General features: G+C 54.4%; 10 protein-coding genes across 17 annotated transcripts; 7 read left to right on the top strand and 3 right to left on the bottom strand.

The window, feature by feature from the left end:
• The first annotated feature begins 846 nt into the window (after window positions 1–846).
• EPS8L3 (EPS8 signaling adaptor L3) lies at window positions 847–9,025 on the top strand. Its single transcript, XM_034069864.1, has 18 exons — window positions 847–887; window positions 974–1,044; window positions 1,491–1,555; window positions 1,691–1,846; window positions 2,360–2,512; window positions 2,797–2,873; window positions 3,228–3,337; window positions 3,439–3,512; window positions 3,604–3,721; window positions 3,798–3,862; window positions 3,945–4,019; window positions 4,118–4,266; window positions 4,357–4,569; window positions 4,649–4,745; window positions 4,827–4,931; window positions 5,004–5,083; window positions 5,223–5,355; window positions 9,008–9,025. Exons 1-18 carry the CDS (start codon window positions 847–849, stop codon window positions 9,023–9,025), a joined length of 1,800 nt encoding a protein of 599 aa, XP_033925755.1.
• An 807-nt stretch (window positions 9,026–9,832) lies between these two features.
• On the bottom strand, window positions 9,833–12,723 carry LOC117437034 (glutathione S-transferase Mu 5-like). The gene is made up of 8 exons (XM_034069808.1): window positions 12,656–12,723; window positions 12,140–12,215; window positions 11,992–12,056; window positions 11,827–11,908; window positions 10,986–11,086; window positions 10,686–10,781; window positions 10,154–10,264; window positions 9,833–10,056 (listed from the first exon to the last, which is right to left on the bottom strand). Exons 1-8 carry the CDS (start codon window positions 12,686–12,688, stop codon window positions 9,961–9,963), a joined length of 660 nt encoding a protein of 219 aa, XP_033925699.1. The 5' UTR covers window positions 12,689–12,723; the 3' UTR covers window positions 9,833–9,960.
• A 4,160-nt stretch (window positions 12,724–16,883) lies between these two features.
• On the top strand, window positions 16,884–21,495 carry ELF3 (E74 like ETS transcription factor 3). 2 transcript variants are annotated; one of them, XM_031054782.2, is made up of 9 exons: window positions 16,884–17,083; window positions 17,794–17,962; window positions 18,556–18,777; window positions 18,932–19,033; window positions 19,131–19,250; window positions 19,436–19,525; window positions 20,026–20,142; window positions 20,286–20,481; window positions 20,561–21,495. In XM_031054782.2, exons 2-9 carry the CDS (start codon window positions 17,800–17,802, stop codon window positions 20,679–20,681), a joined length of 1,131 nt encoding a protein of 376 aa, XP_030910642.1. In that variant the 5' UTR covers window positions 16,884–17,083; window positions 17,794–17,799; the 3' UTR covers window positions 20,682–21,495. The 2 variants fall into 2 exon arrangements, with proteins under 2 accessions (XP_030910642.1, XP_005141046.1); XM_005140989.4 differs by having other exon boundaries at window positions 16,886–17,083; window positions 18,947–19,033.
• A 17,061-nt stretch (window positions 21,496–38,556) lies between these two features.
• On the top strand, window positions 38,557–53,800 carry GPR37L1 (G protein-coupled receptor 37 like 1). The gene is made up of 4 exons (XM_034069863.1): window positions 38,557–38,634; window positions 39,014–39,036; window positions 50,119–50,881; window positions 52,522–53,800. The coding sequence occupies exons 1-4, from the start codon at window positions 38,557–38,559 to the stop codon at window positions 53,332–53,334; spliced, it is 1,677 nt and encodes a 558-aa protein (XP_033925754.1). The 3' UTR covers window positions 53,335–53,800.
• Window positions 53,801–56,318: 2,518 nt separating this feature from the next.
• Window positions 56,319–66,760, bottom strand: ARL8A (ARF like GTPase 8A). The gene is made up of 7 exons (XM_034069822.1): window positions 66,478–66,760; window positions 61,878–61,958; window positions 61,333–61,406; window positions 59,337–59,430; window positions 58,139–58,206; window positions 56,715–56,785; window positions 56,319–56,622 (listed from the first exon to the last, which is right to left on the bottom strand). The coding sequence occupies exons 1-7, from the start codon at window positions 66,598–66,600 to the stop codon at window positions 56,573–56,575; spliced, it is 561 nt and encodes a 186-aa protein (XP_033925713.1). The 5' UTR covers window positions 66,601–66,760; the 3' UTR covers window positions 56,319–56,572.
• Window positions 66,761–71,074: 4,314 nt separating this feature from the next.
• Window positions 71,075–75,460, bottom strand: PTPN7 (protein tyrosine phosphatase non-receptor type 7). The gene is given in 10 exon segments (XM_005141003.4): window positions 71,075–71,168; window positions 71,645–71,758; window positions 71,993–72,150; window positions 72,425–72,535; window positions 72,752–72,889; window positions 73,446–73,522; window positions 73,784–73,868; window positions 74,246–74,429; window positions 75,341–75,403; window positions 75,405–75,460. Coding segments are annotated over 10 exon segments (1,080 nt in total).
• Window positions 75,461–84,692: 9,232 nt separating this feature from the next.
• On the top strand, window positions 84,693–119,793 carry LOC101876977 (receptor-type tyrosine-protein phosphatase V-like). Of its 5 annotated transcripts, none has more exons than XM_013130608.3 (40): window positions 84,693–84,810; window positions 88,434–88,513; window positions 89,457–89,520; window positions 91,486–91,752; window positions 92,658–92,927; window positions 93,585–93,851; window positions 94,712–94,984; window positions 95,363–95,623; window positions 96,116–96,388; window positions 96,764–97,033; window positions 97,548–97,820; window positions 97,989–98,261; window positions 98,471–98,743; window positions 99,105–99,374; window positions 99,622–99,894; window positions 100,943–101,215; window positions 102,198–102,470; window positions 103,277–103,546; window positions 103,986–104,264; window positions 104,473–104,607; window positions 105,403–105,613; window positions 107,398–107,465; window positions 107,642–107,768; window positions 108,083–108,130; window positions 108,976–109,069; window positions 109,748–109,838; window positions 110,035–110,111; window positions 110,902–111,036; window positions 111,587–111,709; window positions 112,144–112,304; window positions 112,646–112,781; window positions 113,260–113,339; window positions 113,777–113,864; window positions 114,134–114,224; window positions 114,831–114,907; window positions 115,209–115,343; window positions 115,802–115,924; window positions 116,396–116,553; window positions 117,358–117,493; window positions 119,207–119,266. In XM_013130608.3, the coding sequence occupies exons 1-40, from the start codon at window positions 84,795–84,797 to the stop codon at window positions 119,264–119,266; spliced, it is 6,852 nt and encodes a 2,283-aa protein (XP_012986062.3). In that variant the 5' UTR covers window positions 84,693–84,794. The 5 variants fall into 5 exon arrangements, 4 of the variants coding, with proteins under 4 accessions (XP_012986062.3, XP_030910634.2, XP_030910632.2 ...); XM_031054774.2 differs by lacking the exon at window positions 84,693–84,810 and adding an exon at window positions 86,660–86,828 and having other exon boundaries at window positions 99,622–99,817; window positions 101,139–101,215; window positions 119,207–119,793; XM_031054772.2 differs by lacking the exon at window positions 84,693–84,810 and adding an exon at window positions 86,660–86,828 and having other exon boundaries at window positions 119,207–119,793.
• Window positions 119,794–124,790: 4,997 nt separating this feature from the next.
• LGR6 (leucine rich repeat containing G protein-coupled receptor 6) lies at window positions 124,791–231,153 on the top strand. Of its 2 annotated transcripts, XM_005141001.4 has the most exons (18): window positions 124,791–125,148; window positions 166,300–166,371; window positions 175,579–175,650; window positions 181,325–181,396; window positions 194,341–194,556; window positions 202,218–202,289; window positions 213,609–213,677; window positions 214,426–214,497; window positions 215,122–215,193; window positions 216,295–216,363; window positions 217,312–217,383; window positions 218,687–218,752; window positions 219,343–219,414; window positions 220,912–220,983; window positions 221,835–221,960; window positions 224,059–224,219; window positions 227,984–228,064; window positions 228,646–231,153. In XM_005141001.4, exons 1-18 carry the CDS (start codon window positions 124,817–124,819, stop codon window positions 229,881–229,883), a joined length of 3,006 nt encoding a protein of 1,001 aa, XP_005141058.3. In that variant the 5' UTR covers window positions 124,791–124,816; the 3' UTR covers window positions 229,884–231,153. The 2 variants fall into 2 exon arrangements, with proteins under 2 accessions (XP_005141058.3, XP_030910628.1); XM_031054768.2 differs by lacking the exon at window positions 194,341–194,556 and having other exon boundaries at window positions 124,792–125,148.
• A 6,841-nt stretch (window positions 231,154–237,994) lies between these two features.
• KLHL12 (kelch like family member 12) lies at window positions 237,995–256,386 on the top strand. Of its 2 annotated transcripts, XM_034069818.1 has the most exons (12): window positions 237,995–238,089; window positions 238,331–238,528; window positions 242,033–242,186; window positions 242,942–243,159; window positions 245,581–245,730; window positions 247,879–247,993; window positions 249,475–249,581; window positions 250,450–250,645; window positions 251,352–251,510; window positions 252,771–252,869; window positions 254,355–254,541; window positions 254,876–256,386. In XM_034069818.1, exons 2-12 carry the CDS (start codon window positions 238,343–238,345, stop codon window positions 255,000–255,002), a joined length of 1,698 nt encoding a protein of 565 aa, XP_033925709.1. In that variant the 5' UTR covers window positions 237,995–238,089; window positions 238,331–238,342; the 3' UTR covers window positions 255,003–256,386. The 2 variants fall into 2 exon arrangements, with proteins under 2 accessions (XP_033925709.1, XP_033925708.1); XM_034069817.1 differs by lacking the exon at window positions 237,995–238,089 and having other exon boundaries at window positions 238,304–238,528.
• Window positions 256,387–257,343: 957 nt separating this feature from the next.
• On the top strand, window positions 257,344–259,772 carry RABIF (RAB interacting factor). Its single transcript, XM_034069933.1, has 2 exons — window positions 257,344–257,557; window positions 257,799–259,772. The coding sequence occupies exons 1-2, from the start codon at window positions 257,363–257,365 to the stop codon at window positions 258,039–258,041; spliced, it is 438 nt and encodes a 145-aa protein (XP_033925824.1). The 5' UTR covers window positions 257,344–257,362; the 3' UTR covers window positions 258,042–259,772.
• Window positions 259,773–265,885: the final 6,113 nt, after the last annotated feature.

Genomic DNA, 265,885 nt, shown 5'->3' with positions numbered 1-265,885 from the left:
TCAGGTGCTATGGGGCAGGGTCAGGGGCTATGGGGCAGGGTCAGGTGCTGTGGGGCAGGGTCAGGTGCTATGGGGCAGGGTCAGGTGCTGTGGGGCAGGGTCAGGTGCTATGGGGCAGGGTCAGGGGCTATGGGGCAGGGTCAGGTGCTGTGGGGCAGGGTCAGGTGCTGTGGGGCAGGGTCAGGTGCTGTGGGGCAGGGTCAGGTGCTATGGGGCAGGGTCAGGTGCTGTGGGGCAGGGTCAGGTGCTGTGGGGCAGGGTCAGGTGCTGTGGGGCAGGGTCAGGTGCTGTGGGGCAGGGTCAGGTGCTATGGGGCGGGGCTGCGGCTGCACCCCCCGGCTGTGCCCTCCCCCCGCCCTTTGCCTTGGGGCTGGTGCCGGGGGGCAAAGAGCGGCGGGTGCGGCGCTGACGTCAGAACCGGGCACGCTCCGGGGCCGATCCCGGGGGCACCGGGATTGGGGTGAGGGGGGGAAACGAGGGGCTCAGGGGGTGGGGATGGGGATGGGAATGGGGATGGGAATGGGGTTGGGGATGGGGATGGGGTTGGGAATGGGGATGGAGATGGGGATGGGGATGGGAATGGGGATGGAGATGGGAATGGGGATGGGAATGGGGTTGGGAATGGGGCTGGGAATGGGGTTGGGAATGGGGATGGGAATGGGGTTGGGAAGGGTGTTGGGAATGGGGATGGGAATGGGGATGGGAATGGGGTTGGGGTTGTGGCCATAGGGGTGCCTGGGGCGGTGCCACCACCCGGAGGGGGTGCAGGTGTTTGTGGACGTGCTCGGGGTGATTCAGGCCCGTGCACAGCTCAGGACCCGCGGCAGGATCGGGCCCCCCCGCAGGATGGGAGACCCCTTGGGCGGCCGGAGCAGCCCCGCGGGGCCGTGAGTACCCAGGGCTGCGGGGACCCCCCCACTGGGGACCCCCCCGGGGGATGTGGGGCACAAACTGCATCGGTCCCGTCCAGCAGGGACCAGGACGGGAGTTCCCCCGTGCGCATCTCCAACAGCTTCACCCGCCCCACCGGGAAAAGCATCTACAGTGAGTGCGGGCAGGGCTGGGTGCTATGGGGCAGGGCTGGGTGCTATGGGGCAGGGTTGGGTGCTATGGGGCAGGGCTGGGTGCTATGGGGCAGGGTTGGATGCTATGGGGCAGGGTTGGATGCTATGGGGCAGGGCTGGGTGCTATGGGGCAGGGCTGGGTGCTATGGGGCAGGGTTGGATGCTATGGAGCAGGGCTGGGTGCTATGGGGCAGCGCTGGGTGCTATGGGGCAGGGTTGGATGCTATGGGGCAGCGCTGGGTGCTATGGGGCAGGGCTGGGTGCTATGGGGCAGGGTTGGATGCTATGGGGCAGCGCTGGGTGCTATGGGGCAGCGCTGGGTGCTATGGGGCAGGGCTGGGTGCTATGGAGCAGGGTCGGATGTCACGTGCAGCACCCAAACCCCCCCCAAGCTGCCCCCATCGCTCACCCCACACCTCCCTGCAGACCAGCGCAAGGGCTACGGCCAGAGCCTGCTCCAGCCCCAGAGCCGCTTCCAGCACCGGGTGGAGGTGGGAGCCCCCAGACCCCCTCAAACGGGGCCTGGGGTGGTTGGGGGGTGTCCCCCCCCCGCTGCCCCCCATTGCCGTGTCCGTGCCCCCCATTGCCGTGTCCGTGCCCCCCATTGCCGTGTCCGTGCCCCCCAGCACCTGCTGACTGCGCGGCTGGAGCGGGACCTGCGCAGCGCTGGGGACTGCGTTGAGCGGCTGCGGGCGCTGGAGGCGCAGGGCAGGCTCTGGGCGCAGGACCTCATCCTGCTCGTCCGGGACCAGCGGCTGGTGCTGAGCGACGTGGAGAGCAAGGTGCCCCCTGCGCACCCCCATGGCCGCAGCACCTGCTGCTGCCATCGCACCCCATAACCCCGGTACCCTGCTGCACCCCCACCCAGCACCCACCTCGTGGGGGCCTTGACACCCACGCTGGAACATTCCCCCCCCCCCCCAAATCCGATGATCCCCCAGTTCTGGTACCCCTATATCTCTGATATCCCCATATCTGTGGTATCCCCATATCTGTTGTATCCCCATATCTCTGATATCCCCATATCTGTGGTATCCCCATATCTCTGGTACCCCCATATCCGAGGTACTCCCATATTTGCCCTCCAACATCCCCAACACCATATACAGTCCTTGCACCCCATAACCTTACCCCCCCTTCCCCTCGCACCGCTCCAACCCACACAGCCACCCCCAACACTCAGCACCCCAAAAGCCTCCCATCTCCCCAGTTATCCCCATTAACCCCCCATTATCGCACCCTTGGCCCCATTGGCCACTCTGGGGGTGCTGAGCCCCCCATTCCCCCCCCCCCAGGAGGAGCTGGATGCCTACGGCCTGGGCAGCATCCAGGGATGCGCTGTGGCCGCTCCGGGCATCGGCAGCGCCGGCTCCGTGCTCGCCATCACCGTGCGGGACCGGAGCCCCCCCGGCACCAGCGTCCTGCTCTTCCAATGCAGCCCCACGGGGGTGAGCGCTGGGACCCCCCCATGGGGTTGTGGGGGGCAGCCATGGGGTGATGGGGGTGTGGGGGGCAGCCATGGGGTGATGGGGATGTGGGGGGGCAGCCATGGGGTGATGGGGGTGTGGGGGGCAGCCATGGGGTGATGGGGGTGTGGGGGGCAGCCATGGGGTGATGGGGGTGTGGGGGGGCAGCCATGGGGTGATGGGGGTGTGGGGGGCAGCCATGGGGTGATGGGGATGTGGGGGGCAGCCATGGGGTGATGGGGGTGATGGTGCTGGGTCTGTGCTAGGCAGAGGCTCTGAGGAGCAGCCTGGAGGAGCTGGTGAAGCAGTGCAAGGAGGAGCAGAGCAGCCCCCATGGGCACAGGTAAGGGGGTGTGCACCCCCTCCCTGTGCCCCCAAAGCTGCCCCCCACAGGGGGGTCTCCATGGGGAGGGGGGATCAGCCCCAAGGGTGCTGAACCCCTCCACCCTCCTGGTACCGCAGCTCCTGGCTCAGATCCCTGCCCCACATCCAGCCCCCATGGACTCAGTCCCTTTCCCACCCCCTCCCCATGGGCACACCCCCCCCGTGACCCCCATGCCCTCTCACACCCCATATCCCATCCCTGGGCCCCATCTCCCCTCAGCCCCATGGACACAGCTCCCCCCCCCCTCCATATCCCATCCCTGGGCTCCATCTCCCCTCAGCCCCTGCTCAGCTCCCCCTTCCCACTGCCCAGGAGCAGCCAAACCCCCCCGTATGCACAGGGCCCCCCCCCGGCCCCAGAGCAATGGGCAGAGCCCCCTGAGCACGATGCTCTCATGTCCAAGCAGCACGGGCTGGACCACGGTGAGTCTGGGGGGGGGGGGGGGGCTCTGCAGTGCCTCAGCATCCCCATGGGGCAATGGAGGTGATGTGGGGCAGAGCTGGGACCCTCTGCTCTCCCTTAGGGCTGATGGGCACCCAGCCCCCCCCATGGACCAGCCCCTCGAGCCCGCTGATGTCCGAGGTGGACCGGGATGCTGTAAGTGCATCTCCCCCCTCCATCCCCTATCCCATGGGATACCCCCGTGCTCTCCGCACAGCACCCTCCGGATCCCATCCTGCTCCCATAGGAGGTTCTGAACCATGTGCTGAGCGACCTGGAGCTCTTCATAACGCGGGTGCAGGCGGCGCTGGGCATGGACGGCATCCCCGACCTGAGGAAGAGGAAGAAGAAGAAGAAGAACAAAGGTGATGAGGAAGGGTTTGGGGGGGGGCTCGGGGGGGTCCATCTCGGTTCCAGCCCCCCCCTTTCTTCCTCCTCCAGCCCTGCCCCCCGTGAGTGACTACAGAGACTTCTTCCAGAAGGTGAAATACGCCCTTAACCTCCTGGTAGGTGCCATAGGGTTAGATGTGACCCCATGGCTGGGGCCGTTCCTGATGCATCCTTAACGGGGGTTCTATGGGGCCACAGGCTCGGACCCGGCAGCACCTGCAGGAGCCGGACCCACAGGAGCTGCTCGGGCTCCTCTTCAGCGCCCTCTCCTTTGTGAGTGCGGACCCCGAACCCCACAGGGGTGCTCATGGGGGGCATCGGTGCCCGTCCCCCCCCATCCTGGGGGTGCTCCTCCAGCCCCATCCCCATAGGTCCTGGCCCATTGCCCTGATCCCGGCCTGGCCCCATCGGTGGAGGCTCCGCTGCTGCTGCCCGAAGCCATAGAGCTGCTGGAGGGGAGCCTGGATCGGGATAACTTCCACACCTGGAAGAGCCTGGGCACGGCCTGGACCAGCACCAGGTGGGGTCCAGCACCACCGAGGCTTGGGGGGCTCTGGGCACGGTGTGGGGCTCACAGCCCCCCCCGGGCTCCATCCTGTACCCGCTGCAGGGCTGAGCACCCCAACAGCGCCCTGGTGCCCCGCTACATCCCCGTGTTCTCGGACGGGTGGATGCCCCCCCCCATGGAGCAGGTGCAGCATGGACGGGACCAGGACACCCCATTGCCTGCATCCGAGGCCCCATCGCCCGCCCCACATGCGCCCTTCTCCCTGCTCAACGCAGAGCCACCGGGTGCCCCCCACAGGGACAATCCTGCCCCAGCGTAAGTGGTGCTGAGGGTGCTGAGGGCATCACCCAAGCCCCGCATGGATGCTCACGGTGCCCCCCCCATCCATCCGCAGGGCCCCCCCCGCCGGGCAGGGGTTGGTCCGAGCCCTGTATGGGTTCCAGGGCAGGAACCCGCAGGAGCTCAGCATCAGGATGGGGGACACGCTGCAGGTAGGAACCAATGGGGGGGGGGTCCCATCCTGCAGGGTGGGTGCTGGACGGGACCCCCCCCATTGGCTCCGTGCTCCGCAGGTCCTGGACCGGCAGAGGAGGTGGTGGTTGGTGCGGGACCACCGGGGGGGGCAGGGCTTTGTCCCCAGCAACATCCTGGAGCCCCTATGGGGGGGGCACGGGCAGGTGGGTGCCCCCCGCCCCCCTCCCAGTGCAGGGGGGGGCTCGGGGGTCTCACCCCGTGTCCCCCCGCTCCAGAGCAGCCCCCCCAGCCTGAACCCCGACTCCCCCCCCCCCGAGGTCACGGCCTGGCTGCAGGACAGGGGCTTCTCCCGGATGTAGGTGCAGGATGGACCCCCCCAATACACGGCAACCGGGGGGGCTCCAGTGGGGGGGGCCCAGATCTGAGCACCCCTCACTGAGCATCCCCCCCCCGTCCATGCGTTAATGCATCCATCCCTTTATCCCCCCCCCCAGCACCGTTCGCTGCCTGGGGACGCTGTCGGGGCAGCAGCTCCTGCGCATGCGCGCTGCCGACCTCCGCTCCGTCTGCCCCGAGGAGTGGCGGCGGCTCCACGTGAAGCTGTGCGCGGCGCGCGCGGGGCTGGGGGTGAGGAACAGCAGAGACCGGAGACCCCATAACCCTGCACCCCATAACCCTGCACCCCATAACCACTGCACCCCATAACCACTGCACCCCATAACCACTGCACCCCATAACCCTGCACCCCATAACCACTGCACCCCATAACCCTGCACCCCATAACCACTGCACCCCATAACCACTGCACCCCATAACCACTGCACCCCATAACCCTGCACCCCATAACCACTGCACCCCATAACCCTGCACCCCATAACCCTGCACCCCATAACCACTGCACCCCATAACCCTGCACCCCATAACCCTGCACCCCATAACCACTGCACCCCATAACCACTGCACCCCATAACCACTGCACCCATAACCCTGCACCCCATAACCCTGCACCCCATAACCACTGCACCCCATAACCCTGCACCCCATAACCCTGCACCCCATAACCACTGCACCCCATAACCACTGCACCCCATAACCCTGCACCCCATAACCACTGCACCCCATAACCAGTGCACCCCATAACCACTGCACCCCATAACCCTGCACCCCATAACCACTGCACCCCATAACCACTGCACCCCATAACCAGTGCACCCCATAACCAGTGCACCCCATAACCCTGCACCCCATAACCACTGCACCCCATAACCCTGCACCCCATAACCACTGCACCCCATAACCCTGCACCCCATAACCACTGCACCCCATAACCACTGCACCCATAACCCTGCACCCCATAACCCTGCACCCCATAACCACTGCACCCCATAACCCTGCACCCCATAACCACTGCACCCCATAACCACTGCACCCCATAACCCTGCACCCCATAACCACTGCACCCCATAACCACTGCACCCCATAACCCTGCACCCCATAACCCTGCACCCCATAACCACTGCACCCCATAACCCTGCACCCCATAACCACTGCACCCCATAACCACTGCACCCCATAACCCTGCACCCCATAACCCTGCACCCCATAACCACTGCACCCCATAACCCTGCACCCCATAACCACTGCACCCCATAACCCTGCACCCCATAACCAGTGCACCCCATAACCACTGCACCCCATAACCCTGCACCCCATAACCACTGCACCCCATAACCCTGCACCCCATAACCACTGCACCCCATAACCACTGCACCCCATAACCCTGCACCCCATAACCACTGCACCCCATAACCACTGCACCCCATAACCCTGCACCCCATAACCACTGCACCCCATAACCACTGCACCCCATAACCAGTGCACCCCATAACCCTGCACCCCATAACCACTGCACCCCATAACCACTGCACCCCATAACCACTGCACCCCATAACCCTGCACCCCATAACCAGTGCACCCCATAACCACTGCACCCCATAACCCTGCACCCCATAACCACTGCACCCCATAACCCTGCACCCCATAACCAGTGCACCCCATAACCACTGCACCCCATAACCCTGCACCCCATAACCACTGCACCCCATAACCCTGCACCCCATAACCACTGCACCCCATAACCACTGCACCCCATAACCCTGCACCCCATAACCACTGCACCCCATAACCACTGCACCCCATAACCCTGCACCCCATAACCACTGCACCCCATAACCACTGCACCCCATAACCAGTGCACCCCATAACCCTGCACCCCATAACCACTGCACCCCATAACCACTGCACCCCATAACCACTGCACCCCATAACCCTGCACCCCATAACCACTGCACCCCATAACCACTGCACCCCATAACCACTGCACCCCATAACCCTGCACCCCATAACCACTGCACCCCATAACCCTGCACCCCATAACCCTGCACCCCATAACCAGTGCACCACATAACCCTGCACCCCATAACCACTGCACCCCATAACCCTGCACCCCATAACCCTGCACCCCATAACCCTGCACCCCATAACCACTGCACCCCATAACCCTGCACGCCATAACCCTGCACCCCATAACCACTGCACCCCATAACCCTGCACCCCATAACCCTGCACCCCATAACCACTGCACCCCCATAACCCTGCACCCCATAACCCTGCACCCCATAACCACTGCACCCCATAACCCTGCACCCCATAACCCTGCATCCCATAACCACTGCACCCCATAACCCTGCACCCCATAACCACTGCACCCCATAACCACTGCACCCCATAACCCTGCACCCCATAACCACTGCACCCCATAACCCTGCACCCCATAACCACTGCACCCCATAACCACTGCACCCCATAACCAGAGCACCCCATAACCACTGCACCCCATAACCACTGCACCCCATAACCACTGCACCCCATAACCCTGCACCCCATAACCACTGCACCCCATAACCAGTGCACCACATAACCCTGCACCCCATAACCCTGCACCCCATAACCAGTGCACCCCAATAACCACTGCACCCCATAACCCTGCACCCCATAACCAGTGCACCACATAACCCTGCACCCCATAACCCTGCACCCCATAACCACTGCACCCCATAACCACTGCACCACATAACCCTGCACCCCATAACCCTGCACCCCATAACCAGTGCACCCCATAACCCTGCACCCCATAACCCCTGCACCCCATAATCAGTGCACCCCATAACCACTGCACCCCATAACCCTGCACCCCATAACCACTGCACCCCATAACCCTGCACCCCATAACCCTGCACCCCATAACCAGTGCACCACATAACCCTGCACCCCATAACCACTGCACCCCATAACCCTGCACCCCATAACCACTGCACCCCATAACCCTGCACCCCATAACCCTGCACCCCATAACCACTGCACCCCATAACCCTGCACCCCATAACCCTGCACCCCATAACCACTGCACCCCATAACCCTGCACCCCATAACCCTGCACCCCATAACCACTGCACCCCATAACCCTGCACCCCATAACCACTGCACCCCATAACCCTGCACCCCATAACCCTGCATCCCATAACCACTGCACCCCATAACCCTGCACCCCATAACCACTGCACCCCATAACCACTGCACCCCATAACCCTGCACCCCATAACCACTGCACCCCATAACCACTGCACCCCATAACCCTGCACCCCATAACCACTGCACCCCATAACCACTGCACCCCATAACCAGAGCACCCCATAACCACTGCACCCCATAACCACTGCACCCCATAACCCTGCACCCCATAACCCTGCACCCCATAACCACTGCACCCCATAACCAGTGCACCACATAACCCTGCACCCCATAACCCTGCACCCCATAACCAGTGCACCCCATAACCACTGCACCCCATAACCCTGCACCCCATAACCAGTGCACCACATAACCCTGCACCCCATAACCCTGCACCCCATAACCACTGCACCCCATAACCAGTGCACCACATAACCCTGCACCCCATAACCCTGCACCCCATAACCAGTGCACCCCATAACCCTGCACCCCATAACCCCTGCACCCCATAATCAGTGCACCCCATAACCTTGCACCCCATAACCTCTGCAACCATAGACCCCTGCACCCCCATAGACGCTGCACCCCATAACCCTGCACCCCATAACCAGTGCACCACATAACCCGTGCACCCCATAACTCCTGCACCCCCATAGCCCCTGCACCCCCATAGCCCCCAGCACACACCGACCCCTTCCCCTTCCTGCAGCTGGACCCCGTGGACTGACCCCACTGGACTCCGAGCACCCCCAGGATGGAACCCCCACGCACTGCAGGAATGGGAGCACCCGAACCCCCCTAATCCGAGATCCGACCCCCCCAGTGACACAAAGCTGCTGGGACCCCCTCCTGTGCCATTGGGTTCTTGGGGACCCCCCCCAAGGGCAGGAGGGGCTCTCCCCAAAGTGTAAAGTGGCTGCTATGAGGAATAAAGAGGGTGATGGCAATGCGGTTGTGCTGGGGGGGCACCGTGTGGGGCAGGGAGGAGGTGGGGGGCACACAGCAGCACCCAAGAGACACCCCTGGGTGCCCATCATGGGCAGCACCCCCCAAACATTGGGGGCACAAGGGCCCCCATGATGTGCATGGGAACCCTTATAGCCCCCCTGCAAGCCAATGGGGATGCCCACAGCCCCCCTCTCACTGCATAAGGATCGCCTTTAAGGATGGGGAACCCTAGAGCTCCCCAGGACCCCCCCAAACCCACCCATGCCATGGGGGGGTGACAATGGCCATGGGGCAGGGATGTCCCCGCTCACCCCCATGATGGGGGGCACAAGCCCGGTGCCATAACTGAGCACCGTAACAAGCCCATAACCCTGCACCCCATAACCGAGCACCCCATAACCAGTGCACCCCATAACCATGCACCCCATAACTGTGCAACCCATAACCACTGCACCCCATAACCCTGTACCCCATAACCACTGCACCCCATAACCAGACCACCCCATAACCCTGCACCCCATAAACGAGCACCCCATAACCAGTACACCCCATAACCACTGCACCCCATAACCTGACACCACAGCACTTGTGGGGCTCAGGGTGTCACAATGAAAGCACTTTATTGAGATGGAGAACCTCAAGGCAGCTCTGCCCCCCATGGGAGGGGGCAGGTCGAGTGAGGACCCCCCCCCCCCAGCCCCACACTGAGCCCCCCTACTCCTTCTTGTTGCCCCACTTGGCCATCTTGTTGTTGATGGGCATCTTCAGGAAGCGGTTGGACTTCATGTAGGCAGCCACCTTCTCCAGGGCCTATGGGGGGGGCAAGGGCAGCATCAGGAACACGTCCCAATGGGGCCCCCCAAAACCCAAGGGGGTAAAAGGGGATGCTGGGGTTGTCCCCGCTCACCCCAAAGCGGTCCATGAAATCCTTGAGGTTCTTGAAGGGCTCCAAGCACTTGGGCTCAAAGATGCGGTTCTGGTCCAGAACATCGAACATCAGGAAGTCCACGAAGGTGAGCTGAGGATACCGGGAATGGGATCAGGGACAATGCAGGGATGGGATCAGGGACAATGGGGATGGGATCAGGGACAATGGGGATGGGATCAGGGACAATGGGGATGGGATCAGGTACAATGCAGGGATGGGATCAGGGACAATGGGGATGGGATCAGGTACAATGGGGATGGGATCAGGTACAATGCAGGGATGGGATCAGGGACAATGGGAATGGGATCAGGTACAATGCAGGCATGGGATCAGGTACAATGTGGGGATGGGATCAGGGACAATGGGGATGGGATCAGGTACAATGCAGGGATGGGATCAGGTACAATGGGGATGGGATGAGGGACAATGGGGATGGGATCAGGTACAATGTGGGGATGGGATCAGGGACAATGGGGATGGGATCAGGTACAATGCAGGGTCCCGGTGGTACCTTCTCGCCCGCAAACCACTTCCTGTCACCCAGGAAGCTGGAGAAGAGCTTGAGCTTCCCCGGGAGCTGCTCCAGGTATCCTGGCTTGAGCTTCTCCTGCAGGAGATGGAGCTGGAGAGGAGCCCTGGGCACCGCGGCCCTGCCCCACAGCAGGGCCCTGCCCCACACCGCGGCCCTGCCCCACACGGGGGCCCTGCCCCACACCGCGGCCCTGCCCCACACCGCGGCCCTGCCCCACACGGGGGCCCTGCCCCACACCGCGGCCCTGCCCTAAACCCACCCACCCCATGGGACACGCACAAAGTCAGGGTTGTAGCAGACCATGACCAGGCTCATGCGGAAATCCATGACCTGGTTCTCCAGCACGTCCACGCGCAGCATCTCCTCCTCCGTGTCCCCACCTGGAGGTCAGGGGGTGTGAGGGGGCCCCAGGCCAACCCCAACCCAATCCAACCCCAACCAAACCCAACCCCAACCCAAACCCAACCCAATCCAACCCCAACCAAACCCAACCCCAACCAACCCCAACCCAATCCAACCCCAACCAACCCCAACCCAATCCAACCCCAACCAAACCCAACCCCAACCCAACCCCAACCCCAACCCCAAACCAACCCCGACCCAACCCCAACCCAAGTCAATCCCACTCCAAGCCCATCCCCAACCCCTCTCCCAATCAATCCCAACCCAAGCTCAACCCCACTCCAAGCCCAAACCAACCCAACGCCAAGCCCAACCCCTCACTATGTCAATCCCAACCCTGCTCCAAGTTCAAGCCAACCCATGCCCAACCCAATCCAAGCCCAACCCCAACCCCTCTCCCAATCAATCCCAACCCAAGCCCAATCCCACTGCAAGCCCAACCCAAGTCCAAGGCCAAGGCCAAGCCCAACCCCTCACCAAGACAATCCCAACCCCACTCCAAGTTCTCGGGTGCCATGGTTTAGTGTGAGGTGTCCCTGCCCATGGCAGGTGTTGGAACTGGATGAGCTTCAGGTCCTTTCCAACCCAAACCATTCCATGATTCTATGATTCTAAATTCAACCCATCCCAAACCCAACCCCTCTCTAAATCAATCCCAATCCAAGCCCAACCCAATCCAATCCCATCCCATCCCAATCCCCCCAATCCCTGCACTCACACATCTTGTGCTTGCGGGCGATGTAGCGCAGGATGGCGTTGCTCTGCGTCAGCTTCACCTTCCCATCGATGAAGTAGGGGAGCTGAGGGGGGGACACTGGGACATGAGGCCACGTCCCCCCAAAACACCCCCCAACCACCCCCCCCCCCGAGCAACACCACCTACATTGGGGAAGTCCAGGCCCAGTTTCTCCTTCTCATTGATCCATTGGCTCTTGTCATAGTCAGGAGCTGGAGGGACATGGAGGGGGTTGGGGTGCTGGGTAACCCCATGCACCCCCAAAGGCCTGAGGCTGACACGGGCCCCCCCTTACCTTCCCCGCAGCTGTAGATCTTCTCCTCATAGGGGGTCTCTGTGTACTCCAGCAGCAGGCGGATGGCATGGGCCAGCTGGGGGGGGGGGGGGGGGGAGCAGTGAGACCCCTCCACAGACACCCCCAGCATGGGGAAACTGAGGCACGGATGGGGGAGAGCTGCAACCCCCCCCCCCCAGAGCCCCCACTAAGTGCATGAGGAGCCCCAGAACCCACCCTGCAAACCAATGGGGACCCCCCCTCAAATGCATGGGAGCCCCCCCCCCCGCAAAACCAGGGGGCCCCCCAGAACCCCCTCCCAGAGCAAGGGGACTCCCACAATCCCCTCCGGGGGCAGAAGGGACCCCAGAGAACCCCTCCAAGGGGATGGGGACCCCTGCACCCCCCTCGTCAAGTGCGATGCTCCCACCACAGCCCCCCTCTAACCGCAGGGGGACCCCCGGAGCATCCCGTTAAGTGCATGGGGACCCTCCCCCCCCCTTTAAGGAGGCCCCCAGACCCCCCCATAGGGCTCACCCCACGGATATCCCAGTATCCCAGCACCGCCATGGCCGCACGTCCACGCCTCCCGTGCCCCCCCCCACTCCGCGGGAAAACGCCCCCTTCCCGCGCCGCCTGGCCACGCCCCTTCCGCGAGGGCAGAGCCCCGGGTGGTCTTAAAGGGGCAACGCCCGAAGTGGGCCCACCGCGGCTCCGCTGCTGGTCTGGCAGGGATGAGGCACCCACCAGGCTCCATGGGGGTCACCCGTGCCCTGAGGCGGAACGCCAAGTCTTCATGAGGGTTCCTCAGGCCTCCTAAGGGCATGGTCCATCCCCTTAACCTCGTGAGTCTGCATTGGGTCCCCCTTAATCATCCTGCTTCTGTATTGGGCTCCCCCTTGACTCCCTAACCCTAATTCCTACCTCTAAACTTCCCCTGTTTCAGTCTGAACCCATCACCCCTTGTCCTGTCACTGCAGTCCCTGATGAAGAGTCTCTCCCCAGCATCCTTATGGCCTCCTTCAGACACTGGAAGCTGCTCTGAGGTCTCCATCAGCTTCTCCAGGCTGAACAGCCCCAGTGTTCTCAGCCTGGCTCCATACAGGAGCTGCTCCAGTCCCTGAGCATCCTCGTGGCCTCCTCTGGACTTGTTCCGACAGCTCCATGTCCTTTTGATGCTGAGGACACCAGAACTGCACACAATGCTCCAAGTGGGGTATCACGAGAGCAGAGCAGAGGGGGTCCTGTCCCCTCAGCTGCTTTGGGGCCTCAGCTGCTGCCTTGGTGCCTCCTCCCCAGGGTGCTCTCCCAGTGCCCCTATCCCTGTCCCACGCTGGCTCACAGGAGCTTTGCTCTATTCTGCAGCACCCCCCTGAGCCCCCTTCCCTGTCCTGGAGAGGGCAGGGGAGCCCTGGCTCTCCTGGTACCCCAGCTGGAAATGGGAGGGAGATCCCCAAAGAAGCAATCCCTGCACCTTCCTTCTGCCCCTGCACCTTGGTCCCCTCACTTGGAACAGCTCTGCCCTGGTTCCTGCCATGGTCCACCTGTCCTGCGACCACCCAGCACCATCCAGCGCCGTGCTGGGGAGGGCTCAGGATCACATGAGCAGCTCCATCACCCCCTCTCATTGCCCTCTCATTGTGTTTGCAGACAGCAGGTGCCTCTCTCGCTCAGAGCTGTTTCCTAGAGGCCAGCTCTTGTGAAGGTGCGGGGTTTGCCTCTGTGGGTCCTGCAGCCCAGCCCAGCAGCCTGGGTATGTCAGAGGACGAGGCGCTCGATGTGTTCCTGCAGTGTAAGTGACCCGGGTCCCACGAGGGACACGGTTTGCTCAATGGCTCTGTTTGTCCCTTGCCTTTTCGGCCTCCACAAAGAAAACGTTGGGAGATGAAACGTCAAAGGTGGCTTTGAAGAGGGGCAGCGCCGGGAACTGCCGATCACATCCTGGGGGATGCGCTGGGAGAGGGTGACCTGCATCCTGCCGGAGGCTCCAGGCAGGCGGGGCAGATGCGATCGCACTGGGGGCACTGGGGGGCACTGGAGGGCTGGGGCGGAGGAAGCGCAGCACCAGCCGGGCACGGGGGCCGCTCCCTGCAGTTCCCAGCGCAGCCGGTAGGTGGCAGTGCCGACCGCGGGACCGCAGCGCTCGGCGGAGCGCCCGGACCGGAGCCTGCGGGGTGCGGAGCGGGGCAGGATCCGGCATCCAAGCGGATCAGCGGCCAGAAGGGAGCGGTGCTGGCACCCCAGGACCGCAGACACCCAACCTGCCCCAGGTGCTGCAGGGAGCTGAGCTGTTCCCCCGCTCCACAGCCCCAGCACTTTGCCGTACACCCGGTGGTGGCTGTGCTGGTTGGACACAGCAGCAGAGCCGGGAGCTGTGCCTGCATCGACCACCGAGGACGCGGTTCCTCCTGGCACAAGCCTCAGCTCCACATGGGGCACCTCACACCCTGCTGCCTCCATAGGGTGAAAGCTGGGGCTCAACACCCACCTTGTAGTGCTCATTCTGAGGATACTGCAGGCCTGGCCCTACCAGTGTCTCTGGCAGTGCCTGGCACAGGGTCCTGCAGCACCCTCAGCCTGTGTCATGGCTCACTTGCTGTGACCTGCAGCCACACCACGGTACTGCCTGGGCAAACAGGCTCCGTGGGGCAACAACTGTGCGGGTGTCACGGGGTAGGTGCCCTGAGCAGCATCCTGGTGAATCAGCCATTCACTGCACCGAAAGGTAACTTGTGTCACCAACTCACTCCAAACTCATGACCACCTCTGTCTTACTGCAGCAGGATGCCAGGCCGGGGCTGGCAGCACCCGGTGCTGTGTTCCCCCCATCCCTGAAGGTGCGCTGGGAGCTTGGCAAGGGGACAGCAGGGACACATCCTTGGGAGCCACTGGCTCTGGCAATAACGCGATGGCAGCCCCTGTCACCCATCCTCTGGCTCACTTGGCCCCTCAGTGCAGTGGGTGCTCCATGGCAGTGGAGCATCCCATGGGCACCGTCCACCAGCTTGCTGCGGCTCTGTGACTCTGGGAACACACCAGGAGAGGCTTCTGCTCCCCCATGCTCTCAGCATATTGAGGGAGGGTCCCCCACCATCATCTTCTCCCCATGGCCTATGATCGGGCCTGGGTTGTGGCATCCCAACAGGCACATGGGCAGGAAAGCTGTTTCTCCAGGTCAGTGGAGTGCTGGGGGGGATTGCTCAGGTCCACTGAGCTCCTGGCTCCCAAGCGCAAGGGGAAGGAAGAGGATGGGCTGAGCCCCAGGGAGACCCAGAGGGCTTCCAGCACATCAGGCACAAGTAAGGGGTTAGGAGACATCACCCACCCAGGGCACCTCTCCCTCTGCTGGCACAGCCCAAGTGCAGGGAATGACTGCAGCACTTCCCAGGGGCTGCAGGGAAGGGAGACGGGGCAAAGGGAATGCTTGATGCAGGCCATGCTAGAGGCACCCGATCAGATCCCCGCGGCTGCAGGGGGAGTTATGGGTGCTTGGGCAGGAGACCCCTCAATGCCACACAGCCTCCCCATCACCTGCAGCTCAGGGGCTGCTGTGCCCCATTCTGCTCCAGAGACACAGTGCATGGAAAAGCTTCCCCAGGGGCAGGTTTCTAATCCCAAGCACTGGAAGCCTCAGGCTCCGTGGAGCCCTGGGCTCAGCTCCTGGCTGAACTCAGCCTTAAGGCTCTGTGTCTGCCCGGTGCAGGTGCTTTCCATGGTGGTCTTGGCTTGCCCCATGGCAGCGGCTGCTCATGGGCATGGGGATGTCCCTGTGTGCTGTGGGATGCTGTGCCCAGGAAACAAAAGGGCCTGGCAGCACCCAGCACTCGTGACTGTGCCACAGAGGAATGAAGCTGGGGCAGGTGATGAGCTGGCGTGACCCGGTGCCTCCTGGCTGGTACACTGGCCCTGCCAGCCCGGGGCCAGGGCACGCATGGCAGGCCAGGGTGACACGGGGCACACAGAACCATCCTGCCCTGGCTGACCCATGGGCCAAAGTGGAGCATTGGTGGTGCCTTGTCAACACAAGCAGGTTTGCTTCCAGGCACTGGTTTGAATCATACAATCCACTAGGCTGGAAAAGACCCTAAAGCGATGAGGATGGGTGGCTGTGTGATGCCGGGGTCTGCCCTGCTCCCCTAGGTTTGCACCAGCCTCTGTGTGTGGCATGGATGTAGCTGGTTTGGCAAAGCACTAGCACCAGGCCAATAGGGCTTGGATTGGCCTCGGGCTCTGCCAGCACGGCGCTGAACCCAGCATGAACACAGCCCAGGGCTCAGAGGGGCAAGAGCCGCCGGAGGATGATTCCCCAAATGCATCCCACAGTCCTGCCTTGGCCCGTGCCCCGTGTCTGGAACGGCAGGGAATGCACCGGCAAACCTGACCCATGCTAACGCAGGGAGCAGCAACATCCCAGCACCTGCCTGCTCTGCGCTCCATTCCCGTGCCCCCCATCCCCACCGGAGCCGGGATCCCGGGATGTGCCCGGCTCTGTCCCGGAGTCCTCCCCTTTGGTGTCAATCTGCGACTGTGCCAAGGCCCCCCTGCGAGCTCTGCGCACCCAGGGGCCCCATCGCTGCCTTTGTGCGCAGCCCCCAGGGCTTGGCACCTGGTGCTGCAGGGAAAGAGCCGGGAGCGGAGCCAGGCAGAGCCCGTGTGGGTGCAGCCCTGGGCAGCGGCTCTGGCAATGATTAAACTGGCCAGCCCAGATTTCCCGGCAAGGCAGCGCTGGGCTGGGACCCGGCGCTTCGTGTTATGCAAATCACCTGGATCCGGCAGCACGAACGTTTCGGGCTGGAATTCCCCTCAGGCCGCCGGATCCTTACGCCACCCGTGCTATAAAAGAGGAGATGAGGGCAGGGCTTGCCCATCGGCACCAGGCTCCCCCGGCCCAGGAGCAGTGCCTGGCGGCCGGGCTCGCTTCGCCCTCTGGATTACCTGCTGCTCCCGGGATTGCCATCGCTGAAGGTACCAAAGCTCCTCCGTGCGGGGGCTACCGATGTCCCGAACCTGGGATGGGGTTTGCTTCCCCTCCCTGCGCATCTTTGTTCTCGTCGGGGATGCACTTGGTGCTGTCTCAATGCACGCCTCTTGTCCCACCGCGGCTGCCGGCCCTTCGGGGGGGGGCTGGCAAGAAGGCAAACTGGAGGCTCCCCCCCCCCCCCCCGGCCCCTCCGGTCTGACAAGCAAACAGCAAGATTTGGCTCTTCCAACGAGGGCTTAGGCAGGGGCTCGGTCCCCTTCTGACTGCAGAGATACTGGGATGTGCTGCTTGTTGAGGACTGGAGCTGCTGGCACAGGAGCCCCTGCAGGGTGCTGGGCGCTCCCAGAGGCTGCGTGCCCCACAGCACCCATCCCCACGGAGGGGCTGCGCAACACCATTCCCTGCGGGAATGCCGCTTTACGCTGCCTGCTGTGGCCAGGCGGGGACAGGGCCGTGCTGCAGCTGCAGTGACCCCAAGTCCTGGGTCCCCGGTCCGCTCTGGCTCAGCCTCTGTCGCTCCTCGCCCCGGGGCGGTGGTGACTCAGCCCCTATCCTGCCCACAGGGTGCTGGGCGGGTGCTTCTGCAGAAGTGACCTGAGATGACGATGGGGGGAGGGAGGGAGGGAGGGAGAGCCGGGACTCATCCGGCGCCGTCCCTCGGGTCCTGCAGTCTCACGGGCATCTCTCGGTACAGAGCCCCATGGCAGGATCGTGTGAGCTCAGCAACATTTTGTCCAACTACATCAGCGCCATGTACCAGCCGGATGAGATGCAGCCGAGCTTGGACGTGCTGGGACACCCTGGGGATGACGGCAGCCTGGGGCTGAGCCTCCCTCCCAGCCAGCCCCTGGCACAGAGCACAGGTAGGAGCCGGGCAGCGGCGGTGGTTGCACAGGGGAGCCAGCATGCGGGGCTGCAGTGAGCATTGGAACAGCATTGGAAGCCCCTTGCAGGTCGTTTCCTCCATTCCTCAGGGGTGTGTGGGCTGAAGGCTGCTGTAGGAGACCCTGGGTGGCACAAGGTGTAGGTGCTTGGAGCGCATCAGATGCATATGGGAGGTGAATGAATTGCTGCCCACATCCCAGGGAACAGGGGTGCCAGGACTCACCAGGAGAGCAGTTTGGAAGCACGGTCCTGGTATCAGGGGTTCTACTCTTGCAGTGGGACTGTCGTGGGATGGCATAGGGAGCACCCCAGCTGAGCAGAGTGCATCCCAGCCAGGACCCGACAAGATCAATGGCATCAGAAGCAGGGAGGGGGGAGCTGGTTGTTGTCCCCCAACACAAGGACAGGAGCATGGCACAGCAAGATAGGCTCTTAGTGCCTGGGTTGTTAGTCCCATAACCCCCCAAGCACAGGGCCTGTGGACCCTGCATGATCAGCACAGGATTGGCCCCGGTGCCCAAGCGCAGCCCATGCTGGGCACACTGAGCCCTGCGCATTCCATCCTTTGCAGACAAACCGGAGTGGTTCGGTGAGCTCCCGTACTTCTGGACCAAGGTGCAGGTGCTGGAATGGATCAGTTACCATGTGGAGAAGAACAAGTACGATGCCAGCTCCATCGACTTCTCCTGCTGCAACATGGACGGGCACGCGCTGTGCCACTGCACCAGGGACCAGATGCGCCTCATCTTCGGGCCCCTGGGGGACGAGCTCTATGACCGCCTGCATGAGATCAGTGAGTGCCCCAACGTCCCCTCTGTACCCAGCATGAGGCTGAGACCCCCCCAACCAGCCCCAGACCTTGTCCCCGTGCGCAGGGGGATGTGGGTGCACAGGGCTGGGCTGAGCTCCCATTGAGCCCCGTACCCAATCGGCATCGCTAATCCCAGACCCCACCTCTGCAGCCTCCGATGAGCTGAACTGGATCATTGACTTACTGGAAAAAGAGGATGCGACTTCCAAAGAGCCCTTCCTGGACAGCAGCCACCTGGGTAAGAGCGGGGTCCCCACCACCAAGCCTTTCACCAGGGACCAGGATGCTGATGCAGACAGGGCTAAGCCCCTGCTTCCCTCCTCTGCCCCTTCCAGAGCTGGGAAATCCCTGTGCCAAGGACTCCCCGGAGGACATGAAGCCCACAAACCCTTTCCTATGCACAGACTTCAGCTGCTTGCCTGATGCCATGTCCCCAGGCAGCTCCGATGGCTCAGGTCAGTTGTGCCCATGCAGAGCTCCCTTTGCTTGTGCTGCTCTGGAAGACGAGTGCAGAACTGCCCCGACCACCAAGGGCAGGCTTGGCTCTTGCCCCAGGCTGGCTGCGGGGGCATGGGGAGGGAGAAGCCCCCCCGGATGCCAGCAGCTGGTGGACGGGAGCTGTGCTTCCTTTGCCTGCCAGGCCCCATCATGTCCCACAGCCCCAACTCCCAGGACTCCGGTGGAAGTGACCTTGATCTTGATCCCACGGAAGCAAAGCTCTTCCCTGATGGTGAGTTCTTGAGCTTCCTCCCAGGCTCTTCCAGCAGGGCACATCCCATCTGCCGGGGGGTGTAGGGACAGCGCCTGAACACCCGTCCTCACACCGGGAATGTGCTCTGTGTACCCTGGGGCTGTTGCTCTGCCTCAAACACTGATGGTGCAGGCTCTGGGGTAACCAGGGCAGCAGCGAGCTCGGTGGGAAGGGGGAAGTGGTGGGCGAAGGCTGCCCCTATGGATCCTGGGCATTGAAAGCTCTGCTCCTGACTGATCTCAGCAGGCAGTGGTACCTGGGATACTGGGGATGGGTTGGTGAATGAACAGCATGCAGCCCGAAGCCTGGTGGGATGGGGCTGGAGGGAATGGGGGTACCTTCCCTGGGGGATGGTTTCCTGGGCCTGAACAGGATGTGCAGCCCCTCATCTCCCCCCTGTGCTTCTGCCCCTGGGGAGGACACCCCCATGCCCATTGGGCTCTGTGGGATAACGTGTCCCTTTCTGTGTGTGTGCACAGATGGCTTTGCAGCGAGCAAGAAGGGGGACAGCAAACATGGCAAGAGGAAACGGGGACGGCCCCGAAAGCTCAGCAAGGAGAGCAGGGACTGCCTGGAGAGCCGCAAGAGTAAGCACTGTAAGTGGAGCGCCACGTGTGGCTCGGTGATGGAGGGGAGGTGGGAGGAAGGCCGATGTCCCCTGGCTCTTGGCAGGGAGTTTAGGGAGCTCCAAGGCACCTGCAGGACCTTCCCTCGTCCACCCCTTGCTCTCCTCTTCCAGCCCCGAGGGGTACCCACCTGTGGGAGTTCATCAGGGACATCCTGATCCACCCGGAGCTGAACGAGGGGCTGATGAAGTGGGAGGACCGGCAGGAGGGCATCTTCAAGTTCCTGCGCTCGGAAGCGGTGGCTCAGCTCTGGGGGCAGAAGAAGAAGAACAGCAGCATGACCTATGAGAAGCTGAGCAGAGCCATGCGGTGAGTGCCTGCCCCTGGAGGCCTGGCCTCAGCCCGGAGGCTGCATCCGGAGCCTTCATCCCACCTCCATCTCCTCCAGGTATTACTACAAGCGGGAGATCCTGGAGCGGGTGGACGGGCGACGGCTGGTGTACAAGTTTGGGAAGAACTCCAGCGGCTGGAAGGAGGAGGAGGTGCTCACCAGGAGCAAGGAGCTGTAGGAGGCCTTGGCAGGAACCTTTTCCTGCAGCTGTACCTGGAAGCTGCTGCCCCATGCAGGGGTGAAGCTGTGCCCCTTGCGTGCTGGTGACTGTGGGCACCGTGGTGCCCAGCGCTGATGTTCTGTGCCGGGGGAGGTTGTTGGAAGCGGTTACATCCCTGGAGTCACCTCCAAAACCGGACTTTGGCTGCTCCCAAGCCTGGACAAATGCAATCGGGAGCCGTGCAGGAAGCAGCAGGCACAGCAGTGAGGCTCCAGCAGCTGTCCTGCTGTCAGGCAGAGCAGCACCACCTCACCTGCATCAGACCGAGCTCATCCCATGGCGATGGTGCCCCCGGTTGTGTTTGCTCCGTGTGGGATGGGTGAGGCCCCCCTGTGCTGCAGCTCCTCAGAGAGAGGATGGGGACACTGTGGAGCTTCACCTGGCCCCGGCTGTGCCCTCAGGACAGAGAGGACGTGGGACAGGCAGCAGGACCACCCTGCGCTTCCATCCCATCTGCCTGTATCTAAAACCAGGCTTCTCCCCAAAAAGTAGCTTCTAATTTATGTAAGACAAAGAAAAACCGACCCCCGAAAGCACAGAATGAATGTACAGATGTATTTTTTCACTATTCAGGTGTTCCCATGGAGGGTGTGCATTGTGCACGGAGGTGATGCTCAGCTGGACTGAAGTGATGCGGAGGCACAGACGGGCTCTGTGTCAGCCGCAGCAGGGGGATGCCAGCCCAGGCAGGCGCTCAGCTGGGGCCTTTGGTTTCCTCCTGTGCCCGTGGGAAGGTGAAAGGAATAAACTGCTATTTGTTGGGTTTTTTGTAGCTCTCGCTCAGTTTTCTTGGTTTTGCTGAAAGATGGGGTGAGGACAGGATTCCTGTTACCTGGAATGGGCCTGTGCAGGAGAAGGCTCCTGAAGGGGAGAGCTGAGAGCAGCTCCAGTACCTGAAGGGGCTGCAGGAAACCTGGAGAGGGGCTTGGGACAAGGGATGTAGGGACAGGCCAAGGGGAATGGCTTGAACCTGCCCAAGAGAGGGGAGACTGAGCTGAGCTCTGAGGCAGAAGCTGTTCCCTGGGAGGGTGCTGAGGCGCTGGCACAGGGTGCCCAGAGAAGCTGTGGCTGCCCCATCCCTGGCAGTGCTCAAGGCCAGGTTGGACACAGGGGCTTGGAGCAGCTGCTCCAGTGGAAGGGGTCCCTGCCCCTCCAACCCGAACCATTCCATGACTCCATGATCCTGGTCCCCGGTGCTCTGCTTGGCCTCAGGCTGGTGGTGGTGAGGCCCCCATGCCCTGTCTCAAAGCCATGCAGGGGCATCCCACACCCCTTGGGACGTGAGGGGCCATCAAGGGCCCTCAAGCAGCAGCACGGGCACTGCTCTGTGTGTGAACCTCGTGCTCTTCCAGGCTGCCCATCCAAGGAGCTGGGTGCCCCTAAAGCACCGCATCTTCAGGAGGGGGACCTCCATAGCCATAGTGTGGGCAGCCCAGACATCATCTGCCCCTTGCTCAATGGCAATGCCAGCTTTCCCATCAGGAGGCAGGGACAGTGCCCCTATGGGATTCATGGGGCTGGAGGCCAAGCAGGCTCTCAGATATGTTTCTACCATGAGCAGTGGTCCATACATTGGCGTGTGCTGCCTGCAGTTCACCATGAGCCATTCTGAACACTGCTGGGCACCAGGGGCTCTTGTTGCCACCTTAACCTCTCACTGGTGCACAGGACCCTATGCAGGTGATAGCACAACTCTGCTTCTGTGCACCAAGGGCCCTAGGACCTCTGCTCTGAGCTTGGAGCTTGACCAGACCTGGGATGCCCATGCGAAAGCAATGTCCCATCCTTCTGAAGGACTCCAGCCAGTGCCTGGAGTCACTAAGGAGGGAGCCAGGCCACCAACAGGGGGTTGAAGGGGGGTTTTGTGGTGCCTCTATGCAGAAAAGGTGCATTGCAAAGCCAGGGATGCAGTCACTGTTCCCCAACTGCGCTTCATGGTAGCATCAAAACCCACTGCTCCTGTACTCGCAAGATGGGACATGGTGCAAGGGAGAGCAAGGACTCCTCCAAAGCTGTGTCTCTCATGGACCATTTCTGCTCTCTCCTGTTCTGTCCTGCCTGGAGCTGCTCCCGGTTTGCCTCAGCTTGGCCAGGATGTGGGAGCCGAGAGATGCGCGCGGGGCCTGGGGTACCACGGACCCTGCTGCAGGTCCCTGCTTCACTCCACCTGCACTGCTCTGCTCTGTGCTGGCAGCCCTGGGGCTGTGGGTTCAGAGGAAGGACTCCTGGAGATGCTGCAGTGACATCAAGGGCACAACCCATGGACCAGGTCCAACCTCTCGTTATGGGATTCCCATAGGAGATGGGCACAGGCCTGGCAATCCAGCAAGACATGGGAGAGGGGCTGCAGCCCTGGATAACAAAACCATATGGCAGAACCTCAATCCCTCCCGTCCCAGTGCTCTGGGCTGCTCCCGGATCCACAGGCTGGGATGAGGCCATCAGGGCTGCCCTGTGGTGCAAGCAGAGGTCCCAGTCCCTGGGTGTGAAGCAGGAGGCAGCCCACGGCTTGGGCTGCAGCCAGTTCACTGTCACGTTCCTTGCATAACCTTCCCTAGGGAACAGGTTTTCCTGGCTGGCATCTGCTGGCTCCAGCAAGCGGAGGGTGCTCCAGGCCCATCCCTGACCACAAGGAGCCGGGATGCTCGGGCTGCCCACACCAGGGGTCGGGATGGGGATGGTGCCTGGGCCACAGGGAGCAGGGCAATCCCAGCCCACATCCCTGTGGATCTGCTGCTGTGGGTGAGGTGTTTGCTCTCCATCAATGGATAACCCCGGCAGGTTGGCAGGGAGAGGGGAGCTCTTTGTCACGCAGCGCGGTGCCCTGCCAAGCGCACCTTGTTTGCTCAAGCAGTCTCCTTGGCTTCCCCCGTTGCGGTTTGGTGTTACCTAACCCGCCTGGGACAATGGTTAACCAGCCCCGGCAGCCATGGCAGCCTCGCCTCCTGTGCCCTCCGGTGTCCCCACTGCTGCCGCATGGGGCGGGAGCAGGGGGTCCGCAGAGCCCGCACAGGGATGGGTGCCAGGCAGGGGGATGCGGGCATGGATTGGGGACCGCATCCTGCAGCCTCCCGTGTGCGGGTCTCTGGGGTGAAGGGGCAGGGAGGACACATCCACCCCAACAACGCACACTGGGGGTAAGCCCTGCTGTAACCTCCGAGCCCATCTCAAGCCAACCCAGCCCAGCAGTGATTTATTCCATTTCCCACTCTCCTCGGAGGTGCATGGGTTTGATGGAGAATGGAAAACAATGGAAAACAGAGGGAAAAAAGGGATTGTTTTCCTCCAAACCAACCTCTGCTGCCAGGACACCACATGGGTGCAGGGTGGACGTGTTTCTGGCACAGTTCCCATGAAGATACCTTGGTTGCCCTTCAGGTTTGAGCGTTCCAAAGGGTTTTGTGTCCCCCAGAAATGGGGTGAGGGGGGAGGCTCTGGCTTGGGCCAGCCCGGAGGTGTCCGGTATCCCACATGCCAGACCTTGCACTGCCCCTGGGCACAACAGCAGACCTGCTTTTCCAGCTCAGCTGGACCGGGGCCACCCTTGCAGCGGATCAGGGAGACAGGAATGTGGTGGGGATAGGGGCAGGCGGGAGGCAGAGACCTGGGACCCCTCTGCTTCCCACTGAGAAAGCACCACTGGGGCGCAGGACTGAACCCCATAGCAGGGAGTGCCTGGGGATGTGGGGTCCCAGCTGCTTTCCCATTGCCGTGAGCAAGGCAGCTCCCAGTGGCACAAGGATGGAGACTGGCCCCAGCTCCACAGGGAGGGCAAGAGCACAGAGCCCAGGGCTGACCCAAGAGGAAGGCTGGCTCGAAATCTCCCGTTTCTTGCTTTCCTGAGGGGAAACCTCTCTTTGGTGGGGCTGTTTCCCCCTGGAAATCAGACCTGGGAACAAGTTTGCATAGGGAAAGAAAGGTGCAAACCGTTTGGTCTGGGCCTCCTAAAAGCATCCAAGGGAAGAAAGCCTTGGAAGCCCATGGGAGGTGTTTATTGCAGGTATGCCAGGAAACCCCATCCCCACTGGCTTCCACCTGGCACCGTCCTTGCCGGTCCCTGAGCAGAGCCAGGCTTGCTTTGTGCCATCCAGGCCGATACCCCCCAGGGGTATCTGGCTGTACCTGGAGGAGGTGTTCAGGGGCTCAGCATGGCCAGAACCAGGCTCCCGAGTACCCAAATGGATGGAGAGCAAAACTGCGCAGGAATTTGAGCTGGTTTGGGGGCTTTTCCACTCAGATTAACAACCAGGTGGCATAAATACACCAGGGAAGCATCCCCCTGAGGGGGCACCCCATGTCCATAGCGCTGGGAGCTGCCAGGGTTAAGCACTGCAGGAGGGGATGTGGAGGGCAGGAGGGGATGCGGGGGGCAGGAGGGGATGCGGGGGGCAGGAGGGGATGTGGAGGGCAGGAGGGGATGTGGAGGGCAGGAGGGGATGTGGGGGGCAGGAGGGGATGAGAAGGGCAGGAGGGGATGCCTGGGGCCCGGCGCTGTTGGGGTTGGCAGCAGGGTGCTGCCATGGCAGCCTCAAACCCAGCCCGGTGTCAGGGCAGGGCTGGGTGCCTGGGGCTGGGCAGCCTCCCCAGGGCGAGCAGCAGTTACCTGGGCTCCCGGAGCCCAACAGGGGCCTTGAGCAGCTGCCTCCAGCACTGGGGGCCTGGGGGGGTCGGGTCTGGCTCATCCGGATGAGCTGGGGGAAGGGAGCAAAGAAGAGAGTGGCTGCTCCTGCCCTGAAGATGGGGCAGCTGCCTGGAACCAGAGGCTGCGGGGGGGAGCACGCTGGGAGCACCCCCCACACCCCTGCCTGCCCCTGCCCATCTTCCCCTTTGTGTCTGCAGAACGTCTGCATCCCCCCCCTGCAGCCACAGCGCCAGGGGCTGTGCCAGGGGCTCCTCTGCTGCCTTCCTGGCTCATCCAGGATGGGGCTGGAGGGCTCAGGCTGTTGGTGCTGGTGCTGCTGGTGTGGCTCCTGCTGGCCCCATCGGCCCATCCCTGCTGCTGAGGAGCAGACCTGCAGACCTGCTCCGAATCCAAAGCTTTATTCCCAGCCAGGGCTCCCAGCGCTCTGGGTTAGGAGCAGGTCCCAGGTCTGGTCCTGAGCTCTGCATCCTCCCCGGATCCCTGGGCAGATGCTCTGGGAGATGCCTGCGGAGGTCGGGATAGTGCAGCCCTTGGTCTCTGGTGCTGGTGGGGCCTCTTGGGTGGACGTCTCCCATCTTCCTCACCCTCCCTCCATCGCTGCCACTGAAAGTGCCGGTCCTGGGTCCTGTTCCATTGTGAAACAGAAAGAAACGTTCGCTGCATTCTTGTTTCCTGGCCAGCTCTGCCCTTTGTTATCCAGCACACACAGCACAGGGCCTGGCACTGCACCAGCTTGCACTGGAGTCACTGGGCAGAGGATGCGAGCTGGGAAGTCCAGGAGCAAGAAAACATGAGCTGAAGGTGCTGCCTGAGCTCAGCATCACCGGCAGATGCTGAGATGCTGCCCAGGGTGCTGCACAGCAGCCTCCTTCACATGCATTTGACTTCAGCAGACCAATGCCCTCTGAGCTCTCATCCCCTCTCATAGGCAATCACACACCCCGAGCTCTTCTCCCGCTTCCTGCTGAAGAGACCATAGGAACAAGCCAAGAAATCCGGATGCATGGCCCTGGAACCCCCGTGTCTTGTAAAGGCTTCCTCCATCATCCAGGCTTGGTGATGGGAGCACACAGGGATGGGGACAGGCACTGCAGCTGCGGGATGTGTGAGGCAGAGCTGTGTTAACTCATGGCCTGCAGCTCCCAGCTTTTATTCCCTCCAGTCTGCCCAGATCCATTTCCCAATGAGGTCCCCAGCAGCCCTGATCCCCTCCATTTGTTGCTCACCTCCCCATCCAGCCATGGCCACATCCTCACTCTGGAGCTTTCAACTGAGAGTCCAGGTAGGAAATCGAGGTCTTTGAGCCCACCAAACCATCCTGAGTACGTTCTGGCCCCAGCTCAGCAAGGCACTGGTCACTGAAAGCCACAGTTATGGAAGCCAGCGTGGCCAGGATGCTCCTCCTGGCCTGACCTGCCTTGCTGCAGCATGGAGCTGCATGAGCAAGGCTGCCCCAGCTCTGCCTTCCCCAGCACCTGTGACAGAGCACATGGACACGTGCAGAGAGGATGGAGACAGGAACAAGGTGGTAGAAGGAGATCAGGAGCACTGGTGGCTGAGATGCACAAGAGAAGATGCAGGGAGTGGGGGAGCTGGAAGGCAAAGCTGCCCACCCTGCTGCAGGGCTGGGTGCCCAAAGCCAGACACATGGAGAACCATCAGGGGTGCTGTGGGAGATTCCTGGCCTCCAGCACCAGGTATGGCACGAGGGCCATCAGTGGCCAGTGGTGTCACAAGAGCACCTGAGGGAGGATGTGAAGACCATCCCATAGTCAGTGTCACTCTGCAGGTCGGGACTGCCATGGCAATGGATACGAGCATCCCACCTCTCCTATGTCTTATTTCTGGCAGGGCTTGAGGGGTCGGTGAGCAGAGATGGAAGATGGGCAGATGGCCATAATGTAATGTCCAGCCTGCTGGACCCTGTGTGCTTCCTTGCCTCCTGAAGGTGATGCTGGGACATTGAGGACATCCCCAGGGTCAACCTGTTCCAAAGCTCCTAGGAAAGCGCCGCATCCTGTGCCACAGGGGGACTGATGGAGCCTGCCCTTTGCCACCAGCATCAGCAGTGCCCATAGCGCAGGGATGGCAGTGCCCTGCTGAGCTGCACCCACTGAGCTTGCATCAGAGCCGCAGGGCAAAGGTCTGCTCAGGGTGGAGGTGCCAGAGCCCCAAGGATGGGCTGAGGCAGGGAGATGAAGATCTTGGCTCAGATAAGCAGAGGATCAAGTCCTGGCCCTTCAAACACAAAGCCTTGGAGGATGTCCCTTTGTGTGGATCCAGCTGGGAGCCAAACCCCACTGTCCAAGCTTGCTTCATGCAGGGAATTAACCCTCTAGGGTGGCAGGGTCTTTGCTGTCACAACACATCCCAGGGCAAAGTGACTTCCATCTGTGGCCACAGGGTCCTGTGGGATGAGACCATAGAGCATGGTCACCAGATACACTGCCCCAGTGAGATCTGCATGCCCCAGTGCCACAACCCACCAGGACAACCTCTGCCCCTGCATTAGTGACACCAAGCCTTCTGGGGGGCTCGAGCAGCATCTGATACAGTGGCTGCAGTGTGGGCAGTGTCCATCAGGTGATCCACACAAGTTTCCAGACGTGGAGATGCCAGACACCGTGTCCCAGTTTTCTCTGCTGTAAATTCCCAGTGTGCCCAGTACAGTAAAACCTGGCTCCAACTGGTGCCTTTCTGGGGTGCTGGCCTCATCAGCAGGCAGCAGATCCACCAGGATGGACAGAAAGCATCTGGCCTCAGCTTGGCTTTGGCGTGTGGGTCGGACCCATAGGGGCAGATGGGCACTGAGCTGCCCAGGACAGCAGGGGCAGCCCTTCAGCTGCGCATCCCAACAGTGACCCGGGTGGGACTGGGACACAGGGGTCCCAGCAGGAGGGATGGGCACAAGGAGGGGCTGCCCATGGGATGCGGGTACCGGGAGCCCTTCCTGAGCCTCCCTTCCCGGCAGCCGCACCGGTCTGACGGGTACAGAAGGGTGCGGGCAGCTGCCGGCACCCGCTGCCTGCTCCGACCTGCCCGGACCGGCAGTGCCACAGCCACAGCGCAGCCCTGGGGCCGGCGGGTGCTGGGGGCATGTACGTGTAGGGATGGATGACATAGACAGTGTGACATACAGCTGTATATATGTGTACCTGTACATGTATGGATGGGTGACATACAGTGTGACATACTGCTGTATATATGTGTACCTGTACATGTATGGATGGGTGACATACAGTGTGACATACTGCTGTATATATGTGTACCTGTACATGTATGGATGGGTGACATACAGTGTGACATACTGCTGTATATATGTGTACATGTATATGTATGGATGGATGACATACAGTGTGACATACTGCTGTATATATGTGTACATGTATATGTATATATGGATGACATAGACAGTGTGACACACAGCTGTATATATGTTTACACGTATATATAAATGTATATGTATGTATGGATGACACATACAGCTGTATATATGTATACATGTATGTGTATATATAAATGTATATGTATGGATGGATGACATACAGTGTGACATACTGCTGTATATACATATACATGTATATGTATATATGAATGTATATGTATATATGGATGACATATACAGTGTGACATCCAGCTGTATATACATATACATGTGTATATATATGTATATGTGTACATATATGCACACGTATGACATACACATACACCATGACAGTTACAGACTGTCACTAGAGCTACAGTTCCCCGCAGGCACAGGCGCAGCGTGGGCTGCAGCCGTGCACACAGCTCAGGCATGGCAGCGGCTGCACACACAGGTTCCAACCCCTGCCATGGGGGGTTCCAGTTCCCTATGGAGAGCTCAGAACCGCAGGGACAGACACATGGGGGGGTCGGTGGGCACTGCTCTGCCCCAGTAAGCCGACCACAGTGGGTCCCTCTCACACCAGACCAAGCCACTGGTTCTTGTCTCAGTTGGCCCAGGCAAAAGCCACAGAGCATCCCTTGGGGATGCGGGATGAGCAGAGCACATGGGGCTGAGGAGGCAGGGGTAGGGTAAGGGAGCTCACTTGGATGGAAGCAGCAATGGGGTCCCAGCCAGGGGTCAAAGCAGATCCCTGCAGCTGGGAGGTGAGGAGGCTGGATTCTCACCCTGCATCCACAGCAGCCCTTAGGGGATGCAGAGCCTCCAACAGCCTCTAGCTCAATGCCCCCCTGTCCCCATGCAGTGACAGCAAATCCCATTTATCCCGAGGAAAGAGGCACCTGACGCATGGGTGCCACAGAGGAAGCTGCATGGGGAAGGGGGGCACTCTGAGGCAGGAGGAGTGGGAACAGGTCCTTGACGGTGAGCAGGGGAGCAGGGGGTGCCTGGGGGGCAAAGTGCAGCTCCCTCCTGTGCCTATGGGGCTCGGGATCGCAGCACCGGGCACCGCGGTGCAGCCATGGGGCAGGACCAGGGCAGCAATGGACTCTGCCCCTGCCTGCGAGGTGTGGCAGAGGCAGAACCGGCTGCGGGGGGTAATTATAACCAGGGCCAGAGCAGGCGGGTTGGCATCGGGAGAGGTCACAGCTGGGGCACGTCAGGAGACCTGACCTGGGGGGCATCAGGAGAACCCCCCTGCAGCACAAAGCATCCCTCTGGTGCTCCGGTACAGGGTCTGCTGCCTTGGCAGCTGGTGTGGCCCCACTGACACCCCTGCTTGGTCCCCACATGGACCCCTCCTGCCCCCCCCCAGGCTCAGCTTTGCCACCTGAAACTGAGCAAACTCCTTTTGGAGACTGCAGGGCACAGGGACCAGGCACAGGAGCCCTCCTGTTTGCTGGACCCACCTGGGCACCTTGAGGACCTGGTGATGCTGCTCCTCCTCCTCTCCATCACCTGGGACACCCGCAGCCCCTGTGTCCACCCCATGTGCCACTGGGGAGGCTGCGGTGCTGCACCATGCACCCACCTCTGCCACACTGACCCCTCGCTCCTCTCAGGCACAACCGCAGCCCTGGGCACACATCCTGCTCGCTCTTGCTCCCGTCTGTTCCATGTGCCAGCCCTTGGGACTATCTGGTTCTTCCCCTTTTGGGATCCCATAAACACAGTGAACCTGCAAACACCCATCGTGTCCCCCTGAGGAGGGGACCAGTGTGAGAGCTGGGATCCAGCCCTAGGCAGGAGAGCTCAAAGCTCATGTCTGCAGGTTTCAGCAGGCACAAGGCTTTCCTAAGGGGAAGAGAGGGAAGGACCACACCAGGTACCACATGGACCCCTCCATCCATGTCCATCCCTTGGGATGCTGGAGCGGTTCTTGGCTGCTGACCCAGAGGGCTCCATTGGAAGAGCCAGGGCTGGAAACCTGGGTACCACAGATGTTCCCTATGGAGAAGATTGATCCCGGGACAAGGCCTCCAGCAGGCAGAGGGGGATCCTTGGCTCCTCTGAGCCTGCCCTATGGCAGCACCGGCCCCATCCCCATCCCAGCGCAGGGGCCAGCAGGGATCTCTGCCCCCAGGGCTCAGGCACTGCACAGCTCCCCCTTCTTGTGCCCGGTCCCTGCTCCAGCCGCTTGCGGGGATGTGATTGCAGCTCCTCCTACCCTTATGGGGGTGGAAATCCTTCCTTTTCCAGCTGAAGTGGACACGCAGTGATGGGATATGTGATGGGCACCAAGGGGGGATCGCTTCGAGCTGAGAGAGGCACGGTTTAGATCAGATGTTAGTAAATAGACTTCACCATGAGGGTGCTGAGGCACAGGGTGCCCAGAGAAGCTGTGGCTGCCCCATCCCTGGCAGTGCTCAAGGCCAGGTTGGACACAGGGGCTTGGAGCAGCTGCTCCAGTGGAAGGGGTCCCTGCCCGTGGCAGGGGTTGGAGCTGGAGGAGCTTTAGGGTCCCTTCAGCATAAACCAGCTGGGGTTCTGGGATTCAAACATGACCACAGACACTGCAGCTCTTGTGGGATCATTGCCCACAGCCCACAGAGCTGTCCCCCAGTGAGCCCATCAGAGAGCATCAGACACCAGCATGGGGGGAGAGCAGTGACTGGGGGCATGGAGATGCCTTGGGGAGAGGTCACCCCATAGAGAGCTTGCAGGGCAGCAGCTGGGGAGGTGAGCATGGGAACAGCACAGAGAGCTCAGCAGCCTCACACCAGCCCTGCGGTGCAGGACTGGGGTAACCCCAGTGCTGTTTGTGCTGTGTGTGTGGGCAGGGCTGGGCGCAGGCCTCACGTCAGGCAGGGGTGCGGCACCAGACCCACATTCCTTGTGCAAACAGAGCCGTGGGGTCACGGGCAGGTGTGGGGCCTGGAGCACCCCTCCCTCCTCAGGTCACCCCAGGGGAGCAGCACAAACACCCCCATTGACTCCTATGAAACCCAAACCTTTGGGGAGCTTTAACCCCCCCAGGCCGAGTACGTGATGGGTTTGTGAGGGCTGGGGCTGCGTTCCTGCTCCCCACACTGGCAATGGGGCTCATTGCCCACTGGTGGGATTCCACATCCCTGGAGTGGATGGAGATCCCGCAGCCCGGCTGCATGCCCTGGGCATGGGACAATGGCCAGGAGCGATGCATAGGATCCAGCCGCCCGTGCTATGGGCATGCATTGGCCCCACCATCACCTGCAGCAGCTCTGGGGGGTCTCTTGGCTGCAGAGGGAAGTGTGGGTGCGGGTCAAGGACAGCACCCTGCGGACCTGCGGCAGGCCCCATATGTGTGGGGCAGGGGCTGCAGGCTCTGGGGAGCTCTGTTTCTATTCATGGCCTCTTCCTGACACCTGCAAACCTTTTGCTCACAGCCATATGAAGCAACACCCACAGTGGCACCCAAACCAAACCCTATTTGAAAGCCCTTCTCCCCCCCACAAGCCTGGAGCCCATGGTCCTGCTTTTTGCACTGTGTTCATCCGCTGTGGCACAGAGGCTGCGCATCCCCAAGGAGCAGATCCAGGTGTGGGGGGTACACTGGCTATCCACCATGGGGAAAGCAGCACTTTGCCCCCATTTCCCAAAGGAAGGATGGGAAGGGCTGCAGGACCCTCTGGCTTCACTTCTGTCTGCTCAGCACCAGGGCACTTCACACAGCCCCATGGAAGCAGCCCTGCTGCTCTGCCCCAACGCTGCTTACACAGACCATGGAGCAGCCCCGTGCTGCTGACTCATAGCCTGACCTTGGCTTGGCCACCCCATCTCCTTGTGCCATCGGCCTTCCCGAGGAGCACGCTGGGCTGTGGGCATTCCCCACCTCCCTCCCATCCATAGGAGCTGCATCCCTGGGGTACCCGAGCATCCTTTGGGCTCTGCCCCGGCCACGCTGTCCTGAGCAGCTCCCGTGCCCTGGAGAAGAGCCCACATCATAGAATCATGGAATCATGGAACAGTTTGGGTTGGAAAGGACCTTAGATCACCCAGTTCCAACACCCCTGCCATGGGCAGGGACAACTCACAGTAAACCATGGCACCCAAGGCTCTGTCCAACCTGGCCTTGAACACTGCCAGGGATGGAGCATTCACAACCTCCCTGGGCAACCCATTCCAGTGCCTCAGCACTCTCACAGGAAAGGATTTCTCCCTTAGATCCAATCTAAACCTCCCTGTTTACGTTTCACCCCTGTTACCCCTTGTCCTGTCCCTGACTCTGCAGCCCTGGGGATGAGCAAGCCCTGACAGGAGCGGAGGAGGAGCCTGCCTGGGAACAGAGGCCTCTTTGTGGTGGCTGGGAGCAGGCTCCGGGGTGGTTACCGGTGGAGGTGGATGCTAACAGCTTGCATGGGAGGTGAACGGGCACCGCAGAGCCCTGCAGGCAGCTCGGGAGCTCTTCAGGCAGGGGGAGAGCCCATGGTCCATGCAGCACTGTGCCACATCCACCCCTGACACCAGTGCATCCCACGCCTCGGGATTTGGGTTCACCCGAGGGAAGGATGCCTATGTGTAACCTGGGGCTGTGGAGGGAGGTTGCTGAGATGTCCCCATTGACCCCCCATCAATGAGCATCACCCCGCTGACCACAGCGGAATGGGGCAGCAGTCCTGCCTCTCCTCCATCAGGGAGCATCATCAGAGTTCCTGGCACAGCCATACCCAGATGAGCCCATGCTGCTCATGGACATGGCCACGACTCCATCCGGGAAGCGTGGTACATTGAAGTCAGGAGCAGGGACCCTGCGCTGCCCCTGCAGCACCATACAAAGCCCAGGGTGTTGCAGTGCGTGCTCATTCACTGCTGGTGACCTGCAGAGGGGAATGTGTGCTCTGGTGACGCTGCAGCTCCTCATTGTCCTGTGGGAGGACTGAAGCGAGCAATGGGATGTGATGGTGTGATGGCATGTGGCCTATGGGCCAGGAGCCCATCATGACTGCTGTGTGTGGGACAGGTTCAGTGGGGGTTAAGCTGAGCACCAGGAGAGATGGTCCCCAGCAGGGCTTTAGGACCAGGTCATCAGAGCAGGGGAGGGGTGGAGGAGCACCCAGCTCATACTGGTGATGGGGTGACAGACTGGTGACATACTGGTGACAGCACAGCCCAAGCCAGCCTTGTCCACACACACCCTGCTAGACCTGGCTGGCCTGGAAATGGCCACATGAGGGCAATGACCACACAGGACAGCCAGCCAGTGCTTGTGACAGAGTCTATATGGTGATGGAGACCCCTCCTGCGTGGAGCTGGGGACCCCAGGTAACCAAGCACAGATCCAGGCTGCTGATGCAGCACCGGCTTCTGCCAGCTTGGCTTAAACCAGCTCACAAGTGCCATAAAGGACCACAACAACCGCCCCACTGCAGCTGAGAGCAGACACCAGCACCAACCAGTGCAACACCACTGCCTTGAGCTCAGCCCAGGCTGATGCTGGAGGGGTTTTGCTCTGCACACTTGGCTCTGTCCATGTCTCCTGGCATCATTCTGGCCTTGGAGGGATCAATTCTGTTTGAGGGGTGCAGCTTGGGAGAAGCCTGATGAGTCTGTTGGGGTTAGGGATGTGCACTTGGGTCCTGGTGCTTGTGAGCCCTTCCTGCCGCTCAGCCCAGCCTCACAGGCCTGCAGGCACCAGACAGGAGAGGGCAAACCCTAACAGCAGCAAGCAGTGCTCAGGGTCCTGCCATAGCAGAGCCCTTGTCCCTGAGACAATAGTGGGGTGAAGGAGGGAGGGTGTAGGTTTAGGACTCATGGCCCTATAGACCCAGGGTGCACCCCTTCCCAGCACCCACCCTGTTGCCTTCCCCATGTAGCTTTGTGTCATCACCAGCACCATTGTGGAGGGGGAGAGCATCCGCGGGGTGAAGCAGTTCTGTTCACCCCATAAACCAGGGCTGCTGGATCAACCCCATACCCTGCAAGCACACCGCAGCCAGGGCTCACCCTGCAGCCTCCCAGCTCAAACTGGATCCATCCTTTCCTTGCCAAGCCTGCACGGGGGGAGCATGGGGATGCGGCAGTGGGACCAGGGCCCTCCCTGCCAGCTGCTTGTCTCGCCCCATGTGCTGTTTGCTCAGCACCGGCTGCCCCGTGAAGGCAAACACGGAAGGAGCAGAACCGAGGGCAAACAGAGGCTGGCGCAGCCCCACAGCCTCCCACTGTGGTCAATGGCAGCCGGGGGGTTCCTAGGGCACAGCCGAAGACAACAGCACCCCCGGGACCTCTTCCCAGAGACACAGCAAACAGCAGCACTGAGGGGTTCCCAGAGGAAAGCTGTGGGACCTGTGCTGTGGGATTGCCCAGTGCACATTCACAGGATGCAGATGCAGAACCAGGCGGTCCAGGATCCCAATGACAGAGACCGGTGGCTCCTGAGGACAGGCAGAGAGCCCAGGGCAGGAGCAGGGTTGATGCCATCGCCCTCAGTTTGCCATCCTGAACCCGTGCCCCAGCAGCACTGCTTGCACTGCCTGCACTGCCTGCACTGCCTGCACTGCTTGCACTGCCTGCACTGCCTGCACTGCCTGCACTGCCTGCACTGCTTGCACTGCCTGCACTGCTTGCACTGCCTGCACTGCCTGCACTGCCTGCACTGCTTGCACTGCTTGCACTGCCTGCACTGCCTGCACTGCTTGCACTGCTTGCACTGCCTGCACTGCCTGCACTGCCTGCACTGCCTGCACTGCTTGCACTGCTTGCACTGCCTGCACTGCTTGCACTGCCTGCACTGCCTGCACTGCCTGCACTGCTTGCACTGCTTGCACTGCTTGCACTGCTTGCCCTTCTGGCTCAGCCATGCAGATGTGACATGGTGCTGATGTCACATCTGCAGCTGGAGGGTCTGGGGTGATGCTCCCCGTGCCCCCTCCTCTCTCAGCTCCCTTTGTCTGCCCTGGTGGAGGGGAACAAAGGGAAAGGTTGGAGCATCTCCTCCTGGTGATCCTGCAGCCCACGGTCAGGGCTGACCCCGTGCCAAGCCAGGACCTGCCTGACCCTTGGCCATAGGAGCATCCAAGCTCTAAATCACCTCCTTCTCCTGTAATTAACCCAGCAATCATCGGGGAGCTGTGCTAATTCCTTCCATGACATCCCAGGTCAGACAGGCCTGGTTTTCCTCCTAACACCCTGCTGAGGACACATCCTGCTCATCACCCAGCTTTGCTCTCCGGCAGGTGAAGGCCTTGCACTTTGGAAGCCATTCACACCCCGTCAAAGGGAACCCACACCAGCTCCTCACCCCTCCTTGATCTACCCAACGGGGCCAAGCCAAGGGACTCAGCATCCCTACTGTGCCAGGGGCTGTGCTGACCCACACCGCAGGGATGTGGTCCTGGTTGCACAGGAGCATTTCCAGGGCCGGCTCTGCCCATTCCAGGCAGCATTCCCAGGCACAGGGCTGTGGGTATGAGGTGTGTCTGCAGAGGGGAAGGTGCAGGCTGAAGTCCAGCAGATAAGAGGCTGGGGAAAGCAGCCTGGGGAGCTGCTCCAGGAGGGATTCCAGGCTCCCAGTGCTCTTGCCCATCCCTTCACAATGCTCCTTTGTCCATGCCCATCCAGCAGGGATGATGCCCCTGCTGCTGCTCCGGCCCCGGGGCTGTCACAGGCACAGTGAGGATAATGAGAAGGAGGTGCCTTGTATTACAGGTGTCTCTGAAGGTCTGAGTGAGTCCGACCCCGGGGGCCCTTTGATCTCAGCCTTTGAAACCCTATTGCTGTGCTGACAGAGCTGCTCGGAGTTTCCAGGTCACCGGGATGAGCGTTTCCATCCGGGAACAATGAGCTCTTTATGTCTGCACCCTCCCGAGTGTAGGGAGGATGCGCTGCTGCACACACAGGCTCGGCTCCTTCTCCGGGTGGATGCTGCAGCAAGGGACAGAGCAGGGGGAACCCACCCAGCTCAGCATCCTCATTCCCCATGGGAAGCAGGAGGTTTTCCATGCCGGGAGGCCTCATTCCCGCAGGAATTGTCCCCAGGATGAACTCTGAAACCCCTGCCCAGCTCCAGCGCCAGCAGGGACCCAAAATCCAGCCTCAGGGATGGGCCAAGCGGGAGCATGTTCTGCATTCCCAGTGCTCTGCTGGTGCCCTGGCAGCTGGAGGAAGCCCTGAGGCCGTGCTCTGCAGGGCAGGATGGACACTGCTGTATGGGGAGGGCTGCTCCAGAGCCTGGGAGCTGCTCACGAGCCCGAAGAACAGAGAAGGACTTGGGGTCCTCGCCACCCCTTTGGCCCTGTTTGGGACAGTTCCGACTTGAACTGGGAAAACAGCATCTGAAAAAGGAGCACGTTCATGACCTGCAGGCTCTGAGCTTCCTGGGGGTCTACAGGGGCACCTCTGTGTGCCCTTGCCTCAGCTGGGGGTCTGCATCTGCACACTCCTATGGGTCCCAGCATGGCACAGAGCTCGCGTTTGCTTGTGTCAAAACAATGCATTGTTCTCCAGCAGCAGGCATGGGGACCGGTTGTGCAGGTTCCCTCGATGGTGACAGCGGGTTCCTGGGTGCAAGGCAAGGTCTGGACTCGCTGAGCTCCAAGGTCTGCTCCCTGAGGAACAGGGGGGCCCCACAAGTCACGTTAGGGATGTGGCTGGGTCCGGTGTGACCCCTTTGGGGGATGCTTATCCCCATCCACAGTGATGAATCCACTGCCACCCACCAGCCCACCTGTACCCATGGAGGTTGGCAGAGCCTGTGGGATGAGGCACATTGGAGCGGATCCTGGGCACCAGCTACCGTGGTTGTGGTGCTGAGCGGCTGGATGATGGACGGGCGATGGACCCGAGCCCTCTCCTTGTGCTGGATGGCACCTCCTGGCTGTGCACAGCAGATCCCGGCCGTGTGGGGCCGGTGGAGCAGAGACACCTGCTCATTTGCCAGGGAAATTCCCCCGGCAGCAGAGCACAAACCAAGACCTCTCTGCTCGACCCCATCAGCTGCTGCCATCAGCACGGGGTTGGGTACCAGCACCCATCCCTGCCCTGTCACCCCCTGCGTCCTTCCCCAGCGTGCTCCCGCAGGGCGATCTCCAGGCAACCGGTGGGAGAGAGGAGAGTCTCTCCCCTGCCGAGCCTGGTGTGCTTGTACTGGCACATACCTCACATGCCTGCATGCAGGCATCACCAGCAGCGCTAACCCTTTCCTGCTCTCCAGACAGCAGCACCCGCTGTGCTGGTGGCCTCCTGACCCAGTATCAGCACCCCGAGACCCAGCACCACACGGGCACTGCTGGCACCCGCCGTGGGCAAGGAGCCAAGAGCCTCCATGGTGCCAAACCTCATGGGTTTTACTGCCTCTGCATGTGCCAGAGAACCATGGAATGGGTTGGGTTGAAGGGACCTTAAAGCTCCTCCAGCTCCAGGGACCCCTTACACTGGTGCAGGCTCTTCCCAGCCTCCCATGTGGCTCCTGCCCCCGGGCTCTGGAGGCCAAGCGGCTCTGCCGGCTCCTTGCCACTGGTGACTCATGGGGATGCTCCGGTGCCAGGGCTGGTGCTGCTCCTTGGGGCAAGCTGAGCTGGCCCCAGCTGGGATACGGCTCTGCCGGAGCAGTGATGGAGCCAGGTCTGGCACCGTGGCCGTGCTTCCATTCCCATGGATGTTATTGGTGTTCCAGTGCTGCCAGCTCCTTACTGAGAGGAGCTCAAGGGAAGCCCATCTCGGTGTCAAGACCGGATTGAGACCTGGTGGCTGGTGAAGGAAGCCTGCCCAAAGGCATCTTCCAGCACTGAGCACCCAGCCTGGGCCAGGTTACCCGAGCCCCTGCTCCTCCTCTTGCCCAGGGGAGCAGAACCATGGCCGTGGTCCTGGAGCTGCCTGGGCCTGGGCAGTTTGGCGACCTCACCAAGCATCCTGGTGCCAGCAGCATCTTGGTACCCCAACACAGTAGCTGGTGTCCATGCCAGGGAACTGCGCTGCTGCAGAGCAAGGGGAGAGATGCTCAAGTCCTCCCTTGGCACAGCTCAGAGGCTGTTCTCAGGTAGAGGAAGGTGTAGGTGGCCTCGGGGGTCTCCCAGCACCAGTGATGAAGGAGGGTGGGCAGGCGAGCACTGCTGCCAGGGACACGGTGCCCTCCAGGATGCCTGCAGTTCTGTGTGCCTGGTTCTGCAGGGCTGTGCTTTGCTAAGAGGCATTTCAATCCCCCAGCAGCATCCTGGGGTCCAGGGGTACCCGGCAGGATGTGCTGCCTGCCCTCTGCAGCCCTGAGCCTGCAGGGGTACAGGGTGTGCTGACGTGTCTGTCCTCTCGCAGGCTGCTGGTAAACGGAGCCATGGGTGGGGAAACTGAGGCAGGGCACGGCTGTGACTCAGCCCCATCCTCAGGCAGAGCCGCGCCGGTGCCGCTGCGCAGAGCAGAGGGATGGGGATGGCAGAAAGAGGAGCCTGGAGCATGGGGTGACTCAGGTGCCATGGGGGGGGCGAGGCTCTGCCAAACCCAAGGTGTTCACCAGGAGCCGCGTGCCCAGTGCCCATCCTCATCCTGGGGGGAGCCTGCAGACACCCCTGCTGGTACCCAGCCCCGGGCCGAGGGGAAGCGATGCTCCACGCTCCGGGTAGGGAAGGGTGCACCAGAACCTGGCCCCAAGCCCGTGGGGAGGTGGTGGCACATCGGCACTGACATCCACGTGATGTCATCCCAAGGAAAGAGCCAGAAATTCCCCTGCTTGTTTTACACTGTTTGCTCACTGCTGACCCAGCCACCTCCTGCCGGCTACCAGGTTACATGGGGAAGGACGGAGGGAGGGGCAAGTCCCTTTTTATGGATGGTTTTAGGGCAAAATGTGCTGTTTCTCCGAGTTTCCCAGAGGAAAGCCAAGGGCAGCAGCTCCAAGTGCTCATTTATCTCACTTCAGCCTCCTGGGGTGTTCGGGATGGGAAGTTGTGGTCAGAAGCAGAAGCACCGCTTCTTCCCACAATGAACTGGAAAGGTCAAGTGATGCTCGTGCTTGGTGAACTTGGCTTTGCTGCTGCAGCACTGCCAGGGTTGAACACCCAACAGGAAGGGTCACCAGGGCTCCTGCAACCCACTGCGACTGGGAATGCTGACAGCACCATGGGCAGGAGGGCCTGGCACAGAGGGACCCTCGATAGAGGCCCTGGAGCCATCAGTGGAGATCTCAGATGCTTTGTGTTGATCCGCACCACAGGCTGCAGAATGCTGAGTCAGTGATGGGCTCCATTCTGCTCCCACGGCGCCAGCCAGCACCCTTTGTCATGCCAAGCAGATGGACCTTCAGCAGTCAACCTCAACACACAGCTCCCAGTTCACCCAGTGTGGCTCTGGGCTCAAGACTGGGCCTTCCAGAGGAAACCAAGTGTGGCTCCATCTCCTGCTGCTCTCTTTGCTGCTTGGTTTCCGTGCTGTGATCCACAGCAGCTCCAGTGTCCATGGCTGGGAAGGGACCCGTGTCCCTGCACTGCTTCCTGAGCTGGCTTCAGGCTGGCAGGAGGCAGAAACTGGTGCCCCATCCTGCAGGAGCAGAGGGCTCAGCCGGCCCCATTGCTCCTCCCCTGCAGCCCCCCAGCTCATCAAAGGGCATCAAAGGGCAGGGCCTCACATGAAAGGGAAATGTCCTCACCCACCCCTTGCCAGGAGCATCCCCCGCAGGCTGTGGACACCGCACGGAGGGCATGGGGTGGAGATGGGATCCATTCCTGCCAGGGCCATGTGTGCCCCTGGCACTGAGCAGCAGATGCCCATGGCAGCGCATGCAGGGGCTTAGGGCTCAGCCCTGGCACAGGGGCCTGAGCCTCTGGTCCCTCTGACAGCCCCTGTGCACCGATGCCCCTCATCTGCTGCGTGCTTCTCCCTGAGCACTTCCCGTCACACTGTGAATGTGGGGCATGAGCGTACCTGACCAGCAGCGCATCCATGGGCTCCAGCAAATGGCATGTACCCACCTGGGATGTACCCATCTGGGATGTACCCACCTGGGATGTACCCACCTGGGATGTACCCATCTGGGATGAACCCACCTGGGATGTACCCACCTGGGATTAACCCACCTGGGATGTACCCACCTGGGATTAACCCACCTGGGATGTACCCATCTGGGATGTACCCATCTGGGATGAACCCACTTGGGATGAACCCACTTGGGATGAACCCATCCCTCCAGTGAGCTCCAGGGACTCATGTAAAGGTTTATTTCAATCACTGTGAGGGTGCTGAGGCGCTGGCACAGGGTGCCCAGAGAAGCTGTGGCTGCCCCATCCCTGGCAGTGCTCAAGGCCAGGTTGGACACAGGGGCTTGGAGCAGCTGCTCCAGTGGAAGGGGTCCCTGCCTGTGGCAGGGGTTGGAGCTGGAGGAGCTTTAAGGTCCCTTCATCCCAAACCAGGCTGGGATGCTGTGGTTCCATTGTGTCCATAACAGTGAGGGACAGAGGGGACACAAAAGAAATTTAAGGCGTTTCTATGGCTACCAGCAATAATCTCCTTGGAGACAGCGCTGTCTCTGCCAACCTCCGCTCTAGACCCCAGTGATGCATCACTGCCCCATGCAAGGGGCAGTGTGGTACATTGCCCACAGAGACCACTAGAAAAGCCCCATGAGATCTGAAGCAGAGGCTGCAGACATCCCTGCTCCCATCCCATCCAGCAGGAAATGCCTCTCAGCCCCAGCTCCCTTTGCTCCATGTCCTTCTGTGCTCTGTAAAACCCAGGGCCTGGAGGAATCCCTGCAGTTCCACAACTGGAGGAGCAGGACAGGGACCTGCCTCCCCTCAGCCCATGAGTGCAGCCAACCCTGCCCCACAGCCAGCTCTTTGCTCCTCACCAGCACCCTCTGCCCCATCCTGTGCCTCTCCAAGCTCCGGCTGTGGGTGCTGGATCATCCCTATTGCACCATGGCAGGGATGTTCTGAATGGAGAACTCATTGTGGGGTCCATGGCTTATGGGAGAGGGCAGCGTGTGCTTCATCATCTCCCATCTACATGGGGCTGACAGGGATGTGTCTGCTCCAAGGCACCTTGTGGTACCCTGCCCTCCATGCCCACACCTGCAGCAAAGGCTGGGAGCTGGACCCAGAGGCATCATCTGGGCATGGTCCTTGGTGACCTCCCTGTGCTGAGCAGGTATGGATGGGGTGATCTTCAGAGGTGCCTCCATCTTCATCCTTCCCCTTGTCTCCCCTTTGGGAGCCTTGCGGCTGCCCTGGGTATCAGGGACCGATGGGAACAGCCGGGGTCAGGTTTGGAGCAGCATCCCCATCTTCCCTGCTCCACTCTGCGATCCCAGAGCAAGCCCCAGAGCCCAGGAAAACAAAGCAGTGCAGGTGGAAAACGATTCCTGGCTGCAGTCCTGAGAGCTTTAAACAATATGTGTGATTCATGAGTGCAGGGGAGCGGCTCCATCTGTGCAGCAGAGCGTGGAGCAGGTCATAAAGCACAGGGGTGGGCAGAGGCAAAGTCAATGGGGACGGGTATGAGCACCACTTCATTCCTTCCCACCTTGCTGTTGAATATCCCTTTGTGTCATCTGAAAACAGAAAGGTCCTTTCCTACCCCATCGTACCCCAAGGCCAGGAGGGGATTTCCTGAGCAGCCCTGCCTTTGGCACCAGCAGCCATGGCCCTCCTTGCTTGGTGACCATTTGTCACCAGGTGTTTCTGTAGCTTTCAATGCCCCCAGCATCACCAGCTCCAGAAGGGATCCCTGTGAGGCTCAGGCTTTACAGAGCATTCCAGTGCCCACATCCCTCTGAGTCTTCCCCATAAGCACCTGTGATGGATGCCCTCCCAGCCAGCAGCATCACCATCTCCTGTGCACTGTAAAGCAGGGTTGAACGCTGTGCTCGCCTTTAGCAAGTTGTTCCTGAAAATAAAAGCAAAACTTGGCTCTCCTTCCTATGGGTTTACACTTCGCTGGCCCAGTTTACACTCTGGTGGTTGCCTTGTTTGGACATGGCTATGGCTTGTTCAAAGATATCACTTTACTTCCAACCGGCTCCCATCCTATTGCTATAGTACATAGCATGGCAATGAGACTGTTGGAATCAATTTGGACAGACAGGGTACGTGTAGTCTGTGCCCTCCAGTCCCATATTCACACAACAACCAGTATCTCACTCTTTAATTTCTGAATTTCCTAATTCTTTCGTTTCTTAATGTTAACCACGTCCCTCTTCTTGCACATCACAACTGCTGCTGGGTTTGTGCTGCTGCTTTTCCTCTCTGAGCCATCATTATAGGCACCAGAAGAACATTTTGGACGGGGTTTGTTGTCCTGTTTGTTGGGCTGTGTAACAGATGCACTAACACTGGGTTGGAGGAAGTGTGTGTAGTAACAGCTGGGTGTGGAAGCACCAGAAGAAACCCTAGAGGAGATGATGAGGATGGCCTGCACTGATAACCAGGGGCACAATCAACATCAGGCCAATGCTGAGGAATGTGGTGTTTGCATCAGCTCAGATGGTAAGGCCTGGGCATAGGTGACTCAGCAGCAGAAGACTTGTGCTTTGATAGCAGGAGGATGGCAACAAGATACAAGCACATCCCTTACATTGTCCTTCTCTTCCAACACCATGATGGGAGCTGTAGCGACATCACCAAGGAGGTCCAGGCAAAGGGCAACTGTTCAGGATCCCATGGCCTCGGTGCTACGGCCTTCAGGAGCCCAGGTCTCTGCTGCTCACAAGGATGCAGGGTCCAGGCTGGCTCTGCTCTCAGGGTGTGCATCAGACTCAATGGAGCAGGTGGGAATGCTCAGGACATGGCAGGCGTCAGACCATGCCCGTGGCCATGCTCTCAGACACAGAGGGTGAGGAGCCTGCCTCGGGCACCAGCTCCACACATCCCCAGGAGGGTTCCTTGGTGCTCCATAGCTTCTCCCAGGAGAGAGCAGCCCAAATCCTGCCGCATTTATCAGAGCTCCTGAGCCATTGCCCAAAGCTGTGAGAGGCAGAAGAGCTCTCCCACCCGCAGTCACGAGTGCCATCAGCACCAGACTGTCATTGCTGCTGCATCACCTCGGTGCTCGTGAGCCTGTTGGCCTCACGTCACCCATTGAGCTGCCACACCTGGGAGATAGCAGTGGGATGTGGCTGCGTCACCCCATGACTCAGGTGTGCAGCAGAGCTCCTGACCTGGACCTAGGGGACAATGGGGCTGAGACACAAGGGGAGAGCTACACAGGGAGCCTGGGGAGAGGACAGAGCCCATGGCTGTGGCTCCCACCTCTGACCTGCAGCAGCGGTGCTTGGAGCATGGGAAGGATGGTGCCAGCAGCCTCAGGGGTCCTGCGTGCCCCTCTGTGCTCCTGACTGGCCTTGCTGATGCTGCAGGTGTTGGTAGAGCAGCCCCGACACCAATGGAGTCCAACCTCACCCCCCATGGCTGTGTCCTCATGGCTGTGATGTGGGCATCCCAAGATGCAGGGAATCTGCAGGATATCAAGCTTGGTGGGGAGATTTTCCCCTCCATGTATCATCCATCATCCTCCACTTGGACATCCACCCCAGACAGTGCCATAGCCCTGGAAAATAGGATTTCTAAAGCAAAGGCTTGGGAGATTTCCTTCCTGTACTCTCCCTTCTCCCAGGTCTGGACTATAAGGGGTTGGAACTAGATGATCGTAACATCCTTTCCAACCTTAACTTCCCTATGATTCTATAGATGCCTTCAGAGCATGCAGGACTGAAGGTATGCACCTCTGGGACCTCAGGCAGGTCCTGCCTATGCAACCATCAGGCCACACTGCCCAGCAGAGCACAGAGAGGTGCCTGTATCCTCCCATGAGCTCCAGCCTACGAGGAGCCAGGCACAGTCTGCACGGCCATAGCAATGAGGACGTTACCAGCACCATGGGACACCCGTGATGGTTTTGATGTGGCCCTGCCTGTGCTTCCAGCAAAGAGAGTGGCTCCATCAGCAGAGAGGCAGGGCAGGGGCAGCGGGCACAGCGCGCCCCGGGACAGGACCATCACCGGGTGCAGGATGGGTCCCCGGCCCCAGCGCTCATTCGCGTGTGCACCGAGCCGGGGATTTTCCGCTCTGCTCCGTGACCTTCATCCCCGCCCAGGGCGCGGCAGCGCCGGATGGCACCGGGACCATCCCCGTGCGGGAGCGCTGCTGCCTCCGTCCATTGCCCCCCATTCCCGTGCAGCCGTGGGGCAGTGTCCGCTGCCACCTCTCCCTGGCACACACGGGAAGGGAGCCAAGGGGCCGCGGTGTATGGGGACAGACCCTGGCATCCATGGGCACTCACGGCTGCTCAGCACCAGACTGCCCCTGTGGGCAGGGGCTCCCGGCCCATCGGGGTGCAGTGCTGGGCATGGACCCCTTCCTTCCACAGGGGCTTCCTGGACCATCCTGCTGCCAGCCTCGAAGCACCTGATGGAAGGGATGCACAGCGGCATTCCCGAGCACAGGCTGCCCATGGGCCATGTCCCTCCCCGCAGCTTCCCACGGTGTTCCTGGCAAGCGCAAATCGCCTTGACTCCTGCTCTGAGCCCTCTACCAGGGCTGCTCCGCACCCGTCCCGCTGCCCGAGGGCTGCTGTGCACCGGGGCTGCCCCCGGGGCTCCCCCGGTCTCCCTCTCCCTCTGCCGACACCAGCGGGGATCGCAGCCCTTCACCCAGCGCAGGCGCTGCCCTGGGTCCGTGGGGCACCCACAGAGTGGTGCTAGGAGATGGGATGGCCACACCATAACCCTGTGGTGGTGTGCGTCAGTGCTCCGGCTGACGGCCCCCAGGACGGGGAGGGGATGCTGCAATGGTCCCCCCAAACCCAAGCTCCACACGGCTCTGAAGGCCCCAGCATGGGAGAGGCAGAGCAGGGGGATACAGCAGAAAAGGAGCGTGATGCTCACCCCAAGGCAGGGAGAAACGTTATTGCTAAAGATAAAGGGACTGAACTGAGGTGAATGGAGACACTGAACAGGGAGGCCCCCAAAAGGAAGCTGGCAGATGTGAACATGGTTTATTAAACGTATGAGTGGGTTTGCTCTGAGTTGAATTGATGCATTTGTGAGATGCATTTACAAGGGAACCTGGGGAGGAAGTGGGCTCCAAAACCTGGTCCAGCCTCTGGGCCTCTCCAAACACCTCTCATGCTTCCAGAACATCGCTCTTTTTGTTCCAAGGGAAAGGAAAACCCCGTCCTTGCCCTAAGCTGAACCTGCCCCGTAGTTTCCCTGCTGTGAAACGGGGCCGGGTGCTCACGTTGTGGTTTAAACCTGTGACTGCTGGGGAACCCACATGGGAGCAGGGCCTGAGTCCTGCAGCAGGGTGAGGGTTTGCTCAGCGCAGTGGGGCACAGAGAGGCTTTCCTTGAGCTCTGGGCAGGAGAGGGGGACCCACAGGCTTCAAAGCCTTTCCTGGCTCCTGCGTGCACCACGGTGTGCTGGGAACAGCAAGGCAAACATCACAGGATGCTTCCCTCCAGAACCTCCAACTGGGCTGGACCATTGCATGCAGGGGCAGGACAAAGGGAATGGCTTGAACCTGCCCGAGGGGAGACTGAGCTGAGCTCTTAGGCAGAAGCTGTTCCCTGTGAGGGTGCTGAGGCGCTGGCACAGGGTGCCCAGAGAAGCTGTGGCTGCCCCATCCCTGGCAGTGCTCAAGGCCAGGTTGGACACAGGGGCTTGGAGCAGCTGCTCCAGTGGAAGGGGTCCCTGCCTGTGGCAGGGGTTGGAGCTGGAGGAGCTTTAAGGTCCCTTCCAACCCAAACCAGGCTGGGGTTCTATGGTACCCGCAGGAGACAGGACCAGGGGTGAATTGTGGTGTGGGCACAAACCCTGGGCTCGTCTCAGGTGCCAGCCACAAGCCAAAGGCCTGGAAATCACAGGGCAGCATCTTAATTCCAAACAAGGGCTCCCAGCAGTGGTGGGGAGCCCATGCCCTGCACTGGGTTTACCTGCGCCAGCCGTCTGTGTTTACCATGTCCCCTCCCTGCCCTCTTCCCCCTTTGCAAGCAGCCCCAGAGCTCACTGGAGCAGCGCAGGGCAAACAGGCGTGTTCCAGCCCTGTTCCAGCCCTGTTCCAGCCCTGCTCCAGCCCTGCTCCAGCCCTGCTCCTGCTCCTGCTCCAGCCCTGCTCCCCCGCAGCCTGGGCTGTTTGCTGGAAACAAAAGGGAGACGTTTCCCTCCTCTCATGGTGTTTGGGCTCTGTCTGCCCCCAGTGCCTTTAGAAACAAAGGTGCAGCACGGTGAGGGCAGCGGCAGGGCTGGAGCAGCTCACCCTGCCGAGGCAAGGCAGGAGGACGCATCCGCTCCTGCCGTGGTACTGATGGGTGATGCTGGTGTAGGCTGGGTCTGTTGTCTGGCCTCCAGCCTGCGGACAGCCAAGGACCCACTGTGTCTCCTGGATACAGGGGTACAGGTGATACAGGGGTAACCAATGTACAGGGGGGTAACACAGAGGAATTGTACAAGGGGGTTGATGCAGGAGTCCCGGACAACACGGAGACGATCAATGGGATCAAACAATTGCCAAACTTTATCAGATCCAGTGCTCTTCTTATACCCTTACTCCCTTACGTAACAGCCTTGGATACTGAGCTCTAATTGGTTGGTCCAGAGGTTACCATCGTTTACAGAGCTCATGTTTACAACTTGTTATAATTGTGATTAAATACCTTACTCTAGAAATACAGTGGGAAACTACAACCTTGGCAGGGATCATTCTCTGCACGGAAACATGGAAACTTACAGAGGAATAACAGGACAACTGACCTAGTTTAGGCCTGCCAAGGCTCTTCTTATTTTAAAGTAGCAAGACTCAGGGTATGGGAATCGTTCACGATGTAGCCTTGGCTCTTTAAGAACCCCACACAAGGGGGTTAAAGGAATTCCTTTGCTTAAACAAAAGTATTGTCTGCCCTAAGTACCTGCCATTGCCATCTTGCCAAGGCATTGATCACTGCTGGAGGGGGAGAAGCAGATGCAGTTCTACTGACAAGGGACAAAGCAGATGATTGGTTCTACTGATAAGCTGGGGAGAGGCAGACTGGGCACCAAATCTTAGGTCCATGACAAAAGCACAGGCGTTTGGTCCTACTGAGAGGCAGAGCTGGCGACCAAACCCTAGGACCATGACAATAGCACAGGTGTTTGGTCCTACAGAGAGGCAGAATGGGGCTGACCAAACCCTAAGGTCATGTGTGAAGGTTAAAAGGTGTAAAGGTTAAGAAGAGGAAGACTCATTTACTTCATCCTGAGACCCCTGCCCATGAGCAGAGGGGGCACTGCGCAGCTGCAAAGACTCATTATAGATGCTCATTATAGATGCTCATTATAGATGAGCAAAGGCTCATTATAGATGCTAAATATGTATAGGTGAATTGAGCAACCCCATGTCTGTGTATACCTTAAGAGAATAAATGTAAAGGGAGAACAACCCTGAGGTGTGCACGCTTTGGAGGAGCAATCCCCATGCACCTCAGCCTGAATAAGAGCACACTTACACCTTTAACGGGTTGTGGAGTCTGTCCGTGCATCAGAGGAGCATCTCCTAAAGGCTCCTTGGGCAGCGATTCCCTGATGCCAGAGCCTGCTTGAGGTCATTCCCGTGCCGCTGCAGTGTCACCTTGCCCCAGTGAACTTTGCTGTTGTCTTCAGCCCCATGGCACACCCAGGCCTTGTGCAACGGCCGTGAAATGGAACTAAAAATAGTGCCCTCTCCCTACGGGAAAACACCCGGCTGGGCCGGAATGGTGCTGGGTGCCAGCAACCCTGCTGGCAGGCGAGGAGCTCCCTCCTCCGAGCTGATGTGGGCGCTGAGGAAGGGCCTCATCCTCCTCTGGGCTCCGGCCCCAAGCCCTGCCTTGCGTCTGCTCATCCCTCACTCAGCTCTGTCACCCCAAGCCTCACCAAGGTCCAACAGCATCACTCACGTGCGCTCTGATGCCACCACCTTTCCTACCGGAGCTCTGCTCCTGCAGACCCCAGCAAGAGCTGAAATCCTCCTTTTCCCATTGGAAATACCCAAAGGAAGCTCAAAATCCATGGCACCATTGAGATTCAGAGAGAGCAGCACCCAATTGCAGGAGAAGCAGCGGGCAAAGCGTGAGGCTGGGACTGCAAGTGAAGGCTGCAGGTCTCCATCAGCACCGGATGGAGGAAGGCTGCAGCACAGGAGGCCCAAGGGCTCACACTGGGGCTGAGCCAAACAGTTTGGGAGCAGAGACTCCTCCTGCCCCACACTGGAGAGATGTGGGGCAACAGGGCTTTACCCCAGCCCTGCTGCAGTGGATGAGCACCAGGCTTTGCACAGTGTGGTTGTGAGCAGAGCAGGAGCCACTGCTGGAGCCCACATCAGCGCACATCCTGCTGCCTTTGAAAGCTGGGCCTCAGTTTCCCTGCGCTGGCCCCAGGGCATTGGCTCCCACTGACACAGCAAGAGGCCCACGTTCCCTCGGTGCTCCGGGATGAGGGCCCAGAGGCACTTCTGGCTCCGGGAAGAGCAGGCATGGTGCCAGGTGGAGATGGAGGAGGCTGGTGTTTGCTGCCTGCAATGGGGTGAGGCATCCCAGAGGTGTCCTTCAGCTCCCAAAGCTGGGGGCAGCCCCGTTGCTCCAAGCCTGGCACATATCCCCATGGGCTGCCATGTCCGCAGAGGGGACCATGGTCCCTCCAGGACCACAGAGAGGAGGTGACAGCACAGGGAGAATAAGGGGATGGGAACCAGGAGACTAGGACAGAGGTGGTGGGTATGGGGGCAGGCAATGGAAATGGGGAAAGACAGTGGGTGTGGGGGAGAGGTAATGGGTATGGGGAGATGTCCTAGGTATCCCAGGTCCAGGGACCTGTTCCAGAAGGGAAGTCAGTAGGAAAAGGAGCAGCAAACCTTGAGTGAACTGGGCCAGCAGATCTCACACCCTGATGGGGCAAGGAGCATGGGCTGAAGCCAGCCAGTCCTGCCTCTTGCCATGCTGCCCAGGGCAGCCCCATCACCCCTCCGGCCCTAGGGAGCTGGTCCAGACATTCAAGGGCATCCCGAGTCCAGGCTGAGTGTGCAGGGAATGTGCCACATGGTGCCAGCGCTGGACCTTGGGCATCCTTAGTGCTGCCTGCCTTTGGACAGCGGGTGGGAAGCAACTGAGCTCAGCAGCCCATCGGCAGTGCCAAACCACGAGCATCCTTCGCTCGGCTTGTTCTGGGGGGGATGCTGGGGGTCCCATCCCTGGAATTGCTCAAGGGCAGGTTGGAGCAAGCTGCTCTATGGAAGGTGCCCCTGCCCACGGCAGGGGGTTGGAACTGGATGAGCTTTAAGGTCCCTTCCAACCCAAACCCCTCTGTGTTGGAGGGTGTCGCTGGGGGATGCCGTGTGCTGGCGCATCCAAGCGGAGCTTGGCAGGCTCCCATGGAGCGGGTGGGTGACCAGTAGAGGGCCTGGCTCCGCTGCTCTTATTGAGCCCAGCGCCCTGCGGAGAGCCCAGAGCAGCAGCCGGCACTGGACAGAGCGGGGGCTCCTCGGGACGGCTCCATCGCTGCCGCAGCCCCGGGGTCCCTGCGCTCGGGGCTGCGCTGTCTCCCAGCACACGCTTCCCGCAGAGGGGACGATGCCTTCTCCGCTGCCGCTTGTCCTCCTGCTGCTGCTGCTGCTGGGGCCGGATGGAGGCAGGACCCTACAGAGCCGGTCCTGGCACGGGGCAGGGATGCAGGGGATGGAGCGGCTGCGCCGGGGCACGGAGGAGGACTCCAAGTCGGTGCAGCAGTACGTGCCGGGGGTCAGGGTCGAGTTCCCGAGGCCCCTCAACTCCGCCAGCCTGCACCCAACCAAGGCCCTGCTGCCGTCCAGCACGGACCGCTCTGAGCAGCAAGAAGGGGTCCCCACAGGCAGGGAATGGTCGGAGCCCCGAGCCAACCTCACCACCGTGTCCGACAAGCGGCTGCAGATCCAGAACCCCTTGTACCCGGTGACGGAGAACTCCTACAGCGCCTACGCCGTCATGTTCCTGTCCCTCATCGTCTTCGCAGTGGGCATCATCGGAAACCTCTCCGTGATGTGCATCGTGTGGCACAACTACTACATGAAGAGCGCCTGGAACTCCATCCTGGCCAGCCTGGCTTTTTGGGACTTCCTCATCCTCTTCTTCTGCCTGCCCGTGGTCATCTTCAACGAGATCACCAAGAACAGGCTGCTGGGGGACGTGTCCTGTCGCATCGTGCCCTTCATGGAGGTAAGGCAGAGCACAGGACTTTGGGGGGGCTCAGCCGCCCTCCTGCTTTGGGGGCACCCCATGGCCTGGCGCGAGGGCTGTGTACCCAGAGACCCCCATTGTGGGGCTCAGCAAAGGAGACGAGGGATGGTTCCAATGTTCACCTCCCCATTGCCTCTGCCCTGGGCCATTGCTCAGGCTCTGCCCCCAGCACCAACCCCACCAGGGCTGGATAGGGCCCATGAAAGCCTCATTTGCCCAGCCAGGGGACTTCTGTCTCTCTGTCCCTGTCCCCCCAGCCTGTGGGCTCAGCCCCACCGTGTGATGGCCAGCACTGGCTGTGATGGGTGCTGAGGATGGCCCCAGGGCAGGGGGCTGCAGCTGGGGCAGCACTGGGCTGGGAGAGATAGGGAATAAGATTCAAGAACCAAAGATCTTTGCTTGTCCTCAAGCCTCAGCCCTGATGGGTTTGGGATGAGCTGGGACCCAGTGGGGAAGCTGCAGGGATTGTGGTGACAGGGGACGGCAGAATGAGCAAAAATGCCCCTGATGGTGCCATCGTGCATGGTCCTGCTCTTGGGTTGGAAGCAAACCTTTGCTGTGGGGCATCTCCCATCCTGCAGGGATGGGGGATCAGGCTGCTCCCCTCCCTTCCCATGTCTGACAGACAGACCCAGCCTGCTCCGTGTGTTGCCCACGGCTCCAAAGCCTGCTTTATCAACTGATCAGAGACAGTGTCAGGTCTGCCCTCCCAGGGCATCACCACGGTCACCTTCTGTCATCACCAGACCTGTCCGTGCCCATCAGCAAGACTCAAGCCTGCTCAGAGCAGGCCTTGGCACTGATGGAGGAACCTTGTGGCCCCATGGAGCTCGGTCATTGCAGGCAAAGCAATGGCCCCAAACCAGACCCCTTCCTGGGGCCTTTCTCTGGTTGCTACCCAGGCATCCTGCAGAGTCCTGGGAGGTTTCCTGGGAGCTGGGAAGCTCCGTCAGGAGCACGGGGGGATGTTGGGTGGCACCAGCATGTGACTGCCGCTCTCCTGGCCGAGGGCTGTGGGACTTGGCTCTGAGCACAGCTGCAGCTCTGGGGCTGGGCCCATGAATGCCGATTGTGCCCCTCGGTGCCTTGCCAGCGCTCCCAGAGCCACCGCGCTTCCCCTGCCTCCTTTGGCCTCTTTGCTTTGGCAAACGGGATGTTTTTCCTGCCGCTCTCAATGCAGAGGAAACTGCCCCAAGCTGCTTTGTGACAATGGCTCCTTCAGCTCCGTTGGCCTTTCCGGGAAGCAGGCAGAGAGGGCAGGACCATGGTAACCTGGGGCAGCGGAGGGGGCCCTGGGCAGATGCTGTTTGATGCGATGGGCGCTGCTTTTCCTGTCCGAGAGCCATCCAGAATCGAGGAAGAGCCTGAGGGACACCTCTGCCATTCCCACCCCAGCTGGGCAGGCACTAAAGGGAGCTGGGCAGGGACAAACAGGGCAAGGGACCTCTTGAACCACTGCGTATCTGGGGGGACAGGAAGGTGGCTTTAACCCTGGGATGCAGCCGCAAGCTCTGAGCTCTCTCCAGCCATGCAGGAAGGGTCTTTTGCGCAGCCAGGGTTTTACCATAAGCCTGGTAAAGTCAAGCCCCCCCTCCCTTGTTCTGCCTCCCCCTCACCAGGTATCATCACTGGGAGTCACCACCTTCAGCCTCTGCGCCTTGGGCATCGACAGGTTCCATGCGGCCACCAGCCCGCAGGCCAGCACCCGGCCCATTGAGCAGTGCCAGTCCATCATCGCCAAGCTGGCCGTCATCTGGGTGGGCTCCATGACGCTGTCGGTGCCGGAGATCCTGCTCTGGCAGCTGGCACAGGACACGTCCCCGGTGTCCGGTGTGGCCGTGGAATACTGCACCATGAAGCCTTCATCCAACCTGCCCGAGTCCGTGTACTCCCTGGTGCTCACCTACCAGAACGCTCGCATGTGGTGGTACTTCGGCTGCTACTTCTGCTTGCCCATCCTCTTCACCGTGAGCTGCCAGCTGGTGACCCGCAGGATCAGCGGCACCCCGAAGAAGACCGAGAGCCGAGGGAGCAAGCACAGCCAGTGCGAGGGTCACTTGAACTGCACCATCATCGGGCTCACCATCATCTACGGGCTCTGCACCACCCCTGAGAACGTCTGCAACATCGTTGTGGCTTACATGTCCCCGGCCGTGTCCAAGCAGACCCTGGACCTGCTCAACCTCATCAACCAGTTCTTCCTGTTCTTCAAGTGCTCAGTGACGCCTGTGCTGCTGCTGTGCCTCTGCAGACCCCTGGGCCAGGCCTTCATGGACTGCTGCTGCTGCTGCTGCGAGGGCTGCAGCCCCGACAGCGCCTCCAGCGAGGGCAGCGCCGACAGCAAGCTCAAAACAGAGATGTCCTCCTCCATCTTCTTCGACAAGCCCCGGGAGTCCCCTCCGCCCCTCCTGGCCCTCGGCACCCCTTGCTAAGCACCCATGGGGAGCTGTAGAGAGCGTTCCACCACCTCCTCCCAAGACCAAACGTTGTTGTGCCGGTAGTGCCCGTGTCTGGATGTGCAACAAGCACCCTGGGCTTCGAACCCCACACTGGGCAAGTGAGCCTTGCAAGCCCTGTGCCCAAAGGCCGGCAAGGGCATCAGCATCCTCCCATCCTGGCTGCCTGGACAGGCTCGGAGGGGTTGTTGCTCTGCAGGTGGAGTTGTGCCAGAAAGGTCCCATCAGAAGCTATGAGGGTTTCCATGGAGGCTTGCAGAGGACACAGCAAACACAAACTGCCCTCGTCCTGTCCCGTCCCGTCCCCTCCTGCCAGCCCCCTCCACAGTAGGAGGTCCCAGTGACTGTATCCCACCGAGCGGTGCCCTGTAAGAGCTCAATAAACCAGTAACCTAGAGCATGCCATGCATCACCGGTCCGGCACTGCTGAGCAGAGCCGCTGCTTGGGGTTTGGATGGCTCTTCCCTAAAACCTGGGGGCTCTGGGGTGGGCATTAGGGCAGGAAAGCGGCCATGCAGGGTCAGGCAGCACCTAAAGGAGATGGGGAAAGGCCCCCCCTGCCCATCCCCTGGGGTGATGCTGGTGCCAAGCCAGCTCCTGGAAGGCTCTCCTCCAAAGCACCAGGCTTTGGCTGGTTTGTAGGGCTCAAACTGGTCCCAGTAAAGGGCAGCCCAGCACGGGGCAGAGGTGCTCTGCAGCCTGTAAGGAAGCCAGTCCCCCCCCTGCACCACGCAGGACCAAAGTGCTGCTGCTACCCAGTGTAGTACGGGGGGGGGGGGGGCACCATCCTGCACCCCTGGCGTGGGGTGAAGCATCCTCATCCAAGCAGCACCGTGCAGCGTCCCTGTGCGGGGACAAGGCTGCCCCATAACCTCGGAAGCCAGGAAGGGCTTCAGGGAGCAGAGGGATGGAGCTGTTAAAGCTCCTTGTGCTGCCGCTGGCTCGGGCCCAGCCCATGGAATGCCGGCCCGAGGGAGCCGGTTGCTACGGGCGGGTGAATGCGAGCGGCTCAGTGCGGGCTTTGTGCGGCTCCGACACCCACCGCGCTTTGCTTTCACAGCCCCGTTGCCAGGGCAACAACAGCCCCAGTTTTCTTCAGAGAGCACAGAAATGGGTTCTTTCCTTCCCCCCCCCCCCCCGGGCCCCACACTTAGGGGGCAGGAAGAGGGGGTCCCATCGTGGGATGGAGGGAGGGGAGCGGAGCCGCGGCTGCTGCCGTGGCCGCATCCCCCCGAGCCCCCACGGAGCGGGGGCATCTCCTGCGCTGGGTCCGCGCTGCTCGGTGCTGAGCCCACGCCAAGCAGGAACAAAGCCGGGTTTGTTGCTGTGTCCCTGCGGGGATGGATGTGTGGGGAGCAGGAGGACAGCGCGGGGGGGGGGGGGCAGGGGCAGCACCGCACAGCCCCATAGCGGGTATAGCATCCCATAGCCCCATAGCGCAGATACCCAGGCAGGCTGCCATAGGGCACAAAGCACAACCCCGATGGGGGGAGCACCCGAGAGGGAGCTGGTGTGGGCAAGGGGCAGGGAATGGGGTACGAGCCCTGCAGCAACCCTGCTCCAAACCCAGCATCGCAGCAGGACACAAGAGGGGGCAGAGGAAGGTCCAGCAGCAGCGATGGCCGCATCCGGATACCTCCGAGCTCATCCTTGCCCCCAGAGATGCACAGAGCCATCGGGGTTGGCAGCTCTGGGGTGACCATGGAAATGGGGGAGCCCGATGCTGCCTGGCGGACAGGGACCCCGAGCCGATGAGGGCTCATCCTGGCGAGGAAGCAACGTGATGGCAACCACCCCCCCAACGCAAAAGTGTTCATTTATTATCATTAGGGAGGCAAAAAAATTGTACAGTAACAAGAATCATTTCCCAACAGAGGTCAAATCTGAGCCAAAATATCTCTTAAAAACAACAAAAAAAAACCCCGGGGTGGGGGGTGGGGGTGACAACACTTTACAAGTCATTAAATTAAAAAAACAAACAAAAAAAGAGGAGGAAACCTCTCTTTGTGCAATTCTGCAAAAACAAGAAGAGAAGAGGAGCCCCCGGCCTCACCATGGCTGGGAGAGGGACCCTGGGGGCACCCCCTCTGCCAGCACTGCTGCCCTGCCCCACTGCTGCATCACCACATCCCCAGCCCTAACCCCCCCAGACCCACCCCCTGCAGAGGCCCGACAACAGCACCGATGGGCACAGAGCCTGCGGCCCCATCCATGTCCTCTCCCCTCCCCACCTGCAGAATGGACCCAGCCGTGCCCATGTGCCCCCAGCCAGGGCAGCGCTGGCAATGGGAGCATCGCCCCAGCACTGCCGGGGGGGGCAGTCCCGTTCCTGTGTGTGTCTCCATGCATCCCTCCCTCCTCCGTGTCCCTGTGCAAGGTCCCTGGCCAGCAGCCCCCAGGCAGGGGCAAGAGACAGCAGAGCTGAGCCCCCTCCGGGCAGTGGGGAGGCAGGAGCCAGCTCTCTGCTCCCCATGGGGCTGCTGGCATCGCTGTCCCCCCCCTGCACTGGCACCATCCCCTCAGATTGCACAGCAGAGCAGGACTGGGCAGCAGGGCAGGATGTGACCCAGGCACATGGACTGGGGCTGGGGGGAAACACAGGGCAAGGGGATGAGCAGCCCAGGGCATCGAGGAGGGGTTGGGGCAGTGGCACAGCACCCAGAGGCGATGCGGGGGGAGGCTGTGGTTACCACTAATCCCTATGGGAGAGGAACCTGGGGCTGGCATCACCTCCCCTGCAGCCCTGCCTGAGGGGGGGGATGTTCCCAACACCCCCAGGATGCTCTGTGCAAGGGAAGGGCCAAGGGAGCCCCATGGGCCTGCCCACAGCCCCATCCCCAAGGGGCTGCCTTCTGCCACCCCCTTGCTCAGGGAGCCCCCCCCAGCCTTCCTTCTGCTCCGAGGGCCCAGTTCAGTAACAGCGCTACCGCTTAAACTAAAACCTTGAAATGTATATACATATATATATATATAGTGTATACCCAGACAACAACCGACCAGGGCCAGAACGGGAGGGGAGACAGAGAGAGGGGACGGGGGCAGCTGGACATGTTCTTTACAATAAAAACAAGGGCTCCACCTCAAGGTGAGCGGAGTCTGGGGTCCCCTAAAAATACCCATCTAGAGAGAGAGCTGAAGGGACAGAAGGGAAGAGAGAAGGGGCATGGGCTTGTACAATGGCATCTTCCCGACGTGAACTGCAGCCTGCGGGATCTCAGCTTCTCCTGGACTTCGAGTGCTGGATAAGCCACTGTAGGGTGATGTCTGGGAAGGCAAGAGGGAACCTACAGCCTCAGCCCCTCCTGTACCTGGGCTCCCCCCATGGCCAGCTCCACGGCAGGGCCGCCAGTACTCACCGATGTTGTCCTTTTCTTTGCAGGAGATGGAGTAGCAACAGATCTCTCGGTCCTGGATGGCAGAGAGGTTCCTGCAGGGAAGAAACAAGTTCTGGCTGCAGACCCCCATGGCAGCGATGGGAGATGCCTCTGGGCAACCTCTTGAGAGGTCCCTTTGGAGCTCAGCTCCAAGAATGGGGACTTCGATGTCTCCACAGGCTCCCAGGGACCCACATGTGGGTTGGGTGAGGACAGCAGCACACTGTGCCTATGACTGATGGTCAGGCACAGCATAGGGGGGTAATGTGATGGGGCAGGAGGAGCCCAACCCCATGGAGAGCCTGGCTCCAACCACACTGCTTCCTCCCTAAACCTTGGTGGCACAGGCCTGCAGCAAGACAGGGCAGGGAGGGCTTGGGAGCTGCAGGGGGGGTCTCCAAGGGGTGGCTGGGGGGAAACAAAGGTGCTGTCCATCAGCACAGCATCCCAGGCCCCTGTCTGCAGGGCAGGGCATCGCTGCTGGCAGGAGGGAGCATCTGCTGCCAAGAGGATGCGTGGAATAGGGGAGGGCTACACGGATGGTGCATGGACCCAAGCACCGAGGGCTGCCCATGGAGCAGCGCCAGCACCAGGGAGTGGGGCACAGCTGTGAGGGTGATGGGAGCCCAGCACCAGAGCCAGCACCAGCACCAGCACCAGTGCTGTGCCGGGCCCCAACGCCACCGTGTGGCAGGCGGGACCCAGCTCATCCCTGACCCCACAGGCACAGAGCATCACCTCTGCCTTAGCACGGCCCCGTCCACGTGTCTGTGCCCACCCCAGGCACTGCAATGCAGCCCCGGCTGGGGAAGGAGCTCATGGGGGTGCCGGCGCGGGGTACCCGGGGTGCTGAGCTCAGCTCTAAGGGCCCCCAAGGCAAAGGGGGTGTGAACCTGCTCGAGAGCCCAAGTGATGCTGCGAGGGCTGGAGCAGCTCTGCTCTGGAGCCAGGCTGAGAGAGCTGGGCTGGGGCAGCCTGGACAAGAGAAGGCTCCTGAAGGGGAGACCTGAGAGCAGCTCCAGTGCCTAAAGGGGCTGCAGGAAAGCTGGAGAGGGGCTTGGGACAAGGGCCTGTAGGGACAGGCCAAGGGGAATGGCTTGAACCTGCCCAAGAGAGGGGAGACTGAGCTGAGCTCTTAGGCAGAAGCTGTTCCCTGTGAGGGTGCTGAGGCGCTGGCACAGGGTGCCCAGAGAAGCTGTGGCTGCCCCATCCCTGGCAGTGCTCAAGGCCAGGTTGGACACAGGGGCTTGGAGCAGCTGCTCCAGTGGAAGGGGTCCCTGCCCGTGGCAGGGGTTGAAATTCCAGCCTAAACCATTCTATGACTCCGATCCTGTGGCATGGCAAGAACAGGGACAATCCCACTGTGTCACAGCCCCGCTGTGGCTGCAGGGCCACCGGACACTTACATCTTCTCAATGAGCTCCTTCTCATCCAAGGCACCAGGCAGGTCTCGCTTGTTCCCCAGGACTAGGACCTGCAGGGTGGGAGAGGGGACACCTGAAGCTCCTGCCCCGCAGACCAGGCAGGAACCTGTTTCTGCCCCCCAGAAGTGGACCCTGCTTGGGATGCAAGACAGCCCTCAGGATCTGCCCGGATGCATCCCATTCCTTCAGCAGGCAATCAGAAGGCAGAGCACTTCAATGAACAGCCGTCATTAGCCCCTGCACAGCATCCCTGGTGCACTCTCTAGTCCCAGTGAGAAGCCAGCCCCACAGCACGCTCTCCCAGAAGGGCACCAGTGTGTGCAGTGCCACCAAGGATGCTCTCCCAGGAGTCTCTTGCAGTCTTTGAGCCAAGTGAAACGGCCAAACCCAGTGTTACTGGGGAGCAGTGAGATGCGGATGCTGTGCAGAGCCTGCTCTCTGCAGGCAGCCAGCCCAGTGTCTGATCTCTACTCCCTTCAAGGCTTTCCACATCCACAAAGGAATCCTCAGGCTCTGCAAGGAGCACAATCCCTGTCAGGACTCGTTCATCCCTCCAGAGCGCACCACGCGACTGTCATCTGACAAGGACAGCTCCGAGGCTGCGGCCGCAGCACAGCGAGGCAGCATCCCCAGCTCACATGGGAGGCTTGTTCTCAGCCAGCAGCATCCAGAGGGGCTGCGAATGCAGCACATTATGTCAGGAGCTTAATTTAGTTGGCAGTGAATGTTTGGGATCTGTTGCAAGATCCTCGATCGCCTCCTTTCAAAGGATGCTGATTTTGGATGCTCTGCAAGCGCCCGGGCACGAGCAGCGCATCCTGCACTGCTGCCACATCCCACCTCCTGCACATGGCACAGCCCCGCAGCTGCTCTCCTAGGAGATGAGACCTTCATGTCCCACCCTAAATAAGGTGCAAATTCATGTGAGAGGACAGATGTCCCACACTGGGATGTGTCTACGGCTCTGGTCTCTTCTCAAGCTCCTTTCCCTGCTTGTTGGTCCAGCCCTGGACCAACCCCATCACTGACCCAGCTCTCACAGGAGTGCAGCAGCAAAGGGGAACCCCCACAAGGAAGGGGATCCCCATCCCAAATCCACTTTGCAAAATGCCAGCCCCCCCCCTTGCTGCAAACCCCGGCAGTCCCCAGCTGGGGGGGACCGATCCTGGCAACAGCTCACCGGGATGCCCTGGAGCTGTGGCTTGTCGAGCAGGTTGTGCAGCTCGTTCTTGGAGGCCTCGATCTTCTCCTGGTCGGCGGCATCCACCATGTACCTGCAAGGGAAGGGACACCCCTGAGTGCAGGTGCTGAGGTCCCCATGCCCCAGTGCTGTGTTGGGGTCTGTGTCACAACCAAACCTCGCTCATACAGCAGCTGCACCCCCCCCGGTCCTGGGACAGTGCATGGAGGTGATGGATAACAGCATCCTTCCCCTAGCACCCTTCTTCCCAAGGAAAACTGTGGGGCCGAGACCCATTCATGTCTCCCAGGGGAGTGGGGACCTCCCTGTCCCCATCCTTGCAGGGATCCACCCCACTGAGAGCAGGGATATGGTGGACGAGGGAAGAGCAGGCACTGCCCAGGCAGAAGAAGCTGCAGGACACACATTGTCCTCAAGGCTCATCTGTATGTGGCAGCTCCTATGGAGACATCCAGAAGAGAGGCTAACAAGTGGAGCTGATGATGGAGAGACCCAGGAGTGGGGACAGGACCTGCTCATCCTCTTGATGGGAACTATCCTGGGCATGAGGGCACATGAAGCCAGAGTCAGCAATTCTTGCTCTGAGCAGAGGGGGGGAGATTCAGGGAAGGATTTAGCTCTTTTGGGTGATGCTCATCCTGCAAAGGACATGAATGAAGCCCAAACTGGAGAGAGGAACTGATTAAAGCAGCCTTTACGTTCAAGATCAAGAAGCTGGGAGGGAAGAAGTGAGAAAGCCCATCAAGGTGCATGGCTGTACCAAGAGGGAGAGGGGAAAACCCACCCAGGCACTGCCACGAGCCTTCAGCATGCTGGGCAGGATGGGAGGGCTGGAGGTAAGGGAAAAAGGCCATGAAGGGCTCAAGGCAGACTGAAGCATGACCGCGATGGCCACAGGTCCCTACGGCTCCCTCTGTTTTCCTCTCAACCAGATGGGCCACTGGAAAAAGAATGAAGTTATGGAAGGAGGCAGAATAAGTCCCCCCCCAGGGGCATTCCGTCATTGCCAGCACAGCTCACTGCAATGCAAGAGGTGTGGGGCAGGAACAGAACAAGGGGTCCCTCGCTCATCCTCACCTGCCAGACCTCCAGCTGGGGAAGGCAGGACACAAACCCAGCCTCCAGAAGCCCAGAGCACAGCCAGCTGGTGAAGATCACACAGAGCGGATCTTTGTGAGGGGGTTTAAGTAACCCCAATGTGGTCTCCCAGGGTAAGGGCTCCTTGGGAGCAGCCAGCCTGCTTCCCATGAGTATCAGCCCCAGCCTGCACCTGCTGCAGTGTTTGCAAGCAGGGGATGTGGGAACGCTGACAGTCAGTAGCAGGCACTGCGCAGATACTCCTCTCAGCACAGGATCCATCCAACGGGTTGAAACTTAAACAGGGGAGGTTTAGGTTGGATCTAAGGAAGAAATCCTTTCCTGTGAGGGTGCTGAGGCACTGGAATGGGTTGCCCAGGGAGGTTGTGAATGCTCCATCCCTGGCAGTGCTCAAGGCCAGGCTGGATGAAGCCTTGGGTGCCATGGTTTAGTGTGAGGTGTCCTTCCCCATGGCAGGGGGTTGGAACTGGATGATCTGAAGGTCCCTTCCAACCCAAACCATTCCATGATTCTATGAACAGAACACAATCAGCATGACCTGGATGCTTGCTTCTGGCAGCCACCCTTAAAACCAGCCTCTTGGAAAGGGCTGAGGCCCAGCAATGGTGCTCAGCCCCTGCGGTGAACAGGCAGCCCAGGGCAAGCACAGGACCCAGGAAGGGCAAGACCCAAGGAACAGAGCTGGGCTGAGTGATGCTGGAAGGGAAGCATCTGCCACAGCTGGCAGGGACCTGGCTCCCCTGGGCTCAAACGGAACCATTCCCAGGGGGAAGCATCTCAGCTCCCAGCACCAGTGCCCAGCCCAGCCCCCTGTGCCCCCACCCATGGGTGCAGCTCAGTACCAGTGATGGGTGCTGGGGCTCCCGGGGGTACTCACACGATGGCACTCACTCCACGGCAGTACCTCTCCCACATGCTGCGAAACCGCGGCTGGCCCCCGATGTCCCAGAGCTGTGACAGGGAAAAGGTGACACCAGCATCACCCCAGCATCATCCTGCCCGTCACCCATCCAAACCCACCACATCCCCTCCTCTTCAGCTCAAAGCACTCAATACCGACAGGAGACATCCTAGCTGGTAGAAACCTCCTCTGCCTTTGCTCTCAGGCAGACACCACCAGTGTAAGCTATGACCCATCTTTCCCTGTGCTCCCACCCTCCGCGAGGTGACTGCATCCATGAATCCCCATCGACAAGCCAGAGGTATAAGGAAACCTACAGCTCTGCAGCCCAGACTTGCTCCCACTGCAGAGGTCTGGATCTCCTGCATCTGTTCCCACCTTCTCCTCTGGTGGGTACCTGCAAGAGCCTAGCAGGGCAGATCTCAGCTGCAGCTGGGGCTGCTCGCATTCCTCCAGCAGAACATCCACCATTCCCCCTTCCCTCCCATCAGCGCCCAGCAGCAATAACATCTGCACCTTACCTTTATGGTAACATTCCCCTTGGTGATCTTCCTCATGTTAAAGCCCACTGTCGGGATCATGTCTTCATTGAACTGTCCTGACTGCAAGGAACAAGGAGGAACAGTGTTAGGAGGCATGGAAACCCCATGAGCCTGGCACATCCCTCCTGGGCCACACCAGGAGCAAAACCAGAGCCACAAGGACCTGCCCCCCCCCCAGGGCAGCCACCTCCTGCATCAGCTCCTTTACGGCCATGAGTCCCAGGGAGCTCCAGCACATTTCCTGCTTCAGATCATGGAAGGCCCAGCCCAAACCAGGCTGACTTCTGCTTTCCTGCAAGCCTGCAGCCTGCAGCCCCTGCATGGGAGCCATGTGCCTGCACTGCGTGATGGGGGATGCAAACCCTTCCTCTTCCCCTGCCCAGGAGCTGCCGAAACGCTCCCTCCAGCATCCCAGCTCTGAGCTGCATCAGGCAGGAGAAGCACGAAACCACCATGGCTCTGCAGCATCCCAGTGAATCTGGGTTATCCTCCTGCTGTGCCGAGCAGGACCTGTCCGTGTGCCGCTGCACTGGGATGCTGCTCACCTGCCCACATGCCCAGCACCACGCTGAAGGGCCAGGATGGTGCTGGTCTGGTAAAGCACCCCCCCAGTGCCTGGGCTGAGCAGCACAGGGGTTGTTCCGGGTGGCCCCAGGCATCCCAGCCCACAGCCCTCCATCCTCATGTTCAGCTTCCTTGCTTTTCAAACGCATCCCTATGGAAGGCCCTGCTGCGGGATGCTGAGGGAGCCAATGGAGAAGATCACCAGGACAAGGGGGTTCTGAGGCTTTTGGCCATCAGTGCCAGCAACCTGCAGGTACCAAGTGCAGCTGAACTCAGCAGCTCTTTACTGGCTTAAACCCTCAGGTTTCCCTAGGACTTGTGTGGGCTTTGTCCGTTAACACAAACCCTGCACAGGGAAGGCAGCGTGCCTGCTGGAGCCAACGGCTCCTCCAACACAGCACATCAGCAAGGCCCCAGGGTTTTCCCGACCTCTTCCACCTCTTGTGCAATATGTGCTGCTTCCCCTTTTCGTTTCCCTTTTGTGTCCATAGCAAAGCCTGGCAGCCGAGGGCTCTCCAAGCCATAGTGCGCACAGAAACCACGCCAGGGACTGGTGGGGAAGGGCATGGGGGAAGAGGGGAAGTAGGCAGGAAGGCACCATCAGCCAGCACTGGGGATGCCTCCTGCAGAATGAGGCTCATCCCACAACCTGGCTTTATGGACCAGGTTTTAAGGAATGAGCAGGCTTTCATTGGAAGACATGGGGAGCAATTGCTGAAGAGCTCTTGGAAGCTGCAGACACCTCCATTGGGGATCCCAGACCACACCATGGGAACTGCTGGCTGTGTGAAAGCCACCCAAGCCGTGGCTCACATGTGATGGTAGCTCTTCCAGGAAGAGATGGGCTGCAGGAGCCAGGAGTCATCCCTCCTTTCCCCCGCAAGAGATGGGAATAAGCATAGCTCCATGAGCAAAGTATGGCCTTGCTCCCTACCCCAAATCCTTCTCCCAGCACAGGGCCTGCCTCCAGACTGCCCACAGCCAATGGACCAAGCCAAAAGCACTCATGCTGTCCACAAAGACCAGGCTGGGAATGTGACACGTTGTGGTCCAGGCCAACCTGCATGTGGCCCTGCTGTCCTGGCACCCACAGAGCATCCTCAATGAGCTGCAACATCCTCAGCTCCTTCTGCATTGGCCATGCTCTGGAAGCAACTCTGAGCAGTGGAAACACGGTGTCTCCTTTTCCCTCTCCAGCTGCCCTAGATGCTGACACTGCTGTGCAGTGGTGTGTGATGAAGGGACCCGTGTCAGCCAGACCCCACCGCTGTCACCACGCTGGACAAACGCAGTGCTGCAGGACACAGATGAGCAGCCCGGTCCCCTCCACCCTAAAGAAGATGGTCTCACCACCAAGACCTGCAGTTAACATCCGTGGTCTGGCCCTGCAGCATCCCTCAGCATGGAAATGGAACATCTTAGGACAGAATGGTGGCACTGGAATGGGTTGCCCAGGGAAGCTGTGAATGCTCCATCCCTGAGAGTGTTCAAGGCCAGGTTGGACAGAGCCTTGGGTGCCATGGTTTAGTGTGAGGTGTCCCTGCCCATGGCAGGGGGTTGGAACTGGGCGATCTCAGGCTCCTTTCCAACCCAAACCATTCCATGATTCTCTGCTTTCCCACAATCCTTGCAGACCTTGGTGTCCCAGAGCTGCCACAGCATCCACCATCCCTCCTGATGCCAGGCACATACTTGACAGTTTCCTCTCGCAGCACTGATCCACATCACTTTCTGAGCTGGTCCCAAGCATGGGATGCTGCCCCAGGCCCAGCACCACACAGGTCCAGCACCTTGGTCCCCAGCCTGCAGCTCTGCAGCCTTGGAAGGCTCTGGCAGGTGGAAGATGTGCGATGTTGAAGCAAAGGCAGAAACCCACTGTCTGTATCACGAGCCATCCTGCGCTGATGGGGTCTGAGCCCCAGCACCCACTGAGGAGCTCTAACACCCTCAAGTCTCACCCTTGTCACCCCCAAACTGTGGAGAAGGCAGCTAAAAGCCCACTGGCTCCTTGGGGAGATCTCTCTAACAATGCCAAAATCCAATGCTTTTCCGTTTAGGATTTTACCTTCCCTGAAGCCCAAATCCCAGCTCCTTCCCCTTCCAATGCTCCCGTTCTGTTTGGCTCAAACGTTTCTCATGCAGTTCATAGAATCATGGAATAGTTGGGGTTGGAAAGGACCTTCAGATCATCCAGTTCCAACCCCCTGCCATGGGCAGGGACACCTCACACTAAACCATGGCACCCAAGGCTTCATCCAGCCTGGCCTTGAGCACTGCCAGGGATGGAGCATTCACAACCTCCCTGGGCAACCCATTCCAGTGCCTCAGCACCCTCACAATATGGAATTTCTTCCTTAGATCCAATCTAAACCTCCCCTGTTTCAGTTTGAACCCAAAAAAAGAGGTCGGTGCCTCTTTTTTGTGTGCTCTGCCCCAAAATCCAAACGTTCCAAGTAACTTCAGAGGCAAAACTGCAGCCCTGACTGAGTTCTCTGCTCAGCACCCGGAGCCCGAGTGCCTTGCCCCATCCTCAGACCTCACCATGAACCAGCAGACCAAGAACTTCCATCCCATGCACAGAATCAGACAATCATGGAATGGTTTCGGCTGGAAAGGACCTTAAGATCATCCAGTTCCCTACCATGGGCAGGGATGCCGCACACTGGACCATGCTGCCCAAGAGAGTGCTTCCCTTGGGTGCTGCTGTAATTCCTGGATGCCACTTTTCCCTAGGCCAGCAATCCAAGCAAAGGGAGCCTTGGTGCACAAGTCTTGCATACAGTAAAATTGCCAGGTCTGAGCCGTTGGCAAGAGGATGAGGACCACCCCCAGTGGGTTTCCAGCCTTGTGCAGGGAAAACCGCCCGGCACAGTTGGGATAAAGCCCCATCATCCTTTAAAGCTTATCCAGCTCTTTTCAAAGGTGCTAAATAACCACATCCCACCCCAATACTGGGACTGCAAAAAGGGCCCATTAAACATGCAAATGCCAGGGACAAAGTCACCCTAGGAAAGGATGGGTGCTCATGGTCACTGTCCCAGCGCTGGCACGGATCTGATGGAAGAACCAACACGGGGCCTGGAGAACATTTGCATCCCTGCACCAAGGGAAAGCCTCCCAGGGATCAGCAGTGCAAGGAAGCCTCCAAATCCAATGGGAAATCACCTCTGACAGCCCAGCACCGCCGGCAAGCAGAAGTCACTCCCTTCACTTCAGAGCCGAGGCACTCAGCAGAGCAATGTGCATGGATAAGGAACCAGGGCAGCAGGAAGATCCACATCCGCCTGCTTCCATGAGATCCTTTGGGAGCACCAGCCTGGACCTGCCCCTTCAGGATCCACCTGCAGCCTCGCAGCATCACAGACCAGGGCAAGGAGAACCCAAGAGGAGCATCCCCATGGGGGAAACCACACCCTGGGCTTTGGGATGCAGGGACCCCCGCTCCTGCTCCACCAGGGCATGAGGCAGCAGAGCCAGGGAGCGGGTGAGGCTGAAGGCTCCCTGCGGCGGGTGCTGCTGCCCCGTTGGGGTGCAGAGCTCCCAGCACCGCAGCAGCACCCACCGGACAGCGCTGCGGGTGGGTGCTGCCCGAGGGAGGCACAATACGGTCCTGGGGGCACCACGAGGGGCCGGGGGATGACAAAGCACCGGCTGCGAGGGGCTGCGGGCAGGAGCTGGCCGGGCCGAGGCCCCAGGACCCCCGACGGGCAGGGGGATGCTCCGGCTGCAGCCCCGGAGCCACCGCACTCAGCACCGAGGATGGGGGAGCAAGCGGTGGGAGCCAGCGGGGGTGCACCCTGCGCCCCACACCTGCACCCCACATCTGACCAATGCATTTCGGGGCTGCGGTACAACCGAGCAGCGCAATTCCAAGGGTGCAGCGATGGGGGGGGGGGTACAACGATGGAATGGGGGGGGAGGGAGAGACGGGGAGGATGCTATGGGGGGGGAAGGGGGTGCAGGGATGGGGTCCATTGGGGTGAGCCCGGCCGGGGGGGAGGGGCGCGGCGCTCACCGCGATCACGTTGACAAACGTGGTCTTGCCCGAGTACTGCAGCCCCACCAGCGTCAGCTCCATCTCCTCCTTCCAGAACAGCGCCCGGAACCAGTCCAGCAGCTTGTTGAAGAGCGCCAGCATCCTGCGGGGCCGGGCCGGGCCGAGCGGGGCCAGGCGGAGCCGAGCGGAGCCGAGCGGGGCCGATGGGGGCCGAGGCCGAGCGGAGCCGAGCGGGGCCGAGCGGGGCCGATGGGGGCCGAGGCCGAGGCCGAGGCCGAGCCGCCGCCGCCGCCCCGGTATTGTCCGCGCAGCGCGCACCCTCCTGCCGCACCGCCGCTCGCCGGGTGGGGCCCCGCGCACCGCCCGCAGCCCTCCCGCACTGCCGCCCCCTGCCGGCGGGGAGGAACCGCTGCACACCGACAGCGGAGAGAGGCGGCGGAGCGGTACGGCCGGGACCGGCAAACCTGCGTCCTGCTCCTGGAACCCCTGCATCCTGAACCCCTGCATCCTGTACCTGGAACCCCTGCATCCTGAACCTCTGCATCCTGAACCCCTGCATCCTGTACCTGGAACCCCTGCATCCTGAACCCCTGCATCCTGAACCTGGAACCCCTGCATCCTGAACCCCTGCATCCGGCACCTGGAACCCCTGCATCCTGAACCCCTGCATCCTGAACCCCTGGAACCCCTGCATCCTGAACCCCTGCATCCTGAACCCCTGCATCCGGCACCTGGAACCCCTGCATCCTGAACCTGGAACCCCTGCATCCTGAACCCCTGCATCCTGAACCCCTGCATCCGGCACCTGGAACCCCTGCATCCTGAACCCCTGGAACCCCTGCATCCTGAACCCCTGCATCCTGAACCCCTGCATCCTGAACCCCTGCATCCTGAACCTGGAACCCCTGCATCCTGAACCCCTGGAACCCCTGCATCCTGAACCCCTGCATCCTGAACCCCTGCATCCTGTACCTGGAACCCCTGCATCCTGAACCCCTGCATCCGGCACCTGGAACCCCTGCATCCTGAACCCCTGCATCCTGAACCCCTGCATCCTGAACCCCTGCATCCTGTACCTGGAACCCCTGCATCCTGAACCCCTGCATCCTGAACCCCTGCATCCGGCACCTGGAACCCCTGCATCCTGAACCCCTGCATCCTGAACCTGGAACCCCTGCATCCTGAACCCCTGCATCCGGCACCTGGAACCCCTGCATCCTGCACACCTGCATCCAGCACCCCTGTATCCAGCAACCCCAGCACCCCTGCGTCCTGCACCCCTGCATCCAGCAACCCCAGCACCTGGCACCCCTGCATCCTGCACCTTGCACCCGGCACCCCTACATCCAGCAGCCTTAGCACCCAGCACCCCCGCACCTGGCACCCCTACGTCTAACACCCCTGCATCCAGCAACCCCAGCACCTCTGCACCCCTGCATCCCCTGCACTGAAGTACCCCAGCACCACTGGACCCCTGCAGTATGCACCCTGGTATCCCTGTACCATGCAACCCCCCCTCCCAGAACCCCATTGCCCCCAGCACCCTTGCAACCCCTCCACCCCATTTCCCCTATACCCAGCACCCTATGCCTCCAGCACCCAGCATCACTTCTGCACCAGCAGCCCCTCTGCGCTCAGCACACCCACACCCCCTTCACCATTGCATCCTATGTGAGCAGTGCCCAGCACCCCTCTGTGTGGGCACTGACCCCACACCCTGGACCAGGACCTCTGCAGCACCCAGCACAGCTCCTCCATCCTTCCTGTACCCTTACACATCTGCTGGGGCTGCCTGAGACAAATGGCCCATAGAAAACAGAGAAACTGAGCTGTGCCTGGGTCTGCCTTGCAGTGGGTATCCCAGAGCCCATGACAACTGATGGTGGGAAGGAGTCTCCATCGCATGCTGTAAGTCACTGGGAAGCTGCCTTTGGTTTTGGAGACAGAAACCAGTTTGCTCTCAGAGATGCTGCAGCCCGCTTAAAGATCCCCATGCTCACAAAGGCAGGCCCAAGGAGGCAGGAATATCATTGCTTTTGGTGATGACTCCATTGCAGCTCCTCTTCAGGCCATGAAAACCTCATCATCACCCAATTCTGCCTGAAGATGGGGGTTCTCTAAGGAAAACCCAACAGATTCCAGCCCAGGGAACGTCCCCACACCAGAGCAGGGCCTCCCTCCCATCCGAGCTGGGAGCAGAGATTGCCTCTTGATAGCACACGTTTTACTGCATGGACAGCTCCAGGACCTCTCCAGACAAGAGCATATTTTACATTCCCAGCACGTTTCAATGTGATTGCTCAACCCAGTTCCTTAAAGAAACCAAATCCCAGTCAACCTCCAGCCTGGTGACTTGTCACAAGGGTAGGAAATGCATTATCACAGGCCAAAATCAGAGTCATGTGGAGAATGGAGGTTCCCTGAACCCTAGGCAGGATGTGACCCCCTGGGGACGTAGTTAACAGGAGTCTGCTGGTCAGGGCCCCCAGTAACTGGAGCTCCCTACCTGGTTGTCTGGGCTGCATCGCCAGCAAGGCTCAGAAACACCATGAGCAGCAAAAACCATGTGGGTCCATAGCACATTTGTAAGGGAGAATGAGGAAGAGGAGCAGCCTTGAGGCTGCTGGAACCCCTGGCCAAGATGAGGGGAGAGGCAGGACACTTTGGAGGGATCCCTCTCCTTTGCCTGCTGGGCACCCCATGGTCTTTGTGGACAGGGTGAAGCAGCTTCCCAGGACACAGCCAGCCCAGCCCAAACACCCTGGTGAACCCTGGGATGGGGTTTTGCAATAGTGCAGGCAATAGCCCAGCATAGCCCTGAGGAATGCTTGGGAAATCAATACAGAGAGGATGGAGAGATACTGAGACAGTGCAGTGGTAATGGTCCGATAGAAACAGAGATTGAAGGACAGCAGAACTGCCTAACTGATAATCACCTGCATCAGAGAGAGCTGATGGGGAGCCAACCCCATCAGAATCTTAGGGGGGGTAGCAATACCTGGCTGCCAGGCCCACGGATACTCCCATGTGCTCCTCCAGAGACCCTCACACAGCTCTTGCTGCCCTAACACCTCTCCTCTTGACAATAAAGCACAAGCATGAGAGAAATGGTGCCTGTCCTGCTGGGCAGGGAGCACAGGGAAAGGCTGGGCCCTGGTGCAGTTTGCAGGCTCACGTTCCCCTGCCTGATGATGCCGATGTGGGGAGGAGGATGCTGTGGGCACGCTGAATAAAGCGATGCATGAGGAAGGGTTGACCTGGCATCGGGCACAAGGAGATGGGGAGATTGCTGCACCAGGGTGATCCAGATGGGGAAGTGAGTTCAGATGTGGGGGTTTTCCTGCTGCAGGGCAGGGAGCGGGTCTGTTCCTGCTGATGGGCTGTGCTAGCAGAGGGGCTCTCGCTATTCATCACTCTTCCATCCACTCCTTGCAGCGATCGGATGCTTAACACGGCTTTATTTTATAGTGCCCTGGCAAGCCCTCTATCCAGAGTCTGCAAACACACGGGAATGACTGATAGGGACTGTCAGGGCTCAGCAATACATCATAGTTACTGTAATACTGTGGGCTTGCTGCTGAAGGCCAGTGAGAATAGGGAGAAGCATCCGCCTTTGGCTCAGGACCCATCCCTGGACAAGGCTCACTTGCTCACAAGATTCACTTGCACACCTGGGCAGCCACTCAACTGCATCTTGGGTACCCACTATGTGGTGGAGGGGGGTCCATGCACACAGCCCTGACCTGGGGATGCCTGGGACAAGCTTAGGCTCTCTCAGCAATAAGATTGACCCTTTTTGCCCTGCATCTCATTCACTGAGTGGGTCCCATCAGGGCTTGTGGGCACAGGCAGTGCAAGCAACCCCCAGCTCCGTGTCAGTCGCTGCCCCAGAGGTGTGCAGCATCCCTCAGCTGAAGGCCAGGCTTGAACAGCTCTGATGTATTTAACAGGCTACTTCCATCTCTATGCTTTGTGCCAAAATGTTTCTCCCTCTTCTTCCTCCCCACCCCCCATTGAATTTATCAGTGAAAAAACAACCCCACAAACCCCAAATATTTTGTTCTGATTTCAGCAAAAGGCCCCAACAATTCAAACCCTCCTCCCTGTGTGACGATTGGGTCACCACACACCGTTTGTGGAGCTGGAGATGCATCGAGGAACCTCCCCTGCTTGAAGGCTGTTGGGAAGGTGTTGGCTGAAGGTGGAGAGGAAGCCTTGTAAGGAAGGCGACCAACTGCACCCCTCTTGTACCAAATGACCGTGCTTGGAGCAAGCCCAGCCCTGCCCACTGGTGATGCTCAGTCAGGAGGGAGCTCTGGTTATCTGCAGGGTGATTCTGCCAGCTCTGGCTCTCACGGGGGGAGCATCCCCATGGAGCTAAAAGGCAAACTCCAAAGCTCCCGGTGCTCACCCGGCTTCAGCTGCTCTGCTCTGCTTGAGGAGGTTCCCATTGCTCCTTTCGAAAGCCAAAGCTTCTTTCCATAGGTGAAATCCGCCTTGAGCCGGCAGCAACGGGCACCTCAAGCACCCACTGAGTCCCTCAGGTGAACCTGCCACAGAGTCCCCATGGGTTTGCTCATCCTCAGGGATGCTCCTGCTGCTGCTCTGGTGGGAGTCAGCAGCGTCCCACCTCCAGCAGCTGGGAAGCGTAGAGAGCCAGTGTGTGATGGAGGAACTGGTACTGCTCGCTCGTCTGGATCATCCCACCTCTGCAAGGGAAAGGCAGGTCCCACTGACACCTCCCAAAGCCCAAGGGCCCATCGCTGGCTTCTGCTTCCAGGGCGCAAACATTCCTGCTCCATCCATCACATCCAGCTACCTCTGGAATAGGCACCAGAGCTGTGTGGTGAGTATCTAGGCTCAGCACAATGCAGATTTGGCTCTGATTTTTACCAGTGAAAAGGGGGGAAATGTGTTTCTGGATGCAGTGGCTGAGCTGGAAGGAGCAGACTTGGCTGCCAGGCTCAAAGCTGCTCCCCTCATCCTCATCTCCCAACATCCTGCAATAGCCCCGGAAGGAAAACCAGCCCAGCACTGGGGAATCATTTGCTATTGACCCATCTGCATCTCTCATCAACCCTTCTGGTTTCCATCGAAACCCATCCCCACGCCCCCTCGTGATGTCCATCCCCACATCCCTCCTCCCGGGCTCGGTACCCAGCAGGCCCCTGCTCCGAGCACCCACCTGTCTAAGCGGAGACGGCACACGATTCCCAGGATATCCACCTCCCCCTTGTCCTTCAGCTGCTGGCACCCGATCCTGGTTGCGATGAAGCAGCCCGTGCGCCCGATGCCTGCACTGTGGGACAACCAGAGCAGTGCTCAGCACCCACAGGATCCTTTGTGTGAGCTGAACGTGCTCCTGGCTTGCTTTGCTGCCATTGCAGGTCAAACAGCTCCGCTATGGGGATGCTGAGACCCCTGCAGCACAGCGGGATGGGGTCAGGAGCATTCACCTTTTCCCCTCCTGCATTTGCAGACCGACCCCGAGGTGAGGAGCACACAGGGGCTTGGGTGAAGGGAGAGCCCCCACCTGCAGTGCACAACGATGGGTCCTGGGCTGGCTGCAGCCTGCAGAATCTCCTCCACCTTGGACACCAAGTGCAGCAAGGGCTTGGCTGACCCAGGCGTCTGCTGGTCCGGCCAGGAAGGGAAGAGGATGTGCTTGACCTGGCGGCATTCACCTTGGAGCTTTCCCAGCATGGAGGAAAGAGAAATGAGGATGTGAGCACCCATCTCATCCCTTTTCCTCTGAATCCCCCTTTGAGCCTCTGCCATTCACCCAGGAGAGACCTCCTTGGGCAGGCAGGAGCCCTGCAGAGCCCTCCTCTGCTTGAGGCTCCTAAGACCCAGCTCTCAGAGCCATGAGGCCTCTCACAGTGATGCCCTCCTGCTGGGGATGCTGTGGGCACTGCCAGGCCCTGCTGGGCTCCCCCTCTGCCCCCCGGATGCATCCAGAACCCACCTGGATGGAGAGATCCCGGACCACGTACTCCGTGCCATCGCTCAGCCCTTGCACACGGATGGTGAAGGGGCCGTAGGTACCCTCCTTCTGGGGCCAGTAGTGGACACACTTCTGAAAGAGCAGGGCAGGATTTGGGCCGTGTTGGTGCTCGAGGCACCCAGCGTATGGTGGGGACACAGGGATGCTCTGCAGCCGGGGAGGGATGGGAGGGACGGGGGGGGTCCCCCCATGCAGGTGCTGCTCAAACAGAGCCAGGGTTCAGGGTGCTGCCGGATCCCATCCCAGCTTGGAACCACTGGCTGGGAGCCCGTGTACCTCCTGCGGTACCTCCTTGTGCTCCTGGAGCTCCGTTATCATGATGATGAGGGGCACCTCCTCCTGCCACACCATCTCCCAGAAGTCGCTCACGGTGTTCAGCATGGGTCCCTGCGTGGCAATGTACTCCCGGGGCTGCCCTGCATAGCCCTGCCAAGCACATGGTCCAGTGGTGATGGTGCGGGGGGACCCTGATGTGTGTATGGGGAGCCTGTCTCCAGGCTGCTCCAGCCCTCATGGGGCTGTTCTTCCTCTACAGACTGAGCCACACAGGCTCTTTCCTGCTAAACCTGTCATTGAAATGCTTTTCTAGACCCCATCTGAAACTACTGGATGTCCTCTCCATGCTCCCAGTCCCACAGTCCAGCAGTGAGCCCATGAAGCAAGCCCTGTGCACCCAAGCTCTTCGCAAGCATCCTCGGGTTGCTGACACCCAGGGTGATGGACATCCTGGCGAGGCAGAAATGCAGGGAGCAGCATCGTCACTGCAGGCATTCCCCCATGGACAAGCAGAGCCCATCCAGCCCTGCTCTGCCTGGGACCTGGGATAGTCCCAGCTGGGTCCCACCAGTCCTGTGGCCACCAGCCCAGTGTGCGGGTCCCAGTGTGGCACTGTGCACCCAAGTGGCTACATCCTGATGCCTCGTGATGCTGTGTGTGGCAGCACCTGGGGGACCACTGCTCTCCAAGCCGGCAGGATGCTCACCGTGATGTAGTTGGCATTTATGTAGCTGCTTTCCTCCTGCTTCCCTGCCCTCCGGAGGCAGACCCGGCTCTCAGGATCTGCAGGACCCAGAAGGCAGCACCTCAGGAACCTGACCCAGTCCATCCCATCCTCCCTGCCCAGCTCCGGGGCTGAGGCTCAGTCCTCCAGCCTTACACCCCCGGTGCCATGCCCTTGGGACATGCAGGGCCGTGCATGGCAGGGACCATCCCAGGGAGCAGCTCCCCACGGCGCACTGTGCATCCCTGCTCTGCACAAACACCCACGGATACCCCCCCACACCTTTCCAATGGGAGGTAAAGGGATGCAGCGGCACTTACTGGGGAGGATGGTTTTGTATCTGTCCTTGGAGGCTCGGCCTGGGATCTCCAGCTCCTCCGGACTCACAAAGTTGGGTGGGATTTTCTGTAAGAGGGGAGCACAACGATGAGGAAAACCCCATTGCTGCTGCTTGTGTCCCCTCGTGGGGGCAGAGCTGGTCCCCTGGAGACACAAGGATAACCCAAGGACCTAACAGGGTCCCAGCTCCTGAGATGAGCCCTGTCCTTACCCCAGATGTGGGGACACCTTCCCGAGGGCCTGGCCTGGGAGGTCAGCACAGGGGCACAAAGAGGACTTGTGTGCCCCAAGGAGTGGGCAGGCAGGGGATCCCCAAGGCCCCCCTTGCCTCTGTTTGCCCACATCCCCTTCCCTGGCACCGCTGGGCTCAGAGCATCCCTTGGTGCCAGCCCCATCCCTGCCGTGCCTCCTGTGTGGAAGGGGACAGGAGGGGAGCATCGCACCGCAAACTCCTCCTGGAGCTGGGTCAGGCTCTGGGTGCGCTGCTGGAGCTCCTCCATCTGCAGTACATGGCTGGATGTCCTCAGGAAGTGCAGGGTGATGTCCCGCGGCGTGCAGACCGGCTGCATGGGCTCCACGCTCCCCAGCAGGCTCATGTCCAGCATCAGAGACATGTTGGAGCCCCTCCTGTATGGCAAAGGGGGTCCTGGCTGAGGCTCTGCACCCCGTCCTGCCACAGCATCACTTGGAATCACCTCACACTCAGCAAAAGCCAGGCAGAGAATAAGAGAGGATGAAGCCCAGAAAGCAACTGTATCCTGGGCTGCATCGAAAGGAGGATGAGCAGCAGGGCCAAGGAGGGGATCCTGCCCCTCTGCTCTGCTCTCATCAGACCTCACTTGCAGCACTGTGTGCAGTTCTGGTGTCCTCAACATCAAAAGGACATGGAACTGTTGGAACAAGTCCAGAGGAGGCCACGAGGATGCTCAGGGGCTGGAGCAGCTCCTGTATGGAGCCAGGCTGAGAACATTGGGGCTGTTCAGCCTGGAGAAGCTGATGGAGACCTCAGAGCAGCTTCCAGTGTCTGAAGGGGGCCTATAGGGATGCTGGAGAGGGACTCTTCATCAGGGACTGCAGTGACAGGACAAGGGGTAACGGGTTGAAACTTAAACAGCAGAGGTTTAGACTTGATCTAAGGAAGAAATTCTTTCCTGTGAGGGTGCTGAGGCACTGGAATGGGTTGCCCAGGGAGGTTGTGAATGCTCCATCCCTGGCAGTGTTCAAGGCCAGGTTGGATGAAGCCTTGGGTGCCATGGTTTACTGTGAGGTGTCCCTGCCCATGGCAGGGGTTGGAACTGGATGATCTGAAGGTTCTTTCCAACCCGAACTATTCTATGATTCTATAAGAAAGGCAGAGAGCCCAGAAGATGCAGGGCGTGAGGAAGGAGGAACAAGCTGGGGCACTTCACCTGCACAAGCTGGGGGGCAGCAGGAGGCAGGGATGGGTTGGGGTAAGGATGCCTGGGTAAGCCCAAGGCGCGGGGATGAGCAGTGCCTGTGGGTACGGTCAGCTCAGGGGTCTGGCTGCCGGCTCTCACCTCTCCTGCAGGCGCACGTGCTTCTTGGCAGAGGGACTGGGCTTGTCCTGGTCCATGGCTGTGCCGGGTGGTCAGGCTGCAGCTGGGAGCTCTGCAACGCACCCAGCAGGATTGTACCATGCTGCGGCAGCCACGAAGCCCCGGGCCTGAAGCACAGGGAGCAGATGCAGGGGGCTCTCAGCCATCGGAGGGGAAGCGGCTGCAAAGGAAAAGGCAGAGCTGAAGGATACCGTGATGCTGGGTACCGAGCCCTGGAGGAGCGCCCCATGCCAGCACTGTAGGGAGAGCATCCCATCACCCCTCACCCTGCCCAGCATCCCATCACCCCTCACCCTGCCCAGCATCCCATCACCCCTCACCCTGCCCAGCATCCCATCACCCATCACCTGCCCTGGGGGCTGCCTACCTGCTGCCCATGGCACAGGTCTCGGCACAGGCCCACAGGCACCGCGTGCATCAGTGACAGCCCCAGTCTGAAAGGATTCAGGAAGCTGCTTATCAAAGGAGCTGCAGCTCTGCCGCTTCCTCCCCTCTTCCGCACACCCTCCCTGTCACCCACACATGTACCGACCACAGCACCGCAGCTCCCTCTGCACGGCCCCGGGCCTGCTCTGGGGACACCAGGCTCCACTTGACCCACAGGGATGGGGCAATCACAGGATCCCAGCCTGGTTCGGGTTGGAAGAGACCTCAAAGCTCCTCCAGCTCCAACCCCTGCCACGGGCAGGGACCCCTTCCACTGGAGCAGCTGCTCCAAGCCCCTGTGTCCAACCTGGAGTCCTCCCATCCCTGTCTCCTCGGTATCCCCTTTACCCAGGTTCCCCATCCCACCATGGGGCAAGCCAGGGCTTGGTGCCTCTCACCCTCATTGCCTGGCACGAACAGTGCGGTCCTTGTGCCGCCCCACTGCCTGCCCCATTCCCTGGTAGGTGCCCTCCACCACCCCTCTGCACCAGGATCATCCCTGGGCATTGCAGGGGAGCCCCAGCAGAGCAGGGGAGGGCTCAGGTAGGATAGGTCTGCCCATGGGGCACTGCACATCCTTCCTGTCAGTGCCTGCTGCCACTCTTCCTGTTTGTTACTGCCCAGGCTCTGCCAGGGACCCTGTGGGCTTCCTTCCTCTCAGCTTCCTTCATCCCCCCCCACTGCATCCCCCCCAGCCACCATGGGCCTCGCATCCCCCCCGCCTGCTCCACTGCCTTGGGCCAGCTCCAGCCCAGCTCATTGCGGTGACCAGAGCTGCCTCTGGGATTGGTGGTGCCATCACTGAGCTGTCTGTGCATGCCTGGGGGTTTGTGACGGGATGCAGAACACCTGCACTGGTGTTCCCTGTCAGTGCCCCTTCATTCCCTAGAGCTGGGGAATCAGAGGGCCCAAACTCCAGAGCAAAGAGCCGGGCTCAGCCGGCAGCACAGCAGCTTTATCCTGGAGAGCAAACTCTCCTAACACACCAGCATCTGTGTCTTGTGAGCAGATGCCAGCATGCCACAGCCTCTGCACACCTGTACTGGGCTCTGTATCAGGCCTGAGGATGGACTGAGGAACTGGTCCTTGTCCTGTGTGGGATGAAAGAACCTGGCTGTAAGAGCCACCATGGACACAGTCACCAGGCATGTGTTGGTGCCAGCCGTGTGCCCACACTTATTCCTTGCTTGCCTGACTGCAGGAGCACCCGCACAGACCGTGCATGGCCCAGAGAGCACCACAAAACCCTCTCAGTGCTCAGAGGTGCTGAGTGAACCCACACGTGCAGAGCCAATGTTCCTGTTTCCTCACCCGTGCATGCAAAGGGCATGCAAAGCACAGAGCTGTGCACACGCTGCTCCTGGCCAGCTCTGTGCCCCAGCTGCCACCTTCCTCCTCGTGAAGGACACACGCTGGGCACGGGATGTGTTCTCTGTCCATGGATACCCGTGCATGAGCATCGCAGGTTGGGATGGAGGAGCTGGAGAGGTCTGTGGCAGGTTTTGAAGGGGCTGTATAACCGTGGTTGTATCTTCAGAAAGCCCAGCAGGACACAGGGACTCTATGGAGCTGGTGCTTCAGGAGGGAGATCAGGATTTATCCCTGACTGATGCTTGCTGGTTGGTCACTTGTATTTTACACCTCCACTTCCATGGGGTCATCTTGCACCCTGAGCATCCTCTGGCGCTACCCCTACAGTCACTTCCTCTTGTGCAAAGAGCAGCTCCCAGCTCCTGATTCCTCCTCTCCCAGCACCCTGCCCGATCCACACAGCCCAGCACCTCCCCTCACCCTCTCCAAACAGCCGCATATCCCCAAGGTCACAGCAGCCCAGGCAGGCACCCAAGCAGCACCCAAACGCAGATGCTGCCCCGCGGTCTCACTCCCCTGAGGTTGCCTACCACACCGTGGCCTCCATCACCTCTAGGTCCAGCGCTCAGGAAGGGCTGGTCCCGCTGCTGCTGGGAGCTCAGGACATCGTGCAGGGGGTTGGAAACTGGCCCATTTCCTCTGCTGCCTGAGCATCGTTCATAGGCTTGAAGGTGAAGCGGCTGCCTGGGGATTAAGCAGCCTCGGTTAAAAGTGGCTGATCGGCTCCTGGAGGGCGTGAGGACCACGCAGGGACCTGAGCATCCCAAAGAGCCGCTGCAGGGATGCAGTTACCGCACGGTACCCGGGGGCTCCGCGGCCCCCGAGCCTCACCTCTGCAGAGCGCTGTTCCCAGAGAGCCACGTCTCGCTCCTCCAGCGCATTCCCAAGGACAGCCCCGGCGCTCGGGCACGCACGGGCTGCGGAGCTCGGAGCCCGCAGAGCAGCGCTGCACAGGAGCCCTGAGCATCCGGATGGGATGGAGCCGATCCCGGGCAGGGAGAACGGGAGGGAGAGGACGCGAGACCTTCCTCCCCATGGCCGGGGATGGTCCTGCTGCTGCCCGGCTCCGGCTGGGAGCAAGGAAACAATTGCTGTGTCGTTTTCAATCCAGGCTCATCCCGCCAGCCCCTGCACTCCCGGCTCTCCTCAAGGAGAACCCAAAGGATGTTTCATCACCTGGATTTATTGCTTAACTCTTTACTGGGTTTTGTTTTGGTATCTTCTTTGAATGAATGCCGAGCAGAGCCACGTTTGGTTCCTGGGGTCAGACATCCTCCTGCAAGAAAACCAAGCTTTCCTTCAACTTAGAGAATCATAGAAGAGTTAGAGTTGGAAAGGACCTTCAAATCATCCAGTTCCAACCCCCTGCCATGGGCAGGGACACCTCACACTAAACCATGACACCCAAGGCTTCATCCAAAGTGGCTTTGAGCACTGCCAGGGATGGAGCATTCACAACTTCCCTGGGCAACCCATTCCAGTGCCTCAGCACCCTCACAGTAAAGAATTTCTTCCTTAGATCAAGTCTAAACCTCTGCTGTTTCAGTCTGAACCCATCACCCCTTGTCCTATCACTGCAGTCTCTAATGGAAGAGTCCCTCACCAGCATCCATGTAGGCCCCCGTCAGAGGCAAAGCAAGGGAATCACTAGCCCCTCTATGTGGTGCCAGCAACGAGGCAGAGGTGTTGGACTAAAGGGAGGTGCATGGGCACAGGAGCAGCTCTGCTGGGAGAGGTGTTCTCTTGGTGTGAAGGTGCTTTATATCACATGGAGGATTGCTCCTAAGTCAAGAGGTGTGGGTAGAGGGGAGCAAAGCCTGCATGTGGGGCCAGATCTCCAAGGTGCCAAGACTTTATCCAACAAATGCCAGAGGAGGAGCCACAGAGGCACAGCAGGAGCCATGGGGTTACCTGGTCACCCAGGACTGCAGTGTGAAGGGACACAGCTACAGCAGCATCCCACTCATCCATGTGTCTCTTGGGCTTGTCCTGCACTTCCCTGCCTGCCTCTGGGTGAACTGTGCTGTTGGCAAGGCTGCCTGGGAAACGCTGTGTGCCTCAGTTTCCCCTGGTGCACTCGCTGTCTGTGTGGCAGGGGGGCAGAAAACCGTGGCTTGCCCCAGTCCAAGACACACACACGCACACATACACATACATACATACACATACATACACACACATACACATACATACACATATACATGTCCTCTCAGGAGGCTCTGTCCCACAGCATCTGCTTGACATCAGTGAGCTCCATGAGCAGGAAGGAGGCTCCGAGGAGCAGGAACCCCCCTCACTCCTCCCCATCCCCAGAGCAGACAGGACACGGGGAAGCTCCCTAGGGTAAAGGCCCCAAAAGGCCTGGAGACCCTGCAGCCCTGTGCTGCTTGCACCCAGGCTCCCTTGGCACACTGCAGCCTGCGGCACCAGCTCCTTGGCACCCAGCACTGTGGCCTGAGCCCTCCTGCCTGCCCTGGCACAGCTGGGTTGGGTTTGCTCGGCACATCCCCAGGCTGTGCTCTGGTGGGGTCACTGAGGGGGGGACAGCTCGGGGGGTGCAGTGCTGTCAATAACAGGAAGCAAACTCGTCAGGACAGGCAGGAGGGAGGGAGATGCGCACAAGGAAAGGAAGCGGTTAGCAAGCACTCACTTCCATTTCGGCTGTGAGACAGCCTGTGCCCACGCGGCGCTGGGCCAGGGGAAGCGGTGCTGGCTTTCTGTAGGCTTATCTGGTCTGGGATCAGCGGTGAGTGCTTTGTGAAGAGCACACAGATCCAGTCCTAGCCTGTGATAACAGCCAGAAAGAGCACAGTAACCCTGGCTGGTTAAAAATAGCCCGCTCTCAGCCAACGTCCGGTGCAGAAATAGGTTCACCAAGTCAAACAGATGCTGGGTTTGTCCCTCCACGGGGGCGAAGTTTCTTAACCTCGCTAAAAGACAGCCCAAACGTGCGATGCTGACTGTACCATCTGGCCCCAGCATAGGATGGACCTGTAGATGCAGCTACCCGGGCCAAAGAGCTTTGCTGCTGCATGGTGTAGGATGTGTCAGCAAGCAGCTCCTGAATGGAGGCTTGGAGGTGGGGATGAGCTGGGGTTGTCTGAAACCGGTGGTACAGGGAGAGGATACCCAAGAGCCTGGATCCTCTGGTTCCCAGCTGCTGGCATGGCAGCGCTGGTGCCGGACAGGAGGCATCTCCATGCAGATACAGCTGTCCTGAGAGCAGCTCCAGTGCCTGAAGGGGCTGCAGGAAACCTGGAGAGGGGCTTGGGACAAGGGCCTGTAGGGACAGGCCAAGGGGAATGGCTTGAACCTGCCAGAACAGGGGAGACTGAGCTGAGCTCTGAGGCAGAAGCTGTTCCCTGGGAGGGTGCTGAGGTGCTGGCACAGGGTGCCCAGAGAAGCTGTGGCTGCCCCATCCCTGGCAGTGCTCAAGGCCAGGTTGGACACAGGGGCTTGGAGCAGCTGCTCCAGTGGAAGGGGTCCCTGCCCATGGCAGGGGTTGGAGCTGGAGGAGCTTTAAGGTCCCATCCAACCCAAACCATCCCATGATTCTATGATACCTGCATAAGTCACCCTGGTGGCCTCTTCCCCTTTTCTTGGGCAAACCACAGAACTGAGCCCTGTCAGATCTTTTACTGAAAGCCAGGTTTCCTTGAGCTTCCCATGTTGCTTTCCTCATTCTATTAAAGCATCTTTTTAAGGTAGGAGAGCCCACAGAAAACCCTTGCTATCTCCTGCAGATGGGAAACCACTGCCATATCCTGTTATCCCTGGAGCATAGCCTTCTCGCCCTGCATCCCACCACGGCAATCCTGTCTAAGCACCGCAGGGCACATCCTGGGCTGCCAGGACCATGGGAGGCACATTGCATGTGCAGATGAGACCAACCCTCTTAACTCAAGCCCTCGATGCTGTAGTTTGGCACTAGGCTGCCAGCACCCACGCCGGTGATGCACTAGAACACCTCGATCTGCTCCCAAAGGCAGGTTCTTGACTTGTGGTGCATCCCATCCTGTGAGAGCCAGGGCAGGGCCCATCCCTCCAGCCATGGATGTGTGGAGGCAGCCAGAGGGCAGCAATGCAGAGCGGATGGGCCCTGCCCGGTGCAGCTCCCGCAGTGAGCACGGAGCCTGTTGTAACCCAGCTCCAGGTATCAGGGATATTCCCGTCGCTCCCTGTGGCAAAGCCACGGCGCTGGAAGCCGCGGATGCCCCAGATCTGAAGGGAAAGCTGAGAAATGGCGAGGTTTGTGTCCTTTCCTTCTGCTTTTGGGGCTACCAGGAGTCCTCAGATGCCCTGGGGCAGGGGCACCTTCACTGCCAGGTGCAGGATGGACCATGGGGGTTTCAGCACTGGAGGACAAATCAAGGCCAGGTTGGACACAGGGGCTTGGAGCAGCTGCTCCAGTGGAAGGGGTCCCTGCCTGTGGCAGGGGCTGGAGCTGGAGGAGCTTTAAGGTCCCTTCAATATGAACCACTCCAGGATGCTATGATCCCAGGCCAGAGCAGCAGATCACATCCTGCTTGGTGGGCATCACCCCTGCCAGAGGCCATCTCCCCCTCCTCTCACAGCCCCCCTGCAGCTCAGCCTGCCCATTCCTGTGGGTCTCTTTTCCCAGACATGGGACTCAGCTGCGCTCTGGGGCCACCCCAGTGCTGCAGCCTGCAGGCATGGACCGGGCAGGGGCCCTGCTGCCTGCTCCTGCAGGCAGGGAGGATGTGCTGTGTGATGGGCTGCATCCTGCAGCTCTGCCCCTGTTCCTGCAAGCGCCTGGTTTATGTTCCTGTCCCGGTCAGGGATAGCTGAGCATGGAAGGATCCAGGATGGACCCTGAGGAGGCCCAGATGGATCCCGTCTTCCATGAGGACCAGAACTGAGTCAAGCAGTGACGCACAGAGTGTGTCAGCATCTTCTCTGCCTGTCTCTTCTGCATGGGTCAGGCACTGCAGATGACACATATGACACAGGCTGGCTTTTGGGGCAGACTCCCTGCCAACACTCAGCATAGGAGGGGGCAGATGCTTTCAGCCCAGGGGGAAAGGGGTGATGCTGTCTCCTGCTCCAGGTAAAGGTCACAGCTGATCCTAGAGCCAATCTTTAGTGACACCTTTCTGTGCCCGCTGTCAAGCAGCAGGAACTTGCCTTCCTGGTGAGGATCTGCCCTGGGATCAGACAAGTCCTCTACCCCAGTGCTGCTGGAAGAGCTGCTTGGGAAACAGGAAACAGCTTGACCAGGCAGAAGCAGGGAAAGGTTCCTTTGCTCTGCAGTGTTTGTTGCTTCAGGCTCCCCCAGGCAGGCGGCTCAAGCCGAACAGCAGCACCGTGAATCCCTTGGAGCTTCAGGCAGTCCCTCCCGGACCCTGAGGCCAGCATCATGGGAGAAACTGGGGAGTGTGGCTTCACAGCCCAGGGCTGAGCTCACTGCTGATGCCAGCCCAGGACTGATGCATCCCAGCTACCAGCTCTGCCTCCCATCCTGCAGCAGAGCCTCCCGGTGCACGGGTGCTAACTGCACGTGTGCCCCAGCACAGGGGGGAAAGAGCTTCTGCCATTGCTTTGGATGGAGACCAAGGCTGGCATCTGGGAAGGGATGGACCCTCCTTGCCCCCAGGCCCTCAAGCCAGGATGTTTAACTCCATGGACACATCACTGGGGACTCCTGGACAGGCAAGGTTGAGCTCCACGTTACCCTGCAAGACCCAAGGGAAGGCCCCACCATCCCAAGCCAAGCAGCAGAGACTGTGCCTGAAGGGACAGATGCTTCGCAGGAGCATAACTCATAGGCGGTGGTGGATGGGGCTGATCCTGCATCCCTCTGTGACCTCCTCACCCCTGCTCCAGAATTCCAGCACCCGCCTGGTGGGGCTGAGCTTGTGCCAGCAGAGCCTTTAGCAATCCCTGGCCATGAGACCCATGCCCACGGCCAAGCCATGGCCCAAGAAGCAGTTTTCACTGTGATGGGTGAATGCCGTCTATGGCAGCACCCTGGGGAGCAGCCAGGCTGCAGCTGTGCCAGCCCCAAATGCACATCAGCCTGGGGAAGGGGGTGTTGGGGGTCGTGGAGCTGAGATGGGGGGTGTAGAGCTGGGGGGTCCCCATCTGCTCCTGTGAAGCAGCAGAGCTGCCTTCCCTTGAGGGCTGCACACAGAAGGCGACACTTGTGTTGTGTTTGGCTCCGGGTGCTATGGGAGATGCCAGGGAGATGCTGAGGAGCTGCAGAAGCAGGAGCTGCAAAGGCTGCAAGGAAGGGAGCACCACTGGGTGCCACAGGGCCCTGGGACCTCTGCGGCACAAGGGGAGCCACAGGCAGACATTGATCCCTCTATGGAAGGAGCCTTGCACAGCCCCATCCTGCACCTCTCCCTGCACTGCAAGGCGTTGCTGTGTGCTCGCAGGGGATGGGGAAGAAGGAAAGCAGCCAGGCAGCGAGATGGGCCGATGCCTTCACCCTGAGCTGAGAGGCAGGCATGGAGGACGGGCAGGCCTTGTGTTTACTGCTCCAGAGAAGAGACCTTCCTCCCGAAAACAAAACCTTTTGTGTGCACAGGCAGCCGTGGGGCAGGTCTGTTTTTATACAGGAAGCTGGGAAGCAGAGGGCTGGGGCTGCTTTCACTTCGAGGTGAGTTCTGCAGTTCAGGGCGGTGTTTGGAGATGGAGGAGGTTGGGTTTGCTCAGAGCTGCTGAGCAGGGCAGCAGTGTGCAGGGCTCCATCCCCTCCTGCCGCTGCCTTGGCCTGAGCCAGTATCCCCTGTTCCCTGCACAGAGCTTTGCCCAACAGGAGCAGTGCCCCTGTCAGAGGCCAAATCCCCCTCCCATGCACCACACATGGGGGAGCCCACGGCCACCACATGGGGCTAAAGCTGGGCTAATCCTGCCAACCTCTTGCAATGGCACCAGAAACAGGCGCTCCAACCCTTGCTTTCAGCTGGAACTGCAGGAAACAGGAGTCCTCAAGCTTGCTGCCATGGCTCTTGCCATGTCCATCAAGACAGGGGAGCGGGTGCCTTGGTACCTGCTCCCATGGTCCCAGGTTTCCTCCGAACCCACTGGCAAGCCCTGCTCCTTGCAGCCAGGCACCAGCTGGACACCTGCTCACAAGGGTGAGGATAGGTTCCACCCTGGACAAGCTCTTGGGATGCTCTGTACCACTTAAGCAAACTCACCGGCTCCTCTCCATCCACCCCTTGGTATGAGACAGAGAGGGACCAGGATGCTCTCACTGCTTGATGGTGTTGGTCTAATGGGTCTCAGGGCAGCAAATCCTTTAGCCATTGCAGTCCACAGACACCTTCAGGGCTGGGGTGTGGGTCTGGGTGTTTGTGCTGGCTCCATCACAGCCTTGGCGCTCTCCCTGTCTCCCTTTGTGACAGCTGCATGAAGGGATGCTCCCCATCAGACCCCTGCCCTTGCAGGAGCCATTCCTGCCCAGCCGATCCCTCCTCCCTGGCATCCTGCAGCGCGGCGCTGGGCGAGCCCAGGCGGGCCTTCCTGCAGGACCAGCCCAGACTTGAGCGTCAGGCCCTGCACAGGCAGCAGTAACCGGCAGCAGTGAGTGTGCCAAATTGACACCGGTGCGCGCCAGGCTCGCGGGGACCGGCTGTGGACCACACCGGACATGTCCACCAGGACAGGTACCGCTCCTGCTCCCTGCTCCCCTCCCTCTCCTCCGGGATGCGTGCGGTGGGGGAAGCAGCGTGGACCCTCCTGCGCTGTGGCATGGTGAGGGCAAAACCCCATCGCAGGGCTATGGGACAGGCAGTGCAGAGCAGGCAGCCTCTGTGCGTGGCTGTGCCAGAAGCAGAGCCTGGCATCGCTGTGCCTGTGCAGGGGGATGTGGAGCTGGGGATCCCCAGCAGGATGAGGCACGGGTGAGCACTGGGAGCTGCTTCGTGGCTACTTCTTGGTTCTGTGAATGTGGCATCCTGGCAGCACCGGGCACCTTTGCTGTCAGCCTGGTGGGATGCCAGGGTGGGAGCAGAGCCCCATAGGGCTCTGCAGGCTTTGGTGATGGGGTGGGTTTGGGGCCGTCCGGCTGCTGCCCCAGTGCTACTGGCGGTGCAGGGCAGGCTCTCTGCAGGCTGCTGCCAGCTCTCCCCAGCGGGTGCCTCTGGCCCCAGCCAGGGAATGGGGACTGCGGATCCTGCTCGTCTCCAGGGCAGCACCCCCGCCCCGGGGGGCAGAGCAGGTCTGCCCGGCTCTGCCGGCTCTGAGTCACCGCAGCAGCGAGGGAGGGGAGCGCAGGCAGCACCCGACTCATCCCTGCGGCTCCCGGACATCCCAGAGCCCGGCACAAGGGGGATGGCTCCCGCTGCCTGCCTGCCGTTCTCTGCCAGATGGGAAGAGCTCCAAGGTTGGAAAGCCCAGGGCAAGAGGCACTGGCAGGGCTCCACGTGGAAGTGATTAAACACTTGTGAGGGGTTGAAGGAAGAGCATCCCAGTGCTCTAGGGTTTAGGTTTGGTGAGCAGCAGCGTGTGAACCTTGTAAAGAGAGAGGTCTCAGCGGCACCTGCATCCTGCGCGGGCTCTGCTCCAGGACCAGCCTGTTCCCCTTGTTCCTCCCTCGCAGCCCCAGGTGGTGCTCAGCACCTCAGAAGTGGCAGAGAGGAGAAATCGCGGCCTTGGGCAATTCACAGCAATGGTCTGCATGAAGAGAGACAGGGCCCAGGGTGGTGATGCTGCTGGGCCAAGGCAGAACGGGAGCCCCAGAGCTGCTCTGAGCCCAATCCCAGTGGCATCAGTGCCCTACATGATGAGGCCCTTGGGCACCTCATTGTGGCATGGTGTCAGTTCAGAGACAAGGTGTCCTGGCCAGGGAGGGATGGCAGAGCTGTCACAGGGACAGCAGGGCTGCACACTGGGACATGGGCATGGGCTCCTGTGCACGGTGACAGCACTGCTCGTGGCACAGTGCCTGCCTGGGCAGCAGGCTGAGTCCCTCAGGAAGCAGCAGCATCCCTGCCTGCATGCTCTGCCCTTACCCAGCCTTGGCAGCACTGTCAGCACACACAGACACTTGGGTGCTGCAGGAATGCACTCTGCTGCCCACCCTGCACATCCTTGCTCCTGATGGTGCTTCCCAGGCAGTGGGAGGCCTGTGACAGGCCTCAGTGAGAACAAGCCCTGTGCCACCATCTTCATGCCCAGAGCACCTGGAGTAAAGTCCAGTGCATGGAGTGCAAAGGCACATTGGGGGTGGACTTTGCTCTGGTCTGAGGTTGGCACTGCCAGGAGGACTGCCTGGAACCTTTTGCCACTACGCTGCGTCTGCTGTCCCTCAGCATGAGCAAGACCCAACACCACAGTGATGGGCGCACTGCCAGAGGTCCCCTTTCCCATCTCTGCTGCAGGCTGGATGATTCCACGGGGGTCTGGGACAAGGACAACCTCCCGGCCTGAGGTTCTCCCCTTTCCAGGAGGCAGTGGCTTGGCTGCAGAGCTCATGGCCGGCTGCGGGTCCCCCATCCCCCTGCTCCTTGCAGTAGCCTTTGCTGCCTTATGGAGAATGTGATGACTCGGCAGCCCCTGAGTTTCCAGGCCTGGTTCCAGCTGCTGGGTGGAGAAACCTTCTGCAGTTGTTTTTGGGTCTGGCACAGACGGAGGCTTCACTGTCAGGGGGACCAAAGGGGAGATCTGGCATCCCCCATTGGAGGTGAGCTCCCTGTGTACCCATACCTGTGGTGACACAGTGTCACTGGGGTGCCCATGGGGAGGGCAGTGCCAGCACATAATGATCAGCTTCTTCTGTCCAGTCTGGGAGGTGGCTGAGCCGTGTGGCGCCAGGGATGGGGCCTGGGTTTGGCTCCCACCAGCACTTTGGGCTGTTTCCACTGCAGGCACAGCTCAAACACCCTGAGCTCAGGGAGCACAGCGGGGCTGATATGGACACATCCCCATGGCCAGGGTGCCAGCAGCATGCGGAGGCTGGGAAAGCTGCTGGGACACTTGTGGCTCTGTGCTCAGAGGTCAGTCCCATAGTGATGGGCAGCAGGCAGAGGTGTCCTCCAGCCCACTCTCATGCAGGAGTGCGGGGACAGCACGCTGGTGGGCTCAGCCTGCTCCCCATCTGGGGTTGGAGATGGATCCTAAACCTGGACCCTTGTGTGCCCCTCTCTTCTCAATTACATGCAAGGGCTGGGGCCTTCCTATGTCTTTACCTAGGCACTGGGGTGCTCTCTCACAGGTCCCACCTTGACAAACCTCTGAGGTTTTGTAGGAGGGGATCTGCTGTCCTGGGGCCAGCTGGGGCTTGCGTCCACGCTGACGGCTCTGTGGCTTACAGCAACAAGCAGAGCCTGAATAGCCTGCTTATTGCTGGTGGCTGTGCTGGCTACTGGGACAGAGTCCCATGGCCACACAGGCTGCCCTGGCTTCCGGGATAGATGCATCACTGAACCTCTTCCAGCACTGTCCCAGATCTCCAGCGCTGATGTGAAGCCAATGGCATCTCTGCCCTGAATCAGAGCTGGCACCCTGCCATGCACTGCACAGTGCAGGCCCCTCAGGGGGCACAGCCTGCTCCGTCCTCGGCTATACCGCACACAGCAGCTCCTGTACCACCCAGGACCCGGCTCTGAGCCAGCCAACCCCTCCCGTGGGCAAAGCCCGGTCCAGGCCGTGGGATGTGCGCTTCCCCAGCTCCCATCTGCCCACCCCTGTGCCGCGGGCATCGCACCCATCGGCACCCGTTGCGCACAGAAGCAAGGCTCCGCGTCCAGGCTGCTCCAGCATCCCCAGCGCATCGCCAGAGCCTGCGCTCCGCCCCTGCTGCCGTCGCTGGGGGCTGGTTGGGGCACTCCCATCCCGCTCGGAGCCGCCATCTGCCCTGTCCGGTCTCCTCCCCTCTCGGCACCGACTCCCGCAGCTCAGCGGAGCCCCTGCTGATGGCCACAGCGGGCTCCGGTCCTGCGGACCCGCAGCCGCAGGCAGAGCCCCCGCGCCGAGCCCCCCGGCAGGAGCTGTGGGGCCGCAGCACCGGGACAGCTTCGGAGCCACCGCACAGGGACACGGACCCAAACGGACCATAGCAAATGCCCACAGCGAGGGGCACACGCACCCCCCGAGCCTCCCCCTGCCCCGCACCCCAGGACCGCCCGCGGGGCTGATGCGCATCGCGGGCCCCATCCTGGCACCCGCAGTCGGGAAGCATGCGGGGGTGCAGCCCCTCGCTGCATGGGACAAGGGGCTGGCTGGTGACAGCCACCGCTAAGAACCTACACCCCCCAACCCCCCAACTTGTCACCCCTCTCCTCTGCAGCCACCCCAGTCCCAATGAGGCCACCGCTGCTGCCGCTGCTTGTCCTGTGGGTGCCACGGCTCCTGGGAACCCTGGCAGAGGTAAGCTCCTCTCTCTTCAATCCCCCACTTGTCCATGCAGGCTCCTGGCTCCGAGCTCACTGGTGGCAGGGGTTTGCATAGTCCTACCCCGCTGAGGAATGACGGCATCTTCCTGGGCTGCTGCTCCGGCTCTGCAGCTGAACCAAATTAGCAACGTTTGCAATTAGGAGCTGGCTCTTTCCTCCACTTCCCCCTCCATCGCCGTGCCCAGAGCCTGGGATGGGAGCGTGTTACTGCTGCCATGGCTGCACAGCTCCTCACCCCAGGAATTGGCTGGCTGCTGTTCCCAGGGGTCCTCCCTTCGCCCTCCTCAGCACCATGGTCGGTGGGGGAGCCAGCAGGGAGTCAGCCAGCAGAGCCAAGGGGGAAAGAACTAAGGATGATCTCTCCTCTGGGGCTTGCTGTGGGATAGGGAGTGGGCAGAGATATTCCCTTTAATGTGGAGGGAGCTGGACGCAACCTAAAGCAGGGCACACCCTGCTGCAAGGAGACTGTGGGGTGTGCTCAGCACCCACTGTGCTGTGAAGGGTGCTGGATGCTGTGGAGCTCTCAGGCCAGGCCCTCACTCTGCAGCATGGGGGGATGGCAGGCTGAGGTTTGGGGTCCCTCCATCCTCCCCATGACCGTGGGAAGGAGTTGGTGCCTGTCGAGGGAATGAGCTTGCCAGGGCCTGTCTGGAGCTCCCTCCTTCCCCCTGTGCACTGCTGTTTCACTGGGGTGCCTTCCCCTGTGGGCATGGCCCCATCTTGGTTTCTGCAGTGCCAGGACCCATGCAAAAGGCCAGGGCAGCCCTCAAGCCACGTCTGTGATGTGAGCAGTGGCCTGGGCTCGCCTGGGAAAAGGTGTCACAGCCCCCAGAGGGTCGCAGATGCTGTGGTGGGATGGGACCCTGCACCTCTCCCACCTCATCCCATCCCTCTCACTTGACACCTGCAATCCCCAGGGCGAGGGATGCAACCGGACAGCGCGGGCAGGGCTGGAGGAGCAGGCTGCACGCGGTGATGGAGGTAAGTCAAAGCAAAGGGGTTCTCAGGCTCAAGAGGGTGGCCTTGGTGCAGCGAGATGGGTGCTGGGCCAGGACTCTTGGAGCTAAGAGCAGCTTTGTAAATGCTTTAGCCTAACTGCAGGCTGCAGATCCTGGCCTGAGAAAGGGAAGGACTCAGCCCCATTCTTCTCCAGCAACCAACCTTATAGGGAGCAGTGTGAGAGACGGACAAAGCTCGCTCCTTCCCGGGGAGCATTAACTGGGCTCAGCTCCTGCACTGAGCCCCTGCCTGGGCAGGATCGTACCCCATGGCTGTGCTGAGCTGGCCGGGGAGCAGCACGGCTGCATGGCACTGGCCCTGCTACTGCAGGATCCCAGAGGATCCGCAGGCACCGTGGGGTGTACCTGGATGTGGCTGCCTGTGATGTGGTTAGTAGGGTTATCTATGAGCAGTGTGGTGATGCAGGGCCTCGGGGCTCAGGGATGCCTCTGGCCCATTGCAGAGATGAGCACATCTGTGCTGCAGAGGTGAAGGTGATGGGAGGTAGGCAGTGCAATCTATTGGGAAGCCAAGAGGAGCAGACAAACATGGGTGGAGAACTCGTCCCTTCTTGAGGGAAGAGAGATGAAACAGGGATAACACATCGTGCAGGGCACAACCCTTCTGGCTGTCTGCAGCTGTGCCCTGTGCTCAGTGAGCCGCTGCAACTGCATCCGTGACCCAACCCCATGGACACCCAGCTCCATTCACATAGCCATTCCTGAGCAGGCTGTTCCTATATCTGCGTTTGGGCTGCTCAGGGATGGCACTGGGGCTTTTCCCAGGGAGAAAAGATGTGCCCCGATTCCACTCATGGGCTGAGTGAAGCTCTGGAATGGCAGCAGGCTCCATCGCAGGGAACACCAGTTGTGTGTAGCTCCAAACCTGTCCAGCTTTGTGGGAAGGCCACACACAACACTGGAGCAGTCCCAGAGGTGCCCTGCCCCTGGGGCTCACCCCACACTGCTCCTCTTTGGCTGTATAAAGGCAGCCCCAGGCAGCCCTCCGGGGTAATAACTGTGCTTGTCTAAAGCTTTTGCTGTGCCAGATCTCATGTGAGCCTGTTACAACATGTTCCACATCACACATCTCAGGTGCTAATTATTACACAAATGTCTTATTAGCACTAGAGCTGTTGTGGTGTTTCCCAAAGGCTGACTGCAATAGGGAGCCCTTCATCCACAGCATGGCTGGGCTGGCGAACGTACCCAGTCTGCACTGGGACACGTTGCCAGCTTGCTCCTGACAGACAGGCTCTGTCTGGCTCCTGTTTGTGGAGGTGGTTCCAGAGCAGCTCTAAAGGCAAGGATTCAATAGCAGAGCTGGCCAGGGACCCACCAATTAGGCCAAGCCCTTGTAGGCCACTTCCTTGTCTCCAGATGCTCTCCCATCTGGATGCCACAGCACCAGCCCTGTGGCCGCAGCGTGCGTGCTGCAGCAAGGCTGAGGCAGGGACACATCTCGGCAAGGGGGTGCAAATCTGACCCCACTTTTCTTCCACGCATGCAGTGTCCTGCTCTTTCCGTGTCATTCGTGCACTGGGCAGGACAGTGGGGGCTCTGTCCTGGATTGCTCCAGAGCAGCCTTTATGCTGTCCTCTGCCACAGCCCGTGCAGAGATGGTTGCAGGGAGCGTGTTTCTGATATAAACCAGGGCTCTCTGGACAAACCATGTGATGGCCTGAAGCCTTCTGGACTTCCTCCAAAGGAGGAGATGCTCTATGCTTAGGAGCATCTCTTCCACGTCGTGCCTTTGACCCCAGTCCATGGGGGGTTCTGAACCTTCTCGTGTTTTCCAAAGGCCACTCAGAGCCCTTGGGGTTAGGGGGCCTGATGGAAGTGGGGCAGTGCCTTGTGTCAGGGTGTGGGCTGGGGAGCCTGGTCCTGCAGCCTGGCCACCCAGCAGCACCACAGCTCCCTGCTGAGGGGTTTGGCTTTGTCCCTGCAGGGACCCTCCTGAACGTCAGCGTGAGTGACCAGAGCCGCTCAGACTCCATCCTTGTATCCTGGGATGAGCCGGAGGCAGGTGCCCAGAGATACTGGCTCTCCCTGTCCCTACCGGGCTCAGGTGCACCACTGCAGAATGGATCTGCTGGACCCAACATCACCAGCTTCTGGTTCCATGGGCTGACCCCTGGCACACGCTACGAGGTCGGGGTGACAGCCACGCTTGCCTGTATGGAGACAACCAGCCAGACAGTCACAGCACAGACCAGTAAGGGGCTCCCCAGGGAATGCAGGGTCCAAAGGGTTTCAATGCTCCTACCAGTGGATTGGAGGGTGTTGGGCTTTTCTTCACTTTCACAAGGCTTAGGGCACTTCCCTGGTCCCCAGAGCACCAAGGGTCATTCCCTCATCCGTGTGGAAGGAGGGTTGCATCCCTGCAGGGTTTATACTGAATCTTCTGGAATAATATGGCTGAAGCTGGATCAACTGATGATGGAGACTGCAGGGAGCTGAGGGGTAGAAAACGTGATGCTGGAGGTGCAGAAAGAGCTACAAGGAAAGAGCATCTGTTCCGTGATTTTTGGCACAACTCTCAGTTACTGGTTACCTTACCAAGCCTTGCTCTGCACCGTCCCTGGCTGATGCCAAGGACTGAGGTCAGGAGGCAAGGCTGGTGAGTCCATGGCTCAGGTGAGGGGCCTTGAGTAAATCAGTGCAGGTGAAGGCAGAAAACCTACAAAAGGAGAGCTAATGTTAGAGCAGCTCCTGATGCGGATTGCAGAGAGCTGAGGGGTGGAGAATGTCATGCATAGAGCTCCTTAAAGCTCCTCCAGCTCCAACCCCTGCCACGGGCAGGGACACCTTCCACTGGAGCAGCTGCTCCAAGCCCCTGTGTCCAACCTGGCCTTGAGCACTGCCAGGGATGGGGCAGCCACAGCTTCTCTGGGCACCCTGTGCCAGCGCCTCAGCACCCTCACAGGGAACAGCTTCTGCCTAAGAGCTCAGCTCAGTCTCCCCTCGGGCAGGTTCAAGCCATTCCCCTTGGCCTGTCCCTCCAGGCCCTTGTCCCCAGCCCCTCTCCAGCTTTCCTGTAGGCGATGGGGCTGTGCTTGGGGCACTGTCAGGTCAGCCACCACCAAAACAGCCAGCACCAATGCACTGTGTCCAATGCAGGTCCTTCACCTGTCCGCAACCTGAGCCTGAGCAGCGGTGGGAGCCCTGCCCTGCTGCTCGCCTCCTGGGCACATGGCCATGGGCATCGGGATGGGTACCACCTCGCCCTGTACCACAGTGACTCCCAGACGCTGGTGAGGAATGCGTCCATCTCACCCAACGCCTCCACGTTCCTGTTTGACGGGTTGCTGCCTGGCAGTGAGTATGCCTTGAAGGTCAGCACCCTGGCTGGATCCAACCAGGCGAGCACCAGCATCCACCACTGGACAGGTAGGGAGTTACAGGTGCACCTGCCAAGAGGGAAGAGGTGGGAGATAGGGATTGGCAGGAGAGGTGCAGGGCAGATTCCAGCGGTGCTGAGCTGTCAGAGAGGTCTCCAGGCTTGGGAGAAGGGGTTTGTGCAGGATGGGCAGCTCTTCACATCCTTGCTGTGAGCCCAGCGTGCAGGACCTGCAGCCTGGTCCTGTGTGCTCCATGTCCCCATGAGAGAAGGGCAGTGTGGGCATCCTGGCACAAGGTGATGGGAGCTGCAGAAATGTGTTATCCAGGCGAGCACCAGCTCTGCAGCCTGGAGGAGGGAGGCAGCAAGGAGGGACCCCAGGAGGGACATAGTTCAGGTTGGAAAGGACCTTAAGCTCATCCGGTTCCAACCCTCCTGCCATGGGCAGGGACACCTCACACTAAACGATGGCACCCAAGGCTCTGTCCAACCTGGCCTTGAACACTGCCAGGGATGGAGCATTCACAACCTCCCTGGGCAACCCATTCCAGTGCCTCAGCACCCTCACAGGAAAGGATTTCTTCCTTAGATGCAATCTAAACCTCTGCCCTGCCAGCCCCATAGAGAGCAGCCATGGGCATAGGAGACCCTGGGGAGAGAGGAGGGTCCCAGAGGCTCTGTGCTGAACCTCCTGTGTTTCCCCTCAGCTCCCTCCATCCCCATGCAGCTGAGGCTCAGCCCGGCCTCCAGCACCAGCCTCATGGCCTCCTGGATGGGTGCTGTGGGGGCCGCATGGCTGCACCTCACACTCCACAACCTCCCCACCCCAACGGTGACCACGACCCTGTCTGCCAGGAGGGGCCTCACCAGCTACACCTTCCAGCACCTCCAGCCTGGCACCCAGTACTGGCTGGGGCTCAGCGTCACGGCTGGGCCCTACACTGTGCCAGGGCCCAATGCCACTGCATGGACATGTGAGTGTGATGCCCTGGAGTGGGGGAGGACATCGGTGATGGTTCTCGTTGGGATGCACTGGGATCAACCTGTGGGCTCCCCCTGAGGAGGAGGATGGAAGGGCAGCAGTTGGTGTTTGGTGCAGCTTGGCCTCAGGGCTCTTCAAGGCCAGCAGGGAAAATAGGGCTAAGGGGATAGCAGTTCAGCTGGTTGGAACTGGAGCTTTCTGGTTTGCTGTGCCCATAGCGCTGTAAACAGCACTGTCCCTGGGCTTGCTCTCCCACATGTTCCCAGGAGAACATGGAGAAGGCCAACAAAGCCTCCTGGATAGAGCAAGCTCCCGCTGAATGCCAGGGAAGCATTGGCCCTCTCCAGTGAGGAGCAGCACGTTATGGAGGTGCCAAGCTGCAGGCTCAGAGCCGTGGTGCCGGGGGCAGTGATGCTGGTCCATGACAAGGCTCCAGCTCTTCCCTGCTCTCCAGCCGGTCTGCGGAGCTGGAGCCTGCCCGGTGCTAATGCACCCGGGTCGGGTTCTGCTCTGAAGTGTCTCTGACTCAGTCCCATGGCTGGGACCTGCCAGACCCAGCGATGCTCCCAGTGCCAGATGCATGAGCCAGGGGCACTGAGCCAGGAGGCCGGTCCTGGCCGGCTCCCGGGAATGTCGGCGTGCTCGTGGCAATGGAGACGAGGGGGAGTTTGAGGAATTTCCCAGCAGGGCTGCCAGCTTTGTCTGCAGCAGGAGTGGCTGTGCGAGGGAGCAGAGCTCCAGAAGGATGTGTCCATGTGGATGTACCCCTAGGAATGAGGAAGCAGGGGATGCGGCTTCGGGGTGTGCGTGGGGTCCGGAGCACCCCATAATCCTGACGCTGTTCCCTTCCAGACCCGCTGAGCCCTGGCAACGTGACCCTGAGCAGTGCTGGGGAGCAGGGCTCCCTGCAGGCTCGCTGGAGCACCCCAGCCGGAGAGGGGGACTTCTACCTGGTGACACTGCGGGAGGGAGAGGACGGGGCTCCGGCAAGGAACATCTCCGTCAGCGGGGACAGCAGTCATGTCACCTTCCATGGGCTGAGCCCCGGGAAGCAGTACTCTGTCCAGGTGACAGTGGTGGCTGGGCCGTACCGGGCATCAGCGCGCAGCGCAGCAGCCTGGACACGTAAGCAGAAAACCTGAGTGTCCTTTGAGGCCATTTCTGCTGCCTGATGGAGACGGGGAGGTTGAGGAGGGGCAGAGCTGGGGCTGGGCAGGGCAGTGGTACCTGCTCCCAAGAGCGGGTTGTGGGTCAGGGCAGCAGAACCTGCAGCCCGCTCCCTCCTGGGGTCTTGCGGAGCCACACTTGGTGCTGCCGCGGAGCTGCCGTGCCAGGAAGGAAGGGATGGAGCTTAAACTGTGGGGAGGCACTCACCCAGTCCCTGGTGCTGGGGGCAGTGGAAGGCTCTCCCTGCAGCCCTGGCTGCCTGTGTTCGGTGGGGGGGACCACTGGGAGCAACTGATGCACAGCCCCATGGTGTGATCCCATCCCTGTTCTCTGCAGAGCCACTACCACCATCTGGTGTGAGCCTGTCCAGCCAGGAGAGCCCTCACAGCTTGCTAGCCAGCTGGGAGGAGGCAATGGGAGAGGGTTATGTGCTGGCCCTCAGCACCATGGAGGGCTCTATGAAGAACAGCTCGCGGCTCAGAGGTGCCACCAACTTCACCTACGAGGGTCTGAGCCCTGGGACTCTCTACACCTTTGAGGTCAGCACTGTGGCTGGCCCCTACACATCCTCACCCCAGCGCATCACCAACTGGACATGTGAGTGCCGCAGCCCTCACCGCAGCCAGCCCCGGGATCCCCAGTACATCTTGCCCTTCCTGTGATGTTGTGCCTCAGGGATGTGCTAGCGTGGGTCTTCTGCAGCTCCATGCAATAAAAGGGTGAAAGGCTCAGGAAGGAAGCAGAGGAGGATGTGTCTGACCCTGCTCTGTATCCCAGTCACCCAGCTCAAGGGTCAGCAGAGCCCAGTGCCCTCCTCCTCCTCCCTTGGGCTGCCCCCCTGTGCCGCTGCCTTGAACCACCTCTCCACCTTGCCCAGACCATCCCACCCAGCACCAGAGCACCAAAGCAGCTCTCCCCTGCCGTGCCAGTCTGAGCTCTGTGCTGTCCCAGTCCCTGCCAGGCTGATGGCGTGGCAGCAGCCAAAGTTTGGCTGTGGCTTTTGCCAGGGCAGGGTCTCCTGCACATCTGGGGTTGCACATCTGGCTGGTGACCCCAGCTGGTGCTGACCCTAGGCCTTTCCTTTCCTAGATCCTTTGCCGCTGCAGCAGCTGAGCCTCAGCAACCAGGGCCACAGCACCTCCCTGCAAGCCTCCTGGAGAGCAGCTCCCACCGGCAGCACCGGCTACACAGGCACCCTCCGGGAAAGCAGGTCCCAGGAGCGGGTCCGGAGCATGGAGCTGGGGAAGGAGTGGACAAATGTCACCTTTGAGGACCTGGTCCCCGGGCGACAGTACACACTGGAGATGGCTGCTATGGCCGGACCTTACAGATCCTCTGTGCGATCAGCCACAGACTGGACATGTGAGTGATGCCCCTGCTTCAATCCTGCTGCAGAATGCATCCAACGAGAGCAGGAAGCTCATGGCATGGAAGCAAGGCAGAGTGCGGTCCGTGTATAGGGGGGCTGAGATGCACAGGCATGCAAAGAGCAGGAGAAGCAGAGCCACATGTAGTCAGGTTGGAATTGGAAGGGTCTTCAGTGCAGGAGGGAAGCAGGGAAGGTGGGGACCTGCTCCCATGTCTGTGCAGAGCAGAAGCCTGAGCTGCTCTGGGGTTTGGTGTGTGCCAGGGCTAATTCTGACCTGAGCCCAGTGGAGGTGCCGAGGGCAAGCTCATGAGGTCCCTGCTCCACACCACAACTGCTCCTCACTGCCTTGGGTGTCTCTTCTCTCCCAGACCCCCTGGCTCCGGCCGGTGTGACCCTCGCCAACACTCGACGCCCGCTGGGGCTCTCTGCCTTCTGGGACAAGGCTGCTGGCGATGTGGACCGGTTCCACCTGCAGCTCTACAGCAAGAGCCTTCCAACACAGAGGAACATCACAGTGGGGCCAGGCACCCACAATTTCACCTTCCTGGGGCTGTCCCCTGGCGTTCAGTACTTCCTGAAGGTGACCAGCCTCGCTGGCCCCTACAGATCCTCCTCGCACTTCGCCACTGAGTGGACATGTGAGTGACAAGTGTCCCCAGCCTCTTGCAGGGATGGGGCATCCTGGCACTGCCTGCAAACCCCATGGTGGCATGGATGTGTGTGCATGGAGAGAGGGCTTGGGTGAGACCTGCATGCTTCCTGCTGCTGGGAATCGGAGCGGATGGCATGAGTTAGGTGCTGTGGGATTGCTTCTGGGCGCCCAAAGACCTTCTTCCCCAGCTCAGGCTTTCCCTACCCAAGCACAACCTTCTGCCTAGAACCCTTGTGATCTCCTGGGGCTGGTGGGAGAGGGATGTGAGAGGAGCGTAGAGACCCATATGGGCTTGCTGCTCCCTGTCCATGGAGCACAGGGGCACACTGGGGAGCTGAGGGCTTTCTTCTCAGCACAGCACACATCTGCTAGCAGCACCTTGGGAACATGCACGGGCAGCTCCTGCTTTAGCCCTGTGCGGAGATGTGCTCTGTGTCCTGGGCTGCTTCCATTGCTTACCTCCTCCATCTTACGGATCTCTGTGCTGTGTTTCTCCCTAGATCCACTCTCCCTAGCTAACGTGAGCCTGCAGCCTGGCCAGAGACCCCAGGAGCTCCGTGTGAGCTGGCTGGAGCCTGGCGGTGGCGGCAGAGACCACTTGGTGCAGCTCTCGGTGGCTGAGTCCCTGTCCATCATCAGGAATGTGTCTGTCCCCCGTGGAGTCACCCAGCTTGACCTGGACGGGCTGGTGCCAGGGTCCCGATACCGTGTGGAGATCATTTCTCAGGCTGGGCCCCATCGCACCTCCTCTCAGACTGCCGTCGGTTACACCGGTAGGAACGCAGCTCTCCTGCATCCATCCCTGGTACCCAGCCGGGCTCTGAGCTGGTGGGAACCAAGAGCGGGGGCTCAGTGTGTTCGATGCTGACAGTCCTGCAGCTCTCAGCTTCATTCCCAAACCAGTCAGCCCTGAGCATCCTGCGATGCTTTCTCTCCCACAGTGCCGCTACCTCCTCCTTCCGTGTCGGCAAGCCCTGTGAGCGCTGCCTGGGCTCTGGCTGTGCGCTGGGAGACCCCTCCTGGGCAGAGGGATGGATACCAGCTCAGTGTGCACAAGGAAGGCTCTTCTGCAGCAGCAAGGAACCTGGAAGCTGGGAAGGACAGCACTAATGTCACCCTGGAGCAGCTGGAACCAGGAACATGCTACCTTGTTAGGATCTGGGCAGTAGCTGGACCTTACCACTCCCCCACAAAGAATGTCACTGGCTGCACAGGTGAGCATCCATAGCCCCCGTGGGTGATTTTGGGTGGGAGCACTACAGGAGCTCCAGAATGGGATGGGGATCAGTGTTGGCACCCAGCGAGTGGAGGGCAGCAGTGTTTGCTGGCCGGTTGTGCTGCCTGCCTGGGGAAGGCAGGAGGTGGCTGCCTGTTCAGAACTGTCTTCTCTCTAACCCGTGTGTCTGTCTGTCTTTCCTCACAGTCCCTGCTGCACCTACAAACTTGAGCCTTATCAGCCTAGGCAGCTCCTCAGAGCTTTACACAGGCTGGAACAAGCCCCCTGGCAGGAGGGACCGCTACCGGGTTATTCTGTATGGCCTCAGCACCCAGAGCAGGAATCGGGTCCAGACCCTGAGTCCAGATGCCCAGAACATCACCTGGACTCACTTGGAGGCAGGCAGCAGGTTTGCTGTGCAGGTCATTGCCATGAAAGGCTCGTTTGAAGCCTCCTCCACCAATGTCACCCAATGGACACGTGAGTCTGAGGGGCTGGGCTGGACGCAGCATCCCACTGTGCCACAGAGCTTCCATCTGAGCTTTGCAGAGCACCCACCGCCACCTTCCCCATCCCACACCATCCCTGCTGTGCCACGAGCTTCTGCATGGCTATGCCACCTTTCTGCTCCTTCCCCAGCACAGAGCCAATCCTGCCCACCCACCCCAAAGGCTCTGGGTATCTCCCTTGCCATTTCCAGCTGCAAACCCTGCAGATATTGCACTCGGAACCCATTTGTCCCCATGCTCCTCTCTGGAGGATCTCTGGACCAGCTCCTAGCGCTGTGCAGTGAGTGGGGGCACACAGGCTGAACCCCAACTCTCTCCCTGTTGCTTTCCAGATCCCTTGGCTCCTGCCAACCTCACCCTGCGCAGCCCCTCTGCCTCCTCACTGCAGGCATCATGGGCAGCAGCGGGGCGAGGGGCAGAAGGCTACATGGTGGATGTCTATGACACAGCCTCCAGCAGTCACGTTGGGCGCACGGTGCTGGGTGCGGGTGCCAGGACTCACACCTTCAGGAACTTGAGCTCTGGCACCCACTACAGCGTGGCAGTGAGGGCCACGGCTGGACCCTTCCACACCAGCACCCCCAACCTCACCCACTGCACACGTGAGTATGATGCTCTCCTTGCGGTCTCCACCAGCTCTCCCCTTCCTGGTTTAAATCAGGGGCCATACTAGAGCAGCCAGATCCTGCCTTCTTCTCCCACACATCCAAGTGCCTGGTACTTGTTCCCAGCTGCACACCCCAGTGGCGTGACCCCCATATCCTCGGTACCCATCCACAGGCTCAGACGCACAGCATCTCCTTTCCCTCCTCCCAGCCCATCCTGGCACTGACCCGTGTCTCCCCCCAGGCCCGCTGCCCCCGGCCGCCGTGCGCCTGCTGAGCACAGGGCACCCCGACAGGCTGAGCGCATCCTGGGGAGCCGCGGCCGGGGGCCGAGATGGGTACGCACTGAGCCTGTACCGCGCCGGGCTGGGCACCGCGGCTGCCAGCGCCTCGCTGGGCAGGGACACCCACAGCTTCACCTTCACCGGCCTGGCCCCAGGGTACGAGTACTCCCTGGAAGCCAGCACCACGGCTGGACCGTACCGGGCAGCGGCACCCAACGTCACCGGATGGACACGTGAGTGCCGGGAGGAGCATCCCCTGCGCGGGGGTGGGAGGTTTACAGGGACCTGATGGCTTTGGAGATGTGCACAGGGGTGTGCATGGGTGCAAGGCACAGCAGTCAGTGCAAAGGCACAATCATCCCCTCGTCAGCTCATGGGTGTTCGCCTGTAGTCCTGCACACGTACATAGAATCATAGAATAGTTAGGGTTGGAAAGAACCTTCAGATCATCCAGTTCCAACCCCCCTGCCATGGGCAGGGACACCTCACACTAAACCATGGCACCCAAGGCTCTGTCCAGCCTGGCCTTGAACACTGCCAGGGATGGAGCATTCACAACCTCCCTGGGCAACCCATTCCAGTGCCTCAGCACCCTCACAGGAAAGAATTTCCTCCTTAGATGCAATCTAAACTTCTCTGTTTCACTTTGAACCCATCACCCCTTGTCCTGTCACTACAAGGACATGCTGGTGACATGTAGGTTTGCCCAGCTGTGCCCATGCAGGGACAACCCCCTGCCCACGATGCCCCATCTCTATGTACACAGGAGCACTCATGCCCTCACTGAGTCTCCTCCAACAGTAGAAACCACACCACCACAAAGGTTAATGAAATGAATCAGTGGCATACAAGAGGCTAGTGCTCAGTTCTCCCAGGAGAGCAGCCTTTGCTCTGGAGATGGACTAATCCAGCACTTCTCCTCATCCAGAAAGACTTGAGGACCAGACAGAGAACTGACACTGTGCCAGCTCTGCCTAGGCAGCTGCTGGCTGCTGGAGGATGCTTGTGCACACAGCGGTGGCAAAGGCACTTCAGCTGGGCTATGGGCTTGAGGGGTGACCTGGATGAAGGGTTGGCATGTGAGGGACCACAGGGAGTGAGCATCACTAAAGGTGAGGTGGGATGGGACAGAAAAGGGGAAAGTGAGGAGGAGGAGGAGTGTGCTGAGGGTGTCCAAGTCCCAGCCCTCAGGAAGCATCTGCCCTATAGCCCAACACCCATCGAGAGTCTGTTTCCTTCCGCGCTCTCCGATCCCTAACACCGGGTTTGGTGACTCCCCAGGCCCGCTGCCCCCGGCCGCCGTGCGCCTGCTGAGCACAGGGCACCCCGACAGGCTGAGCGCATCCTGGGGAGCCGCGGCCGGGGGCCGAGATGGGTACGCACTGAGCCTGTACCGCGCCGGGCTGGGCACCGCGGCTGCCAGCGCCTCGCTGGGCAGGGACACCCACAGCTTCACCTTCACCGGCCTGGCCCCAGGCAGCAAGCATGTGCTGGAGGTGGCATCCGTGGCCGGGTCCTACCTCACACCGGCAGGGAACGTCAGCAACTGGACACGTGAGTGCCTGGGATCGAGGGGGATGTGTGGCACAACAGCTCATGGCAAAGGATGTTTGTGGCCCCGCTGACCATGGCAGGTCCCAAGCCCTGCCTGAGCTCAAGGAGGTGTTGGTGCTGTGGAACTGAACAGGGCTCTGCCCATCCTCACCAACAGCTTCAACAGCTCCTTCAAACCCTCCAGGCCAGCTGAAGCTCCAGGGTTGTGCTTCAGAGGAGAGGCATGGAGGAGGAAGCAGTGGTCAGAGGCATTCAGCTTCCCCTCCCCTAGAATAGGATAGAATAGAATCATAGAATAGTTAGGGTTGGAAATAACCTTCAGATCATCCAGTTCCAACCCCTGCCATGGGCAGGGACACCTCACACTAAACCATGGCACCCAAGGCTCTGTCCAACCTGGCCTTGAACACTGCCAGGGATGGAGCATTCACAACCTCCCTGGGCAACCCATTCCAGTGCCTCAGCACCCTCACAGGAAAGGATTTCTTCCTTAGATCCAATCTAAATCTCTGCTGTTTAAGTTTGAACCCATTACCCCTTGTCCTGTCACTGCAGTCCCTGATGAAGAGTCCCTCTCCAGCATCTCTATAGGCCCCCTTCAGACACTGGAAGCTGCTCTGAGGTCTCCATCAGCTTCTCTTCTCCAGGCTGAACAGTCCCAACTTTCTCAGCCTGGCTCCATACAGGAGCTGCTCCAGTCCCTGAGCATCCTCATGGCCTCCTCTGGACTTGTTCCAACAGTTCCATGTCCATTTGATGTTGAGCTTCCTTCTCACCCATCTCACTCCAGCTGGAGCAGGACTATCTGCTCACACAGACATCGCTTGAAGCTTGCAAAGGCTTCCAGGCTGGTGGATGCAGCCATCTACCTGAGTCAAAGTGCTCTGAGCTGCATGGTGCAGCCCTTCTGCTGACACTGCTGAGATACTGAGGCAATGTCCTCAGACCATTCACTGACCCATCTCCCATCCTGTCTCTCCAGACCCCTTGCCCCCCCGTAACGTGTACATGACGAACCAGGGGTATCCCAACAGGCTGAGTGCATCCTGGCAAGCTGAACCCCAAGGACAAGACAGTTACAGGCTCCTCCTCTATCACTGGGGATCAGGTATTGTGGCAGCCAATGTGTCTGTTGGGAAAGGCACCAGCAAATTCACCTTCTCTGGCCTGGCTCCAGGACACAAATACCTGCTGGAAGTGGTGTCCATGTCAGGGCCCTATGCAGCCTCCGCCGGGAACATCAGCGACTGGACAAGTAAGTGGCAAGCGCTGGAGCTCCTCACGTCATGCATGAGGCTCAGCCTTCCCCAGCAGGCTGGACTCAACAGCTGCAGTGGGAAGGGGCAGGGAATGGCCAGGACTGCAGCCGGGAAGCTGTAGGAACCACCATAGCAATGGGAGAAGGGGTTGTGAAGCCCTTGGGAGGGAGAGCAGGGCAGTGCTGCTGCTCATCGGGAGTCTGTTCCAGGAGGCAGAGCCCTACTGGCTCCTCCAGCCATGGGTCACTGAACAAGAGCAGGGCATCCCATGGCAGTAGTGATGCTCTGGTAGAGGACACCCCCAGCCTGGGGGACCATGAGGCCTTACAGCCGGGGGGGCCATCCCACCATCCCTGCTGCCTTTTGCCCAGGCACTCCGAGAATTCCTGGCATGGGGGCTAAAAGGGGCTGGACTCTTTCCTCCAGGAATGTGAACATTGCACATAAGCATAATAAGCCTTTTCATGTGCTTGTCCCCACAGCCCATGCACTTTGCTTGGGTAATCCAAAGGCCTCTGCTCCCATGCTCAGCAGTCACATGCAGAGCCCTTCAGGCAGGTCTCTAATGAAACATACTAATTAGCAAGAGGGGGAGCCCATCTCCTCATGCTCCTCACTCTGCACGTCCTCCCATTGCCATTTAAAGGTCATTCCTGGTAGTGGCAGCCAGCAGCTGCAGGAATGGTACCACTGAGCGTACGAGGCTTCCTTGCATATTCCCCATCTCCTCCTTGTGTCTCCACAGGGTGGAAGAGAGGGCGTGCATGCCAGTAACTGTCCCCTGGTGTGGTTCTCATTGCAGCCCCCTCCGTCCCCAAAAACCTCTCTGCGGTGGTAGAAGGGAACCGCACGATGCTCATCTCCTGGGGCAGTGTCTCCGGACAGCAGGATGAGTGCCAGCTGTGGCTACGGGATCCCAGGAACAGCACCCTGCCCTGGAGGCATGTCCTGCACAGAGGACAGGTCCAGCACCTCCTCCAGGGGCTGATCCCAGGCAGGAACTACTCTGTGTCCTTGAGCTGTGTGGCCGGGCCCTACTGGAGCAGCACCAAGCCGTTGCCAGTGCCAGTGGGTGGGTATGCACTGCCGTGGGGATGGGGGGAGAAACGTGTGCGTGGCCTCAAGACTGGGTCAGCCCTCGGGTATCAACAGGAGCATAGGAAGTCTTCATGGTGGGAGGTACGGAAAGCCAGCTGGGTGATGCTCTGGTAGCCATCAGCTCCATAAGCTAGCCCCAACACTAGGATTTCAGAACCATCGCCTTGTGGACTGGCTGCCTGTGAAGTGAGTTGGCCTCTGCAGAGATCTCCTATAAGACCCTGACCCATTCACCTTATCCTGTGGCCCTTGGCACAAGAAGCTCCCAGGTTGCCCCTGTCCAGCTCTGCTCCTTTCTCATTGACCTAGGGACAGGCAGTAGAGGACCATAGATGGTTCTAGGCTGATGTATGGACCGAGGTTGGGATTTCTGTGATCCAGTGAGATCAGATCCTGCTGTATCTCCTTCACAGAGCCAATCCCAGTGGAGGATGTGCAATGCCTACCGGAGTCAAGGAGCCTTTACTTGAACTGGAGCAGCTCTCCTGGAGATGTGGAGGCTTATGAGGTGGTGACAGAGAGACTTTCTGATGGGCCTCCCACCTCCAAGTATGTCATGAGCATCCCTACAAGCAAGGCCAGTCTGGAGGGGCTGGAGCCAAACTCTTCCTACAGAATCCTTGTGAGCACAGTGGGCATGAACGCGATGAGGAGCCAGGCTGTTACTCTGTTCTGCAACACCACACTGGAGGGTGAGTCCCATTCTTCCCCATAGACGCCAGCAGAAGACACTCAGTGTTGCTAATGAGTAGGCACTTGGGGACTCTTTCAGATACCTGTGACCCACTGCAGTGGGTCAGGGCTCTGGGCAGTCACGCTGGGGTTAGTCACAGGCTGAGGAATACGGGAGTGGGAGCAGGGGACACACTAAAAGGCTCTGCTTTCTGGTTCCTCTTCCAGCCCTGCCTCCACCCCTGCGAGCAGACATCTTCCGGGTTGAGGCCAGCTCCACAGTTATCATTCCATCCGACCTGTTCAGCGAGGAGAATGGACAGATCGAGTACTATGGGGTCGTTGCTACCACTAATGATTCCTGTAAGTGCCCCTGCACATCCCAGTCTGTCCTGGAAGGGCAGCAGCTTCCCAGGATGTCACAGAGTCATAGAATAGTTTGGGTTGCAAAGAACCTTCAGATCATCCAGTTCCAACCCCTGCTATGGGCAGGGACACCTCGCACCAAACCATGGCACCCAAGGCTCTGTCCAACCTGGCCTTGAACACTGCCAGGGATGGAGCATTCACAACCTCCCTGGGCAACCCATTCCAGTGCCTCAGCACCCTCACAGGAAAGAATTTCCTCCTTAGATCCAATCTAAATCTCTGCTGTTTAAGTTTGAACCCATCACCCCTTGTCCTGTCACTACAGTCCCTAACGAACAGTCCCTCTTCAGCATCTCTATAGGCCCCCTTCAGACACTGGAAGCTGCTCTGAGGTCTCCACGCAGCTTCTCTTCTCCAGGCTGAACAGCTCCAGTGTTCTCAGCCTGGCTCCATACAGGAGCTGCTCCAGCCCCTGAGCATCCTCGTGGCCTCCTCTGGACTTGCTCCAACAGTTCCATGTCCTTTTGATGTTGAGGACACCAGAACTGCACACAGTGCTGCAAGTGAGGTCTGATGAGAGCAGAGCAGAGGGGCAGGATCACCTCCTTTGACCTGCTGGTCACACTCCTTTGGATGCAGCTCAGGATATGGTTGCTTTCTGGTCTGCAAGTGCACACTGAAGCCACCTCATGTTCATTTTCTCATTGACAACACCCCCAAGTCCTTCTCCGCAGGGCAAGTGCATGTCACTTTGGAGCTAACACTGTCATCCTGTGTGTTCCTGCTCAGTGCTGAGGCCCACCCAGGAAATCATGTCCAGCACATGGTACGACCACTATTATGGGACAGAAGACTCCTACCTGGCTGTGCTAATCCCCAACCCCTTCCATCCGAGACCTGGGAGCACCCCGGAAACCTGGCGAGTGCCAGTGGGAACAGACGAGTGCGGCCGGTCCAGGGCAACGTGCAATGGGAAGCTGAAAGCCAATGAGCAGTACAGGTGAGAGGTGCCAGCATCCCTCCTGAGAGGAAGGGGCTGGCAAAGCAAAGGTAAGAACTACAATGGACGCTGTTATTTGTGGCTCCGAACCACTGAGTGCAAAGCTGCCATTGATTTGGGATCTGTAGCTCAAGTGGGTGTCCCTTTTCAGGTGAAATAAACCTAGAGCAAGAGGGACCAACCAGTGCTAGGAGTCACTGGGTGTTGGGGTAAAGTGTGTGCCTGAGGGAGAGCTTCACTTCCCCTGTGAATGAAGTGAGAACTGGGTCTGCCCTCAAGTTTTCCTTTTGTGAGGTTGATTGTCCATCAAGCCCAGCTATTCATCAGCGCTGAAGGCTCCTGCCCAACACCCTCTCAAGCATTGCAGGGCAATCCTAACTTACCAAAGCCTTCTGCTTCAGCCAGCACGAATAAGACACAGGGCAGCCTAAGTACAAGCTGGGTCTGTGTGACAGCTCTTGGCTCAGACCAGGATGTGCCAATAGCCTCAAGGGGAGTTTAACACCAGCATAAACACACGGGGATCTGCCCTCCCTGCTTCCCAGCGGCCATTTTCACCCCAACATCGACCTCTTCTGTTGGAGCGAGGCCAGAGGAGGCCATGGGGATGCTGCGAGGGCTGGAGCAGCTCTGCTCTGGAGCCAGGCTGAGAGAGCTGGGCTGGGGCAGCCTGGACAAGAGAAGGCTCCTGAAGGGGAGACCTGAGAGCAGCTCCAGTGCCTAAAGGGGCTGCAGGAAACCTGGAGAGGGGCTTGGGACAAGGGATGTAGGGACAGGCCAAGGGGAATGGCTTGAACCTGCCCAAGAGAGGGAAGACTGAGCTGAGCTCTGAGGCAGAAGCTGTTCCCTGTGAGGGTGCTGAGGCACTGGCACAGGGTGCCCAGAGAAGCTGTGGCTGCCCCATCCCTGGCAGTGCTCAAGGCCAGGTTGGACACAGGGGCTTGGAGCAGCTGCTCCAGTGGAAGGGGTCCCTGCCTATGGCAGGGGTTGGAGCTGGAGGAGCTTTAAGGTCCCTTCAACCCAAACCAGTCTGGGATCTAAATAGAGATCAGGAAGCTGATGCTCTCCTGCAGGGTAGCAGCCTTTTCAGAGCCATCACGTTGCCATGAGGCACGAACATGTACTTAACTGTCCATTTACTCAGCACCTCTGCACAGCTTGCTTTCATTTTGGCTGCCCTGAACAACATGTGTCCTCAGTGCTGCTTTCCTGCTCAGTTGGTAGTAGTGTGGTAGAAAGCAGATACTGCTGACAGCCCATCTCCATTCTGAAAGCCAGCCCTTGTTTCCTATCTTCCAGCAAGTTATGTATCCACGAGGGATGAGGCTTGCAGTGCACATCGCTGGGAGGGAGGTGTAGGGCAGACCTTGACATGAACCAAGAGAGGGACTCAAGCCTTGATTTTCCCTACTTATTGCTTGCTTTTCCCTATTTTTGTCCCAGAAGAGCATAAGCATCCTACTTTTGTCTGCAAATAATCCATTGGAGGAGAGCTGTTTCCCTTTGTGCTTTCTGAACATTTTGACACGTTCCCCCGAGCACAACCACCTTGTGTAAGAGGCAGAAAAGGGAGCAAAGATCATTTCTATACATTCCCTAAACCCCATTTCCATACAGTCCCTAAACCCCATTTCCATACAGTCCCTAAACCCCTACCACAAAACCAGTTTCTTCCAGTACAACATTTCAAGACAGAGGCAGCCTCCTATTCCCTTGGATCTTCATGCTGATGGGTGCTGTGCTTAGTTCAGATTGCCTCATGACAGGTCTCTGCTTTGCCCTAGGTTCAGCATTGCTGCCTTCACCAAATACGACCCTGTAGCCCCTGCAGTGACGTTCACCATGTTCTCAGGTAAGATGGAGAATGCCAGCTTCCCTATCTGGCTTTGTAGGTTGGATGTAATTAACCTAAATGGCAAGCCAGAGGGAGATCATAGGCTGTAGCATGATACAGTATATGTAATACAGTAAATGCCACCATTTACTGACTGACTTCTGCTCGTTCTATCTCTTGTTTTGTTATTCCAGCTGCTGGATCTGGAGCAGATGCAGCTCCTCTCTCAATACCAATAATCTCTGGAATCATCGTGGGATTTCTTTTGACACTCGCAGCTGTTTTTGCTTTGGTCTACTGGAAACAGCTCAGAGCAAAGAGGTGAGGATAAAGCCATCCCTTACCCAGTGGGTGCAGGCTGAGAAACCCAACCTTCAGTGCCAGGGCAGGAGGAAGAGCAGTGAGAGGGTATAAAAGAGATGTAGGCAAACAAGGATACCAGCTGGTGGAGTTGTGCCTGGCAAGCCCGGAAGCAAAAGGCAGGTGGGAGACAGGAGCTGCTCGTGTGCAGTTAATTCACAGCCCCTACACATGTACAAGTCAAATGTGCCTGATGTGAGCTGAGCCAGCAAAACACTCACCACGTCTGTCCCCGCGCACAGGGAACAGTAACCTTTCCCATGCCTTGATTCTAGGACCAGGAAGAGCAGCTTGCCCCAGGAAATGGTGACCTACAGCCTGAGGTGAGTGCTGGAGCCTTTCCTCTCTCTGTGTCCCCATTGCACATCCCAGAGTCCTTCACCTACTTCCTTTCTCTTGCTTTGACTCATGGAAAATAGGATCATCGAATCATAGAATAGTTAGGGTTGGAAAGGACCTTAAGATCATCCAGTTCCAACCCCCTGCCATGGGCAGGGACACCTCACACTAAACCAGGTCTCCCAAGGCTCTGTCCAACCTGGCCTTGAACACTGCCAGGGATGGAGCATTCACAACCTCCCTGGGCAACCCATTCCAGTGCCTCAGCACCCTCACAGGAAAGAATTTCTTCCTTATAACCAACCTAAACTTCCCCTGTTTCAGCCTGAACCCATTACCCCTTGTCCTGTCACTGCAGTCCCTGATGAAGAGTCCCTCCCCAGCACCTTTATAGGCCCCCTTCAGACACTGGAAGCTGCTCTGAGGTCTCCATCAGCTTCTCTTCTCCAGGCTGAACAGCCCCAATGCTCTCAGCCTGGCTCCATACAGAAGATGCTCCAGTCCATCTCTGTCTCCTCTCCTTCAGATACTCTTTAAATCTCAGGCTTTCAGTATTTCTTGCCCAGCTCCATTCCATTCTCCACACCTCCTCTGCAAGGCTCCCACAATAGGAAACTTGTCTTATCCTCCTGAAATCCCTCCCAGTACTTACACAATGCTCTGTTGGTCCTGCTTCCCTGGGCAATGACGTGGGCTACAAACCATCCCTGTGTGTGTGCATCCAGGTACTGCAGGTCTCAAGGCTGGGCTGTCTCATTGGCCACCTGGCTGGCCTGCCAGACCTCCCAATTGCTAAGGGATGTTTTCCTCTGGACTTCATTTCATGCAGAAACATCCAACGGCCAATTCCCATACAGAACTTCAAGCAGTACTATGAGATGAAGACAGCGAGTGCTAACCATGCTTTCTTCCAGGAGTTTGAGGTGAGATGAGGCTCCTGCTCTAGGTGAGGCTTTATTTCCCCTCTAGGTAGCTCATGCCGTTGGGTGGCTTGGGTGGGCTCCTCCTCTCCAGGGACTAACCCATGTCTTGCCATCCACCCTGCCAGGCAATGTTGGAGGATAAAGGTTGGATGGACCAAGTGATCAGACACTTTGGTCAGGTTCTGGTAGAAACATGGGTTGTCTGTGGTGTGGGGCCAACCAGTATTGTCCATAGCTGCTGGTGGACGAAGCTCAGAGCCCTGGGTCTGGACTGGAGGTGAAAGTGCTGCGTGGTGTTGCAATGAGCTCTTCTGCTGCCAGCATCTTTGAGAGTCCCCTCAGCAGTGTCAAAACCTCCTCAGTTCACCCTCCTCTGGTTTTCCCAGTGAGGACAGGGACAGAAGCAGCACGAGGTATTTCTGGGTTTGCAGCACAAAATGCTCTGAACTTCCTATTGGATTTCTGGTTTCTGAGGGTTTTTTATCCCCCCCAGTACTTGTCCTTGGACTTGTTTTCTTTTAAATACAAACGGTGCTGCTGGAAAGGGCACAGTCCACAGGCCATGCTGAGGCAGTGCCCTATGTGTGGGTGACCCTCTTCAACCCCCACACAGAGCTGTTGGCCTTGAGCAGGACCTCTCCACAGACACTTGGGCTTCTTTCCTTCCCTGTCCTGCAGGAGCTGAAGGAAGTTGGGAAGGAGCAGCCGAAGGTGGAAGCCGAGCTCCCAGCAAATGTCTCCAAGAACAGATATCCCCATGTGCTGCCCTGTAAGTGCTGTCTCCTCCAGGATGGGAATTCCCATGCGGTGCACAGGGGCCTGCTCACCTTGCATCACTGCAGGGTTCACAGGGGCTGGCTCCTCTCCTGGCAAAAGCAGCCCTTGGGCTTCTCCTCATGATGTGCAACCAGGAGAAGAGGAGATGGGCAGGTCTTGAATGATGGATGGGGAATGGTCTCTTTCAGATGATCACTCCCGGGTCAAGCTGAGCCAGCTGGGGGAAGATCCACACTCGGACTACATCAATGCTAACTTCATGCCTGTGAGTGCCCACAGAGGGATGGCCATGGGGCACCACCAGAGAAACTCTTCCTAGATTGACGTTGAGGGCTGGTGGGAAAGAGCTGCCACATCCAGCACAGAGGGGCAAGGAGCTGGGGCTCAGGCAGAGGTGCATAGCTGCCCTTTAGCAGGGCTTGATGGAGACTTAGATGGCAAGTGCTGAGGTGTGTGTATGGGGAGGCTGGCTAGGCTTTCTGCTTTCTTCTTGAGGACTGCCCTCTTCCCATCATCTCCCAGCTTACTGTCCTGTCTGTCTGCCTGCTCTTTCTCCTTCTGCTCTGTGCAGCTGCGTATGAACGACCCCGGAGCTGTGCCCACATCCCGCATCCGGGAGGTTTTCCCAGGTAACAGGGCACAGAGCATGCACATGTGGGAGTGTGGATCCATGGGGCATGTGTGTGTGTGTTGTGGGCAAAGGCAAAGGAGCAGCCTGAGACCTTGCATGCTCACCCCACCTTCAGCAGTGACTGCAGAGCATAAGAAAGATCCAGATCTGTCTTGGTTCAGCTGAATGGGGGATTGCTTGGAGGGGAACAGCAGGGCTCACGTCTTTATTCCAGATACATAGAGAGCATGTGCTGGGCAGCACAGGATTCCTGTCAAATCAGCTGCTTCTGAGATCAGCTTCCTGGGAACTGTGCCTGCGTGTGCTAAGGGCAATGGGCATTTCTGCCTCTGCCACAAGAGCAGAGCAGGCACTGGTTCCATCCCAGGGCAGGACTCACCTCCCTGCCTCCACACCTTGCCAACTGCTGTCTGCCTCTGCTCAGGGCTATACATCCCAGCAGGAGTTCATTGCCACCCAGGGGCCCCTGAAGAAGACGATAGAGGACTTCTGGAGGCTGGTGTGGGAGCAGAACGTCTGCAACATCATCATGCTGACAGTGTGCATGGAGAATGGGCGGGTAGGTCAGCACCATGGGGCTTCCATGTGCCAGCCCCAGCCAAGACCAGACCTGGGCATGTGAGCCAAGCCCAGGGCTGGGACTGTGCCCTCCACCAACCCCTGTTTAGGTGTAGCTCCAGGGTAGCCATGGACCACACAGCTTCCCTGATAGGCAGCCTGGGGGGAACAGAGGCTGATGTGTGCAGCTCAGCATTGGGTTGGGGTAGGAAAGGGGCAAATGTGGAGCTCAGGTGGAGCCATGCCTATCACCCCCAGGTATTTGTGCAGTATCTGAAGTGACCGCTTGCCCCTGGATAAGACCCCTCACATGGGCCGTTCCTCTGGTCTCCAGGGATGATGAGACCCAAACAGGTCCTTTTCCCTGGAGGAGGCTAAGATCCAAATGAAGGGAAGGTGTGGGGAAGGTGTGCAAAGGGCACCTCTGCCTGCTCCCGAGACCTGCCCTGGTCCCCTGCATTGCTGCTGCTCTCCAGATGCTCTCAGGGAGCCAGGATGTCACCCAGTGGGACCTGGACCCTCACTAGGACCCCATCCTGCCTGTGCTTTAGGTGCTCTGTGATCATTACTGGCCATCAGAATCTGCCCCAGTCTCCTACGGGCAGGTCCGGATCCATCTGCTGATGCAGAGCAGCTCCGAGGAGTGGACCACGCGCAAGTTCAAGCTGTGGCACGTGAGTAAGGACCCAAGAGGACCTGGGGAGCTACCAAGGGCTGGGGCTTTGCATGAGATGTGGCAGTGGTGTAGTTTCCTTTCCCATTAGCGGGGTTCAAGACACCCCAGTCCCCTGAGGAGCTGTCAGTGCCTTGAGACTTGGTGGCACAGAAGGGTCCAGCATCCATCATCCCCAGATCCACCTTTCCTCTCTCCTTTCCACATCCCTGCATGCAGACACAGCTTCAAGGGCATGTTCCCTGGCAACCCAGGGCAGGTCTCCTCCTCCCACCTCCATGTGCTTCCCATGGCAGGGAGGACAGAGGAGCAGGATCCACAGGCAGAGCAGCAGAGCTGGGTTTTACCCCAGGTCCCAGGGTGCTCCCAGGGCTATGGGGTGCAGCACATCCCTATGCTGGGGGCTGCACACTGACCTCCAACACCTGCTGGCAGGAGGGTGTCCGGGCAGAGCGGCATGTGTCCCACCTGCACTACACGGCATGGCCGGACCACGGCATCCCAGAGTCCACGACTTCCATTATGACCTTCAGAGAGCTGGTTCGGGAACATATCCAGAGCACCAAGGATGCGGGGCCGACCCTCGTGCACTGCAGGTGAGGCTCTGATCCGGAGGGGGTGATGGGAGAGGGCATGGGGGACAAGGGTCCTACTAATACACAGACCAGGAGGGAAAGCAGCACCCAGGAGACCTTGGCTGGCCTGTAGAGAGTCTTCTGCCTGGCCACTGGGGGCAACAGGTCTTGCTGCAGGCTGCCCTCCCATCCATTCCCATCGGATGGGGTGACTGGAGATGGTCAGCATCAACCCAGGGCAGTGGGAACGGCTCCTCAGCCACATGTTGTATTGGGACCGGTGCCCTGGGGTGCAGCATCAGGGAACCCCCATAGCAGGATGGGGTCAGGCTCTGTCTAACCCTTGCTGTCTGTGCTCTCAGTGCCGGGGTGGGCCGCACGGGCACGTTCATTGCTCTGGACCGGCTGCTGCAGCAGATGAAGCAGGAGAAGGTGGTGGACACGTTTGGGACTGTTTATGCCTTGCGGATGAACCGTTACCAGATGATTCAGACGCTGGTAAGACCGAGCCCTCTTCCCCCTTGCTTCATGGTGTAAACCCAGCAGGGCTGGAGGAGCCCAGGCTGGTCCCCAGCCTGACACTGCATCACCGCGCTGCTCAAAGCAGCTTGCTCAGCATCATGCCCTGCTAGATCCACAGTGTACAATATCTGAGAGCTCTCAGGAGGCTCAAGGACATTCCAGAGCACCTGGGAATGGGATCAGACCATTTGCAGGCAATTCTTAACCCTCACCATGTTGTTGGCCTGTGATGCTCCACGGCCCATCTGCTATTTCCAGTACTCAGGGTTAGGACAAAGTGTCCGTACTGCCCTTCAGGACAGACAAACAGACCCAGTAGCTCTGAGATCGAAGTGGGCAGAGCCTTGGGCATGAATGTAGGACCCCCTCTGCCCAGTAGGCAGTGTCATAACCCCCCTGCCATCCTGTCTGTGCAGTACAGTGCTCTGCACTGCTTCCTGCCTTTGTCTTCCAGTCCCAGTACATTTTCCTGCACAGCTGTATCCTGGAGAAGATCTTGGAAGAGCCACTACTGGGTTTATCAGGGACAGAGAGGTAAGGGTTTGCTCTCCCCACCCTGATCCACAGCCCCTCCAAGCTGGGAATCTCACCTCAATTTGAGCCTTGGCTCCACAGAGCAGGACAGGGAAGCCCAGTCAAACCCAGCCATCTCCCCTGGTATTTTGAGGACCCCAGCCCAGAACTGGGTGTGCATCACTGGGCACACTGGGGGTCACATATGTACCTTTAGGGTTAAATTGTCTCCTCCATCCCTGGTCCTTGCTGTATCTTATGGGCCCATGGTTGTGGCACATGAAAGACTTGCCATTGCCTAGGGGAGAGCAGGTTGGCGTCGGTCAGAGTGGGGCTGGGGACCTGCGAGACCCACAGCATTTGAGGGGTGAAGGTCTGCTCCCAGCCCTGCTGCAGACACAGCCTGGATGCTGCTGCCTTTGCTCAACCTCACCCTTACACCCGGTTTCTCACCCCAGGTCCTGCCCCATCCCTCTGAAAAGCTTTGCTCAGCACTACGCTCAGAAGGCAGCCAAGTCCCACATGGGATTCCTGAGAGAGTATGAGGTGAGAGCAGTCCTGAGCAGGGTGGCCATAGGTCAGGATGAGGGGAGCATCCTGAGTGGGTCCCATGCACCAGTTCCCACGTGCTTGGCTGCATCCCTCTCCATGGCATCGCATCCCCATGCATCCTGCGCTGCTCAGAGGTGGTCCCACTGCAGCCCTCCTAAGGCTTCTGCATGTGCAGCGATGCCCTCCCCTCTGCTGAGCCCTGGAGTCCCCAGTTCCTCCTGACCCTTCCCTGCTCACCTCTTCCTCCACTTTCACTCTGGCAGAACCTCTTAGAGGTTGTCAAGGAAGAAGCCAGCTCTGCAACACCATCTTCAGGCAGCCAGCAGGCACGGCCCTCCTCCAGCATCCTCCCCTGTAAGTGCTGTGACACCTGCACCTCCCCTTCCTGTACCTGCACGGAGCCAGGCTGGACCAGGTGCTCCACACGACAAGAAAGTACTTGGACACCACTGCCTTGGGTCCAGCTCTCAAGGTTGTTTTGGGGATGGAACATGTGAAGTATGGGGTGGAGATAGGTGGGTTTGTCCAGCCTGGAGGAGAGAAGGCAAGGGGGAAATCTTGTTGCCATCTTAAACTACTGGGAGGGCACAGAGAAAATGCAGAGGCTTCTCAGAAGTGCACTGTGAAGGGCAAGAGGCAATGGGGATGATGAAGAAGGGTGATCTAACTCTATATGAAGACAAATGAATTCCACAAAGGTGGCCAGACACTGGAACAGGGCATCTGCAGGCTCCCCAGCCTTGGAGATATGCAGCTCTCCATTGGCTTGTACACTGAGCTACCTGCACTCTACATCTCTCCCTTGAGCAGGAGTTTGGGATCGGTACCTGTCTTTTGGGACCAGCATCCGTGAGCTGCAGAGGGGAGCACCTCTGCAGAGAAACAGTGCATGTGGGGTTGGATTTGTGTGGCTGTGAGCACGAGGCTGCCCTGGTCCCTCCACCTCCACGTGTTTTACAGATGACCGCTCCAGAGTGAAGTTTTCCCTGCTGGAACAGGGCCCTCTCTCAGGTCTCCTGCAGGTGTGGCATGTCCCGGTGAGTGTACCCCCAGCACCAATGCCCACCCCTGTGCCTGGGTCCCCCTTCCTCATCACGCAGCTCCGCTGGTGACTGCTGCTGTGACCCTGTGTGGATGAGAGGGCATTGAGGATGTCTTCCCTCACCTGCCTAGTTTGGGCTCTCTTCCCTTCCCTCCCCTGGTGCTTTCCCATCTCTCCTTGCTTCCTGACCCACAGAGCTTCCCTTCTGTTCTTGGCCTCTCCCACAGCCTCCTGGGCTGATGGGTGCTGGTGCCACCCTCTCCAGCAGGAAAGTGATGCTCTCATTCCCCACGCAGGGCTGTAGCTCCAGCAGGGAGTACCTGGTTGTGCAGGGGCCTGACAAGTTGACCATGGAGGACTTCTGGACCCTGGTGTGGGAGCAGGATGTTCACACCATCCTAACCCTCCTGCCCTGGCAGGAGAAGGGGGAGGTAAGGTACCGTGCCTGCCTGTGCCACAGCAGGGCAGGGATTGGTTTAATGGGGTTGGAAGCTCTAACACTGGAATGCTTTTCACTGATGCCTCAGTTCAGGTCCAGCTTAGCTAAAGCTGAACCTTTCCTGTGTCAAAATGCTCCCACAGCTTGTCCCAGCAAACAGGTTCTGTCTGCTCACTGCAGTCCATGGCCCTGGGCTCTTCAAGCTGCATCTCCCTGGCACCCAAGGAGAGCATTTGCTGAGCGGAGTCCCACTGCCAAGCAGCTCTGTGTTAACAGGGAAGCTCACTGCACTCTGCTCCCAAACTCCCCCAGGGTTTAGCTAGGAGATGGACTCACATGGAGTGATGTTGGGGGTGCCCTCAGCCCAACCCCATCACAGCCCCCTAAGGTGGTGGCTGATGTGAAAGATGGGAACTGTCAACATGAAACCAAACTTGCTGTTGCCCACAGGTCCCAAGTGAGGTGTGCTGGCCCCTGGAAGGAGACTCTCTCTGCACGAAGATGCTGAACATCCAGTGTGGCACAGAGAAGGTTGTGTCTGGATGGAGGTGTACCCAGCTCAAAATGAAACATGTATGTGTCAATGGGGCTGGCCTGGCCCCTACTGCTTGGGTGTTCTTCACTGCTGAGGTCTGTAGGGGCAAGGGTTGAAAGGTCCACAGACACTTGTCTGAGCTGCAAGAGTGCTGGCAGTCCATCAATACAGGAGGGAATCTAGACTGCAGCATCCAGAACTTAGGCTGCATGGATGTAGGAGATGCACAGGAGAGGCCCTGGAGGCTTCTGCCATCCCTTGCTGACAGCTCTGACCTTCTTTGAGAAGGCCCCCCCAGTTCTCAGTCTCCCCCTCAAGAGGCAGGGTGCTGTGGGGAAGGAGGCATCGTTCCCACTGCACAGGTGATGGGCAGTGCCTCGGCAGAGACCGGACAGCTTTATAGAGGCTAGAGCTCAGGACAGCATGTGACAGCCTCAGGAGTGGGGAGCTGGGACCCCTCCGCCTCTGAACTCACCCTACAGATGTGTCGACTCTTTGTGTCTTGCCAGGAGAAGAAAGCAAAGGAGAGGCAGGTCCAGCGGTTCCTGTACCCGCTCTGGAGCAGCAAGAAGCAGCCAGATGTGCAGAGCCTGCTGGAGCTCCTCACTGCTGTCACACGGTGCACGCCCCACCGAAAGCGAGCCGGTCCTCTCCTGCTGCACTGCAGGTACCTCACGGTACTGCTGCATCCATCCATGGGCAGCCTCGCAGAGCTGGTACCCTCCAGGCTGCACAGCACCTTGCCATGGCCACCACCATGCCCTGGGATAGGATGCTGGGAGCAGCCCTGGCATCCTCAACTGCTTGCAGCACAGCCCCATAGGAGCCACCACAATTGGTGTCTCAGGGATGCACAGCTCAGCAGGGCAGGGGAGGCTGGATCATAGAATCATAGAATGGTTTGGGTGGGAAAGGGCCTGCAGATCATCCAGTTCCAACCCCCTGCCATGGGCAAGGACACCTCGCACTAAACCATGGCACCCAAGGCTCTGTCCAACCTGGCCTTGAACACTGCCAGGGATGGAGCATTCACAACCTCCCTGGGCAACCCATTCCAGTGCCTCAGCATCCTCACAGGAAAGAATTTCTTCCTTGTGTCCAATCTAAACCTCCCCTGTTCCAGTTTCAACCAGCTGCCCCTTGTCCTGTCACTACAGTTCCTAATGGATAGTCCCTCAGCAGCATCCCTGTAGGCCCCCTTCAGATACTGGAAGGCTGCTATGAGGTCTCCATGCTCCTGGATCCTCCAGGCTTCTTCAATGGGCACTTTGAGGTCCCATCTCCCAGGTCAGGAAAGGTCTCCCTGCCGCCTACACCAGCGCTCACAGCCCTCTGTCCCCACCATACCATCCCATCCCATACCATGCATGTTCTCTTCATGGGGCTTATGACTTCTTGGGCTCGTGCCCACTTCCATAAAGGCTGAGCTCAGCCTGGCCTGACATCAGTGACCCTTCTTTGACCTGTGCAGCGGTGGTGTGAGCCAAATGGGGACGCTGATCTCCCTGGATTGCCTGTTGCACCAGATGAGAGCGGACAGAACCGTGGATATCTATGGTGTGACCCTCCAGGTGTCGAGAAGCTGCTGTCTCATGACCCCGACCCTGGTAGGTGGGAAGCAGGAGGGGTGATGGGCCGGGAGCAGAGCAGTCATGCTGAGCTCCCTGCCACCCAGGAGCCGATGCAGGGATTTATTCCATGCTTCCTCCCCGTCTGCAGCTCTGCCAGCCACCAGAGGCTATGGCCATTGTCTGTGCCCAGGGAAGAGCTTTCATGCTACATGACAAACCTTGCCACATTCGCAGCAGCCCTGAGGCCACGGGGGCTGCGGCACTATCTGATGGTGCTGTGCCAGCCCAGCCTTTATGGGCACTGGTGGTACAGATGCCCTCTGGACAGAGCTTTCATTTGCTGTGACCACTGAATGAGGAGCATCCCATGAAACCCTCCCCACAGGGGCCAGCAGAACTGGGGCAAATCCTGCTGGGGCTACCCCACTGCAGCACTGCCTAACTAACTGCCTAACTAACTAAGTGTGCTTAACTAATGTGAGCCATGAGCACAGTGGGACCCAGAGGTCCTGCAGGCAGTGACACGATGTGCCCATAAACTCACAGCAAGTGCCCATTGAAAGCCACTGCCTCCCCACCTTGCTGTGAGTAGTCGTTGCTTTGACCCCAGTGAAGGACAGGCAGGGCTGCCCTTCAGCCCCACACTGCTGCCATGTGGGTGCCTGCTGCTGCCACCACCATGAGGGCTTCCCTTTATCTCTGCTGGGGGCACCAGCTGGTATTGTAGGGAATTTATCCTCCAAACAAGGGGGAAGATGAGGGATTGCCCATGGGTCACCACTGGGTATTTAAGCACCCCCATTCCCAGCATGGCGTGTGTCTCTGGAGATGTAGTCTTCCTTGCATTTGGCCTGGTCTGAAGTCAATCCCAGGATGTCACTCCAGACTTCACAATCAGGCCAGGATCATGGAAAACATGCTCTGGTTGACCTGGCCCCACAGACATTGTGGGATCTGTGGCATTCCCAGCCCTTCAGTGGGGCTAAACCCACTGCTCCTCGTGACTTGCAGCTTAGCCAGTGCCTGAGTGAGCTGCTTGGAGGCCCCCCTCATTCCTCTTTCCTGGCTGCCCTATGCTATCGACCCACACCATTTGCAGGCTGGCCCTGTTTGTGCACAACCTCAGTTACCTTTGCCATGTTCCCCCAGAGGCCTCCATGGTGGTGGGGTCAGTCCTGAGTGTTTTATAGCCGAGCATCACCTTGGAGCATCCCTCTGAGAGCTTGCAGAGATCTACCCCGATGCCCTGTTAGCACTTGGCTTGGGGACACTGACACTAACACCAAGGGAACGTCCTGCTCCAGAGGGCTTCCCTCCTGGCCTCAGGTCATTGCCAGACCCCGTGCAGAGCTCTCCCTGCTTGCTGTCCTGCAGCATCACTGGGTCTTGGATGCAAACACCATGCACGGCATGTCCAAGAGCCACTGGGGCACTCTGAGGAAGGCAGATGACACAGTTCCTCCCCTTCTGACATGGGGGGAATGAAGCAGGAGGAAACAAACATGGTGCAACTATGACTCCAGGCCCAATTCTTCCTTTCTCATCAACTCTGGTGACACAGGACAAACGTGCATCCCTTGGGAGAGCCCATCCCACTCTGCCATTGGACACTATTTTAATTAGGATTTCTAATTAGGAATTTTTAATTAGGAAATTTACTTAGGATCTTTCAAGACAAATTCCAGGGTTAGTCTGTAAGCTGGAGGTGTCTGTCACAAACCTGACTCCAGCCCATTTTCTGTCTTCCAGGACCAGTACGTGTTCCTGTACACCTGCATCCAGGACATCATTGCTCAGAAGCAGCCCTAACACCGCTCGGCACGTCCTGGTACCCTCCAATTCTATGGGGTTTTGTCCATAGCCCGGAGGTGGGCTGAGAGCACCATGGGGCTGCTGGCACATAGTGAGTCCTGCAGCGAGAGGGGACCTGCTCTGGCATTGTCACTGTGCAGTGTTATCAGTGGCCTGAGCTTGCCTGAGCAGATGATGGGCAGTGCTGTCCCACCCCAGGCTGTTGTCGCCCCTTGCTGCAGACACGGTGATGGGCTGGGTGTGATGCTCCCTGCTTTGTCTATCTCCCGGGATTCCTGGTGCCTGGAAGGTTTGTAAGCCCCACTGCACTATGCTGGGGGCTCTGCATTGCTCTTGCCCCTCAGCACAGAAGAGGCACCCAGAGCCTGCTGAGTCTGACACAAGCACTGGGCGTGTGGTCTCCATGTGGACCAGAGGTGTTGAGGTCTCAGACCCTGCTGTGGGCACAGCATGGTGGGAGCTGGCTTGTCTCAGCTGATGGATGTCTTAAGTGCAAACAATAAACAGCCCTAGGGTAGAGTGTGCTTGTCAGGGTGGCTTGGCTTTTGTGGGGTCTCAGCAATGCTGAGATCAAAAGGGCATTGTGTCCCCAGCCATCTTCATCCCAGGGTAACCCACCAGCTGTGGGACAGGACACTTGCTGCTCAGCCTGCATAGAAGTGAGCATCGCAGTGGCTTGGGGTGTTTCTGCTGCTGGTTGGATGCCAAAAGCTCTCCAGGAGGACTTGTGCATGCTTTCAACATGGAAAGAAAAGGCCTGAAAATCTCAGTGGATGTTCTTATGTGCACAAAAGGATTTCTGGTTTGGCCTTATGCTCACAGGAAGCCTGGTGGCTTTATGGCTTTCAGGTCACCAGTAACTCCTAATCTATGCTTGTACTGCAGGGTGGGGGTCACGGAGAGGAAATGTTCTCTCCCAGTGACCCCCCAGCCTGGTGGGCACGAGTGGTGAACAAGGGAGAGCAAAGAGGTGAAGGAGGAGCCATTGCCATGAGATAGCAGGGGCCTTGGGAGGGGATCACCAGAGGTCTCACTCTCTAGACCCTGCAGTGTGTGTGGCTTGTATCCTGGGGTTGCCCCACTGACTGTGCATCACCCCACAACAGTCTGAGGTCCTGCACCTACCAGGGTGTCCCAATAGCCTGGCCAGGACTGGATCCTAATGGGGCAGCTGCCCAGGATAAGGTAGGGCAGGAACTCCACAGCCTTTCTCTTCTGAGTTTCTGCAATCAGAGCTACCCTCTATCAGAGTTGTTATGCCTGGGGCTTTGCTCAGAGCCATGTTCCCTATGGAGAGGGCCTGAGTCTGGCTCTACAGCTTGTGGCACAGGAGAGAGGCCTCAGAATGGGACAGAATTCCCAGGGACTGACTGTGGGCTCTTGCCTTTCATAGAGAAGGGCAGGGTAATGTCCATGTGAGACATCCTGGCCACTCTCCACTTTACCTTTAGCTGATGGCAAGACCAAGCAAGATGAGGGGTGAGCTCTGCTGGCACCTGCCCCACAGCATCTCTCATGTCAGTGGGGCTCAGTTCTGCACATCACTGTCCATCCACCTTCCCATGTGGGCTACTGCACCAGGATCCTTCTGCAGCCCTTTGGGAAAGTGCCTATGGTCTCCTGCGTGTCCATGCACAGAGATGGCAGTCCAGAGCACAGCTGAACACACATCGGATGCACAGACCCAGGTCTTGTGGCACAGAGTGGTGAGGGTCATAAGGAAGCAACTGAAAGCCATGGTGGGGGAGGCATGCTGGTGTCTGCAGAGCCTCCAAAAGTCCAGGAGCAAGCGGTCCAGAGCCCTCACATGTGGCTAGCACAGCACAGCAGTGTTCCCAGCTGATCCTGCAGCCATCTGAAGCTAAAGCACAGCTGCTCTGGTAGGTAGGAAGGGACCTTCCCATCAATGGGATAGGCATTTGTCACATAAACTGGCCTCAGGTTTCACCCAGGGAGCTGGGTAAGGCTGGAGCCTCCTGCTCCGTGCTCCAGGTCCTGCCTAAAAGGAGGCTCTTTGGGGATGATGATGAATTTACAACCTCCCACCCCTGCTGCTGGAGCCGCAGATGCTCCCAGAGGGTGCCGGGGGAGCTGCGGTTTGGATGAATGATTTTCCAGCTCTGCAGCTTGGAGCCACGAGAGGGACAACAAAACAGTGGAACAAAACAAGCCTCCAGCCCGGGCCGCCCAGCGCGCTCCGCACCGTGCTGGGGTGGTCTCCATAACCATAACCCTGCTCCAGCCGGGCAGCATCCAACCATCACCCTCCTCCATCAGCCCCATGCTGTCAAGACCCTGGAGATGAGCAGGACAACGCTCATCACGGGGCCATCCCGTGGCTGCCAGAGCAGGGGCAGGATGGGCTGGCAATGCCAATGGGCAGGAGAGGTTGGTACCCAACTCCTGCATCTCCTGGGGACCCACAGCTGTAGTACCCTGCTGGTGGCTTCCAGGGCACCACAGCTCCTTGATCCCACAGCTTCTCCTCTGCCCTAGTCTCTCCCATGTCCTCAGCTCCCACCAGGGCACAGGGAGTCCAGCAACTGCCACATCTTCACACAACAGTGACAGGGCCTCGCTTGTCACACAGGGAGCCCACGGCACCCTGCCACATTCCAAGCTGGAGACTGCCATGATATTAGGTGCCTAATACCAGGCTGTGGCTGCCCCAGCTGTAGCCATAGTGTGGGGATGCCATAGCTGCTTATGGGTCTTCCACCTGAGCCATACCAGCACCAGGAGCAGCAGGATCACAGCCTCTTCCTCCCCAGGATCTCCAGAGTTGTCTTTCACCAGCTGCTGGAGAGCAGAAGTGCTCGGGCCAGGCAGATCCAAGGTAGGTTTGAAATGAAAGAGGAATTCCCCCTGGGATAGCTGAGTAAGAGCAGAGCTGAGGTTCCCTCTTCCACATCCTGCTCTTGCATATGATAGGCTTGCCATGGCTTTGGCTCCCTGACCCATTTGATGCTGGCAGTCCAAGAACAAAGCATGCAGGACACTGAACCAGGGGTCTGGTCCTATCACATCTTCTAACCAGCTCTGCAATTGTCCCTTTTCTCAGGTTGCCTCATGGCTTCTTGGAAGCGGTGCCTCCAGAGCAGGGATTCAAAGTGCCTGAGATTTGTGCTATTCTGTGCCCTGGGCATCAGGGAGGAACCATCCTTCAGTGTGTGACTTCACTGGCACCAGACCTTCCTGCTGCCAGGGAGCACGGGTACCTCCAGGCCCCATCCATCCGCTGCCCCAGAAGGCACAATCAGTTGCCCCATAGGAACTTGGAGTAGTTCACATGAGCTGGACTTTACTCCCCATTTAGGATGTACTCTGGGTTTTCCCCAGGTGGGTTTTCTCCCTGCTTTTAAACAAGCTGTAGGAAGACCTGAGAGCCATGCAGTGTGGAAGCAGCAGGAGAAATAGCACCTGGGATGTCACCTGCCACCCAGAAGTACCCAGTATTAAGGTCCCATGCTCAACCACAGAGCCCTGGGATGTGATCCTTCATCCTTTAAACTCAGGTCTCTGTGATGGGGTGCAGCAGCGCCTGTTGGGGGCCTGGCTGATGCAGCTGCAGCGTGTGAGCAGTGCAGGGAGCAGGCAGCGCTGCTCTGCTTCAGCTCCCCAGACCGCAGCCTGCCGCTAGAGGACAACAAACCCACACGTGTGAGCCGGGCAGAGGCGCATCCACCCGCGTTCATCGGGATGAGCTGGATCTGGAGCTCCCGGTGCCTCCAATAGGGGCCCGGTGCAGCCTGCGGTACCCGCAACAAATCACAGCTTCAGTACGGGCTGGCTGGAAAGTGCCACTTCCATTCCAGAGGGACCTTGAAATCCCAGGTTTACCATGGAAACAGCAGCGCTTTCTGCTCCAAACAACTTCCCGGCCAGGCTCGGTTTTGCCAGGAGCCGGGCGACACACTGGAATAAGTGAGCACTTTGAATATTCCCATCTATTATCAGGTGTCAGAGAAATGAGACATGGAAATGAAACACCGCAGCCAGGCTGCAATGAAAAGCAAACAGTAAAGTTAAAGCAAAGTGAGCCCCACAGAGCAAAGCCTCCGACTTCAGGCTGTGCTGCCCCAAAATCAACATGACAAATGTCATTGCAGTCAATGGCTCTGTTTCAGCAGAATGGCAGCTCTCAATAGGAATCTCTTTAGTGTGATCTTTTTAAGAGCTCTATTACCGCTGAGCTTTGCCAGAGCTCTGGATCCCCAGGGAGAAGGCATCAAGTGAGAAGCTGTCAGCAGCTCCCAATGCAGTTGGTGTCTGCCTGCTCTTGGGCTGGAGAGGGACAGGGAAGTTGTAGATAAAAGCTACTGCTGCAGGCAGGAGCAGAGGGATGGGCCTGACACCTCCAAACTGACACCGAGTTCCTGGCTGCTGTCAGAGCACATCTGACCATTTCAGGCCATGCTAAAGCCCCGTGACAGAGCCCGGGGGGGGAAGCTTGTCAAGGAACCCAAGGAGGAGCCCTCTCTCCAAGAAGGGCTTCCCATCTCTCCACCAAGCAGTGGTTTACATTTGGAGCTGTCAAAACACATCACAAACATCTAATTAATGACATCTCCAGAGCTGCTCATGAGGGAAGGGGCTTCATTCCAATTAAATCATTGCAGATCCAGTGCTGTTTCCTAAGCAGCTGCTTCCACTGCCACAGAACTCAGTAGCTCCTTGACACCCAAGCAGGAAGAAATCCTGTTCTGATGTGCATCCCACATGTTTCAGGACACCCCAAAAGCTCTGGGCTGCACTGGCACAGGCCTGTTCCTGTCTGAAAACTCCCATTCAATGGACTATTCCTCTACTTTGACCTCCAGCCTAGGAGCAAGCCTGCTTGTGGCATCAGTGCTGTGCAGCTCCTGCAAACACAGCTCACACACACACTCGATCATGACCTGGGCAAAACCATAGCAAGCAGTGTGGCTGCAAGAGGACCGCATCCCAGTGCCCTGGAGAGGTCCCACCGAGTTCCCACCATGATGCTGCTGCTCCATCCCCCAGCATCTCCCACCCAGCCCCTGCCCCACATGGGGACAGCAATGAGGCTGCTCATGGGTGAGGGTCCAAGTCCAGGACAACCCCACAGCCCTGGGCATGGTCTCTTCAGCAAACAGCTCATTGTGAGCTCCTCACTCCCTGACTTCCAGTTGCAGCTGGGGTCAGCAGCCAGCACAGACACACAGAGTCCTTTATCGGGGTTGAATTTCAGCATCCCAAAGTCTGGAGCCCTTCAAGTGCTGGTTGGGTGCTCCTGCTTCTGTAGGTTATAATCCTCTGCCGGGTCAGAGCCAGCTTTGCCTTCCCCTGCCCTGTCTCACAGCAGCACTGGACCCAAACAAGCGCAGGTTCCGGAGCTCTGAACAACTCTTCATATGTTGGGGTTTCTTTTCCTCTCTTTCCCCCTTTCTTCCCTTTGAATGAAATTCCTGCCAGCTCCGAGAGGGAGAGAGAGAGGGAAAAAGAGTAGAAAGTTTAACTCCTCCCATTGGAGCGTCTCACGCCCCTGCCCAGCCCTTGAAACCCAATAACCAAGATCATTCAACAATGCCTCCCCTTCCCTGCCTGCATCCTTACCTCACTCCGACCTGCCGGCGGTACCCTGCCCGCTGCAGGATCGCTGCCCTGCATCCAGCCGAGCCCCAGCACCGGGCCGAGCCGGCAGCACCGGCGCAGGCAAGGATGGACACGCTCTTCTTCTGGGGCATTCTCTTGGCCTCTTCCACCAGCGTCCAGGCAGTGCCTGCGGAGCAAGGTGCTGCACCCTCCTGCCCACCCCAGTGCCACTGCGAAGAGGATGGCATCGTGCTCTCGGTGGACTGCTCCGAGCTGGGGCTTTCGGAGGTCCCTGCCAACCTGAGCCCTCTAACAGCTTACCTGTAAGTACAGCCCTTGCTGGGTTCGGGCTTGGTTTGCAGTGCTTTCCCCGGATCCCTTGCTCAGCTGCAGCGCTCCTGCAGCTTGGAAGCTTCTGCCACATTTTCCTGAAATTGAATTTCCTCTGGAAATTAGAAACAAAACAAAACAACAGGGGAAAAAAAGGAGAAAAAGGCAACTCTGGCTCCAGGACCTGCCAAGCTGAGCCAGCTCCCCCTCCTCCCTGCAGCCCTCTGCAAATGCTGTTTATATTGCAATGTTATGCATGCTTTGCTTCTTGATTACAGTGGATCAGAGGAGCTGATTTGCTGAGTAGATTCTGATTGTCTGGGAACATAATGGAGTATTTATACTGAGCAATTAGTGCAAACTGCTCTGGGGTCCTTCTGTCAAACATTTCAATAGCTGTGATAACTCATGGCTTTCGGGGGTTTGGGTCGAGCTGGCCACCAGCAGTGTCCAAGGTGCCTCTGCAAAATGAATAGTGAAGTCTTAAAAGAGGTGTGGTGCTTTTGGTGGGTTATTTTTGGCTGTTTATTTACTTTTACATTCTTAATGATCTGAATATTTCCCATCCTTTCTGGTATTAATATCCCAACGGTTTACACTGCCACAGGGCTCTGCTGTGCTTGTTTCTAGCCCCAGAGATGGTCTCAATGGTGCCATCTGACTAGAGATGACTGAGGATGTCCCCAGGGTGAGCAGGGGACTCCATGGAAGTATCTCAGGGTTTGACCAGGAGAGGAAACACCTCTCTGGAAAACAAGCTGGGGAAGATGCTCATCTGTATTCACAGAGGTGCTGCATCCAGCAACCTCCTCTGTGCAGATGGGCTGGGGAGGACCTTGGCTGTCCCAGCTAGGGATGCAGCTGAGGTGCTGCCAAGGGAAGCTGTGTGCACCACAGCCATTGAAGACGACTGGTGGTGCCCAGGCAGTGCTGGGGATGTTTGGTTTGTGTTCAGCCGTGCTGTGAGGGAGCAGGTGTCCCAGCGTGGCACACAAACAGTTTTCTGGTGTTGCTGGATTTTCCTGATGTGTACTTAGTCAGCTGTTAAAGCTGAGCACCCTAACTCATTCGGAAAGGGCTTTGCAGCTTCAGGCTGAAGCTGCCACAGATGGAGAAGAGCTTCTCTACTCAACCTGCTTGCCAGAGGATCACATTGATTTGTCTTGTGCCAACCATTTGATAGCCAGAAGGAGATATGACAGGAAAGGATGATTTTCTCTGAAAAACATGAAAGATGATTGAAATGTGTAATACAAGCTATGTTTCCCTGGGACAAGGAACCACAGAGCACTTGTCACACGAGGTGTGTCCTGTATAGAGCTGTCCCCTCTGCACACATCCTGGAGCTAAGTTTGAAGCCAGCTGCCTGTGAGTGCAAAGTCACTGTGGCTCTTGAACATGCCTTGGTGCAGGGGGTTAAAACCATGTGGGCTGTAAGCAGGGGAGGCTGCTGGTGCCCTGCCCAGCACCCAGCCCATCCTTGCAGCCATCACAAGCCGAGGCACCTGCGGCTCTGCAGCACATCAGAGCTGTGCCTTGGGCTGGGAGCTGCAGCCAGCTCCGCTGCATGAAACAAGGGCAGCTTGACGGCAAAGGGCTCTCACTGCCACGTTTCCTCTGACCGCGGTGGTCGGAGCAGAGACACTGAGCCCTGGGCTGCGGGACTCCCGTGCATGGACCCCAGCGGGTGGGTGCTTAAAGGAGCCCCTGTCCCGGTGCTGCCGGGGGCTGCTGCGGGCCGAGCTGTGGATGCGGCTGCGAGCGGATGCTCGGGGCGAGCTCCCGTCCCTCGGGGCAGCCCCAGCGGCCGCTCCGCTCGCACGGTGGCGCCAGCGACAGCGATTTGGGGGAGCTGCGGCCGCAGCGCAGCCCATCCCCGTGCGGGAGGAGCGGGGCTGCGCGGACCCCCCGGGCCGAGACGCCTCGGGTAGAGGCAGGGAGGGATGGAGGGTCCGGGGCTCCCCTCCCCTCCTTGGGGCTGGGCCTGTTCGGGGGAAACCCGGCGCGTTTGCTGCCTGTTACACACGGCCGTTGGGTTAATGGCTAAGGTTGGACTGAGGTAGGAAGCGGGATGAGCAGGGAATTGTCAGAGGGTTTCCCCCCTGCTCTTGGCCAGCCTTCAGCAAGGTTGGTTTCTCAGTTCTAAGGTGTGCAGTCAGGGCTGGTTTTATAAAGCCGATCAGCGTAAATGCTGCAGAAAGGATGGATATTGAGAGGGATCTGGGCTCTTAAGGTGAATTCAGCCTTTGAAATCACCTTCAGATATGTAAAGAAATGCCGAGGGTTTGGGGGAGATCCACAGGTGCTGAGAAGCAGCTGTGTGACGGCAATGGGGAGCATGGAGCTGAAGGAAGCTGCTCCCAAAATTTTCCATCTTCTTTGCTCCATACCCTGTGTTCTAAGGAACCTCTGGTCCTCCTTTCTGTAAGGAGCAGGACTCCCTCAGGTGCAAAATAAAGGATCCTCCTAATAACCTCTGATTAGACACTGCCTCACCCACTAATGAGCTCGCATTCATGCCCCATCCTGACAATGCTGTGCCTCCCCTGTGCCTGTCTCTCTCCAAGAACCCTGTCCTTGCTCACTCTTGCACCTCCCTGAACTCGAACCTCATCCCACCATCCAAATCCAAGCTCTACCAATGGAGGCATCCCTGGTGAGTCTGCAGCTATGGCCAAGGGGATGGGAGAGAAGCAGTGACCTCTCCGGTGTGCACTTAGACACACTGCTGTCTCTTGGCAGCCCTGGAGAGAGCCCAGGCAGGCAGCTCGGCTGGGATTGCCTGTGTTAGGTGACAGGTCCCTGCTGGCTGCATTGCTCCTGCCAGCATCCTTGTGCTCAATCGGCTCATGCTGGCTCCAACAGCCCATTTCTCTGGAGCAGCACATACCAACCTGGCTGGCTCATCACATGGGGACTGGCAAAGAGCTTTAGTGCATGATGTACTGGAGGGGTTGAGGGTATGAACTGTGTCTTAGCCTGGCCTTACAGTCTAGTCATAAAACACTAAAGGTCAGCACATCCACTCCATGTTCTCTACACTGTCCCAGTCAGTAGTTAAAGGCAGCAATAACATTCCTCCACTTCTCCTTCTCTTGTGAAGACTGATTAAACTTACTCATAGGAGCAGTGCTTGGGACACAGATGGAGCAGGGAATATGGCAGTATGGGAGATGGGAGCATGCAGGACAGTGGGGATACTGCAGTGGAAGTGATAAGGATGAAGGACACAAACCTGTAGAATACATCAATAGCACCATGACTCAAAGCTCAGCTGGAGGAGCCATTCCCCCCTTCCCCAGGGTCCCAGGTCCCTATAGCACCATGGAGGGTCAGGCTCTCCCTCTGCTGTGTGCCCCATCCCCAGAAGCATCAATGACTGCATGTCCTTGTCCCAGACCCCATGCACACCTTGCAGTGAAGCCAGGCAGCCACTTCACATCTCACTGTGAGTGATGCTGTTGCTCTGTCCTGGAAAGCCAGCAGAGACCCGGGGCACAAGGCAGGTGATGAGGTTGCTGGGCTGTTGCAGTCACAGCAGGATTTGGAGAAAGAAGAAAGAGCAGCAGAGAAAGAGCATCCAGAGCCTGGCTGCTCCCAGATATCACCAGGCATCTCAGGAGGCTGCCCAGACAAAACACTTCTCATTCCCACACTGTTTCCATTGAGGTGAATGGGATCAGGAGCCTTCAGGGCTGCTCTCGCTTTGTAGAGACATTTTGAGCCGTTGCTTGGAATTTAGCATCCCACTGGGAGTCTGGGGGCCCCACGTCATCCATGCTCTCCTCTGAGCTGAAGATCCTGTGGGGAAGCATCTCCCAGCGTTAATGAACCCCGGCACTTTGGGGTACCCAAGTGTGCCAAACCAAGATCTGCCCAAGTCCCAGGTGTCAGGGAGAGCTGCTGATCATGAGTCCACCACTGACTCCAGCTGCTGCTTCCCTTATTGGGAAGGCAGATGAAAACTAACCAGAAGCAAGGTAATTCCCACCCGTGTGCTCCCCAGCTTGTAACAGGGAGGAAACCAACCTGAGCAGCTTTGGAATCAGGCACAGCTTGAGAGGAGATTGTGAAAGAAACTGAAAAGCAACATGGAAAATCCACAGCCACTGAACATGTGCTTCCAAATGGCCTTTTGTATGCCCGAGGCATCGTGGAACTCACACCCCAGCCAACAGCTGGAATATCCCAATCCCATGGCTCAGATCACTGCTGGTTTAGCAGTCAGAGAGCAGAGGGCCCCCATCCCTGTAGGGCTGTCAGGAGCCTGATGGCACAGATGGTGCATGGTGGCAGAGCAGTGGGGGCACAATGAAGCCAACAGAGAGCAAAGGAGTGGTGAAGGAAGCAGTGTCCTGGGGGGATCAGTGGTGCTCAGAGCCAAGCCGGGATTGCAGGACCATGAACAGGGAGGTCAGTCCTCGAGCTGCATTTGGTGGGATGGTTTTCTAAGCAATACCTCGTCTCTTTGAGAAGGAAAAGCTCAACGCAAAGGGAGCAGTGTTCACGGGACTGTGGATAGGGGAGATGTGGTGACACGTTGAATCAAGAGAGTTGATTTCAGTGGTTTCACTTCATGGTGGCTTTTAAAAGGAAAGTTTCTGTCTCCATCCTTTCACCTGGTGGTGTTACTGCTACTTGAGGCAGTTTAACGTTCACATTGCAGGACTCCAACACTATCAAAGCACCCCAACGGTTCTAAAACACCGTATTGATTTCTTTTGTTCTGTTACTAAGTGTTGACTTGCTGGCTCTTTGTTCTGGGCTCAAGAGAAAGGAAATGTTGACGACTCTGAGTTTCCAATGAGGTGAACTTTCAGGTTTGTGACAGCTTTTCCTATTGCCTCCTGCTTCATTATCTTCCAGACAGAGTCACCATAACCTCTGCTCCCTTTTACCTCTTGATACGATGAACTAGAAACACTTTGAGTCCAGCAGTGTTTTGCTCTACTTGGCTGCTGCTATCCCAGTGCGGGTATTGTTGGGATTCAAGGGATGCTGTGCTCTCTGGACAGCAGCTGGTCCACAAACATGGGCTGAGGTCCCCAGATGCTTCCAGCTACAACAGGCAGTGCTGCAGGTGACGAGGAAGAGTGAGAAGGAGCAGCCAGACCTTTACTGCACTTGCTTCAAAGCTGGCAGTGAGTGCAGCATTCCCTGGCAAAGAGGGAACAGGTGTATGGATAAGGAGTGCAATGGGGAAGGCAGCACAACAAACGTGCACGGATGGGGCTGTGCTCCGGGTTGGATACACAGCAAACCTCCTCCCTCCTCCTTCGCTCTGCAAACCTCAACCGGGGCAGCTTGGCTGGGAGTGGACGAGAGACCGGTCCCTCCCGCTGATGCTTTGAGGGATGCCCCAGTCCCGGTCCTGTGCGTCAGGGGGAGCGATGCTGGGAAGCAGCGCTCCCTTCCATCCGGTACTGCCGCGCAGGGAGCAGGGGAGGGGGGAAGCTGCTGCTCCCCCGATCTTGGACAGCAGCATCCTCGCTTACATCCGATCCCACTCGGCCTCGCCATGCCGGGGAGCTGCGGCCGCAGCAGAGCCTGGCTTTCTGCAGCGTCGTGTGCTTCCACTGCAAACGCCTTCCTCCGTCCTCCCCCTCGCCTCCCTGCCCGCCCCCCAGGCTAAGCAATGTGCCACAGCCTCCCCTCTCTCCCTCCCTTCCTTGAAGAATAAGCTCATAAATCTGCCTGGGGCAATGAAAACACTGAGCTCACGGCCCTTAGATCTGTGCGGGAGGAGCTCTCGCTGCCGATTAAAGGAGTTTAGGGTTTTCTTTGAAAAACGCTTTGATTCTGGCACAGGCTCTGGTGCCAAAAGGCAGCAATGGGGCTGCAAATGCCTTTCCCCCTCTGCACCTGCCTGGGTCAGGGAGCAGCAGGAGGGTGGAGGAGGGAGAGGGAAGCGCGGCGTTTCCCAGCTCACTGCATGGGGGTGAGGGACCCCCATCACCTCCTCAGTGCCAACAGCAGGGCACGGGGTGCTGCTGCCTTTGCGTCCTGACCAGGGTGCCAAAATGCCTTCATTGCTGTGGGACAAAATGCCCCCCCCCCCCCCCCCCATCCTTCTTTGGAGGGCAGCTCTTTGGGAACCCTGAAACAGGAACATGAGCCCCCTTCATGCATCACAGGGAGAAAGCTGTGGGTGAGGAAAGGGGCACTCAGAGCAGCTGAATGCTGAGACCCCTGCAGGCATCCATAGGGTGCTTCCTAGGTGCCAGAGAGCCAGGGCAGGGATCATCACAGCAGTGCTCTGAAAAGCTGTAGGAAGGGATAGGGGAGGACTGCGAGGGCTGGGAGGAGCCTGAGGCCACGGAGAAGGACTTGGATAGGAGCTGAAGAGAGATCAGAAACAGCCTCCATGAAGAGCAGGACCAAGCACAAGCATCCAAGCCAAAAGAGCTTCAGCACAAGTGGTGGGCAGCAAAGGCAGGACACAGTGAAGCTCAGCTGGTGCTTGCAGGGATGCATCAGGGATCCAGGAAGGGCCAACGCAGAACCTCTCCGAGATCCACAGCACAGACTCTGCCGACAGTGATGAAGGAGGGAAGCTCTGCAGTCTCCTCCCCTCCATGGGCTGGCAGAGGAGTCTCCCGAGGTATCAGCAGTTCTCCATCTCCATCTGCCTTGTTTGCAGCCCTTCCTGTAGCTGTTTAAACCCCTTTGAAGGATTTGGAAATGAAAAGCAGCCCCCATGGGAGTGGAGCGGGGCAGACACACCTGTAAGGGTAGGACCTGCTCAGGGGACCTGCTCTCTCTTCATGTGAGCAGCCACAGGTCCCACTACAAAGAGACCCAGAGGAGACAGGATAGTTTTCAGCACTGAACATCCCCGTGGGGCACCAATTAGGAACATTCCTCTTCCTTCAAAGGGAAGGTGAAGCCCAAGCACCACGGGTGTCATCTCTCAGGGCTCTGCATGCTGAGGGGTGGAAGAGGAGCGGAAATGTGGTGTCCTTTTACTGGGGGAGCAGGGGATGCACTCATGGGGGCAAAGAAGGCTGCTGGGAGGATGTCCACACGTGTGCTGAGAGGTTCTGTATGGTGACACTGAGTGCTCGTAGTCAGTTTTACTATGGGCATGGAAACAGTGCTCCTGCTGCTGCTCTCTCAAGGGAAGAGTGTGGTGCAGAGTCACATAGCTGCACAGTAAGGCTTTCTTCTCCATCATAAAGGCGTGGGAGTTGTCAGATATTGTCCCAAGCTGCTGTCCCAGGTATTGTCCTGAAGCTATGTCCCAACACTGGGATGCTCCTGCCTGAGCAGTGATCCAGGTACCAAAGGACCTTTGAGTCAGATGTGTTGATTTGCAGAATCATAGAATAGTTTGGGTTGGAAAGGACCTCAAGATCATCCAGTTCCAACCCCCCTGCTATGGGCAGGGACACCTCACACTAAACCATGGCACCCAAGGCTTCATCCAACCTGGCCTTGAACACTGCCAGGGATGGAGCATTCACAACCTCCCTGGGCACTAACTGCCAGCACTCCCTCAGCACCCTCACAGGAAAGAATTTATTCCTTAGATCCAATCTAAACCTCCCCTGTTTAAGTTTCAACCCATCACCCCTTGTCCTGTCACTGCAGTCCCTAATGAAGAGTCCCTCACCAGCATCCCTGTAGGCCCCCTTCAGACACTGGAAGGCTGCTCTGAGGTCTCCATCAGCTTCTCTTCTCCAGACTGAACAGCCCCAATGTTCTCAGCCTGGCTCCATACAGGAGGTGCTCAATCCCTGTGCATCCTCATGGCCTCCTCTGGACTTGTTTCAACAGCTCCGTGTCCTTTTTATGTTGAGGACACCAGAACTGCACACAAAGAACCAAAGGTATCACAACCAAGACAGGACCCTGATGGTAGCTGCAGGTAACAATCGCACCAGCTTCCTGTGTCAGTGATTTCCACACATGGTCAAGGTGCGTGTGCCCCAGCATGGTTTTCCATGTGCTCTGGCCTGAGTGAGCACGGGAGCAGTCTCGATATATCCGTGTCCCCTCTAACTTCTCTTCATACCAGCAGGTCCTGGTGCTGCAGGTTGTGCTTGCAGCTGCAGTCCTGCACAGGGAAGTGCCTGTTGGTTAAGGTATTGTTGTGCTTTCATGTGGTGTAAGGCAGCACAAGATTTATTAGTGACAGAAGCATGAATGCTGGAAGCCTTGATTTATTGATGAGGGGGGAGAGGAAACGTGTTGCAGCCCATGCTGGTTAGCATGGTGTGTCTGAGGTGAGCTGTGGAAACTGCCCTGCTCCTCCATGAGGTGCTCTGGCTCGTTTGGTGATGCCATGAGGCAGACCCTGTCCTTTTCCAGGCATCAACCATCTGGCAGGTTCTCTGAGGAAAGGAATTCTCCTGGATGGAGGGGCACAAAACTACAGCCGGGAACAGGCGGGTGCCCCATGAGCTTTGCCTCCCTGTAACAGTGGAGATGGGAGGTACGGAGGACTGGAGTGCAGCACAAGAGGCTTGAGCTGTTTCCTAGTTCTGTCCCAACCCTATGGCTCACCCCAAACAAGTTCTCTCCTCTTCCTGTGCCTCAGTCTCCCTATCTTTAAAGCAATCCTAATAAACCCTTCTCTAATGTGCCTTGAGATCAACTGATTCCAACAGTGCTATAGAAGAGTTGGAGACTCTCAGCCCTTTCCAGCCACATCCAGACCTCTTGAGCTAAAACACCTTTTCAGACTTTATTAAACCATTCTTGATCTTTCCATTTATTCCACCACAACATGAGGAAAAGCAAACCTGAGCTCTGGGATTGGTATCCTGCCTTTCATGTGCACTGGCCTCATCACTCCTTGCTTAGGGATGCAGCCGCAATCAGTGCAGCTACTGCAGTGCCCCTCTGGAGCTGCAGCAGAGCTGGTTGGAGGTCGTGGGCAGCACTGGTGAAGTCGGTGGAGGAAGTGAACCCAACTGCTTGGCCACAGCTTCTGTAAACCCCAGCTCTTTCATCTAACCTGTTGTCTATAGGAAGCTTTTAGCATGCTTCTCCCTGAACCTATGGGGGTAAATAACAGCTCATTCAGCTGTGACTGAAGAAAAAGGAGGGGAAGGATTGGCTTGGGTTAAACAAATAGATTTCTTTTTCAGGTTTCCCATGCAATTAAAACCAAACCAAACCAAACCCTATGTTTGCTGTGGGTATCCCTGAAATGTTTTGTTTGACTCCAAAAAGAATATGGAATGTTTCCCCATCCCTCCCCTCCTTCCCCCTTCTGTTTTCAATGGGGCATCATTTTGCTGTGCTTTTACCTTTTACTGAAGCACTGTGGTTCTGGCTGAGCTTGTGCCATCCCTTGTGTTTCCTTTCCACACCATTTCCATCTCTTCACCTCCCACTTTACAGGCACACAGGTCTTACAAGAGCATCACCCTCTTCCCGGGGCTGTGCTGACTTCCCAGGGAGACTAAAGAGTGGCTGGGAGAAGGGAGGAAAGAATCCACGAAGGCTCCTTTTGGTTTCAGAGAGCTCCTCTGGCTCTTCTGGCAATCTTTGGCTACTGCCAAGGCACCTTCGAAACACCTTTGAAACGTCTCCAGCATGTTGGGCACCGTGACTGGGCTGGAGGGGAAATCCACATTCCCTTTGAAGTCTGGATACTTGAGCAGTCTTAGAATTATAGGGCTGTAATATACAGGAATGTGTGGGGCTGTAATTGTGACTTAGATCCTCGGATGAAAGGTGCTATGTACATACAAAAGGTATTATCCTTATTGCTATTATTATTACTATTATTATTACTATTATTATTATTATAGGGCTGCAATATGTGGATTGGAGATGAAAGTAACACCACAAGATCCTGAAATACAAGATACATCTTAAGGAAATCTCACCTTGGAATTAGGTTTTGTCTACACGGGGGCAGCAGAGCTGGCTCTGGCTGCTTAGGGGCTTTTATGGAAGAAGCCCTGCACACAGGCACGATTCCCAAACCCGAGCTGCTCTAACTCTTGGAAGGAGGAGTTATTCCAGAGCAGTTTTTGCAGGAAAAATTCCATCAGACATTTTCCCCACTCTTTCTGAGACATTCCAGTTGCTGCCAGGCACACTGGAGCTGTCATAGGGTAAGTCCCTGGTGCTTGACCTGCCTGGTATGAGAAGTGCAGGAACTGGTGACTCTTAGCAGGGTTTAGGGGCTGGAGTAGAAACTGGAGTGAGCTCCCAGTGTCACTGAGCTGAGAGAGAGCTCATGTGCCCATTGATCCTCCTGCATGCCAGCAGAGATGGGACCAGATCCAGCATCCTGAGCTCATCGTCCTCTTCCCAGCCATCAATCACCTTTTCCTGAGCAGCCTGGGAGCAGAGCATGGAGACAGGGGCCAGCTTTGATCCTTCATCGAGTCTGTGGCTTTGCACAGCCTTTGCCATCAGCCTCAACTTGTTTCTTCTGTCTTGCTCTGCCCTCACATCTCATTCACACAGGGGTGAAGCCAGGCACTGAATTGGGACCCCCCCATGACAGCACTGATGTTCTGCTGTGTCATTGGCTCTGCCAAGCATGAGGCTTCACCCTAGTGAGCAGCTCCAGATGCCCCTTCTGGGGAAGGTGGGGGCAGGATTTAATCTGCTCTGATTTCCATCAGCTTTGAAAGCCCAAGCAAAGTCAGCTGGAGTTTTCCCATTGACTTCAAACAAGTGGGGAAAAGGCCTTGGCTCTCCTGCTTCAGGAGCTATGGTGTGTGAGAGTCAGGTCTACAGAGTGCTGGTCTTGCTAAGAGCTGAGCCAGGGGTAGTGGGAAGAGCTGTTCTGCTAGAACTGGACCCCTCTTTGAAGGGGGCTTTCTCCTTTCTTGGGTAGCAATGCTGGCTGTGGCTGGCACAGGCTAGCTCTGATGTGGCACTTCTGGGATCTAGCTGCTGAGCTCCAGCTGGATCCAGCCCTACCCTGTAGGACCTGGTCCATGAAGCAAGCCAGGGAGTGGATTGAATTGATTGCACCAATGCACCTAGAGCTCTTTCAAGCATCCAGACTTCCATTCTTCTCCAGTGTAGTGCAAACCAGTTTAGCCTGGAAGAGCTTTTGTTTCAAGAGTGGATATGAGATGGGACAGTGAGTAATTCTGTCTACAAGGCTCATGTACACAGAGGCTCTTTCACAGTCTCCTTAAGCCTCTGTCTTGCTGTTTCTGTGGCAGCACTTCAGTGTACAGGAATACATGCAGCAGAGCAGCTTCTCCCAAACAGACTCTTCCCATAAGGGTGCAGAGCAACTGCCAGAGAGAAATGTGCAGGAAATAGCTGCATCCTGGTAGTCCTTTGGGGTGCCACCAGCTACACTTTTGCAAAGGAACCTCCTTCTCACCTGGTGCTGTTTCTGGCAGGTACAAAAAAGGGGAATTCAAAACCTCTGCAAGGAAGGGGAAGTTATAACAGCTATAGTAGTTATTATAAGCAAGGGGATGTTATAGTAGTTATTATGAGGAAGGGGAAGTTATAACTGTTATAACTATTCCTGGTCATCTTGGAAGAAGCAGAGGAGGATCTGGAGTGCGAGGAAGAGCATTTTTGACTCCAGAATCAGCACAAGAGCCTTAGAAAAAAAAACCAGCTTTCTCAAGAGATGTCCAGCAGCTTAAGCTTGATGTCACATTCACATCAAACCAGACCTCACCTGCAGAGCAGATGATGCTGGAAGAACAGAGCCTTGGTACCAGCGCTTGGGCACAGCTGTGTAACTGAGCAGTGTCAAACAAAACCCACCCCTAAGTAAAGACAGGAACGTATTTGATAGCCCTGAACTAGCAGAGGTGTCCCTGGAGCAAAGGATCATCCCAGGCATCTGAATATCCAGACATAAGAACATTTCTCCTGATTAGATGATTGCCAAACGCCTCTGAAGGGCTGTAAACCACAGATGTGTATCTGTGAGCAGCCTGAGCCACTTGCTGTGCTCCAGCCAGGCAAACTGGAGGAGCCCTGAGCATCGCTCCATGCATCCCTGAGCAGGTTCCCACTTGGCTCTATGGGTGCCAGGCCCCAGGACTTGGGTCTTCCCATGTCCTAGGCTGTTGTGCTCCTTCTTCATCAGCCCATCCTGTCAGTTTGCCCTGTAAGCAAAGGTTTCTGCCTAAGACATGCTGGCTTCCTGGGAATTCTTGTATTCTCCTGGTCCAGTATTGCCCTTGACTTGTAACTCCATGTGCATTATGACATTAGGTGCGCAGAAGCAAGGCATCTACCTGAAGCACAAGGACCACAGAGCAAAGGCTGGTTCACATCGGGGATGATGAGTCAGGTCCATCCACAGCACCTTGTCCATTGCTGAACTCCCACAAGCCAGGTCCAGCTCCTTCACAGGAGGGAGCAGCTCCCCATCCCTGCCTTGCCCTTTCCCAATTACATTGGGAAGTGGAGCTTTTCCTGCAGCACTCAGAAGCGCCTGTGTCTCACTCACAGTGTGAGGCCACACCAGGCCTCCTGCAGCAATGTATGGAGACAGAAAGACTCTCGTTACCCACTTGACAGCAAAAGAAAGGCTTTTCTTGGGACCACCCACTGGAGAATGAGACAAAGCAATAGGCATCACGGTCTAATGTCTTGTGGCTCCTTGGTGACACCATAGAGTCTGCTGCAGTTAATGGAAACCCGCTTGTTACTCAGGGTAGCAGAGATCACTCTGAGATGAGCCAACTCTTGGCATCTCTGAAACGCAGCCTGTCCCACCAGAGGACCTCCCAACCCCCTCCCAGGCCATTGCTGGTCTTTGCTGGAGAGCACCTCAGCCAAAATCCCTGCAGGCATCCCTGTTGCCCTTAGAAGGCAGCGAGCATGGTGAGGAATGCAGCTGGTATTCATCTTACCTTGGGCTGGGAGTTTCAGCCAAGAAGCCAAGCTGCTCCGAACTGCATGCAGAACCTCTCCATCTCCGTTGTCATAAATGCTTGGAGTCTCTTAGTCTATAAATCACACTGCCTTGGAAGGCAGGGCTTGGATGCTTCCTAGCCACAGAGACCCAGGCTTTTCTGGTTTCTGGTAGGGAGGATGCTGGCAGGATCCACGGGAAAGGGTTCAGAAATGCATGGATTGTATCACTCACTGCAGTGACGGTACCACAACGGAAGTCTGCCCACATGGGCTGTGTCAGTAGAAGGAAAGACCAACAGGATCCTGGCTGCCATGTGTGTGTCCCCAAGACCAAGATGGATCCTTTGGGTTGGATCCTCCGTTTCTGCTGGCTGAGGTTTCATGGCTGTTAGCTTCAAAAGTCCCCCACAACAAGGCCAGAATGGCATTTTCAAAAGCTTTCAGACAGAATGTTTCATTTTAGGAAGTCTTTGGTCTGAACACAGACAATTTTCAGCCAAAAATGGCTGAAAACCACCAGCAATTCTCAATTCCAGTAAAAGTGCTATTCTCCACTGAACAGTGTCAACAGCTGTTGGGTTTTGTTCCTTTCTCATTACAAGAGGGACTCTGGGCAGCAATGCCCTGCGATCCCAATAGTTTCTCCTTTTCTCTCACCCAACACAGTGCCTCCTCCAGGGACCATCTGTGTTACCTCCAAAGAGATACAGAACACTGCCTCTGGCCCATGGGGCAGGGTTTTTCATGGATGGGAACATCATTTATAGAGCTTGCTCTCTGGAAGCTTGATCCATAGTAAGATTCAGCTCAAAGAGGGGGGTTAATGATGCTAGCTAATAAAGCCCTGACTGAGAGACAGTAACAAGGTAAGAGGGAAACTCAAGTGTTTTAGGGCAGTAATAGAGCCCACATCTATCCATGGGGTATGTGTAGATATGATATGGATATCATATGGATATCATATCTATCCATAGGAGCAGGAAATATTTCCTGGTAAAGCAGATGGGAAGCAGAGCATTTCCCTCTAACTCTGTCCTGGGCTCTGCTTTTGCAGGCAGCCCATGATTAGGGATTTAGCAACAGGTTGATAAGACAGTCCCAAAAGGAAGGCAGAGTGGCCCTTCCAGGGTTATGGTGCTCCAGTCCAGGAGAAAGAAGATCTGGCACCATTATTGGAAGTTACCACCACCATGGTTCTCATTCTGGCTGCAACGTCACCATCCAGATAAAAGTGCAAGAGCCCAGATGAGTTGCTATAAATGTAAGGACTGACTGCACCTTGCCCCAAAGAGCTTCTCTGCATGAGAGTTTATGGGGGTTGATCCCAAACAGCAGCTCGGTACATCCCCAGCTACTTCATCCCCACACTGGGATGGGGAAGGAACCACAAGGGCAAAAGTAAGAAACCTCGTGGGTCAGTATAAGACAGTTTAATAGGCAAAGCAAAGCTAGGTGTTCAAGTAAAGCAAAACAAGGAAGTAACTCGCTACTTCCCATCAGCCTGCAGGTGCCGAGTCACTTCCAGGAAAGCAGGGTTTCATTGCTTGTATGGGTTACTTGGGAAGACAAATGTCATAGAATCATAGAATCATAGAATAGTTAGGGCTGGAAAGGACCTCAAGATCATCCCATTCCAACCCCCCTGCCATGGGCAGGGACACCTCACACTAAACCATGGCACCCAAGGCTCTGTCCAACCTGGTCTTGAACACTGCCAGGGATGGAGCATTCACAACCTCCCTGGGCAACCCATTCCAGTGCCTCAGCACCCTCACAGGAAAGAATTTCTTCCTTAGATCCAATCTAAATCTCTGCTGTTTAAGTTTCAACCCGTTACCCCTTGTCCTGTCACTGCAGTCCCTAATGAAGAGTCCCTCCCCCAGCATCCCTAAAGGTCCCCTTCAGACACTGGAAGCTGCTCTGAGGTCTCCATCAGCTTCTCCAGGCTGAACAGCCCCAATGTTCTCAGCCTGGTTCCATACAGGAGCTGCTCCAGCCCCTGAGCATCCTCGTGGCCTCCTCTGGACTTGTTCCAGCAGCTCCATGTCCTTTTCATGTTGAGGACACCAGAACTGCACCCAGTGCTGCAAGTGAGGTCTCACGAATGTCCCCCTTCCTCTTCCTTTCAGCTTTTATTGCTGAGCATGATGCCATATTGTATGGGATATCCTTTTGATGAGTTCAACATCAGCTGTCCTGGCTGTGTTCCCTCCCAGCTTCTTGCACACCTTCTGCTAGGTGGGGCAGAGTGGGACAAGGATGCTGAGCAAGCACTCAGCAATAGGCAGAACACTGGAGTGTTCTCAGCAGTCACAGATCCAGAACACAGCACCCTACAGGCAGCTGCAAACAAAAGGAGCTCCAGCCCAGCCAGAACCAGTTCACACCTCCACCAATTTGCCAGCATCCACCCACTTGCACTTCTCTCTGGCAGGTTTTTGCAGGCTGATGTGGAGGTCAAGGCTCTGCTCCCGGATCCTGTTATCACTGCATGAATTTGTGGCTGCTGCCGGATTAAAATCATCCTTTATTTAATCCTATTGTTGGGCTTGATCTTCTAGATCCTGACGTTGATCATTGTTGCTGTTGTGGGCAGGATTCTGCTAACCCTTGATAAATCAATCCAGTTCTGATAAAGCAAGCCATAAGCAGGTGCTGGAGAGGCCCCAAAGCTCAAGCAGATACAGATCACAAATCTTCAGGGCACCTGAGGTCAGCCCTGTCACAGCTGAACCCAATGGGGGATCAGACCAGGACAGCTATATCTGGCAGGTCACCTTGATTAGTGATAGCCACAACCTGTGTGTCAGAAGCATTTCCCTAGAGGGGAATCAGAGTTTGGTAGAGGTCTTGCACTGTAGAGGTCTTAGGGATGCCAGGCACATTCACTGCTTGCTCAGAGGACAGAGACCAGGGGTGTCAACTGCTCAGCATCCTTCTCCAACACAGATCCCAAGCTGTTGAGAAAGGAGCCTCTATGAAGGTAAGGGCTGAGTGGTGGCCACAGGAGTGGAGGCAACTGTGCCAACATAACAGGAGCTCATGGGGGGAGAAGTTACAGGGAGCAGTGGGGTGCCTGTTGGGTGGTACCTGTGGTGATGGAGGTGCTGTGTGCTGGCATTTAACCTTCCCTTGGCTGGGTGCTACCTGGGACCTCCCCACTTCACATAAGGCAGGTGAGAACAGAGTTCTGTTTGCCCTGTGGACTTCTGGAGTGGTGGGGCCAGAGGAGGTGTAGCCCTCATCAACCTGGAGCCTGCCATGGTCGCTGCACCTCCTCTTTGCTGGCCTTCTCCAATGCCAAGGAAGGTGTTTTGCTCTGTACACTGAATTCCTTAAGTGGTGCCCACCACATTTTCCTTGAGCAAGGGCTGTTTCCTGCAGATAGGTCCTGGCAGCACCAGGCTCTTGGATATTGTCATCTTGGGATATTGCCGGCTTTTAGTTGTTGCTCATGCTGGTGCAACTTGTCCGGACAGGACAGAAGATGCTTTGGTGCATGAGCAGAGGGAGTGCCACTGAGTCACCTGCAGGGCATCTGATTTCCAGACATGGCCCACGCACTTCACTGCCGTTCTCCCAGGAGACAGGGCCAGAGGTGCTGGGGTCATCCCTTCATTGATCCGTATCTAGAAAGGGAGGGAGCAGGGCTGGCTCTCAGGGCTTCCCACTGGAGCAGCATCCGCTGCCAGCAGGCAAAGGTTCCCACATCTTGCAGCTGCCAGGGAGCTGGGAGCAAAAATGGATGGTGCAAGGTCCTCTCTCCTTCATGTTGAGCAACATCTGGGTCAGTTCCCTACTTGCAGTTGTGGGGAGGAGAAAGTGTGCACTAGGGTCCTTGGCAACTCTCTGCTGCTCAGAGCTCCTGCACATCCCTTCTTGCTGGCTGTACTTGGTGGCATCTTCCATTGAGCACTGGGTAGATGATGGCTAGGACTCTGGACTCTCAAACCGGATGCATGTGGCTTTATGCCCATGAGGACACATCACCACAGCCCAGCAAAGAGGTCCCAGCCCTTTATCAGTGTCAGGGCACAGAGTGACTCACACCAGGGTCCTGTCTCCCACCCCTTTCTGCCCTTCTTGCTGTCCCACACAGCTTGGCCTCTGGCAGGGGCAGGGTGGGAGCCCCACCAAGCCACCAGCACCAAGAACAACTGAGTAAAACCACCACTGAGCACTCAGGCACTGGTCCAGCATATGGCAGCCAGAGATGGGAGGTTTGCACAAGCTCTGCTTACAATTTCCCAATCTGGGAGAGCATCAGAGAACGTTGGGCATGCCCACAGAGCCTGGCCATTGCCAGGGTAAACTCCCACAGTTTAAAAACTCCTTGTAATTAATGAACCTTCCCATTGAGTGTTCCATGGAACAATTCACGATTACTGATGTGTGCAGGCTCTGCACTTCTCTGGCTCTGCTGCCTCCTACAAGAATGCAGAGACTGATCTAAATAGATGAACCTATCTCGTCCGTATTGTCTTTGGTGATTTACTAATTCCAGTCACTCTTTGGCATTTACTTGCTTCCTAATCCTCCACCTCCCCCAGCTTCCAAGCACTTGCAGCCAAATGGATTTGCACTGGATTACATCTGTCAAAAAAAACAGGGAATTAGAAAAACTCTGCTTGAGGGTCACTGTTCACAGCAGCACAAGCAGCAGGGATGTCACAAACGGGAGCTTTAAACTACCACCAAGCAGGAGCAGTCAAACTGTTCCCTGCTGTCAAGAGCCTCTGTTTTCCCCAAACAAAACCTCTGAGAATTCCCTCAGTGTAAATCAATTGTTTGTCTTGCACCCATCTGGGAGTAAGGTCCCAGAGTGGCCCCATTGTGAAGCTGGTGGGATGGAGATAAGCATTGTCCCAGTGTCAGCGCTTGCAGACAGAGATGGAGCAGGTTTGGAGGTCTGCAACAGGGTCTACCAGAGGGAAGGCAGAACAGCAGCCTGTGGCCATAGCAGAGAGCTGTGTCCCAGGAATAGCTTTCTTTCCTGTTTCTGGAGGGCACAGTGCCCGGGACAGAGCAAGGTCACCTATTAACAATGTGCATCCAGTGGAAAGGGAATTCTGCTCTCATGCCATTCCACACCCATCCAGCATGGAGCTGGGACTTGCCTGTCTGGCTTGCTCTCTGGTGAGGGAGATGCAAGCCCTGAAAACCACGGATGTAGTGGGCTAGTCCAGCATGGAGGGCAGAGACCTATCAACCACAGGGACCTCAAGATAGGGTGGATCTGCTTTAGCACTGTGTTCCCATCTCATTCTATGGCTCATCCAAGTTTATCCTGGAGACAACAGAATGAGTCACTGCTATGATTTCCTCAGTGGACTGTGATTGTGTCGGGGCCTGATGGCTAGGTGTGATTTTTATCTGGAGGACTTATATCTTTTGCTTATATTAATTCTGTCTATAGAGCATGGCTCTCTGGTTAATGCATGAGCTCAGGGCAGAAGATGACCATCTCCTAGTTCTATTAAGTCTACCTATGTGCAGGAGCTTTTTCATGGGGGTTCATGAAGAATGGAAGAACTCTAAGCAGAGAAGATGCAACTCATTGGGTTGACTTGAGCAGAAGCAAAAACAAGAGCTACATTTTTAGATGGGAGCGCAGTTTGTAGGTGTTTTGTCTAGACTGTGTCTCCTTTTGATGGAGTTGGAGACTCCCAACAGTGAAAATCTGGCTGGGCTTTAAAGACTTCCTTTGATTTTTCCAGAAGGGACTATAATCCCAGTGCACAGTCTGGCCTGGCTGAGAAATCTGGTCCTCTGTAATTTAGTGTGACTGAGAGTGAAATAATTGATAGACCTCAACCTGTTAGTCCAGACAGCTGTACAGATAAATGAATAGAGGAATGCTATGGAAATTGTGCAAGCAGGATGAAATATAACCAGTCATGGAGACTGTACAATCCTAACCATCATGCCAGAGTTATTTTCTCTATTTACCCACTTCCTTAAAGTGAATATGCAACAGTGAGTAACTTTGTTTTTTGTTCCCAATAGGATAAAGATGTTCTTTCCAAAACATGATTGAAATCTGAGGCTTTCAGTCAGAATCACATTAAGCAGCAAGTCTACAAGCTAAGAAAAGCTGATCTGCTTTTTAGTAGTAGAAGGATAGGTGCCAGGGTAGAAGGTTTATTGTCTTAAGCTCATCAATAAGGCAAATAGAGCTGTTCTGATTTCCTGGAGATAGAAAATGTAAGCTTACATCAAAAATGCAAGCTAAAGAAAGCACTTGTGCGATTAAAGATGCAGGGGTTTCACTAGTTCTACAGCCTTGACATATTTTCAGGGTTCAGTATATATAACACACTCCAAGGCATCTCCAGGCATGGTAGACCAGTCAAAAAGAATATGGTGAGAAGCTTATAATCCCTGTATGACCTATAGCATCAGAAATGTGGCTTGCCTTAGCTCAAGCCTTGAACCAAAGAGCCCCTTATGGGCTTACAGTTGTCTCTGTCTCCTAGCCAGAGGAAGCCATTTCATGTCTGGATGTTGTGTGGGTACCTTGCTTTGGTTGAGGAGTAGGAGCCATGAGTGTGCAATATCATCTTCAGGTGGCTGAGAGACCTAAACAGGTTACATTGGCAAGCTCCGGGTGATTCGAAAGCTGATCTCCACGGCTGCAGACCAGAGCTGGTTATCTTGTGCTTTCAACACAAATCCTGCCTTCCCCATCTTCTCAACAGGCAAAATACAAGATGGTGAAGTGAAAGATGATAAAGTGGGTTAGCAGCAGTTGAGTCTTGCAGTCATGGTGCCTTAGCCTCCTCAGTGTTCCCATCCTGACTCTTCAGGAATGGCTTTGCAGGTAGCTCATCAATAACAACTAATTCTCTTGGATTCAGCTCATGTCAGTCACTAAAAATGGCTTGTGTAGGGAGGAAGCTGTGGTTGAAAGCTCTTTAACTGCATTATCACTACTCCTCCAGCACAATGAGAAACATCTGCTTTAACAACAAGCTGATGGGAAGGGTCTGTGGGTATTATGAATGGGACAATTATAAAAACCTGTTTAAAACTATCACATACTTCCTCAGCAACCAGGGTGTAATTTATCTCCACCCAAAATGCATACCTAAAATAGGCTCTATGAATCACACCATAAAATGACTTTTTTTCTCTTCATAGGACTATAAAAGGAATCCAGAGTCTAGCTCAGACATAGATATGTGCATTGTAGACATCTAAACTGAGGTGGTGCGATCCAAACGTCCTCCTCTTTAATAAGTCCAGAAATGGAAAGATCGTTTGGTGAAGTCTTTAATTAATTGGTGATAAAAGCTAACAAGGCTAAGAAAGCACCGAAACCTAATAACTGTCTTTGGCAAGGTCTGTGAGTTCATTTCCATTGCCTCTGGGAAGGTGAAGCAGCCCAGGGAATGCAGTGGCAGACCTTTCAGGATCTCACCTCTCTAATTTGCTATATGAGTTTGTGACAACTCAAATCACCTGGGACTGATTTTACAAGCTGCTCAGGTTGGTTCTCACCCTATGACAAACATACTGCCCTTGTCCAAGAGTCTTGTTATAAAGGAATCAAGTAAATCTCTAACAAACCTCATTAAACATTTTGCAAGGTAACTGCAGCATTAGATAGGCCAAAGGTCATGACCATGTACTTAAAGTGTCTGCCTCTGGTCCAAAGGATCGGTTTAGTTTTATCTTCTGTTAAGCTTTAGATGTCTCTCAGTTGTTGTTCTGTAAAGTTGTTCTCTGCAATCTAATTGTAAAGATCAAGAGTAATGGATGTCTGTTCTCACAACTCCCTTACCCCATTTCCAAAACCTTGATGTATGATGGAAATAAACCATGCTACCTGCACACAAAAAGAATGGGAAGACACCTATGGCAAAGCTGAGGGATGTGCAAACCCTCTGGCTGGCTCTCAGAGATTCTTTCCAACTGCTTTCACAGTGTCTCTGGTAATGGATAAAAGAACCTGGATCTGGCTTCCAGGGCCAGTGTGGTCATCTGCCCAAAGGGAGGGTGAAGGGGAGCAGCATTGTCTCCATAGCTAAGTATTGCATTGGCGCAACAAGGTCTTGTCTTCTAACTTGGGCAAGGCTGGTGTAATGCCAATGATCTTTTGTCTTGAGATCATGACCGGGATGACACTATTCCTGATGACATACTGATGGAGACAAAAATCAGAAATGAATAATGTTATCCCTTCATTCCAAAGGGCTAAATCCTGTGCAAGGAGAGCCAGTCCCTCATCCCTCCTCCCAGAACAGGGGAAGGGGCTGAATGAGCCAGAAAGGGTTTAATAACTAATTCTTTTTGCAATGTAACAGCAGCCACTAATACTAATATACACTATTTCCAAACATACAGAAGCAGGTGATGTGACAGCCCAAAAGGTGGCAGAGATAGAAAGAGCTGCTCAAAGAATGAGCCATCACCATAGAAGTAACTAATTTTCTGTGTTGTTCCTGAGAACAGGCTGTGGGTGCTTATCACAATGTGGACAAATCTGAGAACAAATGGGTAAGATGAATAACAAAACTTGTCAGATGCAGATGAATGACAATCTCACAGCTTCGGAAGGCATCCAAATTTGAGACTCCTGACCTACTAATCATCCTGCTTAGCCCATTGCTTAAACCAGTTCTGCTGTCTGAGAAATGCAAAGGGGCAAATGCAACAAGTTTTATAAAGCCTTTGGGGCAATTTGGAGAATCATAGACCCTTATGCCCATCCCATGGAATGAAGCTAGAAGCAAGAAACAGAATTAGTAGACAAAATGATGAAGAGTAGGAGATAGAAAGAGGAGGGTCTGAGAAGAGGAAACTATTCCCTGAAGTTGCCAACAGGTATCTGGTCCAACAGAGATTAGTTCTTGGGTTTCCAGGGTCTCCAAGATAAGCCCCCATCAAACTGCCATAAAGAAATGCAGTTGCTATGGACTGATGACTGGTTAGGAGAAAGGAAATGAAAGAAGGCTCAGTGGGCATTTTCAGAGCAGAAGGCAAGGGGAACTGAGGAGCAGGAGAGGATCACAGGAATTGATACAGACAACAGAGCTTTGCCAGGAGAACAGAGGAGGCAAAATTCGGTTTGGAGAAACCTAGGGACAAAATACTGTTTGTGTGCACACATAAGTGAGCTGCATGGATGTTATGACCATATGAGAAGCAGCTCAGGGAGGCAATGCAAGCAGATTGATGAAGGTGTCAGCTTGGTCCCCAGGCAGTCAAAAAGGCAGCTGTTAGTTAGGCAGTGTTCGGGAATAGGAGGGTAGCTGCACCAGACCTAGTCTCTGTGTGATAGGTCCACTGAAGGCAAAAGGGATGACCAGAGGTGAGGACTGCCTTCTTTCCAAATGGCAATGAAACAATCTTGTAGGTCCAGAGCTTAGAAAAGAGACAACAAAAGAAAGAACAAGCAGATCTGTAATATCCATGAATCAGTTCTGTGCACCAGTCTTGAGTCCCTTCTTGTTATACTGACTCCAGCAGGTCCTGCTTTACTGCCTCAGCCAGTTTCACATGCCTGTGACTTGGAAGCTTAGGAAAAGGCTCGTTTTGCCAGGCTTCTCCTCTTGCCTGTGCTCAGAGCAGTTCCCACGATGAAGCACTTCTATGGAAAAGTTCCATTTCAGAAGGGGTTTTCAAGCCTCTTGTGGGTGCAGCATGCCCTCGCTATGTGGGAACTGCTAGTGAAGTGATTATAACACAATGGCCATTCACTCCTTCATGATAATGACAGGGAATAGGTATGCCAACTGCTACCACCTCCCTGTCTCTTCTTGCCAAGATAAGAATAACTTCCTAAGAGCTATGTATTCTGCTTCCTTCTTCATGTTCCATCCTGTGCCACAAAGACCCTCTGAAGGACCCCCATCTAGGTCAGTTTTTAAGTGCCCAGTCTGTTTGGTGCTGGTGTGCTCAAGGACTGAGCCATTGTGCTGACAGATACTGGTCTTGCTGCCTTCTTATGGAATCCAGGCTGTACTGGGATACCTACAAAGCAGCTAAACTCTTCTGAAAGCTTGGCTCCAGAACAAGCAGCTCCTGGCATGGTTTTCCTAGGTGAGTGCTGCACGCTGGCTTCTGTGCGGGAGCTGCTCAATAGGAGAGGGAAGGTTCTGATTTAGGAGGGTTTTTTTCTTTAATGGAAAAATGCATTTTATCCTCAAATTGAATATTTCCTTCAGAACATAGCGATGTTTGCCAGAGCATCTCAAGTTTCCACTGGGAAAGCTGAATCGTGATGAATTGACTGGCGTCCTCTAATGCTCAGTCAAAGCACTTGGCTGGGCTGAACAAAACCATATTTGACTTCAGAGTGACACTGAACTGTATAATGGGAGGCACCTGCTTGGACCTGTAGCTCAGATAATCCTGCTAGCAGTTTTCCTAATTGGACCCCCAGGGTGACTGTGATGTGCTAAAGACATTAATGCTGGAAATTTGTTTTCCATGTGGAAAACAGATATTTAAGGGAAGCAAATATGGGATCTTGAGCTTTGCTTTTGTTCTGAAAAATACATTGGGAATATTTCAGGCAGCCTTGATGGGATTAGCTGGCCTTTCACCAGGTCCTTGCTGATTCGTGGCTGGTGGTCTGTGTTAGGTGGAGGTAGACAAACCATAGGAAACAAGAACAAAGTCCTAGAGGGAAATACTCCAACTGTTCTCACAAGTCAAAAAATAGGAACAATTGTTCTCCGTTGAAGAAACTGCTTTGTCTGAACTGATTTCAAGCAATCCAATCTATTTAACTGTGTCGCTTTGGATCAAGACTGATGTATTCCCAGGGACTGTGTGAAAAACAAGCATTTTAATATTTTGCAGCCTTTGCCTCCACAAGTAATTGCGGAGCAGGATGCGGATTTGCCAGGTCTTGCATTGTCATTCCACGAGTATATTTGACGAGGCAAATGTGAGTCAAAGCCCCTTTTGTCAGGTCTCTGGAAGTTGGTTGCTTTGGCCCCTTTGCTGCTGGCTGAGTACCCCAGCACACAGCAGGAGGCAATCCTGGCTTTTCATGGGGAAATGCAGTCTGTGAGCTGCCCAGCAGATGCTCCTCTCCAACCACGGAGAGAAGGACACATGGAGGGAGCCCGGACATGGGGACAGCTTTGGAGAGGGAGATGAGGAGATCTGGCACCATCCTCTGGCAGGGAGCATCGCTCAGTGTAGAACAGAGCTGGGCTTGGTGCTTTCTTCTCCCCTGCTGTCAAGAGGATTTACAGCCTGTGGTAGGGAAGGCAGCAATATGAATAGTGCAGAGCAGGAAAGGAGCGCTTTGAAGATGCAAACGGAATGGAAGGATGGGCTGGCATGGTTGGGACCTGCACCCTGCAGCCAAGCCCCTGCAGCCCTTCCTGCAGTCCCAGCCAGGACACCAGCCTAAACCCCTGCGGCACCAGGGGCTGCTACTTGCAAAGCAAAGGCAGTTTCTGTTGAAATCACTGCACTGACTGCCCTGGGCCAGAAAACTCATGGTCGGAGTCAAGAGACTTCCCAGCCAATGTCCATGTGCTGGAGGTGATGGGGCACCTCCAATGCTCTCACTGTAACGTTGTGCTATTCGGTTGGGGGTTGATTCAGATCTTGAGTCTTTGCAAGTGGTAAAGTTCAGTTTTCCTCATTTCCCAGGGAAGGGTCTGAGTGTCTCATAGAGAGACAGTAGCCAGCTGTAATAGGGGGGATCAACTACTTCCAAACCTCCCCGGTGCCAGATCTTCCCAGCCCACTGCCTATGCAGTACATAGAGACACGTACACAGCAGTAGATGTAGGCATACCCTGGATGTGGCCATTGGACTCCACATGCAGCATCTCTAAGAGCAGCCTGTGGTGGCAGGGATTGTAGTGGTGCTTTTCTTAGGGTTCATCCTTTAACAGGGATAAAGCAAACAGAGTGCAGATTCTGTGCACCAAGCACAGGGACTCTGCATTTATCTTGGTCCCAGGGATCAACCTGGCTTTGAGAAATACTACTCAAAGCATGGTTGAAAGATAGCAGGCTGGTGGGAAGGGAAGGGGGAGATGAGTCAGATATCCAAGACTGGCTTATTCTGGGAGTACCACAGCAGCAGCCCTATGTCTTGATTTCTCCCCTCCCATGCTCACCAGGCATTAAGAAGAGCCAGTGATTGTCTCTGCAAAGACAAACATCATTGTCCCAGGTCACTGTTTGGAAGATTGGTTGAGAAGGAGCTGGGCAGGTGTAGATTATGGGAGCAAAGAAGGCAGCACACATGTGACTGGTGGCAATGTCAATCCCATGCACTTCCTACAGTTCCTGGAGTCACACACAGTAGGAGACTTTGCTTTAAAAAAGACACTTTCCAGGCCTCCAAAGTTTCCCAATTCAAAAGGCAAGTTAAAGAAACCAAATATTCTTCATAAAGAATAACAATAGTTAACCCTTTTGCCCAAGCAAGTTGACAATATCCCAAGTCATGTAGGGCTGGTTTTGTTAGGATGAAAAGTAAATTATAGGAGTTGGGTGTATTCTTGATGTAATCTCATTTATTTACCAAGTACACATGCTGAGGCCTGTTCCCCTGTGCAGTGCAGAACAAACACCATCAGCCTTGCTCAGAAATCCCACACCTGCCCTTCCATGCCCAGGAAGTTGTCTCCTGTCCCTAAGCAGCTTCTCCCTAACCAAGCTCCAATGCTTGCAGCCTGGTTCCAGCTGATGCTGCCAGTCCTGCATCCACACAGCTTTTTGGCCAAGGTCCCTCTGTGGGAGCGGGTAGCAACAATCAGGAGGATGTGTTTTACACCTGGTTGTTAAAACTAAGTTGACTTCTGGAGGCCGGATGGATGTGTTTGGAACCTACACCGCAGCCGTGGCTGGAAAGGAACTTAATGCACTGAGGTGGTTGCCTTGAAAAATCTGATGTCTCCTGAAGATAAATTAATATTGGCATCATTCTGCAAGCATATGGGGAATTTGAAGGCTGGAGATGGACATCTCTGATGCTGAAAGCAAGACTGGAATTGCTTGCACTATTGTGACTGGAATGCACTGATGCAGGTGGATATAACAAGGAGGTGGGAATGTACTATCTGATGGAGCAGGGAAACTCAGAACAATGCCAGGCATCCAAGCATTATTGGGATATTGAGTTAGTAGAGCTATTACATGTTGTTTTCAGAGGCCAAACAGGCAGATCTGCATCAGTACAGTAGTCCTGGGGTGATTCAGGGCTCATTGTGCCTTTCTTTTGCATTTCCAAGCAGAAATCTGCTTAAAACTGATGCCCGGGCACAAGGATCCCTGGCAGCTGTGAACAGAGATGGTCACTCCCTGCAGCAGGCCCTGCTCCACGACAACCCTGTCATCACTCACAGCCCCCAGGCTGTGATCACAGCGTGCCACATGCACCTTCTGTGTGATGGCCACCCTGTGCTCTTTATTGGAGTTATGAGGTATCTGTAGCAGCCAGTGCTGAGTAACTGTGTCCAGGATGTTCTTCTTTCCTCATCCCATGCTTTGCTGCCTCTGAGATACATAAACCTGCTAAAGAATGGTATTAACCTTGTACAAGAGCTTTGCAACAACATTCATAGATGGATGGGTTCTGCCTCCCACCAGCCTGTGCAGTCTTTGGTGCTGTTTCCCTGACCTGCCACAACCTCAGCTCTAGGATAGACATGAGGCACATTCCATGATGGCAGAGCTCAGCTTCCAATAGCAAGGATGGAGTCTGCAGGCAGGGGCAAGAGCAGGGACAAGGCTGCAGCTCTCCAACAGAGGTTTCTAAGGTCTCCACTGCCAGCTGCCAGTCCACATCTCTGGTGTCCTCTGCGCATGGCACTGGTTTCCATGCAAGAAGCTCAGCCGCTGCTCAGGGTTCACAATGCTTGGATTGCCTAATTCTACTGCCAGGTCTTCATGCGGTTCACATTTCAGGCACTGAGAAGCAAAGAGCTGTTCCTGCTTTAGTGAGCAGATGGGGATACCCACCTCTCCCACTGCAGCACTGACAAATGGAGAGGTTGTGGCCACAGTCCCAACCCCACTCCACAAAAGACCATCCATCAAAGGCAGCTCAACCCAACCCTGCCAACTGCGAGGAGCAGTGCAGGGACCCCTCAGCAGATCCTGTAGGATGGATGACCTTTGGTTTGTGGCCATGAAGAACAGCTCAAGATAACAAATGGACGCAGCTGGCTCAGAGGAAGACATCTGCAGAGCACCTGTGGAGTCTGCTAATGAGAGTGAGGTCTCCCTTCCTCTGTCAGGCATCATCCATCAATCCCCACAATTGCCTGGGCTAGCACATCACTTTGTGGCAGTGATTGTGGTTTCAGATTCCCCCCACAATGTTCAGCAGATTGGCGGGTCGTGGGAATTGTGCCAGCTCTAAGGCATACTGTGGAAGACTTCCTCTCTGTGCCTCAGTCTGTTGGGGCAATGGAAGGCTGCTGATCCCAAAGCTAAGCTGAAGATGCAGGGGACAAATGACACAACCACTGATTTCCTCCAGTCACATTGAACTGCACAAGACAAAAGCAAGGTCAAACTGGGGCTGGACAGGAGTTGGGGATGCTGCTTGTCTCACTGTCATCTAGAGATGCCTTCTTCCACCCTGCAGGAGGAGGAACCACAGGGACTTGGAGCAAGGAAAGTCATGACTCTGAAGATGGTTTATGGAGGATCAGGCTGCCAGCAACCATTCCAACCATGATAATGTGTCTGCCCATACCCCAAGGAGTGTGGCCACATCCTGAGTGGGAAGGCAGTCAAAACCCAAAGCATTCCCTGGATTACCCACACAAAAGCCTCAATCTCTGTGTCCAAGGTCAGCTTCACTCAAACAGGGCAGAGGAGTCATCTCAGGCTGAGCATGCAGCCAAAGCCTTTCTATGTCTCTGCTGCCCTGCTGGGCTACAGGTGAAGATGCCTCTGGCCCAAGCTGTCCAAGAAGTCCCTGTCAATATAACTTGGTAAGTTACTTGCCTGCCCAAGAGGAAGCAGAAAAACAGATGTCACAATACTGCAGCAAGGCTGCAAAGGGCAAGAGGTGCCCACTGCAGCCAAAAGGCCATCAAAAGCATGGAGCAGAGAGGAGATGGCAGCAGACACATCAGAATAAGCGTTCTGTGCTCTCCTGGCACTGGTGGATTGAGTTGCAACTGCTACATAGCCCTGCATCCAGCCTCCACCTCCTGCACATAGAGAGGCTCTTTAGGGCATGCTGCAGGGGATGTGCCCTGTCATGTTACCTGTCCAGAGCTCTGCAGCCCTCAAAGCACTTGAGAAGCATCTGGTGGAGCGGCAGTGGCAGCAAGAGGTGGTGGTCAGCCATCAGCCAGATGGGATGCAGCCCAGCCAACAAGCCTGGCGTCTGCTTCCCATTGATTATCCTCATCTTCTCATGATGTGCACAGCTCTGGGTTCTCTCTCATCCCATCAGAGCTTGCAGAAATCCTTCTTTTTCATCGTTTCCTTTCTCCTATTTTCAGTAATTTTGTCCAGCAAGATTGGGACTGGGAGTCTGGCCACAGCTTGGCTTGAGAGGCAGAGCCCTGCGAATGGAGGAACTAAAGCTGGGAAGCAGTTCAGCTTCATCAGTTCACAGGTGCAGCTCCTGGTTCTTCCAGACTGCTGACAAACCCTTGGAAAACAGACATTAGTGCAGCTGCTGCTTGTTTCTTGCACAGATATTGTGCAGGATACAGCAGGCAAACAGTGCCCTGATGATTAAGCGTGGACTGGGTTCATATTAAATCCTCCAGGACCTTGGTCTTTCCCAGCAAAAGCAGTGCCTTGGGCTGTCTGAAGGAAGGGTGAGGCTGCTCATGTCTGGTTTCAGCAAGACAGACGAGGGCAGCAAGGCTGGAGAGGGCACCCATTTGCCATCCATTGAGCCTAAGTAACCAGTGAGCATGCAGGCTCTGTGCCCTTCTCAGGACCATCCGGACTGATGACAATGATCTGGAGACACTGTTCTCCAACAGCCTGGATCTTGGCAACACGGGAGCTTTTCTTGCTGATGAAGAGCAGTGCCTGGCAGGGCAGAGGAGGCACCAGGAGGTGCTCACCGTGCTGATCTACCTGCGCTCAGGGGCTCTTTACCACTCTGCTCTCAGAAGACAAAGCAGCTTGACCTGATGGGGAAGAAAGCCTTAGGGTGGTTGGACAGGATCTGGGCAATGCTGTGGCAGCAATCCCTTCTCTGAATACTTTCACACAAAGGGGTCCCCGGTCCTGTTCAGCCTGGAGAAGAGAAGCTGTGTGGAGACCTCAAAGCAGCTTCCAGTATCTGAAGGGGGCCTTTAGGGATGCTGGTGAGGGACAATTCGTCAGGGACTGTAGTGACAGGACAAGGGGTAATGGGTTGAAACTTAAACAGGGGAGGTTTAGATTGGATATAAGGAAGAAATTCTTTACTGTGAGGGTGCTGAAGTATTAGAATGGGTTGTCCAGGGAGGTTGTGAATGCTCCATCCCTGGCAGTGTTCAAGGCCAGGTTGGATGAAGCCTTGGGTGATGTGGTTTAGTGTGAGGTGTCCCTGGGCATGGCAGGGGTTGGAACTGGATGATCTGAAGGTCCTTTCCAACCCAACCCATTCCATGATTCTATGATCCTGACCAGCACCCAGCCTGAATGACACCTGCACCAGGCAGGCAAGGCTGAGTGCCCCTGCACGCCAGACACCCATAGGATGGAGCAGCCTCCTGGGGATCTCCTCCCCACCCAGCTCTCCTTGGCCCTTTCCTTGCTTTATTCTTCCCTCTGTTGATACATGGGATGTTACTCAAGCCCACTGATTGTTCTCCCTTTTGTGCTGGGGCAGACAGACGGGCTCCCCAGACAATAGACAGGCTTCACCAGCGACTGGGAAAGCTAGGTGGAAGATTTACTGCCATGAGGTAATTGGCTGGAGGAATCTGAACTTTCTTTGCTTCAGGAACTGCCTCCATTGTCCTGCCTTGTCAGCAAAGCAGAGATAGGGAGGGTCCTGAGCGCCGTGTGCTTGCTACGGGTGAGATTTGCCTCCTGTGCTTCATTCACAGGTGAGCCCGACTCCTTGGGCTGTGGCTGTTTGGTGCCTCTGGGCACAGCTCACCCCACCTGCAGAGACACTTCTTTTGCCAGGTTTCTCAACTGTGTCTGGTTGCTGAACCCCCCCCCCCCCCCCCCCCCCCCCCCCCGCTTTATTCAGAGCATAACAATGTCCCAACCCTTTCCCATTTCTCCCAGCAGTAAGGATTAAGATGTCTCACTGATGCTTTTGATAGGGCGTTAGAACGTGGACCGGCAGCATCGCATGCCAGATCATACAAGGGTGTGGGTGCATGGCAAGGCCAGTGGAAAGTTGGTGCAAAAGGTGAGGTCTTGTGGGCTGTGTGGGGGTGAGAAGGAATCCGTTTTCAGATGGAAGAGCCACTTTCACAACTTGCAGCTGCCCACAAGGCATCTCCATGCTCCCTCTTGCTGCCGGTGTAGCAGGCATGGATCGGGAATTGCTGATCGAGCCAGGCCAGCACTTCATCGTCCTTTTTGCTGTGAAAGGCTGCTTTGCCTGGATCCACAACGGCTTCAGGCTGCCACATTACTTGGAGTATTGACTGCTCCAGGCAGGTGCTTATTCTTTAGTGAGTGGTTGATTTAACCCAATCACTGGTTGAGGCAGCACGACTTTGATGGCTCTGGGTTGCTAACTTTTCCTACTATTTGAAGTTGTGTCCTTGGACATGCTCATGTCATTGCGTGAGCTGGTTAGAAAGCTAACAAGAAGCTTCAGGATGTACCTGGTTTGGGGGTGTTTAGCACACCCTTGCATAGATGCTGCCAACAGACTATCAGGTGGAGGCAGCCAAACAGATTACCTGTTCTGTTTCCTTGAGTAAGGTGATATTTCCTTTCTCATGCTGCCCAAATCCATCTTCTCCTCACACAATAAAAGAGGAAGGCAGGAGTTCCCCAGCGTTTATGACAATCTACCCATACACTTGGCTGCAGGATGTTGGAGGGGCTGGCCACCTCTGATCAACACCAGAACAGTGTCTCCAACAGCAACTGGCACCACCCAGCTCCTAAGGAATGGAAAAGGGTGATTTGGTGCACTTCTTTCCCAGCTGAGGCAGTTAATAGCTGGCCATGCCACAAAGCAGAATGGTTTAAACTATTTTGGGGGCAGGTTAAATACAATAGAAACCCAAACTTCCGTTCCATAAAAGCAAATGCCAAGCCCATCTCTAGAATAAATCATCTGCAGTGCCAGACCATCCCAAACTAGTCCTGCTCCAGAGTGAATTATTGCCTTCTGTTCCTGCTTCAGTGCATTAAATGTATTCAGCCTTGTCATGATGGGATTGTTCCTTCTCTGACTTGTTTTGGCACAGAGCACACTGTTTCCAATGCAAGTGAGCTGAAAAGCTGGACACTGCCTCATTACTAAGCAGGTGTGAGGTTATGACATGATGCTCTCAGCTCAGGGCAGATCCTCAGGTGTCATAGTGTTGCTTTTTGCAGTTTTCAGAGCTTTACTTACGTTCCCTTGAACATCCCAGCCTGCACAGGTAGCTTTCTATATCTCAACAACAGCTTCTTGCTGCCATGACTAAAGCAGTGCCACAAACCAGTCTGAAAAGCAAAGTGCAAACCTTAAGAGAGGTTCTGTTGCCCCATCATTGCAATGGCCAGGTCCTCTCTGGGCAGGATGGGCATTTAGGAGCATCCTGTATCCTGCAGCAGAAGCCAAGATACAGGATGCTGCTGCTGCCAGCTCCCCAACAGCCAGCAGGGAGCTGAGCACCAGGGAAGCAGAGGAGTCCAGGTCCATCATCCCTCAGCTTTTTACAGTTCTCTTCCCCAGAGCAGAGGGGACAGGCCGATGATTCCTAATGCTGACAAAGCCTGAGGATGCAAAGGACGCTCACTTCCCTATCACCACTGGTGCCTGTGCAGGGCATGCATTTGCTGTACTGGGCAAGGATTATGTTCACTGCACCCAGGTGGCTGCTGCCTGTGAAATAAACCTATGGTGAGAGCCAGCCCAGTGCCTCAGAGCCAGATTTGCAGCTGGATTAAGAGATTTGTAACCCATTTTAAATCCAAGCCAGGCAGTATGAGAGCTGGGTCCTTGCTGGGAGAGGTGATGCTCACATAGTAAGTGTCCCATGAGCCAAAAAGAAAAGGTATATCTTGTTCTACTTGAAAATCAGGATGGCTGGGAAGGGTTAGAATGGTGGCACTGCATCAGCAGTCTGGTATCAGGGCTGGGTTTCCCATGCTGCTGCTGTCCAGGGGCAAGCCCAAGCTCAGCTTCATAGGGTGGCATTGAAAGCAGCACTTGTAAGAGAATGGCAGCGATGCTTGAGGAACAACTTTGCCTCCCAGAGCACCACAAGTTAGATGGGAACATTCACCACAGCCCACCTTCTCATGTGTGTGAGCCAGCATTGCAACATAGCTGGCACTAGAGCTGGATAGAGCAGTGTCAGAGACACCAGAACTGAGCCTTCCACCCATTCCAGGCATGAGAACACAGCCTTGGCTCTTTCGGTTGTTTATGACACTGAATTGTCTTTGCTGGCTGGTTGTGGTCGCTGGGACCATTTAGGAAGTGTCATTTAAACACAGGCTCCTGCAGCATGGCCTTTCCAAACCAAATGTGGGAAGGGCTTTGGAGTTTCCTGGGACAGAGCACCCTCTCCCTTGGTCTCTCCTGGCAGCTCCCAGCCTTGGAGCAGCAGTTCAGAGACCAGGGGATCATGCTCATCAAGGCTGCATCTGATTCAGTACATCATGCTGGTAAACATGACATTGGGCACAGAGGAATTCAGGGCTGGCTCATCATGACGGTGCAAGGATGCTGGAGTAGGACATGGTGCTGTAGCCAAGGTGGAGATGTGGCTTCTCCTCACCTCTTGGCCAGCCTTTGCTAATGGGAGAGCCTCTGTGCCCAGCACAAGGTCCCCTGGATAAATCCCATCTGGAACCTTAACTCTTGGAGAGCTGCACGCTTCCTTGTCACAGAGCTTTCTAACAAGTACTAGAGAAGCACTCCTACATCAGGCCAAGGATTTGGATTTAAAGCCACCAGCTTGCATCTGGCACATTAAGTGCTCATTTTCCTCTGACCTAAGACTTTGTTTTCACCTCCTGGGTAAGAGAAATCAGTTATCTCTGGAGCTAACAATCTGCTCCAAGGACTCACAGGCAGGAAGGCACAGGCTGCTCATCGAGGTTTTCCCTATTATTTCTGGCCAGCAAACCCCTTGTGCTTTTCCAGGAACTTTAGAGAATCTGTCCAGAAGTGCCAAATCAAGTCCAAGCCTCCATACCCTTCCTGAATTCCTGCTCTTTGAGAGAAGGATGCGCAGCTGCAGCACTGACATCAACTTTTGGCAAGTCCAAGAGGTCCCATGCAAGGGAAGGAAGCCCATGCAGAAGTCTCCAAATGCCAAGGCTTGACTCCTTCTGCCAGCTTTTTGTTTGTGCATTGGCCTCTCCCTGACACTTGAGCCACCGTTCCATCCCAGCACATGGAGCTTCAGATCAGGAGATAACACAGATGGCTTCAAAGCAGTGTGCTAGTGAAACACAGAAACTCACCTTCCCATCAAGGGGAGATGGGGAACAATGGTTTAGGAGATATCTCCTATGTCTAAACACAACCCAGCACCAAGACCAAGGGTCCCATGTGGCCATAGACCTTTTCCACAGTGGTAGTGCCCTGCTCTTCCCCACATAGAAAAGTTTTCCAGGCAACACAAGAAATGGGGTTGAAATTTTTGAATGAAAACATATTGGAGATGTTTGGAAGGTTTTGTTTCAATTCAGGTTTCATTTTACTTTTGATTTTTCCAAATTTACCCTCAGGTTAACACGTGCAGGTGCTGCCTGTCATTAAATATTGCATTGTCCTGGCTTGGCTTTTAGTGAATGAAATGTTTTGATGTCAGCAGAAAGCATTTCAATCATCCATTCTGACACCTGCAATGAATCAGAATTTGTCCAGGTTTTGCCTGCTTCTTCCATTTAGTAACAGACAAACTCCTCAGAGCGTTGTCAGCAGGCCAAGGGGAATGGCTTGAACCTGCCCAAGAGAGGGGAGACTGAGCTGAGCTCTTAGGCAGAAGCTGTTCCCTGTGAGGGTGCTGAGGCGCTGGCACAGGGTGCCCAGAGAAGCTGTGGCTGCCCCATCCCTGGCAGTGCTCAAGGCCAGGTTGGACACAGGGGCTTGGAGCAGCTGCTCCAGTGGAAGGGGTCCCTGCCCATGGCAGGGGTTGGAACTGGAGGAGCTTTGAGGTCCCTTCAACCCAAACCAGGCTGGGGTTCTATGATCTCCTCTTTGTGTAGACCTTGTGCAATCAGAGGGAGGACGTGGATAACAGTGGTTGCATGTGCCCCTGATACGCCATTGGAAGCACGTCTATGACACGTGTGTGCAGACCACACTGGCTTCACCCTAGCCTGCTCCTAAAAAGAGAAGCAGAGCTTGCAGCAAGTGCTCTGAATGAGGCATAGGTACCAAGCCAGCAGTTCAAAAGCCAGTCCCAGTCTGGAAGCACTTGGGCCATGGAAGTTTCCACCTGGAAGAGCCAACAGGGAAAGCTGTCCATCTGAAAGCTGGCATCCAGCAGAGCCAGACTGTCCCTCTTGGATGGTTGCTCATGAAAACTCACCAAGAGCCACTAGGACCAACAAGAAGATGACTTTCAAAAACCTCTTCTGCATTGTCCTCTTCCTGGCTGGAACCTCATGTCCTAGGAATTAGTGGTTTAGGCACCCTTGAGCCGAATGTAGCTTTAGACTATCACCCTGAATAGTCACAGGTAGATTTATCCATCATGTCTTGAATCTTTGTCTTGTGCCTTTATAGGGGGACTCCACAAAATTCTTCACCAGCAATCTGTAGCTAAAAAGTACATCTTCCTCGTGCACCAAACCAGCATCTGTGTCACACCTCTGCTGACATATGTCTTTGCCAAGCATAGTCCTGTTATCTTCGTCTCTGCACTGAGCCATTTCTTTAGACTCTGTTCCCTCTCCTATGATCTGTCTTCAGAATCTGCTTTTCTTGGTACAGTCCAACAAGCCTTTGTTTTCCAAATGGATCATTTGCTCTTCCAGGAACGTCTCGGTAGCAATTCACTTCCCACCACATGGGCACCAACAGAGACTCAACCATGGTGCTCCTGTTCTTTCCTCCCATGTTAACTGTGCAAATGCCAAAGCCTTTCACTGTCCTGTGCACACTGCACATCAGTGTGAGCCGTCCACGGAGGTCTTCCTGGAGGTGCTGGGCAGGAGCCTGGAGCAAGCAGGGCAGACTGGGATGAACAAGCTGCCTCCTTAGGTACTGCAGGGTGCGGAACAGCTCCAGCCTGCTGGCAAGTGCCTCTGCCATGGAGTTTCTGGCTCCCTAGAACAGCCTCGTGGCTTACAACCATCCCTGGCTTGCCTTGACCCGCTTTCTACCCTTCTGCATTGCTCTTCCTGGGACAGGGCACTGTGCCCCCCAGCAGCCCTCAGGCGAGCGTGGCTAGTGTCCCAGAGCAGGGCTGGGGAAGAGTTTCTCAACACGTTTGTCTTTGTAAGTACCCTGCCTTAATCAAAGCAGAAGATGCCAACTTGAAAGCACGATATTTCCATGACTCAGTTGATTTCAAGGACACTTGCGTGGGGAACGTGAGGGATGCACCAGTTACATTTGTTTGCTGTTTACTGCTCATTAGCTCTTTCAAAAGGCTTTGGCTGGGCAGCAAAGGGGAAGGTGCTTCTGGGTTTACCTTTCCCTGATAGCTGCTCTGGGTGTTAAGTGGGTACCTGCTCTGGCAGGGTGAGAGATTTTGCTTTCCATGAGAGTGACTGAATCTGTTCCCAAAGAGCCCAGCGAGTGGGGAGCTGGAGTGCAGCAGAGAGAAGGGCAAGGAACAAAAGCGTGAGGCTCTTTCTAGGGATCTAATAGAGACCATTTAGCTGCTTAAGGTCAGGATATTGCCAGGCTGCTCCCATGACACAGGGGGCAGGAAGGGTGTTTGCTTGAAATGTCATTTTTCATGCTTTAAATTCAACATCCAGCCCAAAGCAGCCTCCTGCACTGACTGCCCTGTGGGTCCTGCATGGGATGGGATCCACTGACTGCCCTGACCTAGCACTTGGTTTCTAAAAGACGTTTCTTCTTGTTCTCACATCAACCATTCCCAGGGGCAAAAACGCATTGCTCCTTCGCATGGAGCATCATAACACAGTGCAGAGCCAAGGCAGTTACAAGAGGAGCTGGAAGTGGTGTAAGAACAGTGGTATGAGAGTTGAGGTTGCTATAGGTCACTGGTATTCACTCCTGGAGACCCGATGCTGCACGGATGGGCTTAATCTCACCCTGACAAACTGGCCTTGAGTGAGTCTTTATTATTGAAACATCTTGGAGATCTTGGATAGGGCCTAAACGTGGGGGATGATCTAAGATGGCTGTTCTATTTTCAAACATGGAGAGGTGGGAGTAGAAACACGTTCTGCTCTTGCCTATTGCAGTGATACGGGATTGAAGCAGGGCTGGTGCCTCCAGATATGGTGTAATACAAATGAGCTCTTTCTGCTTTGATCTCTTTATCTTCCCTTTCTCCTTTTCTTCATGGAGGCTATCTTTAGTGTAGTATTCAACCTGCAGGCTTTTAGGTTCTATGGCTCCAAGTACCATTCTATGATCAGACCTAGTTTTGCCCTGAGCAATTCAGGCATTTTGTGGTGACCTTGGAGATTTAAAGATAAAGAGGGAAGGAGATAACAAGAACCTTTATGAATCACTCTAGTATAATGTGAAGAATTCCTAAAACCATCATTTCTTGCCTTTGGGCTTCTTTCCTAAAGGTGGTGTAATTGTGCGTTTTTCACTGGATGCTAATGTGAGCGGCCAGAAGATAGAGATGCTGCTCATCACCGAGGGATTTCAGCAAGACAAGGGTATTTAATGCCTTGCAAGAGCAGGTTTAGTGTTGGACAGATTTGGTCTGGTTTGTACAGTTCCCCCAGCACTCAGCCTGCTGGCCTGGGAGGCCTTCATGCTGCGACTGTGCAGTTCACTAACCAAGAGGAGAGCAGCTCATTGGCTTTTCCCCACAACCATCTGAGTGTAAGGAAGATGTTCCTTACAGTCCAGACATCCCTGTGCTCGGCACTAAGGCTGAGAGAAGCTACATTGAGTCTGTGCTGGGAAGAGAGTATATAAATATCCTAAACATCTTGAAAATCATGGAGATATCCATTTAGTGGAGCAATTTAGGGCTTGAGAAGGTTGTCACCATTGGAGATTCTTGGTAGCTTCCTGTAGGCTCCAAATCTGAAGAGAGTCAGAACTGTTCTCTGGGATGGCCATGCCTCTGTTCAAAAGGGGCACACAAGGTCCATTTCCCTATACACTGCATCATCACTTCCAGCTGTTGCCACATACATGGGATGTATGAAAGAAAGTATGAGGTATGAAAGAAAAGCCCATAGAGTACCCACTGGAAGTATTCCCCTTAAAACACACCCTGAGCTTGTACATCAAAGATCTACTTGAAGGCAACTACTCCCCCCTGCTCTTGCAGAAGGAGGACATCATGCTGAGTGACAGAAGTACCCATGGAGGGCTCCTAGGGGACAGAAGCTGGTGTCCAGACTTTCTGCCCCTTTGGGGCACGGAGAGGGATGGCTGGGGAATGTCTGCTGGGAGCTGCTCCTTCCTGTAGGAAATCTCCAAGTCCCGTGATGGAGAGCACCAACTCTGCCAGAGAGCATGACCCAGATGCACATCTGGCTCTGAGGATGATGTGCTTGGCCTCAGTCAAAACCATGTCACTGCAGGTTTCACCTTCGAGCTCCCCTGCCTGAGCAGCCACAATCTCGTTGTATTACTCTGCTGTGGCTTCAACCTGGTTTGCTTTAGTTCTGCTGACTTCTGGTGTTAATTCACATTAGAATGCATCTCTGAGGAAACACTTTGCTTATAATATGGGGAGAGGTATATCAGGAGCTTTGGGGGTCACAAGCAAGGTTCATCTCTCCCCAGTTTTGTGGGCAGCTTTTAGAACACCTTAAGTTTGTGTGAAACATCCATCTCTCTCTCCCTAGGGCTTAGGGCTGCATTGGGCAAGCATCACAGAGTGCCCTTCATGCAGACCCACATGTTGTAGCATAGAAACCTGAGGTTTTGACCTGAGGACATTCACTTCTACAGGGTCCCACAGGTGAAATCCCCAGAGCTGGGTCTGCTGGGAGGGACTGTGCTGCTCTCCACAGGGACATCCATGGCTCCGTGTTTCAGAGCACAGCCTGCATCCCACCTGCCTGAGCAATTAAGCCGAAGAGAAATTCCTTTGATCTATAAAGCTCATATTATCCCTGAACTAAACCACTGTGGTAAGCATCTCTCAGCACTCGCAGTGGCCATGGCAGGCAGTCCTACCGGGGTACCCAAAGCACGGTGTGCATCACTTCATTTTTTGGTAAGAAACATCAGCTAATCAGTGAATAATCAAAGGTTGTTCATGAAAGAAGGCGACATCAAAGCAGATAATTTAAGGAACCCCTCGAGGGCCAGAGGAGTTGTAAGGTCTGAATCACACGAGCTCAGTTTCCATGAACTGTGTCTCAGTTTTCCTGCAGGTACAAGTTAGAAATGCTTACGATAAATGTTTAGAATTAGATGGGGAAGGGGGCATGTTAAATCACAGTAATTATAAGCTGTGATGGCTTTGGTGCAGTGCCATTTGAAAGCATAAGTGATTTCAACACCTAATGCAAAAGTCCTTAAAAGACATTATTTCCTGGGTAAATGGGGGTGATACCAGATGAGAGTTTCAGTTCCAGCAGTAGTTTGCTTTACTGTCAGCATTGCAGACCAGGGCCATACAAAATCACTTGATAGCAGAAGGTTTCCTTTTTAGCTTGATAGCTTACAGACAGGACAGACAGGCCAGTGATTGGGGAAAGAGGAACATAGGAGTTCTAGGACAGGAGAAGGATGGATTGTCTCAGTGCACCAATGCAGCATGGTCCCATGAACTAGAAGACAAGAATCTAGACAGGTGCTCTGGTGGTCCTACATTGCAAGCGTGGATGAAGCTGCAGCATCCCATGTCCTCTTTTCCAGTTTCTTCTAGAGTTTTAAAGGACTTTGGGATCTGAATTATGGTGTGCATTTCTACAATATCTGTTATGGTATTATCCCCATCTTTATAGTGGTTTCTCCAATGCAAATGGCAATAGCCATGCTTAGATATTAGTGACCCAGCACTTGGTTGACTCCACTGGATGCTAGAGACTCAAAAGGGAGAGCTGTTTTGCAAAGTCAGTCATTGACAGAGCTGAGAAAGGTCAGAGGAGTCCCTCATCCATCCAGTCCATACATCCCTGATCTTTCTGCCAGATGGTGCTGGAAAATCCAAACCAAACTCCAACGAGGTTCAAATGCCATGGATTCCTTTTAACTTTAACTGAAAGTGTCTGGCTGAAGTAACCACCCCCAACCACTCAGATAAATAGCTTCTCTGATTATGCTGACAGGAAGCATTTCCACTCTTGCATGCACTGGGGATGTACACAATACAAGCAACTTTACTAAGAGGAAAAGCATGAGCTTGGGAAAACACAGCAACAAGTCAACAACATCTTTACATGAGTAATAAGACAAATATTTACTCCCACAACAAGAATCCTGTGCCTCAGCTTTCACACAATCATGGGCAGCCTGTGGAGAAACATCTCGTCCTTTTGTGGCCAGCAAAATCACTGCATCCAGGGCTGGGCTTAAGGAGTTGATTTCCAGCCCCCGGAGGAACTCGTTATCCCTTCACACCATCTGTCCTTGCACCATCCTCTCCATGTTGTCCTGATACCATGGGGACATGGCACCATGCTTGCCTCACTGTGCATTAGCTAGCAGAGGTTTGCACTGTGAGCCTCCCCTTCTCAATCCTGTGTCAGTGAGTGTGGATAGGTTGCACTTGAGTCCTGCAGGACCACAAAGCATCAGAGCATCCGAACACCCAAAATGTCAGTGAATTTTAAATAAAATGACCCAAAATGTTACTCGTGCTTTGGAAATCAGGGCTGGGTTTTTCTTCACCGCCCCAAGAGGTGATGGAAAAGAGCCCCTTCCCTCAGACCTGGCCATGGCCAAGAGCCCCAGGGGTGCAAGAGGGTGAGAGGGAAGAGAGCAGGGCATTTCCCAACCCTAACCATTCTGTAACTCTATGATGTGAAGCAAACCCATGTGAGGTGAAGCTGTGAGGCTGTCAGAGTGATGGGATAATGGCATTTCTCCTCTGCCTTTTGGAAGATTTCTTCAGAAAACAGTGTGTTTTGTTCCTCTTTAGGGTATGGATCAAGGGGGAGGAAAGAAGGGGTCAAAACACCTTTGACCTGCCCATTACCACCAGCCACACACTGCCATACTGCTGGGTAGGACTCATGCTGAGGGTCTGCACATCCCTGCAACCCCTGCCCACCCAGGGGTGAAGGGGTCCCCATCAGGCCTGGGCATCCAAAATGCAGTTCAATGAGGTTTGAAAAGCATCTCCTGTGGTGAGCAAAGAGTATTCCCTACAGCAGAAGGCAACGTATGGAATATGCCTTGGAGTTTGAAGGTGATTGGATGTTTCAGATCCGTGTTTTGTTCCATAGCCTTTCATTTTACATTATTTTTCGTTATTTTTGCATTGTTTCACAGCATGTCAAAACATCAGACTGATTCATTACAACATAAACAGGAGACACTTTGATGTAGGAAAGAAGATGTTTTAATGGGTGCTAAGTAGCAACTGCCCTTAGGGATTTAAAGATAAAAATAGAAGCAGCACAAAACTCTATGTTAACCCTTCTCTTGTATCCCGGGATCATCCAACTATCGAATGTTCCATCGCACACAGAACACTGCAGGAAATAACTGCGTTTCTGCAGAAAGAATTTTGAATTCTGAAAGGTCTTTTTGAGGGATTTCCCCAATCTTTGGAGAGGAGAAAGTTATAAAGAAAGAAGAAACCCAAAACCAGTCTCTGGTAGGAGTAGCTTCCAGTAGGGCTCATGGAACCACTCAAGTTTTGTTACAGGACACCTCTCCAGAGATGCTGTAATGGAAGGTTTTAGACCCTCCCTAGGTGTGATCTGTGTCCACCAATGCCACTAATACTGCTTGTGGTGTTAAGAAATGCTGTAACTTGCTCTGTAACTTGGAGAAGCTCTGGCAGAGCACCCTGAAAGAGCAAGGGTCTCTCTGGTTACTGCTCCCCATCCCTCTGCAGTCAGAGCCTGCGCTGCAATAGAACTGATGCTGAAATCCCATTTGCAGGGGCCACAGAGCCTGGCACTGGGGGTTCTTCTGTGACTGACCAGAGACTTCTGTCTTTCCTCCCCACTAGAGATCTGAGCATGAACAACATCAGCCAGCTGCAGCCCAGGACTCTCCGTCACCTGCGCTTCCTGGAGGAGCTGTAAGTATGGAGCACACAGAGCTCTGTTGGGGTGGTCCAGGGGACATGGAGAGGGTGCCTGTGGCTCCGGTAGCACCACAGGTGTTGTCGCTGTGGCTACAGGCTGAGATGGAAGAAGGCTGCAAGCAGAACAGGGGGTTTTGCTCTAGCTGAGGGCTTTGACTGCGGTCATTACCTTTAGGCTGAGAGGGTGAATGTGCCAAAAGGCAAAATAGAACAGGACCCAATCCATTATGCAAAAGTCAGCAGCATACCCTGGAATAGAGACAGCAAACAGGGAGCATCATTCATCCTTCTGAATACAGCAGCCAGTAACAGCCTCCTGCCATCCACAGACACAAGAGCTCAAGGGCACATTGCAGTTTGGATGGCAGTGAGCCTGAGCAATTGAAGTAAAAAACCTTTGTCCCAGAGGCTGAGATGTTCCATTGGGCACCAATGTGTGCTGCAGCCTGAGCAGGCACATTCAGACACTCACAGTCCCCAGGCACTGGTTGTGTGTCAGTGAGGGAGGGACCCTGCGTCTGAAAGGGTGAAAAACCACTTAGAAACCACTGGAATCCCTTGGGAGCCCCAGAAATGGGAACCTGGGGGGGCAAAATATTTAGGTTGGCCATTTCTGACATTGCTCCTGTATGGTCTTATTCAACTTGACCATGAGAAATGCCTCCGGGTGTTATTCTCATGCTGTTGCTCCTTTCAACGCGATAGCTTCTGTTCAGAAACACTGTTTCTTCAAAACACATTTTTTACATTTAGTGAAATACTAATATTAATGCTGCATTTGATCTATGTATTGTGAAGTTACTCTCTCTATATAACACTTACTACAGCTTAACCTGTTTAAATGAAACACTTCACCAAATCACTTCTTGCAGCCACCGCCATACACAACATCAACATTGCAAAGATGGTATTTTTCCAGAATGTCAGAATTTCCTACAGAATAGGTGTTTGCAGCACTTTGGAAGGAGGCAGTTTTACTTCCCAGATGTTCTTGGCCATATGTTCTGCAATGGAATGACCCCGAATCATCAGCATGCAGTCCTAGAGCATAATGCAAGTGATATGGACAGGTTGTGGTGACCTGCCTAACCCCTTACTGACATGAGCCTCTTCACTACATGGTGAAAAGACAAACTTACTCCTCCGAATATTCAGTCTTGACTAGTGAGACTGGACCAGATACCACTGGTTGTTATTCCCATAACAGCACAAATCTCATCATTACCAAACCATACCATGGGGTTTTGTTTTGCAGCTCTTCTTCATCTGTCTGTTGTTCCTATCCATCAGACCTGTAAGGACCTGAGCTACACAATCTCCCCTCCCCATTAGGCATTTACAGACTGAGCAGGAGTAACTTTTTACCCTTTGTTAACTTTGGAGCTCGAGCTGTGCCCAGAGATGGCTTTTTCAGGACCTCCCATCCATCCTCACATCTCTTCCCTTTTTGTCAATGTCTGCATTGAAGTGTGGACACCCAAAGCATTCACTGGGGATAGTACAGCTTTTCATACACAGAGACCATACTCTTTTGTAGACGATTAACTCTTGTCTTGCTGCAAGCAATTGTGCCCTGATTACACGTCAGGTACAAACAGAACAGTCTCAACCAACAATGAATAAATGTTCATAGGTTCCAAAAGAGCCAGCTTCCCACAGCCAAAAATAATGAGGAATGAAACAGATTAATAGGAAAAGTTTAAACAGGAAAATCTGAAAAATAATTGGAAGTTGTTAGAGAATATTTTACTAGAGGTTCAAAATGCCACAAGTCGTCATTTGGAAAGCAAAGGTATTTTGACTAGGAAAAAATATCAGGTTTAGGAAAAGAAATGGAAAATGAGAGCATTATGTGTCTATGCATAGCCAAGTTCCTGCTTGAATTTGACATCAATAAGACAGTAATCCTATTTATGGAAATCAAGCAATTTATATGAAATCAAGCAAAGAAGGGTTTTTATACACTATCAGGAATTTAAAGTGATTCTTTCAACAACAACATCCAGACAGGGACACTGTGTACATTATTCATAGGGCTGTCATCAACCAGTAATGCAACTTGCCTGGCATTTCCCCTGCTCTTTTCACTTCTATCTTTACCAGACTTTCATCCCAAAACATTACATCAGGACCATGACATTCAGGATGGGATCACAGTCTGTGCCAGGATGTGCACAAGAATCAAGCAAGCAAATCCTGCCTGTTTACACATCCTCAATGGAAGTTTGCTCAGGTTTAACAGCTCAGATCTCTGCAGATTTCATCTATGCAGAACATATTTCCTTAAGTCTACTGGGGTGACATGTAGCACATGAGACCAAGCCTTCTGTCTGCTTCCCCATGGAAGAACTGCCCATGCTGAGGCATGCAAAGTGGGTGAAGACCAGAAAGCTAAGCAATGAGGGGCAATCCAGGTATCTCAGTGTTAGTACCTCCTGGGGAGGAGGAAGACCTGCCTGTCCACCTGCCAAACTTGACAAGTAAATGGTATCCCAAATGATACTTGGTTTATTGCAAAGATGCCTTAAAAAAAAGATGCTTGAACCTTCTGAAAAAGAAAAAAATCACAAGTTCCTCAGCCAAAAATATTTGCCAAATTCAACACATATTTTTAGGTCTTTTCAAGTCCTCTGGAAATTCTTACATCTTTGGGACTTTTTTACCTTGGTTTGACACTCCAAAACATCCTAGAAATTCCTGACAGCCTTGAACACATGTGAATGTGGTCTGTAAAACCCATCTTCTTTGACAGTCAGAGGAATTCCATGTTCCTCTGCCTCCTCCACAAGCCCCTCATAGTTTCCCTCTCATGCTCTGCTGTTGCCAGTCTTTTCTCTTGTTAGATCTAGTCCCAGTACCCCAGGTTCACAGCAGCTTGAAGGAGAGCTGATGTTTCACACCTTTTCCCATGCCTCCTCTTTCTGTGCCTCTAATTTAGCACCATCTCAGGCTCCCCATGCAGGTGAAACTTCATGAGCTTCAGAGAGCCTCTAGATGAAGGCTCAGCTTGTGCATGGAGCTGGGGTTCAACCAAGGAACAGGAATAATGGAAAGAGGAAAGGAAGCCACAAAAACAGGTAGATGATGCACGTATCCCATGGACACTGAGGGCAAACGTGCCTCATAGTACATCCTTCCAGCTGCATGGAGTACTGCAAACCCAGGTTGCTGGATCCACCTGAGCCCATAGTGTGTTAATTGTCTGCATGCAGCTATGCTGGATGGGGATATGCAAGGAATAAGTGAAAGCAGGGTGGCACATGAGGGTCTTGAGGACAGCAAATCGATCACCTAAGCCACACCATGATGTCCAGCTGGGCTGTGTCCCACAGGACATTCCTGCCTTGCCTCAGATCCTCTCAGGAGACCAAGTAGCCATGTCCCACAAGGGATTAGAATCAACGCTGTAGTCAGGGCACAGATGAGGGCACGAGGAGTGCTCCAGCTCAAGCTGCTTGCTCAATGTGTGGTCCTGGTGAAGTGATTTTCCTTGCCAGTGCCTCTATTTACCCATCCATTCAGCAATGAGAATGGGCCTCTCAGGTGTGCCAGGACCTGTTAGTCATTAGTTTTTACTGCAAGCTTCTTAGGAAGGTCTTGTGGATGCAATTAGTACTCGTGCTTGGAGAGTGCCAAGAGACCAGATTCTCCAATCTCTGATGGCTTTGAAGAGTCCACACCACCATGGACTCCTCTGCAATGATTCTCCATCCATCTGCACTCTCCTCTGTCACCACCAGCCTCCAGCTCCAGCAGGGAAAAGGTGGAGACAGGAGAGGCTGTGCTGGAAGCAGTCGCAATCTCAGCCCAGGCACTCACCAGTCCTCCTCTTCAAAGAAAACTTCCATTGACAGAGGTGTTCATTCAGAGCTGGGCCTCACACAGGCAGGGAGGAGGCCGGAGTTTAGTGTGTCTCCTCTTTGTTTCTTTCTCTATTTTTCCCCCTTCTTTTCTTTCTTTCTCTCTTTTTGGCAGCAGGAAGATTGTTTAAAGTTGCTAATAAATTCCAGTTAATGAAGCCTGAAAAGCCAGAGCTGGGAGCCAAGAGAAACAAGAGCAATCAGTACAGAAGGAATAGAAAGAGGATCTTGAAAGCCAGCCTGGGAATAATAACATGTTGAAATGTGTTTGCCGGCAAGGGCTTTGTTACCTCGCTTTGAATCCAAACAAGAGCACTTGGTGCCAAGAAGAGAAACTGCAGCCAAAGGCAGGTGTTCATTGCCATTCACCTCTTGCTTCAGGGCACAGCGGCAAGATCAGACCCCTTCCCAGCCACTGGCTCTTTCACCTGCCTCTTCTCAGGCCCCCAGGGCAGAGGTACTCAGCATCACGGGGAGTGCCGTGCCTCTGCATCAGCGCAGGCACAGCAGGCTCGGGACCCACACCGTGGCCTCCCCTTGCAGGCTGCTCCCTTTCTCAGGCAGCTCTTGCAAACCGAAGGGACTGGAGGGGAAGAAACAGCATAAACCAAAGCAAAATGCAAGCGTGTATGTTGGGAACAGAGCAGCCCTCTTCTCCCTTGCGCCAGGGAGGGAACCCCCTTCTAGTGCCTTGTACCATGCGGGTGCAAGGACCAGTGGAGCGCCAGTACTGCTGTGGTGTGCCCATGCCTGGTGTCGGAACAGCCACCATCACCCACATCAGCTCCTAGACATGCAAAGCATCCACCTTTGGGGGTATTGTACCACACAGCGTCTCACCCCAAGGAAATCTCATGCTTGTAAGAGGCAGCATAGCAGTAATGCTGGCTTTGGGGCATGACTCCTTCAGCAGTGATAGCTCTGCTGTGTAAAGGGTGCTGACATTTATAGGCAATGCTCAAGTGTGCTGGCACCATGGTGAAAATCCTTCCCTGGAGCAGTGCAATAGCATCTCTGGAGTTGGGTACTCCTAGCAGAGAGCAGCTTTGGTTGGTTTCCATGACACAGCAGCCTGAAGAGGTCTATGGTAGAGAGACAAATGCTTGTAGAGCTGTGACCTTGCTTTGCCATGCTGAAATTGGAAGGCACCATTGCCTGACACAGCTCTCCATTTCCAGATGGCTGTGGGTGAGGAGCTGCAGCTCCCTGCTCACTTGGACTCCCTGGTTCCTTCAGGATGCTGCCTAGATCCTGTTTCTGACTAGGCACCAAGATTCAATTTGGTCTAGCCCTGGTTCATCCAGGACTTCTGTCCTCATGGTTGACATTGATCCTTGGCAGAGGACAGCCGTGGTCATCAATTCAGTGGATGGGCAAACACACAGAGAGGGTTTAAGGATAATTCCCCTAAGGAAGCCTTTCAAAGGTCATCCCTGTATGATCTGGAACCGTGTGGAGGCAGATCTTGGCTAAGCCACAGGTGGGGACAGGAGACAGGGGCTTCTAAGGGGTTCTCCATCATGAACACTGAAAACTGAAGCCAAGTTATTGCAGAGGGCCAAGTCAAACTCAAAATGTAGTGAAAATGTAGAGATTTCAGTTCTTTTTTTACTCCATTTAGCCTGGGTTCACGTGCAGCAACTGAAAAACCCTTGAAAGTGAGGGTAGCTGGCCCCAGTTTTCCTGAAAACTGCTTTCCAAACACTAACTCTATTCTGGGGTATCCCAAGAGGGGCACACAGAATAGAGCCAAGGGTCAAAACTGCTCTGAAGGTTTGGAACTAACAAACACCCCCTGAAAAACTTGACAATTTATAACATAAGGGAATGGAGTGAAGGCATTCAGTGTCCTGCATTGGGTTGTTCATTAAGGAGTTGCGTCTTGGCAAATGAATCCAAACTAGCTTGCATGCGAACATTCATGTGGGTTGAAAACTGGCTTGAGAACCATAAACAAAAGAAACGAATGCCATCAATCTATCGAGTTGGAACAGGCATTTGATGGGGGTACAGGGAGCAGAATTAGAAACAGGCCTGCGTGGTGTCCTCAGGGATGGAGCAAGGCAGCAAGGAGCATGTTAGAGACACCTCCAGGTGACACCACACTAGGACAAGCTGCAGATTCCTGTAAGGGAAGGGAGAGTTCAAGCCTGGCTTTCTCCTCAAATGCCCGATGTTTTCATTTGTATGACTTAAATCAGCTTCATTCCTCTTTTGCACCAGCACAAGGACAAACCCAAGCAGAACACAGAGCCCTTGTCCCCTGTGTGCCCAGGGGATGGCACAGTCTTGGCACGATGACACTGTTTAAACAGCAGCATGGAGTATCTGGGCACAGACTCTGCCTTGACAGTGTTAGTACTTGAGAAATGAACCGGAGCAGAAGATCAAAGGGGGAGGCTGACATGCCCAATAAAGATCTGGCAAGGGGAAAATTCCACTGGAATATGGACACACATGTTTGTCCTGTCCTGCCAATGGGCAATGTTCCTGCCTCCTAATGTGAATGATAAGAGCATCATCGTGTTGCCTGAGCACATGACATGAGCGATCATGCCCAACAAACAGCCTTTGGGTGTGCCATGGAAGTTGTAGCATGACCAAGAAGCCCAAGATACAGGAGGGGGTGGGAGCCTGTGGTAACTGAACTGCAGCAACCATGAGGTGGTAAACCATGAGTTTGTTCCAACTTGGAGTGTATTGGGAATGCAGATCAAAGCCTGCAGGAATGTTCCCAGAAATCACGGGAGTGGGGAAGGTGGGGGGAGAGCAGAGTCTGAAATCCACCGAACACAGGAGCTTTCCAGAGCAAGCCAGCCAGCACCAGCTCCCACCTTCCCCTTCCACCTGCCCCTTCTCTCCCTCTTCTTCCATCGGTCACTCTAAATCCAGAGCTTTCCCTTTCTCCCAGCCCTATTTTGCAGTGTCAGCTCCAGGACAGCAGGACATCCAGCTGGATTGAATCTGTCTGTCCTAAAAAGAGACCTAACTGCTGGGGCTGGGTGATGCTTTGTGCCTCTGAATTCACTCAGAGACGGTGCCCATTGAAACCAGGGCATCTCCCATAGAAAGCTGGTTCTGTTTTGCCCATGGTGCTGAGATGCTGGTTCAGCATGCATCCCACCAGCACATGCCACCTGGTCCCTACCATCCTGTTCTGAGACCAGAACCCCCAGCCTGGGCTCCCCAAGTTCCACACTCCTGGAGTGTCCCAGATCTATTTAGGGACTTATCAAACCCTCAAACGCACCCAGGAAAGTGAACATCAAGGTGCAGGGCTACCAGGAAACAAGTTGAGAGGCACACTTAACAGTGAATACGTGTAGACTGCTGCCAGCTAAGGCATGGGGGCAGGTAGGAGCTCCAGGGGGGTGAGGACAGACACTGAGCAAGCACAGCCTGGTAGGATGGATGCTGGGAGCAGGCTGAGGATGCTGCACAGGAACACCTCTCCTCTGGGCGAGGACTCCAGTCCTCTGGACAGCACTTCCTCCCATGTGGAAACCAGCAATCAAAAGGAGCAATTACCCCAAATCACAGCCCCCAAGTGACAAATAGCCCAGCCTGCCAGGCAGCTTGCATACTGCAGAGAGGCAGGTTACAACCTGCTCACACACATTAAAGGGACGACCCTGTGCTGTTTATGCTGTCAGAGGCCTAATTATGGGAGCAATTTTCCTTAGATTCCAGAGGGGAGAGACAGGGAGGGAGAGGGCTTGGGCACCCACACATGTCTGCTCTGCCACCGGGCAGTGTGGCTCCCAGAACAACCCAGATCTTCTCCATGACCTCATTGGAATCCACTCTGCTTCCAGCCTGGGTGACACTGCTCAGCCTCGACACCTGCATCCCTCACAGGCAAAACGTGTATAAAGGAACGAGCTTTATCAATGCTAAATGAATATAAAAAGCTTGCCAGCATCTATGCCCAACCTCTTGGGCCTGCTTTGGACTGGCTGAAGATGAGTCTGGTCACAAATGATGCTCACTGTCTTCTTTTGGGGGACACAAGTCAAGTGGGTAACAAGTTTCTTACCTGTGACCATGGAGAAATCCAACCTTGACCTTTGTTTGACCACTTGAGGATCAGATAGTAAAACACATATGCAGTAGCAATTTGGGGTCTTAATAGGTTGTTAAACCTGTTTTCATGATTTCTAACTTGTGGGCACTAGGACTTGGTCCATGTTTCCTTATTGGAGAAACAAGAGGAGAAGGTTCTCCTTAGGTCAAGCCTAGTCTTGAGTCATGGACATCAGTGAAAGGGATGATAACAGTGATGCAGTTTCCAATGTCAGTAAAAATTCCAAATCCCTGCTAATGCCCCAGCCTGCTCTGGGCCTTGCTAAAACCTGGATGCTCTGATTGGGTGATGCTGTGCAGTGGTGGATCCCACAGGTTTCCATGGACAAATTCTTTCAGCCAGTTCTGAACATTGAACCTTGCTCTTTTTTCTGCCCCCCTGTTGGTTCCACTTTTGTTTGTGATTCTGCTTTTCACTTTGTCTTCCTTTCTCATCCCTTCACATTCATCCTCAGCCATCAGCCTTCCCAGGCTGCATTGTCCCTATCCTTGTCTTCCATCTACAGTTATCTCCAGCTGTAACTTGTTCAAGAACCACTTCTGACTTTTCTGTCCTGGTTTTGGACAGATGAGCTGGCTCTACTGTGGTACTACATTGTACTCCCCATCTCCAGCCCCTTCCCCTATCTCCCCTCACAGCAGTGATACCAAACTCATGTGTTGAAGGAACTGGGCCTTAGCTGTGACTACACAGGTCAAAGTAGAGCTGGGAATGAGTAAGTGGCATTGAGCTTTGATGGACAGGACAAAGGAGAACCTGCAGGATGCAGAAACAGGCCACATGCAGAAAAGAGGTGCAGAAAAGGGTCCATGATATAGAGACAGTCCTCTCAGGACCATGCATGAGTGAGCAGAAGGTGGTTCTTCCCCTGTTCCACCCTCACTGTCAGGTGCCTGGCATAGAGCAGGGTCCGTAGGTTGGCCAATGCTCTCAAGCAGAGGTCCCTCTCATAGGCAGCCTGGGCTGTCAAATGGAGCGGGGTCTTCTGCAGGTATCCAGGGCATGATTTGAACCATGAGCTGTCACTGGAAGCTGGATTCAGGGCTAACAAGCCATTATTTTCCTTGCCTGTTCGCCAGCTGTAAGGGAATGAAAGGCAAAGGTTCCCCAAGCGTGTGACCATGGCTCAGCTTGCAGGTGCTGCAGCCTCCTCCCCATGGGAGCTGTGGCAAGATGAATGAATCCTTAAGCCTCTGCAGACAAGGGACTGTCATTACAAGGATGCTGACACATTGCTGGCTCTTCTCTTCACTGCAGACGCCTCTCTGGAAACCAGATCTCCAGGATCCCAGAGGAAGCTTTCTCTGGCCTCTACAGCCTGAAGATCCTGTAAGTAGCTCCCTCCCTTCTGCAGAGCCACCATTGCCACCACCTCCCCAGCCCCTGGTAATGGCCAGCCTTGGTAGATGAAAGCTTCCTTGTCACTGCGGGCAAACCACCCACCCTCTGCCTATAGAGTGTTGAAAGTCTTATCAACAAGGGCTACCAGCAAGTACTTCCCTATGGGCCAGGTTGTCGCACCACTCATGCAGTCACCTTGGGTTTGCATCCATATGACAGTCCCACAGGTCTGTGCAGGGTACTGAGGTGAGAATCCATTCCTCCCTTTAAGAATCATCTTAAAAATCTCCTGCAATAAACATTTCATCCCCAAGGGGATGTTTTGAACTCAGCCACAATGTGAAATTGTTGTAGCTGGTCCAGTTTATACAGCGCGAGCAGGTATAAACCTGCTCCCAGGATTAGAGAGCATAGGGCTGTTTACTACGTCTTCTGAAGATGTAAAGTATGAATCCTGCCCTAAATCTCAGGACTTAGAGATTTATCCATCCCCTGCATTAGGCAACAAATCAAAGGAACTGAGGAAAAACCGCAGCTCTCCCACCCAATTTCAACAAGAGGAACTTTCTCCTCCAGGAACGCGGGAGCTTTTAAAGCCGCTTTTGATCAATTCCTATTTGTGTCAGGCCCAGGTAACTCCTGATGCAGAGTACTAGAGCAGTGCCTCCCTTCTGGAGGCAGCACGGGTTGCACAAAGGGGAGCGGCATGCTTGCTCTGTCCTGCCACCCAATGTACTCCACCACAATGCAACAGCACATTCACCAGTGACCCTGTTGTAAGGAATGGCTTGGAGGCTTAGAGCATTTCCAGCTGGGAAATGGCTGGATGGAGAGGCTTGCCCAAGGCTGTCCTGTGAGAGCTGAAATCAGTGTCCTCATGCTTCAGGACAACCTCATCACCACTCCTCACCGGTGGGGCAAGGCAGGGCTGGGAGTGATTGAAAACGAACCCTCTGCCCATGTCCTCCTCCCTCATCTCCTGTGTAAAACTGGTCCATGGGCAGCACAAATAGCCTCAGGTGTCTTGGTGCATGCAGAGGGCAGTCTGAGCCTTAGACACTGGCAGCCTCAGATCCCTGCTCCATCAGCTCCTCATTTGCCTCTAATCACTCTGTTGTACCCCCCTCCCACCATCCTTCCATCCTCAAGACCTCAAGAACTTTCCCTGGTGACCTGCTCTGCACGGACACAGGCCAAGTGCAGGGACCACAGAGCACCACGAGCTTCCTCACTGATGCACTCAGAGCCAGCTGCCACTGGGTGAAAAGCTGCTGGGACCCCTCTGAGAGGAGCTTCACCAATGGAGGTGGTGGGGCAGGTGGGAGAGGTGTGAACTGTGTAGGTCCATGATCATCATCCCTGGTTCTCCACACTTGTGAAAGGAGAGTATAAGCCGCAGTGGTCAATCCCATCAATCCCACAGGTGCTCACTGCAATGGGGAAGCTTATCCAAGTGGACAACTTCACAGGAGGACCAACACAAGTTCTGGGGCTCCTGGTCCTGCACATGGGTTTGTTCTTGTGTCCAAGGTGTGCTGGAAGGATGACTCTGGGTCCTGCAGCCCAATGAAGAAAACCAAAGTGCTTCATTCAAAAAGAGTGAGAAGGATCAGGGCCCTGGTGATGACCTAAAGGAATAATGAGTGAACTGAGGTTGCTTAACCTGAAGGAGAAGTGAAAGAGGACAAACACAAACCCTTAAGGACAAGCAGCTGCTGCAATAAGGAAGGAAACACATGTGCTCCATATCTGAAACAGGACTAGCAGGTTTTGGAGCAGATGGCACCAGGGACGTTCAGGACAGTTCATATCTAGAACTGTGGATGCTCTGTCAGAGATTGCCTGAGGACTGGCAGTGACAGGCACGGCTGGAGTTGGGAATGACGGCCCCAAACATGCCCAGCTGAAGTCTGTAGGCATTCAGGAGCTGACTCACATCAGTATCAGAGATCTCACCTCTGGTGACAGGAGTGTCCCTCATGGAGACAGGTTGGGGATGGTAACAATATTAACAACATAACTCAATGTGCTAATTGCAGTCATGTGCACGTCCATGAGTGAATGCTCACATTCATCTTGGGCTGTTAGGGGGCCTGGTGCTTTCCCGGTCTTTCCAGAGAATTAGTTTATGCTTAAGAAAGGATGGGAAACACCCTGGGATTTCCTCCACAAACCTGCCTGTGCAGATGGTCCTCTCCCTGCCCTCACAGTGAATCCCAGAGCTACTGGAAGCAGGACTGGATTCTTGGCTCTGCCTCCTCCAGCTGCTTCACTGCACAAAAACCACCTGGAAAGTGGCCATGGAGATAGGCCTGTGCAGAAATCATGCGGGAATACAGCCGGGAAGGCAGGTGTGTGGAGACTTGAAGGAGAGCAAGCGAGGAGCCGGGCTGCCCCACCGCCGGCAAAGCGCGGTGACACGAGATGCTCATACAGCGAGCCTTGAGCTGAAAGTGAGGTGAGATGTGGCCTCCTCAGCTCCCCATGATGGGTGCAGACTGGCAGCTATGGCAGCAATGGGATCTTCTCAGCCGATGGGAACATCCCTTTGTGAAAAGACACTGCGAGTGCACCTCTCCCAGGGGCACTGGCCAACCCGCACCTTCCCCACAGAGGTTGATGCTCTTGGGTCCACGCTTCAGTAGATCAATAGAAACCAGAGCCATAGGCTGGTTTGTCTGCTCTGACAAGGTCCTTCCCTTACAAAATTAACTCTTTAGGCCATGATCTTTCAGCCTCGGAGCTTTCCAGCTGGAATATGTCACCTAATCAGAGTCACCGGAAAACTGGAAAGTTGCCTGAATGCTCCTTACCTCCAAGTGCCTTGAATGGAGCTCCATCTGCCAGGAAGCATCCATCCCAGCTGGCAATGTGACTAAGCCTGTGCTGCCACAACTTAACGCCACATCCCACCCTTGCACATGTATCCCTCTTCAAATGCTCTCTGCAGCACAAGCAGGATTGCCAGGCCTCTTATTCTCCTGGCCAAACACACCGCAACAACAGCAGCACTTACTAGCCAAGGAATCCCACACCAAATTCCACAGGGAAAGACTCCAAGTACAACCACAACCGGAGCCTGCCTCACCCCAAAACGTGGAGGGCAAAATGCCTGGGTGCATCCTTTTGGCTACAGACCCTGCACCCACAGCAGCCAGCTGGGGTGGCCCATGCTGCTGCTCCATTCCTCAATGAGCCTGTGGAGCATCCAGACCCAGCGCTGCCCACAGCCTGCCTGCTCCAGTGTGGTGACTCAGTGCTGCCTCCAGCCGCTCCCATCCACACAATGTCCCAGTGCTATTCATAGGACAGTCCATCCAATAGGAGTTGGATGGTGTGAGCCTGGCTGGATGGCCTTGCTCTACACATGCCGTATTTCCTGGCTGGATGGACTCTACCCTACTGGTCCCTCCTTCTCTTCCCACCTTGAGCTGCAATCATAGCATCTCATGTGGTCCAGGGCAAGCACCGTCTAGCCTGGCTTGTTGAGCATACATCAAAACACCACCAAAAAAAGCCATGTTGCCTCGGGATGGCAGGTCTGCAGGTGGCTTGGGACACTTCAGGAATCCCCACAGACACCTTATGTCTACCTGTGCAGAACAGAAATAACTTTGAAACAAAGGGAATGGGGGGGTATATACAAGAGACGCTCCCATGGGGAGGGAAGAAAAACGTGCAGAGGTTGGAATGTCTTTAATCCCCATGCACAAGCTCCAGGCACAGTTGCCTCAAGCAATAACAGCACTTTGTGCTGGCTGAGTCACTTCAGCCTCCCAAGATGGGGACATTTTATCATGCACAGGCCTGTACTTCTGAGGGCTGTCTTGTGCAAGGATGCTGGTGTGATGGGACCCGATCCCAGCATTTTTCTGGTCATTCAGGCACGGTCTCTGCCAACAAACAATCCTCCTAGTTCTGAAAATAAAACCTGACCTCTGAGGGCTGTGATTTATGCTCTGTCCAGTCAGGTTGCTGTGGGTAGCAGGTTGCACATCCATGTCTGCGAATGTCTGCAAGCTCCAGTATGGCACCTCAACAGTGCCAACCAAAGGTGGCAGTGCACTATCCAGACCTGCTTTTGAGCACTTACTGGCCTGAGTGGTCCTTGCTCACCATCTTCATCAATACCCTTAGCTGGTCCGTATGGACTGGTCCTGTATTTGATAGTGGCTCATCAACCAGCACAGTCCTGTAGGACTTTAGTCATTGATACAGCTGCTTGAAGACAGAAAAATGCACTCAGCAACTGAGAAACTGCACCAGCCAGGGTGGTCATAGAGCTGTGTATGTGGTGATGCTGTGTGCAGCCATCCAGCCAATTCTTTACCCAAGTGGTCCATTCATCAAATCCATGTCTCTGCAGTTTAGAGACAAGGATGTCATGCAGGACAGAGCCAAATACTTTGCACAAGTCCAGGTAGATGATGCCAACTGCTCTGTCCCATCCATCAGTTCAGTACCCCCATCATAGAAGGCCACCGAATTGGTCAGGCAGGATTTCCCTCTAGTAAAGCCATGCTGGCTGTCACCAAGCACCGTGTTGTTTTTCATGTGCCTTAGCATGCTTTCCAAATGGTTTGTCTGTGCCAAATTGGCTTCATTTTGGAACCAGCCCATGCTGCTGGTGGTCTGGAAAGTCAGTCTGTGTTACTGGTTGGAAAAAGGACTTGTAATAGATGGGAGGTGGCAGGAGCCAGCAGTAGTACGACAATGGGTTTTGCTTAAATATTGGCTCCAGATACTTCCACTCACCAGCTCTAAACACTGAGCTCAGATTTCATAGAGCCACTGAGATCCAGTGTGTTTCCCACCAAAAGCCTACCAGCACTTCCTAAAGACCCACTCTATTCAGCTGGGCATCTTGATTTTTAACAAACCTGAATTGTTGAACTCCTGCACTGGGATGCAGGATGCAGTGTCTTATCCCTCCAGCACATCTCAGCTGCAGAGAGAAGCCCATATGCAGGACTAGAAGCCCCTGAAGTTGTGTTGGTCTTTGTATAAAGTTATCCACCTTGATGAGCTTCCCATGGTCTTTTTCCATGCCCTGTGCTCACTTCCATTCCTGAGAAGTCCTCCTGGGTCCTGCCCATTCAGCCCAACAGCTCCAGTCACTCGCTCCTCTGAAGCTTCTGGGTTGGTTTGGGTTTTTCCACAACAGCTCAAGTTGTGCTCCAAAGCCCCTTAGCAAAGAGCTATGAGTGGTTCCTCACCCATTGTGTTCGCAGCTGTCCCACAAGTCGGATAAAAATCTTGCCCACAGGCCAGTTTCCATAGACCCTGCAGAGGTAACCACCACTGGCACACACTGGGAGTTTATTCTCTTACACAAGTATCAATATGGACAACTCAGCTGGAAGCACTGGTAGTAAGCACTCTGGACAAACTGCCGTGGAAAGGCCTCCTTATGGTCACATACTTCCCTCACCAAGCTCACCCCTGGTACCCCTGTACTGCAGGATCCCAGGGCTGCAGCTGACCTGCCAACAGCCTTAAGCTTGCTTAAGAGCCCTGAATGACCAACAGAGCGGTTTCCAACCCCTCCAGCTTTCCAATAGGAGTCCAGAACAGCTTCAGAAACAACCAGTGACATCCTCTGTATTGTGTCAAGGTTCTGGCTTTTTTCTTTTACATAAAGTTTTCTTTTTTCTAATTCTAGGATGCTGCAGAACAATCAGATGAGTTGTATCCCTGCAGAGGCACTGAGAGATCTTCCAAACCTCCAATCTCTGTAAGTCATTAAAAATCACTGCTGTGAGCTGCACAGTCCCTTGGGGGCCCCAGGGCTTCCCAGCACTTGAGTCATTAGTTCCTTTGTCAAGGATGTTCTGTCCCTTCTTCCTTTTCTTTTCCAATTAAAGCAAAGATTACTGTCACTTAGCTTAGAAGGGAGAGGAGACAGTTTTCAAGGAAGGAACATTGTCTGTGTGAAGGATGTTGAAATTACAGCTCCCCATGTGTGCACTGTGATGACAAGGCCACCAGCGCCAATGCATATTTCAAGGAATGCTGGAAAATATCCACCCAGAAGGGGCTCTGTCCTCTCTGCTGTGGACCACAGTGGGGAAGGGACCTGCCAGGGAGCACAGAGGACACTGACCTGTCAACATGTGAGGTGGGCTGTTTTACCCAGATAGAGGGTACCTATGTCAGGGTAGATGTGCTTAAAATCACTTCTAGTGGTTGAGCCAGGAGAAGAAGCTGAGTCTGCAGTCATGCTTTTCCTTTAAAGTAACTATATCCACAGCAGGTTTGTCCTACTGTATTCACTAAAAATCACACATCACTGGGGTAGCTGCAGTTTTCCTGAGTCAGGGCACACTTGCAATCAGACCCTGAATTTAGGCAAGGGTTGTTTGTTAAGTGTATAATCAGCACTACCGAAGCTTGTAAGAGCATCCTGAATGGGGCTGAACCACTGCAAACAGTAGCAGCACAGGGTGGACAGTCACTGCGTCTGAAGGCAGATACAGAACTAAGATGCTCTGCTTGGTTTTCATTGGTGCTGCCATGACTTCTCCAAATGTAGTTGCTAACCTCGGGCCAAGAGCCTCCAGCACAGGTCTGTGTTAGGGAGGTTTCTTTGCTTCCCTCTTTTTCAAACATCTGAGTCATTTTCCACAAGTTTATGAGACTCTTGTGTATTCACTGCCAAAAGTGGAGCCAGCCTGGAACACCTATAGGTCACCTACAGCGTGGTTTCCAAGCATTACCAGTCAGACTACCTAAGACCCAGTGTACTCGTGTTGCTCAGACTATTTGTTTTCCATTCAGAAGGGGAAGAGCCTTCATAGCACATCATGACCATTGATGAGTTACCATCCTTGTGTAATACTCCTCATGGAATATTAACTCTCTGCTTTGCAAGTTGGCAACACATGTAAAGCAGGCAGGAGAGCTGAAAAGGGGGGTGAAAATGGGAGCCAGAATGAGTGGAACAGAGAGCTGTACTAGACAGAAAGGGATTGTGCGCTGGTTATTTTCTTGCTCTTTCAGATATTTGCATTTGATGTCCCCATTCGTCATCCTGGGATTCAGGCAGGATTTGAAGGGAATGTATCTCTTATGGGCAAACTGGCACAGGAGAGGATAAACAGTACATAAGTCTTTCCTCAGGTTTATGACAGAAGCAGCCAACGAAGTGAGAGAACAATAGCTTTGAACATAGTTCTACCAACAGGACTTACCAGGCAATTCAAGGATGAGGTGGCCAAACAAGTGGGACAAAATGGGAGGCTTCATAACCATTGTTGGACAGGGGGAGGTTGGTATTTATTGACTGCATGGCACCAAGTTAAAGTTGAAATGTAGCAGAAACCTAATGCCCAGATGAGGCAATACTGGCTCTCCAAGTAATGGAAGGTACTGAAGGATTGTTCACAGGACAGCATGCAAAAAAAGCTGACTTTAGACTCAGGCAAGTTTAGGTGAGGTTGGAGGGTCAGGGTGTTCCCCTGTGGATGCTCTCCAAGAGGATGTTCCCATTGCCCCAATACCTTTTCTGAGATGCTGTCCTGAGTTTTGGCAATCCTAGTTCAAGCACACTAACAGGGCTTCCTCCTGCAAACGCTAACACAAGGGCTGGGAACACTGCAAGCTGAGCAGGGGTTTTCACTCATCCACTTAACTCTGTGCCAAGGGCATTTGCTCAAGGACACCCATTCCCTGTCATTTCATGTGCTGACCCAAAGCTTGGCTGCTCCAGGCTGGCTGACTGAGCATCACCGAGTATCATTCACCAGTGCTCTGGGCCGCTCCTCTTCCAGAGGGAAGCATCCACTTATAGGGGTTCAGCACTTCCCGATCAGAGGTGCTGGTGATTTGCTCTGCCCCATGGATGCCAGTCAGCCTGAGGAGGCAAGTGTCAAATCCACCCCCCTCCACATCAGACATACCTGTCCTTACAAACACCCCTCATCTCAGGTCCTCTGAAGCTGCAGCCATGCCCGTGGGGCCAGAATCAGACCTGCCTTGCTCCCTGTCAGCTACAGGATGCGGAGGCATCACTGCCTGGAGCCCGAGCTGTCAGGAAGGAGACCTTGGCAGGAATCACTACATGAACACAAAGAGGAATTTAGATTTCAAAAGAAGAGAATACAACACTGGAGCCTGAGCTTCCTACCAAGCGTGAGGGAGCCTCTTCCCAGCAGGCTTGCTTTATCTGGGAAGCATGTTGGGAAACCTGGTGGGGAGGATTAGAGAGAACATGCACACCTGATGGCGATGCTCTGAGCCCTGCTACGGGTGCCAAGGCTTTACGTAATGCTCTGATCCAGTTGTGATCCCCTGGCAGAGTATCTGGTTACCAGTGGTTTATAGGTGCAGTAACAACACACCATGTGTATTCTGGAAGAGTCGTGTGTCAGTCTAATTAACGACTTTGTGGTTTGTGAGCACTTACCTGGAGCAGATGGGCACTGTGTCTGTTCCTCTGCCAGGCAGAAGGAGTCCAAGGGATTTCAAAGCGAGCAGGTGTTATAAATTATAATTACCAGGCTTGCAGAGAAAGCAAAGAGAAAAGAAATCTGATGGATTAAGAGATCAAGATAAACTCTTGGGTTTTCTTCTTCAAATACTTATGGAAAGTGATGAGAATGGCTGGCGCTTTCTGGAGTTTCTCGTGCTTTGGGAAGGTGCTAAACGTGTATCTAGCTCATCAGGTGGGTGTTGTCTACAGCAGTTTGGAAGGGGAAGGGGGCCTGGTGCCAGCCAGAAGAGTGTCAGAGCTTTTCCAGTATGGGTGGCTGTATGGTGGCCCCAGGACACACCTCAGACAGTGTGGCTGATCCAGCTGCTGTTCCATCTGTATATGGTTGCAGTGGTGATGCCTGAGGAATAAAAGGCTCTAGGGAGAGGCTATAACAGCCTTTCAATACTTACAACAGCTTCCAGTACAAGAAATCTGGAGAGGGACATTTTACAGAGGAATGAGTGGGACAGGAGGGAAAGGCTTTAAGCTGACAGAGGGGAGATTTTAATTACATATTAGGAAAAAATCCTTCCCTGTGAGGGTGCTGAGGCACAGGGTGCCCAGAGAAGCTGTGGCTGCCCCATCCCTGGCAGTGCTCAAGGCCAGGTTGGACACAGGGGCTTGGAGCAGCTGCTCCAGTGGAAGGGGTCCCTGCCCGTGGCAGGGGCTGGAGATGAATGAGTTCTAAGGCACCTTCCAGCCCAAACCACTCCAGGATTCTCTGATGGACCTACACCCAGGAGGTCCCATTCTCTGGCATCCTGGCCTTGCTCTTGTTTCAGTTCTCCTTTCTCTCTCACAATCTTTGTTCAGCACATCCATCATCCATTCGAAATGTTTTCAGGATTCACCCACCACTCTGGCACAAATCTGTTGTTCCCAGCAGAAGTCAGCCACAGCCCTGTCCCATCAGCACTGGTCCTGCTAACATCACCTTCCCATTCCAGATGGGAAAGCATGAGAGCAGGATCTGTCCTCTTTACATCTGTCCCGAAGAAGGATTTGGTGTCTTCATAAGCTGATAGGATGCAACCTGGAGGACAAACAGTCTCAAATACATTGTTCTTATAAATACTGCAAGCACTTTCATGTTTTCTAAGAAAATTTCCCATTATATTCTGATTTCACTCCAGAATTACTTGACTCATAACCTCTTAACATTAAACCAACCTGATCTACATTCCCTGCATACAGGTTCCTCTTGCCTCTAACTTAAAACAACCCAGTTCCCTGAACCCATTCGCTTGTCACTTCTCTGACATCTTTAGCAGGAAGCTTTTGGACTCTTATGGAAATGCACTAAAGACTACTTCATCCCCCGTTCCTCTAGGCAAGTAATGCTTTTTATACATATGGCCAGAGATTAAAATGCAAAGGATGAGTTATAGCAATTTGAGAACGCATGGACTTTGATGTAGACAAAGGCAGAAAGCTCTTCCCACCTGATCAGATTCTCACAAGCATATAAATTCTTATGACAGAAGGAAGCAAAATATTTCTTTGGAATCAGCATGGCCTGGAGAGCTCAGTCCATTCATTCCTTGTTTCACTTCTTTGATCTGTTGGAGGTGTGACAGTTTGCTGTTAACAGCAATATTCTTCTCTATCAATCACAAGTGATGCAGTAAGCTTTAACAAAGGTGTTGTTTCCAGTGGGTGTTTAGAAGAGAAAAGCCATGCAAAAAAACACCCCAAACCAAACAGAAATCTATGAAGTCAATGTAACATTTCAGAGCCTTACAATCTGTTGGCATAGAAGTTGTCTTGTGGCAAGACCACCTCAGTCCTGTAACACGATGGATTGGCTACAGGGCCTTTCTGGAGCACAGTGAAGAAGAGGGCAGGGAAGAGGAGAGAGGTGGTTCTTAATGGCACTACCTATGTGAAAACAGACTGCAACAAAGCAGCTCCAAGCACTTGCTTGGTGATGAGCACTGCTGAGAGCACAGAACCTTGAATTCCGCCTGTTACAGACCACCTTGCAGCAGAAAGCCTGTCTGTGGCAGCAAAGAGAGCCCAGGATAAGCACTAAAGAAGTTCCTTCCGCTCCAGAGGACACTTGCTGTTTAAAACCTTCCTGCTCCACATCTGAAATCCCCTCTTTTCCCTCAGGCACCTCTTCCCAGGAGCCAGCTCTGGGCAGGAGCACAGCCAAGCCAGTGCAGTTTTGTCCCCATTCTTGTTTTTAGAAGCCTGGTCTCCATTTTGGCATGTCAAGTGTTTAATGGAATTCCTGCAAAGAAGGAAGTCTAGGAGTGGCCACCTCCAAGTGAGCACTGCAGACAGGCATGCCACACATCCGGATGTACTGCAGGTAACCTTCATGCAATGATGGAGCCATGGTGCAGTGAGTCCTTGCTGAGGTTTGGCTGCTGTCAGCGTTCCTCACCAGCTGTATGGAAGCAGGAACTGGCACCATGTACTGTATTCCTTCCTCCCACTGGCAAATCCACTTGGCAGAAAGAGCATCACACTCTTATAGGGGCTTGCTCACTGTAGGACCCAAAAAGCAGCTTCACCACCTCCCGTTTGCAGCCCTCAAAGAACAGCAGTGGGATGAGCCACGCTGGCATTTGCCATTGCAACAGAGCAGCTTGAGCCTGCTCTGCAGTTGGGAAGTCGAGCGGCTGGGACCAAGAGGCTGGTGTCTTCATGCCGCTGCTGTGACTGGAGTGCTGGATCCTTCCCTCATGGGGGAAGATCCTAAGATACCACCAGGAAGGAAACCAGATTCTTCTGAGTCATCCTCCATGGCCTCACTACACAACCTTCCTTCCCTTCAGGTAAGCTCATGCTGTGCCCACGCCTCCCTCGGGCAGACCAGGTGGATTTGTCTCCTCTGACCATAGCTGTCTAGATATTACTCATCCCAGCTAGTCAGCAGTGGAAAATTATCAGCATCTCCAAAGGGTGAATCATCCCTGTTATCTCAGAGCCCTGTCTGGAGGCATGAATCAGTCTCTGCAGGACTCTTCTGGCTGTGAAAAGACCCTATAATCGGTTTCAACTTCTGTGTGAATAAGGCTGTGTGAGATGTGTTTTTCCTCCCCCTGGAGAGCAAAACTAAAATGTCCCTCTCCTCATCCCCCACTTGTATCTGGCAAAAACAGATCACCAAGCAACACACATCATCACAGCATGGGTACCAAAGCAGAGCTGAGCATCTCTCTGATGCTCTTGCATGCCTCACCTGTGCACACAGTGTGTAAAGAGCAGCAGTTTCATCTCTTCATAGACTTTACAATTCTCTGGAACGTGCCTCTGATTCCTCTATGGAGACTTCATTTTCCAACTTCCCCATTCACAGAGCTTCTGGTTGGCAATGCTTGAAAGGGGGTGGCAGTGAGTGACACCCTTGTCATGCCCCAGCACCTCTAAAATTCACCAGTTGTGATCCCAAGGGAAGAGGTCACAGCACCGGCTTTTTGGCTTGAGCTCTATTTGTCTAGCAGTGGTTATACCTACATGGCTGTGCCCAACACGTAGTGTAGTCACCTCCACACTTTTCTATACTGACTACTATATTGTTCCTCTCTTTCTCTGTTCACTCTGCAATCACTGCAGTAGCCACCTTTCAATAAGCAAACATCCCTCAGAAGAGACTCTGACAAGCACAGCAACTTAATTCCACCTTCATACCCCTTCCATACGCACTGTCAGTTCCAATCTCAGGCTCTAATGGCTTTCAGGAAAAGGCACATGCTATCTTGACTGCCCTCCCAGGACCTAGAACATTTTAGACACTAAAGAAATAACAATAACCACAGCTCACATCCATGATCCACACACACACACACTCTTCCCTATGAGTCATATAGTAAGTTCCAATGTGTTTTGCATTGACCTTTATTATGGGGACTCATGAACCTTAACTCACTCTCCTATACACATAAGTATCCAGGGAATGCTGCATTTCCCTAGTGACGACTCAATAGGGAAGATGGACAATGGGTCCCAGATGTTACATACAGTAGATAGAGCCGCATAGTGGGAAAGATGGGTCCCAGATGTTACATACAGTAGATGTGTCAGTGCAAAAGGAAGATGGGCCACAGATGTTACATGCGTTGAATGTGTAAGCATTCCTGATGAACCACAGAGAAGCTTCAGGTAAACTCAAGGGAGGAGGCAAGCAAGAAATGAACCTTGGATGTGCAGAGGGGATCCTATGGATGTTTCACCAGCACAGGGAGGCACTCAAACACACCACAGCACAATCCAGAACCTCAAGAGGAAGAAGATCCATCCGAGTGCCCATCAGAACAAAATACCACTGGTGTAGCAATGATTGCCTGAGTCAAGCACCGCAGACTGGACGTTTGGATGCCGTGAATGAGAAGTGGATGGAGCAAGGCAGATGTGAACCCAGCTGTGACACCCTGCAGGTCCCCATTGCCAGACAGGGACCTTGTGATTCATCTGACCTGCCTGGTCCCTGTGCTTTCAGGCTCCTGTGCAAACTGCCTCTTTTGTCCCGTTGCATGCTTGGCCCTGAAGGATCAGCTGGAGCATTGTGATCTGTTCAGAGCCACTCTCCCCAGAGCCCTGCTCCTTCTGTTCCAAAGAGCTGCTTTTTCCTTCTCTTTTCCAGACAGCTTTCATGCTTGACACTGTGTTTCCCAGCAAATATGCAGGACCCACACTGCTTGGTGGGCCTTTGAGGAACCCTGCTTCTCTTTGCCCCCTTTCTGTACACTCTCCATTCCTCTGTGCCTGGCATCATGGGCAAGGGGGGCAATGCCAGGCTCCCAGGGACAGGGCTGGTTGGGGAGCCAGTGCAGTGGTGCAGTGCAGATGTCCGACTGTCAGTAGTTTCTGTAGCTGCACAGAGATCTTGGCAATCCTGCTCTGCACGGTTCTGACCTGAGGGGTTTTGGAGGTGTCTGCAACTGGGGATAACAAAGCCCTCTTGTCTCTACCAAAGGCACTTTGTGTGGAGCCCAGGTATTGCTCTGATTTCATTTCCTGAGCATCCCTCATGGAGGGCTTCCCAGAGGTACTTGTCCCATTAAGTCGGGAGTGAAGACTCACTGCAGTCCAAACAGAACCCTGCAAACTTTTCCAGCCAATTCCTGTTCTGCAGCCAACTGGGAACATGTTTGCATCTTGGACCTTCATTCACTGCCTGGGATGGTGTTCTCAAGAGTTTTTAGCCTGGAAATGGAGCTAAGGAACTCTTGTGAGTCCTGCTTGAGGGCTACAAGCTCTTCTGAAGCAGAGGCAGAGAGCCCAGGCATTGCAGCAAGCCTACAAGGCAATGTTTTACCTGTTCAATAGTGTGTCTTTCATAGAAACATGAAAGAGTTTGGGTTGGAAGGGACCTTTAAAGGCCGTGTAGTCCAACCCTTATGGTCAGCGAGCAGGGACATCCTCAACTAGATCAGGTTGCTCAGAGCCCCAACCAACTTGGCCTTGAGTGTTTCCAAGGATGGGGCATCTACCACCTCCCTGGGCAACCTGTTCCAGTGTTTCACTGCCCTCATCATAAAAAAGTCATTCCCTATATCTAGCCTAAATCAACCCTGTTTTATTTTAAACCATTAATCATTGTCCTACCACTACAGATCCTACTAAAAAGTCTTTCTCATAAGCCCCTTTTAAGTATTGAAGAACTGCAGTAAGGTTTCCCCAGAGCCTTCTCCAGGCTGAGCAACCCCAACTCTCTCAGCCTCTCCTAGGAGAGGTGCTCCAGCCCTCTGACCAGTTTTGTAGCTCTCCTCTAGACCAATTCCAACAGTTCCATTCTCCCACTATCTCTGCAGTACGTTATGACCACAAGGACAGTGGGCAGAGCAGAAATTGAACCCAGTTTTGCACCTTCCAGGTTAGCACTGCAATCCCTTGCTGCCTTTTCCTATTCCATTTGGTATCAGTTGATGGAAGAACCTTTGCTCCTCACCTGGGCTATTTGGGCAGACTCAGAGATCCTTGTGGCAGGACAGGGTGCCTTGGAGCAGGGTGTTTTGCAGGGCTCTGGAGCCATCCTCCCTCCCTGCATGGCAAGCTCCCCAGGAGCTCACAAGCCAGGTACTGACTCAGTGTGTCTGGGAGTTTTGCTTGAGAAAGGACCTGAGGTGTTGGCCCCAGTCATTAGTAAGTGATCGGAGCAGTTTAGCTGCAGTGACATCATCTCCTTCTTATGTTACTACAAGGAACTTAGATCCTATTATGGGATAGGAGGTAACTCAATCGAGCCTTTCAAGATAAACTCAGACAGGAAGAGAGACATGATTGCCTGAAGGCATCAATTAGACATTTCTGGTGAGATCAGCTCTGTTCAGCCGACACACATGCATGCTGGGGCCAGGAATACAGCAAGTACCTTGCTCCCCAAGAAAGGGGTGGTCTCAGGAAGGGGTGTGCAACCAGCTCCTCCTCGCACTGCTGCCGGGTCAGTGACCCTCCAGACCATCCCTTCCTTGTGTCCTGTGTTGAGCTGTTGACCTATAACCAAGATGCAGAGAAGCTCATCAGTTTGGAGAGGGAAGAACCCAGCTCTCCACCACCCGATGCTCCATACGATCTTTGGTGGCAAGTTTTCTCCAACTTTATCAAGGGAAATAATAGCACGATAACATTGCAGAAAGTACCGGGAGGATGGATTGGAGCTTGAGGTGCCATTGTCCTGTTGTGACTTGGCTGTGGGCAGTGGAGGAACATCAGAGGGTCTGTTTTGCGGACAGGTTACTCCACATAGTTTGTCTAAGGCAAGCAGGCAGCCAGCTGTTATTGGCACTACTGTATGCAAGGAAGAACAGCAGCAAAGGCCTGGGTATTTCCTGGGAGCATGGCATTGTGCACTGTTATCGCTTCCAGTCTGCGCTCCCTGCAAATGCTCCACATCCAGAAGGTACTGGAAAGATATGGATGAATTTGCTTCTGCCAGTCATAGCCTGAGGTTTGCACCACATCTGTTAGGGAGCAGAGAGACTGTTTCTGGTTATCCATTGCCTCAAACTTCTGCCAGTCATGTTACAGACAGCAGGATGCATGTGCTTATAGACAGCTAGGAAACATGCTTTTACACCCTCTGAAACACTTGGGAAGCAGTTACTGGAACAAGACAGTTCTTAGAAACTGCTGGGTCTGTGGCACAGGAAACCAAACATCTCAGATTATAGCTTGACCTGTTAGAATTACTACAGAGCTTATGACATGCTCACTGCACTGTCAAATACACGCAACCCCCAAACCTGAGCTCCTGAATGGCTGCACTGATTGCACTGGCTTATTCCCTGCACACTGGGAAGGAGCACTATCCCTGTTCCGACAGGTTTCTCGTTAGAAATGGACTTCCTTACCTGCTTGGTTCCTTCTAGGAATGTTTTGGATCATAGCACCAGTGGGGCCACAGGGTCAGAGCAGTGATTGTCCCCCTTCACTGGGGGAGGCTGCACCTCAAATCCTGTGTTCAGCTCTGGGCCTCTCACTGTAAGAAAGACATTGAGGTGCTCAGGCATTGGAACAGGCTGCTCAGGGCAGGGCTGCAGTCACCATCCCTGCAGGTGTTCACACACCATGGAGATGAGGCCTCAGTGCCATGGGTTAGGGGTGGCCTTGGCAGTGCTTCATGGCAGAGACGTCTTCCTCTGTAAGCAACAAATGGGTTAATCCTTGCAAGGAAAACCAACTGAGTGATTTGGTGAAATAAAGATTAAAACATCTCCGTGGAAGGTGAGGAGCCAGCCCCAGCCTGTGCTGTCCCATTTACCCACTAATCGGACCAATTATCTTAGGTATAAATCATAACACAAAACACTTACGGAGCCAGAGTCACACACTGAAGAAAGGAGAGAACTGTTGGGTTGGTTTTTGTTTAGTATAATTGATATAATTACTAACGACTCTGTGCCAAGAACTTCTCTTCCAGAAGAGAGTGGGGAGCTGTCTGAAAGCCATAGCAATTAGCAATCCCCACATGCACTGCTTTTATTAGAAAGAATGCACCTCTATTCCAGAAAGAGCCAGCAGCTCCCTGAAGAGCAATTCAACAACCCGAAGACACTTTTGGTACCAGGAACATAGCCATTACCTACTCCGTGTTCCCTTGTCAGTGCTGCAAAAGTGCATAAGGAATCCTGCCCATCATGCTGTGTGTGAGATGTCTTCACCTGGACACATCCTTGCTCCTAATTTGGATTTCTTTAGGGCATTACTAAACTCTTTAGATGAATCCAATTTGTTGTCCCTGTACATAGGGATCCACAAAGGAGGGAGGTGTCAGAGTACAGTCAAAATCCCACAAAGGACCCATGCTACCTCACTGGCTTTTCTCTCATATCTACAGAGCATGGATGTGAAAAGGAGCCTTTCCTGGCCATATGCTAAATGGCCATGGAGCAAATCCATTACTGCTAATGGTGTCTCCAACACTTTGTGCACTGTCGCATTGAAGTCAAACTCCCTTGTGGTTCATGTTGATGTTTTCATCACAGAGTTTACAACTTGATGTACTTCGCACAATGTACTAGCCTTTGGCTCCATTTTAGTGTCTCCATAGAATCATGGAATGCTTTGGGTTGGAAAGGACCTTAAGGTCACCCAGTTCCAACTCCCAGCCATTTAGTTCTGAAAAACTACAACTATTCTCAGACAATTTCATTGTCTGTTCTTTGATGAATTAAACTTGAAACAGAGCATTCACTTTCAAACCATTTTGAGTAAAAATATAAGGAGTTGGGTGAAAGAATGTCCCTGAGAGAAGTAAGCAGCATTTTTTTGTTTGGGGGAAAGTTATGATGCCAAAACCAAACAGAATTCTTAGGCCGAAGAAGGAAAGGGAAAATGAAGCAAAGATTCACATTTCCCAGTTAAGTTTTCATTTTAATCAAGAAGTTCTTGTTTGTCTCAAAACATTTGGATGGAAATTTTCAACCAGAGTCTTTAATCTTCCCCTGCTCTGCTGCAGGGTTTGCTTTTCTGCTCTTTAGGATTTGGATTTATCACGTTCCGAGGGGGAAAATGGTTGGGTCTGCTGCAATGTCCAACTTCCATCAAAAATGTTACTTTAAGTAGTCAAAACTACTGATTTCTATGCCCCATTCTCTTGTGGAGGTTTGTTAATTTGGGGGCTGTTAACTTCCTTCTCTCTTGTTTTGATAAGGGACACGGTGCTTTCTCCTTGCAATTTGAATTGGGAGATCTTTCCTTTAGATAGCTTGGAAAAATAAAATAGGCTCTGTTGGCTGCAGATGGAAATCAGCATTTGCTTTCTCCCTGGGATAATTGGTTCCTGGTATTTCATCCAGATTTGAAGTGTTTTTCTCTTAGATTTTGACTTTAAAATCTACAGATAACACATTGTATCCTTCTCACCACTGCTGAAATAACAGACCCTTAAGAGAGATGATTCCCAATCCTAGGTTTTTAGCTTCTCTCTCTTTTTCTTTTCCATAATAAGCCTGATATTTTTTTGGCTTCTGAGTCTATTTTGGATCAAAAACAAGTCTTAAAAATTAAAGTTTCTCACCAAATTAAATCTCAAATTCAACCGCCTTAGGTTTCCATAGTGTAATAAAGGAAACAGAGAAAAAAGCAATTGGCAGATGCAGGAGAAAGAAAGGCCTGAACATGTGCGATACAGTGAGCACAAGCTTAATTCCTGCACCATGACACATGGTCTGACTCGTTCGCGGTGCTGCTGCAGGTAGCTCTGGCTGTTCGGATCAAACACAGGACCCCAAGCAGGGCTGCCACATATTTCCCATTTCCAGACAAACCCTTTTCTTTGGGAATGAGGCTTTGGCCACACGGTTTGGCTGTCCTGCAGCAGTGGGTGTGAGCAGGTGTGGGGTACCCCAGGTAGGGCTGTGCCTCTGCAGATCAGCTCAGGCAGATCCATGGCAAGCCCAGCCTCAGGGGATGCAGCTTTGATGCTCAGTTTGAAGTGGGGTGCCTGCAAGCCGCTGCTGGCCAATGTCCATCTGATGGGTCCATGTGGAAGGAATTAGCCCAACCGCTTGTTTAAGAAGCTGCCATTAGTTGGCAGCATCAAATGGCCAGCAAGGAGGGATCATCACTGGCGGTGGTCAAACATCTCCAAGCACAGCCTTATGCTAATCACTATTTACAGCCTAATCCAATCTCCCTGGCCATCAATCCATCCCGCCTCGGCATCAAAAACCCCTTTGCATAATACTGCGGGCACATAAAGCAACGCTAGATCCATCTCTCACTTATCCCCACCCTGTTTCTTTCCCACTCAGACGCCTGGATGCAAACCTTATCTCTGTGGTGCCCGAGAAGAGCTTTGAGGGGCTGCTTTCCTTGCGTCACCTATGGCTGGATGATAATGCCCTGACGGAGATCCCTGTCCAAGCTCTGAACCACCTGCCAGCGCTGCAAGCCATGACCCTGGCTCTCAACCAGATCTGGCACATCCCAGATTATGCCTTCCAGAACCTCAGCAGCCTCGTGGTGCTGTAAGCCTTCTCTGCTTGTTACCCCCTTACAGCCGTAGCATCCTCTGGCGGGGACAAGGTGCTGACCGTGCATGGCAAATGGGGTCCTCCTCATGTGGCCACTCCTCTGGAGCAGCTTTTTGCTGCAGGGGCAGCAGGCATGGGTTTTGTTCACAAGGAATCGCTGCCGTTTGAGATGAATAGCAAAAATTGCCTAGTTTGGGAAAGTTTTTTCATGTTTTCTCCACTTTTCATTGAAAAGCCAAAAAGCTCCTAAATATAATTTAAAAACAAAATCTTGTCATTTTTTAAAAAAACCCAACTAACCAAAAAATTAAACCACAAAACCTGGAAACAAAAAGATTTTGTATTACCTGAAGACTGGAGCAACAAAAAGCTTCTCATTTCTATTTTCCCTCCAATCCTGTGTTAAAACTACAGGAATTTCTATCCACATAAACCAGCATTTTTGTCATTATAATCCATGCCAAGAAAACTTTTTGACCAAATAGGATTTTGAACTAAAGATCCAACCTCAACACCTTGTCCAAGTCTTTGCATTCTTATTCGCATGACTGTATCATATATGCAGATCAACTGTTCTTTGCAGTGATCGTGACCCCACGGTGCCTGTTGTCCAGTTGACTGACAGCATTCAGAGCAATGTAGGGAACAGGGCTACATACCTGGTCCAGGAGGGAAATGCTTACCCCATGGGCAGCAAGACACAATGAAACACTGCAGTCAGGAATCAAAGTGATGTCCTTGGCAGTTAGGTCAGGAGCATCCTTGCCATCAGCAGAGGCTTGCAGCTTAGCTAGCATTTCAAAGGAAGCTCACGTGTGCAGATTAGATCGTCATTCATTTTTGGTGTTGATTAGCAAGTTCAGGTGTGATTGCCAGCTGCTTTTGAGCTCCTATATACACCTAAAATGCTACCGTTGAGTTCTGTAATATGTATTGATAGCAGGGTATTAAGCAACCTCAGCATGTGGTGCCTTAGTGAAAGTTTACCAATTACTTTGCTTTCAAAATCTGAAGTGTTTACTAAAGCCATCTAGCACAGAAAGTGCTTGGACAAAGCACAGTCTAGAGCTTTATTAAGCATCAACTTCAGCTGTTTAGACAAAGCATAAAGGCTTATTTAGGAGAAATGCTAAAAGCAACTTGAGAAATGTCAAATAAGTAGTTTTCACCCACAATAGTGCTCCTTCTACAAGGCATCCCATGACCATCATAATGCAACCACTTCATTCAGCTTTAATAGCTAGCCCGGCGGGTGAGCTGACGTTTGGGGTTTTCAGTCTCAAAAGCATGCTGCTTTCATTCTGGCTTATCCCATACTTTGGGTGAGAAGCAACTCCTTAATTAAACAGGCAAGCTCAAGAAATAAAAGTCATTGACCGCTAGGTCACAAGGGAGAGGATAATGTCCCACCACAGACAATTGGAAGGGAACACATGTGTGATCCTGCCAGGCACTGTGAGACATGATGAGAAATTTTTGTGGGATCACAAGTGTTTGGCAGGACTGGGCCCCATAAATCTCTCCCATGCTTCCATGCACACCCTTGTCAGTGCACAGGCAGTGGGAAGTCACCCAGTGTTTCTCCTGCACCCCAACCAAGGATGCTTCCCTGCTTCAGCCTTGCCCCCCAAGCTGAGAAGCCGGCAGTGCTCAGCAGTAAAGTTCATGAGGAGACCTTTCCTACCAGGATGCAGTGGGTACCTATGCACATTCCTCTGCAAGTGCCTGGATTTCCATGTGGACGGAGAAGAACCGGCTGCTGCTATAACGTCGGGAAGCTTGAAGAGGTATTAAAATGACCACCTGGGGGAGCAGAGCCAAGGGCAGATGTGGAGGAGCACAAGGGAATCTCCCATTCACAGCCTGATGAACGCTCAGGGACACGGCTGTCCATGCCTGAGGGCACGACCTCCCCAGGTGCAGGGATGTGCTTTTCCTCTTCCACACACCTTGGGCCTTTGGGAGAGATGTGGGTGATCATCCTGCACCGACGCAAAGCACCAGCATCAGGGTATGCAAGCCTCAATCTGGAATAAGTTAAGGGATTCAGTCTCTGCTAATAAATTACACCTCTGTTGAGGAATTCACTGATCTTATTCCCATCTATTGCTGCTGCAGGTTTCTAACTAGAGCTGCAGGGTGTTCAGTCAGCAGAGCCTTGTGTAAATCACTCGTGATGAAATCTGAGTCTCAGTAATTGGCACCATCCTTCCCCCAGCTTTGATAACAAAGGCTTCATGTGCTGTGATGTTGGCACTGCGCTGCTGATGGCAGAAGGGAGATGGCTCGTTTGATCAGGGTGGCTCGGGAATAGGATACTGAAGATATTGCCTTCAAGTCTGATCTATTCAGGACTGAATGTGTCTCAGCATCTACAAGCAGAAATAGTTGTGAATATTTTTCAGCTGATGATTTGTATGAGCAAAGGGTTTTTTATGCAAAAAAAATCTTTCTTGGGGCAAAAAAATGATTTTTCATTTAGAAGCGAGCATCTGAAACCCCCATGCTGCTGTGCTGACAGGCTGATAAAGTGCATGACAGCAGCTCTCGTTGGCGTTCCTCATCTCCTCTGTTGACTGATTTCAGCAAAATCAACTCTCCAAATAGGAAACACAGCACCTCTTTCAGCCCTGGTGCACAGAGGGGTCTGCCAGCCCTGCAATAAAGCCTCACATGGACTCACTCAAACATTCATGCAATGCTGAACATGCTGCTGTCAAAAGGACCCAGCATTTGCTGCCTCATATGCAGTGAGCTTGGAGCCAGTGGGTTAACTTGTCCCCATAATGCTAAAAAGATGCTCAGCTTCTCTTATCTGGCCTGACTTTGCCTAACTTCACACAAGCGTTTTGAATACAAGGACTCTGGGAAAGTGGTTTTCATGCCACCACCAGTTAGTTTGGCTTCACATCCTCTAATCCTTGCACTCTGTCTCTACCTCCTCTATGCCACTCTCACTGTCTCACATCTTTCCCTCATTGCAACTTTTCCAGTCCCCATCCCATTAGCTGTTTTGCAATCAGAAGCTACTCTACATGTCACACTTGTCTGTTCCTCCACACCTTTGAGATGGACAGATCAGAACTGTAGCAAAGACAACAATTAATGCCAGTTTATACGATGACATAATGCTGCTCTGCAGCACATTTCCTCTTTGCTAGTCACCCTTAACCATTTGATTTGCTTTTCTGACAGCTACTAAACACCAACACCCCCTTCCTTTAGATATGTAAAGCCTGTTACTGCATATGCTCCTAGAAGACTGGCTTTCCTCACCTCCCCAGCACTTTACATTTATGCAACCTGGATTTCAGCTGATGCTCGATTGTCGAGGACAAGCCACTCACCTGCAAGTGGTTCCCTCCTAGGCCAAGACCTTCCAGCTGAATGTGTTGATGTCTGAATAGAGTAAATGAAGGATATTTAGTAGAATTTCTGTTTCTTACAGTTTTGATCATGGACATGATGTAAGTAACAACATGATGTAAGTAATGACATGATGTAAGTAAGGACGTGATGTAAGTAAGGACATGATGCAGCTCTAACAGCATGGTTTAGTAACTAGAGGAGAAAACTAGTTTCAAGACTCCTGGGTTCCCATTCCAATGTTGGTCCATGTTCTGATGTTACTCTGGCCATAACTTTCAGAAAGGACCATGGATTTCCAGTGTCCTCCAGCAAACATCAAACATCTCATCCCTGCTTTCCAGGGGAGCTGAGCACCATCGGCTTCCGCTGACATCCATGGCACTCTGAGCTCCCCAGGATAGCAAACCCCAGTCTGGTAGATCAGTGTCAGGATAAGCCTGTGCATCGCTACCATCACCTGCACAAGGGAGTTAACAAGTCCCTCTCGGGACCCTCGGTGTTGGCAGAGAGTGCCAGGCATGTGCAGTTTGTTATTACTAAGAACAATGTCGCTTGGAACATCTGGGTCTCATTCATGGGCTGTTCAATTTGCAGAAGTGCTTTTTCTCTCTGAGGACCGAGCCTGCTGCCTTGGCAAGAGTGAATTTCCCTCTCCAGCACTTGAGGAAGAAGCAAATAGCGCTCCAATGCACCCCTGAGAATGCCACTTCTGATCGAGCTTTGCTCTCCACCAGACCAGTCTCATGCTATTCCTTCACTGCCAGAAATAATCCCTGGGAATTTGCACCATTTATGATTTCGTTTTCTCTACTTATCTGTGGCCAAGTTGAGGAAAAGGACAGTTTTGCCACCATAGAGCTGGAAATTCATCATGGCACTGGCTGGGCCAGTGGGAGAATTCATATCATGTCAGATTGGAACTCGGTTTAAATCATCTAACGAAACGGAATATACTTGCATTTGTCCTTTCTGAGAAGAAAAACTGAAATCATGACAAAAGGAAGGGATGGAGAATCCACCGCTTCTCTTTGTGCATTGTTCCAACCATCTTTAGTGCTAAAAGAAAGGCTCAGACTTCCCATTTGAATTCTCTTTGGCTTTGACTTCAGACATCTGTTCTTATTCTTTTCTCCACTAAATCACAGAACCATTTTAGTACCCATTTTCTGACTAGGGAGAATCCTGTACATTACACTGCACTCATCATCTTATTTTTATTCAGCTAAATAGATGGAGCACTCTAAGTCTCCATCCTAGTTTTTTTCAGCCCTTGGATCGTTTTTATTGCTCTTCTCTGCACCCATTCCAAATTAACAACATCCAGTTAACAATGTGGGTACCAAAAATACATTTACCCTTCCAAGCCAGTTTCACCAGTTCAAACCAGATCAATTGGGAAAATCACATTTATGCCCAATTTGTGCTAAGAAATTGTTATCAAGGGCAGAAAATCTTCTTTCTAGAAACTGTTGGATACTAGCTCCAATAGGAATAGCAAGGGTTTAAAGCCTGGTCATGTTTTCACATCACAAGAGGGCTGTTTATAGCCCAGAACCGAGCATCTCAGCTGCCATCAAACCAGCTGTAATTTACAGGGCAGAATATAACGTCTGTGGGCTGAGCTCAAGTTGACAAACCCTGGAGATGTTGCAATTCCACTTGTTGGAATTTGTTTACCAGGGGAGGAAGGAAAAGAGGCAGGAGGGAAGCAAGGGACATCTATTCGTATTTACCTTTCCAGCTCTTTTGTTTCTATTCTTGCCATGTGGCTGGTGAAGAGCTCCAGAGCTCAGCTTGGACAGCAAATCTTTTTATAACCCTTTTCTGGTTGCTCATCATTTTCTCACCAACAAACAACTTCCTGCTGATGAGTTTCATTACTTCGCCTCCAAACAAAGCACTTTAGAGCCAAATATCAACACAGGAGGCGATTGCTTTTCTATCCTGTTGCCTGACTTGAGTGATAGCACTCAACTGCTTAGCATGTCCCATTGTACCACCCCAACAAGGCTCCTTGTAGCTCACACCTTGCCCAGTATTCAGCATGTCCTTTCTCCCCACACTGTTCCCTTACAACAGACAGAGGTATGGGGCAAGGGGTTTTTGTGGTACCTCTTGCTGTGATTATAGACTTCGGATCCAAACCCTCTATTTGCAGTAACCAGTGCTCAAAGGGACCCAAAATGGTTTGTACCATCTTGCACTGGAAGCGCCAAGTGAAGTAAGGGCAACACAATCTGGAGCTAACCCATAGTATTGGACAGAGAAAATCACCAGGTTGGATGAAGCCTTGGGTGCCATGGTTTAGTGTGAGCTGTCCCTGCCCATGGCAGAGGGGTTGGAACTGGATGATCTTGAGGTCCTTTCCAATCCTAACTATTCTATGATTCTATGATCTGGACTTGAACTCCTCTTCTTGTGATAAAGAGAAATTTCTCCTGTAAGATCCTGATTTTGAGCTCAGCTCCTTTTCCCCTCTAAGAGTCACGGTCAAACCAAGTTTTCTTGCAGGCAACCTCCTTTCCTTTTTTGCCATTTGCTCCAAGGAGCAAACATATTTTATCACACATCTCTCCCCTCCCTTCCCCTTCCTCTGAAATGTTTGTATGTTCTCATCCCAATGACAAACATCCATCTTGGGCTGGTTTCTGTTTTGCAAGCCCCTACCAACCTGCCCTAGAGCCTGGCTGTTCCTCCACTCCCCGTTCCCTGCTGTTTTACCCTAGAATATTTGGCAGTGGGAGCTGCCAGTGCTCAGCCAAACAGTTCAAGCTTGAATCCAGGTGGAGTGAGAGATTTTTCAAGCAGAGACAGATTTAGATCAAGCAGCAAATAAGGAAAAAGTCATTGATCCATCTGCCAGCATGGAGCTTCCCTAGGGCTCTTGGAAGGAGGCAACAGTGTTGGACAAAGGCTGGTGCATCCTTGAGCATGGGGAAGGGAGAAAAGGACCCCAGAGGGAATCATAGAATCATAAAATCATAGAACAGTTTGGGTTGGAAAGGACCTTAAGATCATCCAGTTCCAACCCCCCTGCCATGGGCAGGGACACCTCACACTAAACCACATCACCCAAGGCTCTGTCCAACCTGGCCTTGAACACTGCCAGGGATGGAGCATTCACAACCTCCCTGGGCAACCCATTCCAGAGATCAAAAAGGTATCCTACCCCATAGCACCCCATGTCCTCGGTGGGCATTTCTCCATAAAGAGCATAGGAAGCATGAACATAATAATGTGCTTAAGCCCAGGCTGGTAGAAGTGCAGCCTGGGCAGCAGTGGGTTGTATTCTCCTGTTTTCCAGCAGACATTCCTCAAGATGCTCTCTGTATGCACTGCAAGGTGGCCCTGAGTGAGGTTTCAAAGGGAGATGCACAATTAACAACACAGCTCCCAGCAGTTGTAAAGGAAGCCGGATGGCAAAACCACTGAGCTGCACACACACATACACACACACAGAGTTTCTGACAGAGGAAAACTCCAGTTCTTCCTGGTATTCCAGAAAACTGAGACATGGGAGTAAGGGACCCCTGAAAACAGAAAACCCAACAGATGGGACTCCAGGAACTCATTGCCTATGAAGTTTTCAAGGCAAAACCACCCCAGCTGGCCCCAGCACATGGCTTTCCATCACCAACATTAAGGCTGGGAGCTCCACGGCCCTTAAGCACTAGATATTCATGGCATTAGCACCACGATGAATGGGAACAAATGGAAAATATGTTGTCTTAGTGTAGAGACTGTGCATGCATCTCACATGACCCCTGCACTCTGAAGCATTAAAGTGAGACAACTTTCCTTGCAACCAAACTGGAGCTAATCCAGGCACTGGCAACCTATTGCAAGATAATAAACTGGGACTAACAGGATGATTTTGGGCTCCAAGCTTTCTTGCCACTACAAAGGCTCTGAGGAGTCCAGATGTGACTGTGTCCTTCAATAGTACTCAGTGCCCATGAGCAACTGTTGAAGCCACCCAGCACTTTGTAAGGTTGGGCCCAATGCAAGGTGAGATCCAGGGTGCTTCTGGAAGCTTCTTGCTTAAGCATGTTCATCCAAAGTCACCTGGCAGCCATGCAAGTGGAGGTCTCAGGGAAACTCCTACTTCAGCCTGGATTGCTTGGGAGAAATGGATGCTCTGTAGCTGCTCAGCAAGCACCCAGCATGGGTCTCATGGGGCAAGAAAGGAGACCTTATAACACCCTCATCATCCCAACGCAGGCTGTGTTCAGCTTGCAGGAAAGGTCAGCGTGCACCTCCACTGACCATCTCTGTTTTGTCCACAGGCACCTGCACAACAACCGGATCCAGAGCCTGGGAGCCAACGGCTTTGATGGGCTGCACAGCTTGGAAACCCTGTGAGTCCCCTGTTTTCTTCTTTATCCTGAAGCATTTTGTGTGTTCACCCCTTCCATCAGTGCCCACGGGAAAGAGCCCCACTGCACATCCACTCCTCACCACATACTGAGGGCACCAGCCCAGCAAGCAGATGCCCAAGGCACGATGCTTCATGGGTGATGACAGACTGGGCTTTCCCCCTGCATCTGTGCAAGCTGGTCCAGCTGTGCTACTGCTGCAGAGGGGTCTGCACATGTGGGTAGTGTCTGCGAGGGGGCTCTGGGGCTCTCCACTTCCTCATCCATTCACCTGGTCCAAAAGCTCCCTAAATACCAGCCCGAAGTGAGGGGCCAGCTTGAGTTCACAGCTGGTAAAAGCCTCTAGAACCTGTGAATCTCTCTTCAGGATGGTCTCTCATGTCACTTGGCATCGTGTTTAGGCAGTCTGTCAGGAGACAGGTGGAAAGCAGGAATGAACTCTCCTCTGGGACACATCTTGATGGGTCACCCTGAGCTCAAAGAGAGTTAAATCTGGTGGGTTTGCCTTGCACACACCATGCCTTTTAACTGCAGTCTGAATTACTTGGGTCTCATGTGTCATGCATTGGCCTAGGAGGGAACATAATCAAGCAAGCAAAGAAACCAGGGCTCTGAAAGAACTGGAAGAGGTGCTTGTTGCCTTCAATTGTGTAGAACATGTCCCTTCATGCAGGCCTTGGGGTCAGAGTCAGGCCCTTGTTCCTTGCCAAGGAGACCTAGGGGGTCTGGGTCATGGTGAAAAGAGGTGATGCTTGCCAGCATTCAAGGAGACAGGGCCCCTCTGTGCCCAGCACGGTGCCAGCAGCAGTGATGGGTTGAGAGTGGAAGCATCAGGCAAGCCCTTGGTCCCTAGACACCCTCCTGAGGGCAGGACCACGACACGCATTGTCTCTTGCTTTCAGACTGGCACATACTGGGGCCACCCAGAAGGGCTCAGCTGGGGAGAGGGTGAACCATGCCAGGGATGATGCAGGAAGGGATCCTGCTGGATTGTCTCCTCTGGTGACCCACGGATCTCCCCCATCACTGTGCAGGCTTGGCTTTGTCCCCAGGCATTTCTGGTGGGTAGAGGCAAACAGGAGGGCAGAGTCATGTCACCCAGGCAGCACAAAGGCAGGCAGTTTGCAAGAGGGAGTGGAGCACTTGCTGATGGAAGAAAACCCTGTTTGGGCGATAAGCACAGGCAGACTGTGCAGCAGCATCACAGCCTACATCAGAGCAACCTCGTTATTCAGCCAAGGTGGCTAAAGCCACCCTGCTGCTCATCCCAAGCAGGATGGGGCTGCAGAGAAGCAGCTGCCCCTTATTTACTGTTGGGAAGGGTTTCCATTTCCCTGGGGGATGATTGGATTTCCACAGACACCGGTGCTGAAAACTCCTCTTCCCTCTCTTCCTCTCCGCTCCTGTGCTATCACTTCCTCTGCCTTCTGTTGCCCACCTGAGATGCCACCCAGCGCTCAGGGGAGCTCAGCGTCTGCCTCTGCTGCTCTCAGTGCCTGCAGGGACAGGACTGCAGCACTGCAGGGATTGTGCCCCTGGAGCAGAGCTCCACATGGCTTGGGTTTGCCCTGTGAGTATCCCACAGCCTCCATCCTCCATGAGCCGCCTGCAGCTCCAAGCATGGGGCTGTGGACATGATCTGCAGACTTCCCTGCTCTCTGATCACACTGGAGTGTCCTCAGTGAGGTGTCTTTTGCTCCTCTTGACCTAATTCTCACCTCCAGGCCAACAAGTATTCCAAGCCTTTGTTGCTCCTGCAAATGGAGGCATTCCCATCCTGTCCATGTCCAGCTCCCATCTGCCCTGCTGACCAGAGCTGCCCAAGCTCTGTGCCAGAAAACAGCCAAACATTTGGTTGTGACAGCCCAGCCAAGCTTCTAGAGCTACATCTACCTACCAGCTCCCAGCTCCTGTGCATGTGGAGACTATGACAGGCTCCGCACATACCCTGTAACTCAAATGATGATTACGTTCTGTTGACAGCACTTAGCACATTTTCTTGGCTTGTGGAGGCCAAACTGTGCTCTCAGTTACCCCGTAGGCGTTCCCTCCTGGAAAACAGCAAGATTGGAAGAGTTTGGTGAAGACCGAAACTTCTCCAGGGTTACTAAAACGAGTGTCTGTGGCCAGATGCTGATTACAAACCAGGCACAATAGCTGAAGATGTTAAAAAGGAGACAAACATTGTCTGGGGCTTTCCAGCAAAGCCTGGGAAGTTTTAGGTGCAGGAACCTGTTTCCCTAAGGAAAATATTTCTTCTCATAGCCAGCTAGAGAGGGAAACTTCTGCTTTTGTCAAATGCAGCCAAAACTGAATGAGGATCTGCACCCATTCCTCTGTGCAGGTCTTGGCAGTGGGCAAGATGCTTATCCACATTCACACCGCATCCCTACCTCTGGTCCTATCATTGCTGCAAAAGCAGATCCCAGTGGAGCATCTCTGCTCTTGGAGAGGGCTTAGCCCTGGTATTTTAGGCGAGCAGCAAATCTAGAAAGAGGTAAAGTGAAGACAGATGAATGACTTTGCTTTTCCCCTGCATTGACCTGCAGCTGCTGTGACAAGTCAGCTTTGCCAGGTACTGAGCAAGAGCAGCTCCATGCTGGTGAGGATGTGCAGCACCCACCAGGTTTGAAGTGGTCAAACACCAGCACAGCATCACAATAGTGTTTCTAAATAGCTTTGAAACCTAGTGAGGTTCCCTCACCAGTTCCCATAAGCCTGAGTCATGAAACAGAGCAACCCTGCAGGGCTGTGGGAAGAAACCAGGTACTAGATGGTTGAAGTGGGTGATAACCTGCCATTTTTTAGCCCTCTCCCAATGCCATGACCTGGACACACTTGAGAGGTGGCCAATGCCAACCTCATGGAGTTCAACAGAGCCAAGCGCAAGGTCTTGTCCCTGGATCAGGGCAATCCCAAGCACAGCCACAGGTTGGGTGGAGAAGAGATTGAGAGCAGCCTGAGGAGAAGGACTTGGGGGTATCAGTTGATGAGAAACTGAACATGAGAGGCTTCAATGTGTGCTTGAGCCCAGAAACCAACCATGTCCTGGGCTGCATCAAAAGCCTCTCAGTGGTCCTGTCCATGGCCATGGCCAAGTGCCTTATACACATGGAGCCTGGGCTGAACTAAAACAGAGACCAGGGCTCCTCCTGCCTTGGCACATGCAACCAGACAAGACCCTGATGCCCCTAAAGGCAAAAACGTGTCTCAGTAGTGTCCCATCTCCCCACCCTGCAGCAGGACTAAGGTGGCTCCCTGGGCAAGGCAGGGGTGAGAAACAAACACTGCTCCCCAAGACCAGCCCATAATGATGAAGACCTCAGGGCTATGGCCAAGAGAGCAATGATCTGCCCCAAAATTGCTGCTCTTCTGATTGTTCAGGCATCTCCGGCCCATCTCTGACACGAATGTGATGGGGAACCAGCTCAGACTGGCCCCACAGCCCTCACCCACCCCTTCTGCCTAAGATGACCCTGCTGCTTCCTACCTCTCTGACTTCTCCCTCCCCATCCGCACCCCTGCAGCTCCTCCACTCGTCAGACAAAGGAGATAAATCACTTGGGAAGAGCAAATCTCCATTCATTTAAAAACCTTTTAATTTCTTTTCAGAAAATAGCACTAATAAATTAAAACCGTCTCCCAGAAGGGCTGGATCCAAACCCTCTGGCTCCAGGCATTCTATCTGCCTAACCTTGCCTCACAGGAAATGTTCTTACCACAGCCTTTCCCAGTGTGCTGCCCTATTATCCGGGTAATTAGAGGAGTCTGTAAATGCAGAGAAGAGTTGGAACCTACGGAATCCTCTGGAGAGTTGGATTTCCTATGGGAGAATAAAGAACAGAAGATTAATACAAAGTGCACCTTGGGCAATGAAAGCAGGAAGAAAGAAGTGGGATATCTCTCCCCCATAGCTCATAGAAGGGTTGTTTCACCCTTTTAGGGCCAAGCAGGCTTGCTGTTCTGCCAGCCTTGCTCCTCAAGTGGCATCTGTTTCCATCAGTGTGTTTCATTTGAAGTGCTTTGTGTAGTCTCTTGATGCTAATCCAAGTCTGTGCAATTCCCAAAGTGGCTTTGCATCCTCTGAGGATGCTGCGCAGAGCTGCTCTCTTACTACCTCAGCATCCTGATGCTCCAGCCCTGCTGTGCATCAGCATGGGTCCTTGTGCAGCTCATCAGAGCCTTGTCTTTATGGTCCCAGCCCTGAGGGGACTTCAGCAGAGGCTTGGGTACCCAGATTCAGGGGGTGGGAAAAGGAAGAGGGGAGATGGCTTTCTAGGAGAGGGACTCAGGGCTCTGGTTGCGTAGGTCCTGTGTCTGCTCCAAGAGCAGAGCTATAAAGTCCATTGCCTCCTCTGATTGTCATGTAAATGGAATGTGCCTCTTCCAAAGCCACCTGTAAAACTACACAGACAAATGCACAAAACACTGCCTGGGAGCATGTGGATCAGACACTTCCTTCCTATGGTCTCCTTGGACCAACCAATTCCAGACTGCTGCATCTCCTTTCTTAAGAGCAGGAGGCCTGAACTGCCAGGAACGCATCCTTAGTGCTGCAGCTCAGGCTCTGAACCAGTCAGGTACCTTCCAGCCGAGCTCTGAGCTTTGCCTCAACACGACCCCAAGCAGACATGATAGTTTGCAAAATTAGAAAGCAAAAAAGACAGAAACTGAAGGCAGTTCATGTGAAAAGGTGGTTCTGGAGTCACTGTGTTTGTGCATGGGTCGTGGCTCTGTGATGCTCACCTCCTTCACCCCTTCTCCCTTAGCCCACTAAACCCTCACACCACCCTGCGTGCACCCTGCCTGGCTCCCTGCTTCCTGGGGCCGCTGATCTTGCAGTGCCAGAGAGCACTGAGACTCCTCCAACCCATCCCTTGCACAGGGTGAGAGCAGCAATGGGTGAGACTGAACTGACTGCCTATGCACAGGAGGAGCAATCACTGCCGGCAGCAGCAATGGCAGCAGAGGCAAACCATGAGCATGTTTGCACCAGGGATGTGCTGATACACAGAAGCTTGTGCACCCCACGCTCCCTCCATCCAGGAGCACACAACAGCACACTGCAAGGGGACGGGGGCCAAGCAGCAGCAATTTGTGCACCTTGGGGGGGTAGGAAGATGTCCCCAGCTTCCTTCCCGCAGCTCGGAAACGCTCTGCTGTAGACCAGGCTTCCTCGAGCCTTCTTTCCCTGCCTGGCAAAGGGCAGCAGCCTCCTCCGTGCCTCCCCTGCTTGAGTCATCAGCTCCATGGTTATTGTCTGTGCATCCCAGCGACCAAAGTCCCCGCTGCTCTGCTTTGCGGTCAGCTCCTTTTGTGTCTTGTAAATGATATGTGCATGGCAGCGCCTGTGCTCCCCAGACCCCCCACGAGATCCCCTTCTCAAAGGCTTATTTCAACCTTGTTAAATAAATCAAACAGAATTGAAACCATATTTGATGCAGTACCTTTGTCAGTCGGAGAACAGACAGAAATACTGGTTGGAGCAGACACATTCTGGGCACTGCTGCATTTTTAAATGGAGAACAGAGCTGTGCAAAGGATTGGCAGCTGCAGGCGGACAAGGCAGGACAGGTCACCCCTGCCCCAGCAATAGACCTGTCAGTGCCACATAAGTGCTGTAAAACGGTGCAGCACCGTGTAAGGGAGAGGCTGGGATGTTTCCAGGCCAGGCTGTCATGATGAATCCTTGTAGAGAGGTTGATGTTTGTTCCTGGTGTGAATCAGGTACCGTTAGTGCCTGACAACTTTCCCATGCTGTGGGGGCCCATTGCTGCTCCATCACATTCCATCCTTGCAATTGGCCAAAAATGATTCTTTCCAGGACATGATGAGTTTCCCATATTAAAGCACTGATCCTGGCAGAGGAATCCCATGATAACCTGATCCCAGGTTTTTTCTCTCTCCTGTGCACATCTGAGCATCCTCCTCTTGTGCATCTCCATTTAGGCAATGAGTGCACAGCCTCAGGCTGACTGAAGTCACAAGTGCTCTGGGTCCTTTCACATCCCCCTTCCCTCCTTTCACTTATTACAGACCCTTGCTGCATCTCATCATGCAGATGGGGCTGGGGAAGGGCATGTACTCACTGCACAGGTTAGTTGTTGCCAGGAAAGCAGGGTTTATGCTGATACTACACAACAGAACTAAGGCTCCTGATGGTACAGGTACTGTGCACACTCAGGACTAATCAGGCAGCTCTTCCACAAGCTCAGCCACAAGCCATGACCTTGGTATAAGGTATCTGGGTAAAGCTGTCTGGGCAGTGCCAGGCAAGGGGTCAACTTGCATGGTCACAAGTGTCCCCTGGGGCTTTCAGGCTTTTTAGGGCTTGCCTTGGCTAAAATCACCAGCACCATGAGAGCAGCAGCAGCAATCACATTTACTGGCAGCCTGATTCGATGCCAGCACAGGACAGGTGGAAATGCAAGTCCCTTATCAGAGCCTGCATAAAGCTTCCCTTCAGGGCACCGCAGGAACATCTCAGTCTCCAGTGGGACTGAAGCAGTCAGCGAATGTCCCATCTCCAGCTTCTAATCTTACTGCATCTTCTGGTTTATTAGCTGCAAATTTGCGGTGTTTTGTGGCTTATGGAAGAATTTATAGCACTATATAATTCCTTTTGCTTCCTGTGTGGAACCACTAATAATCCCTCACAGGCAGAAAATTGACCTGAGACTCTTTCCTCTCCTTCTCTCCTTTTGGTCTGCCTGAAGATATTAATAGTTCCAGGCTGCATGTTGTCAGCTTCAAATCACCCTGGCAGCTAAAGCCCAAAATAACTGTGCCTTTGATGTCGATTTACTTTCATTTCTAAATAAACAACAGGGTGGGTTGAGATCTTCCAAATAGGCTTGTTCTAGAAATAACAGCAATGCAAAGCCGGCCAATTCATTGTGTCTTGGGTAGACCAGGTGACCTTTAGGAGGTTTTCAGCTTAACTAAGAGAGCAGACAAGGCTCCTTTCAACATCCTGCAGTGGTGCTGGAGCTCATAACTTGGAGCCCAATGGAGGAAAGTGATGCTTTTATAGTTGTTTCTCTTGCACAGCATTTCTGAACATCTTGGCTGGGTAATTTTGCTTCCAAAAGCCCCTGATAATGGGGAGAACTCTTTATGCCATGCCTATTATTTCTGTTGTTGTGATGATGATGATGATGATGATGATGATGATGATGATGATGATGTTGAGGCTTCCCTAATGTTTGGCATGGCTATGGCCATGGTGCATTGGCATCCTTCCACCAAGTAATGCTGGCATGGGGTCTGCTTTCCCAGATGTGCCAAAAAAGGACAGAAGGCAGAACCCATGCCCAGAGACCCCATAGGTAACATGCAAAGTCTTAGGGCAGACCCCAGAGCTGGGGCAGCTGGGAGCCACATCTGGGACGTCTGGGATGGATGTATCCCTGCTGAGGGTGCTGAGGCGCTGGCACAGGGTGCCCAGAGAAGCTGTGGCTGCCCCATCCCTGGCAGTGCTCAAGGCCAGGTTGGACACAGGGGCTTGGAGCAGCTGCTCCAGTGGAAGGGGTCCCTGCCTGTGGCAGGGGTTGGAGCTGGAGGAGCTTTAAGGTCCCTTCTAACACAAACTAAAAGGCTTGGATTTTGTGATTCTATGATCTGTGGAATCAGCTCCACAACACCCACACCCCATGGTGGAGGCTGGAGGCTGTTTCTGGGTCATTGCTAGAACCAGAGCCCAAGTTCTAGGAATGAAGGAGAAGGGTGAAGAAAGCCACCGCTGTGTCCTGGTCTGGGTCTGAGCTTCAGAGGCAGCTGCCCCACTGCAGGGAAGAGATGACACCATCTCAGGAACCATCTCAGTGGCTTCTTCCAGCCTCCTTCAACCAGATCTCACACACACACTGGTACCTGCAGGGCTTGGCACAGGGCAGCACTGGAGGCAAGTCAGGGCTGTGGATCAACAGCAGTTGGCTACAAGCATCACTCAAGGGAGCTGCAACAATCACAGCTGGGTTTGTTCCCTGGGAGAGAAGCTCACCTTACCGAAACCCAGGAAGCAGGGGCAGGAGCGAGCACAGGCACATTGCCTCCAATGAGCAGAGCAGGGTCGCTGGCAGCCAGGCTGGAGCAGCATGACTACACCTGGTTGTATTTCCACTTTCCAACAAGCCCAGTATATGCCAGCATTCCAAGATGGCTTTTGTACCCAGAGGGAGCTGCTGAACACAATGCTCTTTGTATCTGTCAAGCACAGGGGGGAGGGAGGCACAGAGATGCTGCCAGGGCTGGGAAAGGTGTGTCTTCACTCAGGAAACACTGGTCCTGTACATACTTGCACACACATGGAGGCACAAACAGAATGTTCATCTGCTGATGAAAGAGCAGCCTGCCTGGAAGAGACACGGGCTGGAAAGGAAACGCAGGTTTAGAGAGAGACAGGAGCAAATATTGCAGCACACGGCATCATTCCCTGTAAATAACAGCGCTTCCAGATCTCAGATCCCTTTTTCTGTTGGTGAATCACAGGGATGCCCAAGCCTCCTCTCTTGGGCAATACTTCCTGTCTGTTGGCTGCTCACAAACACATCAGGTATTGCTGGGGACAAACTCAGCCCTGCACAAAGCTTCCCCAGCATCGGTAGCACGATGGCAGTGAGCTGAGCATCCCCAGGGTCTGTCCCTTGGCATCACGGAGGCTTAGCCCAGGCCCTCAGTTTGGGATACAAGGGAGGGAAGGGGCACAGGCAGACACTGAGCCCTGAGTGACTCCTGTAGCTCCCTGCAAGGCTGAGAAACCTCACTGTAACCCTGGGAAGTCACTGCAGGGTGAGACTTTTAAAGGTATTAAACACCTTATGTACAGATAGAGATCTGGGGCTGTCAGTCAGCTGAGGCTGCTAATGCCTTCTGATTTCACTCAGTGATCTGAAGCTTAATGGGATTTAACTGATGCTTTCAAAGTGCCCAGCAGTGCCCTGTCTGCACTTCTAATCACTCATCCGCTTTGGAAATCCACTCCTGAACGTCCCTGGGCTTCAGTGAGGGGATGTGCATTGTAAAAGTCCTGCCCCTTCTTCCCCTACATAACAGAGCCTGTGCAGTGTGAGGCATTCAGCTGTGACAGTGATGGATGCCTGACAGGTACCACTGACAGGAGCTGGCTAAGAGCATCCAAGTAGCTGATAACAAGCTACATCCACCTTGCAAAGAGTGAGGTGTGTGAGCAGTCATGTGTCAGGCTATTTATTCTTTAACAGATCATTTTGGGCTCAAGCAGGGAAAAATCTGGGGAAAATCACTGATCTGCATGGACCCAGATGAGGACTGAGTGTGTCAGAGCGAGCCCTTCAGAAGATACAGAGCTCTCCTATCTAATAGATGTGAGTTGGCATGAGGAGGGGATGCATTGCTCCTGTTTCACTCCTGGGCCTTGGGGACATGCACAACAGCTTCACATCCCAGCTCTCTGTCACTGCATTGCAGGTTGGGCATGGTGGAGAGCCTGTGGTCTTGTCACCAGCCCTGCTGATTGCCAGCACTGGTAATTGTCACACTATGTGAACCCTTTCCAGACCTTGAGATCCTACAGGAGCAGGGTTCATCCCCTCAAATACACTTAGTGCAGGCAGCCAGACTCCCTCTGTAACTGGAGGAGATTAAACAGCCCTTGGGGTGGGGGGTCCACAGCAGGACCTGCCGCATCCCCAGGGCTGCAAAGGGCATCCAGTAACAAGATCTGATATGGACTGTGTCAGATAAAATCCACCCCAGACAACCTCATTCCATGTTTTCCTTCTGGTTTTGTCACCTACTTTGTAATGACCTGACAAGTATTCCCTAGGATATAAGTCATATAAGGCTGGAGTCTTGGAAGGTGCAAGGGAAGGCCAATTTGGAGAGACTCCCTTGGTTCCTTTACTGTGTAAATACCTACAGGGCAAAGCCAAGATGGTGCTGTAGAGTAATTCCCAAGCAGGAACCTGGTAAAGGAGAAGACTATGTAAAGGTGGGGGGGAGGGTGGGCAAGAGAGACCATAGTGTAATTACCATGGCTGGGCCCAGAGGATGAGAATTACAAGGTAATTGGGCAGCACCTCATTGCTGTGTAAATACATGGTTATTTCTGTTCAGTAAACCACAATCCAGGTTACATGGTAATTACTTTGAGGTCCATTAAGTGTAATTATACAGTAATCTCCAGGAGCCAGTAATTACACTCATGTTCCAAAGTATCTACCACTTAAAACTCAGCGAGTGTCTTGCAGGTAGGAAGCAGTCACTTGGGTTTGCAGTGTCTTGGTCTGTGGGATGGCCAGGACAGGACCAGTGTTAGCATTGCAGCTGGAACTGCCTTCCAAAGGAGAGCATTGGGCATGCTAGAGGAGGACTGACATGCATCTAGAGCCCAGCCAGTCTCCATGGCCCCCCCTAGTCAACAACAGGATCGGTACCCTCAGAGGACTGCTCCTCCCATGCTGCCAGCAGTGCCCCATAGTTCACATAAACCCTTTTCCAGAGGTACCAGCCCATCCTTGGAGAAGAAATGCAGCTCATGCAGTTTCATTCAGGCTCAAATGTCTCTTCTGGTTGCCAGGTCAGAGCAAACAAATGCTAGGCTTGTCATTATGACCAACATGTTATATTTTGCTTAATTTATTATACTGCAAATTAAACTTAATGCTCAGCAGTGTCAATACCTCTTGTACATTACTTCCACCTTTAGCTTACCATTTCCAGTGCAGAGTTCACCCCAACCATCAAAAGAAGACCTAGGCCTTCCCATAGCCTGCTCTTCCCACTGGTTCCAGTCACAACACGTCCCAGTGACAGGGAGATCTGGCATCCCCAGGACAAACACCAAGGGAATGGTCCCATGTCCACTCTGTACTGCAGGACAAGGGTGTGCAGAAAAGCCCTTTCACGGGGCTGAATCACCACTTGTCTTTCTTGTCCTTCATGAAGCCCCATTTTGACCTGGAAAAACAGGAAAAATGTCTCAAAGGAAAGCCTATGGGGCTGAGCTCCTGGGAATGGGGATGGGGCACTCTGAAGATGTGAAGCAGCAGCGCAGCACAGCAATGGGCAAGGAGGGACTTGGAGAGAAGGAGTCCAACCATGGCTTGGACAGGTTCTCGCCTCCCAGTGCTCCTAGCAGGGAATATTCCTGCTGTAGAAATGTGTAAGGTTTTGTTTCCAGGCACCAGCTGGACCAGCACAGGAGCAAAAACCTGACTCCCATGCTTAAAAACCAAGTTTCCACTCCTTCAAAGCACAGATACCCTCAGTTCAGCTCCTACAGCAACATTAATGAATGCTTTTCCTTTCTCTGTCTTTCAGGGACCTGAACTACAATGAGCTGCTGGAATTCCCTGGGGCTATCAGGACACTGGGACGGCTGCAGGAGCTGTGAGATTTCCTATTTATTCCTCTTCAAAAGCATCGCGTGTGCTCTGACCAGAGGAGAGCACTTGAGCCAAGCCTTCCTTTTGGCTTTTCCAGCCCTCTCTCACATGCACTTAGAAGTAGTTTATCCCTTCAATCTCCATCAGCTCTCATCACCACCATCAACCTCTGTAACAGGCTGGTGGAGGCAAAGGGTAGATCCCTCCATGAGGTTTGGAGCAGGCTCCTCCTGCAGCTTTTCATCCTCCCATCACATCTGAAGGTCTCAAAGTCCATCTGATCTGTTTGTTCCTGAAAGGATTCTCAGGAATTTCTCTGATCAGACCAGGAACCAGCATTACTGGGACATTCAAAATGAGAATAAGATCCTTAATCCACTTTGAGGTAGCCTTTGAAAAGCCTGTCACTAAATAAGAGGCAAATTTCAAAGAGCCATGTGGGATTAAACAACCTGGGCATCACCCAGAACCTGGCCTTGGTCTTGGGCAGGTATTGGTCTTGGTCTCTGTATTCTTGGTGGGTTCATTACATACAGAGCACCAAGCTGTACACAGAATAAATACAGCAGAATGAGGGCTTTGTCCTGCCAAAAGGCAGACCTTGTTCACTTGCTGGGATGATGCTACATCTGGAACAGAGCCTACACATCCTATTTTCCATGTGTTTTGAAGCCTTTAAAATGACTGAAGAAACAAGGTGTCTCCAAGGCTTTCTCACTCATTAATATTGAGATATTTGTTTCTCCCAACAGTGGTTTTCATAACAACAACATCAAAGCTATTCCAGAGAACGCATTTGTTGGGAATCCTCTCCTCCAAACAATGTAAGATAATTAAACAATGTTTCCTAAATCCTTATATCCCCCAGAAAGGGGCATTTCCTGATGGAGTTTGGTTGGGATTCCTAACAGTCATCAGCATGACCGCAGTTTGTTATATATGGGCCAATGCAAGCTGAAATTAGTTCCTCCTCAGCTATGCCTCAGGACTTTTGCCATGGGTTCTCCTTTCTCCACAGCTGAACTTTGCTGTAATACAGGCTGATAACAATGAAGGACCAATGTATGGGTGGTCTGCATGGAAACTTGCTGTGTGTAACAGCATTTTCAGAGCCCTGGTTGACATCTGCCTGTGTTTATTCCTTGTGTTTAGAAAAGCTGCTCACCAGTTCCAGCAGTATCTGTATGTGTCAGGGAGCTGGGACACCAGATCATTGTGGTGATCATAGGGTTACAGCACTAGAGCAGGGTCAAAGGAAGGCTTTGCCTCTTTGGGTTCAGCAGGACACCAAAGAGCCCTTTCAGGCTAGTGGAAGAGCCTGAGGCTATCTGGAAAACAAGGACAGTCAATAGCTGCTGCTATGCTGGGTGCTCCAAGGCTCTTGACCTCTAATAGCATCTTCTCTTCATGGGCAGCAGAATCTGAACAGTTACTCATTTTCTTTGCAGCCATTTTTATGACAATCCCATCCAGTTTGTTGGACAATCTGCTTTCCAGTACTTGCCAAAGCTCCACACTCTGTAAGTTCATCAAGCACGTCCCCAGAGAGGTAACACATCCAAGCCCCAAGCCCTGTGAGCTCAACACCTTCGAGGTCTTCTCCCTTCCTCTTATCTAGAGGGATCTTCTCTTTGTGCCAACAGAAGACCATGGTGCCACTCTTCTGGCCAGCCCCAAGGCAATGAGCCAAGGAGTGGACACTGCAGATGTTTTCTGCTGAAGAAGAATCATTTTAAGAAGGGCACTTTGGAGGGAGCATTTCATTCCTCCTGCCAACACAGCTGACATGCACTGGAGTCATTTAGGGTCTCTGTGGCTGCATCAGCACCAGCAAAGACCACACTCATAAGTGCCACAACTCCTGTTGCATGCTGCTCAAGCAAAACCTGCACTGTTGTGTAGCTGCTCAAATGCAAGGACACTGAAGGCATCTGCTTTCCTCCATAAGATGGAGAAGCAGAGGAACATGTGTCCTTTAGCACAAATAACCTTAGTGGGCAGGTAGCAGTGCCAGTGCTTTCCTCCATACGTTTGGCCCTAAGCCTGCTGCAGGACCACCTCCACTCCATGTTGGCAGGCCTGCCCTGGGTGGCTTTTCAGCTAACCCTTTGTGGCACAGCACCGAATACCGAGGCAGAGGAAACCTCAGAATCTCTATTTATAAGCCCCACACAGCCTCTCACGGCAGGAACACACTCAGGTTAATAAATCTTTCAAACACCCATGCATTCTTTAGATCCAAATGCACAGGCTTAGGGCACTTGCGTGGGATGCTCTGCTTACATTCCCCATGGCAATAATTTGGGGGCTCTATTTCATTTGAGTAGGGATCATGCCAAGGATGTCAGTGGTTTGGGGAAGGGCCTGAGCTTGCCAAGCCCCCGTGAACAGAAATGCCCAGCTCCAGCTCCCTGCATGTGCTCTGTGTGAGACATCTGCTCCACCACCCAAGCCAGCAGCGAAACACTGATGAGAGGGGGACCTTTGTATCTGGGCCTCTGATCACCACCTTTGGGTGTGAGGAAGCAGATTTGCCTCCACAGGTGATGGATCTGGGACCTTGGGCAGCTACACTTGTTTCTGGGTCCTGTCCAGCTCACTTCACCCTCATTCCTCTGCAGGTCACTCAATGGTGCGACGGACATCAGAGAATTCCCAGACCTTAAGGGCACCACCAGCCTAGAAGTTTTGTGAGTGGCACCTCTCTCCCTTTTACCCTGCTATTTGTGCTCTTCCTCCATCAAGGCGGTCCAGGCTGTTTCAGCGAGGACAACTTTCACAGTGCTGTGCAGTTGGTTGTCTTCAGCTCTGCCTCTCCCTGGTTATTCACCTCTCTGCTTCGTTTCACCCCTGTGGCTCCTGAAAGCAGCTTTCCTTTCCGTGAGTTGCTCTCTCGCTACTGTTGAGTGTGCTCCAATCCTTGGTTGAGTTGGTTTTTTCTCTTCCTTCCCTTCTGCATCGGTGAAGGAAGGAGCCTTTGGGTGCAGTGCTTCAGCATGGTCTGACAAGACCCAGCGTCTCTGCCCATCCTGGGACCAGCATTGGCAGTGCAGAAACCATCTGCCACCCGGGATGGGGCCTTCTGTAACTGTTCTGGTCTCATCCTCACACCACCAGACCCAGCAGAGCAGGAGCTGGAGGAAATGGGGTCTCCAGCCACCCATGGTTCTCCTCTCTAGGGCACTCATCCACACACTGAGCGCAGTGTGGGAGCACAGCTGAGCACCCCAGCCCAGGAGCATGATCTGGCTGTGCTTTGCCTTGGGGACACACGGGCACATTATCCATCCCCCGTGCACAGGTTTCTGTGGCTCCAGGCGCATCACCAGTCTGGCCAATGGGGAACTGGGATGGCAGAACACACCACACAGGGCACTGCTGCCTGACCTCAAGGTGGCGAAGGACAACAGTGAATTCCATATGTGGCAGCATCCCAGAATTTCTTATAGCCACATTGACAGGGTCCAGCAGCAGTGCCCGTTTCCAAGTTGGGTTTTGTTTCTATCGTGGTATTTCATTATCCCATTGATATTGTCTCTCCTGTCAGCACCTGGGACCAGCAGCCGGGCTTGTGGCTCACAGACTCAGTGTGCTGGCTCTCAGTAACATCATTTCTTCTCTCTCCTCCTCTCCTGTAGGACCTTGACCCGGGCAGGCATCCATCTGCTTCCCAGAGGGATGTGTCAGCAGCTGCCCAGCCTCCGAGTCCTGTAAGTAACAGAAAACCCAGCTTTCTTCTTGTCTCGCTCAGGGAGGGGACCAGGTCCCTGGGATTCTTATTCCCTTTTCCATGCAGAAAACACCACTTTCTTAAGCACTACCTCAAGCTTTACATGAAGCTTGCTTGCTTCACACCAGCATGATGCTCTGGACTCCTGTGGTGCAGCAGTGGCAGATCAGGGCTTTGCTTAGAGTCTTTAAGTTGCTTTGGCTCTACCTGCTTGGCAAAACAAGGACGATGCTGAGTGGAGGGATGTGCTTTTTCCTTCACCTTGGAGCATGATGAAATCCCTATCTCAGAAAGGCTCCAGCGCCTTTCCAGGAGTCACAGCCCTCGTTCCCGAGATCCCAACTTTGTCTGCAGTCAGAGAAATCCTCAGGAAATGAGTCATGAGCCAGATTTATACAAGTTTGCAGCCTCAGGGCAAGCAGGAGGTTTGCCTCTCATCAGTTTTTATACAAGCAAGCTGAAAATGAAAACAAGTTTGTTCCAGGAAAGCAACGGGAACGAGTTCTGGATCACAGGAACTGGGAACAAGAGGAAAACATACAAATAACAGAACACAGTTTGTAGCTTTGCAGATCACAGCATTTTGGCTCTAGTTGTCCCTGCAGGGAAGATCTCTCATCTTTAGACGTTGGGACCAACTCAATGCCCAGCTTGCCACAAGAGTGTAGCCTTTGGAATGGGCCAGGCTGTAGGGTCCCAGGCGCTCTGTTTATGCTTGCAAGTTACCTGATGGTAAAGCTGTGCAGCAGAGCCTGTTCCTCGTGCCTGCCCCCTCCTTGGGGGAGAGCTTTACTGGGACACCCCATCTTTCTCCTCGTTCTTCTTTCCCACTGAGTTTTGTTGACATTACTTGCATTGCTTTCAGAATGGGAAGAGTGTGCAGCCCAATATTTGTGCATGTTTGCATCTTTCTTCCTTTGAGATCCATTGGCCTTCTGTCCCCACAGAGGTGGTGCTCGTTGCTCTCCCCCACATTGACACATCTGAACACAGATGATACCCTTAATGCTATGTCTCTGTCCTCCTGCTCCTCACCCCACTCTGCAGATCTGCTGCAGAGATCTTGCATGGGGGCTGTAAGAGGCTTGCACCACTCCTTGCCTTGCACAACGACACTCAGAGTCTGCACACATCATGTGTGTACAGAATGGAGATCCCCCTCACCAGGGCATATTGTTGTCTACATCTGTGCTAAGCAGTCAGGTCACCCCCTTTCCAGCTGTCCAAGGGAGGGATCAGGGGTGCTCCCTTTTGATCTCTTCACACTGGTCCTTCCCCTGCAGAGAGCTCTCACACAACCACATCGAAGACCTGCCCAGTTTCCACCGGTGCCAGCGGCTGGAGGAGCTGTGAGTAACGAGATGCCCTCATGCACCAACACTGGGGAGAAGGGATCTTTGGGGGATGGAGGCAGTTCCCATACTCAAACCTCAGCCTTCACCAAGCACTTGGAAAGCTGAGCGCTGGAACTCACTGTGTGGGCTGCAAGAGGACCAGAGCTCTAGGCCTTGCCCCTGTGTGAATACAGGATATGAATACATCCCCTGTGCACAGGAGCTTCATTAACTCAGCTCTTTTCAGAGGTCCCAGCCACAGCAAACAGAACTAGAATGTGACAGCACTAAATTTGGCTCCTAAAGCAGTGTGCAGGCTTAGGGTGGACCAGAGTAGTGAACCAGCATGGCTTTGTAGGTAACGGGGCACATTCAACCACTGTACATCAGTGGTACTTTGCTGTGCTGTGATGGCATCAAAAGTAGAGGCTATCTGAGTGCTGGAGCTGCCCACTTGAAGCTGTTTTGTTCATCACCCTGTTTACCCCTTGAAATAAGATCTCCCAAGCTCAAATGACAGCTTCCACTGGGACAGTGTCTGCTGGGGGGTGACAATGCCTAAAAGTGTGAATGCTGCTTTCTCAGACTGGCTTCTGTTTTTTCAGTGGTCTCCAGAACAACAGGATCCATGAGATCAGAGCAGACACCTTTGTGCAGCTGATGGCCCTGCGCTCCATGTAAGTACAACAGGGGAACAACTGGACTTTATGCTGGAGGAAGGGGACTTGTGAGCACCAGCTTTGCTGTCCAGCCCCTCTTCCACTTCCCTTTACTAAAGAACAGGGCACAAACATTCCCTCTGACTTCCCTTCTGCATGCAGACACCCTTCTGTAAATGAGCACATTACCTGCCAGCCTCATTGCCCACACATGGGGATGCTTCCCATCACATGCTCTAACCACATGCTGCAACTTGTATGATGCACAGCACACACTACAGACAAGGGACCTTTAGATACCCACAAAGGCACGGACTCACGGCAGGGACTTGTGCATGAGCATCCTTTTCCCTGCACATGCTGATCCTAGGCCATGCATTCCTAGGACCCCCATGCAGAACACCCCCTTTGATTTGGGACTGTCCCCCCACAGCTCAACAGTGTATGTTAGATGTATGAAGTGCATACAAGTGTGCACATTGCATACACAGGAACCTTGCAGTACACAGCCCATCGATGTGCTTGGCACCTTTGAGAAGCTAGCAAGCCTCCACAGGGCATGATTCTCCCTGTACATGTGAGAAGAGACCTCAGTGTGCTGCTGGCTTCTATTTACTGTTCTGTTAGGATGGGAACTGAATTGCATGGAAGTTTTTTCCCCTGGTGCAGCATTTAACAGGCCAGCATTCCTAGAGATGCACATTGTGTTAGTAACTGTACAGGAACACTCACATATCACACGGAACGCTACAGACAAGCATGCAAATAGGGGCATGCTGCTGGCACACACACTCATACAATTGTATCCAGCATTTGCCTTTGGGTGTTTCCTGCATCCCTGTGGGAAGGATCCATCTTACCCACCTTCAGCCTTTTGCAGTGGGACACACACACCCACACACCTGGGCAGGTGTCTCCAGCTCCCTTCGGAGCTGGAAAGATGAAGACACAAGCAGGAGACTTCTCCTGTAGTCAGCCTTAGGAGAAGATGCTTCTTGATCCACTGGCTCTTCTCTGCTGGTGACAGAGGGTGCTGAGCCCTCCAGCTCAGCTGGAAGCAGAGCTCATTGAGGAGCCTCAGTGTGTTCAAGCCAACTGCCTATGACAGGAATCACTCCCAGATGACCTTGACCAGATCTGCCTGTGCCTGGGAGTCCAGCACTGTAACCACATCAGGGATGCTCTGGCACTACAGCATAACCTATCTAGTGCTCTGAGGTTTAGTGTGTTAGCATAACCCCCCAGATATACAGAAACTAACCCAAAGGAACCTTTCCCACTGGTCTCAGTGGAGGAGATCCTGCAAGGCAAATTCTTGTGCCCTTTGTTAGAAATGACCCATATATAGACCCAAGCATACTTGTCTCCAAGGAGCTACAATGGGACAGAGCTTGCTGCTGACCAAGAGGCTACAGACCCCACATTTGCTTGCATCGAGCCCCTTTACCAGGGGGGTTTCAGCAGCTTCACTGCCCTGCTTTACACCCCTCTTACTGTCATGTCCTTGTCTTGCAGAGACCTGAGCTGGAATCACATCCAGTTTATTCACCCTCAAGCCTTTGTGACCCTGCACTCTCTCACCAAGCTGTAAGTTGCAGTGATACCAATGCTCCATCCCTGGCAGTGTTCAAGGCCAGGCTGGACAGAGCCGTGGGTGACCTGGTTTAGTGTGAGGTGTCCCTGCCCATGGCAGGGGTTGGAACTGGATGAGCTTCAAGTCCTTTCCAACCATAACTATTCTATGATATTTCTTTCACAGTGGGCCATGGGCAGCAGGTATCTGAGGAGCTCAGATATCCCCAAGGATACCTGGCATTTAGATATGAGAAGGCTGCAGTGCTGAGGTGCATGTCTCAGCACTGACATGGGCAGACCAAATCCCAGGGTTTCCCACCAATATTAAGGGGATGATGAAAATGCATCTGCAAGATGCTGTCACCCTGAACACTTAAACCTCTGCTTTCTGATGCTTTCATACCTGCTTTATATGTCCTCATGAAAGATCAGCAAGACACACTGTTTTGGCAAGAGTATTGCAAACTGTCTTCACTGGCCTTAGAGGTGGCCCCAGTCCTCAGCCCCCTCACTATGGCCCTTGGGTATTGAACAGGCTGGGAGCTGCAGTCATACCTGACCTGTTATGGGGGAAGTGGTGAGGGAAGAGATGCATGGGAGAGATATTTGTACAGGGAGGTAGATACTATCCTGAGTTTACAATGTGAACATTATGAGAGGCCCCTACCCCTCATTTTCCCCAGGGACTGCAGTATTGATCCATTGACCTCCAGCAGATCCTGGTCCCCATGCGGCACCAAGTCCCCATTTTCAGCATCCCATTAGAGGGAGTAATCCAGGGTCTCCAAACCTCTGCTTGGCTGAAATACAACCAGCACCAAAACCCTGACCATGGTCTCCCTTCTCTGCTTTCCCTTCATCAGGGACTTGACTGATAACCGGCTGGTCACGCTGCCTCTGGATGGTTTGGGTGGACTGACCCATCTGAAGCTCCAAGGCAACCCTGCTCTCTCTGAGCCCTTCACCAAGGAGAGCTTCCCCAAAATGAGGTAGTGGTGGTGTTGGCTCTTTCACTTGTGGCTCTCAGCACAGCCTGTATTTGCTTAGAGCAATCAGTCTCCTTCTTTCCTTGTTTATCTCATGCTTTCCTCCATCCTTGCAGGCCAATAGGTTGAGGGAGCTTCATCTGCTGCTAATGCTCCTCATCTTTTAAAGTCTTCCATGGGAGAGTGGTGATGCTCCCGGGCCCATCGGCCCCCACCCAAACACACACACAAGTGGAAAGCATGGAGCAGGCCCAGCTCAGGGCTCCCTTGAATGGAAAACATTCCCAGAAGCCAGTCCTAGCTAATGACATCCAGCTTTCCTTCAGTAAACTCTGTTTGTGTGGCCGCGTCTGGTCTGCTATGGATTAATGAGGAGCCTGAAGGGGTCAAACCAAGCAAAATGAGGCTGCAGAAGGCTTGGAGTGCAGTGCCAGGCTGCAGGCTCTGGCTCTCCTGACCCTCCCATAGTGGTGGGTCTCCAGCATGTCATCTGCCCTCAGGCTGAGCCCCCCGTGGTCCAGATGACTCAAATGCCCCTCAAGTGAAGCCATCTTTTGCTTGGGTCTCCCAGGTAGCTCCCTTGGAGCCGAGGATGCATGAGCTGATGCTCCCACTCATCCAGTACAAGTTCCCAAGGCTAGAGCTGCTCCCGTTTAGGGGGTCACAGCCACACCAACACTGGGCTTAGGAGCTCAGGCGTGGTGCAAAGCATGGATCTCTCACCTCAATCTGCCTCAGCAGTGCTGTCCACTCTTCTGATGGTGTTGACTTATCATAGCTGGTTACCAAACGGCAGGGGATCCCAAAAGCTTCTGGAGGGCTTTCCACAGCCAAGATAGCAGCCCCTTGTGCCCAGCGGGTCAAGCTGAGCATTTCCAGGGCTGTTCCTCCTCTAAGCTTAATTCCATTGACATCTGTGGAACTGATTTGGATTTGTACCAGAAAGACTGAGTGTGCAGGAGTGGTTAATGAGTCATGGCAGGTGATGGACCAAATAACTTTATCTTAAGGATAACAATATCCTTATCTTTGGGGTACTGCCATTAAATAGACCTATCCTTGGGCATATATCTGGAGGGATGATCTGAGAGCAGTCCTCAGTCATCCTGGGAGATTCTGTACCTCGCCATCACCTTGCAATAATAGGATTTAATTGGGAGCTTATAACAGGAAGCCAGTTTGTATACAGAGTTTCCGTAACCTCCCAGGGCTCAGCCAGAAATGTTTGGGAACTTAAAACAAAAGCATATTTTTAGACTCTAAAGTTTCACCATATTTACTGATCTCGTCAGGAGACCTTCATAGTCTGGAAATGCTGAGGTTCCTTTGCCTCCATCAGCAGTCTTCCTGACTCCCAGCAAAGAAGCAGGAGTGTGCAGCCTCTGAAGAGCATGCAGCTGCTGACTGATAGGCTGGTATTCATCCAGCTGATGTTCAGCTGCTATTTAATTAACCTTGTAACACATGCTATGATTATTGACAATTCAACTCCCGAGCAGAAATCAGACATTAAAGTCACTTGCTCCACTCAAGAGACCTGAGGTTTCCCTGCCTGAGCTGGCAGAGGTGAGCAGTGCTCCTGGAGCTGGAGTTTGGAGGTGCCTCTCTGACCTCCAGCACCAAGCAAAGGAGGACCCTGCACTCACTTGAGCTCTTGGGAAGCTTCTCACTTCAAGGTAAAGAAAGGATGCCCAGCAAAAAATGGCTTTGGGGTCAGAACTGAAGGGTGCATATGCAGATGGTGCATTGCCAGGGGGCAGAGGTAGAAGAGGCTATTTCAGTCTAGGGAGAACTGCAGAAAGGTTTTTAGGGATATCCAGGAATTTCAGTGCAGTTTCCAAACCTGTTGTTTGACAATATCCTATGGACCGACAGTGTCTTCAGCACCAAAAGTGGCAGTGCAGAGACACCATGGGGTGATATGGGCCCACATTCTGTCCTAACTGGAGTCCTTCACCAAAGCAAAGTCCTGCTCCAGTCTAACCATCACCTGATAGTCTTGCTTTTGTTGCATATGGAAGTAAAGAACAAAGTAGAAAGCAATGGAGAGTCAGGTCATGGAGGTGATGCACCTCAAAGTTCTGCTTTCCCCCTCTTGCAGAGTTCTCGAGGTACCTTATGCCTACCAGTGCTGTGCCTATGGAAGCTGCAGCAGCTTCTTCAAGGTGTCCAGCCAATGGGAGACAGAAGACATGAGCCCTGAGGAGGAGGATCCCCACAAGAGGACCATGGAATTGTTTCCAGGTCATGCTGATAATCACTGTAAGTAACCTGGGCTGAACGGTGACCAATCCATGGGCAGAGCCATGCTGTGAGCTAGGATGGGATCCTGCTCTTGCTAGGTACCAACGCATTTGATGTCTCAAAAGACAGTCTCTCCTGGCTCTGTTGACAAACCAAGACCTACCATAGGCTGCCAGGCCCCCAGGCCAGTCTCAGCCCCATGGATTATATGCGTGTTCATGAGATACTATGACGAGAGGGGAATGCTGACTGATTCTAAGATGTGCCAGATGAGACTATTAGCAGCTCGTAAAGGCTCACATTTTCAGATGTTAAAGCACTGGTTCTGCCTTGAAATACCAAACCACAGAGATACAAATGCAAAATGCTCAAGAAAATCCTTCTTTACTATGTGCAGCTTTCACAGATGAGTCTCCTTGCCATTCAGTAATGCATGGTCTGTTCTTCACAATGAGGGGTTTGTGATATTGCTATCCACTGTTGCTTTACTTCTGTCCCCAGTGCTTCCTTTCTGATGGCCACCAGCAGTATTTAGCTGTGTTACATGAATCTTGTAACACTTCCTCATTAAAGAGCAAAAACAGCTCTCCAACATTCCTTCCACGCAAGAGATCAATTGGTCTCATTAAGAGAAAAGACCTCAGTGCTCTGTCCCTGCAGTGTACAGCCAGGCTCATCAGGGTGCTTGGATGCTGTGGGAGAACTTGTGAGAGGGATGGGGCACGCTTCCAGACAGCCGTGGCCTCTCAGCCTTGCACAGCAAGGGACTGAGGAGCCCTTTACAAACAAGCCTGCAGAACCTCATGGCTGGGTGGTGAAAGGCCACTTGTCCCAGGCAGCTGTGTAGGGATGAGGAACGGGTCCCCAGTGACACAGCCCTGCTCCAGCAGCCAGGCAGTGCTGCCTCCCTGCACCCAGCATCCATCCCAGTACCAAAGGACCCGCTGACTCCAGCCACAATGATGCATGTGGTGCCATGGACTCTGGGACCAGCTCAACTCCTTCCCATCCTGCCACAGCCCTGGATGCCTGGGAAGCTGCAGACACAGCTCAAGTGTGTCTGGTCACATCCAACCAGGAGCCCAAAGGAACGTGGTTGGCACATTCCTGTCCCCTTGTCACAACAGATGCTTAAGGTCCCACTTCCAAAACTTTTGGTGCTCAGGAGATGCCTCTTTGCATTATAATTGGTGGCATTTCGCAGATTCACCCCTGCCCTAAGCCTGTCTTGTACGGCTGGGCATGAGCATGAGGATGGCTGTGGGGCTGTCACACAGGGCATCCAGCAGCTTGCTCCTGCTACCCTCCCCAAACAGGGAGCAGAGGCAAAGTGCAAGTGGTTCTATTGCCCCAGGCCACTTCCATCACAGCCCCAGCACCCCACTTCAGGACCACTAGTTCGAGGATAGAAAGGGATGCCTTAACTTACAAACATATGTTTGCAATAATGGAATGAAGCTCTAGAAAGTGAGAATACACTTGTATGGCTGTCCTTGATAACAGCACACTGCTTTACCCAGCTTTACCAGCAGCTCCACTAGGTTCTAAAGCAGTCTCATTAACATTTCCAACCATCCAGCAGACCCTGAAGGGTCCTTAGACCTATGCTGCTTCTGCCATTCAAGACCACTCTAGCTCCCAGAATCACCTGCCCAGGCCCCTTGCAGCCACCTATGCCCTAACTGTGAAGGAGGGAGCACTTATCTGCAAGCCACATGTGGGGTTATGGCAGGCACCAGAACAGGGGAAGAAGCATCCAGCCCGATGGTTTTTGTTCTCCTTCATTCCACAGCAGTGTTAGTAAGGCAGCTGGGAACCATTCTCTATGCAAAGGACACAAGCAAAGCACTTTTTTTTCCATGAGGCCTCAGAATGTGGAAGCACATTAGCAAAACTCAAATAAATAAGGGCTACTTAACAGGGAATGCAGTCTGTCCTGCTACATCCCCACAGCCCTTTGCTTGTCTCTACAGCTCCCAGGCTAGGGGAAGCACTGATTTCCAGCAGAGAGAGGGACATTTTCTGCCTTGTACCCCTCCGCACTGGTCAAGGATTGCTTTGCTATTCCCAGCTAGCTCAGAAGCTGAGGCAACACAAAAGATCACTCCTTCACTCCATGCAAATGTTTAACCCCCACTTCAAACCAGCCTTTATGCATTCTGGCCCTTTGAAGAGAAAAGGGATGGGAGCAGGTTAGGGTTTAACATTACCATGGGCAGGGTTGGGCAGAAAGTGCAAGCCTCTGCATTGATTTGAGTATCGTGACTGCACATCACAGCCTTTGAGCTCTGGATGAAAAAGACACTGGAGATTTATAAGACTATAAAATACAAGGACGAAACATTTTCCCATCCCACTGTGAGTGTTTTCTTGCCAGGCTCCAAAGCAGCAGAAAGATTTCAGCTCTTACACAGACACATGTTAAAAATGCCTTTTTTCCCCCCCCCAAAGCTCACTGAAGCTGAGGAAGCCACAATGCTGGTCAGGAGGCACTAAAAAGAACACGTTATTTGTCATCGTTCTCCAATCTAATAATCCCAGTCATATTTCCAAACACAGACAGGGAGCAGACCTCATGAGAGACCCCATTTCTAAGCAGATTAGGCAACTAAATCCCACTTGGGTCAGGTATATCCTCAGCACTGTGGAAACTCGCCTTCCTGCACGTGGACACCAGCATCAGCCCATATCATCCCATGGAGAGCTCATCCCACAGCCACAGATTCAGGTCCCTGGCTATTGGGCTGCAAGGAGCAAAACCCCACATCCCTTTCCCCTTCTTCCCACTTGCAGAAAAGCCTCTGAAGATGTCCATTGGGAGCAGCAGGCCGTGCTGGTGCCATGGGTGGGGATGGTGCAGCAGCACAGCAACTGTCCTCACCATGTCTCAGCACTGTGAATCAGTGGCAGTTTAAAAAGAGGAGCAAGGAACCAAGCAGAAAAGCATGCCTTGGATTCCATTAAGAGGATGCCATTCTCCTTGGTGATGCCCTACCCCTACGGGCCACCAAAACACAAAACCACCCAGAGCCATTCTCTTCCAGCAGCTTCTCCTTCAGCCAGGGAGGTTCTGTCTGACCCTCAGGGTGCCCTCGTGATGGAGATGCGGGCCCAGCAAGGATGGGCAATGAGGGCAGTGTAGTGTGGGTGCATAAACCCCATGGGTCAGAAGTCTGCAGGCAGGGACAATCAGTCTGTCCTTAAGAAAATGCAAGACAGGGCACCACATTCCCAAGAAATCGTAGGACATAAAGCAATAGATGTTGGGTTCTCTTGTCTCTTTGCTTCTGAGCTCTTTGGTGGTGGTTGCTGATGAAGTCTTTGTATTGCAAGTAGAAGCTAACAGCTCTCTTTCAACAAAGTTCCAGTGTCATTGAGGATGAACCAACACTGGACAAAGCCTGCCCAGAAAGCTTCCATTTAGAAGATGTATTTGAAGGCTTTGTTTTCTGTAACCACACAGGCTGGAGCATTTCTTTATGGTTAATAAAGCATACTGCAGTCACAAAGCACTGGGATCTGGGGCTCTTCCACTTCAAATGTTGGGAATAACCTCAAAACAGAGGGGCTGCCCACGCTGCAACCCACCAACATCTACAAGAGCCTCTCCCTCTACAATGCAATGACTGCAGGGGTCAAACCAGACACCAGCAGCTACTGTGAACTGGAGGGCTGGGAGTTCTTTGGGAAGGTCTGTGTCGAGGATAGGCAGTGGGAGAAGCTTCTAGCCCAGCTGATGGCCCTGCTCATTCTCTGAGCACTGATTCTCATTCTCTCCCCAGATGACCTAGATACAGAAGACCTCCAGCTGGACCTTGAGGAATCCAAGCTGCACCCCACTATTCAGTGCACACCAAGCCCAGGTGAGCAGCCAAGGAAACACTTTGAACACAGCCTTTGAGCTTCTCTAAGTCCCCAAGGTCTCACAACCCCAGCTGCAGCTGCCCTCCTATGAGGGGAGGATAAGGTCTGATGAGGTGATCCCTGATCAGGAATCCAGGATATCCAGCTCTTCCATCCACCACCCCAGCCGCACTCAGACTCATGCTCTCAAGAAGTTCCTGTTCCCTTGCAAGACTGAGACTTTGCTTTGTCCCAGACAGCCCATAATACTGCATGACAAGCCCTTGTCCTTGATCTCCTGATCATCCTTGCAGCACTGCAGACTGCAGGGGTATTTTACTGTGTTTCCTGAGAAAGGGAGAGGAGGGAGGTGCTGGGCTGCACCCAGCCACTGTCCCCTTACTTCCATCAGAGCCATGCCAGCAGGCACAGGCTGGCTGGGACACCAGGAGCTGCCTTTGGATTTGGTCCCCATTCACAGCTCAGCAGTGTGCTCACGAGCAAGATTGCTCAGTTTCCTCTCATTTCTTTTGATCTCTACTGCTTAAAACTTGCAAAGGGGAATATCCTGAGTATAACTTTGGGGTCTGTTTCCTTCCAGGTCCCTTCAAGCCTTGCGATCACTTGTTCGAGAGCTGGATCATCCGCCTGGGAGTGTGGGTCATCATTCTGGTCTCAGTGCTCTGCAACGGGCTGGTCATCCTGGCTGTCTTTGCCTCTTCCAGCTACCTCTCTCCAGTCAAGTTCATCATCGGCTCCATCGCCGGAGCCAACATGCTGACAGGCATTTACTGCAGTGTGCTGGCTCTCGTCGACGCCTTGACCTACGGCCACTTTGCCAACTACGGTGCCAGATGGGAGACGGGAGCAGGCTGCAGGGTGACGGGATTCCTGGCAGTGTTTGCCTCCGAGGCTGCCATCTTCCTGCTGGCGCTGGCTGCCGTGCAGTGCAGCATCTCAGTCTCCTGTGTGCGGGGCTATGGAAAGTCACCCTCCTTAGGCAAGGTCAAGGCTGCTGCTTTTTGCTGCCTGTTGCTGTCCTCTGTGGCTGCCGTTCTCCCTCTCTTCTCCATTGGGGAATACGGAGCATCCCCTCTCTGCCTTCCATATCCCATTCCAGATGGGAAACCTGCCACCTTGGGCTTCACTGTGGCCTTGGTGATGACAAACATGCTCTGCTTCCTGACTATCACAGGCACCTACATCCGACTCTACTGCAACCTGCTGAAGGGGGAGTTCAGTGCTGTCTGGGACTGTGCCATGGTCAAGCATGTGGCCTGGCTGATCTTCACCAACTGCCTCCTCTACTGCCCAGTAGCCTTCCTCACCTTCTCCTCCACACTCAACCTCTTCCTCGTCACCCCGGAGGTCATCAAATCCATCCTCCTCGTGGTCCTGCCCCTGCCCGCCTGCCTCAACCCATTGCTCTACATGCTCTTCAACCCCCACTTCAGAGATGACCTCCGCCTGCTGAGGCGGAAGGGCCAGGACAAGGGGAGCTACCCTGAGTCCTGTGGGGTCGATGACATGGATAAAAGCTCCTATGACTCCACGCAGGCCCTGGTGAGCTTCTCCGACATCGACCACATATTCGAGACACCCGATTCCCTGGGAGTGCACCCCATCCTCGACAGCTACAGCTTCCCCTCCATGACGCTCGTCCCCTGCCAGCAAAGGGTGGGCACCAGGGGGAAGGAGAGAGGCTTCTCTGAGCATTGTCCCTGCCTCAATGACAATGAGGTGCTGATCACTTCGGAGAGCAGAGAACCAGCTGGCAGCAGCCTCCGGATTACCTTCTTCCCCTCACCTCCCACACCACCCTACGTGTCTCACTTATAAACCTTAGCCATGCCCAACAGCCCCACACCACACACTGAGGGCCAGCCCCAGCACCGGGTGGCCAGCAAGGTGACAGCAGGCTGCTCCATGTAAAGCACCAGTACAACCCATCTACCCTCGCCCCCATCATATCTGCCTGGACAACGGGCACCACTCTGCCAGCTGCCACTCGCCTGGGAGGGCTCTGACTGAGATCCAGATACTCAGGGCTGGCCATGGGAGGAGATAAACCCCCTGTGTGAGTGTTTCTCCTGCTAGGGACTGGCTGGGAGCGAGTCCCACCAGTTCAGGAGATGGGTCAGGGAGACCCTCGTCATCATCCTGCAGCATCACAAGCCAGGAGGAGCCTGCAGCAAAGACAAGCACGTCTTCTCAAGGCAGAGATGTCTTAGCAAGAGCCATTGCTCTGTGGCAGAAACACATGGAAACGGCCAACTGCAATGATGTGGCTACCCACAGGGACCTTGTTCTCCAGGATCCTCTACAGGTCCCACAGACCCTTGGAAATGGGCTTGCATCTGCCCCCACACCACCAACTGGAAGAGCAGAAGTGGGTTGAAAGCAAGGTGTGCACCTGAGGTTTGGACCGCCTCTGTTTTGGGAGGCTCTGCTTCATCTGCTGGCAGCCTCACGGGTCGGGCAGGACCCCCACTTTCAGCTGGTACCAGGAGCTGGGAATGCCCAGCCCCTCCTTCAATCTGACCCATGGTGTCTGACAAACAAGGGGTCTCTGAACTTCAAGGCAGCCTAATCCAAGCACCTCCCTGGAGAAACCCATGTGCTTTGCCTGAGGTCACTCAGCAGCACCTTGACGCGGTGCATTCACCTTCATCAATCCCTTCACCTTCATGTGTCTGTAGTCACAAGGCTCCTGGTCACACACAGTGAAAATGGGGCCAGCCCCAAACCTCCCTCCTGGAAGAGGCTGTTGGCTCTGCTCCCCATGCAGAATAGCCATTTGGGGGCTGCATTTGCCCTCCTCTATTTTAAGGGCAGCTCATGTAGGAGGAGGGAACAGAAATCAGCCTTGCGGGATGATGGCATCAGGAGGACACCAGCCACTGGGAACAGTCTCAAATCTGCTCCCTGCAGCTCAGGGATCTCCCAGATCCACCCTCTCCATCACAAACCTTCCTACTGCCACCCAACGCAACAGGGAGCCCGCGGTCAGAGCTCAGGCCCTACACAAAGCTTTGGTCCTGCTGACATTACTGCAGCTGTATGTCATCCGTTCTTGTGAGACAATAAATGAGCCCCATTGCTGACCAGTGGCTGGCTTCTGTCCTCTTGCATGTGAAAAGCACCTTGTTGGTTCATTCAGCAACCAGCTGCCTGCCTCTCCAGCCAAGCTGGGCTGCTGAGGCTTGGATGTTGTTTGTATGGCTTAAGGGAGGACTGGGAAATTGTGTGTGTTCACAGGAGCTGGCATCATCCTCTTCTTCAGAGGGAAGAGCCAAAACAGCCACCTTTATGCAGCACAATTACATCACCTGTGTCCCTCTCCAGACCCCATGGACCAGACCCACCTGGTTGCACCCTGTGATCTGCTGCTCAGGGCTCATGAGCAGGACAGTCTGCTGCATAACAGTTTAAGGACATCCTATAACAGGGTCTCCCATGCAAAGGCAGAATCCCCACCCAGAGCCAAGCTCTGCTCCCCTTCTCTGTTCACAAGCCCTGCAGTTTTGTTTCAAGGAGAAAAACTTGAGAGGTCAGCAGGAAATCAGAGGAATGAGATCCAAAGGTTAGAGAAGAGAATCGGAACCCCAAATTTAGTGACAAAATCCAAAGCTCTGCTATGCAGCTCAGGGGGGAACGATGAAAACCATGCCCCGTTGTGATAGCTGAATCCTGATCCAGATTTCCGATATCCTGCAGATGCTCCAAATCAGTTCTCATGCTCAGACCATTAAAACACTAAGCCATTTGCTTCCATTTCCCTAGGAAATAAGTGGAGCTGTGCTGTAAGTCCCAATGCAGCAGGTTCTGCCAGTGTGGTAGAGTGGGTCAGCAATCCATCCAGGGAGAGGGTGGTCCTGGGTCCCTGCTGACACACCAGAGCTGATGGTCCCTGCAGCAGCCTGCGTGAGCAAGAGGGCACCAGACTGGTGGGACATGTTGAAGGGGAGGACAAGGCTTTCTGGGTTACATTCTGGCTGTTGTGGTGTGTTGTAGGCAGAGACCTTCTGGGTACTTGGCTTGTGGAGCTGCTCTGGAAGCCATTGTCAGGGCTGGGCACCTTTGAAGTTTCCCCTGCACGTCAGTAGGGCACTGTCAGGACACCCTGAAGGGAAGAGACAGCATGTGTCAGGGAGGCTTTTGGCCCTGAGGGACCCGGAAGCATTGTCTACCAGGACAATGTAGAGTCAGTCTGTAGGCACTCTCAGATGTCGATGTTTGGCTTGTCCAGCCCTCCTGGCTGTAGATGTACAGCTCCTCTGAAACAAAGCCAACGAAGCGAGAGCCCTACAGGCTTGTTTTTTCAGTCTCATTGTTTTTTCCATCAATGTTATTCTTTCTGGAAGCCTGGGCCATGATTCAGGACGCTCGGGACAGCAGCATTGCCACGGCCATGGGAATGCAACGGGTGAGAAGCTCTGCGTGGTATTGCACTATTTGGTACTGGCCTCCTCAGAGGCAGGAGAAAACCAGGTATTGTGGAGAATACAAGCCTGTCCCTCAGACTGAGGCAGCCCCCAGGGCAGGTCTGACAGCAGCAGTTCCAGGTTATATGAGCTGGAGAAGGATTAATCCTTTTTCCCTACTATCCAGCGACACAAAACCATACTCACCTTTTCAGACAATCTCTTCCAAACACGCCCCAAGAACCATTACTGTTTAATGCCTGATTGGGAGCTTCAAGGCTATCTCATTCACACAAAAGTTTGCTGCTTTGAGCTCCTGGAAGCAAAACCAAGGTTAATCTCAACCTTTTGTCAGTGGATATTTTGTTAGCTGTAATTCCTGCTGGGATCTTTCCCCTGCCATCCAGATCCAACATTTGTCCATATGGACTCTGTCCCAACCCTAAATCCCCACACACCTCTTCCTTCCATCACAGACCCCAGGAAGGGGATGCTGGCTGGTGCAGGCACAGACAGCTTGCACAGGGTGGGAGTGTTAACAGTTGGTTCCGATTCTTCTGGCCACTACACTTTCCCATTGCTATGCTGGGAAGTATCCTGCTGGGAAGCAGAAATATGCTGGGAAGTATTCTGCTAGGAAAAAAAAACCCAGACTTCAAAGAACACAAAAAGTGAGTTGCTCCAGTCAGATATGGACCTTCAGATACAACTGTCAGATACAGACACCTTCAGCAGTCAGTATCAGGAGAGGGAGGCAGGGAGTAAAGCCATGGGAGCCCTAGGCACAGCATAGGAAGAGGGGTTTGGGAAGCAAAGCTCATGGTGTCTGTGTTCCAGATCACAAGTAACGGATGCTAAACCCTCCCCGCCAGTGTCCAGGCAACCAACCCTCACCTCTTAATGCCTCCCACATGCTTAGAAGGAAGGCAGAAATCACAGCTGTCTCACCACATGCACACCATAGGGTGAAATGCAATTCACCTTCCAAACTGAAAATGCCCTTTTCCCATGACAGTTCTGCTGCAGTGAAAACCTCTTAAAGGAAACAACCAAAACCAGACCCTCCTCGAGGTTAGAGCTCAGTGAGAAACAGGGTGAACAAAAGGTACCGAGCTGGAGGAGATTCATCCTCTTGTTATCTACCATCAAAACATGGGCTGGTTTAGAAACAGCATCCCGAGCTGCAAAACACACTAAAGGAAGTTTCACCTGCCTCTGGTGGGCTACAGAAAGGTCTTGGCTCGCTATACGAAAAGCCTGTAAACAGAAGCTGAAGACATGTCAGCAAACACACCATCACCAAGCAGGAGAGCTGCTAATTCTGAAAGCATTTCTATTAGCTCAGATCTGTTATAACAGCGACCAACCCAGCCACAAGATCCTGGAGACTTTCTAGGCAGAGAAAACTTCAGGATAAAAACCCCTATCGTATAGCACATAAAACTGGGACATAAATGCTGCACTTTCATGTCTTCACCAGGATGTTTAGATTAAACTAGAACTAGCCTGGAATGCAGGGAGATGAAAGGAACCTAAACCAATTTTGGTCAGACCAGCCCTCTGGAAGGCTCCAGTCTAACCCTTTATATGAAGCAGGACTAGCCCCAAAGTAAAATCACGTTGCTCAGCACCTTGTCCTCTTAAGTGCTGAAGCCCATCAAGGATGAGGATCCCGTCAGCTCCCTGGTACCTGTCCCAAGGCTGCACCATGCAAATGGGATGAAATTCCACAGCAGAATTCCCCTTGCTGCAGTTTGTGTCCACAAGCTCCTGTCTTTCCAATGTGCACACCTGACATAGCTACACATTAGGTAGCTGCAAACAGCAAGATCTCTCCTTCATCTTCTCTCGACCAAGCTGAAACCCATCTCTATCACCCCCTCCTCATGTGTCCTGTGCTTTAGTCCCCAGCCACCTCCTCTGGCCTCTCCAATATGTCTATATCTTTATTGTACTGGGGACCTCAAAATGGAGCTGTCACTACCCCAGCAAGGGGCATGTAAGAGGAAGAGTACAGGTTACACATATGTCATGCTATTCTAGGGAAGAGGTAACTTGTGAAAGTTGTCTGTGAAGCTGAAGGTCTCGATCTGGGTGAAAACTCACTCTATAAAGACAAAGGCAAAAGACAGGGAGAGGCACAAAGACACATTGAGTCCCACAGTCACTTCCTCACAAGCCATCGAAGGCATGCTCTCCCCTCAGTGCCCAACCACCAGCCTCAGGATTGTCTCTGAAAATTGACTCACAAGTGCAGATGTGGATACATGCTCCCTAAGGTACAGCCATTGGGAGCAAAGACAGGTAACATGGGTTATGAAACAGAAAGAGGGGTTAAATGTGTGGCAAAAGGTGAAAAGAGACTGTTTGCAGTGGCAGCAACTTCAGGGGATGCTACGGCAGCCAGCAGGTCAGCTCCTCAGTGAGCAAGAGCACCATGCCAAGCCCTGGGCACCAGAATCACTTCCAGATCCTGTGCCCATAAGTGCCGCCAAAGTAAGTGTTCCAGGCCAGGCTGGACGGGGCTCGGAGCAAGCTGCTCCAGTGGAAGGTGCCCCTGGCCATGGTAGGAATTTGGAGTTGGATGAGCTTTAAGGTCCTTCCAACCTAAAACCATTTAAGGATTCTATGCTTGGGGCTGTTGGGGGATCATCACTCCCTCATGGTGCGCAGACCTCTGAGCACCGATGCCTGGGAATTCAGCCTTAGGGGACAGGTCAGGGACACAGGATTCTCACGGACATCTCAGAACAGTGACACCTCCTTTGGTGTTTCAGATCCAGACTGGCTAAAGTGCTGAGAAACCTCCTCATGGACACAACATGACAATACTCACATCCTGCCCTGCCTGCGTGTCTGGCAAGCTAAGAGGGACCATGAGCTCCTGCGTGGCTGCTTCAGAAGAAATGGCAGGGGTCGCTTCAGTCACTGCCTCACACACACACACACATGCACACAGTTCATAGAGCTCCTACAACACTGATCCTGGGAAGAGCCTCTATACAGCAGCTGGAGCAGACTTGGAGCTACTCTGCCCTCGCGTGGTGTATGGATACTTCCGAAGTAAGGCATCTCGCTGTTATCTTTATCACTGTATCACATCTTTATGGCTACTACTGTATCACATCCTTGCGAGCGCATCATACACTTATCAATGTATCACCCGTATCAGTGTCTGCAGAAGATGCTGCACTCCTTCACACATGGGTTCCTGGACCATTCTGAAAGCACCCAACAGATCATATCCAGCAAACATTTAAACCAAATCCTAGAGATAGGTAATTTTGAAGATAAGCAGGAGATATTATGGGATGCTTTTTAAGGTGTTCTCGGGTCACTTCTGAAGGCACTCCCCAACTCTGGAATGTTTCTCTCCAGAAGTCATTTTAAGTTGACTCAAAGACCTCACCTAAGGGACAGAGCCAAGAAGAGTTTGACAATCCACTGAAAGCCCCAGCCCAGGAACAATTCTGTGGCTCCTCTGAAAGCTGGGAAAAGTCCTGAGCAGATCCAGCACATCCGAAACTGCAGCCAAAGGCAATTCTGGAAACACAGAGGTCTAAGGTCCCAGCAAAGCAGTTCATCAAATGTCTATGATCCCATCGAAGGGACAGCTAGAAAATGCTATAGGGCACCACTAACACAACAAGTGTGAAGATGATGAGGCAGGTGTGAAGCTGCCCTAGAGCCAATCCCTATGGATTGGTTGTAAACATCTTGGTGATTCTAAAAACGTCCTGATTAACACCACATAGAAGCCATTTGGGAAGCGATCTGTACTGTCAAATCATAGCCATGAACACCCCATTAAAAGGACTATGAAAAGAAAACCAAACCAAAAATCCCACAACCCCATCCAGTATTAAAAACCCTTTGTGTGACTTTTGGAAGCATTCTCCTGGGGGCCTTTTGAAGGGATTTGTGCAACGATCACTCCTTTTTTTATGGTCCTATTCACAATGACTCCTTTGTGGGGATTTGGGCTTCCTCTTGATAGCTCCTTGGCAGTAGGTTCAGTCTCTTCACTGTGTTTTCACAATAGCCCCACAATGGAGGTGGGGTATTTTTACAAGAGGCATTTCATAGGTTTTTGGAGACAGTTTACATCATGATTATGGGACGGTGTCTTGGGGAAGGATCAGAGGGATTTGCTGTAAACTGCCTGAGTGATGCTGGATTTGCCAGCGTTTCCCCTCTTACGTCTACACTCACCAGGCCACGGACCCTATTTTATGCAGCCATAACCCAAGGATTCCCAGCACTGACTCCACTTGCACACAGTGAGGTTAACACCCCCCTCCCAGCTCCCAGAGGAGAAAGCCTGGCTCTGCCAGGAGCCCTTCCATGCCACAATCCCAAAGGGATCACGTGTGGTGCCAGGCCACCACGGAGCCCCTGCCAGCTCTCTGAGCTGAAGGCAGCATAGGCAGGGGAGTGGGGCAGCCCTCAAGGAGCAGCCGTGGTGGGTCAGGTGTGACTTCCTCTAGACCAGATTGCCCAAAGCCTGTAGCAGGAGGTTGGAATTAGATGATCTTTGAGGTCCTTCCCACCCAAACCGTTCTGTGATGTTATGATTCCATGACCCCCAAGGATAGGACAAGTCAAGGCAAGCCAAGGAATCCAGCTCTATGGACATGAACATAGACTCAAACCACAACTCAGGCTGGAGGTCTAAAGACTTCTGGGGGTCTCTGGTCCCACGCTGCTCAAAGCAGAGGCAACAACATTGCATTAGGTTGCTATGTTATGGGTGTCTTTGGGAGCTTGGTGCCTTCTCACAGCATCGCCATTGTGTGATGGAACCACATCCTCACACGTAGCTTGTTCTGAAAGAGCATTACTGTGGTGGGGTTTCTTCTGAACTACCCTTCCTGTCATTTACACAGCTGATGTCTGTTAGTTCCTTTTTCCTATTTTGAAATACTTATTTAAAAGGTAAAACTATATGAAGAACATGGGGAGCAACTCAATATACGTGTCACCATCCCATCCCTGGACACATTCAGGATCGGGGTGGACTGGGCTCTGAGCTGAAGTTGTCCCTAGATGACCTCCACAGGTCCCGTCCAACCCACCCTGTTCTATGCCCAAACCCCAAGGCCGTGCATCAATGTCACAAACACACATTGTTACACCGTGTTTTGTGGGACCTTTTTCATCCGCTGGGATATGAAGTTTATTTCAATGTACCGGTTTTTACCGGGGCTACTTCAGCGCTCCCTGCATAGCAAAGGACACCTCGGGTTTCACACCGGAGGAGCGGCAGAACGCGACCCGTGCTCGGCTCTTGCTGAGGGCCGTGCCCAGGCCCCGGGGGCGATCAAACCGCACCTCTGTAGCCGCACTTGGCCGCACCGGGGCCCGGCTCCGGTCCCTCCCAGCGCCGCTTCCCCCTCCGTGCCGTGCGGGGCCGCTCCGGAGGCCTCGCTGCGTGGAGCGGGCCCCGGGGCCGGGCCGCAAGCGGCGGCTGCCGCCCGTTGCCAGGCAACCGCGAGGCACCCAGAGGCGGGGTTGCGAGGGGCCTGACGCGCCTCTGTGACGTCATCATAGCGCGCCGCACGGGGAGAGGGAAGGGAGGGGGGGCAGGAGAGGTGTGCGGGCCGGGACCTTTCCCCGCCGAGGTGAGTGCGGCCGAACCGGGTCTGACCAGGCCTTACCGGCGGGGGGGGCACGGGAGCGGCGGGCGCTGCTCCGGGCCCGGCGGGGGAGCGGGGCCGCCGGGCTGGCGTTGGCCTGCGGCCGCCGGCGTGGGGCGGGGGCGACCCGGGCGGGGCAGGGAGAGAGGGAGGGGCGGCGTGCGGGCGCCCCCTGGCGGCGCGGAGGGCGGCCCGGGACATGTGGCCGTGCTGGCTGTGCCCGCAGGTGCCGGGCGCCATGGCCCCCCCCAAGGACATCATGACCAACTCGCACGCCAAGTCCATCCTGAACGCCATGAACGCCCTCAGGAAGAGCAACACCCTCTGCGACGTCACCCTGCGAGTGGAGCACAAGGACTTCCCGGCGCACCGCATCGTCCTGGCCGCCTGCAGCGACTACTTCTGCGCCATGTTCACCAGCGAGGTCGGTGCGCCCCGGGTGGAGGAGGCAGCGCTGCCCCCGGCTCGGGCTGCTGAGCCTGGAGCCTTCTGGATGCTCCCGTGGTGGCCCTGAACCCCCCCCCCCCCCCCCCCCGTTGTGGGTCTGGGTCTCTTTGGAGCTGCTCGTGCCCCTCGCAGTGTTGTAGGTCTCCCCATGGCAGCCCTTTATCGTGGCATGGTGGGAGTCAGAGGCTGCAGGTGGGACCGAGGTCCTGAGTCATTGTGCGTGACCAACCTGTGCACCAGAGAGCTGTCAGGCTGAGCTGGCAAACCAGAAGGCTCTGAATCATTCACTGGTTTTGTTTGCTAGTGGTGGGTTATGGTCTTCATGCTCCTGGGCATCTCTCTGGCCAGGCTGGTAACGTAAGATAGCCCTTTAAAACTGAAATGGGGGGTATGTAACTGATGCTCTGGTCTCTGTTTTGCACTGCCTGATCAGCTGGTATGTGATGGGTTGTGCTGCTGCTCTTGCAAAGAGGATGCAGCCTCGAGCGCTGGGGTTGGGCTGAGGCTGTAAGCCCCGGTTGCTGTACCCCTTGCACTCCTTGCATGCTGCTGTTCTGTATCACTGGAAGGTAATATTCATGTTAAATATGAGATGCTTTGCCTTGTATAAGTTAGAATCAGTCCTCGTGGCTTTTTCTTACAGATGGTTTCTATATCATAGCAACTTCCCCATTAGCAGGGAGAAAAATCACTAAGTAGCTCATTACTTTGCTAGCCCAGTAGGCCTTGCAGGAGAGAATAATTCTCTTTCTTTTATCCAGCAATGCACACTGATGGCAGAGCTGTCTGTGTGCCCCCATCTTCCCGTGCTGCGTTGGGTGAGCAGGTGCCTTGGCTTATATAGTCCTGTGCAGAGTAACCAAGACCAGACGTTTGTGGACTGCCCACGGGGCAGTGTGGTTTATGTCCATGTTCCATGAAGTTTGTACATTTGTCAGGTTTCTGCTCTTTCCCAGCATAAAGGAAATGTAATTACAAAACACACAAAGCAAATTCAGTCCCTGGAGGCTGAAGTTCTCTGTTTACCACTAGCCTCAAGGTGCACAGCAGTAGAGCAGACGGGCTCTACTTCATTGTGTTTGCCTCTATGTTCCTGTCAATGCTTTTGGCTTCCTGGACATTGTCTAGGCAGTGTGCAGAGATCCAGTCACCCTGGGAGCTACAGAACGTTCTTTGTGGCTGCTAACAAAAGCTGAGGATTGGTGTACTTTGGTACCCTCTCTAAACTGAGATCATTTCTCCTTCCTTCTTTATACTTTTATTTGTAATGTTACAGTGACCTTAATAGGTGCAATTCTTCCTAGAAAAAGAAGTGCATCTGGTGTCCAGGGGGGGTGACTGCTCGATCTGATGCTCCTGAATCGCCGCTGCTTGAAGGGTTTTCCTTCTTTTGGTTAGTTTGTATTTGTTCCAGAGTCCTTGGGTTGGTTTTGTATGGGAACACCAAATGACAAAGCTGCCAAGCGGCACACACAGTTCCTGTTTGTGGGAGAGCAGCCCATCCAGGAAATGACAGCTTGGTAAGCCCCAAAGTGGACCTGCTTCTCATGTGTGTCAGCAACAAGTATGTTGGTGAGTGCAGTGGGACAGCATTTGGTCACTCCCCAAACACTTGTGGGTACAGAGTGGTTTTGGCCACGGCTGTAACTCATGAGGGAGCTCCAAATGCCATGTTGCAGAAGGGACTAACAGTGTGTGAGGGCTTCCTTTGCATTTCATTGCTCACATCCTGTGAATCTGGGGTTACCTGGCTAGGTGCAACGTGTGGCTTTTGTCAGCCTTGGGCTGTACAAGGCGTTCAGAGCTGATGCCTGGGTTATGCCTAACGTCGTTCATCTGTGCATGGCCAGTGTAGCACTGAGACTGTCATCAGAGATCATCATCATAATGAATGGTGTTTAAGGTCCTTTCCAACCCAAACTCTTCTACGATTCTGTGACATCTGTGTCCTTTATTCGTTGTAGCAAACAGCCTGGTCTTGCTTTGGGAATGTTTTGTGTAGCCCAAGTTAGGAACTCATTTTAACTTCTATATACAATGCATGGCCTGTCGTAGAGCAGGTCAGACAAGGTAATCTGCTGTTCCTTCCTGACTCTGGACGCCATAAAGTTTGTTCACTGTGTCAATAGATTTGAAAGGCCTCTTCCTTCAGATTACTTTGAGTATCACCGTTCCTCCCTGTGCTCCTCTGTTGTGAAGTGTACCTCTCTGCATGATGGAAATGTCTCCATCTCAGCAGAGACATTTCTTCCCTTCTGCTGCTGTGTCATCAAATGCCTTTACAGAAATATCCTTGACTGCTCTTCTTTTCAGTGCTTCTGTTTCCTCCTTTTTCCCCAACTGTGGCAGATTCTAGGCCAAGCGATCATGCTTTTGCTCATACTGTCTGTTCACTGAGTCTCTGCTCAACCTGCCTATAACCAGCTTCAGGCTTATTCTTGGCAAGGAAAGTCATGGGCTTTCATCTGAATCATGCTTGCACTGATACTTCTTCAAAAGTCGGGGGGGAAAAAGGTTGTTTTTGCAGTGTGCTGCAGGGAGACATCCTTCTGTTGAGGTCCATTCCTGCTGCCAAGCTTGCAGCTCTGTGCAGGGTGTGATTAATGAGTCCACCTGCGAGCCCATTGTTCGTGAGCCATCAGAAGCTGTGCCAGCAGCTTTGTGATGGATGCGTTGAACCACAAACCCAATGCTTTGTGAAGTACAGTCTCAGTTCTGTACCTATAGAGGTGCATGTTTGGTGAATTGGCAGAATTTACTGTTCCCAAAGATTGATCCCTGAGATGGTAACGTTCCTTGGGGAATAAAAGTAATACCCTCAAATGATGTATTTTAGAGGTGATAAAATGGTCAGGGGAGAGAGTCAGGGTTGTGGAAGTACCATCACTGTGTGTAGTAGCATTTCTCTTTCTAATGGTTAAGCTAAACCTAAATTTAACCTTTAACTCTGAACTCTGGTCTATAAATACTCATTCTTTTCAGCAGCCTTCACCATAAGCTCACAGAATGGATCAGGGATTGACCACCTAGGACAGATTTCTGTTTGCTTTGGTTTTTACAGCAGAGCAATGAAGCAAGGACTCCATGTGCAGCGTGTCAGACACATCCAGCCCAGGGAGGAATTGCCCTGGACAGTTCCCTGTAGTAAAGCTTGGGGTTACTGTGTGGAGGAGAGAGTTCAGTTGTCTTACACAAAAGGCGCATGTAATTTCTGCTATCTCTAATCTCAGCTTGCTCATTTTACAATGCAGTTTGGCTGCCCTTCCAATCCACAATGAACTTGATCTCTTTTACCGTCTAAGTGAATTCTGTCAGGAAATTCCCTCTTTCTCCTTATTCTTTCAGTGAGCACAAGAAGAGAAAGGCCAAATCTCTGTGAAAAGCCCCCTGATAGATCCCATTTTTCAACCACTGCTGAGCATTGTTGGCTTTTTGACCACATTCCTGGAAAATAAACCTCTGTCTCCCTTCTGATGTACAGCTCTCCGAGAAGGACAAGCCCTATGTGGATATCCAGGGCCTGACAGCCTCCACCATGGAAATCCTGCTAGACTTCGTATATACAGAAACTGTCCACGTGACAGTAGAAAACGTCCAAGAGCTGCTCCCAGCTGCCTGTCTGCTCCAGCTGAAAGGTAATTCCCAAGGATCAGCACAAATTGCACACAGTTGGTGCTGTTCAGAGATCTGCTTTGTCCGACCTTCTGGAAATGGAAGGCAGATTGTGGGTGGCATGATATTTATAAGTGCTGACGTCAAACGTGGTCTGTTGTCTTGTGCGCTGTGGTCTCTTTGGTAGAGGAGCTGGAGATGATAAAACAGGTTATTGTTTCATGCTTTGGGATACTGTTTCTGCATGAGAATTCCCGAGAGGAACTGTGGGCTGTATAGCACATCAATGTTACAGCTCCATCGACTTAAAATAATAAGCAAATCCTAGATGTCATTTGACCTGCCGTCTGGGTTGTTAACAGACTGGTTGATGTCATTGCACGTGCACCTATGGAGATATCCCACACAAGTATCCCAAATCCCAGGCAACTATCAAAACGACATTGGAGAAAACCTAGAAATCTAGTGGCTGTATCCACTGACATGACATGGGTTTTGTTTAGAAGCTATGAAGCTGAGTGCAACTGACATTTGAGGCTCTTTCTAATACCAGATTTAGTGAAGTTTTGCGTTTAATACAATAGCCAGAGATGAAAACAGCCCCGACACGTGGTCCCTCCAAAGGAATATTTGCATATGTGTTTTTGTAGTGGTTTTAAGCTTGTTATTTGAGTTGGATTTTCATTCTTGTTTAGAACTTTCTTTTCTGAAGCCCTTTCCAAAGCAGTGCATTGGGAGTAAGCATGCAGTGCTCATTCACCCCTCCAATTTTCCGTAGGTGTGAAACAAGCTTGCTGTGAGTTTCTAGAAAGCCAGCTGGATCCATCAAATTGTTTGGGCATTCGGGATTTTGCTGAGACACACAATTGTGTTGATCTAATGCAAGCTGCAGAGGTCTTCAGCCAGAAACATTTTCCAGAGGTGGTTCAGCACGAAGAGTTTATCCTCTTAAACCAAGAAGAGGTTGAAAAGCTCATCAAGTGTGATGAAATTCAGGTAAAACCTGAACAGTACCATTACTATGCAAAGCATTGAAGTAAAGTGTTGAAACCAGTCAGGAATTAGTCCCTGTTTCTCGGGTGGACTTCTCACACAGTTCTTGAATTTGAAATTTCATTTCCACAAGCGGTTCTTGCAAGTAAGACATCACAATTAGTCACCTCTGCAGAGCTGTCGTTCCCTTGTCTCCACCTGTCCCTGGAGGAGCTTTCAGAGGTTACAGAGATGTCTCAATGCCTTCATTTCCCAACACCTGAACTTCTATTTGTAGGTCTTTGCTTGTTACTCAGCAGCACAAGGAATGCATTTGTCATCCCAGGCGTTCGGGTGGCAGAATGCGTGATGGCACCGGCTCCTCTGGCTCTTCAGGAAGTTAGATGCAGGTTTAGTTCCTTTCAAGTTGGTTTCTGGAGGCTTTTCTCTTTGGCTGGAACCTGCAAAATGCTTTTTTCAGATGTCTTATGACTAAATTGAACATTCCTTGGGAATGGGGAGGGGGCTTTTCATTGAGATGGACTTTGTAGAGAGTTGATGTTTGCTTTGGTTCTAAAAGACGCAATTGGAGCAAACCCTGTTCAGAGTTCACAGTAACATGAACTCTTAGAAGCAAACCAGTGTAAGTGATATCTTTGTGGAATTCCTGAAAAGCCAACACAGGGGTAGCCAGGAGGGTGTTCCTGATGTGTGCCTGGAAAGCCTGCCTCGAAAGTGGCCTTCAGCCAAGCTGACGTCCTCTTGTTGATAAACCTGCTTGGGAAAGAGCATGTGGGAGAGCAGTGAAAGACCCTGGCGCAGGCTGAGGTCAGCAGTGGAGGAAGGATGAGTGCGTTTGGGGCTTAATAAGCCACAGCTTTCATGCTGTGAAGGTCTGAGCTTATGTGGGTTGTGCTGAGTCCTGACATAACACTTCTGGACAGTGCTGGGGAAATAATGAGGAACTTCAGAACAGCCCAGCCAAACTGATGGGATGATGTGCACAGGCAAAGTAGATTGGAAGGACTGATTCAGGCCTTGCAGGCATCCTGTGAGGCGTGCATTGCTTGTAATGCCTTAGTTAGCTGTTGCTGTGGCAGTGCAGAGGTGATGTGATGTGTCAGAGGGTACTGAGGGAGCACCCGCACAAAATCCCCTGGTTGGGTGAGAAATGGAGTGGCAGGCCCTGACAGGGACACTGTGTGCAGTGTTCCATATTGTGTATTAGAAAATATATGATTTCATGAGCAACAAAGCCATGAAATACATCAGAGAACAGTTGAGGAGGGAATAAAACGATGTGGGATTGTTGCATGTAAGGAGGAAGTGGGAGAAATGGGAAATACTGAAGAAATCTGCTCTCCTTTTGTGAGCCCTAATTGTCCTTTCCCTGTAATTCAGATAGAAAGAGGCCATGTCAGATTACACTGTCACAGATATAAATCAATGGCTTGGAAGAATTGAGCCACAGCAGTGGCTCCCTGCTTCAGAGCATTTGGCACTAGACAGCTTCAAGCTGAACCTCAGAGTGGATCAGTCGTGTATTGGTGGGAAGGCTCAATCCTCTTATTACAATATTTCATTTTATCTTCATATTTAATAGCAGTTAACAGACCTCATGATAATAAATTCATGGCTCATTTGCTTTTACCTTGGCTGATCTGAAGATGTGCAAAAGGAAAACCAAGCCTAAATAATACATTACAGAGCTTCTTGCAGGTTTTAGCTCTTGGTATTCACAGATATCCAGAGCACCGGCAGGTCTCTAAAAGCATCAGATTGAGATGGTTTAGTCAGTGTGATCCCTGGCTGGGGTGTAAGCACCAGCATGTGCTGGTCCTAAATGGAGAAAGAAATAAACTAGTCATAGAACAAAATAAACAGGAGAAATAAACAGTACCATTCATGCCCTGGGGTTCTCCCCTCTGAAATCCAGTTGTTTATGGTTCCTTAAATGTGGATTAAATACTAAAGAAGCCTTCAAGTCAATGGGGATGGCTCAGGCATGGGGCTGCAGGGCAAGCAAGACCCTGCTCCACATAAATGAACCGTGATTCTGATCATCTTTATGGTAGAACTTTGACTTTGTGCAGAACCATAACTCCTGCTCCAGTGAGAACTCAGGGGAGCTGCCCTGTGAGTTACTGGACTCCCTCAGCAGTGAGTGATGTCTCCCAGCTTCTGGCTCTGCTGCACATACATGCAGCTCACTTCTGTGCCAGCCGTTGAGTAGGGCTGTAGGAAACATTGCAGTTTTAAGGACAAGAAAATGAGGGAATTTCACAGGGCTTGTAAATGGGAATTCCCACAACAGACTCTTCCTTGAAACGTCCTGCTCCCTGGGCTGACCGTGAAGTAGCATCAGCAGCCTGGAAGCTGTCAGGTCCATGGCAGCAGCTGCAGTGCTGCCCTGCAGCCTGCTCAGTGTGTGCCTCCTCTTCCCAGGTGGACTCCGAAGAGCCGGTTTTTGAGGCGGTTATCAACTGGGTGAAGCACTCCAAGAAGGAGAGGGAGGCATCGCTGCCCGAGCTGCTGCAGTACGTGCGGATGCCGCTGCTCACCCCCCGCTACATCACAGACGTCATCGACACCGAGGTACCCGCAGCATCCACGTGTCCCTGCCGTGCTCCCTGGTTGGGCCCCCAGTGGCCTAACACAACGTGTTAGAACAAGCTGCTTTCTCTACTTGATGCTTTTTGATGCTGACACTATGGAGTTGGCCCTTTCAGCTGGAGTGCCCACTGGTTTGCTCAGTTTGCTGTGCTGGCAGTTGCAGCACCCTGGTTTTTAGCTGGGAGGGCACCCCATCCAGAGCAATTAGTTATCTCCTCTGATGTATGTAGCATCTTTCTGTTGTCATCCCTTATGGTTTCTAACAAGTGCTTTCTGCCCTTTATTCACAAGTGCTGGCAGGTCTCCTCTAGGCTGAAAGCTGTTGGCATGCAATCCTGGGGAGGAATCAGGAATTGGTTTAGGTCATCAGGAGTTGGTTTAGGTGCAGATGGCATGTACCTTTGAATGAGGACAGCAGCTAAAGCCCAGGGCCAATACACAGCTAAGAGCCATGTCTAACACTGCTTCTTTGTGGGGTTGGGGTGTTGCAGGGGCAGACCAAAATGTAGATGAATCATAGAATGGTTTGGGTTGGAAAGGACCTTAAGATCATCCAGTTCCAACCCCCTGCCATGGGGAAGGACACCTCACACTAAACCATGGCACCCAAGGCTCTGTCCAACTTGGCCTTGAGCACTACCAGGGATGGAGCATTCACAACCTCCCTGGGCAACCCATTCCAGTGCCTCAGCACCCTCACAGGAAAGAATTTCTTCCTTGTGTCCAATCTAAACTTCCCCTGTTAAAGTTTTAACCCATTACCCCTTGTCCTGTCACTGCAGTCCCTGATGAAGAGTCCCTCTCCAGCATCCTCCAGCCCCCTTCAGATACTGAAAGGCTGCTCTGAGGTCTCCACGCAGCTTCTCTTCTCCAGGCTGAACAGCCCCAACTTTCTCAGCCTGGCTCCATACAGGAGCTGCTCCAGTCCCTGATAATAAGAGATAATGAAGCTTTTGCAATGGAACTTTAAGTCTGAACAGGAAGTGATGCTGGCCCTGTGCAAGGGTTGACAAGAAGGCAGGGGGAAGGTCAAACCAGCATTCTGATGGTGATGTGAGGTAATCAGTGGTTACTAGCCCTTGTAGCCTGACAGGTGCTGAATGTTCAATGACAGACTTCTCTACATAGAAAAATGGCTGATTTAATAACATTCATCTCTAATGTGATGGCCTTTTCAGATGTTCTTAAATAAGAGCAGCTAACAGGCCATTAAGTTCTGCTAGGGCTAAAATGTGTTTAGTCAGATAGTTACGATCCACAGTAAACTGAAACTGAAGCTAACACAAAAGAGACTGGGGCCAAAACAATTAGATCTGTTCCAAAACCAGCCTAAGCTGCTGTGTATACAGGACCTCAGCTTTCTTAGTGCACGGGATGGCCTTTCCAGCCTGGAAGTGACACACACTGGTGGGACACCATCATCTCAGGGCAGCACAGAGAGGAGTGTTGGCCCTGTATGGCGTTATGTGCTCTGAGCACCCTGGCTGCCTTGTACTAGCACTGAGAACTAGATCTTAACTTACTCCAGCAGCTACATACAGCCCCAAACACCCAAAGGGGACTGAATGCTGCACTTTCAGGGGAGGTTGGTCCAGGCCCTCAGCCAGGGAGGGAATTACATGGCATTGTGCAGGGAGATGAGCCTGTCCTTGGGCTTCATAGTTACACTTCCCATGTGCCCATGGATCAAGCTGAACTGCTCCATTGGGCTGTGCTCCTTGTGTCTTCTTTGATGGCAGGTGTATACTGAGAAGTGATTATGTAGGGCACATCCAGCCAAGCTGATTTCAGGTGTGGTTTCACTGCCAGTCCTCCTTTTCAGGCGTGTTTCTACTGGCTTTAAATGTAGAAGTGGTTTTTCCTTGGTTTTCCAGTATAGTTATTTTCATGATGGAACCTGCAGTGCCAGACTTTGTGTGAGAATTGACCCATAACTTCTCAGCTGCGGTCCAGTCTTCAGCTGTCTTTGCATTTCACTGTGTGCAATATTTGCACCATGACAGTACCAGCAACAGCCTGCACACAAGTCATTTTTATGCTGTCTGAACTGATGAGAATTGGCTTTAGGACAGCGTTTCTGAGGGATCTTAAAATACCTCCCATGTACCAGTGACTCTTGTTTTTCCTCAGCCGTTCATACGATGCAGTCTGCAGTGCAGAGACCTCGTAGATGAAGCTAAGAAATTCCACCTTCGGCCCGAGCTCCGCAGTCAGATGCAAGGACCTAGGACAAGAGCACGTCTAGGTGAGCAGCAAGGGACAGGTCACTGTGAAGGTCTGGGGCACTGGCAGGTATTGTGTTATACACCATGTCTGGTGCCTTGTGATTGTGCTGAAGCGCTTCACAGCAGTAACTTGTCAATGCACAGTCCCCAGTGATACAGGAAGGGGCCTGGAGGAAAGGACAGAGGTGTGTTTGTTTTCAGAGCACACTTGTTTAGCGGCTGTGTGGGGACTACTTGGTTGCCTTTAATCCCAGGCCTCTGAAATCCCAGTTTCCTGGGTTGCTGGTGCCTCCAGATAGGTCTGTCTCAGTGTGCAGCTGTCCAAGAAGAAGGGAAAGAGTTTCATCCTGTCAGTGTCAGAAACAAAAAGAGCTGTGAGGTAAGAGGCAGCTGTGTTACACTGAAGATGAATTTTCAGCAGAGAATCTGAGAGGAGAAAGCCCAGAGAGGGAGATGGAGAGATCCTTCTTTCCCTGCAGAGGTCCTGCATGTTGCCTTGTTTGCTGGGAACATCCTGCATTGGTTTCAGGGACAGTTCAGCTCAAGCTGTCCTTTTAGAAAGACACATTTCATTTTATTCTAGTTGAAATGCTTCACCTGATAAAGGGGACGTCACAAAACTGGCTTGTTGTTTAACCGTGCAGGTAAAAACTGTTGCATCTTAATGCTAAGGTTCATCTTCTGGATTCAGCCCTACCTTTTTTAACTGATTCCATACCATCTGCTGTCAGCAATGCTCTTGACGTGTGTCACCTATAAACTCTGATCAAGTTGTGTATTAACTTTCTATGGAAGAGACTGAAGTGACTGAGGGGATGCTCGTAAGGTTTTACAGCTGTGATAGAAGCCTGCCTTCAAGGCAGTCATTACAAGGGAAGTTAAAGCACTTCAGGTCACAAGTGTTATTTAACAGTCACAGAGAAAATAAGAACTCTGGGACCATCTTGGGGAAGAGAAAGGAAAGGGAAAGCCCCTCTGAAATAAAACACATAAGAATCAGCTTGACTGGCTTCTCAGTGAAATGGGGAACTAAAGTGCCATCTGGTCTGGATGTCACTTGTAAATGAGGGGAAAAGGCCTTGTTTGGTGAGGAGGCTGCAGGGAAGCAGCCATCCTCCTTCAGCTTTTATGGGATAGGAAGAGGTTTGGGAAAAGGGGGGGAAAGAATACAAAGGAAGATATACCCAAGCCAATGTCAGCACCTAACTTAGCCAGCTTGTCTTCTCAAAGTGCCTCTAATACTGGGAGGAACAGCCCTGGAGCAGAGAGCTCCTAAAACCTGAGTTAGTCCTATTGCCATGCACCCTGGAAGAGTTTCTCTCTCTTCTTCCCTGCTGAGTTCCAAGTGCCCTTAGCCAGGTTAGGTGCCTGCTTCAGAATATTGATGAAAACCGGGATTTAGAGGCAGCTTGTCCCCCCGAGGAAGCATGAGTGTTTCTTCACGTGATTCCCTTTGGTTGTGAAGGGATTGACTTGACTTTGCTCTCCCTCTTTGCTCTAGGGGCTAATGAAGTCCTGCTTGTGATCGGCGGCTTTGGCAGCCAGCAGTCACCTATTGATGTAGTGGAGAAATACGACCCGAAGACTCAGGAGTGGAGTTTCTTGCCAGTAAGGGACCATTTTTGACCACCACTGGCTGTGCTCAGGCACTGCTCCCATAACAGCAGCAATATAACGTTCCTCATTGGGCTGTCCTTCGTGTTCTGCTTAGCATTTCTGCCATAAATCCTTTGGAGTTGCTGTGGTTTACACAGCAAATGCTGAAACCACATTTGGAGATTTGCTAAATGAGTTTTGGGTGAGGGGTGGTTGTCATGTTTCTAATCAGATGAGCCTACAGAGAACCACATTTTGTTGTGGGAGTGGGACTTATCATGTTTCTTATTGAAGGGTTGTGAAGCTTTAAGGTTAGTGATAATAATTGAAATGTCACTAGGAATAGGATACTTTCTTTCAGGCAGGCTGCAGGGTCTCTCTGGTCCCATTGTTTCTGAGCATAATGGGGGACAGTATGGAAAAGATAATTCCTGCACTGAAGAGTATTTCAGACTAAGTTTAAAATCACCTTTATCTGTGTGAAATGGTGGAGAACTGCTGCTTCTTTAATATTGCTAATCCAGTATCACTTGGGGGCTCAGAAGTCTGTTACGGTTTTGGAGGCTAAAAGCCTCAGGTATTCCGAGTCTCCACATTTTCCTATGAGCAGTCTCTGCAGGAAGCCAGTGGGAGGCACACAAGCCTCCAAGATGCATCAAAGATTCAGTAGCAGCATAAATGACATCTAATGCAAAACATTTCAGGGCAGAGAGACCTGACTATGAGAAGAGCACATGGCAGAGGCAGAGGAGGGCAGGCACAGTCGTTGAAGGCTGCATCCTTTAAACCCAGTTGGCCTCTGTGGTAGGGGGATGGAGAAATGGTGCTGCTCTCCCTGCATCCCTGGGATCTCCCCTCCTTTGTTCCTTTCCTGTTGCAGAGCATCACCCGTAAGAGGCGCTACGTTGCCACAGTGTCCCTGCACGATCGCATCTATGTGATTGGGGGGTACGACGGTCGCTCTCGGCTCAGCTCGGTGGAGTGCTTGGATTACACCTCGGATGAGGATGGTATCTGGTACTCCGTGGCTCCAATGAACGTACGGCGAGGCCTGGCCGGAGCCACCACCCTTGGAGGTACGTCCTGGTCACCAGGCTGATAGAGCAGCACAGCTTGTGCAGTTCTCGTCCTGAAAGGCCCTGAGCTGGGACGTGCAGAGTGGGCTGGCCCCGAGGGAGGAGGTGAGTCTGAAATGCTCATCAGCTGGAGGAGCAGGAGAAGTGGAAAACTTGCCCACGGATCCTGAGAGGAGCTCTGCCTCCGCTTCGTTCTTACTGCATGTGTCTGTGCATCAGGGGAAAGGAATGCTGTGATTATGGTGTGGGAAGCTCTCGAGGTGGTTGACAGTGTCGTGTGTTACTGAGCACAGGATAGCGAGTACAGCAATAACCATCCAGCACCCGAGAGAGGCTGAAACTGGAGCATCTGCAGGGAAGGATTCTTAGGATGCTGGGGAGGTGCTGATGTGCTGAGAGCAATAGGCAGGGTTCTGAGGCATAAAAATCTAACTGGGGGGGGGGTGCACTTGCTCTTTCATCATCAGAAAGAAGCAGATTTAAGGGCCAGATGGGTTTGTTGTTTGTTTGGCCTGTGAGCAGGCTAATGCAGTGAGCTAGGGTGGTGAGTCTGGGTTTGCTTGGGCTCCAAATGTGCCAAGATCTGCAGTCATTCCTGTGTTCTGCAGTCCACAGTATAGTTTGGCTCCATCTGTGAGGGCCTTCATGCTCCATGTGCATGTTTGCTGCTTGACTTGCTGAGTCCAAGCCCTGTCCAACGTTGCAGACATGATCTATGTTTCCGGTGGGTTTGACGGCAGCCGGCGGCACACCAGTATGGAACGGTACGACCCGAACATCGACCAGTGGAGTATGCTGGGAGACATGCAGACAGCACGGGAAGGTGCGGGGCTTGTTGTAGCTAATGGAGTTATCTACTGCCTCGGTAGGTACCTGCAGGGCCTCCTGCAAACACTTGCTGACAGTACAGTGCTGTCTGTGGTGTCATGTGCAGGGGAGAAGGTTTTAACTGACACAGCAATGTCAGGGAATGCAGCCTGCTCCCATCACAACGGCTTAGCCTGGAGCTGCCATACACCCACAGTAAATGCTGTCAGAAGCAAATGGGACACAATCAGCCTTTGAGGGGCAGCAGGGGGATGAGCAGTGCCAGCTGAGGCTTGCATGGACTGGGCAGTGGCTAAAATCATACAATCATAAAACGGTTTGGGTTGGAAGGGTCCTTAAGATCATCCATTTCCACCCCCTGCCATGGGCAGGGATGCCTCACACTAGACCATGTTGTTCTATCCAACCTGGCCTTGAACACTGCCGGGGATGGGGCAGCCACAGCTTCTCTGGGCACTCAGCACCCTCACAGGGAAGAGCTTCTACCTTATATCTAACCTGAACTTCCCCTGTTGAAGTTTAATGCCCTAGAGATGAAGCACAGAGCCACAGGACAGAGGATGCATTTGATCCACACAAAGCAATGGCAACTGTAATGCTCCAGAACTGTATCCAGAGCCATACATTATCCTTTCTTTTTCCTGTAGCACTTGTTTCATTTGCAGGGGCCCACACTAGCTGTGAACACAGAGTGCTGGAGGGCAAAGCACTCTGAAGATGCACCCTCTGGGCCCAGTGCTGTACCCACATTTATTGCAGCCCTGTTCCTGGGGAACCATTGGATATTGGACACTATGGGTTTCAGTTCCCTCTCCCAGATTGCTCTTCCTCAGGCTGTCCCGAAGGCAAAGAACAGTGTGGGGGACATCTGTTGTCCCCCAGGCTGAAGGACCTTTGCTGAAGCTGCACAAAGAGATTTGTTGGTATCCTCTTGTGAAACAGCTCTTTGAGACATCACATGGAGCCTTCTGGCATCAGCTGGCGGATGCAGCACAGACCCTGAGCCAGCACCAGGTCTGGAAGCAGAACATCTGCTTTAGCAGCACAGCATCGACACTGGCACCAGCACAGTGCTGACCTGGTCATACTGGTGTGGAGAGTGATGCTCTGCCCAGCATGGCTCCGGTCTGGCACTGCAAGCTGCAGGGAGCCCTTATCTTTGCCAGCCCCAGCACGCTGTGGGTTGTGCTGGTTGCAGTGCGATGCTGGGCTCAGGAGGAACTGGTGTTGCTGCTCTCTACACAGAAAACGTTGCCCAGAAGCCTGTCCCATGGTTTGCACCTGTATTTCGTTTCAGGGGGCTATGATGGACTGAACATACTGAACTCTGTCGAGAGGTACGATCCTCACACTGGACACTGGACAAATGTCACCCCAATGGCCACTAAGCGCTCAGGTAAGAGCTTGAGGTCAAAATGTTTTGTGTTGTGCTGAGGGAGCTTGTGCTGGCTTGTTCTGCTGCCCTGGAGGATGCTGACAGCTCCAAAGGGTGCTTCAGCTTTGAGAGGGTATGATTTTAGAGCATGACTTATCTTCCCAAGAGAAAAAGCTGATTTTCCTATGTCTGAAGTCTCCATCCCCTGCTAAGATGCGCATAGAGGGATGTTTTTGTGGGTTTAGAGGTTACAGGGAGGGAGAGGAAGTCCTGTGTGACTTCCATAACTAGGAACGGTGTCCAGCGCGGAGAAACAGCAGCAAGGCACAAAGTACAGACCATAGTGCAAGATAATGGGATGGGCTGAGTTGGTTTTCGTCAGCTCTTGTTTCTCTTCGTCTCTTAGGGCAGATTCTGGAGGTAGGCCACCCCTCAGAAACCTTGCCCATGCTGCACTGCTAGATCTGACTTCCCTGCTTAGGTCTTGTCCCTTTCTCAGCCAAAGTCTTCCTCTCTGAAGCTGTTAGAGAGCTCACTGGGACAGCCCGGCTGTTCCCAGCTGGTTTGGTGCTCTTAGCAAGAACAGGCAGGGAAGGTGAGGTTGTGTTCAGTGGAACAGAAAGTCCCTTATACCCTGTTTATAAGAGCAACAGATCAGTGGCCAAGAGCTGCAGAGCATCTGGCTTGTTTCCTTCAGGATACTCATCAGTGCAATAGTTACACATTGGTGGTAACAGCTTGACAGGGTTTGCTCTGCTTTCAGATGTAGGTCAAAACAGCAGCTGGTGTTGGCAGGAGCACCCAGGGCCATTAAATGCCTTGTTCTCTCACTGTGTTCTTGGTGCTTTACCTGAAGGGAGCTGCAGATGAGGAGCAGAGGTTGGCAGGGGCTTGTTTGCTGCTGTTGTCATCAATTCCCAGCTGTATTATTGATCGTGTGAGAACAGCTGCTCAGACAGATGGTTCAGCTACTTCCATCTCTGTGACTGCAACAGGCACCACTTTTCATTCACCTGCCTTCCAGAGGAGCACTGGCAAGCAAATCCCTCCTCCAGCCTCGCAGGGAGCAGTCCTTGCTACATGCTTCCAAGGGCTGGGTGACACCAGGGAGCCATGAGCACCAGAGAAACCTATCTCTGTGCTGACAGAGTCCCAGCTTCAGCAGAGCGAGCTTCGTGCTGGGCTGTTCAGGGAGTAGTTGGGTGGTTTTCAGCCAAGGCGAACACCCCACATTGCCAGTGCTGCCCCAGCTGCAGTGCTGTTCAGGCCCCCCTTATGCCAGAGATCCAGCAGCATTTGGTAGTTACAGGGTTTCAGGTATTGTATTAGAGGCAGCAACAACAGCAGACACTGGGGTATGGCAGCTCTCTTGGGGGAGATATAAGAAAACGTCCTCTGAAGAGGGAGGAACTGACCCAGTTCATCCTTGCAGCAGTGAGCCCAAGGCCCAGTGCTCCCAGTGTCGCTCATGGCCCTGACTGTGCTGCCTTCTCTCTCTGTCTCTAGGGGCTGGAGTGGCTCTGCTGAATGACCACATTTACGTGGTGGGTGGGTTCGACGGGACAGCACATCTCTCCTCTGTGGAAGCCTATAACATTCGCACTGATTCCTGGACCACTGTAACGAGCATGACAACCCCACGCTGCTACGTGGGGGCCACGGTGCTGCGGGGACGGCTCTATGCCATCGCTGGGTAAGTGGCTGCCCTGGGCTGGAGTGGGGAGAGATGCCCTGCAGGAGCCAAGGTGACTCTGCCCTGGTCCAGGCGGCCTCTCCTCCTATTTCCATTCCAAGCTTTATGAGGAGATGCAGCCCAGAGGGACCGTGCCCAGTGTGACCAAGCACGGTGATGGGGCAGCACCAAGACAGGCAGGAGAGCAGCAGCAGACAGCAAAATGCAGCCTGATGCAGCAGTTTCATTTCAGGCTCTTTCTGTACACAGCTGTCCAGCCTCCCAGGAAGGGCTCTGAATGCCTCAACCTCATCTTTCTGCAGCATCCCTCACCTGTAACCTTCCTGCCTTGCAGGTATGATGGCAACTCACTGCTGAGCAGCATTGAGTGCTACGATCCCATCATTGACAACTGGGAAGTGGTAACCTCCCTGGGGATGCAGCGCTGTGACGCTGGAGTCTGCGTCCTCCGGGAGAAGTGATCTGGAGGGACCTTGGCAAGAACATGCTGAAAAGTCTCAGCTGGAGGAAGAGTCCAAAGTGGTTTGCAGTGACTGTTCTTGAGAGCTGTGGATGCTGTGGAAATAAGCACCAGACAAGCAGCTTTCTGTGCTGCTTTTGACTAGAGCATGTGCATAAACGTGTTATCTCAGCAGTCATTCAAAATCAGGGGCTCTGTGTGAAGGTGGTGAAGCAGATCAGGAGAAGCTGTGCTCTCTGCTGTTCCTGTGGCTAAGTCTATCGGCAGAGCAGAGATGCCCCCAGCCTTGGTGTCAGCCAACCTGGTGGATTGCTCCCAAGGATGTGTACATACAACTGGGTGGTCTCTTCAGCCACTGCAGGACCACACAGGTCCTGTGGTTGCTCTTGGCCATGTGGATGTGTGAGGGTGAACCCAGCTGCTCTTATGTTCTGGCTACAAATCATCTTGTACATACTGAATGTTTAACATTGCTCCTCAAGCGCACATCGGTGCAGAGCCAAACTGAGCGAGCGTGAATAAGTGGGTCCTGCACTGTAGCTATGTCTGCAGGTTCCTCACAGGTCTGCACATGGAGTTGCAGATTAAAGCTGTGAACTACTGAGACCCAAAAGCCTGGGGCTGCAGGGGACAGAGGGCAGGGGGAAAGCTCATTGCCTTGTGTAGAAGCAGGTCTGCAGCGTTTGTGCTTTGATCAGGGGCTCAGCAAGGTTCAGCACATTGTACTTCCCTCAAAAAGCTTGACAGCAGCTGCAAAGAGCTGCATTTCCTGGCAGCAGGAGCCTTGCTGTGCTGTGGCAGTGCCTTTGCTCCCAGCCCTGTGGGGAGGTCACCATGCAGAGGTCAAAGCCCTGAAAGCAGGGATGCAGTCACTGCTATCGCATGGGTTTTGCTGGTGAGCAAGTGGGGGTTGCCTGCGGGCGATCTCGTCCAGCACACCCCCATCAGCCTCTCAGTCAAGTTCACCCTGTCGACTTTCCTTTCATGTAGGATTCTTCTGCTTCCAGGGCTGTTGTGGAGTGACATCCAGGATTCCCTCCTCCCTTTTGTTCTCGGCTCTTTAATCCCCTGCCTTGGAACTCCACACCCTCTTACAGGAGCTGTCCTTCGCTGGAGCCCTCCCTCCTCAGCATGTCCCCTGCCTTGCTGCGTTTCTGGGAGCACGGGCTCCGTGTAGTGCTGCTCGTTGAGCTTACTGCTGACTCCTCGCCTGGGGGACAGGGTGGGATCAGGGACGTTGGTAGCATGACTCCATGAAGCACTTTCAGGCACCGCTCTGCCCTTCTGCGTTTGTTTCTATCCCACACGTGTTCTGTGGTTTGGTTTCCTATGTTTATTTTTTAAGGAAGATATAAAGAATAAAATATTTCCTGAGCCAGTGGGAATTGGGTTTCTGTTCTCTGCCTTCACACCATCGGTGTCACTGTTGGGTGTGTACAAACCCCATGGTAGATCAGGCAGCAGCCTTCGGCTCTACCAACACTGCAGCTTCAGTGGGGTAGTAAAAACAGCTCCGTCTGTGGAGAGCCACAGCACAAAGCCCATTCGGCCTGGACCACCTGCAGACAGGGTGGGTTTGTTGCAGGGTCTGCTGGGGAAGAGCGTGGCAGCAGAGAAAAGGCTGCGATAGTCTGGTGAGGCACTGGAATGGGTTGCCCAGGGAGGTTGTGAATGCTCCATCCCTGGCAGTGTTCAAGGCCAGGTTGGATGAAGCCTTGGGTGATGTGGTTTAGTGTGAGGTGTCCCTGGGCATGGCAGGGGGGTTGGAATGGGATGATCTGAAGGTCTTTTCCAACCCAAACTGTTCTATGATTCTATGGTTCTAATAATCTACAGTGATAACTGGTTAACTGATAACATGAGCCAGTGCATCCTGGCCTGGATCAGCACCAGTGCAGCAGCAGGGCCAGGGCATCCTGTGCTCAGCTCTGGGTCCCTCACTGCAAGAGAGACCTTGAGGGGCTGGATGGGGCCAGAGAAGGGAATGGAGCTGGAGCAGGGCCTGGAGCACAAGAGATGTGGAACGGCTGAAGGACCTGGGGGTTCACATGGAGAAGGCTCAGGGGGGACCTGATGGCTCCCTCCAAGTGCCTGCAGGAGGATGGAGCCAGGAGGGGCTGGGCTCTGCTCCTAAGGGATAGAACAAGGGATGGGACAAGAGGGAACGGCCTCATGCTGAGGGTGATCCCGAGGTGCGGACGCAGCAGGACCAGGGACAGCACAAACCGGCTCCACAGACCGGGGTCCCCATGGGCCCCGGCCCGGAGACAAACCGCGGCCACCGCGCACGCGCAAGGCGTGCCCAACGTCACTGTGCCACGCCCCTCGGGTGGTGACGGCACGCAGCGCGCCTGCGCGGCTATGGCGGCGGCCTGTGCAGGGATGGAGGCGGCAGCAGCGGCGGTGCCTGCTCCCTCACCTCCCCCTTCTGCCGCCGCCGCCCCGGGCTCGGCCGAGCTGGTGTGCGCGGAGGGCCGGAACCTGAAGGCGGTGCTGTGCCAGCGCTGCGGCTCCCGGGTGCTGCTGCCCGGCGCCGCCACCTTCACCCGCCGTGAGGTACCGGGGCGCGGAGGGGCCGGGCGGTGAGGTGACGCTCTGTGGGCGGGGCGGTGAGGGCGCCCCCTGCAGGCCGGGCGGTGAGGTGACGCTCTGTGGGTGGGGGGGTGAGGGCGTCCCCTGCAGGCGGGGCGGTGAGGTGATGCTCTGTGGGTGGGGGGGTGAGGGCGCCCCCTGCAGGCGGGGCGGTGAGGGCGCCCCCTGCAGGCCGGGGGGTGAGGTGACGCTCTGTCTCTCGCAGCTGCTCCTGCCCGCCATGAGGAAGAAGGCGGCGGCGGCTGCGGGCGGCGGCAGCGGGGACGTGGTGCGGGAGCACTGGCTGGTGCGGGACATGTTCTCCTTCGAGAACGTGGGCTTCACCCGCGACGTGGGCAACGTCAAGTTCCTGGTGTGCGCCGACTGCGAGGCGGGGCCCATCGGCTGGCACTGCCTCGACGACAAGGACAGCTTCTACGTGGCGCTGGAGCGTGTGGCCCACGAGTGACAGCGGCGCTGCCCGCGGGCCGGGTGGAGCCGGGCACCCGCCCGGCAGCGGCAGGGCCCTGCAGACTGAGCCCGGTGCGGCCCTCACCGCTGAGCCCCCCCCGGGGGAAGGACAGCACCGATGGAGAGCCCCAGTTGATGCGGGGATGCCGCACGGTGACACCTGGCAGTTGATTGGCCTGGCCTGGGTCACCTCTTCCTTGTTGGAGGCTGTTTCTCGGACGTGCTAAGATGGGTTTGTGGCACAGCCGTGGGAATGTGGGTGCTGGCACAAGGGCAAGGGGAGGACAGGACAGCTTAAAGTGTCTGAACTGCAGCCAGAGCACTTCACAGGGTTAAGGCTGTATCTTCTGTTCATTCATGGAAGAAATGTCCCCTGTCCTGAACGCTGATGTTTAGGTCCTCTAAAACCTCATCCTGCCTGACAGCTGTACTCTGTAATAGGGTATGGCAACTAAAGAGTGTATAAGGCATTTTAACTAACACTGTGTGCAGCTCTGTTAGCTGAGACCTTGGGAATAACATACAAGTTTACAGACATAAAATGTGCAACGTCATCATATTTCCCAGCAGCAGGAATGAAGGGATTCCAGCCTGAAAAGGACTTGAATCATTGGACAAGCAGTGCCCAGTGACTGCGTGACAGGGTGCTGAAGAATGTCAAAACAGCCATGCAGCTGTTAAACAGAGAACCTGGGATGGGATTTCTCCTCTGTAAAACAGCTGTAGGGGCAGTGCTGGGGTGTTGTGTCCAGTTCTGGTCTCTGCCTTTTAATAGGGGCACAAAGCTAATTGCAGATCGAAGGAGGCTGCAGCAGCCGTGGTTCTCACTGTATTTCTCTTTTAGTAACTGTGGTCCATTCTCCATTTGCAGCCCTCCCCATGTGAATAATGCAGCAGCTTCCCAGTGGTTGTCCTGACTCAGGCCATGCCTTACTGCAGGAGGTACAGCAGTGCCCTGTTCAATAAACACTGTGTCAGTACCAGTGCCCCTGTAAAGGCACAGGTGTCATTGTGCTGGGATGGTGAAGTTGTTCTTGTCCCCAGAATGGAGAATGGTTGTACTTAAAGATTAGCAGTGTTGTTGGCACAGGGCTGCAGCAACAGTTTTTCACCACTCAGCTTTGCTGGCAGGGATCTGTAAGGCAGGCACAACCCCAGGTAGGTTTTCCAGACAGGCATCTGCAGGGCGGGTGAGGGAGAAACAAATCCTTCCTTTTCCCAGTGCACTTGGAAGTTAATAATGCAGAACCCCAAGATGCTGGCTGTTCTGGAAGCATGCTGTGGGCAGGGGAGGAAGAGAGGCAGCTCCATAGGGTGGAGATTGAGGCTGTCAGCGTGGGTCAGAGGCCAGTCCTGTGCTGTATCCTTGCTAAATGTGTCACATGCACATTTGACATGAAAACCATGCTGCTTTCCTCCTGCCCTCCTTGTCCTTATCCCTAAGCCCAGTAACTGAACATACCCTTCAAGGACATGTACATAGAAGGGCTGGAGAGCTTCCTTTGGGTTCTGCACAGGCACAGCAAAACAGTGGGATCACATTGCTTAAATTTCACATTTCCCTTGGATTGTTGTGTGTTAGGGAAGGTTTTGACCTGTAGCACCTACATTATAGTGGTACTCCTATGAAATGTGCTGCACAGTAGTTTCTGTTTGAAGATGCCACTGTGTGGAAGAGGTTTATGGGTATCAGCTTGCTTAATGATGAGTAAATGACACTTCTCAAACACATGGTACACGTGGATTCCTGATACTGGGGAGCAGTCAGTGGGTGGCACTGGGGTGGAGCTGAGATGGTGGTGAGAGATCTCATGTCAAAGGCCTGCACATCATTACTGCAGAGATTTGACTCCAGTGCAGCACAACATTGCTCAGTGATGGTGGGTAATGAAAACTTGCCCTTCAGTGGGCAGATGTGCTGAATGGATGCATCCTCCTCTGGATGTGGGTTTGGGTTTTGCTGACTCATGCCAAGAAGGAATGTACAGTCTGTTGGGAATCCACGGGAGGAAGCTTTTGTACCATGAGATCTTGGGATCTTTTGGGTAAGATCTTGGCTTCCTGCAGCTTGGAGGAGCCACAAGAGGCACCCGTGAAGTCCAAGTAGCACCAGCAGGGACCTGGTGCTGGTGAAGGAAGCTGCAGAACTCTGCTGTTCATGCTCTGGATCTAATCTCTGGATCTGCTAATGCTCAGGATCCCCCTCCTGGGTTAATCCATATCCGGAGAGGTGACTGAGAATTACGAGGAGGAAGGAAATGGTGGAGAGGAAAAAGGCAGCACCAGTTGGTTGAATTCCAGCTGGGGCAGTTCCAGTGGGATGTTACTGAGAGGCAGAATGTCTGCAGTCAGCAAACCACGCCTTGGGGGGGGGGGGTGCTGTGTTTGTGCAACAGCAAGGGGAGCATCTAATGAAGTGCTGAACAGTTCTGGTGTTGTGAGAGCTAATAAAAATCTGGATGGTCTTACAAAGCATCTTTTCACTTCTTACCTACCTTCTACCTGCTCTGTTCTTATCTAGTGTGTGAAGCTTTTCCAGCTGCCTGCAGAAAGGAGGGGAGAGCCAATCTTCAGGTATGGGAAGAGCTGAAACAAGACCTGTTAGTGCTCATCTTGCAGCCCATCTTTAGCATCAACAAGAAGAAACCTTTATTTCCACGTGTAGGCTGCTTTAAAATGAATTTGAGAATGGATTCTTCCACAGAAGTAGTGGCATAAAAGAAACCTTTGGCAGAGCAGTTGGGACAATATGGACTTTGAAGCTTGGAGGACTTTGCTGTTTGCCTTCCTGCTGTGTTCCAGAGCTCTGCTGTTGGGCCAGACCTCATGCAGGCAGCCAGGAGGGCTCGAGGTTCATCTTGGTGATACCCTCAGCTCCTCCATGTCTCTGCAGAACCTGCTGCCACTGCATGCAGAGATGAGGAGCTCAGCAGGGTTCAGAAAACAGCTATGGATTGACAAAAACAAGGCCAGTTTCGCTAGGAGAGGTATGTTTTGGCATTACATCTCCTACATATCCTGCTTTGCTTATTACCCTAAAACCAGCAGCACTTGAGAACAGAGCCATGAACTGAATTAATACTGCCGTATCAGCACACAGCCTGGGTGTTTGGGAGAAAAGGCCTATCTGTGGTGTGCTATGAGTATTCCCTGAAAGTCACTTTACACTCCCTGGCAGGAACAAGAAAAGCAGGAAGAAAGGAAACAATAGAGCGGAAATAGCTTTGGGGTACTTCAATAAATGATGGAGGAAAATGCTTCCCTGCCTCCTGCAAAGCCAGGTTAGGAAGGGCTAAACCCTAGAATCAAAGGAACACTAAACCACCAAGTATTTTGCCTAAAACCACCAAGTATTTTGCAGCTGTTGGGGGACAGGGAAGGAAACCACAGCAGATGAGTGGAACTTGCCATAAAATAAAGGCTTAGATAAAAGGCAGCTTTCTGCTGCTTTTAACCAGTCATTTGTTGTGTGCTTCAGCAGAACCACTTCTGTGCTGAGTCAGGTTCCTCAAGTGCAGCTTTTGCACAAGTGCAGCCAGACTTTTCTGTGTTGATGGGGAAGAGGGAGGTGATAGCATGGCCCCAGAGGAGTGGGAGAAGCCAAAGCTGTGCTCACAAGAGTGTGCTTCAGAGGATGTGCGTTGATATCTGAAACTTACTTGACCATGCACAGTGCTCTGCTCCCTTAACGCAGTCACTGAGGAAGAGTGAGCTGGTTCCTGGGTCACTGGGATAACACTTCATGTCCTGAGAGGGGGAAGCAGGCTCTGGAGAAATGATTCCTTGCACCTTTCCTAGATTGAATCCGGTGGCACAGTCCAGCATAGGGATTGCTGCAATGCAGCTGGAAACAGCGTGTGGCAGAGGATTTCCCTCTTGACGATCACACAGGCATCTGCTAAGGGCTTCAGTTGTGTCTTAGGTTGAAATACTCTCCAGATACAGCTTCTGCGTGGAGGAGCCCTCGGTCACCCTCCCCTCCTCAGCACAGTCCATCAGGTGTGGAGGAGAACAGCCCAAGGCAGGCTCTCATCTCACAAAGGCAGGTTCTGACCAAGGCAGTGGCTGCTCAGCCACCAGAGGAGGCCAAAGCAGAAGAGCCGGAGCTGTGGGATATTCCAGCAGCCTTCCCAATGGAACCTGTCCTGGGCAAGACTTTCAGGGCAATTTGTGTCATCAATAGGAGCCATGTGAGAAGCTGCACTTGGGAGAGAACCTTGCATGGATGTGTCAATCCCTGCAAGGATGTGCTGATCCCTCTCCTGGTCACTGGGATCAGTGGGGAGTGCGTGTGCACTCAGAGGAGTTTCTGCTCCCCCTTTCACATTCCTTACCTTCCAGGAGTCTCTGGATTCCCTGGAGGAAGGGAGTTGGTTTCTAGCCTTAATGGCTGCGCAGAGGCAGAGTGCTCCTCTCTGAGTGCTGCCAGGAGCCACCCCCTGCCTTTGTTCAAACGCATCTGGAAGAGATGCCCTGAGAGCAAGGGAGAATAAGCAAAGCCGTGTCAGCACAGGTCTCCTCCGCCTTCCGGAACAGCTGGCTCTGCACGCTGCCTGAACACTGTTAACAGCCTGCTATGTCCATGGCAAACATCCAGACCACAGAATGCCTGGTTAATCTGGAATCTCTGGCAATGGAGCATGAGGCCGGCTTCAAGAACTTGTTGCTTTGTGCTTTTCTGGGGCGGGAGCACTTTGTGACTCCTCTGGAATAGGCAGAAGGACTCAGTTCTCTATGTTAAAAGTGTGGCAGGTCCAAGAGGCAGCACCACAAAGGGCAGGCAGCCAGAAGTGCTGGGACTCAGCAAACACAGGACCCATCTCCTGAGGAGAAAGGATGCTTGGAGAAAGGAGCAACTCCAGGCTCTGGTGGGATAAGGAGTCACCAGCAGTTAGGGATGTAGCTGTGGGTGTCAGCAGTGATTTGGAGACTGCTTTTTTTGCCACATTTACTACCTGCACCATTGGCTGAGTGGTTTCCTGGTTAAAAGGACGAGTAGAGGTAGGAATGTTCACACACTGGAAATAGGAATAGTTGGTATTGTTGAGGAAGTGCTCCTGCTTGAGCAGGGGAGGTTAACTTCACCACGAGAGAGCTGGTCTAACGGGTGATTTTAGTTACGCACACACAGAGAGGGCAATTACTGCAGCAGGACAGGACAAGCTATGTTTTCAGTATCTAACCCAAAAGTTAGTGATGGACAACACAACAGAATTTGTAGGCTGGGGTCAGTTCACTCCCAGGTAACAAACAGAGCCTGGTCCAAGAAGTGTGACCAATAGAGGCAATGCAGTTCCCAAGGTCTGACATAACTTGAGGCAGGGGTGCAGCACAGGAACCCAAAGCTCACAGTGCAGAGGTGTGAACAGGTAATGCAGAAAGGGGTTTAATTGTAAAGAAAAAACTCCGTGGCCTTGATGGAGAAGCTGTTTCAGCTTTGACAAATGTCAGGCAGAGGTGTGTTACCACAGAGCAGCAGGGAAGAAGTGGCACTTAAAACAAGCAGTGAATGGAAAGAGCACATGCAGAGAACAAAAGAATAGGGCAGATAGTCAAGTCCCTGCTTGCAGCAGCAGGATTAAAACAGTTGAGAGAATAATGGAAGATTTCAAACCAGGGAATGAATTTAAGGCCATTAAAAGCAGATTTTATTTAAGGATTACCTGCTAACAGCACATTAAGGCTACAAAGTCAAACGATAAAGGTAGAGAATGCTGAAACCTCAATGTCTTGTGTGCACACGTTCTGCTATCAGGTAAACAAGAGGAGAGCCCAGCCCCTTGGGGTTCCAACTCAAGCACATCCTTCCACTTAACACTCCCTGTAGGAGGAGGACCAGATATGAATAGGGTATAATCATATAATCAGAGACAGGCCTATTGCACATGTTCCATGCTCAGGAGAGGAATGACGTCTTCTCTGGTACAGCTGACTCCAGCAATCTCTTCTGCACTCATCATTCCCATATTTAAGGATTTCCAGCCCATCTGGAACAGGGAGTGTTTAGGTTAGAAATTAATTCAGCCCTGTCTAACTGGATAGTTTTCAGGTCTCAATGAAAGGGTTTTCCCAGCACCCAGCAAACATTCCCAAAACCCTCACAGGGGATCCATGTCCTCCCATGGAGGTTTGGCTGGAGATCAGTGGATTCAGCATTTCCACCTTGTCCATTCTGCCCATATGGTTCCTCTGCTGCACGCAGCTATGTGTGATGGGATGAACATCTCACACTGCAATCGAAGCCCAGTGACGTGAACTGGCTTGTGGCAGGACCTGCAGTGTCCCACACAGAATCCCAAGGGTTGGAAGGGACCCCAAAAGATCATTTAGTCCAACCCCCCTGCAAGAGCAGGGTAACCTAGAGTACATCACACAGGAACTTGTCCAGCCGGGCCTTGAATATCTCCAACATAGGAGACCCCACAACCCCCCTGGGCAACCTGTTCCAGTGCTCTGTCACTCTCACAGTAAAGAAGTTCTTCCTGATGTTAACGTGGAACCTCCTATGCTCCAGTTTACACCCATTGTCCCTTGTCCTATCACTGGATATCACTGAAAAAAGCCTAGCTCCATCATCCTGACACCCACCCTTTACATATTTGTAAACACTGATGAGGTCACCCCTCAGTCTCCTCCAAGCTAAAGAGACCCAGCTCCCTCAGCCTCTCCTCATAAGGGAGCTGTTCCACTCTGTCATCTTCGTGGCTCTGCACTGGACTCTTCCAAGCAATTCCCTGTCCTTCTTGAACTGAGGGGCCCAGAACTGGACGCAATATTCCAGATGGGCCTCACCAAGGCAGAGTAGAGGGGGAGGAGAACTTCTCTTGCCCTACTAAGCACACCCTTTCTAATGCACCCTAGGATGCCATTGGCCTTCTTGGCCACACGGGCACCCCAATGGCACAACCAGCTCCTCCACAGGGCCCTGCCTCTGCCTCTCTTCCCTGGCCCAGCTCACCGAGGAAATGGGAACCTTCCCTGTCCTGGCCACAGGGCAGGGAGAGGCCTACAGAGAGGCCTGTGCCGGTTTACACCAGTGCCATCCTCACCTCAACGGACAGACGTGGCTTAGGCAGTGCCGACCCCAGCCAGTGCTAACCCAGCCAAAGAGCACTGGGAGCACTGGGAAGCACTGGGAAGCACTGGTTCCTCATTGGGACCCCCCTTGTCCCACCCCTCATGCTTGATGCTCGGTGCAAGCATGAGTTTCTTAACTGTTATTGTGACTTAAGTAAGTGACTTAAGTCACTTTATTTCTACCCTGTTAAGTTTTAGGTTTCAGACTATAACCAGGTTTTTACACAAATATACTTTATAGGAGGTTAGAATAGTTTTGTGGTGAATATATTGGTAATACATTGGAACCTGGATTTAAGACAAGTTACGGATTTAAATGAGAATGTACATTGGGAAAGTAATAACATAAATCAAGAAATTGATTTTTAGGTTGCAGAAGTTATGACAGAAAAAAGTGGTTACTTTAGCTTCATTTATGTTAGAAGCAATGGGAGGAATAGAATTAAATGTATTTATCATATATATATCCATATATATATATCTCTAATCAAAAATAGTATACGATAATATCTGTCACATACTGGTTTCACATAGTGGAATGAAGGCACATAAATTTTGTTATATTAGGCAAAAAAAGAAACGTATTTTGGGCTGACTTGCTTAGTAAATGAGAACTGATCAGGGTAGTTAAAAACCTCCTTACGGTACATCCGGGTTCCCTCCCCTGCCGCTCCCCACAGACACGAGCAGGGCGGAGTCAGCTCTGGGACTGAGGAGGGAGGGGCGGGCCCCCCTTGGCGCGAAGACTAAGCCCCGCCTCCTCCC

The sequence above is a fragment of the Melopsittacus undulatus genome, chromosome 16 (assembly GCF_012275295.1).
Source record: "Melopsittacus undulatus isolate bMelUnd1 chromosome 16, bMelUnd1.mat.Z, whole genome shotgun sequence".
Taxonomy (NCBI): Eukaryota; Metazoa; Chordata; class Aves; order Psittaciformes; family Psittaculidae; genus Melopsittacus; species Melopsittacus undulatus.
This window is presented reverse-complemented; position numbering and strand designations above follow the sequence as displayed.

Bases quoted from the DNA above. Each gene is read 5' to 3' on its own strand.
- RABIF (XM_034069933.1), top strand. From the start codon at position 257,363: ATGGCGGCGGCCTGTGCAGGGATGGAGGCGGCAGCAGCGGCGGTGCCT. The intron at 257,558-257,798 runs GTACCGGGGCGC...TGTCTCTCGCAG, and splicing joins CCACCTTCACCCGCCGTGAG to CTGCTCCTGCCCGCCATGAG.
- KLHL12 (XM_034069817.1), top strand. From the start codon at position 238,304: ATGTGGCCGTGCTGGCTGTGCCCGCAGGTGCCGGGCGCCATGGCCCCC. The intron at 242,187-242,941 runs GTAATTCCCAAG...AATTTTCCGTAG, and splicing joins CTGTCTGCTCCAGCTGAAAG to GTGTGAAACAAGCTTGCTGT. The intron at 243,160-245,580 runs GTAAAACCTGAA...TCCTCTTCCCAG, and splicing joins TCAAGTGTGATGAAATTCAG to GTGGACTCCGAAGAGCCGGT.
- GPR37L1 (XM_034069863.1), top strand. From the start codon at position 38,557: ATGGCCGTGGTCCTGGAGCTGCCTGGGCCTGGGCAGTTTGGCGACCTC. The intron at 39,037-50,118 runs GTGGGGAAACTG...TATTGAGCCCAG, and splicing joins GCTGGTAAACGGAGCCATGG to CGCCCTGCGGAGAGCCCAGA. The intron at 50,882-52,521 runs GTAAGGCAGAGC...CCCCCTCACCAG, and splicing joins GCATCGTGCCCTTCATGGAG to GTATCATCACTGGGAGTCAC.
- ELF3 (XM_031054782.2), top strand. From the start codon at position 17,800: ATGGCAGGATCGTGTGAGCTCAGCAACATTTTGTCCAACTACATCAGC. The intron at 19,526-20,025 runs GTGAGTTCTTGA...GTGTGTGCACAG, and splicing joins AGCAAAGCTCTTCCCTGATG to ATGGCTTTGCAGCGAGCAAG. The intron at 20,482-20,560 runs GTGAGTGCCTGC...CATCTCCTCCAG, and splicing joins AAGCTGAGCAGAGCCATGCG to GTATTACTACAAGCGGGAGA.
- ARL8A (XM_034069822.1), bottom strand. From the start codon at position 66,600: ATGCTGGCGCTCTTCAACAAGCTGCTGGACTGGTTCCGGGCGCTGTTC. The intron at 61,407-61,877 runs GTAAGGTGCAGA...TCCCTGTCACAG, and splicing joins AGGGGAATGTTACCATAAAG to CTCTGGGACATCGGGGGCCA. The intron at 56,786-58,138 runs GTAAGTGTCCGG...TCTTCCCTGCAG, and splicing joins AAGGAGCTCATTGAGAAGAT to GAACCTCTCTGCCATCCAGG.
- EPS8L3 (XM_034069864.1), top strand. From the start codon at position 847: ATGGGAGACCCCTTGGGCGGCCGGAGCAGCCCCGCGGGGCC. The intron at 1,556-1,690 runs GTGGGAGCCCCC...CGTGCCCCCCAG, and splicing joins GCTTCCAGCACCGGGTGGAG to CACCTGCTGACTGCGCGGCT. The intron at 2,874-3,227 runs GTAAGGGGGTGT...CCCACTGCCCAG, and splicing joins AGCAGCCCCCATGGGCACAG to GAGCAGCCAAACCCCCCCGT.
- LGR6 (XM_005141001.4), top strand. From the start codon at position 124,817: ATGCCTCCCCTTCCCTGCCTGCATCCTTACCTCACTCCGACCTGCCGG. The intron at 202,290-213,608 runs GTGAGTCCCCTG...TCTGTCTTTCAG, and splicing joins CTGCACAGCTTGGAAACCCT to GGACCTGAACTACAATGAGC. The intron at 218,753-219,342 runs GTGAGTAACGAG...CTGTTTTTTCAG, and splicing joins TGCCAGCGGCTGGAGGAGCT to TGGTCTCCAGAACAACAGGA.
- LOC117437034 (XM_034069808.1), bottom strand. From the start codon at position 12,688: ATGGCGGTGCTGGGATACTGGGATATCCGTGGG. The intron at 10,782-10,985 runs GTGCGTGTCCCA...CATCTCCTGCAG, and splicing joins TCTGCTACAACCCTGACTTT to GAGAAGCTCAAGCCAGGATA. The intron at 10,265-10,685 runs GTACCACCGGGA...CGGTATCCTCAG, and splicing joins AGTGGTTTGCGGGCGAGAAG to CTCACCTTCGTGGACTTCCT.
- LOC101876977 (XM_031054772.2), top strand. From the start codon at position 86,675: ATGGAGAATGTGATGACTCGGCAGCCCCTGAGTTTCCAGGCCTGGTTC. The intron at 98,744-99,104 runs GTGAGTCTGAGG...GTTGCTTTCCAG, and splicing joins CAATGTCACCCAATGGACAC to ATCCCTTGGCTCCTGCCAAC. The intron at 115,344-115,801 runs GTAAGGTACCGT...TGTTGCCCACAG, and splicing joins CCTGGCAGGAGAAGGGGGAG to GTCCCAAGTGAGGTGTGCTG.